Genomic DNA, 279,844 nt, shown 5'->3' on the forward strand with positions numbered 1-279,844 from the left:
CCGGAAGGGCGAGGGAGACTACAGGTCCCAGCAAGCCCTGCGGCGAGGCTGCTGCCGCTCTAGCCCTGAGGGGAGCGCGGTGCTTCCTGGGACTTGTAGTTTTCCCGCTCGGAGGGCGTGGTGGCGGCCTAGGAGGTTGGCCCCGCGGGTAATAATAATAATAATAATAATAATAATAATAATGATGTCGGTATTTGCCAAGCGGTTACTAACTGTTCTAATTGCTGCCATCAGGTTGTCCCACGTGAGGCTCCCAGTCTTCCTCCCCATTGGACAGATGAGGTCACTGAGGCCCGGAGAAGTGAAATGACTGGCCCACGGTCACACAGCTGGCACGTGGCAGAGCTGGGATTCGAACCCGTGACCTCGGACTCCCAAGCCCGGGCTCTTTCCACTGAGCACACCCTGCTTCTCTGCGTGGGTCGGAGCCAAGGTGTCCGTGGGGCCCTGGCACTAAATTTGGGGTGGCACTAAATCACTACTGGTGTCCTTTTTTATAATGATAACGGTATTTGTTGAGCGCTAGGGTCCACGCACTGTTCTCGGCGCAGGGGTGGATACAAGGCAATCGGGTCGTCCCACCTGGGGCTCGCGGTCTTAATGCCCATTTTACAGATGAGGGAACTGAGGCACAGAGAAGTCAAATGACTTGCCCCAAGTCACACAGCTGATGCGTGGCGGAGCGGGGATTAGAACCCACGACCTCCGACTCCCAAGCCCGGGCTCATTCCCCTGAGCCACGCTGCTTCTCGGAGGGCACTGCTTCAGTAGGGCCCGGGGGCTGCCTTCTCACATTCATTTCATTCGACGGCATTTATTGAGCGCTCACTCTGTGCAGGGCACTGTACTAAGCGCTTGCAATGGACCATTCGGCACCAGATGGAGACAACCCCCGCCCGGTGACGGGCTCACAGTCTGAACGACAGTCTCGGGGGCGGGAGGCATCGGGCGGGGGCCAGGGAGGCAGCCGAGATGGAAACGGCGGGGCAGAGCCGGAATACCTCCCCACCCAATCGGCAACGCGCCAACAGGGACGGAGGCCGGCTCCCAAAGGCGATCCTTTTTTATTGCGAAAAGAAATTCCAAAAGTCGATAGAACGAATCTCAGATTTACCGAAACGCTCGGCGGCTGAATCCCCCCGCCGCCTCCGTCCCCGCAAAAGCGGCCGGGGGAACAGTCCGGGCGGAGTCCTCCGACGCGGCCTCCGATGTTTCGGCGGCGGCTCGGGAGGCGCCGGCGAGAGGCCGGAGGGCCGAGCGCGGTCTCGGGCTCCCGGCGTCCGGTGCTTCGACCGCTCGTTCCGCGGCCCGAGCCCGCTGCCCGAAGCGGGGACGCCGAGGGGCGCGGTGCTGGTTTCCCCAGCTGGGTCGGCTTGTTTCCCTCCCGGAGCCAAACCTGTCGATGCCCCCCGGCAACGGCCGCTCCTGAGATCTCACGCCGGAGAAAACGTCCGTCTAGCGACCGGGGGGCTCTGGGCTTCCGTCCCTGGGCAGGAGACTCGTCACCCGATGATGCCCGAGAAAGCCCGGATGGAGTCTTGATGTCTCACCCTTCTCGGGTACGTACGGCGGAGGGGGCACGCACATTTAATACCCCCGCAGATGAAACCCCCGACGCACAAAGCCCGAACGGGGAGAAGGGGCCGAAGCCCAACCCTTCCTCTAAACTTCCCCGCGGGGAACGGGGGGCGGAGAGACCCGGGGCTGGGGCTGTCCCCCTCCACCCCCCTCAAGTTCCATTCCCCTTCCCTGAACCCACAGAACCGGGCCAAACCGGACGCCTAAACCGGACGCTCTTCGACCGGAGCCGGGGCTCGTCGGTCTGCGTAGACACCAAAAGCTCCCGCCGCCTTTAATTCCTCTCCAGTGAAAAATTACCGCCGATCATCCCCGAGGTGAAAGGGAAAAAAGGAGGACCCCCCCTCCCTCCCCCCATACACACAAAGACACCCCACCCCGGCGGCGAGGGACCCCGGCTTCTCTCTGGATGCGGACCGGCGTGGCGGCGGGGGGAGATTTCAGACGGTCGGCTCTTTGGGGAGCAGAGGCTGGGCAAGTGCCCCTTCTCGGGGCAACCTGGGGCCCACGCCCGGAGCCGGCACGTCCCCGTGGACGAGGGAACCCTGAATGTACCAAAGGCTGGCACTCCGGAGACGGGCGCCAACGGAGCTGGAGGAGGTCTCCGCCCGGGCCCCATCCCTTCAGACCCTGCTTCTCCCACGGGTGCGGCTGGGGGAAGGTGGGGGGGGACCCACGAACCTGTCCTGAGTTACAAGAAACGAAGACCGCGACGGCCCCGGGAGGACGGGGGAGGGAGGAGCCCCGGGGAGGAGCAGGGGGAAGCGGTCCCCCCTGCCCTCCCCCCCCCCCCCCCCCCCCCCCCCCCGGTGCACGCGCTTCACGGAGGACGAAAAGAGGAGGGGGAGAGAAAAACAAAATAATCGCCACAACTGGAATTACAAAACCCATTCATCCCGGGGGGAGCAGGAAGGGGGGATGCCGGGAGGGGAAATGGCACAGGGAGAAAAGCGGAGGATTCAAACCAGTACAGGCCCAAGGCTGGCAAACGCTAGAAAAGACTTGCAGAAAAACCGGCGGCCATCTCGGTTGCGCCGCGGTGTTAAAAATCCGTAGGCTGGGGGGTCGAAAAAGGGTCCGCCCGACACTCGCGACAAGACGACAGAAATTCCAAATCCTTAAAGGGAATGGCGGGAATCTGCGGGCCCTTGGCCGAGGGGACCCCGCTTACCCCGGGGGATGGGGGCGGAGGAGGAGAGGCCGCCCCCGGCCCCGGCCCCGGCCCCGACCCCCCCCCCGGTCCCCTTCGGCGGGACGGGGATGGGTTGGGGGAGGCGGGGTTCAGTGGCCCGTGGCGCTCTTCGGTTTGGCAGGAGACGGGTGCGGCGAAGGCAGCTTCTCTGCGGAGGCTGAGCTGCTCAGCGCAGTCTGCAGATAAACCGTCTTGTGAAAGAGCCTGTTGCTGAGGAAGACCACCAGGGAGAAGAGGCGCAGTTGGAAGAGGCTGCAAAGCAAGGGCACAGGCTAAATAGGAAGCTCCCCCCCGCTGGAACGCGATGCCTCCCGGCCAGAGATCCAAGCGGCGGGGCCCGGTGGAAGGAGCCCGCGTCCGGGAATCCGAGGACCTGGGTTCTAATCTCGGCTCCGCCGCCTGCCCGCCGGGTGACCCCGGGCGGGTCGCTTAGCGTCTCTGTGCGTCGGGCCCTTCGGCGGCAGTGTCGGTCCGTCGGTCCTATCTACCGAGTGCTAACTGTGGGCAGTGACGGGGATTCAACCCCGCGTCTCTCTCCTGGTGAGACAGTGAGCCCCAAGGGGGGGGGGGGGGGGGGGCCCGATTAACTTGGGACTACCCCAAGCACAGTGCTCGGCACACAGTAAGCACTTCACAAATACCACGGTTATCTTTTTATGGTATTCCTTAGGCACTTACCACGTACCAGACTCTGGTCTGAGCTCTGGAGTAGATACAGTCCCTGTCCCACATGGGGCTCACAGTCTGAATCCCCATTTTACAGATGAGGTAACTGAGGCACAGGGAAGTGACATTATGATGATGATGATGATGACGATGCATAACAACAGTAATATCGAGTACTGGATTTAAAGCTTTCGTCTCAATGTTAGTCAACTGGCCGTTCAGCCGCTCACTTTGATTATCCCATTTGGAAATAAGCTCCTCGCGGGCAGGGAACGTGTCGGCCCTCTGGACGGCGCTTCCCCGTCCTATTCAGCGGACGAGCGCTAGACAACTAATTCTAAGCAGTGGGTAGAATCCGCTAGAGGCCCGATCCCTGTCCGCGGGGGATTCTCAGTCGAACGACCGGGTCTCCTATCGCGCTCTCCCGGGAGCTCAGTTCAGAGCCCTGCACGGAGTAGGCGCCCAATAACTAACTTCGGACCGACCGTCACCCCATCGATCAGCGGTATCTACCGAGCGCCTGCTGTGACACGATCTTCCGGCCTCTCCCCAGATGCTCGGTACGGGGCTCGGCACCAGCAGGTCCTTAACAAATGCCGGCGTTATCACGACGACTACGGCGAGTGGGACCGGTGGGATACGGCCCCCTCCCGGCCCCGCGGGGACAGCGGGTCCCCCCGGTTCCCACCCCCCCCAACGCCTGGGGTCTCGGGCTCAGGGACTTACTACGCTTTCCCGGGGGTCTTCGCTTCATTGGCGCTGATGATGAAGAGAGGAAAAAGGATGGAGAAGAGGCAGCCGCTGCAGAGGGAACAGGGGGAAGGTTGGTCGGCTGCGGGGGGGCCTGGAGGATTCAGGGGACCCCCACAAGGGCCCCTCCCTCCGGCCCCCGGGAGGACGGCCAGCCCCGAGCGGAGGCGGGGAAGGGAGGAGGGCTGGATTTCGGGCAGGCCCCCGGTCTCCCCCTAGCCGCCAGCTCCCCCTCGCCCTCCCTCCGTCCCCGCGGCCTCGCCCGGGTACCTGATGATGTAAGAGGACTGCATCGCGGTGAGGAAGGCCAGCGGCAGGCCGAACCCAAAGTAGTAGGGCCAGTTCCTCTCGATGTTGGACAGTCGCTGGTGCATCTCGATCCCTGGCACGGATAAGAAGGCGAAGAGAGGTCACGGCGGGGGTGGGCGGGGGCGCTCCCGGCCCCCGCCCCGGCGGCTACCAGGCCGGGGGAGCGGGAGGGCGGGACCCGCTTAATCACGCCGACTAAGGGGCGGCCCCCGGGCCCCGCGGCCGATTCTGGGGAGGAGCCGTCTCGGACCCGGCCGCCGACCCCGGCCGGGAGAGACCACGCCGGCCCGGCAGACGGAGCGACGGAACGCGAGGTCGCCGACGAGGCGGCCCTCCGGGAGGAGGGCGGCGAGGACCGGGCCCCCTCCGGCCCATCTATTCCCACGGGCCCGGGACCCCTCCCCGGGGCTGGATCGGCACAGGAAAGAGGCAAAGGAAGACGGGTGCGACCCCCTGAGGGGGTCCAGAGGTCGGCCCGGGGGGCTCAAGCCGGCACACCCGTCGTCCTCGCCGGGCAGGGCGTGGCCGGCACTCTCACGCCCCATTTACAAGTACAGAGAGGGCAAGCCCCTTTCCTGGGGTCACCCGGCCCGCCGGCGGCAGAGCCGGGACCGGCGCCTCACCCGCAGGCCTCGCCGAGAAGGGTCCTTCCGTTCACTTCTGTTCTAAGGCCTGGCCCGGCCCGGCCCACCTCGGAGGGACCGGCTGCCTCTCCGAGGGGGAGACCCAGGCAGGGAGTTGGGTCCGCCCGCCCCACCCCTCACCCCGGTACCCCGGGACCCCGGCCTCGGCCCCCGCCCCCCGAGCCAGCCCACTGGCCCGGGACCGCCTCCGCTCGCGGCTCGGCCAGGAAGAGGCCGAGCCGCTCACCCGGTTTCCGAGCCAAACCCGGCCAGGTCCACTCGGGCCCCGAGGCTTCCGCCTCGGCCCCGCCGCCTCCTCCACGGCTCAATCCGTCGACGGCACTTCCTGAGCGCTCACCGCGTGCGGCGCACTTTACCAGGGGCCTGGGAGGGTCCGATACAGAGTCCGGACGAGGGGGAAGCCACCCCCCGGCTCAAGGGGGAGTGCAAGAGGGGCCTCCGGCAGCCTGGGACCTCACCTTTGTTGAACCAGCGGTACTCGAAGCAATAGAGCGAGTAGAGGAGAGACATGTGCAGGAGGCTGACCAGCTGGCCCACGAGCTGAATGGGGAAGAGGCTCACAAACATGCCCTGTTGGGGGGGAAGACACAGCGAGCGGCCGCTCGCCGACCGGTCCCGCCCCCGCCGGGGACCCCCGTCCGACCCGACCCCCTCCGGGCCGCTCCCCACTCCCCCAGCGCGACCTCCGGGGGTCCCGTGGGCCCGGGCCGAGTCAGCCTCACCTGGATCAGGAAGAGGGCCTGCAGCAGGAGGTTGAAAAGCATGTCGGCGATGATCTTGCTGACGCTGGGAAAGGGCTGGGGCTTCCTCCCCGACACCTCAAAAGCCAGGTCGGCAATGTCCTACGACACACGGGCTCCTGGTCAGGGACCCCGGGAAGCCCTCGCTTCCCCACTCCGGGCAGTCCCTGGCAGCTCGGGCCGCCTCCGAGGCCCCCACCCCGGGAGTCTTCCCCTCCTCCAGGCTGGCCAACACAGGGCAGTAATAATAACGATGATAGTTACGGTATTCGGTGAGCGCTCACTAGGTGCCGGGCGCTGTTCTAAGCCCTGGGGTGGACACGGGCAAATCGGGTAATAATAACAGTAACGTTGGTATTTGTTAAGCGCTTACTAGGTGCCGAGCACCGTTCTAGGCGCCGGGGTAGATACAGGGTCATCGGGTCGTCCCACGTGAGGCTCGCGGTTAATCCCCATTTTACAGACGAGGGAACCGAGGCCCAGAGAAGTGAAGTGACTCGCCCACAGTCACACAGCCGACACGTGGCAGAGCCGGGATTTGAACTCAGGACCTCTGACTCCCAAGCCCGTGCTCTTTCCACTGAGCCACACTGCTTCTCTAGGACACGGCCCCTGTCCCACGCAGGGTTCACATTCTCGATCCCCAATCTAATAATAATAAGAATATTGGTATTTGTTAAGCGCTGACTAGGTGCCGAGCACCGTTCTAAGCGCCGGGGGAGATGCAGGGGGACATCGGGTTGTCCCACGTGAGGCTCCCGGCCTTAATCCCCATTTTACAGACGAGGTAGCCGAGGCACAGAGAAGCGAAGCGACCCGCCCAAGACCACGCAGCAGAAAAGCGGCAGATCCGGGATCAGAGCCCATGACCTTCGGACTCCCAGGCCCGGGCTCTATCCTCTTCGCCGTCAGAGGGACGGCCCCGGTGGGAGAGGGAAGCCCCGGGAGGGTCCCGGGAGTGCCTTCCTCGGGTCCTACCTGGAACCAGATGGCATTGACGACTTTACTGAGCACAAAGAGGGGGAGCACCCACAGGGCACTGAAGATAGAGGTGAGGATGAACTCAAGCCAGGACCAGACATCTCCGTGCAGGGAAGGGTCTCCTGGGGCGAGGTGGGGCCGGGCGGCGAGGAGAGAGAGGGGAGAGAAGGCACCGGTCAGTCCCACGCCCGGACCCGCGAGGCCCCGGCGGGAGCCGCCTCTCACCGTCGCCCTTCCCTTCCTCCCCTCCCGACCGGAAGACGGAGTGTCCGGGCCCGGATCCCAAAGCCCCCCTCCTGGGGCCAGGAGTCTCGTCCCGGAAGTTTAGTTCTCGTATTTATTACGCGTCTACTGTTCATTCATTCGGTCAGTCGTATTCCTTGAGCGCTTACTATGTGCAGAGCACTGTACTGAGCGCCTGGACTGGACAAGTCGGCAACAGATAGAGACGGTCCCTGCCGTCCGACGGGCTTACGGTCTAATCGGGGGAGACGGACGGACGAGAACGATGGCGATAAATGGAGTCAAGAGGTGTACTAAGTGCTGGGATAGCGACGAGATAATCAGATCAGACTCAGTCCCCGTCCCCCACGGGGTTCACAGGCTAAGAGAGAGAGGGCGAGGAGGGGTCTCGTCCCCATTTAACAATCGAGAAGACCGCCGCCCAGAGAGGCTCAATGACCGGTCCGGGGTCCCACGGCAGGCCGGCGGGGAGGGAATCCCAGTCCCCCGACTCCCGATCCCACGCTCTTTCCCCTAGGGATGCACGCCGGGAAACAGGAAGGTTTGGGAATGCGGCTGCAGAGACCCTCCCACCCCGGGCCGCCAACCTCTCCGCCCAGAATCCGCTCTCCCTAGTCCTGGGGGCACGACCGAGGGCACGGGGGAGTGGGGAAGCCATCCCTGTCCTCTCCCCGTCGGCCTTCGGAGATGCCCGAGAGGGTCCAGACTCCCGAGAGGAGGGCCGCGGGGACGACCGCGCGGAGGCGGGAGGGACCGGGTCGACCTCGGGACTCACCGATGATCTGCGCCGTGACCGACTGAAGCACGGGAATAAACACTCGGTAAAACAACAGCAGACTCAGCTAAAGGAAAGAGCCGACGAGGACAACGTCAGGCCGTCGGGCGATCCTCGCCCGCCCCGGCCTGCCGCCCCGCCTCCCCCCGGGGGCAGACGCAACCACGAGGGCCTCCCGGAAGCGCTTCCGGACAGGCGGTCGGGGTCCCGGGTTCCCCCCCCCCGTGCAAATTCGGCCCGCTGCGACCGGGAGCCCGTGGCCGGGATGCGGGCGGCCCCGGAGACGTCTCTCCGGCTGAGCGGGCGCTTTCCCTCTCGGGCGGTCCTCGGCCCGCAGGGAGCCCGAGGGGAAAATCCGCCTCTGCCCCTTTCTCCTTCCTTTAGAACCCCCCCCCCCCACGCTGAGGGAAACTTGTGCTGGAGAACGAGCAGCGTCCGCGGTTCCCGCGCACACCGTGCCGACGCCACCGGTGTCCTCTGCCATCTGAGCGTTTCCCGATCCAGGCGGTCACCTTCCCGTTCGCCACTTCCTCCTGTCCGTCTCCCCCGCTAGACTGCCGGCACCCCGGGGATGGGAAGCGGGTCTTCTCCCTCTACTGTGCTCACCCGAGATCTTAGACCAGTGCTCTGCGCACAGCAGGGACTCGGTCAAAACTACCGATCGACGGGCCGACGTCGCGGCCCGTCGGATGCGGACAGACTGGCTCCGTCGGGCGGACGGGCGGTCCGGTTCCCCGACCGCGTTCCGGCCCGAAGTCGTGGCGAAGACCGGGCGTCCTCCCAGGTGGGCACCCGCGCCCTGGGAAGCCCCCAGAGGGGCGGGCCACCAGACTCCGGTCTGGGGCAGCTCCTTCCAGCCCATCCTAAGAGCCCGTAGCTCAGTCCTCCCCCCCAAGCTCCAGACCCCCGCCCGGACCTCGCGGAGGCCAGGGAGGGGGATCAGGGAGACGCGAGCCCAGAGCGGGGGACCCGCGGGACGCCCCCGGATGCCACTCACCCAGAACACCCCTCCGTTCCAGGCGCAGCACTGGAAGATCCGACTCACAATCCGGGGTTCGCTGCAGAGGGGCAGAGGGCGGGGCTAGAGGCAACCCCGTGGCGGCCCCCGGCCCACTCTGCCGGGACCGGATCCACGCCCTCCCCCCTCGCTGGGGTCTCGAGGGCCGTCTGGCCTACGCCAGCGGCGAGCGCGCCGTCCCCGAGGCGTGAGGCCTGGAAGAAGTCAGCCCGGATCCGAAGGAACGGCAGCGGGGAAGGCAGCGGGGCCTCCTGGACGGGGAGCGTGGGGCCGAGAGTCTGGAGACCTGCGTTCTAATCCCCCCTCTGCTCTTGGTCTACTGAGTCAACTCGGGCGGGTCGCTTAACCTCTCCCCGGGGCTCAGTTTCCCCCTCTGTAAAAACGGAATCCGAACCCTGCCTCCCTCCCTCCCTAGACTGCACGCTCCACGTGGGCAGGGAGCGTGTCCACAGCACGGTCTTACAGTACTCTCCCAAGCGCTTAGCTCAGGGCTGTGCACAGGGTAAGCGCTCAATAAATACCACCGACTGACTGACTAGAGAGTGAATCCCGTGTGGGGAGGGGGCCGCGTCCGGTCTGTTCCTCGCACATCCGCCCCCCCCCCCCCCCCCCCGTGCTTGGCACGGCGCTTGGTACTCAGCCAGCACCCGAGACCTGGCGGCAGGTCACTGACTCAGGAGGTGGGCAGATCGGGCCCTTGCTAAAAGAGGGAAGACAAAACTCAGCTCTGGGACCGGATTCCCACCGTGGCCAGCCGCTCTCTGCCAACCGGTACCACGGCCCCTGGAAGCTGGTAGGGGCGGGAGGAACCGCCGGAAACCGACCGCAGGAACCCAGTGAGGCCTCGAGGCTAGGGAGCAGCAGGCCCGCGTGCCCGGTCCAGCCCCCCGACGTCCAATCCCCGGTCGGTTGGCTTCTCCAAGGGGCCGAGCTCTCCCGGCGGCGATTTCCGCCGACCGGCCGTACCTCCGAGGCCCCCGAGCGAGGGTCTGGGCCCGGTCCCCGCTGACGGCCTAGCCTCGGGCCTCCCCCCTTCAACGGGCCGGGCCGGTCGCCCGGAGACAAGACCGACGTGGTCGGGGACCGGAGGGGGAGACCCCCGTCGGGCCCCGGGGGCTGCTCGGAGGGTCTCCCCCGCGCGCCCGATGCCAGACCCCCGTCCCGGCGGCTCTCGCCCGCTCCGCTGACCTCTCTTGCCTGCGCTCCTCGCTCTGCGCTCTCCTCTGGGCCAGGACGCTGCTCGCCCTCCTCCGCCGCTGCTCCTCCCTCTTCTGCTGGATCCGGGCGTCCAGCTTGGAGATGGTGCAGATGCCCCAGATGGAGTCCTTGATCCCCTGCGGCGCAAGGGGAGGGGGCTGGCACTCCGGCGCTTCCCCGGCCCCCGCCCCCCTCCCTGACCGAGGCGCCGGTTCCTCGGCGGGCCTCGCCGGCCTCTCTGCCGCGTGGACCGCGAGGTCGGGGCCCGGAGGCTCCCGGCGAGTGAGGGGCAGGCGGAGAGCGGCCTTGCCCCCTCCGCCTAGAGATGCCCGGGCAGGGGCCGCTCCGACAGCTGCTCGGGTTGGCGTCGGTCTACTTCGGGGCAGAAAGACGTACGAAGGGATATTCATCTATTTTAACGTCCCTCTCCCCTCTTCTAGACTGTAAGCTTGGGGCGGGCAGGAGACGGGTCCGTTTCTTGTGGCCGTGGACTCTCCCAAGCGCTTCGTACAGTGCTCCGCACGCTGTAAGCGCTCAGTAAATACCATAGAAAGAAATGAAGGGATGATGGCCGACGGCGTGACGGTGATCCCCCTGCCCCTTCTCCCGCCCTCTCCAGCGGGGCCCGATCCTCGGCGTCCTTCCGGGAGACGGAAAGCTCCCGGGGGGCAGGGATCTCCCGACTCCGCAGCACCCGTCCCAGCGCTCAGTACGGCGCTCTGCACCCGGCGGGTGCCCGCTCGGTACCGACTCCCGAGGCGAATCCTCTCTCGTCTTCGGGTGAGCCAGTTCCTGAGCTCGACTGGGCCCCTTGGACCGCCGGGACCACGTGCCAGCCGTGCCCACTCGGCCCCCGAGCCGGAGGACTGCTGCCGGCTCCGCATCAGGCTGGACCCCCTCGCCCTCCCTTCCCTCCCCCTCGCCCCCCGACCACCGCAAACCGGTCCCTCGGCCAACAGCCCCGGGGGCCTCGGGCCCGGACCGGGCCGCCGGGACTCACCCGAGCGAGGTCATGGAGAAAGGTTTTCACGCTGTCGGCCATCTCTACTCCCGCATCCCCTTCGTCGCCCAAACTATCAACTACGGGGACAGGGGCAGTCAGGGCCCCCCCAACCTCTCATCGTGGACGGCCAGGAGACGGACGGACCCTAAGGGAGAGAAGAGATAAGGTTACCCCCAAATGCCCGTTTCGGGGGGAAATCCGAAGGAGCAGTGAGGCTCAGGGGAAAGAGCACGGGCTTTGGAGTCGGGGGGGTCATGACTTCGAATCCCAGCTCTGCCACTTGCCAGCTGTGTGACTGTGGGCAAGTCACTTCACTTCTCTGTGCCTCACTTACCTCATCTGTACAGTGGGGATGAAGACCGGGAGCCCCACGTGGGACAACCTGATTCCCCTGTGTCTCCCCCAGCGCTTAGAACGGTGCTCTGCACCTAGTAAGCGCTTAACAAATACCAACGTTGTTATTATTATTGCTATTATTATTAAATCCCTCTCGCAAACGCACCGCCAGACGGCACCAGCCCCGGACCCCAACGACCCAGATGACAACGCTAACTCGGGTAGACCGGGATCGCGACCGCGCGGTCCGTTTTATTCTTTGCCCTTTATCAGATTTTTTTATGGTATTTGCTCACGATATTCCGGGCATCGTACTAGGCACTGGGATAGATACAACTTCATCAGGTTGGGCACAGTCCACGTCCCACGTAATAATAAACATAATTATGGTGTTCGAGTGCTTTCTACGCGCCAAGCACCATATTAAGCCCAGGGGTGGATCCAAGCAAATCGGGTTGGACCCGGTCCCCGTCCCACATGGGGCTCACAGGCTCAATCCTCATTTTACAGATGAGGGAACTGAGGCCCAGAGGAGTGAAGTGACTTGCCCAAGATCACACAGCAGACGAGTGGCAGGGCCGGGATCAGAACCCTGGTCCTCCTGACTCTCAGGCCCATCGCCTATCCACCGGACAATGCCGCAATTCTTTCCTCGGATTCCACTACGTGTGATCTCCTCGAGAGCAAGGGCCACGTCCGTGTCTCCGTCACACTCTCCCAAGTGCTCGGTACAGTGCTCCGCACCCCGTAGGGGCTCAACAAATACTCCCGATCGACATTTGGACGCCCGACTCCCCCGAAAGAGTCCAAGCTCCACGGAGGCGGGGAACGTGTCTCTGGCACCCGTTGGGCTCCTCTCTGCCCCCCGACCTAGGTGAGGGGAGCGATCCGGAGAGTTCGCCACTCGCGCTTCCGTAATCTCCCGCCAAAAGCGGCGGACGAGCCTCGGGCCGGAGATTCCGGACCCGAGAACCGGCGGGCGGGGACTGATTCTAGCCCTAGCGACCTGCGCGACGTCACGCACGCTCTCCGGTCCCCGCCGGTTACGTCGCCCCCGCGGAACGGAGGGCGACGAGCCAGCCGCCGACAGCCCAGTCCCGGCGGGCCCCCTCCCCGGCTTCCGCGGCCGGGACTCCCACCCGGGTTCCTCGATTCCCAGGGCCACGCTGTCGCCGGTGGGCCCGCGGCGGGATTGGCCGTAAAATTCCCACTCCAAAGTCGGACCGAGGGCCAGAGACTATAGAAGTGACTATGCCGCCGACGCACACCCAGCGGTGGAGCGGCAAGACTGGAACCCGCATCTCCTGGCTCACATTCGTTCATTCAATAGTATCTATCGAGCGCTTACGATGCGCAGAGCACCGTGCTGAGCGCTCGGAATGGTCGATTCGGCGACAGAGAGAGACGATCCCGGCCCGGTGACGGGCTCGCGGTCACGACCCAGACCCCCTCCGCCGCCCACACTCCCTCCCATCCCACTTCGCCCCTCTTTTCTCTCGGACCTGAGCCCCCTCGCAGCCCCCCAACCTCTTCACCATTGGGAAACGGTGGGCCCATCCCTCCTGCCAGCCGGAGAGTCGACAGAGAGGGTACTGGAGAAGCAGCGTGGCTCAGGGGAAAGAGCCCGGGCCGGGGAGTCACAGGTCCTGGGTTCTAATCACCGCCCCGCGACTATGGGCGACTCACCTCACTTCTCCGGGCCGCACTGACCTCCTCTGGAAAATGGGGATTAAGACTGTGAGCCCCACTTGGGACAACCTGATAAGCTGGGGCCTATCCCAGCGCTCAGAACAGTGCTTGGCTCATAGTAAGCGCTTAACCATCACCATCATTATTATTACTGAGCACCTGGCGGGGGCGATACGCTGTAGTAGGCCTTTGGGGAAATATAATGATATCCGTTGTGGTATCCGTTAAGCGCTTAATACGGTGCCTTGCCTAGAGTAAGCGCTTAAACCATCACCATCGTTATTACTGAGCACCTGGAGGGTGCGATACGCTGTAGTAGGCATTTGGGGAATATAATGATATCCGTTGTGGTATCTGTTAAGCGCTTAATACGGTGCCTTGCCTGAAGTAAGCGCTTAAACACCATAATCATTATCACTAAACGCTGGGATAGGTCCAAGATCATCAGACGTCACAAGGGGCTCACGATCTAGGTGGAAGGGAGAATCGGTATCGAATCCCCACTTTGCCGACGAAGGAACTGAGGCACGGAGCCATCAAGTGACCCGTCCAAGGTCACGCATCCGTCTGGTCTGACAAACATACCAGACACGTTCTTTTTTTTTTCTTTCGTGGCAAGGTATTTTAAAGGTATTTGGTATTTTTTTAATGATTAAGCACTTACCGTGTGACGGGGGAGGTACGAGCTAATCAGATTGGCCCCGGTCCACGCTCCACGTGAGGTTCACAGTCTCAATCCTTATTTTACAGATGAGGTGACCGAGGCACGGAGAAGCGAAACCATCTGCCCAAAGTCCCACGGCGGACGGGGGGGTGGAGCCGGGATCAGAACCCAGGTCCTTCTGACCCCTAGGCCTCCGCTCCATCCACTAGGCCGGGCCGTTCCTCACGCCGCTTCCCCGCCCATAAGAAGTTTACGCGTCTCTGACTCCCTCTCTCAACCACCCTCAGGGTCTCTCCCTGGTTTCACCGGCGCCGCGCGGAATCTCCGTCGGGGGAGAGGAGAGTTCTCACCAGAGAGGTCGGCCCGATGACGAGGCCGTTGCCCGCGGCCCTGAATGACTTTAACCGGCCCAGGCCCCCGGCTCTGCCCACCTCCCGCCTTCGGGTCTCCCGGGGACGTCCGGGGCGATCAGATGAACACCCGGCGAGGGGCCGGGGCGCGCACGAGGAGGGACGGCAGCTCCGGAGAGGGCCCGGATTGGGGGATCGGATTCCTGGGACTCGGGGAAAGGCCCGCACGCCCCCAACCCCCTCCCGGCGGATCTCTGCCGTCCCAAACGCCGTTGCTCTTAACCCCCTCGTCCCTCTGGCTCGTGGTCCGGCCCAGCTGGCGGGGCGCCCGGCAGAACTGGAAGGACGGGGACGCGCGGGGCCAATTCATGCAATCCGTGAGCACCGACCCCGCTCCCCGCGGAGGCTCTCGCACCCTCCCGCCGAGCACCGAGGCCGCCCGCACACGTTCGGGCACCGCCGCGCTTCGCTCCGGACAAGTTCCCGGGGCAAGGCGTCCAAGTCATTTGGGTCCCTCCCCCGCCCCCCCCCTCCGGGTAGCGCCGGGCGCCCTGGCTTGCAAAGGGCCGCGGCTGGGCTCCTCCAGACTACAAGTTCCTTGCGGGCAGGAAACGTGTCTACCAACTCTGCTACGCTGCACCCTCCCAGGCGCTTAGTCCAGTGCTCTAGACCCACCGAGGCGCTCGGTGAATACGATCGATGGATTCCACTGCCCATTTTCTTCTCCTGAAGCGTGTCCGGGGGTGGTCCGACCTTACTCCGTCCCCTCCTGTAGCCTGAAAGCTCACTGTGGGCAGGGAATGTGTCTGTTATTGTAGCGTACTCTCCCAAGTGCTTAGAACAGTGCTCCGCACCCGGCAGGCACTCAATAAATCTGATTGAATGAATGAACAGCTCTCCCTCCCCACATCTCTCCCCGGCAGGAATGGGGGGACGGGACACAAGGTCCCTTCGCACCCCACCGGTCCCGTCTGCTGGCCTCGGCCACAGGCCCTAGAACCATCCACGGACAGAGAGGTCTTCCCTCAGGCTTCCGACCCAGGTTCCCCATCCCAATCCGACGGTCGGCTGGTCAGCGGCCCCAGTGGACCGAAGGCAATCGGCGGGCAGTCGCGGTGGATGAAAGTCGGGGTGACCCCGTCGTTGGCCTCTCCTCCCGCTGGCTACGCAGCTCCACCCCGGTCCCAATCCCGGCTCTGCCCCTCGTCGGCCTGTGTGACCTGGGCAAATCACGTGAGCTCTCCGTGCCTCAGTTACCTCGCCTGTAAAATGGGGGTTGAGAGCGCGGGTCTCCCGGGGGACAGGCGCCGCGTCCAACCCGACCGGCTTGGATCCCGCCCTGCGCTCGGTTCGGCGTCTAGCACGGAGTGAGTGCTTTACGGTTATTCCCTCTAGACTGTAAACTCGCTGGGGGCCGGGAATGTGTCTTTCATAGCGTCACACCGTGCTATCCCAAGTGCTTGGCACAGTGCCCTGCACAGAGTAAGGGCTCAATAAATACCATCGACTGACACCGTTGAGGGACACGGGGGCATATTGCAGCTGAGGCTCCGGGCCCGACCTCCTGGGAGAACCAGAAGTCGGGGGATCCGGGGGCGATGAAGAGAAGCGCGGAGGATCCCGGAAGGAGGCGTCGTGGAAGACGATTTTGGCTCCAAACTGGGCCAAATCCAAAGGACCTTTCAGGAGCCACGTGCCACGCCCAGAGACCGGGGCGATGGCAAGCCGTCCTAATAATAATAAGATAACTGTGGTATTTTTTAAAGCATTTACTAGGGGCCAGGCACCGTACTAAGCTTTGGGGTGGATACACGCAAATCGGGTTGGACCCCTGTCCCAAATGGAGTCTCAGTCCCCAGTTTACGGAGGAGGTAAGTGACTTGCCCGAGGTCACGCAGCAGACAGGTGGAGGAGCCAGGATGAGAAGCCAGGTCCTTCTGACGCCCGGGCCCGGGCTCTCGCCACCGGGCCAGGCTGCTTCTCAGCCCGGGTGGCCCCGACCTCGTAATAAAGGGGGCGACCGGAACCTGCCGTCCCCTCCCTTTGTTCATTCACAGTGAGCGCTTACTCTGTGCCAAACGCTTGGAATGGGCAATTCGGCACCAGACGGAGACCATCCCCGCCCCACGACGGGCTCGCGGTCTGAACGGGGGAGACCGACGGCAAAACCGAACGAGTAGTCTGGCCTCAGTAGCAAGATAAATAGAATCATAGATGAGTACACATCATCATCAAAATAAACAGAGTGATAAATAACATATACAAATATAGGGCTGCACCGAGAGGGCAGCGGCTGGGGAGCGTGATGGCAGCCGAGGGTCTTCCAGACCCGGGATCCTTTCCCCCGGCCTCCGCTGACGCCGTGGGAGATTTCAGTCCCAGAGGGTCAAGTTGGGTCTGGGCAGATACAGAGGACATGTCTGCTGGGAGACCTTGGGCAAGTCACCTCACTTCTCTGTGCCTCAGTTACCTCCTCTGTAAAATGGGGATTGACACCGTGAACCCCAAGTAGGACAGGGACCGTGTCCAACCCCATTTGCTTGTATCCACCCCGGCGCTTGTTCATTCACTCGTTCGACAGTATTCATCATTCATTCGTTCATTCAGTAGTATTTATCGAGCGCTTACTCTGTGCAGAGCACCGGACCGAGTGCTTGGAATGGACGAATCGGTAACGGATAGAGACGTTCCCTGCCCCTTGACGGACTTACAGTCTAATCGGGGGAGAGGGACAGACGAGAACAATAGCAATAAAGAGAATCAAGTTCATCATCGAGCGCTTACTACGTGCAGAGCACTGTCCTAAGCGCTTGGAATGGACGATTCGGCAACAGACAGAGACCGGCGACGGGCTCACGGCCTAATCGGGGGAGACGGACGGCGGAGCCAAACAGAACGAAACGAAAACAAGACGACATCATCACGCTTGTTCAGTGCCTGGTGCGTAGTAAGCACTTAAAAAATACCACGATTATCATCATTATCGTGGGGGGGGGGGGGAGAAATCCGGCCCCTCCTCAGGGTCTCTCATTGTACGACCCCCACATTTCTCCAATACGGGGGACGGCTCCGGGAGGGAAACCGAGGCGGGGAGGGGGAAGCGGAGAGAGACCGAGTTGGTGGTTTCTCTCTCCGGCAGGGAGAGCGGGCGGATCCGCTCCTCTCCCGATGGATCCGTCAGGGAGACCCTGGCGGGGGCACCGGGCCAGAGAAGTTGGCAACCGGACCCCGCGCTCCCTCGGGGACCCGGCGGGCCTCCGGCCGGTGCCCCTCCGCCTCCTCCGACCCCTCACTCTGGGGCAGCCCTCCCGACGCACGTACGCACACCCTTGGGGAAGCGGCGTGGCTCGGTGGAAAGAGCCCGGGCTTCGGAGTCGGCGGTCACGGGTTCGACTCCCGGCTCTGCCACTTGGCAGCCGGGTGACTGTGGGCCAGTCGCTTCACTTCTCTGTGCTTCAGTCACCTCGTCTGTAAAATGGGGATTAACTGTGAGCCTCCCGTGGGACGACCCGATGACCCTGTATCTACCCCAGCGCTTAGAACAGCGCTCTGCGCATAGTAAGCGCTTAACAAATACCAACATCATTATTATTATTATTATTATTATTACGACCAGCCTGGCCCAGGGCCCACCAAACAAGGGGCTGCCACATCCGGGGCCATGGGGCTGGTCCACCAACACAGGCTCAAAACCACAGGGCCATACGTCTCCGACTCAAACACGCACTCAAAACCAGGGGGCCACACGTCTCCGACTCAAACACGCACTCAAAGCCACGGGGCCATTTGTCTCCGACACAAACACACACTCGAAACCACGGGGTCATATGTCTCCGACACAAACACACCGTTAAAACCACGGGGCCACATGTCTCTGACACAAACGCACACTCAAAAACCCAGGGCCATACGTCTCCGACACAAACACACACTCAAAAACCCAGGGCCATAGGTCTCCGACACAAACACACACTCGAAACCACGGGGTCATATGTCTCTGACACAAACACACCGTTAAAACCACGGGGCCACATGTCTCTGACACAAACGCACACTCAAAAACCGAGGGCCATAGGTCTCTGACACAAACGCACACTCAAAAACCCAGGGCCACAGGTCTGTGATGCAAACGCACACTCAAAAACCCAGGGCCACAGGTCTGTGACCCAAACGACACTCAAAAACCCAGGGCCACAGGTCTGTGACCCAAACGACACTCAAAAACCCGGGGCCACACGTCTCTGACCCAAACGCACACTCCAAAACCCGGGGCCACGAGTCTCTGACACAAACATACAGTCCAAAACACGGGGCCATGTGCCTCTGACACAAACCCGGGGCCATAGGCCTCTGACCCAAACACCCACTCGAAAACCCAGGGCCGTGTGTCTCTGACCCAAACACACACCGAAAAACACGGGGCCATGTTTCTGACACAAGCACACCCTCCCAAACCCATAGCTAGGTGCCTCTGACACAAGCACACCCTCCAAAACCCAGGGCCACAGGTCTCTGACCCAAACGCACACTCAAAAACCCGGGGCCACACGTCTCTGACCCAAACGCACACTCCAAAACCCGGGGCCACGAGTCTCTGACCCAAACGCACACTCCAAAACCCGGGGCCACGAGTCTCTGACCCAAACATACACGCCAAAACAGGGGGCCATGTGCCTCTGACACAAACCCGGGGCCATAGGCCTCTGACCCAAACACCCACTCGAAAACCCCGGGGCCGTGTGTCTGGGACCCAAACACACACCGAAAAACACGGGGCCATGTTTCTGACACGAGCACACCCTCCCAAACCCCCGGCCATGGGGCTCTGCCCCCCACACCCGGTGGAAAGCCCCCAGCCACGTGTCCCTGACCCAAAGACGGGGACCCCGAGGTGCGGCCCACCGCCCCCTGCTTCCGCCCAAAACGACGGGCACATCCTCACCCGTCCCCGCCCTCGCGGGGCCCCGGGGCTGGGTGTCACCCACCGCCCCCCGACCCCAATCTCAGACCCCGCGGGTGTCTCCCTCCCCGCCGCCACCCCGGACGGTCCCGACGAACGCACACGCGGAGTCCGCGCCTTCGTGGGGCCTCCACCCCCCGCCCCCCAAATCCCCCCCCCCGGGACCGGGCGTGGGCACGCAAGGCCAGGGGACCGGACGCCTCCAGAGGACCCTGGATGTCCCCCGGCGCTTAGCGAACGGCAGGGTTATTATTAGACCCAGAGAGAGGGAGAGGGACGGGGTCCGTCGGGGTTGTGTCCCCACTGTCGCCCCCTCTTTGGGGGTCGGGGTGGGGGGGGGGGGTCCTACCTGTTCCGGGGCGGGGGGTTTGGAGGGGGCCGGGCCCGGGGCCCGCACGGCCCGCACCGGGCATGCCCGGCCCGGCCAGGCCCGGGGGGGCAGGAGGGGCAGGAGGGGCAGGAGGGGCAGGGGGCGAGGGGGGTGGGGAGGGGGTGGGGGTGGGGGGCAGGAGGGCAGGGGTCGGGCGCGGAGCACGCCGGGAAGGCCGTCCGGCGGCCCCCACCGACCCCCCCACCGCAGCGCCGGGGGCGGCCGCACCGGGAGCCCGGGGAGCGGGAGGACGCACGGGAGGGGCCGGAGAGGAGAGGAGAGGAGGGGAGAGGATGGACGGGAGGAGGGAGGGAGGGAGGGAGGGAGGAGGAGGAGGGAGGGGAGGAGCCGGGGCTCAGAGGATGGGCGGGGGGAGGGGGGGAAAGGAGGTGGAGAGAGGGGGAGGAGCCTGAGCTGAAAGGGGGGGAGGGGGGAGGAGGGGGGAGGAGGGGGGAGGAGCCAGAGTTGTGAGGGTGGACGGGAGGAGGGAGGGGGAGGGGAAAGGAGGAGGGGGGAGGAGGAGGGGAGGAGTCAGAGATGACATGATGGGCGGGAGGAGGGAGGAGGGAGGGGGAGGGGAAAGGAGGAGGAGGGAGGGGGAGGAGGGGGGAGGAGTCAGAGATGAGATGATGGGCGGGAGGAGGGAGGGGGAGGGGAAAGGAGGAGGAGGAGGAGGGAGGGGGAGGGGAAAGGAGGAGGAGGGAGGGGAGGGAGGGGAAAGGAGGAGGAGGGAGGGGAGGGAGGGGGAGGGGAGGAGGAGGGAGGGGGGAGGAGGAGGGGAAAGGAGGAGGAGGAGGGAGGGGGAAGGGAAAGGAGGAGGAGGGAGGGGAGGGAGGGGAAAGGAGGAGGAGGGAGGGGAGGGAGGGGGAGGGGGGAGGAGGAGGGAGGGAGGGGGAGGAGGAGGGGAAAGGAGGAGGAGGAGGGAGGGGGAGGGGAAAGGAGGAGGAGGGAGGGGAGGGAGGGGAAAGGAGGAGGAGGGAGGGAGGGAGGGGGAGGGGGAGGGGGAGGAGGAGGGAAAGGAGGAGGAGGAGGGAGGGGGAGGGAAAGGAGGAGGAGGGAGGGGAGGGAGGGGAAAGGAGGAGGAGGGAGGGGGAGGAGCCAGAGCTGAAAGGGGAGGGGGGAGGAGGGGACGGAGCGTGCGCAGAGATGGGGGAGGAGGAGGGAGGGGGCGGAGCCTGCGCGGAGCCGGAAGGGGGCGGGGCCAGCGCGGACTAGGCGGGAGCGGCGCCTGCGCAGAGCCGGGAGGGGGCGGAGCCAGCGCCCCGAGGGGGGGGGGAGGGGGAGGAGGCCGCGCGGAGCCGGAAGGGGCGTGGCCGGAGTCGGGAGGGGGGGGGAGAGCAGGGCCGGAGAGGAGGACCATGGGAAATGTAGTTCGGACCCTTCTCCCGCCCTCTGCTCTGCCCCGCCTTTTTTTTAAAAAAAAAAAGTGTTAAGCTCTTTCTCTGTGCCAAGCACTGTTCGAAGCGCTGGGGGCAGATCCGAGGTGATCAGGTGGTCCCACGTGGGGCTCACAGTCTTCATCCCCATTTGACGGATGAGGTCACTGAGGCCCAGAGAAGTGAAGTGACTGGCCCACAGTCACCCAGCTGACAAGTGGCGGAGCTGGGATTCGAACTCATGAGCCCTGACTCCAAAGCCCGGGCTCTTTCCACTGAGCCACGCTGCCATTCAAGGAAGAAAAACCTTCGAATGCCTTGCCCTCTCAATATATTACCCCTCGCTTCTGTGCCCAGGACCAGATTAACTCTTATTCATTCATTCACTCCGTGCCCAGGACCAGATTAACTCCTATTCATTCTTTCAATGGTATTTATTGAGCGCTTACTATGTGCAGAGCACTGTCCTAAGCGCTTGGAATGGACGATTCGGCAACAGACAGAGACCATCCCTGCCCGACGACTGGTTCCCAATCTAAACGGGGGAAAAAGACAGCAAAACAAAACAAAACACATAGTCTGGCGTCCATATCATCAAGATAAATAGAATCGTAGAGAGATACACATTAATATCAAAATAGAGTAATAAACTCTAGTGCCCTGGTGCGAGTGCCGGGAGGGCCTGTGTGGGCCGTGATGGCCGAATGGATCCTACAGGATCCTTTGTCTCCACCATTCATTCATTCATCAATAGTATTTACTGAGGGCTTACTATTCATTCATTCATTCCATAGTATTTATCGAGCGCTTACTATGTGCAGAGCACTGTACTAAGCGCTTGGATTGGACAGTTCGGCAACAGACGGAGACCATCCCTGCCCGATGCCGGGCTCACAGTCTGCGTCACTCTGGCTTAAGCCAATTTAATGATGATAATAACGATGTTGGTGACTGTTAAGCGCTTACTACGTGCAGAGCACCGTTCTAAGCGCTGGGGGAGATACAGGGGAATCAGGTGGTCCCACATGAGGCTCACAGTCTTCATCCCCATTTTACTTCCCATTTTATTCCCAGGCCTCTGCCGTGCCCGCACCCAATCATTGGTTCCCTAGTCCTCCGTCCAACCCCCCTGCCATTTTGCCATCGGCCTGTTGGCCTTCTTGCCTCAAAAATCCTAAAATTCCCACCGAGTCCCGGACACTGAACCCTGCCTCACCCTGCAAGAGTCGGGGAAAAGAAGGATGGAAGGTTGGAGCGTTTGTTCTGGAGCCGGGTGGGGCCACCCCACCCGGCAGATCACATCTGGAAGGGGAATTCTGCCCCTGTCCCTGATCCGCCGGACACTTCTGGCCCCCATCCCGGGCCCCAGTCCAACCTTGGCATGCCGAGGGCTTCCCCGGACGATGGGAAGGAGATTTAATAAATCAAGTGTCTTTGGAGTACAGGGAATGCTGGATCCCGACTTTCCTCCGTCCCCACTGAGCCCCCGGCCAGGGAGTTAAAACTGCAGCTGGGAGAATGGGGTTAGACAGACGAAAGGAAACACCCTTTTCCTCAGCAGATGGAAGCATTTGGAATTCTTCTCTCCGTGCAGCTGAAAGTACCAGAAGCTTCTAGAGAGGTTTGGTCGTCTGGGCTAGAGGTTCTTACTGGGTCACTGAAAGGAAAGGAAAGTCAGGGATGGAGGGGGAGAGTCGGGGGCAGCGGAGAGTCTGTGCTGGATCACGGCGGGAGAGTCTGGGGTAACGATGTTGGTATTTGTTAAGCGCTGACTATGTGCCGAGCACTGTTCTAAGCCCTGGGGTAGACACAGGGGAATCAGGTTGTCCCGCGTGGGGCTCACGGTCTTCATCCCCATTTTACAGATGAGGGAACTGAGGCACCGAGAGGTTAAGTGACTCGCCCAAAGTCACACAGCTGACAAACGGCCGAGCCGGGATTTGAACCCGTGACCTCTGACTCCTTGGATGGTCCTCGCCGGGTCACTGGAAAAGGGTTAGGGATGGGGAGGGAAGTGTGGGAAGTGTCCGAGGGTCCGTGCTGGGACGATGGGGGAGAGGCAGGGATGGAGGGGGAGAGTCAGGGCCGCGGGATGGTCGAAGCTTGGCCGGTGTGATACAGTGACATCGCACGCCTTGGGGTGACCTCCTTAGGGGAGGGTGACCAGTTTTTCCCGCATCGGGATGACCAGATAGCTGATGACGGTCCTTGGTTCCCAGATGAGGCCAAGCCTGGATTTCAGACAAACCTCTAACATCCGATGCTCGCGATAGAAAAAGAAAGCATCGATCAATCAATCAGTGGTACTTACCGAGGCCTTACCGAGAGCACTGTACTGTTCGGGAAAGTGTAATACAGTAGAGTCGGTAGACACCAAACCTGCCCCCGAGGAGCCTACGGTCTCCAGCGGGAGACAGACATTAAAACAAATTACGGGTTAGGGAGATAGTAGAGTAGAAGAATAGGTACATAATTGTTAGGGGAGGATATTTATTGGGCACCTAATGTGGGCAGAAGACCGCTGTGGGTATCACTTCAGAAGCAGCATGACAGAGTGGATAGCGCACGGCACTGGGAGTCAGAAAGACCCCAGTCCTCGTAGCTGTTCGCTTCTCCGTAAAATGGGGATTGAGACCGCGAGCGCCACGTGGGACAGGGACCGCGTCTAACCCGCTTTGCTTGTATCCACCCCGGTGCTTAATACAGGAAAAAAAAGTTGGTATTTGTTAAGCGCTTACTATGTGCAGAGCACCGTTCTTAGCGCCGGGGGAGATACAGGGTCATCAGGTTGTCCCACTTGAGGCTCACAGTCTTCAACCCCGTCGTACAGGCGAGGGAACTGAGGCACAGAGTAGTGAAGTGACTCGCCCACAGTCTCCCAGCTGATGAGTGGCAGGGTGGGGATTCGAACCCATGACCTCTGACTCCCAGGCCCGGGCTCTTCCCACTGAGCCACGCTGCCAGCCATCAGTAAGTGCTTAACAAATACCACAGTTATTGTTATTATTATCTCTACCCTCCTGGAAGCTTCTCCCTCTAGACCGTAAGCGCATTACGGGCAGGGAACGTACCCACCAGCTGTGCTATATTGTACTCTCCCAAGCATTTAGCACAGTGTTCTGCGTACAGTAAGCGCTCGTTAGATGCGCTTGATTGCTTCTGCCCTCCCCATTTACAGTTGCCGCTCTTCAGCTTGCTGCCCGTGGGCATCCTGCCGTCTTGCCACGCTACTCGCCCGCAATGAGGCGTTCCCTGTCTCCTTCAAAGACCTTTCAACCTGATCCCTCCTTTCGCCTTGGTCCTCCCGTCTGCCAGCCCGTCACTGAATCAATCAGTCCATCAGTCATCTTTCCTGACCTCTTACCATGTGCGGAGCACTGTACTAAACGCTTGGGAGAGGGCAATAAACAACAGGCGCGTTCCCTGGCCTAACGGGAAGCAGCGTGGCTCAGTGGAAAGACCCTGGGCTTTGAACTCAAACCCCGGTATTTGTTAAGCGTCTATTAAGGGCCAGGCCCTGGGAGAGATATAATCAGGTTGAATCCCACACGGGTCTCACATGTAAAATCCCCATTTTACAGCTGAGGAAGCTGAGGCACAGAGAGGGAAAGTGACATGCCCAAAGTCACACAGCAGGTACGTGAGGGAGCCAGGAATAGGATCCAGGCCCTCTGACTCCCAGGCCCATGCTCTTTCCGCTAGGCCAAGCTGCTTCTCACTGGTTGAGTGCTTACTGCGTGCAGAGCCTTGTACTAAACACTTGGGAAAGTACAATAAAATGGAATTGGTGCACGCAGTTCCTGCCCTCAGCAGTCTACAGGGGGAGAGAGAAATTAAAAAAAGGTTAGAAATAGTGTTCCGTCATTCACTCAATTGTATTTACTGAGCACTTCCTATGTACGGAGCCCTGTACTAAGCGCCGGGGAGAGTACAAAACGATAAGAAACACATTCCCTGCCCACAGTGAGTTTACGGTCTAGAGGGAGAGACAGACACTTAAATTACGGATATGGACGTAAGTGCTGCGGAGCTGGGAGGTGGAGGGATGAATCAGGGGAGCAAGTCCGGGCGACGCAGGAGGGAATGGGAGAAGAGGAAAGGAGGGCATAGCCAGGGAAGGCTCCCTGGAGGAGACGGGCCTCCACTTGGAACGGGGAGGGAGAGTAACTGTACTATCCTGAGCGCTCGAGAGAGTTCAACCGAAGCGAGCCTCGAGTTCCCTGCCTTTAAGGAGGGGAAAGATTCGGAGAGACGGCCCCGAAATATATCGCAGATGGGAAGAAGTAATAGAGTATATGGGATGTGTACATAGAGGCTCCAGGGAGGATGTGGGTGTGGGACTATTTAAGTGCTTAATTGGTGGGGGAGGGACTGAAGCAACAGTTGGAAAATGTCAAGTTCACCGCTCGGGAATACCGTCGTGTCTTTTTTACAGTCAGCGAGAGTTCTAGGAATCGAAGACTCCGGCTTAAACTCACCGAGACCCAAAGACTGGAAGAGGCTTCGGGCGATCAGTCGGTCAATTGAAAATCAGCGGGGTCTAGTGGATAGAGCCCGGGGCCTGGGAATCGGAAGGATCTGGGATCTAATCCCGGTTCCTCCACCTATCTGCTGGGCGGTCTCGGGGAAGACACTTCACCTCTCCGAGTGAACGAAGGTACCTCGGTTTCCTCATGGGTAAAAACGGGGGGTTAAGACTGTGAGCCCCAGGTGGGACACGGACAGTATCCAACCCGATTAGCTTGGATCTACTCCAGTGCTTTCAGTACAGTGCCTGGAACATAGTAAGAGCTTAATAAATACCAATAAATACCATTTATGGAGGGTTTCCTGGAGGTGGAGCACCGGACTGAACGCGTCTCTTATACTGGCACCTGGGGAATCTCCCCCCCACTCAAGACGCCAGAAACGCGTCGAGACCCCATCTGTTCAGTGTCGGGCCGGGAGCCAAGATGGCCAGGGTTGAGGGGGGTCCCGCTCTCTGGAGCGAGAACAGATGCTCCGACTTGACATCTCAGCGAGGGGAGAGACGGGAGCCTCTTCGGTGCTTCGCCATTCTCTCGGTGAGACAAAGAGAGCGGGGTTGGGGGTGGGAGGGAGAGGTATTAGCATATTTACATATTAATATGTGCTGCACAATGAGAGACCTCTTTGGGCTAAACAATAGCCTTGGACAAATGCCACCCCTCTGCTGCATCCTGGATTGAGCGGAGGGGACGGGGAGAAGGATTGGGTCCAGGGCTGGGCCGCGAGGGGAGGGGTCCCTCCCCCGGGCCGCTCCGGGTGCCCCTGTTGGCAGTCCATTTCTGGGGGCCGGAGCTGCTCCCCTTTCCCCTTTCGTGGGCAGGCCTCTGCCCATGGGAATGCAGCAGCCTTTGCTCGGTAGCCATGGGAACCCTTATTGCCTCGGCAACAGGGATGCCACGTGAGAAGCCGCGCGGTGCCGGGAGGGAAGGGGCGGAGGAAGTCGGGGGGAGGGGGTCGGCGAGGGAAGGAGGAGGATGCCATCCAGCTGATGAGCCAAGGGGCCGAGGAGAGATGGCCAGCTGGTCTCCCGTCTCGCCGGACGGACCCCGCGAAGAGCCCAGGTGAGTCCGGCTCCGCTGGCCGGCTCCTGCCCCCGGGCGGGCGGGCCGCAGGCTCTACCCCTTGGCCGAGGCCTTGCCGCCCCTCGATTTCCAGGCTGGGGACCGGGGAGCTGGGGAAAGGGATAGGGGCTGGGAGGAGAGAGGCGGAGCCTGGAAGGTTTCGAGGTCTTCTCAACCCACCCTCCGATGCCAGGCGAACCTCCGTCGCAACGAGCGGGCTATTTTGGAGGTCAACGTCGATGGCCGTTGCCGCCTCAAGACGGGGACCGAAGGAGGGGAGGGGAGGGAAGTTTCAGGATGATTCAGGGAGACGGGGGGGGGGGGAAGGGGGACAAGAAAGCGGCCGACAGCACCCCGCTGGACTCTCCCGGGGTCTCTGTTCCCATCGCCGTCCTCCACGTCGGCTCCGGTGTCCCCGGGAGTCGACCGACCGAAGGGGTTGGGCTCCTCTGACCTCTGACCCCTGCTCCTCCACCCCGAGCCTCGCCCGGGAGATGCTCTGGGCCGAGGTGGGGCCGGGGTCAAGCCCGTCCTCAGTCTGGTTCAAGAAACCTATTGACGCAGTGCACACTCTGACAGCTCCGCCTGCCTCTTAACTTCAAGAATCCTCTGCCAGACATGAGCCAAGCGGGGAGGCCGCGGCTTACGCCCCGAGGCAGAACCCTGCCAACCCCGACTCCGTGGAGTCTGGTCCCCCTGTCATTCCCAAGCCTCTTCCCCGTCTTCCTGCCATTCGCTCCCGCTCTCTCTCTCCTCCCAGTGGCAATTCCGCTGCGGATCTGCCCCTCCCTCTCTCCTTTTGCTTTCTCTACTTCTCCCTCCCACTGCCCCAGAAACCCTTTGTCTCCTCTTTGGTTCTTATCAATGTCTTGCACCTTCTCCCCCAACCTCCTCTCCTTTCCCTCGCCCCTCTGCTTGCGCTTTTCCTACTTCAGCTGCAACTCTCTCTTTCCCTCTCCCTTCCTCCGGCCTCCCAAGGAACAGAGCCAATGTGGATACCCCCAAATCCCCGGCATCCAGTCACCCACCCCCCAACCCCCTGGACCTCCTCCCTGGCCAGAAGACAGGCAGCTAGTTGAGGAGGAAGCCTCTGAAACCCTACAGGTTTCAGGGAAGCAGCGAGGCTCAGTGGCAAGAGCCCGGGCTTGGGAGTCAGAGGTCACGGGTTCGAATCCCGGCTCTGCCACTCGGCAGCTGGGCGACTGGGGGCAGGTCACTTCACTTCTCTGGGCCTCGGTGACCTGATCAGTGAAATGGGGATGTGAGCCTCACGTGGGACAACCTGATGACCCTGTATCTCCCCCAGCGCTTAGAACAGTGCTCGGCACGTAGTAAGGGCTTAACGGATGCCACCATCATTATTACAGGCCGATCCTTTTGCTCCTCCATTCTTTCTCTCCCCCTGTGACTCCCTCTCTCTGTCCACTAGATTGTAAGCTCCTGGAGAGCGGGGATCGTGTCTCTCGAGCACTTAGTACAACGCTGTGCGCAGAGTAAGCACTCAGTATTACAACTGATCATTCTCTGGGCCCTCCCTAGTGGAGCTGGGGAGAGAGGAACCTCCTCCTTCCCCCCGTTCCCCCTGACCGGTCCACCTCTCCCACAGCTCCCACATCCCGCCATGCTTAATAATAATAATAATAATAATGATAACTGTATCCATGAAGCGCTTACAGTGTGCCAGGCACGGCACTAAGCGGTGGGGACGCTATGCTACCTCTTCAGCGTGGCTCAGTGGAAAGAGCCCGGGCTTGGGAGTCAGAGGTCATGGGTTCTAATCCCGGCTCCGCCACTTGTCAGCTGGGTGACTGTGGGCAGGTCACTTCCCTTCCCTGGGCCTCAGTGACCCCATCTGTAAAATGGGGATGAAGACCGTGAGCCCCACGAGGGACATCCTGATCACCTTGTATCCCCCCAGCGCTCAGAACAGTGCTGTGCACGTAGTAAGCGCTTAACAAATACCAACATCATTATTATAATTATTACCCCCAGGCCAGACCACACACAGACATCTCCACACCCCCTCTCCTAGCTCTACTGCAGCGGGGCGGTGGGCACCACGCAGGGCAGGGAGATGCCCGAGGGTATGACCCAGTTTGGCAAGATTTCTTTTTCACGGCATCTGTCAAGCGCTTATTATGTACCAGGCACTGTCTTAAGCGCGGCTGTGGAGACAAGCTAATCAGGACGGATACAGTCCGCGTCCCACGTGGGGCTCACGGACCTCATCCCCATTTTACGGATGAGGGAACCAAGGCCCCGAGGAGTTAAGCGACTTGCCTGTGGTCACACAGCAGACAAGTGGCGGAGCCAGGATGACCCAGGTCCTTCTGCCTCCTGGGTCCCTGCTCTTTCCATTCGGCCCCACCGCTTCCGTGCTGACTGTCGCAACTGTCCCATCCCAGAGTCGTCTGAGCCTGCCCCGAGAGGCGCGGCCCAACGTCCTACGTCGGCTGGGACGCTCGCGGCTTTTGGGGTTCGGTCCTACCACCCGCGAAGGGTGGAACCCCTCACAGTCTGACTTTCCTCTGGGGTGGCGGGACGGTGGGGGGGGGGGGGGTCCCGAGAGCCGGGGCTGCGCAACGGAAGGTATGGGGAGACGGGGAGGGGGCCCAGCTTCCCCCTCATCAGCATCCGGGCCCGACGCAGCCCAAACGCCTGAAATTCTGGGACGTCTGAGATGATAATCGCATAGTGGGCGCTCAATAAATACGATTGAATGAATATGTTTTGGGACAGACCTCAATCCTCCCCGGCTCTGCCCGGCTGGAGCTAGACTCCAAGCTTGGCTCTACTGTGAGCAGGAAATGTGTCTGTTTATTGGTGTACTGTACTCTCCCAAGTGCCTAGTAGAGCGCTTTGCACATAGTAGGAGCTCAATAAATACAACTGAATGAATGAATGGCAGCAGACCCTACCACACCTCACAGGTACCGCTACGGACCGTTTCTCCCTCTAGTCCGTCTCTTTGCCCCCTTTTTCTCCGTCTTTGTCCATTCAGTAGTATTTAATAGTATTTATTGAGCGCTTACTATGTGCAGAGCACTGTACTAAGCACTTGGAATGTACAATTCGTACGTCCACTAAGTTGTAAGCTCCTCGAGAAGCGGGATCACGTTTTCTCACTCTATTGCGGTCTCGCTATTGCGCTCGCCTCTCCCGCTAGACCGTAAGCTCGCTATGGGCGGGGAATGTGCCTACCAACTCCGTTACGCTGCTATATTGTACTCTCCCAAGCGATTAGAACAAGGCTCTGCACGTAAGTGCTCAATAATTACCATTGGTTGATTAATATCTTTAAATGACATATTATAAATTCTTTATTTGTTCACGTTAATGTCTGTCTCCCCCTCTAGACTGTAAGCTCATCATGGGCAGGGAATGTGCCTACCAACTCCGCTACGCAGCTATATTGTACTCTCCCAAGCGATTAGAACAAGGCTCTGCACATAATAAGTGCTCATAATTACCATCGACTGATCGATATCTTCAAATGATATATTATAAATTATTTATTTATTCACATTAATGGCCGTCTCCCCCACTAGACCGTAAGCTCATCACGGGCAGGGAATGTGCCTACCAGCTCTGTCACGCAGCTATATTGTAGTCTCTCAAGCGATTAGAACAAGGCTCTGCAAATAATAAGTGCTCGATAATTACCATTGATTGATTGATGGATATCGTTAAATGATATCGTATAAATTATTTATTCACATTAATGGCCGTCTCCCCCTCTAGATCGTAAGCTCATCACGGGCAGGGAATGTGCCTACCAGCTCTGTCACGCAGCTATATTGTAGTCCCTCAAGCGATTAGAACAAGGCTCTGCACATAATAAGTGCTCAATAAATGCCACAGATTGATTGATATCTTTAAACGATATATTATAAATTATGCATTTGTTCATATTAATGTCTGTCTCCCCCTCTAGAGTCTAAGCTCATTTTGGGCAGGGAATGTGCCTACCAACTCTGTTACGTAGCTATATTGTACTCTCTCAAGCGATTAGAACAAGGCTCCGCACATAATAAGTGCTCAATAAATACCACTGATTGATTGATATCTTTTAATGATATATTATACATGATTAATTTATTCACATTAATGTCTGTCTCCCCCTCTAGATTGTAAGCTCGTTATGGGCAGGGGATGTGTCTGCTAATCCTTTTGTAATGTACTCTCCCAAGCGCTTAGAATAGTGTCCTGCAAATAGAAAGCACTCGATAAATACCACCGATTGAAGTGCTTAATACAATTCTCCGACACACAGGGAGAGCTCAGTAATTAAGACTGACAGATTGATTCATTGATAGATCATTCTCTGGGCCCTCCTCTCTCCTCTTTTTAGCCCCCTCTTTGTTCCCCCCTCTCTCCCGCACCCAGTACTTTTCAACCCCGCTTTGGCACTGAGCCTCTCCGCCACATTCATTCAGTGGTATTTATTGAGCGCTTACTATGTGCAGAGCGCTGTACTGAGCGCTTGGAACGTACAAATCGGTAACAGACAGAGACAGTCCCGGCCCTTGGACGGGCTTACGGTCTGATCGGGATCCAAACTGCCATTTTCTTTCCGATGCCCATTTCCTGTTTGCTGGATTCTGACGGGCCTAGGGCCCTGAAATCCCACTGGGAAGCAGAACGAAGGATATTCCCGGGCTTTCAGCGCTCACCCTCACCCCGACCCCGACGGAGGCTGGGAGGCCCAGGGTCCAGAGCCCCATACCGCCTTAGGGGAACGAGAGCCGCGGCTTCTCTATTAAGAAGAGCCCCACTGGTGCAAAGGAGACCAGCTGCAAGGGGGCAGGAGAAAGAGGGAAGGGATCTTGGGGAAAAGGGTACCCTATACCTTAGCCGCCTCCATCAGTCACTACTACAGAGAAGCAGCGTGGCTCAGTGGCGAGAGCCCGGGCTTGGGGGGGGGGGGGGAGCAGAGGTCGTGGGTTCGAATCCCGCCTCCACCACTTGTCAGCTGGGCGACCGTGGGCAAGTGACTTCATTTCTCTGGGCCTCACTGACCTCATCTGTCAAGTGGGGATGAAGACAGCCTCACGTGGGACAACCCGATGACCCTGTATCTCCCCCAGTGCTTAGAACAGTGCTCTGTACACAGTAAGCGCTTAACAAATACCAACATTATTATTATTACTATTTACTGAATGCTTACTGTGAGCAGAACACTGTACTAAGCGCTTAGGAGAGTACAGAACAGTGGCTGACATCTAGAGGGCCAGACAGATGGCAAAGCTTCCCAGTTTGCTTCATCTAGGGTCTCTCTCCTTTCTCCCTCTTTACTTTATACATCCCTCTGGACTCTAAGCTCGCAGTGGGCAGGGAACTCGTCTACCAACTCTGTTACATCTAACTCTCCCAAGTGCTCAGTACAGTGCTCTGCACACAGTACGCTTTCGATAAGATTGATTGACTGATTGTCTTTTACCTCATCTTTCTCTTCATCACGTATAGGTCGCATTATCACCCCCATTGTATAGATGGAAAAATCGAGGCCGCCCCCCCCCCCCCCCCCCCAGAGATTAAAGTGACTTGCCGGACACCCACCGAGTTAGTGACAAAACCGAGTATCGACGGCCTTCTTCGATTCAGTGAATCAATCGATAGTATTTATTGGGCACCTACTGAGTAGGCTCTGGACTAAGCGCTTGAGAGGTTACAACAATCACGATCCATTCGTTTCCTACCCTTGAGGAGGTGATAATCCAAAGTGAGTACTCGCAGCTCGGCCTAGTGGCAAGAGCCCGGGCTTGGGAGTCAGAGGTCGCGGGTGCTAATCCCGGCTCCGCCGCTTGTCCGCTGGGTGACCTTGGGGAAGCCACTTCACTTCTCTGGGCCTCAGTGACCTCATCTGCAAAATGGGGATTAAGAACTGTGAGCCCCATGTGGGACAGCCCGGTGACCTTAGAACAGTGCTTGGCACATAGTAAGCGCCTAACAAATGCCATCCTCATCATTATTATTACCACTCACACAGTAAGCACTCAATAAATACGATTGATTGATTGACTGACCGATTTGACACGAGGCTGGTCCCAAGTACACCACTCTTCCGAGAGTGTTCAGTTAATAATAAGAATGACGTTTACTAAACACTTCATGTTTTGTGGAATTCATTAAGTGCTTACTATGTTCCAGCACTGTACTAGGCACCGACATAGATACAAGCTATTCAGATTGGACACAGTCCATAGCCCAGATGAGGCTCACCGCCTCAATCCCCATTTTACAGATGAGGTAATGGAGGTCCAGAGGAGTCCATTCATTCATTCAGTCGCATTTACTGAGCGCTTACTGTGTGCAGAGCACTGTACTAAGCGCTTGGAAAGTACAATTCGGCAACTGAGAGAGACAATCCCTACCCAACAACGGGCTCACAGTCTAGAAGGGGGGAGACAGACAACAAAACAAAACAAGTAGACAGGCATCAAGAGCATCAAAAAAAATAAATAGAATTATAGAAAAAAATTTAAAAAAGAATGGTGGTATTTGTTTAGCGCTTACTATGTGTAAAGCACTCTTCTATGCGCTGGCAGGGTTACAAGGTGATCAGGTGGTCCCACGTGAGGCTCATAGTTTTAATCCCCATTTTACAGATGAGGTCCCTGAGGCCCAGAGAAGTGAAGTGACTTGCCCAAAGTCACCCAGCTGGCAAGTGGCAGAGCCGGGATTAGAACCCACGACCTCTGGCTCCCACGCCCGGGCTCTTTCCACTGAGCCATGCTGCTTCTCTCTTACTACATGCTGAACACTAGATAGTTACAACATTATGAGGTTGGACACAGTCTAAGTTCCATACGGGGCTCTCGATCCATCTTATTCCCATTTTACAGATGAGGAAACTGAGGCCCAGAGAGGTTAAGGGACTTACCCCAGGTCACGAAGCAGACAGGTGCCAGAACTGAGACTAGAACCCAGGTCTCTTGCCTCCCTGTCCCGTGCTCTTTCCGTCAGGCCACACCGCTCCAATCGGAGGGTGAGAAATCAATTCGCAAGAGAAGGTTCATTCAGCCGGGGATCGTTGTGAAAGTCTGGGGAAAGGAGTGTATTAGTGATGAATCAGTATGTCTCAACACTTGCCCCTCGGTAAATATCTGCAAAGGGATTGAACTGATCAATCAATCGTTACCGATCAATCGTATTTACGGAGCGCTTTCTACAGGCAGAGCCCTGCACTAAATGCTTGGGAGAACTGGCAGACAGGTTCCCGTCAACGCGCTTCCAGTCTAGAGGGGGAGACAGACATCTGGGTAAATTAATAATTTATAATATATAATTTAAAGATATATGCCTAAGTGCTGCGAGGTTGGGCGGGGGGGTGACTAGCAGAAGTCCATCGGTCGCAGATCCAAATGCTCGGACAACACGGAAGGGATAACACCGGAAGAAAGAGAGCTTCGCTGGGGAAGGCCTCTTGGAGGAGACGTGACCTTAATAATAATAATGTTGATATTTGTTAAGCGCTTTCCTTGTGCAGAGCACTGTTCTAAGCGCTGGGGGAGAGACGGGGTCATCAGGTCGTCCCACGTGAGGCTCACAGTCTTCATCCCCATTTGACAGATGAGGTAACTGAGGCACAGAGAAGTGAAGTGACTTGCCCACAGTCACACTGCTGTTTAATGATGTTTTGAAGGTGGGGAGAGTGGTGGTCTGGCGGATATGGAGGGGGAGGGAGTTCCAGGCTAGGGGGAGGAAAGGGGGAAAGGGGTCGGCGGCGAGATAGACACATCACTTCTCGGTGCCTCAGTTACCTCATCTGGAAAATGGGGATTAAGACCGCGAGCCTCACGTGGGACAACCTGATCACCCTGTATCTACCCCAGCGCTTAGAACGGTGCTCTGCACATAGTAAGCGCTCAAGAAATACCAACATTATTATTATCATAGACGGGGTCTGGGCACAGTGAGTGAGCCGGAGCTAGAGGAACGGAGTGTGCCGGCTGGGCTGCTGGAGGAGATCAGTGAGGTGAGGTGGGATGGGGCAGGCCGATCTGAGTGCTTTAAAGCCGACGGTAAGTCATTTCTGATCGATGAGGAGACGGATGGGGAGCCACCGGAGGCTCCTGAAGAGTGGGGAGGCAGACCGAACGTCTTTGAGAAAAGCGAGCTGTGCAGCAGAGTGAAGCTCGCGGACTGTAGTGGGGAGAGACGGGAGGCTGGGGGGTCAGCGAGGAGACGGCTACGAGAGTCGGGCGGGAGAGGGTAAGCGCTTCGATCAGCACGCTAGCAATTTGGATGGAGAGGAAAAGGCGGATTTGAGCAGTGTTGGGAAGGTAGAACCGAAAGGATTTGGTGACAGATTGAATATGTGGGTGGAATGCGAGAGATGAGTTGAGGACAACGCCAAGGTTACGGGCTTGTGAGATTTTCTTCAGATGAATTGGGAGCTGAGACCTATTCTTTTTCCTTTTTCTTTCTCGACGCGAACTATTTTTAAAACACACACACACACACATATCACACGTTACACATGGTTTGTTTCCGGCCACATTTAGCCACCAATTTCCCCGCCAAAAGACAATATTTCATTCCTTTAATTTCCTGGAACAGAGGCCCAAATCGATGGATTTTCAGCCTTCAGAAACTGCCAAACCTCACAAGCCTCCTAATTTTAGCTGCCTTTTGTGACCGGCTGCCTTTGGCTATTCCTCTAGCAGTAGCGGCTGCCATTTCCTCCGAGGGTGGCCCGTGACGGCACTTGACGGATACCAGACACGGAGACGCACGCGGACACGGGGGCCGTGACTTCTAAAACGCGGTGTTACAGATGGATGTCACCGGCGCCATTCTGTGGGAGTCCTCCCTAGCCCAGAGTGTTTCTCCTGGGGTCCCCCCAGAAAACACCCTCCGTCGCAACCTGCTCCGGAGCCTTTGGGCACCCCGCCTCAGCGCCCGTGGCCACGGGCACCGCTTCCGAGCCACGGAACTCGGCAGCGGCGCAGCTGAACAGAAAAACAGCAGGCATAAAGACTTCTGCTGCCGTATCTATACCGGACAGGGGACGGATTAGCTGAAAACCGGACCGTCCGGTGTAAAATCGGACAAATGGCCACTCTATTCTCTCCCCACTATGGTGATCCAGCAGGAATGGTGATTAGGAATCTGGAATTCCTGCGTGTACGTTTAGTTGTTTCGAACCACGCGCGGGAGGTTTTAACCGTTCGACCATTTCCCTACCGAGGGTTGGCGATGGAGCGAGCCCGAGGAAGCTTCAGGAAGGAGCATCAGAGGGGGCAGGGAGAGGGTCAGTCACGGGGAGCTGGGGACTGACAGACGTGACCTCCCCCCGGGCACCCAAAGTTATTCCTCAGCCGCAAAATGGGGGAGAGACAAAGTTGGATCTCTCAAAACGACAATAATAACCATAATAATTAAGGTATTTGTTAAGCGCATACCCGTATACCAAGCACTGTACTACGTGCTGGGGGAGAGGCAAGATAATCAGGTCAGACACAGTCCCTGGCCCATCTGGGGCTCGCAGTCGAAGTCCGATCTAATTTCCATTTGACAGCTGAGGAAACTGAGGCCCAGAGAAGTTCAGCGACTTGCCCAGTGTCACACAGCGGGCAATCGGCAGGATGGCGGTTAGAATTCTGACTTCCGGGTCTGCGTTCTTTCCACTGGGCCACTTTGCTTCTCATGATTGAGCTCTTGCCAACCCTCTGCCTCCCCTCTCCCAGCCCAGCTTGAGCATCTCTCTCTGACTACTGTCACCCCTGGGGTGGCTTTCTCCTCCACTTTCCACCTGCCCTGCCTCCCCCGACCCTGCGGTCCATCAATCACATTTACAATAATAATAATAACTATTTAAGCGCTCACTATATACCAGGCATTATTCTAAGCACTGTTATGCATTCGAGCAAATCGGGTTGGACACCGTCCCTGCCCCACATGGGGCTCACGGTCTCGATCCCCATTTAACAGATGAGGGAACCGAGGCAAGTGAAGTGACCTGTCTAAGGTCACACAGCAGACAAATGGCAGAGCTGGGGTTAAAACCCAGGTCCTTCTGACTCCCAGGACCGGGCTCTATCCGCTAGGCCGTGTTGCTTCTTGAGCTCTTACTGGGCGCAGAGCACTGTACGAAGCACTTGGGAGAGTATAATATAACAGAGTTGGGAGACACGTTCCCTGCCCACCAGGCAGCCGCCTCCGAATCCCCCTTCCCATCCCATAAACAGCATCTCAAAGCAATGACGTCAGTCCATTTTCGGCATCTCACCCTGCCGTTTTGGACGGAGAAGGAAGCTTGCTGTCCCCGCAGGGGCCGGCTGGGCTCCCCATCAGGCCCCCTCACTCTGAAGGACGTTACAGCCCAGATCTAGAACACTTGCTGGGGGCGGGGGGCAGAAAGGGCAGGTCTTTCCTGCCTCAGATTGTTCGGAATAAATCCCAATTCGAAGAGGGAGGGTGAAGCATTTTCGGTTCTCCGCTCCTTGCTTCCCGGGATAGGGAAAGCGGCGATTGGCTAGGGAGGGTTGCGATCGTTAGAAGCGGATTTGGTGCCTATCTCCTCCCGCCCCATCAGACCTGCATTGGAAACGCTAGGTTTTTGTTTGGTTCGGGTTTTTTTAATGGTATTTTTTAATTGCTTACTATGCTCCGGGGGTTGTACTAAGCACTGCGCTAGAAACAAGACAATAAGGTTGGACGGAGTCTTTTTCCCACCTAGGGCTCCCAGGCTGAGTTGTGTTTTACAGATTGAGGCACAGAAAAGTGAAGCGGCTTGCCCAAGGTCACACAGCAAACATGTGGGTTAGAACCCAGCTCCTCTGACTCCCAGGCCCCGGGCTCTTTAGGTTTTCCAGGTTAGGAAGTCTGGGCTTTTCCTTCTATCAATCCACAAACCCATTCAAGTAAATCTCGAGGCTTCTTTGGGAATTAGAGTCAGGGAGTGCATGGAAAAGCAGTCAGGGTGATGGTAGATGATGATGGTATTTGTTAAGCGCTCACTATGTGCAAAGCACTGTTTTAAGCGCCGGGGGGGGGGATACAAGGTGATCAGGTTGTCCCCCATGGAGCTCACAGTCTTACTCTCCATTTTACAGTTGAGGTCACTGAGGCACAGAGAAGTGACTTTGCCCAAAGTCACCCAGCTGACAAGCGGCGGAGCCGCGATTCGAACCCATGACCTCTGACTCCCAAGCCTGGGCTCTTTCCACTGAGCCACGCTGCTTCTCAGTGGGTGGGAAGGAGGGGAAGGCTGACCCTTTTCTTTAGGGGCTTTGGTTTCTGGATGGCCCATCCACTCCTGCTGCTTCCTCAGTCTGCTTTCCTGAACACCTCCCCCAACCTCTTCCAGGGTGGCTTCTGTCCTCTCTTGTCCTTTTTCCCAACTCCCGCCTTCATTTTCTCTTCTGCTCTTACCCTGACCTTCCTTTCAGCGTCTAATTCCCCTCCTCCATCGGTTGGCTTCTCTACCCTGTCTCTACCCCTTCCCTACCTCTGAAAACCACAATTACGGGCAGGTTACTTAGCTTCTCTGTGCCTCCGTTACCTCATCTGTAAAAGAAGGATTAAGACCGTGAGCCCCTTGTGGGACAGGATTAACATGTAATAATAATGTTGGTATCTGTTAAGCGCTTACTATGTGCAGAGCACTGTTCTAAGCGCTGGGGTAGACACAGGGGAATCAGGTTGTCCCACGAGGGGCTCACAGTCTTCATCCCCATTTTACAGGTGAGGTAGCTGAGGCAGAGAGAAGTGAAGTGACTTGCCCACAGTCACACAGCTAAGTGGCCAAGTCGGGATTCGAACCCATGACCTCTGACTCCAAAGCCCGTGCTCTTTCCACTGAGCCACGCTGCTTCTCCAGTGCTTCGTACAGTGCTTGACACATAGTAAGCCCTTAACAAATACCATTTAAAAAAAATAACGGATCCCTGGCCTTCACTCCCCCCCCACCCTCCTCCTCTCCCGTCCGTCTCCTTAGATCTATCTTCTCCCCTCTCCTCCTTCCACTCTCCGGCAAGATTGCTGGAGATGGGGAGAAAAAGAAACTTTAAAAACGAATAAAAGGAACCATTTTCCCTCATAAAAAAATTGGGCGTATATCGGGTCAGGTGTTTATTGCGGGTATGCCTGTTGGTTTAGCGGATAAAGCACGGACCTGGGGCTCAGAAAGAGCTGGGTTCTAATTACGGCTCCTCCACGTATCTTCCGTGCGATTTGGGGCAAGTAACTTTACTTCTCTGTGCCTCAGTCACCTTCTCTGTAAAATGGGGATTGAGACTGTGAGCCCTACGTAGGACAGGGACCGTGTCCAAACCGATTAGCTGGTATCTACCCCAGGGCCTGGCACATAGGAAGCGCTTAACAATGCCATCCCATAAAATACCCTCACGCCCTAAGAAAGGGGGACCCCTGGCTCGAATCGGTGTTTGGACCCAGGCTCGCCCTCTTCTCCTGCTTCAAACGGAAGCTCCTCGAGGGCAGAGACGATGTAGTTTGGGGTTTCTTGCGACGCACTTAGCGGGGTTTCGCAAAGGGATGTGCTCTGTCGCAAAATCAGCTCAGCACGAACGGACAGAGATGGGAGTGGGAGAACTTCAAACGTGCACGTACCATCTGAGATCGGGACTCGGGACAAAATAAGCAATCGATCGATCGATCAACCAGTCGTATTTCTTGAGCCCTTAGAGTGCGCAGGGCACTGTACGAAGCGTTTGGGAGGATACGACCCAACGATAGAAAAGACGTATTCCCTGCGGAGCCGAGAGAGGCTGGGAATAATGTTGGTATTCGTTAAGCGCTTACTATGTGCCAAGCACTGTTCTAAGCGCTGGGGTAGACACAGGGGAATCAGGATGTCCCACGTGGGGTTCACAGTCTTAATCCCCATTTTACAGATGAGGGAACTGAGGCACAGAGAAGTTAAGTGACTCGCCCACAGTCACCCAGTTGACAAGTGGCAGGGCCGGGATTCGAACTCATGACCTCTGACTCCAAAGCCCGTGCTCTTTCCACTGAGCCACGCAGTGGGAATAGCCCGGAAGGCTATAAAAGGGGGTTGACGGTGGCCACAGAAACGAAAAGCTGGGGTTCAGAGAAGCAGGGGAGAGAAAAACAGGAGGGGAGAAGCAGAAAACAGGAGAGCAGACTGGTGGGTAGGCAGGAGGAGGAGGAAAGCCAAGTTTATGGATTCAATGAATAAATACCACGTGGGGAACGTGGCAAGGAGTAATCCAAAATAAAATGAACCGGAATGAGGAGTTCCTCCTAAGCCGGTTCTGGGCTTGAAACAGCTTTCCCACCCCCGGGTCCTGAGGGCCCACGGAAACGCTCTCAGGAGTTCCCGAAAGGAGTGTAAGCACTTGACTGCAATCTCCCTGTGGGCAGGGAAAGTGCCTACCCGCTCTGTTATAGCGTACTCTCCCGAGCGCTTAGTACAGTGCTCTGCACACAGTAAATGCCTAAGCAAATTCGATGGATTGAGCGAGAGAAAACTCTCCTGTATCTCCCATAGTCTTCATTTAAAAGAAGTTCCTGCAGTGGTGGAGCAGAGGCCTGGGAGTCAGAAAGTCATGGGTTCTAATCCCGACTCCTCCACTTGTCTGCATGGGGCTCCGTCTAGGTAGGAGGGAATGAGATTTTTAAGGACGAGGAAGCTGAGGCGCAGAGAAGTGAAGTGACTTGCTCAAGGTCACCCGGCTGTCACGTGGCGGAGGTGGGAGTCGAACCCGGGTCCGTTGAATCCCAGGTCCACGCTCTTTCCGCTAGGTCACGCTGCTTGTCTGCCCTCAAGGGGACCCATAATTTGTCAAATAAGTCATTAGATTATATGTTCCTTGAGGACTGGAACTGTGCCTTTTTCTTCTCCTGGGCGTTCCCATGTGGTTTGCACAGGGTAGGTGCTCAATAAATACTACTACTAATAATGTTGGTATTTGTTAAGCGCTTACTACGGGCAGAGCACTGTTCTAAGCGCTGGGGGAGACACAGGGGAATCGGGTCGTCCCACGTGGGGCTCCCAGTCTTCATCCCCATTTTACAGATGAGCTCACTGAAGCGCAGAGAAGTGAAGTGACTCGCCCACGGTCCCACAGCTGGCAAGTGGCCGAGCCGGGATTAGAACCCATGACCTCTGACTCCAAAGCCCGTGCTCTTCCCACTGAGCCACGCTGCTTCTCCTAATACTACTAACCATGAAGTCAAGCAACGTGATCCCATACGGGGGGAAGCAGCAGGGCCTGGTGGAAAGAGCCCGAGCCTGGAGATCAGAGAACCTGCGTCTTGGTCTCTGTTCTGCCACGGACCTGCTGTGTGACCTCGGGCAAGTCACTTAATTTCTCCGTTTCCTCGTCTGGAAAATGGGGATTCGAAACCTCTCCTCCCTCCTACTTGGACCGTGAGCGCCGCCCGGGACAAGGCCGTGTCCCGTCCGATGATCTCCTACCTACCCCAGTGCTCGGTACAGCGTCGGGCACAGAGTAAGCGCTTAACAAATACCGCAGCCATTGTCCGAGGTGGCCGCCTCCAGATCCGTAAACACTCTTAGTGATGAGGGGCAGTTTATAGTCAGCCTAAAGACGCTCATTTTAGCCGGGAAACAGAAAAGAGCGTCAGATGCCGCAAACACACACGAACGCAACAGCGCAACGGGGGGCAGGGTGTCGAGTGAATACGGCGTGGTCGGGATCGTCAGTCTCCCGGTGGCCTTTTCAGCCCCCCTCGCCCAGAGGCGTCACCTCGGGAGGCGAAGAAGGAGAAACGGAAAACGCTCTCTCGAGCGCGAGCGCTCTCAGGTATGCGGTAATTACATATTCCCGGGGCTCGCCAGGCAGCCGATCTGTGAAGCGAAAGTTAAAGTCGCAGGGAATACGCCTTCTCCCCTGCGGGAGCAAATCGAGTCTAATCAACCTGGGGAGATTACAGATCGAGAAGGACCCGGGGGGAGGCTGCGGAAGCAGAGCAAGGCCGGGAAAGGTTGAGGGTCGTCGCCCAGCCACCGAAAATGAGAGTCTTGTCTATTTGCATCAAGGAGCACGACGCAGTGGAAGAGACGAGTTGTCAACCGCTCGCTTCGTTCCGTACTGGGATGTGAACCCTGATCCTTCAATAGGGAACTTCTCCAGGCAGGTCTAGTCCGACAGGATGCCAGCGATATGGAACCCCATTAGATCGCGTCCATCAGAAATCACGGGGACAAAGGGAGGTGCCTTTGGATCCACTTGTATTTATTAAATAGCATTTATCGAGCGCTTACTATGTGCAGAGCGCTGTTCTAAGCGCTTGGAGTGTACAATTCGGCAACAGACAGAGACGATCCCTGCCCAATAACGGGCTCGCAGTCTACCGTTCAGTGTCATTTCCAGGGAAGCGGCGTGGCTCAGTGGAAAGAGCCCGGGCTTGGGAGTCAGAGGTCATGGGTTCTAATCCCGCTCTGTCAGCTGGGTGACTGTGGGCAAGACACTTCACTTCTCTGTGCCTCAGTTCCCTCATCCGTCAAATGGGGATGAAGACTGTGAGCCTCACGTGGTGACCCTGTATCTCCCCCACCGCTTAGAACAGTGCTCTGTACATAGTAATGATGATGATGCTGGTATTTGTTAAGCGCTCACTATGTGCCGAGCACCGTTCTAAGCGCTGGGGTAGACCCAGGGGAATCAGGTTGTCCCACGTGGGGCTCACGGTCTTAATCCCATTTTACAGATGAGGTCACTGAGGCACCGAGAAGTGAAGTGACTTGCCCGAAGTCACCCAGCTGACAAGTGGCCGAGCCGGGATTCGAACCCATGACCTCTGACTCCAAAGCCCGGGCTCTTTCCACTGAGCCACGCTGCTTGCGCTTAACAAGTACCAACGTTATTATTATCATTATTATTTCCAGCTGGTCTGCCCTCTGCCTGGCAGAAAAACGGTATCGGCTATTTTAAAGTCCAGTGGTGTTTTTTTTTCAACATCCAGCCTCCCTCTGCCGCCGTTGAGTCCCATGGCTTGGAAGCGGAGCCCATTTTTCTAGGGGTCTGGAAGGGAGGGCACTAGCTCTGGAGCACGAGGGAGGGTCAGACTTCCCCCTGTGGATACTCTCTAGATTCTGTGGATTTCGGCGAAGAACCCATTTTGGGGTGTCCTCACGATACCCCTGCGTTCCAACTCACACAACGCGTGTAACGTAACGTTCGTCCGTCGGTACCCGGTCGGCTGAGAGGAGTCCGGTATTCTCCAGTGGCCCACCTAGGCGAGATCCTGGCTCGGCGTTGGCTTCGTTCTAAACTCCCGTGTTGACTGATAATAATAATAATGGTGGGGTTTGCTAAGCGCTTACTATGTGCAGAGCACCGTTCTAAGCGCTGGGGGAGATACAGGGCCATCGGGTGGTCCCACGAGAGGCTCACGGTCTTAATCCCCCATTTAACAGATTGAGGTAACCGAGGCACAGAGAATAATAACGTTGGTATTTTGTTAAGCGCTTACTATGTGCCGAGCACTGTTCTAAGCGCTGGGGTAGACATAGGGGAATCAGGTTGTCCCACGTGGGGCTCACAGTCTTAATCCCCATTTTACAGATGAGGGAACTGAGGCACAGAGAGGTTAAGTGACTTGCCCACAGTCACACAGCCGACAAGTGGCAGAGCTGGGATTCGAACTCGTGAGCCCTGACTCCAAAGCCCGTGCTCTTTCCACTGAGCCACGCTGCTTCTCCAAGTGAAGTGACTTGCGTAAGGTCACCCAGCTGCCAAGTGGCAGAGCGGGGATTCGAACCCATGACCTCCGACCCCCAAGCCCGGGCTCTTTCCCTGAGCCACTGATGCCATGAGCCTCCCCTGCCTGAATTTCAGAGAGGGGGAACCGCTCTGCGGTGCTTTTCTGAGGGCGCTCACGTCGTCCACCCCAACGACCTCTGTGAGCCACTGAGCCCTCAGCATTTCCTAACTGCTGGTTTAGGGTCTCCTCTTTCTAGGCCTTCGCCATAACTGATTTCACATTTACACCGCCATCCTGATTCCCCCACAGCTCGGAAATAAATCCTATTGATTTCTCTCCTTCGGGATGGGGGAGGGGAAGGAGAGGCTGACGGAGAGGGAGGGTTTTGGGGGCCAAACTGGCATTTTGGTGGGTAACGTGGCGCTCGGAGGCACGTCCCCACCCACCTGGGTTCGGCCTAAAATCTCGGCGACCAGTGAAATTCTCCGGCGGCATTTCCACGGGGCAAAAAAGGGCCGGAATCTCACGGCTCGAAGTAACACTTGGATGCCTAAACTGGCCTGCCTGGGCCATAGCCCGAGGAAGAACACCAAATGTCCCAAATTTGGAAGGCACAACGACCCACTGGGAAAGAGCCCAGGTCAGGAAGTCGGGAGACGGTGGTTCTGGTCCCAGCTCCGCTTCCGGAGTCAAGGCAAGTCACTTAACCTCCTCTAGCCTCAGTTTCCTCATTTCTAAATTGGGGCTAATAATCTCCGCCTCTCCGCGTCTTAGATTGCGTGCCCCACGTGGAACAGGGACTGCTTCCCGTCTGATTATCTCGTGTCCACCCGGAGCGCTTAGCACAGTGCTTGAAAAATAAGCCACTGCAATTACGATTTCTATGCGCTGCGGCCGGTTTGCCCACGTGCCCTCCTGCTATCACTGTGGCTTCGGAGGGAAACTCAGGTTTTGTTTTCTTCCCAGGTATTTGTTAAGCACCTAATGATAGTAATCATGATAGTAATTATGGTTTGCGTTAAGTGCTTACTACGTGCCCGGAACTGTACTAAGGGCTGGGGTGGGTACGAGCAAATTGAGTTAATAATAATAATAATAATAATGTTGGTATTTGGTAAGCGCTTACTATGTGCAGAGCACTCTTCTAAATCCTGGGGTAGATACAGGGGAATCAGGTTGTCCCACGTGAGGCTCACAGATAATCCCCATTTGACAGATGAGGTAAATGAGGCACAGAGAAGTGAAGTGACTTGCCCACAGTCACCCAGCTGACAAATGGCAGAGCGGGGATTCGAACCCATGACCTCTGATTCCCAAGCCCGGGGTCTTTCCACCGAGCCACGCTGGATACAGTCCCTGTCCCACGTGGGGCGCACAGACTCGATCCCCACTTTACAGATGAGGGAACCGAGGCACGGAGAAGTGAAGGGACTTGCCCAAGGTAACGCTGCAGACAAGTGGCCGGGCCGGGATTAGAACCCATGACCTTTTGACTCCCAAGCCCGTGCTCTATCCGCTCCGTCCTACAGCTCCACGTGCTTAGTACGGTGTCCTTCACGTCGCAAAGCACTCGACACTTACTACGTGCCAGGCGCTGTACTAAGCGCCGGGGGAGATCGGGTTGGCCACAGACCATGTCCCACTTGGGACTCACGGTCCTAATCCCCATTTTACAGATGAGGTAACTGAGGGGAGTTGTGACGTCCCCAAGGTCACGCAGCAGACAAGTGACGGAGCCAGGATTGGAGCTCTTTCCACTAGGACACACTGTTTCTCACGGAAGTGAATGGAAGAGAAACTGGGCAAACTGGGAGAACTGGGCGGCCTTAACCATAGGAGCAGCGTGGCACAGTGGCAAGAGCCCGGGCTTGGGAGTCAGAGGTCATGGGTTCGACTCCCGGCTCTGCCACTTGTCAGCTGTGTGACTGTGGGCAAGTCACTTCACTTCTCTGGGCCTCAGTGACCTCATCTGGAAAATGGGGATTAACTGTGAGCCTCACGACGACCTGATGACCCTGTATCTCCCCCAGCGCTTAGAACAGTGCTCGGCACATAGTAAGCGCCTAACAAATACCAACGTTATTATTAACCCCGGCCCAGCAGAAATGAGCAGTAGCCTTCGTTTTCCCGTCAGGAAGCCGGATTCTTTCAGGGGAGTGCGGGTCTCCTCAGTACAGTGCCCGGCACATAGTAAGCGCTTAACGAATACCACCATCACCCTCATCATCGTCCTCTGTAAAATAAGGATTAAGACTGGGAGCCCTTTGTGGGACATGGACCGTATCTAACTTGATTATCTCGCATCTTCTCTGGCACTTAGCAGCGTGGCTCAGTGGAAAGAGCCCGGGCTTGAGAGTCAGCGGTCATGGGTTCGAATCCCGGCTCTGCCACTAGGCAGCTGGGTGACTGTGGGCAAGTCACTTCACTTCTCTGGGCCTCAGTTCCCTCATCTGTCAATTGGGGATGAAGACGGTGAGCCTCACGTGGGACGACCTGATGACCCTGTATCTCCCTCAGCGCTTAGAACAGTGCTCGGCACCTAGTAAGCGCTTCGCAAATACCAACATTACTTTATTAGTATCTGTAAGCGCTTAACAAATACTAATATTATTATCCTCTAACTCTATGGATCCACTACTAGAACGGTTGCAGATGGAAGTGGGGCCTTCGGGGAGAGATGATGATGTCGGTATTTGTTAAGCACTTACTAGGTGCCGAGCACTGTTCTAAGCGCTGGGGGAGATACGGGGTAAACAGGTTGTCCCACATGAGGCTCACAGTTAACCCCCATTTTACAGATGAGGTAACTGAGGCACAGAGAAGGGAAGTGACTTGCCCACAGTCACCCAGCTGCCAAGTGGCAGAGCCGGGAGTCGAACCCGTGACCTCTGACTCCGAAGCCCGGGCTCTTTCCACCGAGCCACGCGTCGCCATGGGTCGAAGACGACTCGACGACGAGATGCTTAACTCGTTTTGGGCCGGGAATGTGCCTGTGTACTCTTATATTGACTCTCCCAAGCGCTTACCACAGTGCTCTGCGCGCAGTAAGCGCTCCATAAATACGATGGAATGAATTGAATGAATACTAATTATGGTATTTGCTAAGCGCTTGCTATGGGCCAAGGACCGTTCTAAGCGCTGGGGTGGATACAGGGTGATCAGGTGGTCCCACGTGGGGCTCACGCTTTTAATCCCCATTTTATAGATGAGGCAACTGAGGCACAGAGAAGGTGACTTGCCCAAGGTCACACAGCAGACAAGTGGGGGTGTCGGGATTAGAACCCACGTCCTCTGACTCCCCAGTCTGGGCTCTTTCCACTAAGCCACACTGCTTCTCTGTGAAATGGGGGGGGAGGGGTCCCTAGGCCCTCTGTGAAAGGCTGAGGCTGAAGACCCTACAGTTTGGCCTCCCTCTCCTCGGCCTCCTTCTCCTCAAGCCTCCCTCTCCTCAGCCTCCTTCTCTTCAGGCTGCCTTCGCCTCAGCCTCCCTCTCCTCAAGCCTCCCTCTCCTCAGCCTCTCTCTTCTCAGCCTCCTTCTCCTCAAGCCTCCCTCTCCTCAGCCTCCTTCTCTTCAGGCTGCCTTCGCCTCAGCCTCCCTCTCAAGCCTCCCTCTCCTCAGCCTCCTTCTCTTCAGGCTGCCTTCGCCTCAGCCTCCCTCTCAAGCCTCCCTCTCCTCAGCCTCCTTCTCCTCAGCCTCTCTCTTCTCAGCCTCCTTCTCCTCAAGCCACTTCTCCTCAGCCTCCTTCTCATCCTCCCTCTCCTCAGCCTCCTTCTCCTCAGCCTCTCTCTTCTCAGCCTCCTTCTCCTCAAGCCTCCCTCTCCTCAGCCTCCTTCTCTTCAGGCTGCCTTCGCCTCAGCCTCCCTCTCACGCCTCCCTCTCCTCAGCCTCCTTCTCCTCAGCCTCTCTCTTCTCAGCCTCCTTCTCCTCAAGCCACTTCTCAGCCTCCTTCTCTTCAACCTCCTTCTCATCCTCCCTCTCCTCAGCCTCCTTCTCCTCAGCCTCCTTCTCCTCAGCCTCTTTCTCCTCAACCTGCCTTCTCCTCGGCCTCCTTCTCCTCAACCTGCCTTCTCCTCAGCCTCCTTCTCCTCAAGCTGCTTCTTCTCAGCCTCCTTCTCCTCAAGCCACTTCTCCTCAGCCTCCTTCTCATCCTCCCTCTCCTCAGCCTCCTTCTCCTCAGCCTCTTTCTCCTCAACCTGCCTTCTCCTCGGCCTCCTTCTCCTCAACCTGCCTTCTTCTCAGCCTCCTTCTCCTCAAGCCTCTTCTCCTCAGCCTCCTTCTCCTCAGCCTCTTTCTTCTCAGCCTCCTTCTCCTCAACCTGCCTTCTCCTCAGCCTCCTTCTCCTCAGCCTCCATTTCCTCAGCCTCCTTCTCCTCAGCCTCCTTCTCCTCAGCCTCCCTCTCCTCAGCCTCCTTCTCCTCAAGCTTTCTCCTCAACCTGCCTTCTCCTCAGCCTCCCTCTCCTCAGCCTCCTTCCTCTCCAGCCTCCCTCTCCTCAGCCTCCTTCTCTTCAGCCTCCCTCCCCTCAGCCTCCTCCCGCCAAGGCCGCCGTCGCCCCTCAGCGCGCGTGCGCGCAGAGCCTGCTGAATATTCATGAGGGAGGCGGGCGGGGCCGACGGCGGGCGCCCGCGAGCTCAGCCATTCCCGCCGCCGGGAGGCGGGAGCGAGTGCGCCTGCGCGCCTCGGAAATCTGAATATTCACGAGCGGGCGGGCACTCCCGCGGCACTCATCTGAATATTCATAGAGGAGGGCGGGCGCTCCGCCGCATCGGTCTGAATATTCATGAGGGCGGGGAGGGGTGCGCGCGCGCGCCCCCTGGCGGGGAGTGGAGGGACGGCGGGAGCGGCCTCCCGGCACGGTCGGTCCTGTGTCGGCCGCCCCGCGGACGGAGGTGTCCGGCCGAGCCCCGGGATCCTCCTCCCCCCCCGGCCGGGACCCGAGCAGGTGCGGGGGGCCCGGCAGGGCTGCGCGGGGCGAGGGGCGGGATGGCCGGTCCCCAACGCTCCCCAGCCCCCCCAACGCCCCTGACCCTCCCCGCCCGGCCGGTCCTCAGGGGTCCGGGGGCGTCCTGTCCAGCCCCGGGGATGGGGGAAGCGTCTCCCCGGGGATGGGGAACGGGAGCATCCTCGCTCCGAGGTCTTGGGGGGGGGGAGAGGGGCTGGTGAAGACCACCCCCCCCCCCAGCGATCATTCCATTCGAGGGTATCTATTGAGCCCTTAGAGTGTGCCCAGCACTGGCCTAAGCGCTGGGAATGTACAGCCGGGCAACGCGTAGAGCATCCCTGCCCTGTCGGGATTCGCCCCTCGTTACACGGGGGTCCCGCGGGGAGGGAGTCCGAGGGTCCTGCACCGGACTTGGGGGGGAGGAGGGAAGGTTTGTTTCAAAACAGAAGCACGTTCTGGGGAGGGTCGAGGCCCCCAGGCGGGATTCCCGGGTCTCCCGGGCCCGGCCCCGCGGGGGTCGAGAAGCTCCCGGGGGCAGGAGGGTGATGCCGCAGGGGCTTGGACGGCGGGCCCCGGGACTCCAGGGTCCCCGCAGCCGCCTCCGGTGCTGCCGTGGCGGGCGAAGGGGGCATTCGAGGCTGGGCCAGCCTGCGCAGACTCCGACCCGAGTCTCCTTGGAGCCCGAAGCGTTGTGCAGCTGAAGGAGAGGGTCTGTACTCCGGGGGAGGGGCGGGAAGGATGCGGCTGGACGCGGGAGGGCCGGACCCGGGAGGGGGGAAAGGCCACAACAACGGGACTCCGGGTTATTGGCATCCAAACGCTCCGGTTCGACCCCCGGAGGAGCTTCTCAAATCTCCACGGCGTCGGTTAAGCGCTTACCCCGTGCAGAGCGCTGTTCTAAGCGCCGGGGAGGATGCAGGGTGATGGGGTCGACCCACCTGGGGCTCACAGTCTTCATCTCCGTTTTACGGAGGGGATGCGACGACCGGGAACTTCGGGGGTGAGGGGGCCTGGAAGGTCGGGGGGTGCAGAGAGGGGGAGAGGCATCCAGGCCCCTAGTCGGGAAGGGGAGGGGGTCGGTGCGGGAGGCCATCAGGGCGAGAATGGGGGGGACCCATCGAGGCAGAACCCGGCCGGCGCGGACCGGGCCGGAGCTGCGGTTCATGTTGGGGCCGCAGGCCCCGCGCGTGGCCGGGACCGCGGGGAGAAGCCCGCATCCTCCTCGCCGAAGCTCCGGGTGCCGCGCCTGACTCTTTGGCCCCCTTATATTATATACGCCGAAACGGCGGCTGAGGCCGGCCTTATTCCCCAATTCGGGAAAGGCCCCTTGACGTCGAGGATCCTTTACCGAACAGGAGCCGTCCCTCGCCACGAAGGGGAGAAACCGAGGTTTACGGCACGGTGCTGATCTGACTATTTTGCTAAAAGCCAGGGACGCCACAGTCCTGCCATCTAATTTCCGATCCGGCGGTGAGGCTTAGGCAGAAGTTCTTTCCAACAAGTTCAGCACTTCTCCGGGTTTCAACTTCATTGGAGGGATATGGGGGACGCGGGGGGGGAGAGGAGGAGGAGGAGGAGAAGTGTGATCGGCTCTGCATCCTCATCTTCCTGAAAGGCAGGGGCTCTGGGGTGATCTGGAAGGAAGAAGAGAGGATGGGGTGGTCAGAACAGATTCCAAGCAATGTGAGGGGGGGAGAAGAAGGTGTGGAGAGGCGAGGGAGAGAACAGAAGGAACCCAGAGGAGACACACTTGCTGACAGAAGAGCCTTTACTTCATCCGCAGCCCCTCCGGTGGGTTTCCAACTTTCTCTTCAAGAGAACTTCCCTTCTCCTTCCTCCTCCTTCGCCTGACCACCTCCACTAAACCCAAATGCAGAAGGGCTCTTATATCGTTGAGGAGAAGAGTGATGGTGACTTGGAATCCTTCCATGAATCAATATCAGTATTGGTCGAGTACTTCTGAGTGCAGTGAGCTGTACTAAGTGCATAGAAGAATGCAGTGATAATAATGATAATGGTACTTGTTAAGCGCTTAATATATGCCAACCACTGTTCTAAGCACTGGGGTAGATACAGGCTAATCAGTTTGGACACGGTAGAGGAAGTGGTCACGATCCCTGTCCTCAAGACGCTTACAGTCTAGCAGGAGAGACAGACGCAGCATCCGAAGAAGCATCCGAGGGCTTGACGTCCTTCCTCGGTCTTGCCCGGGCTGACTGGCCGGAAGAGGCAGGAGGAGCCCATGGTAGCCATGGGAGGCAAGAGGGCAAGGGAGGGAGAGGGCCCCAGTCCAGTGGCTGGAAGAGAAGAAGGTGGGGAGAAACCTGGACCACAAACGGCTGCCCGGCGGAGCTCCGTGACCTCGGGTCCTGCTCCATCCCCTAAAAACTCGCGGTCACTTGAGGTCACCACCCAGCAAGGGAGGATTCAGGGCAGACCCCTCTTTTCTATGCTTGAAGGGTGTGTAGCCCCGCCTCTCCCTGCGGAGACCCGGGGCAGACCCCTACTTTCTATGCTTGGGGAGATCTGTGGTCCCAGTACTCCCCACAGAGATAGCATCGTACCAGCCGCGATGTGTCCCAGTGGTCCCAGTGCAGCTTTTGTTTCAGTCTGAGGGTGCTCATTCATTCATTCAATCACATTTATTGAGCGCTTACTCGGAGCGGAGCACTGTACTAAGGTTCTCGAATGAGGCGGGCTGACGGAGCTCCCACCCAAACCCCAGGGCGCGGGGCCGAGGTTCTTTTCCACTGGGAGCACCCGGCACGGCCGGCTTCCTTCTTCGGAACCAGCTCTAACTCTTGGGGGGGGCGGCCCAGAGCCGGAGCCCCCTCCTTCAGGTTCTCAGCTGCAGAAGCCACTGGGCAGGAGGCTCGGAGTCCAACGTCAACCACTGTTCAACTGGCTGAAAGGTTTGAATGTGGATTCCTAGATCTCCAACTGTCTGTCTTACTGATTTGAGAGGTCTTCCAAGTATTCCCGAACCTTCCGAGTCTTACTTTTTCACCCCGTACCACTTAAATTGTGGCGTTTTGATCACCTGGGCCTTTATTAATGCCGTACTTATTCATGAAATATGACCTGTGAACACATTACTCCGTGCCAAGCTCTGCGGTAGGTTCAAGGTCACCCGATTGGATATGGGACTCACGATCTGAGAGGTCACGGAGGAGGGGCTCTTCTCCCCATTTTATAGATGGGGAAGTTGAGACTCAGAGAGGATATGGATTTACCCAAGGTCCAGTGGCAGAACTGGAAGCAGAACCTGGGACTCTGGACTTCCAGGACTGTGCTCTTTCCACCGGGCCAAGGTTCCTCCTTACCTCTTCTTCTCTCCCTCTGTCTCTGTCTCGGTCCACAGTCACCCTGCATGTTTAAGTGTGGTATCCACCACCCTGCCGTCTCCTACACAGCCTGGCTAATCTGTGGCCAGCGTGGGGGGTTATTAAGGGAGGGAATCAAGGAAGGCAGTCTCTACATTGTAGAAGCAGCGTGGCCTAGTGGGTAGAACAGGGGGCTGGGCGTCAGAAGGATCTGGGTTAATAATAATAATAATGTTGGTATTTGTTAAGCGCTTACTATGTGCAGAGCACTGTTCTAAGCGCTGGGGTAAACACAGGGGAATCAGGTTGTCCCACGTGGGGCTCACAGTCTTCATCCCCATTTTACAGATGAGGGAACTGAGGCCCATAGAAGTGAAGTGACTTGCCCACAGTCACCCAGCCGACAAGTGGCAGAGCTGGGATTCAAACTCATGAGCCCCGACTCCAAAGCCCGTGCTCTTTCCACTGCGCCACGCTGCTTGGTTCTCATCCCGGCTCCACCACTTGTCTGCTGCGTGACCTTGGGCAAGTCACTCCACCTCTCTGTGCCTCTGTTACCTCATCTGTAAAATGAGGATTAAGACTGGGAGCCCCATGTGGGACAGGGACTGTGTCCAACCTGCTTACATGGTAGCTACCCCAGGGTTTGGAACAGTGCTTGGCACATAGTAAGCGCTTAACAAATACCATTATTATTATTATTATTATTATTACATGGCTCTTCCAAGCCCCCGTGTCAGGGGTCCCTGTCAGAACACAGTCCCCGTCTGGACGGAGCAGAGGGATGACCACTGCCCAAGGCTGTAGTTCTTTCCGGAAAATGCCCAGCGAGGGCGAGGTGATGTGGATCTGGACGTGGAGGGACGGGAGAAGGACGCTAGACTCTTTTCCTGGAATTATTGCCCGCTGAGATCGGAGCTGCAGTCTAAAAAGCTAAAGAGACAGTAGGCTCACGCCAGGAAGAGGACATCTTTAGCCCGGGCCTTGCCTAAGTAACGGTGGACATTAGAGCCGGGAGCCCCCAGGCAGAAAGGCAGAGGGGAAGGGCCGAACCACACCATTTTATGCCGCTAATAATCGCGCCGTCAGGGGCTCGGGTGATGCATAAGCGAACGGACCCTGCGTTGGCAGCCGGCTCTCGGGGGGTGGGGCGGCCTCGCTCAGTAAATATTTTGTTGCTGACTCAATTCCACCTGCTTGACAGCGGTCCAGTTCTGCAGGGGGAGGTGAGCGAAGGGGACGCTCAAGGCAGGGCTAGTTTATTGATGACTCTGCGTTTAGGTGTCCTCCAAGAAGGAGATCGATGCGTTCGGATCCCAGAGCGTGCGAGCGTGTGTGCGTGTGTGTGTCTGGTTGCGTCTTTGTGGTCTAGGGAAGGGTGTTATGCGTGCACAGAGTGGGCTGGGGGTGAAGGAGAAAGTGATATAATAATAATAATAATAATGGTATTTGTTAAGCTCTTACTATGTGCCAAGGACTGTTGTAAGCGCCGGGGTAGATACAGGGTCATCAGGTTGTCCCACGTGGGGCTCACAGTCTTCATCCCCATTTTACAGATGGGCTAACTGAGGCACAGAGAAGTGAAGTGACTTGCCCAAGGTCATACAGCAGACAAGTGGCAGAACCGGGATTAGAACGCATGGCCCCTGGCTCCCAAGCCCATGCTCTTTCCACTGTAGTGAAGCGCTGGCGTGGATACAGGCAGATCGGGCTGGACTAAGGGTAGAGGGGCCTGTCGTCCGTTTGGGCGTCTGTGTGTGGCGGTGAGAGAGGATGTAATAATAATAATAATAATAACCGTGGTCTTTGTTACGCGCTTCCTTGGTGCCAGGCACTGTACTGAGCGCTGGAGGGGATAGAAGCAAATCGGGATGGCCGCGGTCCCTGTCCCATGGGGGCTCCCAGTCTCGATCCCCATTTTACAGAAGAGGTAACTAAGGTACGGAGGAAGTGAATTCCCCAAGGTCACACAGCAGACGAGGGGCAGAGGCGGGATTAGAACTCATGGCTTTCTGACTCCCAGGCCTGTGCTCTAGCCTGCAGCATGTCGTGCTCCTTCTCTGAAGTGGTGGGAGCCTTTGGATATGTGAACCCAACTCACGCCGCCTCCTTCCTTTCCAGATAAGCTCCCCGTCTCGCTGCAGCCCCCTCCCCGCCCCTCGCCTCGGGCACGATGGAGGCCCCGCTGGTGAGCCTGGATGAGGAGTTCGAGGACCTGCGGCCCTGTTACCCCGAGGTCCGGGAGGAGAAGCCCCGCTCTGTCTTCGGGTCGCCCCCCGCCCACCTGGAGGACCCGTCCCTCTCCGAGCTCGAGAACTTCTCGTCCGAGATCATCAGCTTCAAGTCCATGGAGGACCTGGTGAACGAGTTCGACGAGAAGCTCAACGTCTGCTTTCGGAACTACAATGCCAAGACGGAGAACCTGGCTCCCGTAAAGAACCAGCTGCAGATCCAGGAGGAGGAGGAGACCCTGCGGGATGAGGAGTAAGCAATCCAGAGCTTCTTGCTAGCCCTCTCCCCCTGTGCCCTCGGCGGCAGAGGCTCCTCCTTCCCCTGCCAGGTCCGGCCGGGTCCGGAGCTCCCGCTTGGCCCTTCTGCTTTCCCTGCTCACGGGCCGTTGCGGCCTGCGCTGAGTTCGACCCGACCCGAGGGCGCCATCCCTGGCCCTTAGCTAAGGCTTGGGAACGGTGTGCTTTCGGGGGAAGTGGAAGGTGGGGTATTTCGCAGCCCCTGGGGTGTGTGCCAGGGGGCGAACCCCCGGACAGGGGGGCTCAGACCCCAGCACCCACCAGTTCTGAAGCCAGGCTTTGCTGCTCTCTCCTGCCCGCCCCTCGCCTCTCTTTCACCCCAAAGGCCGGGCTGCCACGACCCCGGAGAAGCCCAAGGGCGACGGAGGAGACCCTGGAGCGATGGGTCCTGACTCCGGAGGGGTCCGAGGGGACTAGGTTCTCATAGCAGTAGGCCGGGAAGCCCGGAAGATGATGGCTACCGCCGGCTAGGCGCGAGGGCTTTCCCCTTCGTCTGCTCCCCCTCGGATGGCCCACCAGCCACCCGCTCCATCTCCTGGGGGAGCGGGGACGGGGGGTGCTAGCCATTCGAGGAGGAGGTCCCGGAAAGGGTCGTTTGAGGAGGAGTTGAAGGAGCAAGCTGGCTGGAGGATGGGGCTGGGAGGGACCTTCGGAGGCTTGGAAATCAGCTAAGCAGCAGTATTTTAAAACAACAGTTTCTCTGTCCTGATTTGATCTTTTTTTCTACCACTGGAAACTGGAATCGGAGCGTGTGCAGCATTTTCGATTGTTACAGAACTTCTTCCTCTTGGCCAGATTTCTCCGGGCTTCGCTTCATTCCTCGGTGGCTCCTGGGCCTGTGCCAATCTACACGGGTCTTGGAAATCAAAGAAATGGATGCGGGACATGGTTATCACTGAGCATTTCTCTGCTTCGGTGGGCTAAGCAATGGACTGGAAATTTGAATCCTCGCTTTGTCACTGATTTGCCATGTGACCTCGGGCAAGTCACCTAACCTCGGGGGATGCCCCGGTTCTTCACCGAGGCCACCCCCAAAGCCCAGTTTTGGTCAGGGCGGGTCCACCCCAACACACGCACATACGAGAAAGCGTGTAAGAAGGAATTTCCTCCCCTCCCCGCCATCGACAAACAGCTCTTCTCTCTTCTCTCTCCTTCAGGCTGAGGGCCCAGACAGTAGGATCTATTCTCTCTGCTCTGGTTCATTAGTGGAGGTCATTAAATGTTAATTAATGCCACAGGGGATTATGATTATAACCATCCTCTCTTCCCTCACCCATCAGCGACACTGGCTGCCTCAGTCTAGAGCGCCTCCTTCAAGGGTGAAAAGGCAAAGAGAGACCTGGGGGCTCCGTGGGGAAAGGGCGATAGGAATGGCCACCGCTTTCTGCTCGGCACCAGTTCTCTCAAAGATCCAGATCCTAGCTCAGCCATTTCTTGAGGAACTGGAAGAGAGCGGAACGATTAATCATCTGATTTTTACAGGCACCTGCCAAGATAGCCAGCTGGACCCCCGTGCACCTAGGAAAAGCTGTGGCTGCCTGTTTGGGAGCTCAGCCAGGCCTCGTCTTCTTGCGGGATGGCTCAGCGTTGCCATGGTGATCTCTAAGCAGGTTCCGAGCCGAGAGGATGCTTCCCTGTCAGCCTGAATCTCACAGCTTTGTGCAGGGTGTCAGGAGCGGAATTGTGGAGTCGGAGACCTGGAGCAAAAGGGAGGAACAAAAGGCCCAGTGTCCCGTCACAAATCAGAGAAAGCTTGGGGCTGCTGGGGAAAGGATGAATCCTGAAAGTCACTGGGAAAGATGGGGAGCCCAGGATTTGCTGCAGAAGGCACTAGAATTGATTCGTCACCTGGCAGGGCAGGGCTGACCACGGAGAGAGCTCGGTCAGGTTTCAGACTCAGGCAGCATTTGTGGAGTCTCTGCTTGGGGAACTGGAGTCCCCAGCGAGCAGTCGGAAACCATCGGGGCTTTCGATCCCAGCTCCAAGCCGCCACGCCCAATCCACCCCCTGGAGGGGGGCCCTCCGTCCTGCCCTCCGGGTCAGTTGCCAGCTCCCAGGGGACCGGGGAGCGAGAGAGTCGGGACCCCAGAAGTCAGGCCCCAAGCAGCTCACTGCTTGGGCTCCTCATACTGCATGCAGAGAAATTCCCAGGCTAGGGGCCACGATCAAGAAAAGGCCACACGGCACTTCAGCCAAGGACGTCTGGTTGTATTTGGGCTTTGTCCCCGGCTCATGGAGGGTCTTCCGAGTTGTTTCCTGGAGTCCCAGGTCCCCCGCCTGTGGACACCCAGCCACCCTCCCCGACCCCAGGGATCTCTCCCTCGGGCACACCCGGTTTGAACACTCTTTCCCCAGCGAGCGGGCATCAGGTGGGAGGCTCTGGCGAGCGCCGGAACCCCGTTTCATTTCCGCTCTCCTCTAAGTGCTCTGGAGTGGTTGGTGATAGATCCAGGCAGCATTAAGTCTGAATTCTCCTCACCCTGAGTGAGAACTCTGAGCATCCTTTTTCCAGAGTGCCGAGTTCCACATTAGACAGCAGGGCTCCTTTTAAGCAGAGTAGAGCATTTTCCAGAAACCCTGGCTCGCAGAGCAGGACGGGGCGGGGTTTGGGCAGCAGCGTCTCAGGGGAAGCAAATAGTCCCTGTTCGCGCAAAGCTTTGTGTCTCTTTCTCCCCTCGTCGCTCTCTGTGGCCCTGGACCCTCCACACTGGTCAGCGGTCAGTGCTCACCTCCTGGTTTCTCCCCGCACGGAACTACCTGCGGACTCTCCTGCTTCATTTGACCATTTACATTGAAACTTCTTACTACTACTAATAATAATGTTGGCATTTGTTAAGCGCTTACTATGTGCAGAGCACTGTTCTAAGGGCCGGGGTGGATACGGGGTCATCAGGTTGTCCCATGTGAGGCTCACGGTCTTCATCCCCATTTTGCCGATGAGGTCACTGAGGCACAGAGAAATGAAGTGACTTGCCCACAGTCACCCAGCTGACAGGTGGCAGAGCCGAGATTCGAACCCATGACCGCTGACTCCCAAGCGCGGGCTCTTTCCACTGAGCCACGCTGCTTACTAGTTAGTTGCAGGACTGGTTAAGCGGTTCCTCTGAACCAGGCACGTGGCTAAGCCCCGGAGTAGCTACAGGATAGTCAAAACGGACACGGTCCTATCCGACCCGAGGTTCACAGTCTAAGAAGGGGAGAGCACAGGGATCTTATCCCCATTTTACTGATGAGGAAATGGAGGCCCAGAGAGGGTAAGTGACTTGCCCAAGGTCACACAGCAGGCCAGTAGCAGAGCTGGAATTAGAACCAGGACTCCTTTTTAATGGTATCTGTGAAACACTTACTATGTGCCAGGCACTGCACTTAATGTCTGGGTAGTTACAAGCTAATCAGGTTGGACACAGTCCCCGTCCCACATGGGGCTCACAGTCTTAATCCCCATTTTACAGATGAGGTAATCGAAGCACAGAGAAGTGGAGTGATTTGCCCAGGGTCACACAGCAGAAATGTGGCAGAGCTGGGGTAGAACCCAGATCCTTCCGACTCTGGGTCTCACACTCTGGATCGAGGGAGGCAAACCACTGTCGACGGTGCCGTCCTTCCTGCCCCTTCTAGATGACGGGATCAGTGAGTGGGAGACCGAGCTAAAGCTCCTTCACTCTTCATCCCATGTATGCTGTTGGATTTTAGCCCAAAATTCTCTGGGGCCACAAATTTGTGTATCTGTGTTGTGGGAGGGTGTGTGCCGGTGAGTAGTCTAATCCAGGAAGAGATTAGGCTCATGGTTTAGGATGTAGCAAAAGGGGAATCTGATCCCCTAGGCCAAAAAAAAGAGGAGGAAGATCCGGAGGGGACTCAGGCGTCCGTAAATCGATCGGTAATATTACCACTTACCCTGTGCAGAACACTGTACTGTGCCCTTGGGGAACAGCAGTATAATAGAGTTGGTGGACAAGTTCCCTGGAGCTTAGGCCAGAAACCTGTCGGGGAGAGGATTAGGGAAGGCAGCATGAGCCCAGACAGACGATGAAGAGAGCAGGAATGTGGAGGAGCCTGGGGTGTCTAGGGGTGAGTCGGGGAGACGCGGTGCTTCCAAGGGATCTGGGAAATTCCCTGGCACTAGTCTTTGGAGAGCACTGATTTTCCAAGGACCCCCAAGCCTGTGCAGCCCAGCCCAGGCCCCAGGGCCTTCCTGTCCAGAGCTGAAGCCAAAAGGATTCCTACCAATCCAGATCGGCAATTTGCTTCTCCTTCGAGCTTCCTGCAGGCAAGGGCAACACAAGGCTGGCTGCATCTAGAGTGACTGGGCTTCAGGCCGGCGACTCCAAGCAGAGACACCAACTCTGCTCTGGGAGCCCGGGGTGGGGCGAGAAGGGAGCAGATCATTTTAGTGGGGAGAGGACTGGGAGGGCTTCAGAGAGCAAACGGGCCCAGGAGCCTCCATTTTGGGCCTTCCCAGCCCTGACCGGAAGCTCCCAAGTCTTGTCAGAGGCCCGGGGTGAGCAAATCAGGGCTCTCAGCTCCCGCAGCCCTGGGGGTCCTCATCCCCTTCCCCTCCCCACCAAAGAGCGGGGACCTCTAGCTCCAGCAAGACCACTGGCCGGAATTGGGAACCAAGAAAGCCCCACGCTCACGCCGGTGGCTGGGACTCCGGCCCCGGGATGCCCGATGCTTACAGAAACCTCCTCCGAACGATGGTTCCCTCATGACCTGATGCTCGGATTTACCCCCCCACATTAGGGTGTTAACGGAGCTCGGGCTGAGACCCTCGGCCCCAGTGAGCACCAGCTTCGTGGGTCCGGAGGAGATTAGGAGATCATCGATCTCTATCACTGGGGGGGGTTGAGAATTCCTCGCTGAAATCCTCCTGAGTAGATTCCTAATGAGTATTTGATGAGCCGCTCTCTGCCGGAGAGCCTGTTCAAAAAGCACAAATAAATGGATGGCCTGAGCACTGCCATTGTGCCGCCGCTGCTGTTTTCTGGGCTCCTCTTGTCTGTGCCCGGCACCGACGGTGGGTCAAGCTGCCTGTGCCTCGTCTCCGTCTTCCGCTGCCAATCTCTTGCTCTCACCCTCCCGCCACTCCCTCCCCTTTCCCATATGACAGACCGCTGCTCTCCCCGTCTTCAAAACCCTTCTGAAGTCACGTGTCCTCCAACGAGACCCTCCCCCAATAGATCGCTCGTTTCTCCACCCCATACCACCCCTCACCCCAACTGCCACTTTTTTATGGTATTTGTTAAGTGCTTACTGTGTGTCAAATACTGTTCTAAGGGCTCGGTTAAGTACAAATTAATTAGGTCAGACTCAGCCTCTGTCCTCCAAGGGGATCACAATCTAAGTAGGTGGGAAAACAGGTACCGAATCCCCATTTTACAGTTTAAGAAACTGAGGGACAGAGCTCTGAAGGGACTTGCCCAGGGTAACCCAGCAAGCAGGTGGCAGAGCTACATTTAGAAGTCAGGTCCTCGGGCTCCCAGGCCCCGTACTCTTTCCATTAGGCCACGCTGCTTCTCGACTTCAGCCCCTCCTGTGTCATCTTTGTGCTGTCTGTCCACTCTGTTGTATTGGACTCTTCCAGGTACTTAATACAGTGCTCTGCACACAGTGAGTGCTCAGTAAATAATATTGATGATGATGGTGATGATTTAAGCAATTGGCATTCTCATCACCCTTGTAGCATTTTATGGCCATATCGTTATGCGTGATTGCTTCTTCCTGCCTGAAATTTATTTCAGCAACTGCCCCCCCCCCCCCCCCCCCAGATAGTAGTAAGCTCCTTGAGAGGCGGGATCATATCTACTAAATATTGTATTCTCCTAAGCGCTTAGTAAAGTCCCCTGTGCAAAATAGGCACCCAATGAATGCTACTGATTGGTTGTCCGGGCACAGCGCTTACTATGTGCCTGTATATAGTAAGTGCTTAAAAAATACCATAATTATTAGAAAACTCCAAGTTTTAGCATTCTGTATCAACCTGCCTCGTTCCTTTCCTCGGCGTCTTGGTTCTTGTGTTTGGAATGCCTTGGTGGGGTTCTCCTCCTCATCCTTATTATGGTATTTGTTAAGCGTTTACTATGGGTTCACCACTGTTCTAAGCACTGGGGTGGATACAAGCAAATCAGTTCAGACACAGTCCCTGTCCCACTTGGGGCTCACAGTCAAAGCAGGAGGAAACTGAGGCACAGAGAAGTGAAGTGACTTGCTCAGAGTCACAGAGCAAGCAGCTGGCAGAGCTGGGATTCGAAGCTAGGTCCTCTGACTCCCAGGCCCTGGCTCTTTCCACCTTGCCATGCTCCTTCTCCTACATCTATTTCAACATGCTCGCCCGCCTGCGTGGACGTGCCGTTCGGCTCGTTGTTGGCATAATAAGCGGACGTACAAACTGCAGAAATGCCACATTCCCTGCCTACAACGAGCTTATACTCACCAGCTCCAGGGCTGTTCCAGGTGATTGCCGTGACTGATTCTCTTGTGCTTCCCCTATTCTGGGGAGGGGACGGCCCATGCTGGTAGCTGAGCTGCTGGTCTTGGGGAAGTTCCATCCCCCTCCTCAAATTCCACCTCCTGGGCCAGGTGGGCAGTGGAGGCAAAACACCACCTCTCCCTTTAATGCCCACGGCAAATAGGCCAGGGAAAAAGAGAAAGCAAAATCATCTTTGGCGGGTCCGGCAGGTGCTTGGGGCTGGTGAGGCCGGGTGCTCTGGGAAAGGAGCCCTGCCCGGCGCCGGTGGGTGAGCAGTCACTGTTTGACTGTGGCCCAGGGCTGGCGGAATCCCAGTCACTGCTTCCGGGAAGCCCTCTTTCCAGACACGAGGGGTGGAGGGTGTCATGGGGCTGACCGTAGAGGCAGAGCTCACCCCGCCAAGAAGTCTCCCGGCAACCCCGGACACTTCTGACCTCTCCCGGGATTGGCAGTGGACCAGACCCTGTCCGGGCCACAGGTCGGGGGCGAGGCCCTGAGGTCAGGGGACGTGTCCCGGTAACAACCTCGATGCCAGGCTGTCCGACAGATTGCCGCGGGGGTGGGTCCTCGCTCCCATCTGGCAGCTAGCCGGCCCGGCTCCTGCTAGTCTCTGGCCCGGGAGAGTCTCGCCTTCTCCCCGCCAGCGGGGCCTCTAATGCCATTTCCAGGTTGGCTTTGACTCTGCTCCCGGGAAAGGCAGATGATCTCAGCCCCGAGGTCAGGGGCGCCTCTCCCCTCCTCCAGTCGGGCTCCCCCCTTCTCCGGCGGGGCAGGGGCCCCGGATGACAACGGCTAATGAGAGGCTCTTTCTGTTTCTAGAGTGTGGGACGCTCTCACGGACAATTACATCCCTTCCCTGGGGGAAGACTGGAGGGATCCAAGCGTCGAGGCCCTGAACGGCAACGTCTCGGATGCCGAGGTACGTGGAGATCCAGTTGGGAGGCAGGACGCGGTCAGGGGAAGGAACTCGGATACAAAGAGACCGTTCATGGCTGCGCGACTCCAGGCCGGACAGTAGCCTGGGAACAAGAAGGGCCCATTTGGTGACCTGCCCTCCCTCCGGCCTGCGGGAAATGGAGGCACGGGGAGAGAGAGCCTGGGTGTCATAAACTGTGCCCCAAGCCACCAGATAGGTTTACAGAATCTAACTGGCCACGATTCCGGCAATGTAAATTTTGCAATCGGCAGGTCAGTGCCGGTGGTGGCTTTGAACTATGCCCCCTCCTGACGAAGCTCCCCCAAATTCTGAAGTGAGTCAGACCCTCAGGGGCGGCCGATGGCACGAGCAGACCCCAGGGGAGGAGCTCTGGGCAGCGCTGCTCCTCACCCACCCCGGGGAGCCCAGATGGACCATGGAGGAATATAGAATGGGCCCAAGCAGCTTGGGGCTGGCTGGATCGGTCTCTACTGTCAGCAGAAGCAGCGTAGCCTTGAAAGAACCCAGACTGGGAGTCAGAAGTCCTGGATTCTCATCCTGGCTCTGCCGCACGCCTGCCAGTTCACCCTGGGCAAGTCACTTCACTTCCTTGAGGTTCCACCTCAAAAAGATGGGTTTTTCATCTTATAAGTTTAATTTTCCTCGGGGGCTTCAGGCCATGTGAGCAGATCACTCCTGTGGATCCCTCTGCCTGAGCCCCTGCTGGGATCTACCAGAGGGTCAGCAGGCAGCTCCCTTTCAAAACCAGGAGTACAGTCAGTCAGTCAGTCAGTCAGTCAATCATATTTACTGAGTGGTTACTGTGTGCGGAGCACTGAACTAAAAGCTTGGGAGAGTACAATTTAACAATATAACACGCTCCCTGCCCACAGTGAACTTACAGGCACAAGCGGGACGTTCCCTCCAGCGTGCTGTTTACTGAGCGCCCACTGTGTGCTGAGCACTATATTAAACAGTTGGGAGAGGACGATAGAGGCGGGAGTTAAAATTCCTGCCCTCGAGGAGCTTCCTTACAGTCTAGCAGTGAGCCACTTGCAAAGTATTTTGCTGATAGAAGAGAAACGGAAGCTGAGACCCTCACTGCTCTCCCCCTTCGCTTCTGAACCCTGATTATCAAAACAAAATCTGGTGGCAAAAGCGGGGACTGGGATGGCTCTTTCCCGGGCAAATGACAAGGGATGCTGCAGGGGTTGGAAAACTGGGGCCCCATTCATTCCGAGGAACGTCCATCCCTCGGCTGTGAGCTCTAAGACAGTTTCCCGCTTCTTGGCGAGAGTGGAATCGGAGAGCAACTGGGGGCCAGTGAGGAAGGGAACAGAGACGGGCCCCGGCCTCGGCCCCAGGGATTCCGGCCTGGCCCCTCCTCCCTCCCCTCTCCCCCGGCTGGGCTGAGCCGGGGCTTCCCGCCGTCCGGCTGGGCTAGATGCCTGGAGATTGAGCTGAAGCAGCCCCGTCCTCCAGCTTCCCTCATTAGACATCAGGTGCTGGAGAGACCGTGTGGCCTGGGCCCTTCCAGAGACCGCTGACCGATCGGATTCCCGTCTGGGCTCTTTCCATCAGATCCGTGAGAAGGAAGAGGAAGAGCTCAACGAGAAGAGCGAAAATGACTCTGGCATCAATGAGGAGCCCCTGCTGACCGCCGATCAGGTACACGAGTTGTAGTCCAAGGGACCCCGCACGTGGTAGGTGTTTAATCGGTCGATCGATCAACGGCATTTATTAAGCGCTTGCTGTGTGCAGAGCACCGTGCTAAGCGTTTGAAAGGGTACAGTCTAACAGAGGTGATAGACACGTTCTCTGTCCACAATCAATCATATTTACTGAGCGCTTACTGTTGGCAAAGCACCGTGCTAAGCACATCTCCCTACCTCGGATCCTTACAACTACCATCGAAGCATTCGGGGACTCACCCCCACCAAAGCTCTTCCGTAAGTGGTTCAATGGCTCTATTCCTTCCTCCTCCCTGTCATTTCACACTCGACTGTAAGCTCCTTGAGGGCAGCGATCAAATCTATTAATTCCACCGCACTCTCCCAAGCACTCAGTACACCGTGGGTGCTTAGTCACTACTTTTGGTAGATCGATTGAGTGTCAGCATTTTCAGGGGGTGGGGCAGATCCTCCCACCAGCCTCTCCTCTCCTCCGGAGGCGTTCACATCCGACAGACAGACCCCCGGGGCAGAGGGACCTGGGCCGGCATTCCCCTCCCTCAGCAAATGATCAGTCCAGTCTCAAGGGTGGGGTCCCTCCACTCCACTGGAGGAGGAGGAGCCCCAGATGTAGGTCTCCCCTCGCTCCCCTAGGTCATTGAAGAGATCGAAGAGATGATGCAGAACTCTCCAGACCCTGAAGAGGAAGAGGAGGTGCCGGAGGAGGAAGAGGAGGAGGAGGAGGAGGAGGATGAAGGAGGTACCCCCTTGCAGGCGGACTCTGCCCTATTTCAAGAGATGCAGGCACTGACTCAGACCTTCAACAACAACTGGTCCTATGAAGGTGGGGTCCTTGAGGGGCGGGGTGGAGGACAAGAGGGTGCAGGTTGAGGCGAGGGGAGCCTCCTTAGGCTCTCTGGAGAGTTGTGAGAATTGCTCGGGACCCGGAACTGAGAATTTTGACCTCCGCCTGATTAATGAACAAGTCTGGAATTTCTTAACAACAATAATAATAATAATAATAATAATAATGATAGTATTTGTTGAGCACTTACTATGTGCCAGGCACCGTACTAAACACTGGGGTGATACAAGCAAATCGGGTTGGACACGGTCCCTGTCCCATGAGGGGGCTCGCGGTCTCAATCCCCATTTTACAGATGAGGTAACCGAGCTCCAGAGAAGGGAACTGATTTGCCCAAGGTCACACGGCAAACAGGTGGCAGAGCGGGGATTAGAACCCATGACCTTCTGACTCCCAGGTCCATGCTCTGTCCACTACGCCTTGCTGCTTCTCTTAAGAGCCAAGCACTGTGCTAAGCGTGGGTTAAATACAAGGTGATTTATTGGGACACGTGCCCTGTCCCCCAACCTAAGGGCTGGAAAGAGCGGGTTTCTCACCCCCATTTTACAGATGAGGAGACCGAGAGGTCGAGAGGTGAAGCCACTTATCCAAGGTCATCCGGCAGGCCCGTGTCAGAGGCCCGAACCCGGGTCTCCTGACTCCCAGTCTCACCAGCCCTCGCTACCTCTCTGCCTCCCTCTCCCCTAGTCTCAGAAGCTTGGCGCTCACAGTTGGGCTGCCTAAACTGGAATATGCCTCAGCTGGGGGTTCCTGCCAGCCTGTCTGCCCACCCGCTGCACCCCCGTCTGTAGATCAACATCTAAAGCTTAAGATCAGGCTTCAGTTCTGGGCTTTCGTCTCATCTGGGCCAGCTCAGAAAGGGTATGGCTTCTGGGGAGCGAGACAGAAAGCCCCCGCTGAGCTGCTCGGTACCGGGAACAAATACAGGGTAACGTCAAGCGGGCCCCTGCCAGCGCAGTCATTTTGCTTCCTGATGTCGGGGAAACTGTGCCGTGGGTGTGGGCCTGCAGGCCTGGGATTGCCTGGGAGGGCTGGGGCAGGGCCCCTCTCCCCCGTTCCCCTGCCCCCAGGGTCCTGGCCCCGACTGCCTCTCGTCACCCCCATCCCACAGAGCAGACGGAACGGAACCAGAACAGCCCAGGCCGGGCCACTTCTTGTCGAGGCGGCTGATGGGGTGGCGGGCCCGGCTGGGGAAGGATGGATGCTTCCCCAGGTGGTCCTTCCTAGAAGAAGAGGAAGAGGAGAAGGAGGAGGAGAAAGAAGAAGAGGAGGAGGAGGAGGTGGCCATTTAGGGAGGCTTTGGAAGAAAATGGAGGGAGGACAGAATTGCAGGCACCATCAAGCCCCGATGAAGTCAGATGGGAATGTTTTTCTTTATTTGGGCTCGAGGCTGGATGAGGTACAGGCCTCCTTCCCTCCACCAGCCCCTGCACCTGCCCTACACCCACCCTTCCCCCACCCCCACACTTGGCCGTCACTGTATTTAGCATCTGTCAAAGCCAGGCCAAAGCCCCCCAACCATGGCTCCTCTGCCCCAGGGTCTCCTCACAGAAGGAGCTGAGCAGTTGTGGGCATCAGGCACTGCCCAGGCTGGGGGCAAGGAGGGAGCATCCCCTGGCAGTGCCAACTGGCTGGGGTTGGGGATCAGGGCCCGGGACCTCTCGCCTGCAAGGAGACGAATAAATGGAGACGGGCTCCTGGCAGGGCCCCACCCCTCAGTTCTCATTCCCTCAGAGGCTGCATCAGGTGGGCCTGTAGATTGGAGAATGGGTCTGGAAGTTGGAAATTCCCAAGGGGAGGAATCACCCTAGTCCTTCGTGCCAAATAATCGTAGCATGTATTAAACCCTTTCTTCCTGAGCTCAGCACTGGGGAAGATGCAAGAGAATCAGATCGGTCAGAGCACCTGTCCAACGAGAGGACTCACGGTCTATGAGTAGGAAGAGAGCAGGGATTCTATCACCATTTTAGAGATGAGGAAACAGAGGCCCAGAGAAGGGAAGAGACTTTCCAAAGGTCCCACACCGCAGGCCGGTGGAAGAGCTGGGATTAGAGTCTGGGTCTCCTGCCTCCCATTCTCACTGTGCTCTTCCCACTAATTCGCCATCAGTGGGACTAGTTCTATCAGCACTTCACCCCTGGAGGTCTGAGGGGAACGCTATTGGAGCCAGGACAAAGAATTGGCATCCAAGGGGCTGGTTTAGCATGAGGAGAATGAGAGGAAAAATATTAGACTCATCTGTCCTTCGCCCTTCTGCCTGGAGACCCCTCCCTGCTTGTGAAACCTTAGAGCCAATAGCCTCCCTCACCTCTGTCAATACTAATAATGTTGGTATTTGTTAAGCGCTTACTATGTGCAGAGCACTGTTCTAAGCGCTGGGGTAGATACAGGGTAATCAGGTTGTCCCACATGAGGCTCACAGTTAATCCCCATTTTACAGATGAGGTCACTGAGGCACAGAGAAGTGAAGTGACTCGCCCACAGTCACACAGCCGACAAGTGGCAGAGCCGGGATTAGAACTCATGACCTCTGACTCCGAAGCCCGGGCTCTTTCCACTGAGCCACGCCCAGGCCCGGGCCCACTGGCCCCTCAGACCCTAAGGTCTGTCCAGATTCCTGTTGAAATAGATGTGAGTGGACAGAGACTCGAGTGGAGATGAGAGAGGCGGGGAGAGGGTCAGGTGTGATGGGAAAAGCCCATTTCTGGGAGGTAGCATCGTCGGGCTCTCCTCCTGGATGCCCTCTGCCCTCCCTCCCGGGATAGAACACGCACTAGGGGATCAAACGCGCGCCAGGGGCCTCCTACCCTGTCTTGGATCTAGTTGTGGGGGGCGGGGGGTTCTCCTCGGCCAGGTCCCCGCGACGGGCCGCCCGTGCCCCTCGGCTGAAACCCCGCACCCCGGGAATCTGGAACCGGGCTGTCCCCTCCCAGGCCTGAGGCGCATGGCGGGCGCGGAGCTGGCCGGGCTCCTGGCCCGCGTGGAGGGGGCCATCCGCGACTACTCGGAGGAGCTGGTGCAGCAGCTGGCCCGGCGTGACGAGCTGGAGTTCGAGAAGGAGGTGAAGAACTCGTTCATCACCGTGCTCATGGAGGTGCAGAACAAGCAGAAGGAGCAGAGGGAGTTGATGAAGAAGCGGCGGAAAGAGAAGGGGCTGAGCCTGCAGAGCGGCGGCCGGATAGAGAAGGGCGGACAGATGCCTCTCAAGGTAGGCGTCCGGCCCCCGTTCCGTCCATCGCTCCACTTGGGGGCTTCCCAGGGCCGCGGCCACTGGGTGCCGGCAGACCTCGGTGCGTCTAATCGGCCGGGGCATCGTGCGGGGGGACGATCCGGGGATGAGGGAGCATATGAAGGGAGGGCTCGGGTCCGCAAGCTCCACTCTGGGACCCTCGGCCCAACCCTTTCGGATGGGGGTGGGGGACGGTTCCCGTAGACCATTACGCGGGGGGCGGGGAGTGGAGTGAGGCAGGTTACTATTGGCTTCCCGGCTTGGGGTTTGACCAAGGGGTTCACACGCCCTGGAGCCCTCCCACCCTGGACGCACCGATGGGCAGAGGCTTCTGGGTTTGTCTCCTGCCCTCGTCCAGCCGGCATCCTATGCTTCCATTTGGCCTTTTTTGTCCCCGCTCCCGGTCTTGGCGGCTGAAGTGAGTTGAGCTTGGGGTCTGGGGAGATCCTGGGGGACTCATGTCCACCCCGAGGATCTGGAGCAGAGCTGGTTGGGATCTGAAGGCCACCCCTCCATGTTTCCTTGCTGGGGCCTTGGGGCCAGCCCCAAAGTCCAGACGGGCTGGCAGCCAGGCGAAGCGGGCAGCTCAGAGCCGCCTGGACCACCCCCAGGCAGAAGCTGTCAATCACCGGGCTCCCGACCAGTCCGGTCACCAGTTTGGGGATCCGATTCTGTGGAAAAATTAGTCCATCTGCCTGACCACGGGGATAGGAGGGTGAGGTCGAGCCTCTTCTCTTCCCAGCGCTTCAGCATGGAGGGCATCTCCAATATTCTGCAGACGGGCATCCGGCAGACCTTTGGCAATTCTGGAACTGACAAACAGGTACGGGGGGCCTACCCCTTGCCCCCCCTCCATCCCCTTCCCTCCGACTTCCCTCTTCATTAAGGATTCGAGATTGATTATTCAGCAGGAACTACCTCTCCCCCATCACCCCCTCCACACCCAGCTCAGCCCCACACTAAAAATAGAGATTGGTCCAGCCCCTGCCCAACTCAGCTACAACTCAACCCACCGCCCAAACAAACCCAGGCCTCAGGCCTGAGAAGTGAGGCTCTGGGCGAGGACAGATTTTTCACGTAAATGGAAACACGTCTGACATTCAGAACTGTCCTCCTTCAGGCTGCCGCGGCAGCTCACTGCCATCAATCATGGCATTGCTAAGACCCAGGTAAGAGAGGCGAGAGGTGCGCTGGGGTGTGCGAGAGGTCTTTGCTGGCCGCGAGAGTCTCTTGCAAAGCTTATCTGCGGAGACGCCACCAACACAGGGAAAGGCAGAAGCGTGGTCAGGGGAAAAGTCACCTGCGACTTGTCTAGGTGGTTCTGGGGGCGTTTCGCTGGAAGAAAAAGGATTGATGAGCTCCACAAATGCAAGGCCGGAAGGGAAGTGTAACCAAAGAGGGTCTGAGGGTCAGAGTGGGCTACAAGCTGTATATCAGTCATCCCTGGAGTTAGTTACTGTTAAAGTGAGCGGAGCGCAGAAGTGTAGAAATAAGTATACACTATATAGAACCCGGGGAGGGGATTTTCCCCCCACCTCTTATCTTAAATGTCGTTCAGGCCTTAATCTGGGTACCGACTGAGGGGGACAAACGTGGGGGTGGGAATCAGGGCCATCGCCCAGGTGGTTCAGCCGGTCCATGACCCGGTCCACCCTTCGGGGCGGCAGGTCACGCTGGTGCCAGAGACGTGGGTTCCCATGGAGAGGAGAATGGGGACATGAGGCAGGAGAACGTGGAGGAGGAGAAGGGGCTCTTGGGGAAGTTGGCCTCCATCTTGTCCACAAACTAGCGAGAAGCAGCGTGGCTCAGTGGAAAGAGCCAAGGCTTGGGAGTCAGAGGTCATGGGTTCGAATATCGCGTCTGCTACTTGTCAGCTGTCTGACTGTGGACAAGTTGCTTAACTTCTTTGTGCCTCAGTTACCTCATCTATAAAATGGGGATTAACTGTGAGCCTCACATGGGACAACCTGATGACCCTGTATCTACCCCAGCGCTTAGAACGGTGCTCTGCACCTAGTAAGTGCTTAACAAATACCAACCTTATTATTATTATTAGTAAGCGAGGTCATTGGGTGCCAACGAGGGAGGAGTTGGGGGTCCGGGGGCTTCAGTGAGAGGTCCGGACTGGTCGGACGGGCCGTGGGGGTGGAAGTCGGGGAGGGAGAATTGGGTTAGGGTCGTGCGGATGGAAGGGCGGATCTGTAGGGGGAGAGGGTGAGTGCCGACTGGCCGAGGTCCACCTGGGGATTGATTCCGGCTCAGAGGCCTCCGGCTGGCCAGGAAGGGGAACCAATCCGGCTTCCAGGGCAGCTTTCCCACCAGCCAGGAAACAGGCCCCCGACTCCTACCCAACCCCCCTTCCCTCCCAGCTCCACCATTCGGGACCATGGGACTGTGGCAGCCCCCCTCGGACCCTTCACTCCAGTCCCCCCAGCCCCAGGGGTATCCACAGGTTCAGACCCGTCACTGCTCAGGGCTGGGGAGGAAGGCGACCTGACGGTCTGCGGGCCATGGCCCCCACGGGATGCTTCACACCTGAACTCCCTCCAGAAGCCTAGGCCTCCGCCCGGTGGGCCGCAGCGAGCGAGGGGCTGCACCGACCGAGGGACCCTTTCCACACTCGGCGGGCGAGAAATTGACCATGAAAGTGACCGGGCAGGCTGGCTTCCAGCTGGCTGTGGGTTCAGGGGTTGGGGGGGGGGTGCATACGTGCGCACACACACACAAACACAAACACCTATTCCCCGGCTTGCCCAACCAGCTCCGGGAGGAAGCAAGGGGGGTAACTGCTGGGGATGGGGCGACTGTCCAAGTCCTGCAGTTCAGGGGAAAATAATAATAATGATAATATTTGTTAAGCGCTTACTATGGGTCAAGCACGGCTCTAAGCACAGGGGTAGATAGAAGGTCAACAGGTTGTCCCACGTAGGGCTTGCAGTCTTAATCCCCATTTCATGGATGAGGTAACTGAGGCATAGAGAAGTTCAGTGGCTTGTCCAAGATCACACAGCAGACAAGTGGGGGAGTGGGGATTAGAACCCATGTCCTCTGACTCCCCAGCCTGTGCTCTTTCCACTAAGTCATGCTGCTTCTCTAGGAAGCCCCACCCCCTAGTCTTCCTTCTGCCAGCTTGCGGAAGGAACCCAGATAAGAAATCACATTCAATGAAACCAGACTGACTTGTGATGCTCCGAGGCTTCAGTCCCCGCCCAGGGCCGACGGGGAGCTGCTATCTGGGGCTGTTCTCCGCCCCGGTGGGTAGTGGCGGCGGGCTGGAGCCGAGCCCCGCGGCCCTGGTACGTACCGGGCGGTGGCGGAAGGCCATGAGAAACAGTCAGATCCCCCAAGGGACCCGCGCGTCCTCAAAAGGCACCTGGAAGGGCCGCCCCAGCCCCTGAGGAGCGAGGCTGGCCCCGCCCTAACAGCCTGTCTGCTTCCTTCCTTCTCGCCTGCCTTCCTGCTTTCCTCCCTGGCTCCCTCCCTCCAGTACCTGAACACAGTCATCCCCTACGAGAAGAAAGGCTCACCGCCCTCCGTGGAGGACCTGCAGATGCTGACCAACAGTGAGTGGCCCCTCCCCTGGCCAGCTGGACCATCCCGGGCCCTGGGCCCGGCCCCCAGAGCCATTCCCAAACTCGCAGCTTTCCCAGGAGACCGACCTGTGACCGACCAGTCGGGCACCTCCCCGGGCCAATGGCGTGGTGGTGAGGGTGGGGGTGCCCAGGGTGGGGTGGGGTTTAGCTCAAGGCCTTCAGCCCTTTGCTCAGGAGAAGGACAGAGATGGGCCCCGGGACATTCCGGGGGCTCTGCCATCTCCCTGGAAAACAGCACCGCAGAGACTGACCTCAGCGGGCATCACGGACAGAGCCGGGGGTGTCGGTGGGTTGGGGGCCCTGCGGTCGGGGCCGGGGTCGGGCACGTGAAGGCGGCCAGAATCGAATCCCGAGGTCAGGCTGCAACCAGGGGGGCGGGATGGATGGGGGCAGAGACCAACGCCAGACCGAGAACAGCAGACCCCCACCCCCTGGATTCGAATCGGCTTTTCGTTTTTCAGCACACCACCTTTCCCGCCCCTTCCTTTTAAACACCCTAAATTAGCCTGTCGACTTACCCACCAGCTTTCTTCAGAGCCCTTCTCCGTGGTGTTGAGCAAGTCACTTAACCTCTCTGGGCCTCAGTTTTGTCACCTGTAAACTGGGGATAATAATTCCAGCCCGTCCCCCCTTCCCCGGGATGTTGGGATAAAATGGGATAACCGATGGGAAAGTGCGGCAGGGAGGATAAATGCTGGACTGGTGAAAGGCGGGGGGCTCAGTGACTCCCTCAAAACAGTTTACCGATAGATGGGCACCAAAAACGATCGAAAGCACCATGGCTCCCAGCCCCGCTCGGCTCTGCCCCCCCGCCAACCCTATTTCCAGGCCCAAATTCAGCCCTCCTCTTGTCCCCACCCCCCACTGTCTGGGAGCTGGGTGAGATTTTAAGAACGTGGGCCCAGTAAAACCGGTCCCGCTGGGGGTTGGGGCCCTGCCAACACCTGCGGGTGGCAGGGAGGGGGATGGCGTCAAGTCCACCACCCTCGGTCTGAGGCGATTAGTTCTCCCTAGAGCTGCTCCCCCAGGCAGGATGCTCAAGGACTGCGTGTAGCGGAGAGCATCCTCTCCCCGTGCCCCCTCAGCTCGGTTGGCTGCCCCCCCAGGGATGCGGAAGGCTTCCAGCCAGGGTCCCGGGGCTTCAGGCGGGCTCGGCCTCCCCCAGGCTGTCGCGGCTTCTGGGATGGAGGCCGATACCCGCGACCCTTTGGAGGGGGTGGTCGGGTGGGCGCCAGTCTTCCCGAGAGTCACCGGGCCTGCCTCAGTGCTGCCTCTGCTTCCCCAGTTCTCTTTGCCATGAAGGAGGAGAACGAGAAGGTGCCGACGTTGCTAACAGACTACATCCTAAAAGGTAAGACCCGGGAGTGCCCCAGCTCGGCCTCCCGGCCCCGGCGGCAAAGTCCGTGACGGGGGCGGGCGTTGGAGGAAAGGCCTCGGGGTAGCTGGGAGTGGAGAAGAGAAGGACTTCAGGTCATCGGCGAAAAGACTCAAGTATCCGAGGGGGGAAGGTGAAGGGTGGGGAGCAGGGCTCCGCACCCGAGCCGGGTGGGAGCGGGCCTACGTCGCAGCGGGAAGGATTTGGGTCCGACGGCGGGAAGAACCTCCGGACACCCGGGGGGATGATGAGCAGGGTAGTCCCGGGGTTGTTAAAGCGCCCCTCCTCCCCGATCTCCCCTGCCCCGCGCCCCGACCCCGTTCTCTCTTGCAGTGCTCTGCCCCACCTAACCCCGACTCCCTCAGCCACCCAGCCGCAGGCGTGGCCGGGCGGGCGAGAGTCCTTCCGCTGCGGGGACCGCATGACACCTCGTACCCTCCAACGTGTGTATTTCAGCGTGTATAGCGTACGCATAACGGATTAAACATGAGCAGACCGGGGCCTCAGCTGTCGGCTTCTAGTCCTAGTAATCACTGGAGATGCATGAGTGCAGGGGGGGTGGGGGGCGGGGGGTCGGGCTGGCTGGGGGCACGGGCCCCCTGCCCCCATTCCCGCCCCCCGGGGCGGGCGCGGGGGGGAAGCGGGCGCTCTTACTACTGACGGAGTAGCTCTGGCTCCAGCTCTCGAGAACAGGTCCCGCTCGCTCTGAGACTAATTTTGAAATAAACTTTCATTTAATTAATGCCTGGTGGTGCTCTGTCCGGGAAGGCGGCAGGTGGGCCCCCGCCCCATCCCTCCGGGGCTCGGTGGGACTCGGCCTCCCCTGCGGGCCCCGAGCTGCGGCGGGGCAGGGCCCCGGCTGAGCGGAAATTGGTCCGGACCGGGCATCCGGCCGCCCCTCAACTGTGACACGAACGCACGCCACACCCGCTCGACGGACAACCAGCCGGGGGGCTCTGGCAACGGCTGAGCCCCGTATCCCAGCTCCCCGGGCACCGTCGGCTCCGGGGACCGACCCGGGGTGAACGGGAGTACAGCTGGACGCCACGCCTCTAGGCAGCCGTTTCCGTTTGGATGCCTCCTGGGCCAGTCAGGGATCTCGCAGCCACTTGGCAGGGGCGAGGGGACCCGGGACCCGCTATCAACAGGACCCCTCGTCGGTCACTGCTGACCGGTGACCTCCCGGGGCTCAACTCTCCGTCCCTGGCTAGCAAGCAAGGGGTCGATGGGGCGGTCAGGGAGCCGTGAGGCCCGAAACCCCGTTCCGAAGCGGCTGGCTGGTTGGCCCTGGGGAGATGAGCCCAGACAGGTGGGCAGGTTTACCTGGCTCCGCTGCATCCACTGTGGTACGTGGAACCACGAGGGGACAGCTTCGGGCCGCGGCCTGGCCAGTCGGGGGGCTCCGGATTTCAGGCGGGCGGGGCGATGAGCGGATATGCAACTGAGCCAGGGGACTCTGCTTGACATTTTGATAACTGCTTCGCCCGTGAAGATCCGCCGCACATAGGCAGCCCAAACACACACACACGCATACCCAAGACGTGCACGCTACCATGCCAACCCACAAATACACGCCCCCCCCCCCCCCCCAAGAAGGCATTTACACCCACACGTGTGTTTCCATCCCTACTGGGTAAGGGGGTCTCTTGGTGCTCAAAACCCCCGGCGTGACGGAAACAACAGCCCCTCTCCCAGTGGCCCAGAGGAAGGGACAGCTTAGTCCAGGTGACCGACCGGTCCGGCAGTCAGGCCAGGCCCGCGGAGGGGAGCCCGGCCAGAGGGCGAGCCGGAGCGTGTCCGGCCGGGGTCCGCAAGGCCGGACGTCGCATATCAGGGTCAAGGGAGCTCAGGGGTTTCCGGCCTCGTTCCCCGGATGGGGTAGAGGGCGGGGACAGGCACGAACCCCCAGTGTGGCTCGGGCCCGGGAGCCCAGAGACCGGGGTTCAAATCCCGGCGCTGCCCAGAACCTGCTGTGGGAGCCCGGGTGTGTCGCTTAACCTTTCTGGGCTGGTTTCCTCGGGCACGGAATAAGAATGGCTCCTGACCTCTCCTTCCCTCCCTCCCTCCTTCCCTCCCTCCCTCCCAGGGCAGCTTGGGATCTGAGGAGAGCAGGCAGAGGGACAAAGAGGTTGAGAACGAGGGCGAGATCCGGAATAAGGTTTACTGAAAACTGTCCTCCAAGTTTGGGGCGTTTGTTGGCTACATCTGGGGAAGATGGCGTACCGTGGGGGTTGGGGGGGGGGGGCGGGGGGCGGGGGGACGGGACGTCGGGTCTGTCTGGAGCTGGTGGGAAGGGTCGGGTGCAGTGGAGGTGCCTGACCCGGGAACCGGAATCGGGAAAGGGAACATCTTCTCCCACGGCACGTTGCAAAATTCGCACTTCAAACCCGCCAGCCACGAACTCTGGCTTCCAAAGGAAGTAAAAAATCGTTTGGGTCACCCAGGTTATAAATAAGGTTATCTGTGTCTCAAAAAAATCCCTATTAAAACATTAAATATCTGCTCGCTTGGGGGAGAAATACATTCAAGTGCCCGTCAGAGACCGCCAGGGTGGGGCTCCCCGCCGTGCTCTCCCCCAGCGGGCCGAGTCGGGGTGCCGTCCCGGAGTCGTTGCTGGCGGACGAGGGTTCCGAGCCCGGGGCACCCGGGTTCCCCCCAGTTCCTTCTGGGCCTCCCCCCGGAGCGCCCCACCGGGCCCAGTCCTGGCAGCAGCCCCGGGGTGGGGGTGGGGGGGCCGGGGGGACCGGCATCCGGCGGAGAAGCACAGTTCCTGGGGGGAAGGGGGCTCTTAGCACCGTCTCCCCCGCCTCCGCCACCCTTGGTGGCGGGGGGTTCCCCATCCTCCGGCTGCATCCGAGACATGGGCACGAGAGGCCTCTGGCCTGAAGTCCCAGGCTGGACCGGGGCGGGGGCCCGAGGGGAAGGAGCCTGGCGGGTCCCCAGGGGCACGCCTCCTCCGGGCTGGGACCCCGAGATTGAGGACTCCGGTAGTGGAGACGGTCTGAGGGGGTGTCTGGCGGGTGTCGCCCATCCCATCGGGCTCCCCACGTGGTGCTGGTGCCCAAGGAACCCCTGGCGCTCCGAGTCCGCATTCTTACTGACATCTGGGCAAGGCTGGGGGTCGCCAACGGGGGTGCGGAGGGGCCGGGTAGGCTAGTCCACGTGCAAGCGGAGGGGAGAGACGCCAGCCCCTGGGGGGTTCTCCAAGGTCTGGCCCAGCCTTCAACCTCTCCCCCGCCCCACCCAGGCCCTCCCAAGCCACCCCCAGATCCCCTCTGGCCCTTGCAGGCCCCTCTGTCCTTCGCTCGGATATCCTGAACGGGGATCCGTCTTGCCTCGGAACTCCCGGCTGAGGGAGGGAGGGGCCCCGGGGTGTGCTCCCCTCCGCAGTCAGGCCACCCTGGCCCCGGGGCCCCCGACCCCTGCCCCTTCCCCTGACCCGGCCACTGGGGCGCCGCTACTCCAAAGAGTCACTGTGCTCCAGGCCCAGGTCGCCCACGTTCGTGGTCTGCAGCTCGTCCGCCTCCTCCTCCAGCTCCTCCTCCAGCTCCTCCTCCTCCTCTTCCTCCTCCTCCTCCATCTCATCCTCCTCCTCCTCCTCCTCTTCCTCCTCCTCCTCCTCCGTCCCGTCCAGCGAGTCCTCGTGGGCCGCCATCATCGCCTGCTGCATCGCCATGGTGGCGCCATCGGAGGAGAGGGGCTGCAGGCTGTCCAAGCTGATGGAGCCTGGGGTGGGGCAAGGGCCGGTGGTCAGCCCTGGGGGGTCTGGGGAGTCCTGGGGGGTCGGGAGGCCAGGGTTAAACCCTAGGGAGGGCGGGGAGCTGCCGCTGGGCGGGGAGGAGCTTGCTGATTTGCCCTGTCTCTCCCTCTCCCTGCACTCTTTCCCTCTCCCTCCCTCTCCCGAATCCTACTAGTGGATCCCCACCTTCTCTGGAGAAGGCAAGGCATGTGCACACATCCCTCTGCATGTGCGTGCACACACGGAGACACCCCCCCTCCCACACACCCCACCACATTCACATGCACAGCCCCAGCTCTTGCCCCTGAACACCCCTGCCCCTGTACCCCGAACACAGACACAAGTCCCACATCGCCCTGAACGTGCAAGAGCATAACTGTATACATACACACCTCCCTGTATGCACGCACACATCCAGACACACAAACGTGCCCACGCACCCCTCTCCCCACACGCCCCCTTCCCCGATACCCGCACGCCCACCCAGACACATGCACAAACGCAATCCTGTTTGCCCCGTCCATGTGGGCACTCCTGGCTAATGATAGAAATAGTGATAATAACGATAATAAACGGTGGCACTTGTTAAGGGCTTACTATGTGCCGAGCACTGAGCTAAGCACTTGGGTAGGTTCAAAATAGTCAGGTCGGACAACAGTCCCTGTCCAATACGGGCTCTCGGTCCAAGTAACAGGGAGGATCCCCGTTTCGGAGATGAGGACACTGAGGTACAGAGAGGTTAAGTGACTTTCCCCAGGTCACACCGCAGACCCGTGGCGAATCAGGGAATAGAACTCAGGTCCTCTGCCTCCCAGGCCTGGGCTCCTTCCTTTAGGCCAGGCCGCTTCCCTTGCTCTGGGAGAACTCTCCTGGGTCAAGCTCTGATTCTTTCCAGGCCGGGGGCCGGGAGTGGGGACAGGGACACTCGCTGCCCCCCAGGCTTCTCCTGACATACGGTCGAGGAGCCGAGGCCCCTCCATCCCGACTCCGGCTCGGGCAGGAGTCGGAACCGGAGGCCGGCCCAGTGGCGACCTCCCCTGCGACCCGTTCTCCCCCTCCGCCCCCGGCCCCGGCCCCCTCCTCTTCCCCACGGGCTCACCCTTCCTCCCGCGGCCCCTCCCCGACGCCCCCGAGGTCCCGCCCTCACCGTCAGGGTTAGTGCCCGGCGTGCCCCCTTGCTGCTGCAGGACGCCGGCGGCGATGGAGTTGGGCCAGAAGCGCTGCGTGGGCCGGTGCTGGGCCTTGATCTTCTTGGCCTTGGGTGCAGGGTCCGGGTTGCTGGCGTCCAGCATGGGCTGCAGAATGCGCCGCCGGGCATTGATGAACCTGCCGCCGCCGGGGGCGTGGGGAGGGTGGACGGACGCACACACACATATACGCACACACACACATACACACACACACACCCTCCGGTCACTGGGGACTCGGGGGCAGCGGCCGGGTCCCCGTTACACGGATGAGGAGGCCGAGGCCCCGGCGGCCCCGGCCCGTGTGCTGCCGCCTAAGATCTTCCCCGGCTCGGGGCCCACCGGATCCCCGCCCTCCTTCCACCGGTGATGGGGAAGGCCAAACCGCCTGCCCTCCAGATTCCTGGAGGCGGGGGGGGGGGATGTGTGTGTAATAATAATAATACTAATAATGATGACGGTATTTGTTAAGCGCTGACTAGGCCACCGATGACCTCTCGGGGCTTCTTCTCGCAGGGGTCCGTTCCTCCCCACGGACGGATCTCTGAGCTGTCGGGCAGTGCCCGGTGGGGCGAGGGGGTGGGAGGCGTGTTTGGGGGTGCACGACGGCTGTGTGGGGGTGCGGGCGGGGGGCTGCGGAGGGGGCTGCGGCAGTACCCGCTGCTCCCAGGAGGGGCCAGCACAGTACCGCAGTTAAACCCGACCGGTGGAGGGTTTCCTTGGGGCTGGGGGTGAGGGGCAGGGGGTGGGGGGCCGGGTAGGGCCGCGCGGGGCAGCGAGGGGTTGGCAGAGCAAGGCGACGGATGCTCCGGTGGCTCCGGGCAGAGAGTTGGGCGGGCCGGGGGGGTGGTGGGGGGAGGAGGGGAGAGGCCCGGCCCCCTCCGTCCGGCTCTCTGCCCCGCGTGGACTCACCAGTTATTGACTTGCAGGAGGGTGAGGTTGGTCTGGGCCGCTATCTGCCTCTTCTCGTCCTCCGTGGGGTACGGGTGCTGGGAAAGGAAATACAGATCAGGGAGAGTCCGGGGGATGGGGATCGGGGCCGGGCCGGGGCCAGTTCGGGGGAAGTCTCTGCGGAGGGAATCGGAGCCCCCCAGGGAGCCTCCCAGAGCAAGGCGGATGTGTGACCGGATACCGGGAGCGATGACCTTCGGCCCCAGGAGATGGGGGCACCGGCGGCGGCGGCCCCTCTTGCCCCAGCCGGGGCTCCGGACCCCTGGGTTCACCTCTGCCCCCGCGTCCCCTCCCCCGGGGAAGAGAAGCGGTGAGTGGGCTCGCTGGGTGCTGCTCCAGCCATTCCCTTGGCGGAAGAAGCTCCCTGCGGGCCAGACCCACCCTAGAGGCGGAACCGGAGCCCAAACTGGTGCCCAGGCCACAGATGCAGCGGAGCTGAGGCCGGTGCCAGGCCGGCGCCCGGGCCGGCATCCAGGTCGGAACCCAGGTGGAAGCCAAGGCCGGAGCAGAGTTCCCTCAGATGTCTGGTTCCCAAGTCTGACCCGCGGGCCACCGGGCAGGCAGTGCTTGTGAATCCGAGCGATCCCGTGGACAGAAGTGGTGTCCTTCTGAGGTGGAACAGGCCACCCCCAGTCCCCAGAGGAGGAGGAATGGGCTGCCCCCAGGCCCCAGAGGAGGAAGGAGCCGACCACCCCCCCAGGCCCAGGGGAGGAACGGGCCACCCCCTGAGGAGGGAACGGCCAGCCTCCCAGGCCTGGAGCCGCAGTCAAACACAGCGGTGTGTTCCCAGTTCCAGCCTGGGGGCTTGGCTGAGGCACGTGGCCATCACTGAAACTCACAGACCCTCGCAGTCTAGCCTAGTCTCCAGTGCCCTGTGGCCAGACCAGTCAGCCCCAGCTACAGGCTTTCCAATCACCTTCTCCGGTCGGAGCTGGGCACCTACAGTGTACAGAGCACTGTCCTGAACGCCTACTATACGCGGATGACTGTCCTGGGGGTTCTGATGTGCATGTAGCACTAAACTGGAAGCCCACTGAGTGCAGAGAACCGTTCTGGTGACCGACTGAGCACAGGACACCGTCCTGGGGCTCTACGGTGAAAAGAGTGCCTCACTGGATGCCTTCCTTGAACACAGCACTTATATCTAGTCCCAACCTCATGCACAGCACCGAACTGAGCAGTTGAGGTACATGGGTTCAACCTGCACAGCGTCACTAAAATCCGCCCTTTCCTCTCCACCCAAACTGCTATGCCATTAATCCAAGCACTTTTCCTATCCCATCTCGATTACTTCAGATGTCCCTGCCTCCTCGTCTCTCCTCCATCCAGTCCACTCTTCACTCTGCTGCCCGGAGCATTTCTCTACAAAACCATTCAGTCCACGTTTCCCCACTCCTCTAGAACCTCCAGTGGTTACCCATCCCTCAAAACCAGGAGCTCGCTGTGGGCGGGGAATGTGTCTGTCTTTAAATTGTACTCTCCCCAGAGCTGAGTACAGTGCTTTCCACAGCATAAGCGCTCAATAAATATTACCGAATGAATGAACGGATCTACCTCCGCCTCAAAGAGAAACTCCTTACCAGCGGCTTTTAAGCGCTCAATCACCTTGCCCCCTCCTATCTCATCTCGCACTCTCCTACTACAATCCAGCGCACACACTTCGTTCCTCTGACGCCGATCTTCTTGATACAAATCGGTCTCGTCTGTCTCGCCATCGACCCCTCATCCATGCCTCGCCTCTGGTCTGGAACGACCGTCCTCTTTATATCCGACAGACGATCACTCTCCCCACCTTCAAAGCCTTATTCAAGGCACATCTTCTCCAAGAGGCCTTTCCAGACTAAGTCCTCATTTCCTCTTGTCCCACTCCCCTCTGTATCACCTTTGCTCTTGTACCCTTTCTTCACCCCTCCCTCAGCCCCACAGAACTTACGTATATATCCGTACTTTATTTATATTAATGTCTTCATTCCCCTCTAGACCATCAGCTCATCACGGGCAGGGAACGCATCTAACAACTCTGTTACACTGTACTCGTCCAAGCACTTACTACAGTGCTCTGCAAGCAGTGTTCAATAAATAGGATCGGTTAATTGACAGAGAAAACCTGCCCCGCCCTCCGGGAGTTTACAGTCTAATGAGGAAGCCAGCAGACACAAACGGGCAAATATATTCCGTGTACTTTCAGAAGAAAGGAAGATCACACCTACCGACAAAACAACATTCAATCAACGAGCTAAGGTGGCCGACGGGGCAGTGTTTAGACTGTGAGCTCGTCATTGGGCAGGGATTATCTCTCTCTGTTGCCAAACTGTCCATTCCGAGCGCTTCGTACAGTGCTCTGCACATAGTAAGCGCTCAATAAATACGATTGAATCAATGAATCAGTGTGAACAAGGAGGCTGAGGCGGGAACTGAGAAGGGAAAGCTCCCCAGAAGGAGGAGGGGATGGATGGGATCCCAGCCCAGGGACGGTATTACCGTGGGGCTTGGAGGGACCTCTGAGGGTCATTGGGTCCAACCCCCTGCCTGGAGGCAGGCCGTTCCCTAGCCGGCCCCCTCCACAGGAAATGCCTCCTGCTTGTCAAGATCTCTTAGAAAGAGGGAAGTCTCTAGTGGGCATGCCCCTTGGCTCCTGGCCAACCTCTAGAGCCCAACTAGAGGGCACCGTCCACCCGGGGGCTTCCCCCTTCCCCGTGACACCCTGGAGTCTCTGGGGTGGGGATTCAGACCTCCTCCCGACCAGACCATTCCATTTCCCACACGCTCTTCGATCCCTACCTGCCCTGCCCCTCTCTGAGGCGCCTGGTTTTCTTGTACATTTTGTGAGTGGGAGAGGGAGGGAGGGAAGGGAAAGGGAGTGCGAGGGAGTGAAAAGGAGTAGGAGGGAGTGAGAGGGAGTGAGAATAAGGAAGAGGGAGAGAGAGGGAGTGAAAAGGAGTGAGAGGGAGTGAGAATAAGGAAAAGGGGGAGCGAGGGAAACGGAGGGAGGGGAAGACAGGGTGAGAGAGAGGAAGGGAGAGAAGACAAGACCCAAGAAGGAGAGAGCGGGCGGCGGGCGGTCCGGCTGTCTGGCGTCAGGGAGGAGTGGGATCCGACCCGGATTGTTTACCCGACAGCTGGGAATGGCCATAGAGCGGGTGGGCTGAGGGTCACTGGGAACAGAGTCCCTCTGTCCCCTTCCACTCTCCACGTTGCTCCAGCAGCCTCACCTGCTGACTGTGTTCCACCCTTAAGGTGTGGGGAGGCCCGGTGGCATCTCCCCCAGTTGGGGACCGATCCCGAAAGTCCAACCATCCTCCTCCGGGGGGGGTCCTCTGGAGCCGGTGGCCGCCCAGCCCTGGAACCGGACACTTGGATTCTAGCTCCCACTCCCCAGGGGCTGAGCCTCGGGGGGCTGGCCACGAGGGTGGCAGGTGGAGATGGGATGGGTCCCATGCCCTGGAGATGAGACCAAGCACGATGCTCGGGCCAGATTTTGCCCCCAACCACAACACCAGGATGCTCAGAGGCCTCCGGGGGGTTTCCTGGGCTCCGGTTGGGGACCTGGGAACTCTCAGACCCAGCGTGCCTTCACCGGCTTCTCTAGACCTTGACCTGCTTCCTAGTGATGGCCCCTGACCTTTACAGGTCACTACATCCTTCCCCTGGGCAGCCAGAAGAAGAGATTCGCGGCTTCCGGCGGCCTCCCTGGGTCCCTGGGTTGGGATCCGCGGAAAGCTCCATCACATGCTTGCGTTCTCTTTCCGTCACTCCCAACACCAGTCGATCCATCGGTGGAATTTTCTAAGCACTTACTGTGTGCAGAGCACTGTGCTGAGCGCTTGGTAGAGTCCAGCGGGAAACACCAGTGTGGGAAGCCCACCCCCAGAGGGATGTGTGTCTGGGGGAAGGTCACCTCAGCCTCCAAACCCCAACGGTACCGCAGACACATAGCCTTTCGGGATGAAGAACCCACCCGGCAGCGTGGCGTCAGTGGACAAGCCGGACAAGAGCGAAACTTTTCTCCTGGGACGCAGCCACCGGCTCCCAGGCCCTGCTCCCTTCCGGACCCTTGGCCCGCCCCCACCCGCCGCTCACCATGAGGTGCTGGAAGAGCCAGGAGCGCATGATGTTGGTGGCGTGCTTGGGCAGGACGCCGCGCTTGTTCTTGGACTTTTTGTCTTCGCCGTCGAGGAGTGAGGTCAGATCCAGGTTAACCTGGGGGTGGGCGGGGAGGGACTGGTTATCATGGAGATGTCCGGCCCATCAAGCAGTCCCAATCCCCAGGCCGGAGATCCCCGCAGCATCGAGGTCAAGGGTGCACGGTATTCCGGGGTCGTTTCGCTGGGCGGAGGCCCTGGCTGCCGGCAGAATTCCCGGGGGCTCCCCGGGTGACAGGGCCCCAAGGACGACCTGGGGATTGGAACTGGGACCCCTTTATGGAAGCGGCTCGGTCAGATCCTCCTGGGAACCACGCTGTTGTGTCCCTCCATGTGGTCGGTGGTTCCACGACCAATAGCCGGAGGCTGGAGCCCCGGGCGGGACCCCTCCCCAGTCCGCGCTGTCACTGCCGGAGGGAGGAAAGCCCGGCTGGCATCCCCAGGGCCGGCCGCCCTACTCCCTCCGGAGGGGCGGCATCCCGGGGCCACGGGGAGACCAGCACCCATCACTCCACATCACAGGCATGGGTGCATCCCGGCCCGCGGCCTGGCCCCTGGATGGGCTGCAAGGGCCGCGCCCCAAGCCTTACCTGTGTGTTCTGGATCTGAATGGCTCCCTGAGGGATCGCCTGGGTGACCACCTGTCCCTGGGACGTTACCATGGTAACCGGCTGGTACAGGGCCCCGCCTGATGAAAACCAAGAGGGGGCATCGTTGTCGGCGTTGGGGGCCCGACCCGACGGCGGGGTTAGGAGGTGGGAGTAGGGAGCAGTGGAGCTGGGGCCTGGGGCCTTACGCTGACTCGCCCTCCCCTCCCCTCACCCACTCCCAACCAGTGAGCCAGTCTCCAGAGGGAGAAGCCCAATAGGACCAAATTCTGAGCCCCACAGCTCCATGCTCTCCAACCCCTTCCCTGAACAGACTCCCTTACCCAGACCCTCACCGATTCCCAACAACCTCTGGGAATGCTGGCCTGGGAGGTACCCCAAAGGGTTAGGTGTGAAGGAGAGAGGTGAGAAAAGGGGGTTGGAGGTTAATAACATTAATAATAATAATGGTATTTGCTTCTGTGCTTACTATGTACTAAACACTGGGCGAGGAGGTGGGGTAGATAAAAGATAATCAGGTCGGACTCAGTTCCCGTCCCACAGGGACACACAGTGTAAGGCGCAACGGTAGGTGGTAGAACAGGTATTTCCCCCTCATTTCACAGTTGAGGAAACGAAGGCACAGAGACCGTCCAAGTGACTTATCCAAGGTCACATAAAGGCGAGTGGCAAAGCCACAATTAGAACTCAGGTCTTCTGACTCCCAGGCCTGTGTCCTTGCCACTAGGTCAGGCTGAGGGAGAGGCAATCTCGGAGCAGGCCAGAGGGAGCCGGAGGGCAGAAGCCCTCATTTCTCAGAGAGGAGCAGGGAGGGTGCGGAGAGGGACCGCCGAGTCGATCTGGAGAGGCTTAGCGGCTCTCTATTGTGTGGATTTCATCAGCTTTTCTAGCAGCCGGCAGCCCAGGCTCTGGATCTAGCGAAATCAAGGTCCTGGGGCCTGTGGGGGCAACCTGGAGGCTGCCACAGATGGCAGGCTCCCCAGACTCGGTGCCACGGCCCCCGGGACCCCAGGGCCCAGGGCTATGCTTGACGTGGCTCCCCCGATTGATGCGGCCAGTGAGCTGGTCGTGGAGAAATCGAGAGAGTCCACCCCGCGGGGCCGTCCCCTCCCTCCACGTATCCTGCCGCACCACAGTCTCCCCTCCCTGCTCCGCCCTCTCCCATACCCGCCATGTCCTCACCGCACCCCGGGACCCACCTGACACAACTTGAGAGTTGACTGTTGTCATGGCGATGTTGCCCGGCTGGAGCGCCGAGGCCGGGACCACGATGCCCTGGGGGTTGTTGGAGACTGCTGTCATGGCGGTGGGGGAGTTCTGCAGCAGGTCCTGGTGGGGGCGGGAGGGCAGAGCCATGACGCCGGCTCTGACTTCCCGTCCGAACCCAGACCCCCCCCCCCCCCCCCGCCTGGCCCCCTGCCCCTTGCTGGGGACCAGGTTCTGGGTGGATGAGTGATGACTGAGGTGGAATCGCCTGGGACCCTTCAGGGTCTCTCGGTGTTTTCCCTCTTCCCATAAAAAACATTTAAACCAGGCCCCATTTAAAGACACACTGAATTCACTGAGGTCGGTTTTAACTGGATTGTCCTGGACCGGTAGCAACCGAGAAAAATCCCCAAAACATCCGTTCATGCTACCTTGGAAGTGAACCCCAACCAAAAGATAAAGGTCACAAGTCCAAGTCCATCTCCCTGCCTTCGGGCCCAACCATATCCAAACTCCCATATTCTGAACAACGCCCAGGAGCAGACATTCCACCTCTTCCCTTTTGAGCCCTTCCTAAATGTTCAACCACTGTCAGAAAGTTCTTCCTCGTGTCTAACCTAAATACACTCCACTGCAGCTGAAGTCCATCCTTGTATTTTGCCCTTAGAAGGAATTTACAGTCTAATGGAAAGGACGAGCAGATCTGAAGTGCCAGAAATAAAAAAGCATAGGAGAAAAGATACAAATGAAAACAAAGAGGGGTAAATATTTACGTCATTGATGAAGGATTAGACAAGCAGATAGACACCCAAGTACTGAAGATGGGATGGCATGAGAGACAAGTTGTGGGAGAAGAGTAATTGGAGGAGGCCTCCTGGATAAGGCGCCTTTTGAGGAGGGCTTTGGTGGTCCACGCTCCTGTCCCACGGAGACCCTCAGTCCCCTGGGTCTCAGCCCAGAGGAGGATAGCCGGGCTGCTGGTGGGCTGCCAGCGGACTCCCCCAGGGCGCCCCAGCACAGCTGCTGGCTCTGCACAGAGATGGGTATGGAGGAGAGGTGGGCCTTCAGCACTCTCTTTCATGACAAAGAAGAAGCGGGGAAGATGGTGGAGAATCCTGGGCTGGAATGTGAATCCACCACTCCAGCCCTGCTCCAGAGGAAGGTCTGCCCACCCTGGGGCATCAGCACGTCTCTGGGGTCTGGAGAGGTGGAGAGCTTGGGCCTACCCCCCAACCCCTGCGAGCCATAGCTACAGCCTGGCATGGTGGGCAGGACAGGGAGAGGTGAGGAGAACGGCATCGAAGCCCCATAGGCTTCTGAGACTCTTGGTCCCAGAAACACTCCCTCAGGTGACAGCACCCGAGTGTGCTCACAACTGGGGCATTTCCAGGGAGCGGGTGGGAGCCTCTCCCCTGGGTTCTGGGTCACGGGCACTCATCCCCTTCACTCAGTACCCTCGGCTCTGCCCTGTCCTCCGTGGCTCTGGTGCTGCAGACTCGAGCCAGTGCCCCCTACTCACCCCCAGCTCAGCCCCACCCCATCCAGTCGGTCCACAGGCATTCCCTTCTGCCCCTGGCTGCCACTCTACCCCTCCTCACTCCTCGTTCCCTGCTCCCGGCTACTATTCTCCTCCCTCCTCCCACCACCCCTGAAGCCCAAAGCTCGCCCGCCCACTCTCGGCTCTGGGGCAGCTGTGCAGCTCCTGTAAATAAGAAGCCCTGTTTGGAACCCGGCACCTGCCTGTAGGGCCACCTGCTCTGACCCTCAGTTCCCAAGAAGGGGGTGACCCCAGGAGAGGGGCTGGGGGCCAGTATTTTGGGGTTCCTCACCGACTGGTGCTCGCTCTCTCTCTCTCTCCCTTCCTCTCTCTTGCTGGGCCCAAGGGGGCGTCACTCCCCTGCCCTGATCCTGGGGTTGGAGGGTTTTATTACCCTGTCTTAGTCCCAGGTGGGAGGGGGGCTTCATTCCCCTGCCCTGGTACCAGGGGTCTGTCCTTCAGGGAGAGGGGTGGGTTGAGCTTGTGTTTTTGGCCCTCGCAGCCCACCATGGAGACTGGGTGAAAGCCTGTCCCTGGTTCCGGTGCTGCCTCCCTCCAAGCCTTCCCTGGGGGAAGAAATTTACCCTGGAGGTACTCCGAGACAGCCCCTCACCCCCCTCGCCCCCAGGTTTTCAGGCCTTTTATGGGACAGCTGGGAGGGGCTGAGCCCAGGTGGGGTGAGATGGGTTGCAGTGGCAGGAAGGCCCTGGGGCGGCACAGACTGGGCCCCATTTGGGTCAAGGACTGTCACCAATTTGATTATCTTGTATCTTCCACAGCGCTTGGTACAGTGCTTGGAACAGAGTAAGCACTTAACAAGTGTTTTTGAAAAAAAGGGAGGTGGAGGGGTGGGGAGAGGAGACTGAAATCCAGGGGAGGAACAATCTGGCTCCAGGTGACGTAGAGGATAAGCAGCAAGGAGAGCAGCTTGGCTCGGGGCCGGGGCCTGGCCTGAGAGTCCTCTGCCAGGCCGGGCCTTCGGCTCTGACCCACTCACTCCTCACCAGCTGGGATTCAGGACGGTCTCCAGGACTGTCAGTTGAGGCAACGCAGGGGTGCCCTCACCGCCTGCCTGCCACACGGCCCTCCCCGCCCCACCACCCCCTAGCTCCGTTTCTCTGGCTGAGGACTGAAAAGCCCGGGGGGGGAGGTGGGGGGCTGGCCGGGAATGCTTCCCAGGTAACCCTCCCCCATGTTGGGGCCCAGGATCACTGGAAGGAGGTTGGAGCTCAGAGAAATTTCCCTAGGTCCCTCGCCCACTCCCGGGGGCCTCGGACCTTCCACTCTAGCCCCTGCAACCTGCACCTTAGACCAGGCCAGCGGGGGCAGGCGGGGAGTCCCAGAGCTCTGCTTTTGGAACCCGCTCAGACCCCCGCTCCCCTGTTCTTGCTCTCCTTCTCCTGTCCATCTCGGCTCTCCCCATCTCTGGCCCCGACCACTGGAGGGTGGAGTGTCAGGAGGGGCGAGGCTACATTTTGGTAGAGAGAGGTGGGGCCCAGGAGGTGGTCTCGAGTGGTTTGGCCTGGGGGTTCCCCAGCCAGATTCTATAGGACCAATTCTCCCCTTTCCTACTCTCTATTTTGAGACCCCTTCCCCCTCCCCCATGAGCTCAGGATCCAGGTTCGAACCCAGGAGTCTGGGGCATTTCCCAGATCTCTGCCAGACTACTCCATTGCAGCCCTCACTCCGTCCCCAAATTCCTAAGTGACCTCGAGCCAGACACTTCCTTCTCTGGGGTTCAGTGGCCCACTCATTTTTTTTTAAATAGTACTCGTTTGCTTGTTTTTGAGCACTTGCTATATGCTAAGGCGCTGTTCTAAGCGCTCGGGTAGATTCAAGTCAATCAGGTTGACACGGTCCCTGACCTACACGGGACTCGCAGTCTTAATCCCCATTTTAGGTAGCTGAGGTTTGTTAAACACTTATATCTGTGCCAAGCACTATCCTAAGCACTAAGGTAGATGCAAGATCGGTAGGTTGGACACAGTTCCTGTCCCATATGGGCCTCACAGTCTAAGTAGGAAGAAGTAGGATGTAATCCCCATGTTACAGATGAGGAATCTGAGGCTCAGAGAAGGGAAGCGACTTCCCCGAGATCGCACAGCAGACAAGGGGCAGAGCTGGGATTAGAACCCAGGTTCTCTGACTCCCAAGCCCGTGTTCTTTCCACGCGGCCACGCCGCTCCCCATCTGAAGAAGGGGGTGAACAGCAACTGCTGACCCCCACCCCACCGCCCACCCATGTGTGAGAGGGAAGGATCCGAAGTGGGTGGGGGGCGGGGTGGGTGGCGGGGAGTCCCGGCGTGGCGGGAGGTGAGTGAGCACTGGGGGAAGCTGAGCTCTGGGGGTGATGTTTGCAGAAGTCTAGTCCGGGCCCAGCCGGGTGGGTTGTTACTGCTGAGACACAAATAGCACAGTTTTTCCCAGCCTCCTTAGCACCTATAATGAGCTGAGAAGCCTGTCTTGCCTCTTCTGAACATTTTTAACTTCACTTCCTGCAGCCAGGAGGCTGGTGGCCGCCCCCTCCCCAGGCTGTAGTCTCAGCCCCCTCTCAGGCTGCTTCCTTTCACGCCTCCCCCAACACCTTGGTTTCCTGAACCCCCAACCCTGGGCTCCTGCTCTCCCTGACCTGTCCCCCTGGGTTTGGTGGGTCTCCTTTGCAGGTGAGGGAGTCAGATCTTGGGACCCGTTTTCTGGGGACTGGGCAGACTGAGTTTTTTTGGATTTTTTTTCAATGGTACTTGTTAAGCATTTACTATGTGCTGGGCACTGTATTAAGCACTGTAGATACAGAATAATCAGGTTAGTCACAGTCCATGTACCACATGGGGCTCAGAGTCTTAATCCCTATTTTACAGATGAGGGAACTGAGGCACAGCGAAGTGAAGTGACTTGCCCAAGGTCACACAGTAGGCAAGTGCAGAGCTGGAATTAGAACCCAGGTCCTCTGACTCCCAGGCCCGGGTTCTTTCCACCAAGCCATGCTACTTGGCTGCTACGAAGCAGCGTGGCTCAGTGGAAAGAGCCTGGGCTTGGGAGTCAGAGATCAAGGGTTCGAATCCCGGCTCTGCCAGTTGTCAGCTGGGTGACTGTGGGCAAGTCACTTCACTTCTCTGTGCCTCAGTTCCCTCATCTGTAAAATGAGGATTAAGACTGCGAGCCTCACGTGGGACAACCTGATGACCGTGTATCTACCCCAGTACTTAGAACAGTGCTCTGCACATAATAAGCGCTTAACAAATACCAATATTATTATTATTATTATTACTTCCCACACTGAGGTCAGTCCTCTTCCCACTCTTCATTTCCCCATCCCTAAGGAGACCCCTTCCCCTTTCCTGAGCTGCAGTCATCGCCCGTCTCCCTTGACACTTTGAGGGGCAGGGCCACATGGCAGGCTGGGGGCAGGACTCCAGCTTGGACTCAGGCTCCTTTCTCCACGTCCTCATCCCTTGGGCCCACAGACTTCTCTCTCCTGTTCTGCTACCTGGAGTTTGGGAACACTACTGGAAGGCCCTGCCTCCCCACTAGAGACCCGGCACAGACCATCCAACACCCCCGACTCTCTCCTCTCCTATCCTATCCTGATTCTCCCCCAGTGACCCAGCACGGACCATCCGATTCCTCTTAGTCTCCCCTCTCCATCCCTGCCTCTCCCCAAGTGACCCAGCACAGACCATCCAACGCCCCCGACTCTCCCCTGTGCATCCCTGACTCTCCTCCAGTGACCCAGCCCGGATCATCCAACACCCCAACTCTCCCCTCTCCATCCTTGATTCTCCCCCAGCGAGTCGGCACAGACCATCCAACACCTCTGACTCTCCCTCCCTATCCCAACTCGGACCATCCCACGACTCTGACCCGCCCACTAATAATAACCCATTCTAGACCCGTCACCCCCAAATCTTTTCAAATCCTTTTGGAGCCTAGAGGGACCGTTGAATAGAGGTAGCCGAGGGACATACAAGCAACAGGCTTCAAGGCCCTGAGGGGGTGAAACACCGAAAACCTTCCAGCTGGCCGCTGAGACCAGAGCAAATGGGAATGATCTGAAGCAGCAGCAAGAGCGATTTAGATTAGACACAGCAGAGAACTTTCAGTGAGACTAGTCTGACCCCAGAAAAGTGCCTGGAACTTAGGGGACCACTCTCATCTCAAAATCTTTAAAGCCACGGGGAAGGCTCCTCTGCCTGGGATGGTTTGGGCTGTAGAGTCTGGCTTGGAGGTAGGGAATTGGACCAGGTGGCCTGGAGGATTTCTGGGATTTCTGAATCCCAGCCCTGGGACGAGCAGGCTCGGGGAGGGGGCTGCCCTGGCCCGGACTTAGGCTTCGACCACTAGATGTCTCTGAAGATCCAGCCGGCAGCCCTCTCCCTCCACCCCCTAACCTCCAGCCCTCTCTCTCCTCCCCTGTCCCTCTCCCTCTCCTTCCACCCCACCAACCCTCTCCCTTCCCAGAACCGGCGGCTGCCCCCAGCTGCTGGGATCCAGCCTGGGCTAGGGACAGCAGCCCCCTTTGGCCTGGGGGGTGAGGGGAAGAGGGGGGAGTGTGTGTGTGTGTGTGCGCGTGTTGGGATACTGCCCCAACTCCGGGGCCTGCTGCTGCGGGGGGCCTCAGGCCATGTCCCCAGCCGCCCCCAGCACCAAGTGCCAGGAAACCAATCTCTCTGCTCTGCCCCTCCCTTGCCAAGATGGGGGGGAGCCCGGGGATAAGCCGCAGCTGCTCTTGCTAAGGAACGCTGCTCCCCTCCGCTCGGGTTTCACCTCCTCCAGGCTTCACGCAGGCTCTCCGGTTGGGGTCGGTGGTGGGGGAGAGAGGGAACGAGAGCTGGGGACCTGGGTCAGGTGGGGGACTGGCTGCCACGCAGCTGCCCTACCTTCCAGGAGAGCGATCTGACTGACCCCTGCCTGGCCTCTGCCCCCCGACTCGGTTGGCTGGCATCTCCCCTTCCTGCATCCTCCTCGCCCCGTCAGCCCATCGGCCACCCCAGCCTGGGGGGGGCCACAGGGGGAACCACAGCGAGCGGCGGAAGAGGGGGACTCTCATCTTTCCTTCCTTCCAGTCCCCAAGGAGAGGGAAGGTGGACAAGAGAAGGAGTCTCTCTGGGCAATGGGGCAGAAAGAGAGGTCAGGGCGGCTGGCCTCTGCCGGTCAACCCACCACGGGCAGGAAGGCCGGAGCGCACCTGCAGACCAGTGGCCAGTGGAGGCATGGAGTGGTCAGAAGAACGGCGGCTCAGAGGACTTGCTGGGGGTGGATCCGGACTGTGGGGGCGGGGGAGGCAGAAGGCAAGCAGAGGATCAGCCTCAATGTCACAAGAAGCAGCGAGGCCTTGTGGAAAGAGCACGGGCCTGAGAGTCAGAGGACCTGGGTTCTAATCCCAGCTCTGCCATAAGACCTGGGGCAAGTCACTTCACTTCTCTGTGCCTCAGTTCCCTCATCTGTAAAATGGGGATTGAATGGTAGCCCCATATGGGACATATTTTGGGTCCAATCTGATAGCTTGTATCTACCCCAGTGCTTAATACAGTGCCTGGCACGTAGTAAGTGCGTAACAAATACCATAAAAAAAGCATCAGCTGCCTGCCCTGCCCTTCCCACCCACTGCCCCTTCTGACTTCAGCGGCCTCAGCCCCCTGGACTGGATAACTCTGGGAGAGAGCCGGGTGGAGCCCCGTCCACCCTGGAGCCTGGCAGGGTGGGCGGATAGACTGGAATGATCGCAGTGACTTCCTCGCTTTCTGTCCCCTACTCCCACCCTTGCCCCCACCCCCTCGTCCTGAGCCACCTTTTCCGCCTTCTCTTTAACCAAGTCCTGCTGCCTTTTCTGTCCCAAGGTCCAGACCCCTCTTGCCTCAATGCCCCCCCACCCAAGTCCTGCTCCCCTTCCCCCGCTTATCCCCCGCTCAAGTTCTCAGTGGGCCCTCAGCGACGCTACCACCATCTCTGACCTTTCAGAACCATGCCCCCTCCGGCTCGGGCTGAACTGCCCCGGCCTGTGCTCTCTCTCCTGCCCGCCTCCTTCTCTCCAGGCGGTCAGGATGTCTTGCCCTCGGCTGTGTCTCATTCCTGAAACAACCTGGTCCAAGCCGCCCCCGTCCTCTCCCTTACACGGAGCCTCCCCAGATTACCTTGTTGAAGGTAAATCTCCTCGAAGAGGCCTTCCCTGACGAAGCCCTCATTTCCTTCTCTCCTTCTCCCTTTTGCATCGGTCTTGCACTTGGATCTGCTCCCTTTACTCATCTCCTCCCTTTACTCATCCCTCCCTCACCCCCACAGCACTTATGTACATACCCATCATTTATTCATACTAATATCCATCTCCCCCTCTAGACTATAAGCACGTCGTGGGAAGAGAACGTGCCTACCATCTCTGTTCTACTCTACTCTCCCAAGTACTTAATACAGTGCTCTCAATAAATATGATTGATTGACCGGTTAGGCGAGCGGGAATCGGGCACCGCATCAGGTGGGTGTGGGAAGCTCCATCACTCGGTGGGTTGACGATGAGGATGAGCCCCCACTGAGGAGGGTGGGAGTCGCCCTCCCCTCCCTGGGCCTGGGATGCCGGCACCTCAATCGCCGGGCTTCCAAAGGCTGGTTAGCAGACCAAATCCTAGAAGAGAGCTTGGTCCAGTCAAACACTTAGTATAGAACATTTCGCCCTGGGGGTCCCAATAAATAGCGTTATCACTACTGGCAGGGAGCCAGCTCTCCTGCAGTGTGTGAGGAGTTGGGGACCTGGACCTTAGAGAGGGGTGCTTGCTGCAGGATGCCCCTCCGGAGAGGGAGGGAGGGAGGTTCCCAGGGTCTGCAGAGTCTGAAAGGGCACGAGCTGCTTCTCACCAGCTCGTGAAAGTCTGGCACTCTGGGGGTCCCTGGGTACATGGGCACTGGCTCAGAATGGAGGGCACCACAGAGGCACGGTTTGCTCTTGTAAGAGGAATCCAGGGGCTAGGAGAGGCTGGAGGCTGGATGGCATGGTCCCGGAGCCCTTCCCCTGGCAAGAGTTGGTCCTGAGAAGCACCCTTGGAGCTGAGATGGCTCTTGCTCCTCTACTCGGGCGTTGCGGGAGAGTGGAGGGAAGGAGACTGTGGTTTTGGTCTCAGTTTTCAACCAGAATCTTCTCCCGCGGTTTGCAGCCCTGCTTTGAGCCAGGCCTGGGGGAGACCCATGAGGCAGTAGTTTGACCTGGGCAGGCGGGCAGTTGGACAGCTGGCTTATGAAGCCTGTGGTTTTGGGTTTCAGGGAGCTGCGGGTGGGGGATGGCGGGCAGGCAGGGAGTGGGGCTCTATTCTGGTATTCTGGACCGGGAGAATTAACTCTGAACCTGGATGAGTTTCACACTTGGAGTTTTTGATTTTTACACGACCTGTCCCTCCCCAAGTTCCCAACACTCCAAAACCCTTCTGGATATCCCCTGGGACTCCTGGAAATGGCTCAGTTTGACTTTGGCTCTTCCCAGGGCAGGCCCACCCCCCAATTCCACCCTCCCCAGCCCAATGCCATGCAGGGCCCCTCGGGGTGCCTCTGCCTTGAAAACTCCCGTCGGGCATAGGGGAGAGGCAGAAGAGCAGGGGTTGCCCACGCCTCCCCCAAGACCTGCTCTCTGACTCTCCGCCCACTCCAACCTTGCTTGCCCCTTCCCCAGCTGCCTGCTTAACCCCCCCAACCCACCGGCTGCCCTGCTCCACCTGCCTCCCCACTCCTCCACCGGCTATTTATCCTCCCTCCCATCCAGGCACCCCCTTTTCCCTCCCCCTCCTCCACCCCGCATCTCTCCCTCTCTGGGGCAGTGGGATGGGGTTAGACTGGCCAGGATTTGGAGGGGGGAACACCTGCCCACGGGATGAAGCTAAAACTCCCCCCCACACCTCTAAGACTGTATGACCCAGTTAGAAAGGTCCATTTCCCTCTGAATGGGGAGTGGTGGGGGCGCTGAATGCCTGGAGGTGAAACATCCCAGCTCCCTGCCCCTGGGGCCTCCGAAACGGAGGGGGAGGGGTAGGAGCGGGAGAGGGAGGTACTGGGTCTAGCTCCCACTTCCCCTGAGAGACGCCTAGTTGACTCCTCACAGCTGCTAGCATCAGGGGGCGGGAGAACTGGGACACTCGGCCCAAGTTGGGAGAAGGAAAGGCCTAGGATGGCAAGCATTCTCTCCCACGGCCAAAGGGGAGGGATCTCTGGGGTTCTGCCCACCGGGGCCACTCCCCCCCATCCCATCCCTTCAACTTCAAAGGTCCTCCTCCTCCTCTTCTCCCTGTCCTGGGGCAGGCCGGGGTCTTGTTTACTGGAGGCTGCAGCCGGCAGCTGACCGAGGGCCCCGACTCCCGCCCCCCTCTCCCCACCTCCGCCCCCCGCCGTGGGAATTCTGCAGGGGAAAAGGCCCAGGAGGGGGGCGGGGAGAGCTGGGGAGGGATTCTCCATGGGCCTGATTATTTCCAAAGCCTGGTGCTAATTTTCTGATATGATCCACACATCTTTGTGAGGCACTAAATCCTCATTACTTTTCCTGACCGATGCATTCTAATTAGATCAACACTTAAAAAAAAATTCACAATAGCCACAGGATGGCTTTCCATCTCATTAACTCCTCACTTATTATTTTCATGAAAATTACTGATAAAACTGTGCATCTCCATTTGGTGGGCCTGTAGCCTCCCCGGCTCCTATCTCGCATCTCTCCCGTCACCCGGGCTGCGAGCCGTTACCATGGAGACCCACAATAATAGAAACTAATAAATTACAAACGAGATGCTCGTTGAGCAATTATTGTCCTCTTTTATGCAAGTTTCTTGCTAATTTTGATCATAAGGGAAAGTACAATAAGGCTCTAAAGGAATGAGTCTATTTCAAGAGAATATTAGCAAACAGAAGCCGGTGGCTTCCTCAGATCACTGATAAAGTGATTTGCTTATTTCGGGCGATCTAAAGCGGAAATAAACTTCTTCTCTCCCCCCTGTACCGGCCCCAGCGCGGACGCCCCCCCGGTCGCCCAGTCTGCTCTCTCCATCTCCCCCCTCCCCGAGGCTCCCAGCTGGGAATGGGTAGGAGTTGGGGACGGCTGGCAAGCCGGCCTGTTGGTGCTCGGCAAACATTCATGACGTGGTTGCCATGGGAACGCAGGTCTGGAGTTCTCCCCCCCCACCCCATTTCCCCTGCCTCCAACGACCCGACCAAAACAATGGGGCTGATACAGACTGTCCAGGCGGGAAGACAGCAGGGCAAGCCCCCAGAACCTCAGAACCCCGGCCACTCTCAGAACCCCCCACCCCCTGCACTCTGGCTGCCCTCAGTCCTTCCAAGGCCCCTCACAGAATCTCCCCTTCCCCAGTTTCCCTTAGAAGTCCCCCCCCCCCCCAGCTTCTCTCAGAACATCCTAATCCTGGCTAGTTAGTTTAGGCCCGTTGGCTGCCTTATGATTGATTGATATCTGTCTCCCTGCCCCTAGACTGTGAGCTCGTTGTAGGCAGGGATTGTCACTCTTTATTGTTGTATTGTACTTTCCCAAGCGCTTAGTACAGTGCTCTGCAAACGGTAAGCACTTAATAAATACAACTGAACGAATAAATGAATGAAAGAATGCCCTCAGAGCCCCTTGGCCGCCCTCAGACGCCCCAGCCACCCTCAGAATGCCCCCACCCCAGCTGCCCTCAGAACCACCAGCAAGCCTCACAAACCCCCAGTCTAGCTCCCCTCAGATCCCTCAGAGGTCCTCAGAACCTCCCACCCCACCTGACCTCAGACCCCTCGGCTGCCCTCAGACCCCCCAGCTGCCCTCAGAAGCTCCCACCCCGACTGACCTCTGCCCCACCAGCCGCCTTCAGACCCCCGGCCGCCTTCAGAACCCCCAATTCCAGATGATTTCAGCCCGGCCGGCTGCCCTCAGACCCCTCGGCTGCCCTCAGAACCTCCCACCCTGGCTGACCTCGGCCCCACCGGCCACCCTCAGAGCCCTCAGCCCCACCAGCTGCCCTCGAATCCACCGGCCGCCCTCGACTGCCCTCAGATCGCCACCAGCTGCGCTCGAATCCACCGGCCACCCTCGGCTGCCCTCAGATCGTCACGGTCACCTTCAGCAGCACTCAGAACCTCCTTCCCCACAACTGCCCTCAGCCGTCCCCCCCAGTCCCCATTCAGTTCCTCTGGGCTCTCCCTTCCCTCTCCCTCCTCCTAGGCCAGGAAACCCATCCCCAGGTGGAATGGAAGAAGTCACTCCTCTTTCCACTCAAGCCTCACTGCTAGGCCAGTTGGGAGTGTCCCTCTCCGGAAGGGCTGGATCTCTCTCTGGCCCAGGGCCCGGGATCCCCATAGCCAGACAGGGCAGGGAGACCACAGCCGGCAGGGGTCCGCCCCTCTCCCAACTCCAGCCCCTTCCCCTTCTCTCCCAACTCCCTTCTCCACTGTCTTATAGGAGTGGGTTGCCATTGCACCCTGGACTCTGCCGACCAACCGGGACCTCGATCCTGGACTCGGGGGTGTCGCAGGCTGTTACCTGGGGGTGCAGGTTGATGGAGGGCTGGTTGGGGGAGTAGGGACCGCCGAGGTCATTCCTGAGCAGGTTGTCGCTGTGCATCTTGGTCTTGAGGCAGGTGATGTAACGGTTGCAAAAGTCCTTACAGAGCTCATTTACCTTCTCCAGCTCCAGCAAGTGGATCCTCAAGACCTGGATGGCCTTTACCATCTATGGGGGACAGAAAGATGGATGGGTGGCCTGGCAGTTAGCGCCACCGACCCCAAAGAGAGCCCAGACTCACCCTTCCCTGCACCCTGGCCCAGGCTACCGGCTCTCTTGACCCAGGTTCCCAGGGGTGGGTCCGCTAGACCAAAACCAGTGGGGAAGAGTTTCCACTAGGTGCCAGGCACTGCGCTAGGTGCTGGGGTGGATACAGGAATACCAGACCAGACACAGTACCTGTCCCACATGGGCCTCCCAGTGTAACAGTTTTGGTATTTGTTAAGCATTTACCATATGCCAAGCACTGTACTAAGCACTGGAGTAGATGCAGGATAATCAGGTCCTTCATGGGGCTCACAGAGTAAGTAGGAGGGAGAACAGATACTGAATCCCCATTTTGCAGATGAGGTAACTGAGGCACAGAAAAGTGAAGTGACTTGCCCAAGGTCACAAAGCAGGTATGTGGCAGAATCAGCATTAGAAGCTTGGACTTCTGATTCCCAAGCCCAAGCTCTTTCCACTAGGCCACGCTGCTTCCTAGTCTAAGGGGGGAAGGAGACCCCTGGCCCCCAAACTGTGAGCTCGTTGCGGGCCGGGACTGTGACTGTTTATTGTTATAATGGACTCTCCCAAGCGCTTAGTATAGTGCTGTGCATATAGTATGCGCTCAATAAATACGACTGAATGAATGAATCTTATTCCCATTTCACAGTTGGGGACACCGAAGTCCCGAGAGGGCGAGTGACTTGTTCGAGGCCCTACAGCAGGCCAGGGGCAGAGCCGATACCCATGAACCCCCATCTCACTCTCTCCACGGGGTCCTACTACCTCCCATTCTCCCGGGAGATTCAGACAAACCCAGCCCTTTTGACATTCAACAAGGTGCCAAACGAGTGGAGAGGGTGAGAGGGGTGGGGGAAGAGGGTGGAGCCTAGGGAAAAGAAACAATTCGGAGGGAGATGAGGGACTAAGATTTTTACAGCAAAGCGTCCCAATTTTGGAAAGAGATTTTTGAACCCAGGATCCGTATCTCCCCCTAACTCCTCTCTCCTCCCACCACTCCTTGCCAATGGATCTCACCTCCTTTCTCTCCTACATCCCAGCCCGCACACTCCGCTCCTCTGGTGCTAACCCTCTCACTGTGCCTCGATCTCGCCCATCTCACCGCTGACCCCTGGCCCAAGTCCTGCCTCTGGCCTAGAACACCCTCGCTCCTGAAATCCACCAATCGCTCTTCCCCCTTCAAAGCCCTCCTGAAGGCCCACCTCCTCCAAGAGGCCTTCTCAGACTAAGCCACCTTTTCCTCGCTTCCCCTCCCTTCTGCTTCACCTTGACTCGCTCCCTTTGCTCTCCCCGCCAGGTTCCAAAGCCCTTAAGTATATACCTATAATTGTATTTATTTATATTGATGCCTATTTAATTGTTTTGATGTCTCCCACCCCCCCCCCACACACACACTGCCGGGCCACTGCCCCATAGTGTAATCCCATTTGAGCAGAGATTGTCTCTCTTTATTGCTGCATTGTACTTTTCAAGGGCTTAGTATAGTTCTCTGCGTACAGTAAGTACTCAATAAATATGACTGACTGACTGACTGAATGAATGAATCTCCTCAGTCTGCCGGGCTTCCCTCATCTCCACCTAATAATGTTGGTATTTGTTAAGCGCTTACTATGTGCCGAGCACTGTTCTAAGTGCTAGCTGACCCCTCCCCTCTCTCAAAGACCCCTCCTCAAAGAAGCTCTCACCTGACCTGAAGTCTAGAAGTGGGGGCCCTAAATATGAGGTGTTTCAATTTATGGGCCCCTTGGCTTCCTCCCTGGTTCTTTGTCCACACAGAGAGCTCGAGGCTTGGAGGGGTTGGGGGAAGAGGTCCCCGCTTTGGAGGAGCCTAGGAGGGAGCCTTCGTGGCCCGGTAAGGACCTCTCTGCAGGGATCTGGCTGAGGTCTGGGGATTTCTCGGGGATGGAGGGCATGGAGGCAGCCACAGTGGCTCCACAGTCTCGGTGGATATGCAGCCTCAGTTTTCCTCTTGGCTGATACTGGAGAAACGACCACAGACCGCTCAGGGGACAGTAGAGGGGCACCTCTGCACTTAGGTATCTATCTGATAGACTATTGTTTCTTCCAGCCTGAATAATATCACAGTGTCTCTCTTTCCCACAAGAGTACCAGCTCCTTGAGAGGAGGGATGATGTCTAGTAACTCTGGTGTATTCTCCCAAGTGCTGAACGCAGTGCCTTGCACATAGGAGGTGCTTAATAAATACCCCCGATTGATCGATTTTCTTTCTCCAAAAATGTCCGGGGTTTGAGGCATGTGAGGTCACCTGAGGGAGGAGCAGAGCCACCCACCTAGGGTAGTGAGAGGGAACCCACGGTTAGTAGACAGGAAAGACGGGTGACCACAGCCTTCACTGCTCTCCCTGGCTCTTCCTCCAGATGTGGACAGTAGGGAGCTAGGAGGGAAGGGAGGGCAGGGGGGGTTGGATGGAGGACAGAGGGACGGGCCAACCAGTACCGTGCTGGTGGAGAGCCTGAGGTTACATTTGGGAAGCAGCATGGCATTGGGGATAGAGCATGGGTTTGGGAATCAGAAGCTCGTGTGTTCTAATCCCTGCTCCACCAGTTGCCTGCTCTGTGACCTTGGGCAAGTCACTTCACTTCTCTGTGCCTCAGTTCCCTCATCTGTAAAAGGGGGATTAAGACTGTGAGCCCTATGTGGGACAGGGACTGAGTCCAACTTGATCTGCTTGTATCCACTCCAGTGCTTACAATAGTGCCTGGCACACAGTACGCACTTAAAGAAGACCAAAATTATTATTATTATTTGGCCTGTATGAACACTCTCCCCCTCCCCCTGCCCCTGAGAGAATTCTTAAGCAAATTAGAGGTGAGGGCAACTTCTGCCCAGTGACCCTCGGCTCAACCCCTCCAAGTGGCCCCCTGGCAGTTTTCTTTGGAGGGCAGAGTCTCCCACCCCCTTCCAGCTTCCCCCCACCCTGCACCCGTGCCTTGCTAGGGTCAGAATGGCATCACAGCCCCAGCCCCGAACTCAGATGGCCAAAGATCAGACCCGGCTAGTGCGGACCAGGCTGGGCTCAGCAAAGCCATAGGTCTTCCCATCCAGGAAAGGAGTGGGGGTGGGGTGATTTCCATGCCCTTGGGCTTTAATGAATCTCATGCAGAGCATATGTAAATGAACCTGGGCTATTTATGGAACCGGGAGTGTGGCCCCTGCTTCCCCCAGGAGGTTCTGCTGGTGTGTCTTTCTCCCCAGTTGCAGCCGACTGCCTGGGCAGGAAGGGCAGCCCCTACACTAAGAGGGCTAAAGGTCTGGGCGTCCCTGGCTGGCATCCCAGCCGACCCCCAGGGTGACTGGGCCAGGGAGCCCAGGGAGCTAGCCCTGCGGGTCCCTGGGGGCCTGGAGCCCACAGGCCTCTTCCCCCTCCTCATTCCGAAAACCCCCGTTCTGAAACCCAGCTCCGGGCCTTGGCGGCTGGGATCCAGCCCCCAGCCCACTGGGGTCTCATTAAAACGTGCCCCATAAATGTTAAAAAATTTACACATAAAAAAATTCCATGCATGAAACCCAGACCGTACATTTTACGGCTCCGGCCTGAGCTCTTGCATAATATATAAAGCCCGGGCCCTGCGCTGGGGGCCCGTAAATCAGGCTGTTGGAAACAAAAAGTCTGTACCTTTCAAAGGGGTTTTTCAACTTGCAAATTTTACAAACTTTACCAAGTGTCCGTCAGCAGCTGGGGTTGAGGAGGGAGTGGGGTTGGGGCTGGAGCCTCCTGGCGTCCCCTCACCACCTCCTGTGGATTCCTCTTAGGCCTGGGGCACGCCAGCTGGGGGGCGTGGGGAGGGGATCCACTGGGAAGTGGATAGAGCAAACCCATCTTGGGCCCTGGGTGGTGATTTAGGAAAGAGAGAAGGAGGAGGAGGGAGAGGAAGAGGAGAAGAAGGAGGAGGAGAAGGGTGAGGAGGAGGAGGAGGCAGGAGAGGAGGGATAATTTGGGGGTGGAGTCAGAAGACATTTGTTACTGAGTCTCTAAGAGGATGCAGCCTCTGGTCCCTGGTAGGGCCATGGGAAGAGGTGCCAGACAAGGCTGGCTCCCTGCCTCTCTGCTCTCGGAAAGTGACTGTTGGTCTGGTTTTCTGCTGGTCCATTCCCAGTCCCTATTCCCTGTCCCTGTTCCTTGTTCCCCCTGGGACTACAGGGCGGGGAGTTGGAACGGGGGTGTGTCTCAACTGTATATATCTTCATCACCCTATTTATTTTATTTAATGAGATGTACATCACCCTGATTCTATTTATTTGCTATTGTTTTAATGAGATGTTCTTCCCCTTGACTCTATTTATTGCCATGTTCTTGTCTGTCTCCCCAGATTAGACTGTAAACCCGTCAAAGGGCAGGACTGTCTCTATCTGTTACCGATTTGTACATTCCAAGCGCTTAGTACAGTGCTCTGCACATAGTAAGCGGTCAATAAATACTATTGAATGAATGAATGAACAAAGAAGTGCTGGGCATATATGAGTGCCATCAGTGGTCCCTCTCCCAGCTTCCCAGAAGCCTTCACTCCCGGGGGCAGTTCGGGAGGCTCGATGAAGCCGGGCGACAAGGCTGGAGCCGAAGGCACATTCAAACCAGCAACGAGAGCACCGAGATGTGGGCATCTCTGCCCGGTGGCTGGGATCAGCGCAGTGAGCGGCAGGATAAAGTTTTCTGGCCCTGGGCGGCCCCCAGACTCCCCTGGTTCTCAAAGTCAGCATTCAAGGGCAAAGGCAAGGCGACCCGCCACAGATACAGCAAAAATAAATCTCTCAATTAGCTCAGATCATTTACTTGGGGGTCTCTCATTTTATGTCCCTGCTCAGCTGTGCCGTATATCTGTCCGGATAAAGAGTTACAGTCCGCCGGGCTACGTGTGCAGGGTGGTAAAAAACACAGATGCCAAATTAACTGACTGTGGCGTTCGGCAGCTGATTGAGCTGATAACGACACGATCTGACCTTTTTCTAATTTCTAATTATGTGCATCTCGCCAGTGCCGATTCCATCATTCGCGCTCCGATGATGGTTCCCAGCTCTGCCCTCCTCCTACCCCTGGGGCCGGCTGCAGGGGCGGTGTCCAGCTTCCAAAGAGCCCTCTCCTCCCCAAACACCATGCCGATCCGAGAACACACAAGCCCTTCTGGACTACCTGAGCCTCTTCCATGGGCCAGGGGAGGAACTCAAGCAATAAACTCCTTTCCATTCAGGTCTAATCACCCATAAGACTGTAAGCTCCCCAAGGGCAGGGACTACTTTTCTTACTCCTAATGGATATCCCCATGTGCATAATAATAATAATAATAATGATAACTGTGGTACTTGTTAAGCGCTTACTATGTGCCAGACACTGTACTATGCGCTGGCGTAGGGTAGAAACAAGCAAATCGGGTTGGTCACATTCCCTGTCCCACTTGGGACTCATAGTCTCAATCCCCATTTTACAGATGATGATGGAATTTCTTAAGAGCTTACTATGTGCCAAGCACTGTTCAAAGGCACAGAGAAGCTAAATGACGTGCTCAAGGTCACATAGCAGACAAGTGGCAGAGCTGGAATTAGAACCCATGACCTCCTGACTCCCAGGCCCATGCTGCTTAACCTCTCTGGGCCTCATTGTCTTCACCTGTAAAATGAGATCCTTGCTCTCCCTCTTGGACTGTGAGCTCCGTGTGGGACAGGGACCGTGCCTGATCTGTCTTATTTCTACCTCAGTCCTTAGCACAGTGCTTGGCATCCCAAGAGCATAGTTCAGTGCTCTGCACACAGTAAGCACTCAATAAACACGATCAAATGAATGAATGAATATATATGGTAAGCACTTAGTAAATACTGTAATAATTATTCAGCTTGGGAATGCTAAGGGGTGGGGGGGTGGTACCGCGTTTAAACGGACCCATAGGTCACTAGAATAAAAACTGGGGTGCTGCATGGTCTGTCCTTAAATGTAAGGGTGGGTGACCAGCACCCAGCCCCTTCCAGTGGCCTGACAAAGTAGACTGGCCAGCTGGATGGACGTGGGTCTGGTGCTGAGGGGTCACGGGACCTGAGCCGGTGGGAGGCTGGCTCTCTGCACTGGAACCAGAAAGTCAGGGACTGTGGTTTGACCCCGAGGTCGGACGCCAGCCTGAGGGAGACTGGGGCTCCTCAGTTGCCCCAGGGGCCACCCCGTCTTCCACCCCACACATCTCCATCTTGTACCCTGGGATGACAAGTGGTCAGCCCCATGGCCCAACTGGGGTTAGCCAGCTCATCCTCTCCACTCCCCATCACAGACGGCCTCTCAGAGGGGAAAAGAAAGAGTCACTGAATCCCTGCGCTAGATGGGTCTTGAATGGACCATTAAAGTCAACTAGTCCCTTCCTCTGCCTCTAGACCAAATCCCAGACACACATATCTAATAATACTAACTGTGGTGTTTGTTAAGTGTTTACTATGTGCCAAGCGCTGCATTAAACCCTGGGATAGATACAAGATAATCAGGTCCCACTAAGGGCTCACAGTCTAAGTAGGAAGAATAGGTAGGAAGAACAGAACAAGAACCCCCATTTTCCAGACGAGATAACTGAGGCACAGAGGAGTTGTCCGAGGTCACTGAGCAGACAAGTGGCAAAGCCGGGATTACAACCCAGATCCTCTGATTCCCAGACACGCACTCCTTTACCCAAGGTCTCGCTGCTTCTCTAGACTATAAGCCCCTTGCGGGAGGGCAACGTGTCAACCACTCTGTTATACTGTACTCTTCCAAGCACTTAGTACAGTTCGCTGCACACAGAAGTGCTCAATAAAACCACTGATTGATCATATCACTTATATATTTTTAATCCTCGTTTCAACACTTAGATACCTATGTTTATTCTCATTTTGCTTTTCGTTAGTATGGTCAGTTAGCAGCATGGTGTACCGGATAGAGCAGGGGCCTGGAAGTCAGAAGGTCATGGGTTCTAATCCTGGTTCTGCCACTTGTCTGCTGTGTGACCTTGGGTAAGTCCCTTCATTTTTCTGGGCCTCAGTTTCCTCATCTGGAAAATGGGGATTGAGACTGGGAGCCCCACGGTGACAGTGACTGTGTCCAACCCAATTTGCTTGTATCCACCCCAGAGCTTAGTATAGTCCCTGGCATACAGTAAGTGCTTAACAAATACTATAATTATTATTATTATTTCATCCCACCATAGTGAACTACCTGTTTCTTTCCCCCCTTCCAATCATTCGTAAACAACCTCTATCTGCCGGTCTCGCCCATTAGACTGGAAGTTCCTTGAAGGCAGGGAATGGAGGTCTTGATGCTGCTGCGCTCTCCCAAGTGCTTAGTTCAGTGCTTTGCCCTCAATGAGTGCTCAACAAATGCCACTGGCCGGTTGGCTAGGTCAGAAAGTATCATCAGCCTGCCGGATCTTCTGAGCCCCTTCTTTCCCGGCCCCCCAGCCACGCCTGCCTCCCCATGCCACCCCCTCGTCTCTGTGGCCTGCTCTCTCAGGGGGTTCAGTGGACTGTAGAGGAGGGGTCTGTCTAGGGGGAAGGGCAGGGTGACAAGGGTGAGCAGAGTGGGGAGTGAGCTGGGGGGAAGCAGTAGGGCTGGGAGGACTGGAGGGACATGGTGGGGAGGAGGTAAGCAGGGCAGGAAGTGGGCTGGAGGAAGGGGCAGCATTGAGGGGCGATTAAGGCAGGGGGCCAGGGCCGGAGGAGCAGGGAGGAGAATGGCCAGCAGGGAGAGGCCGGGCTTTACCAGGTTGTCCAGTTCTGGGTCATCGCTGAAGAAGGGTTTGTGCTCCTGCTCCTGCTGACGGACAAAATTCTCGATGTCGACGTCGAAGCTGGCGGAGGTGATGCACTCGGAGCCCTGGGTGGCCTGCTCGCACTTCTCAAACAGCAGCGTGAGGAGCGGGAAGAGCGGGTGCCTGCGGGGACGGCAGACGTGCCCGCGTCAGGGGGCCGGCGCGGGGGGGCTCCCCGGGCCGGACGTGGCCTCCTCAGCGCGGAGAGCGCACGCGTGTGTGTGTCCCAGTCAGGGACCCCGAGGAGTCCGACTAGCGGGCCGATGGGCCGGAGGAAGGCGACGATGCCTCGGAACTTTGTCCTGGGGCCCTGCCAGCTGGTGGCAAGACAGGAAGTAGGAGCTGCAGCCTGGGGTCCCCAGCTTCACGCCCCTCCTCCCCACAGCAGACCCAATTCAGGTCCTCGTTCCCTGGGTGTGGCTGGCGGGCCAGGGTCGGGAGGTGCAGAAAATGAAGAAGAGTGAGATGGGGTGGTCTGCCCCCTGCTTCGACGCCCACTTCCATCGCTCCCCAGCTTCCCAGTGGCCCACAGACTGGAGCATCTTGGGCAGGCACACACACACACACACAGAAACACACACACCCCTAACACAAATGCATACCCCCACACGCCCCCTCCCTACCCAGTGTAGGTCAGCCTTTACCTGCACCTGGGTGGCTTTTACAGGCCGGCTGGTCGGTTGCCTGAGGACCTATTCCTCCAATCACAGGAAATGACAGCAGCAGGAGTTCCAAATCGGGGGTCTTGTGGTGTGTCCCAGCTTCTGGCCAGGGTGTGTGTGTGTGTGGTGGGGGCGCAAGCACATGTGGGCCTGCTGTTCAGGGTGGGTGTGTCTGAAGGCTTACAGGCTGGTGTCTACAACCCTCCTCCGTGTGTACGTGCGCGTGTGGATGTGTGGGTCCATATGGGTGTCTAAGTAATGTGTCTATGTGCGTCTGACACGTTGGAAACTTCCTTCACCGCCGCCCTTCTCTCCCTACCCCCTCACCTTCCCTGGGGCCGTGAGACTCCGCAAAGCCCAACCCGGCCTCCTCCTCTGGTTTCCTCCTAGCTGGTCAGCAGCCCGGCCGACCACTGCAGCTCCCGCTCATTTTTCTCCTTTCCTCTGCGGTTAATCTTCTCCTTGGGGAGGGGCCTGGCGAGGAGGGACGGAGGAGGGAGGGGGCCGCAGCCCAGGAACCCGGTGGAAGCTAGAGAAGCCGACCGAGCCTAGTGCCCCTTAGCATCTGACTTGGAGTCTGAGGATGACAGGCGAGGTGGGGTTGTGGGGGGTGGGTGCAGGCAAGGCAGCAGACAGAGACACCAGACCGGGATGCAGGCAGGGGAGCAGGGTAGGAGGGCACAGGGCATGGAACAGGCTCTCGGGCCGGTCAGCTGCGGGGGTGCAGGGGTGGCCTGAATGCCAGCTCCTTTCGATGACCATGGGGCTAGAGCATGTCTGGGTCCCCCCCACCTCCCCAGGAAGATGGCAGCAGGTGGGACTCCCAGAGGACCTGGCGAGGGAGCAAGGACCGGGGCGGGATGGTGGGAAACAAGTCATCAGCTGGACCCTCACTGACCGCCCCCACCCCCCGGGAGCCAAGCCAGAGGGAAGACTGGGTGAAGGGGTTAAACTCCAGCCTCAGGCTTCATTTGCAGCCCTCATACCGCAGCATATTAGGACCTAATCTAGCCTGATCCCACTTTAATGCGAGCTCTCCCAGCCGGTCTTGGGCCCCAGCAGAATACCAAAGGCAGCCGTTTGGGGGGAGTGGAGGTAGGGGGAGGGGAAAGAGCGGCCAAGGGGCCGGCCCGGGGCCGCAGCGCAGTGGCGTAGCCGGGGGACATGAAAGGCAAATTCCAGGAGGCGTTATGAGTTATTGCGCCTTATGAACCTTCCTGCTCTCAACAGCTGCCTGCTGCCATTTAAACAGCCACTAGATCAATTAGGAATGAAAGGCACAAATCGACTCTGTACAAGGGCACTAAATTACCAGGAACTAATAACCCGAGGCAGGCGGGTGGGCAGGCGGCCGGGCAGACAGACAGAGCCCCCTTACCACGCTGCTCTTCCTGCGGAGGAGAGGGTTAAAAGGAGCCGGGGATGGGGAAGGGGGAGGCCGTGGAAGGGGAGCCAGTGGGGAGCTCAAGGGGTGGGGGAGACGATGGAGGAAAAACCCACTCCCCACTGTACTGCCTGCAGACCCTGCAGGTCACCCCTTTTCCCAGAGGAGCTGGGTGGAAAGATCTGACCACCAATCCCCCCGGTCCCCCAGCCTCCTCGCCTAACTGCCTCCACGTGAGCTGTGTGAGCTAGGGGACGGAGGCCCGGTAGGGGACAGGCAGGAGAGCGGAGCCCCGGACTGACCTCAAGGAAGGGAAGTGTTCAGGCTGGGAGGAGGGCAGGTGCCAGGATCTTCCATGAATCTCATCTCTCCACCCCAGCCGGGGCATGGAGGGCATGGGTTGGGGCAGGCTGAGAGTCCCAACCCTCCTGGCCCAGTCCCACATGGGAGCCCCGGGCATTCCAGAGACTGGGCTGGTGTCTCTGGGCCAGCCAGGCTGCAGGGGTGAAGGCAGAGGGGAACCGGGGCACTTAAGAAATAGGCTTTTTCCAGGATGGCCTGCAGGTGAGCCTTGGACCATCTGGGGACAGAGGCCTTGGGGTGGTCTCCGTGTTGGGGTGTGGGCGGGGGGGCTCTGGCCCAGCCTGGCTTTGCCCCCACCTTCTCCCCTGGCAGATGCAGCTGATCCGCTGTTCCCTGCTGGAGGTTTTGGGACCTAGGGAACATCGCGGTTTGGGTCTCTCCCTAGGGAACAGTCCCCACCCTCCTGCCCACCTTCTTGCTGTCATAGCCCCCCAAGCTCAATCTTTCAATCGATCAATCAGTGGTATTTATTGAGCACTTACTGTGTGCAGATCACCGCGCCAGGCAAGGAATGGGTAGACCCGACCTGGGCAGGTAGACACCGGGACTTCCGGTTGCCTGGTTTCCAGCCCAAAGGATCTACCAGGGCTCACTGACCCTCCCCTTCTGCCCCAGAAAACACCCCCAAATCCACAGGGCCTCGGAGCTGGGACACAGGAGGAGCAGACAGAGAGGATAGAGGTCACTGTGGCCTAGCGGAAAGAGAAGCAGCGAGCCTAGGAGTCAGAGGAGCTGGGTTCTAATCCTGGCTCCACCACTTGTCTGCATGTGGGACCTTGGGTAAGTGACTTAACTTCTCTGTACCTTCAGTTCCCTCATCTGTAAGATGGGGATCAAGACTGTGAGTCCCATGTGGGACAGGGACTCTGTCCAACCCGATTATCTTGCATTTATCTCAGTAATTAGTACAGTACCTGGTACACAGTAAGCGCTTAACAAATACCATTTAAAAAAATGCCAATTCAGTTAGGTTTCCCCCTGATTCTTTCAAGACCCCCCTACAAGAGCTCCCTTTAGTATGCCCATGTGCCTTTTGACAACAGAGCCAATTAACCACTGAATGGCTAAGCACTTTAGAACATTGCTCTACACCTAGTAATCCCTCAATAAATACCACTGATTGATTAACTGATTGATTAATACACGGGACACTCAGGGTCTCTGATTCTGAGGGGGGTGATTTTTCCAGTCCCGACTTTGTCCCTTAACAACCCCTGCCCCCAGGGAGAGGGAAAGTCCAGTAGCACCCCCACCTCCCCAACTAACCCTGCCCTCCCTCTACCGTGGCTCCTCTGGCCATCGCAGCTGCAGAGGGAGGCCCCCACTCTGTTTCCAATGTGTTGTGTGACCTTGGGCAAGTCACTTTACCTCTCTGAACCCCAATTGCCCATCTGCAGATAGAGTCAAGGGACTCCACCGTCTTCCCCTCGATGGGGGGTCGTAAGGAGCCGGCTGGCCCTGTCTGGGTGACAAGAGGCCCCTGTGGGAAGAGAGGCCACCCACTGGCTGCACATCATTCGGTCCGGGGGGGGGGAGGTGCTGTGAAGGTTTGACCTCCCCTGTGCTTGGCCAAGCTCTCCCCCTCCTATTCTTCCTCCTTTCCTCCCCCCCAGCCACCACCACCTCTCGCTCTTAAGCCGCTCGAAATTCGGAGGAAAGAAATTCGGAGGAAATAAATCTCGCTGCACTAATTCAGCGAGAGCTTGATCCTCGTCAGTGCAGAACAAATAAAAGGGCTGAACTGGCATGACATTTACTGCAGAAGAGAGGTCGTTTTCGGCGACTAATAAAAAGGATTTGACACCGGCTAATAAAGAGAAATGAATTCCTCTAATGGCCTAATTTAGCACATTCAGCACTGTGCTGCCGGGAGGGAGTGGGAGGGGAGAGGGAGAGGAGCGGGAGAGTGAGGGTGGACAGGGAGAGAGAAAGACACAAGGAGGAGAGAGAGCTGGCAGCCCCACCACCGTTGGAGAGGGGGACGCAGTGATTTCCAACACCATTTTCCCTTTCCCTTTTCCTCTCCCCCCACCACCTAGCTTCCCTGCTCTCCCCTTCCTCCATTCCCACCTCATCAGCTCCCCCCACCACGGTGGCTCTCTCCCTTCCACTCTCCCCACCTCTGCTTCTCCAGTCTTCCACTCCCCCAGACACCCCATCATGGGCTTTCCCCCAACTCTGCCGTTCTGCCCCCCAGTTCCGTTCCCCTGACCCACCAGCCCCCAACGGGAGCGTCTGCCTCGACCAACCGGAGACCGGGGTGCAGAGGATCTCCTTGTTAACGATCCCGAGAATAAAGGGCCCTTCTCACGGGGAGAAATGCAGACTTGTGCAGGCTTAAGGAGGTGATTACACCGGATGTGTTGATTTCTCTAGGGGTTTAAGCCGTCATTTGGTTTAATTACATCTGACATTTCTTCCTTCATACTTTTACCATCTGCAAAGACGCTGCAGCCTGGACGGCAGGGCCGGAGTCCCAGCAGGGCAGGCAGGGGCCATCGGGTGGGGCCACCTGGCAGGCAGGGCCACCGGGCAGGGGCTGAAGCCACCGGGCTGGACAGCAATCCTGATTGGGCCTGGATTAGGGCCGGACCTGGGCCAGACCAAGAAAGCAGCAGGGAATGGGAGGAAATCTGCTCTCCGGGACACTGGGCAAGGGTCTTTCCCTCTCTGGTGCCGTCTTCCTCTCTCCCCACCTCTCCTGCCCCCCCAGATTCACTCCACCTGGAGCCTCAGACTGCCGGGTCCTCCAGAAGACATCCTGTCTCTCCCCCCGCCTTCATACAGAATGCCCCTTCCCCCCATCCGAACAGAAAAGGGTCTGTCCTCTTTCCTAGACTTTCCAGGAAAGAGAGACCCCCCAACCTCCCTGAGGAATTCTGGGGGCCAGCAAGCTCTTTCTAACCTGCATCCCTTCTGCTGCAGTTTTAAGTGACTTTCCCCTTTCTGTTGTAATCTTGCTTAGTGGGGAGCCCAGGGAGGGGGAGTGGACAATGTCCTCAGGTCCAAAGTGCAGCAAAATGGCAGGGTCTGCCCCTGCCAGGAGGCCTTCGGTCCGGTGGAGACACAGGGTGGGAGCTGGCTGTGGGACGGCGGGGATGGAGGGAGGGTGTCAACTGGAGTGAGAAGAAAGTCTGGCTACTGCTATCCAGCTTGTGCTAAGGAGACGGAAATCAGCTGCTGCCGCCTTAGTTCCTTAACCCCATTCACCCCAACTTTGCCCCCTCCCTGCCTGCTCTCCACCCCCAAGACAGTCTGAGCCCTATAGAATGGCAACACGGGAGAGAAAACGATGTCTGCCCCGGCATCCCAGACAGAGCCAGACACCCGATCGAGTCAGAGAACCCACTCAGGAGAGATGGGTGGAGGTGATGGTGGGGTGGGTCGGGGGAGAGACAGAAAGGCAAAGAGTGAGAAGGAGCCAGAGAGAAAGACAACCAGAGGGAGCTAGAGGGAAAGGAGTGAGACTGAGATGCTGAGAGACAGAGTGAGGTAGAGAAAAGAAGAAAGAAGGGAAAGAGACTGACAGAGAGAGAGAAGGGGGAAAGAAGACAAGAGACAGACACGTAAAAGAAGGGAGGGAGAAGAGAGAGAGAAGGCAGAGCCCCGGAGAACCTCGGAGAGGGAGGGAGAGAGAGGCAGGGGAAGAGGAGAGACAGAAAAGGATGGAGGGTGATGGAGGGCGAGGGATAGCGGCCCCACGGGGGAGCCATTAGCCACGAGCTCTTTCTGGGCAATAAACCCCGGGATTCAGAGCGGCGGTGGTGGCAGAGGCGGCGCTGCTCGTGTTCCCGGACGCTCCGAGCTGCACAGTCAGCACCGGTGGGCGCCCTTGGCCGGGACGGCTGACCTCGATCCCCGTCCGGCTGATGGGCTGCAGCCGCCTCCGTCCCCCACAGACGCATACGTGCACGTGTGTCCGCTGGATTTTACCCAGGTCTGGCACGCCAAGGACATCGGGGGGATCTTTGGCCAAGCTGGGAGGAGGGCTCCCCAGGTTTTCTGGACTCTGACACTCCGCTGTTCCATCTAGAGGGGCATCGGTTGAGGTGCCCCCTCCCCCATTTCCTTGGATCGGTCCCCAGCTGATCCCGTTCCAGCACCCGAGTTGACCCCCCCCACTGACCCTGTTGACCCCCAAACAGCAGCTTTACTCTCACAACTGGAAACTCAAGGGAATAGGGCCCCTGGCCCCCAGTGGGGTCGATGCAAATGTCCTCCACTGACCCGTAAAACAGCACTTGCCGGATTTTATACAGCGCTTTGTTTCCCAAAGTACGTTCACATCGTTATTTCATTTATTCCACATAACATCACTGGGAGGTGGGACCATGGCAGGCATTATTATCCCCCTTTGACAGATGAGGAAACCGAGGTCCGGAAAGGTTAAGTGGCTTGCCCAAGTTCACTCAGCGGGCCCGGGGCAGCGCTGAGACCAGAACCCAGCTATGCGAGGGGAAGAGACTGAAAAAGAACTCAGGAATCCTGTCCTCTATAGCGGGGTCCTCATAGGCGAGGAAAGTTTTGGGGGTGCTGAGACCCAGAGCGCGACCTTGGGAGGACTGGAGCAGCCACCTCAGTGCACCCCGGAGTCCGGGTTTCCTGCTGTAGCTGTTGACAGCTGAGCCCCAAGCCGGGACGGTCTGGCCCTGCTGCCAGCCCTGACCTGCAGTGTGAGACTGCCTCCCAGAACCCCAGTGCCCAGTGGTCATCCCCCCCATTTCCCCATACCCACGGCAACACTTCCAGTCCTCTCCAACTCCCCAGACACAGTGCCTCCCAGATACTTGACTGGGACTCTCGTTCTCGGGCCGCTCCTTCCTCTCCCTGCTACTCTCACCCACCTGGGGCTCCCCCTCCACCCCCTCCTCACCCATCCTGGGCTTCCCCCATCACGGTGCCTTCACCGGAGAGTCTTGGCTCTCTGTCTCCGGTCCCCTCAGTGCTCTCCTTGTTCAATCCTGGGACTGTCCGGCACCTCTAAGTTACAGGTTGAGCGGACGCATACTTCATTTCCTGGCTCCTTCCAGCTGCAGCCGCCGCAATCCCTTGGATTCCCTCCAGCTCTGCCCCCCCTTTTGTTGCCCCCAGAAGACCCCCGGTCCATAGGGGCAGCTGTTGATCCCCCGCCCGCAGGGCCCCCCGCAACAGGACCGACTCCCAAAGGTATCTCTCCAATGACAGAGCGATGGGGTGGTCCTCTCCGCTCCCGTGGGTGCCCCCGGGAGTGTGTGTCTGGCTGTGTAGACATCAGGGGCAGCCCAGAAGGGAGCGCGATGTCCCGGAAGGAGCCGGCCCTGCCACGTCCTCCTCCGGATGGGGCAGGGGTGGCCCTCCCCGTGTCCCCGGTCTGGCCGGCCGGCACTTTCCTTCGGGCCCCAGCTCCAACACCTTCCGATGAATAATGCCAGAGCTGAGGCTGGGGGTAGCAGTGTGAAGCCGCACGCAAGCCACCCTCATGTTCCCAGTCCCTCCTCTGCCCACGCCCTGGGACCAAAGTGCTGGGAAAGAGCAAATCTTCAGCTGCTTCGCTACCCACCGCCCCGCCACCAGGCAAGCACAAGAGCCGGGGTCAGACCGGTCCCATCGGTTTGGGTCGGGGACCGGCACCAGGCCGAACTTCGGCTCCCGTCGGTCCCTCCCCGGGCGGTTCCTCCCACAGCGCTCTTCCGTGGCCAACCCCACTCTGCCTATGGGAGCAACTCCCCCTCTCCCCCAGACGATTTTCCCACAGGGGCCATACCCCCTCCGGTTTCCCAGCAGCAGTAATAATTTTTACTGAACTCCAACTGAGGATGGTGTGTCTTACTGAACGACGGAGAAGTCCAAGACAAAGAAGTGAGCGTTCCCTGCTCATAGGGAGCTTCTGCTCCACCTCAGGGGACGGGGAGCACGTTCCGGCCTCCTCCGGGCTGCCCGATACCCTCTTTTTTCTCACTTCCCTCTTTCTCAGACCAGGCAGAGATGGCCCCACCCCTGGCCAGGGGTTTGGAACCCAGGGCTGGAAGCTGAGGCTACAGAGACAGCTGGAAGGGGTGACCTGGAAAGCCACCGAAGCTGGCCAGGCTTCTGTTTGCACCCCGTGGGCGGTTGCGGGGCGGGCACAGCCCCTCCTCATCAGCTCTCATGTCCCCAGCCGGCCCGCACCCCCAACCCAGCCCTGCTGCCCACCGGCCCGGTGGCTGTCCAGCTACCGGAAGCAATGACCAGCCACTTGGGGAATCGCCGGCCCTCGGGGGAGCGCCCTGACGGATCAGCTCGGCTTCCCCTGCCGTCACCTATCGGAGCCCAGAGGTCCCCTCGCTCACTGCCACCGAGTTGATTAGCTCCTCCGTTCTCCGGTCGGATCCAATTAGAGCCAACACCTCCCCTCCCACCCCCTTTCCTGCCGCATCTGAGGGGAGCGATACATTTCATTAGCACAACGAAGCCTCCTGGCATCACACACCACCCCCCACCCCCCCTCAGCACCCCCACCCTCTGTGAGCTGCTCACAAGACACACTGCGTGCAGACGGGCTCTGCCCATCTACCACCCACCCCTCTCCCCCCAACCGCTTTTCACCGTCTCCTCTCTGGCCCCCCTGCCACTCCGCAGCCCGCTGCTCCCTGGCTCTTCCCTGGATGGCCCTATGCATATCTGAAAGGATGAGGTTCCACTGCTCCAGCCCCCTCCCCGCCTCAGGGGGCTGGAGTGGAGGGGGGGAAGGAGCCACCACGTGTCTGGCCGGGGTCCAGGGTGAACCAGGGCCCACTGGGCTCCTGTTGAATTTATTGGCCTGAAATGCCAACTCCCCGGTGTGGGCTGGGGTCTAGCCACTGGCCAGAGGCAGGAAAATCTAATTAAAATCGCTGGGTCTCAAGCCGGCTCTTCTCCTTCCCCTTTGCCCCCCACAATTCCTCAGCTCAGTGCGGGCAGAGATACGGAGGCCGGGGGAGTGGAAAGGGCAGTGACGGGTGGGAGGGCACAGAGGGCCTGGCCACTGAGAGAGGAGATGGTGCCAGGGGCCAGGCATGGGCCTGCGCTCTTTGGGCAAAGCAGCAGCAGTCACCGCCCTCCAGGCCCGCTTGTTTCTGTGGAGTTGGGTTCGGATGGAAAGCACTTGTTGCTGACCTGTGGGGGGAGGGGCCACTCGCCCCGATTTCAGGAAACCAGGGAGGGCAGCTGGTTTTCCAAGGGAGCCGAAATAGCCACAGCGATCCCAGCAGCAGTCACCTCCACCTCCCTGCTCCCCTCTCCCCGGCCTTCTCGGCTTTCCCTTCCTCCCGTCTTGTCTTCATTCACTTTCTCCCACATCGCCCCCTGACCCCCCCGCCCTCATCTTTCCCTCTCGCCTCTTCTGCTTCCCTTTCCTTCCTTCTCCTTCCCTTCTCCCCTTCCTTCCTCTCTCCTACCTTCTCCACTTCCCCTTCTTTCCCCTTATCCTCCTCTTCCCCGCCTTCTCTCTCTTCCTCCTCCTCCTCTTCTTCCTCCTCCCATTCCCCTTACTGTGGAACCGCTGATCTGCTCCCCTGGTTCTCTTTTGGGTCTGGCCACACTATTGACATCAGGCCCTGCACGCTACCATGCATAGGGACCCGCTCAAAGAAAGGCACACTCCTCACAGACACATGCACCCTCTCCGTGCAGACCCAGGGAGACACACGCACACTCCCCACTCAGTTACACCCAAATACCGCCTGCCCGCACTCTCTCCCCGAGACACGCACATACAGATATGCACCCCTCACCATGTACAGCCAGTCGCTTCCAATCGCACACCCAGGCCCGTGGGACATTGACCAGCTCCCTGGAGACACCAACAAGCCCCCAATATGACACGGGAAATGTGATGGGAAATCTGCGGGCAGCTTCACACTGCCCCCATCATTAAACCCTCCGGATAATCTGCTCTCGGCCTGGGGGGAGGGGAGGGAGCCAGAGGGTTGGACCGAGTTCTGCTCCCCCGACCCCAAATGGGGGTCGGGGGAAGGGAAAGCTGGGGCGGAGAGGGGCTCTTCTGCCCTCACCCTGCCCTGATTGGATCAGAAAGCCCAGTCTGCCACCCTGGGGCACCTCCCCAACTGGCCTTGGGGCCCGGGGAGGCCTGACTCTCTCTCTCTCTCTCCCTGTCTCTCATTTCTGTCTGTCTCTGCGTGTCCTGGCTGCGTGTCCAGGCCTCCTACCTGTACACGGCCCGCTTATCGGCCTCCAGCTGGGCCTGTGGGTCGATGGGGGCGCTGGGCACGGGGGTGCTGGCGGCAGCCGAGGGCGCGGAGATGTGCCCGGCCGGGGCCTTGCTGGGTGGCTGGGGGGTCGCCGTCATCTGCGGAGAGAAGACAGGGATGGGAGGGCGGGGGCCGATGTAGCGTGGGTCCGGCCAGAATCCGTATCCGGGCCCAGCCACACCCGTGCTGTGTGTGTGCGTGGGTGTCTGTGTGTGTCTTTGTGGGTGTGCATCTGTGCACATCCTCTAGGCAGCAAGTTTGTTTTGGGTAGGGAGCGAGTCTGCTAGAGAAGCAGCGTGGCTCAGTGGAAAGAGCACGGACTTTGGAGTCAGAGGTCATGGGTTCGAATTCTGGCTCTGCCACTTGTCAGCTGTGTGACTTTGGGCAAGTCACTTAACTCTCGGTGCCTCAGTTACCTCATCTGTAAAATGGGGATTAAGACTGTGAGCCCCAAGTGGGACAACCTGATTCCCCTGTGTCTACCCCAGAGCTTAGAACAGTGCTCGGCACATAGTAAGCGCTTAACAAATACCAACATTATTATTATTATTATTAATTCCGTTATACTGTATACTGTCAAGCGCTTAGCTTAGTGCTCTGTATATACTAAGCACTCAATAAATACCATTGATTGATTGATTGATTGCGGTTGCGTATTGCTACACTGTGGATCTCCCAGGGAGTGGATGTGTCTTCCCCTTGACTCTATTTATTGTCATTGTTCTTGTCTGCCCGTCTCCCCCGATTAGACTGTAAACCCATCAAAGGGCAGGGACTGTCTCTATCTGTTGCCGATTTGTACATTCCAAGCGCTTAGTACAGTGCTCTGCACATAGTAAGCGCTGAATAAATACTATTGAATGAATGAATGTGTGTGTGTGAGTGACCTCAACTGGCTGTGTCCTCAGGATTGTGTAGTTGTGTGTGTGTCTTCACGGACTTGTAAATGAGGAGGACCTACCAATCTAGGCACCTGCCCCTCCCTGTAGGAACTCTCTCCCCCATTCATCCAGGCTGGTCACTATTAATGGATGGATGCAGAGGTGGAGGGAGGGGAATACAGGAGGGAGAGTTCAGGGGTGACCTTTCTGGGGCCCCCATCACCCCTCTCTTCTTCCCTCCTTTCCCCTCCTTCAGGAGCAGCGGGGGTGGGGGTCAGTGTCATGTTAGAATGTGGGGAAGGTTGCGGTGCTTGGACCCAGGGCAACCTTCTTGGAGCGGGGAGGAGCCCCAGGACCACCCCTTTCTCTGGGGTGGCTGCTATTTCTTGTTGGAGCTTCGAATGAATTTACCCGATTCTTCCCTTCTCCCACTTGCAAGAGGGTGAGGGGGAGTGGGATGATGTCAGCAGACAGGGGTAAAGTCTGACTGCACCCCAACCCCCGCTGAAGGAACGCCCTGAGACTCCTCTCCTTTAGAGAGTGGGGATGCCAGTCTGAGGCACAGTCAAGTGGCACATCATCCAGCCCTGCCGGTCAAGAGTGTGGAGTCTGTTTCGGCAAAGGCTGCCCCTGCTCCCCTTCGGCCCCGGGCCGGTTGGGCGGACCGCCGCAGACCTGGAAAGAGAGCGATTGGAAGGGGAGACGCAGCCGGCTCCTTCCCGGCATCCCAAGGGGCAGCAGCAGCTGGGCGGCTGTTATTGTCTTGAGGCGGGTGGGGGGATACGTGGGCTGCAGGGGGATGATGACTCAGATTTAAAAAGCTCCCAATTCGGCAAACTCTGCATTTCCTTATGGGTCGGGGCAATGAGAGGTTCTCTCAAAATAGATTTCCTTTTCGAGCCAGAAAGCTTGTCTCCAGCAGCTGGATCTCGGTGGCGGCACGGGCAGCTGTCACTTCAGCTGGAGGAGGGGCTTGGGCTGAGAAACTAGGGTGGCAGAGGCAGGGTATGGGAGACGGGAGAGTCCCAGGATCTTCAAGTTGACTCGAGGGGCCAGAAGGGAAATGTCCTCTTTCCCCATTCTCCGCACTCTGCCTAGGGGTCCCTGGCCCACTCTCTTGCCCCTTCCTACATTTCCTCCCAGAGAGGTCAAAGTTTGCGGGAGGCACTTTCTGAAGAGGGCTGATTTCCCTAGCTAAATTCCCCATCCTTCTCCAGGGAAGCATTCCCTAAGCACCCTTAAGGAAGCAGCATGGTTTAGTGGAAAGAGCACGGGTTTGGGAGTCAGAGGCCGTGGGCTCTAATCCCGGCTCCTCCGCTTGTCAGCTATGTGACTTTGGGCAAGTCATTTAACTTCTCTGTGCCTCAGTTATCCCATCTGTAAAATGGGGATTAAGACTGTGATCTGCACGTGGGACAACCTGATAATCTTGTACCCCAGCGCTTAGAACAGTGCTTGACGCATAGTAAGTGCTTAACAAATACCATTATCATTATTAGTATCCTACTAGGTGTCCATTCAATCGTATTTATTGAGCGCTTACTATGCGCAGAGCACTGTACTAAGCTCTTGGAATGTACAATTCGGCAACAGATAGAGACAATCCCTGCCCAAAGATGGGCTCACAGTCTCCTACTGCCTCAGAACCCAGAATAAAATCCAATGGCATAGACCAACTTGGCCCGAGTTCAAGGAATTTTGTTTTTCCGAGAATCGTGGACCTAGAACGGATCTCCTTGACTCCTCCAGTCTTCCCCTCCTCCCCCCCAACCCCACCCCATCCTGTAAGCTCACTGTGGGCAGGGAATGTGTCTGTTTATTGTTGAATTGTACTCTCCCGAGCCCTCAGTACAGTGCTCTGCACACAGTAAGTACGCTCAATAAATAGGACCGACCGAATGAACGCCCTCATCCCTAGGGCAGCCACGAAAATAGGTCCAGGCCTGGCCCAAGGGAAAGCAGCAGCAGGGAATACTGAATTTACCGTGACTCTCCAGCTTCCCTTTCGGAATGGACTTTTAACCCCAGTACGGTAGGAGGATGTGGCAGGGGTGGGGAGAGGGAGGGGCGGCTCGGACATTGTACTGTTGGGTGACCCTGGGCAAACTGCATTAGCTCCCCCGGTCTCGGTTTCCCCATCTGTAAAATGGGGGTACAGTGCCTGCTCACCCTCTCTCTGACTGTGAAGGGCAAGGACTGGATCAGAACGGAGAGACTCTTCTCTACCCCTACTCTTAGTGCAGTCCTGGGCGATAGTCAATAATGTTAGCAGTAATTTCAGAATGAGAAGGGGAGGGGAAATGTGGGTGAAACCTGTTCAGACTGCTTAATCAATCACATTTACTGAGGGCTTACTATGTACAAAGCCCTTACTAGGCGCTTGGGAGAGAATAATATAACAAAACGAGAGACATGTTCCCTGCCTACGACGAGCTTACGGTCTTCAGGGGGCGGCAGACAGTAATATAAATACATTACGGCTATGTACGAGAAAGTGCTGGAGAGATGAAGGAAGGGTGAATAATAACGGGAGCGAATCCCAGTGCTCCAACCTAATGATTTCTGAAAACTGTTTTACAAGTGGCTCTAAGGCAGCCCAGACAAACAGGGTCTCAGACAAGACCTCTTGCAGCTTTGAGGAGAGCGAGAGCAGCTGAAGCCACCCGGGAGTTCTTCCTGATCTCTAACCTAAATCTCCCCATGGCCCCCGTCCGCTCCCGAGGGAGAGGAGCCGGACGACCCGCAAAAACGCCAATGGGCAACTGGGTGAGGACGTGGGAGGAGAAAGGAAAGAGGGATCGAGGCAGGGTCCCCCGGACCGGTCGATTACGGCAGCGGAGGGGAAGGGGGTCCCGAGGCCCCTGCCCAGGTGCTCTGACCAGCAGAAAGATTTGGCCCGGTAGCGAAGTGGGGGCTTTGAAAGCGGGACGCTGAACAGTGCTGAGACAGAACAGGGGTGTGAAAGGAAGGTTGGACAGCTTAGCCGCCGTCCAGCCCATGACTGAAGCTACACACAACCAGGAGCCCTGCCCCACCCCTGATTTAATCGACTATTATTATTATTATTATCGCACTTGTTAAGCGCTCACTCTGTCAAACACTGTTCTAAGTGCTGGGGTAGTTACAAGTTTATCAGTTTGGACGCAGTGCCTGTCCCACATGGGTCTCACACTCACACTCATCCATTCATTCAGTTGTGTTCATTGAGTGCGGAGCACTGTACTAAGCTCTTGGGAAAGTACAACAATAAACAGTGACATTCCCTGCCCACAGTGATTTTACATTCTAGAGATTACACTAGATTACACTCTGAATCCCCATTTTACAGATGAGGTAACTTGCGGCCCAGAGAAGTGACGTGACTTCCCCAAGGTCACACAGCAGACATGTGGGGGAGCTGGGATTTGAAGCCAGGTCCTTTTAACTCCCAGGCCCGGGCTCTATCCACTAAGCCACGCTTCTTCTCTATCCCCTAAACCAGCTCATTTAGATGGTTCAGAGCAAAGCTGGAGACCCTCGTGTCTGCCACCCCCCGACTCTCCCCAGAAGTGAGTGACCACCATGTCCCAGAAGGTGGGACCAGAGTCCAGCCCCCGTTCTAGCCTCCCACTGAGGAGGATATTTATTAAACACTTACCACCTAAGCAGTTTGATACTCACCCCTACAGTGCCCACCACCAGAGTACATATGTTCCTAGCTCTGTCCTCTATAACTTCCTCCTATTTGTAATTTATTTTAACATCTCTCTCCCCTACTAGGACCGTATGCTCCTTGAGGGTAAGGATCGATCTACTTGTTCCATTGTACTCTCCCAAGCGTTCGGTACGGTGCTATGTGCAGAGGGGAAATCCAAAAAAATACCTCAAAGGATTGAGCAATTGCTAAATTTAGGGAGTGGAAGGAATAAACTCTAACTCTGACCCACACAGAGCTCAAAAGTCTAAAAGGGAGGCAAGGAGAGTGGGTCAACTGACCTCCATCCTTCATGCAGGCAGAACAGAGAGGTTAAGTGGTCGGCCAAAGTCACGGAGCAAGCCATTCAATAGAATTTATTGAGTGCTGACTGTGTGCAAAGCACTGTAAGTGCTTGGGGGAGTACAATATAAGGCCAAACAGACATATTCCTACCCACAACGAGCCTCACAGTTTAGAGAGGACACACAGCTGCCCCAGGTTCCCTGACTTTCAGACCAAGTCTCTTTCCCCTAGGCCGCACTGTCTCCAGAGTGCACGACCCATGGACACTGTGTTTCGGTTTGCCTTTCGGGAGGGCCTGGCCCCTGAAGGCAATCTGCCTCTGGGCCAGTGAGGGGGATGTTCCAGGCCGGTCTCTTGGTGTCCACCCTAAGGAGATTGGGGCCTGAGACGCTGCAGTTGGACAACAGAGTCGGTTAGGGCGGAGATGGGACCTGAGTCGACACATCGGAAGGATGTAGGCTGGAATAGAGTTGGTAGCAGGTGGTTGGCTTGCCAACCCTTCATTCCTTCAATAGTATTTATTGAGCGCTTACTATGTGCAGAGCGCTGTGCTGAGCACTTGGAATGGACAATTCGGCAACAAGATAGAGACAATCCCTGCCCATTAACGGGCTCACAGTCTAAACCTTTGGCTCCCAGGGTTTCGATTCCTGCACTGGAGCTTCTTCTCCGAAAAGTGTGCTGGGCTGGACTGCAAGAGGCAGGCAAACCAGTACTTTAGGTGAAACTGGGGCTGGTGAGGGATGGGGAAGCAGCAAGGTCTGGCGAAAAGAGCCCAGGCTTGGGAGTCCGAGGTCCTGGGTTCTAATCCCAGCTCTGCCACCCATCTGCTGTGTGATATTGGGCACGTCTTTTAACTTCTCTGGGCCTCAATATCCTCACCTGTAAAAGGTGGACTCAATACTGGTTCTCCCTCCTCCTCAGACTGGGAACTGTATGTGTGATGGGGACGATGCACTCATGTGGGCAGGGATTGCGTCTGTTTTAGTGTTGCATTGTACTTTCCCAAGCGCTTAGGACAGTGCTCTGGTAACAAAAAAGTACCTCTATTTTATTATTAGTGGCTTTTCTCTCACACCACCGCATGGTTCATTCTAGAATAGGGTGGGAATGATCATACCAAAGATGCTTTTTTGCTAAACCACCAAAAAACATCTTCTGTAATAATTTTATTTCCCAAACTTCAAATATGCAATCGCATAGAACCAACTTTCCCTGAAAAGGTACTAATTTTTTATGAAGAAAGGTTTGAGGCTTGGGAATTTTTTATGCAGATTCCTACTTTTCCAAAGTGAGATTCTCCCGTGCATTTGAATAGATTGGGTGCAGTTCTGCTGCCCTTAGCAGAATGAGAAAGATTATTAACACAGTTGCTCCAGTCTCAGAGGAAAGTTTTTGCTTTTTGCTTCCTCTGTAGTTGAGAAATTCAAGTCATGGTCTAGTAGAAAGAGCACGGGCCCGGGAGTAAGAGGATCTGGGTTCTAATCCTGACTCCACCTGTATCTGCTGTGTGACCTTGGGCAAAACGCCTAATTCCTCTGTGCCTCAGTTTCCTCAACTGTAAAATGGGATTCAATCCCTGTTCTCCCTTCTACTTGGACTATGAGCCCCATGCGGGACAGGGACTGTGTCCAACCTAATTAACCTGAACCTACCCCAGTGCTTAGACGTGTTAGACACGTTCGAAGCACTTAAATACGGTAAAACCAAACCAACCCCCTCCTCTCAAAACCCTCAAGTCTTTTGGACAGTTCATGCCTCAGTCGCCTTTGTTAGCCCCTGTGACTTGGGGATGGAAGGAGAGTGGGTTTGGGAGTCAGGAGACCCAAGTCCTAGTCCTGGCTCTGCCAATGGCCTGCCGGGTGACCTTGGACAAGTCACTTCACCTTTCTGGGCCTCAGTTCCCTCATCTGTACAGTGGGAATAAGATACCCATCCTTCCTTCCTCTTACATTTTGCACTCCATGTCGGGCAGGGCCTGCATCCGATCTGATCATCGCTTATATGCCACAGCGGTAGGTACCTTGTAAACATTTAATAAATACCATAAAAAAACCAAAGGAATAAACTGAAGGGGGGCTGCTCGACGGGAGCTTCAGGGGATTGACTGATAGGGCCTTTCAGGCCAGGAAACCAATGAGAAAGCAGTCTGGGGGAAAGTAAGAATGGGCTCAGGGTCCTGGGAGGTCCTGAGTCTGGGGACCCACTGGAGAACTGCTCTAGGTTCGCGGGTTCATGGCGTGGGCCCGAATGGGAGGGGGCGTGGGTGGGTCCCTTTCCTGCCCTCTCTCCCGGGAGGGGAACTGAGGATGGGGTCTCACGCGGGAGGGGTCTGGGAGGGGCGCACTCACCTGCGGGGCGTCCTGGTACGCTGGCGGGGGCGCATTCTGCGTGGCCATCATCGTCAGAGCGGGGGCTGGGGAGGCATGTTGCATCATGGGGTTGATTCACATCGAGGATCTGTGGGCGGGAGGGACGGTCAGGAGGTTAGCGGGCAGTGGGCCTGGGGGACTTCGTGCCGGGCCGGACTTCTCTGAAGCTGGGGGCGTGATGGGGCCGGGGGTTTGGGCTTGGGGAGAAGGGGGATGGAAGGAGAGGAGCAGGGGTGTAGGGAAGGGGAGGAAGCTGTCCTGGCTGGGGGTCTTGGGGAAAGAGAGGATGGGGGTGTGGAGAGGGGGTGGGGGACCCAGAGGAGGATGGGGAGGTGCAGAAGGGGGGATGGGGGCACAAATTAATCAATCAATGGTATTTACTGAATACCTACTATGTGGTGTGTTTGGGAGAGTACGATCCATCAGAATTAGCAGAGAAGTTCCCTGTCCGTAATGAGCTTACAGTCTAGAGTGGGGATGGAGGTGCATCCCACAGAGGAGGGATAGAGGCCTGCTGCTCCCCGTAAGGGGCATACGATGGGCGCAGCAGCCGGCAGTCAAGCGCTAATTATCTCGGGCAGTGCTGGTCGGAGGGCAAGCTGACTCCTGCTCCCCCGAGCCTGGGGCTTTCCCAAAGGGCTAACTGGAAAGGGGCTGACTGATCGAGCCTCCCCCTGGACCAGCTTTCCAGGGTGGAAGGTGTCAGAGCACAACCCGGAGGTCCCCCCGCAATCCCTGGCTCCTGACCCCTTAGGGAAACTGAACCCCCAGGAGAAGCCACTCTGGCTTTACCAGGCCTTCCAGGACTAATCCCCCCTTTTCCTCTGTTCCCCCTCCCTATCGCCCCCAATCGCTCCCTCTGCTCTACCCCCCTCCCCACCCCACAGCACTTGTACATATTTATAATTCCATTTATTTTATTAATGATGTGTCTATATTTATATCGATGCCATTGATGCCTGTTTACTTGTTTTGATGTCTGTCTTCCCTTTCTAGACTGTGAGCCCGTTGTGGGCAGGGATTGTCTCTATTTGTTGCTGAACTGTAACTTTCCAAGCACTCAGTACAGTGCTCTGCACACAATAAGCGCTCAATAAATATGACTGACTGAATGAATGAATGAAAGACGAGGGCAGTAGTCTGGGCCACTCCCTCTGGGTGACCCTTAGGTCTCTGGACTGCCCGGGGCCTTTTACTAGTAAAGTTTGCTTTGTCCCTTTAAGTTCTTCTTTCTGGGTCAGTCAGAGATTCCCTCCAACTTCCTGGGCCGGTGCGTTGGGAGGGTGAGGACTGAGACTGCGGAGGTCCGGGCAGGGTGACGGCAGGGGGTGGGGGAGGTTGGGGGGATGCGTCTGCTCCCCTTCATTTTCTCCCAGAGGGTCTCCAAGTTCTTAGCTGACTCGGGACCTCCTGCTCACCACACGTCCTGTTAGGGAAGGAAGGCGGGTGTGGGTTCCTCTTTCCAGGCAGGGCAATGCCACCCCAGCTCGGAGCAGCCATGGTGAAGCAGCTGCCCAGAGAGAGAGAGAGATCCCTTCCAGCTGCTCCTGCCCAGAGGGGCGGGAGGAGCCTGGCGTTATCGGACGGCGGACCGGAGCGGAACTCGCCAGAGCAGCTCTCTGATTGTGCTTGTTCCCAGAGGAAGCCTGGGTAACTGAAAACAGAGTCTGCCTGGCACTGCCAGCCACAGAAATGGAGCCCGTCTAGCAGCTCCAGCCACAGAAACGGAGTCCGCCTGGCAGAGCCACCCGCAGAAACGGAGCCCGCCTGGCAGTGCCACCCGCAGAAACGGAGCCTGTCTGGTAGCACCAGCCGCAGAAACGGAGCCTGCCTGGCAGCGCCACCCGCAGAAACGGAGCCGGCCTGGCACAGCCACCTGCGGAAACTAAAGACCGTGGTGCTTGGGGGGCCCTTGCAGGCCACCTGAAATATTTAGAACTGGAAACTACGTCAGCTGCCGGGCACAGCACCCAGCCGGTCTTGCAGGGGGATCCGTCCACCGGGAGCACCCCCAATCTCCGTCCCCTGGCCACCACAGGATGGTCTTCTTCGGGCAGTTGCCCCAGCAGCCCTGGAGCCTCAGGACAGCGGGAGCTCCTTCCCAGTCCCTCCTACAGGTGCTCCTCAAAGGGTCTGATGTCTGGGGGGTCCTGGTCGGTACCAGCCACGGCCCCAGGCCCTGCAAAGTCCCCTCTGCCCAATAATCATAGCGATGATGACCTTAAGTCCTTAAAAAGTGCCAGACACTTAGCTAAGTGCTGGGGTAGATGTTAGATAATCAAATCAGACTCAGTCCCTGTTCCACATGGGGCTCACGGTCTAAGAGGGAGAGAGGGAGGAGGAAAGAAAAGAGATCTTATCCCCATTTTACAGAAGGGAAAACTGAGGCCTAGAGAAGTTGAAGCAGGTGGCTTTGTGGAAAGCACACAGGCTTGGGAGTAGTGTGGGTTCTAATCCCGCCTCCGTCACTTGTCTGCTGCGTAACCTTGGGCAAGGCACTTAACTTCTCTATGCTCCAGTGACCTCATCTGCAAAATGGGGATTCAGACTGTAAACCCCACGTGGGACAACCTGATTACCTCGTATCTACCTCAGTGCTTAGAACAGTGTTTGGTACATAGTAAATGCCTAACAAATACCATAATAATGATTATTATTATTATTAAATGACTTGCCCCGGGGTCGTACAGAACCTAGCGGTGGTGCTGGGATGAGGATGGGGGTCCAGGCTCCCAGTTTTGGGCTCTATTTCTATTAGCCTCCCCAGGGGGGACTTTTAAAGGTTCTTCCGGAAAATAATAATCAAGAGGGATCCGACTGGAGAAATCTTCCCGGCCCCACCCACATCACCCAACGCCACCCCCCTCCCCTCACTTCCCAACTGACCAACTGGCCAGTATCATGACAATCCTCTAATGAGTCCCTTTGCGAGCTCGTGTTTTGACCGTCTCCTTTTGCCCCTCCCTCCGTTATGGCTCTTGGGGGTTCCCTGGGGGCCAGGCTGGGCTTTGTGCTCTTCCATCCCCCGCCCCCGACCCAGGGGCAGCAGAGGGGCCTGGGCAGACACCTATGTGGGCGCCGTCCTCGGAGCCCCGTGGAACACGGAAGAGCCCCAGAAACAGCGGCCGCCGGGACAGGTGGCCCCATCCCGGGTGGGAACCCCTGGCATTGGCAGGCCTGCAGATTGGTGGTGTCTCCCCCAGGGGCAGTGGCTTTAAAGACAGCAAGGGGGATCGAGGTGAGACTGGTAGCAAGAGGTATTAGGGTAAACCGACAGTTTAGGGAGGTGGAAAAGAGCTTTGCCACTGGGCCGGGTTCATTAGGAGAGCAGCCCTGACTGGAGGCAGGGGGAATGGGCTGGACTGTCTCTGGGGTCCCCCAGTAAGGAGACATCTCTCTCTAGCTGGCCAGTGGAGAGACAGGGAGAGATGGAGATGAGAGAGGCCTGTGCTGGAGAACCCAAATCCTCTCATTCCAGTGTTGAATTTTCCCCGCTCCCAGCTCAGCAAACTTCTCCCCATTCTGGCACTGGGCCTTCTCTTCCTCATCTTTTCTAGGAAGCCCCTCTCCTCTCCCTCAACTCAGCTAGGATGATCCTAGAGGGATAGAGGGAGGTGTCCCTCCATGCCACGCCAGTTGGGAACAAAATGGTGACCGTCCCCCAACAATCTCTTTCCAAGCCCCATCGTCTTGTATCTACCCCAGTGCTTAGAGCAATGCTCGGCCCATAGTAAGAGCTGAACAAAGACAGCAGTTACTGGGGGTCCATCCCCCGACTTAGCCCCCGGCCTGGGTCACGCCCAGCTCCAGCCCCGTACCCAGGGGCTCTGGGTCCTGGGGTCCAGGCCGGGGCGGGCCGGGGTCCTGTGTGGGGCCCGTCTGCTCCAACTCCAGCCTCGCACGACCCTCCCCACCCCCGGGCCCCCAAACAGCTATGGGGAGATCAACTAGAGGCAGGGGCCAGAGCCCAGGTCCTGGGGCTCCCCAACACACTGACAAACAGGCTCAGAAAATAATGAGCTCATTAGGCCGGGAGCTCATTAGAACTTGTTGACATGAAACCCATTAGACCAATTAACATTCCATTAACGGGCTTCTGGTTTCCTCAGGGCACCAAGGGGTTAATGCCGCTGGCGGTAATTGGGCCGGGGGGCACCGGGGGCGGGGGCCGTAGCCTCCACATGGGGCTGGGGAGGCAGGGGGAGGGGGTAAGGAGGACCTAGAAACACCATCTTAATTGGGAGTTCGGCGACCAGGTGGCCGGGCAGGGCCGGGCCGGACCCCTCCCCGGGCCCGGAGCCAGCAGCTCCTTGGCCGGGAAGGTGCGGGGTCGAGGCACGGGGTGCAGGGTGGGGGCGTGGGGGATCGTAGCCTCCCAGGACCCAGAGGGACGGAGGGACCTGAGGTTTCCATCTCCAGGCCTGCAAGGTCGCCGGGGCAACAGCCGCTAGGGATTCTGAACCCTGGAAGTGCTCTTCTGAGGGCTTCTGGGAAGGTGGCATTTGAAAGGGCAGGGGGATCCAGACAAGGACAGGAGGGCATAGAGGAGGGAGAGTCAAAGGGAGAGGTGGAAGGAGAAAGAGGAGAGAGTTAAGCTGGACCTGGTCCCGCTTCAGGCCTGGCCCAGCCCCGTCCCCAGCCTCAGCCCCGGCCTGGCCTAGCCCATTCCTAATCTTTCCTGGTTCTCCTGCAGACCAAGGCTATTGAGGAGGCTGGGGGAAGAGCAACTGGGTGGGCTGGGAAGATGCTTGGAAGACAAGTCCCCTCTCCCCAGGTGGTCCCCCAGCACAGTGAATCTTGCCCTACCGGCCGGCAACGAGTTCCGGACCCCAACCCCAAGGCCCGCTGAGGCCTCGGAGTGGGTCTGATCTCACCCTGGAACACTGGGGCTCCACCCCCAGATCTCAGCTGGAAAAAAGAGGACCAACGGGGCAGGGCAGGACTAGGGCCCGGGGCTTTCTGACCTCTAACTTCAGGAGGGTGGAGGGCACAGGGCAGTGCCCCAGGCCGAGGCCTCTGCCATGCTGGATGGGAGGGCGAGCCGGGGCGGGGGCCGGGGGGAGGCAGGAGGAGGGAGGGCTCTCCAGAAACCAGATACAGGGAGAAGGAATTCAGATGTTGTCTGGCTGGCTGTGGGCTGGGCATGGAGAGCTAAAGCAGAGACAGAAGAGAAAGGAGAGACGGAGACACACATCGAGAGGGAGAACAGGAGTGTGGAAAAGAGAATGGGACGAGCAAATGGGAAAGAGAGACCTCCTAAAGTGAACCCAGCCCGAGTATTTCCATCTCGGGGAAGAGAAAGGAGTTGGGGCAGCAGGCCAAGACCAGCAAGGGTGGGGGGTAGGGGGTAATCTGAGAGACCCTCCTGGAACTAGTTACCCCCACGGAGGGGGCATCTGAGAGACCCCGCTCCCTCCCCGACTCTCCAGCCACCTGTGCCGAAGCCTCCCTCCCAGGGGAGAGGCTGGCTGCGGAGGCGGCCCAGCCGTCTAGACGGAGATGGGGGAGGTTGGAATAACCAGGGGAACCTGCCAGAGGAAGCCTGGGCATCGGGGGGCCTCCCTGTTGAGGAAGAAGAGGAGGAGGGGAAGAAGGAAGAGGAGGGGAAGGAGAAAGAAGAGGAAGAAAGAGGAAGAAGAGGAAGAGGAAGAGGAGGAAGAGAAATTGGGGAAAAGGAGGAGGAGGAAGAAGAAGAGGAGAGGAGGGGGAGGAGCAGAAGGAAGAAGAGGAGGAAGAACAGGAGGGGAGGAGGGGGAGGAGAAGGAGCAAGAAGAGGAGAAGGAAGAGGAGGAGGGAGAGGAGGTGGGGAGAAGGAGGAGGAAGAAGAGGAGGGGAGGAGGGGGAGAAGGAGGAGGAAGAGGAGAAAGAAGAAGAGGAGTTGGGGAGGAGGTGGAAAAAGAGGAAGAAAATGAGGGGAGGAGGGGGACAAGGAGGAGGATGAGGAGAATGAAGAAGAGGAGGAGGAAGAGGAGTTGGGGAGAAGCGGGAGGAGGGGGGAAAGGAGGAGGAAGAGAAGGAAGAAGAGGAGGAAGAAAAGGAGGGGGAAAGAGGAGGAAGAGGAAGAGGAGGAAGAGGAGGAGGAGGAGGACGGGGAGGAGGAGGAGGGTCGGGAGGGAGAGGTGCGGGTGGCGGTGGTGCCCGGTAGTCGCCCTTCCCGCAGGCGGCCAGCAGGGGGCGCGACGGAGCAGGCGGCGGCACGGGCGCTGCCGGGCCCGGACAGAGACACACGGAGTCACAGAGACACCGAGAGACACAGAGAGGGAGAGACGGGGTCAACCTGCAGCCCCTTCCTTGGGGCGAGGCCCACTTAGCCGGGGGAACGAGGCCCGGAGGCCGGGGAGGGGGGAGAGGAAAGAGAGGGAAAGGGGAAGCTGGGGAAGGGGGAGAGCAGGGAGAAGTGGGGGGAGCATGGAAGGGAGGAGAGCAGGGAGAGGTGGGAGGGGGAGAAAGGGGGAGAGGAAGGAGAGGGGAAGCGGGTAGAGGAGGGCTGGGGGGAGCGGGAAAAGTGGGGAGAGCAGGGAGAGGAGGTAGAGAGAGCAGGGAAAGGGGAGAGGGGGGACCGGCGGGGGAGAGAGTGGGAGAGAGGGGCACAGGGAGAGGGGGGAAGGCGGTGAGAAACAGTGCAGGGAAAGAGGAAGAGCTGAGCAAACGGGCTGAGCTCCTGGCTGAAGGGCAGGGAACCGCCGGAGGAGTAAGGGTGCCGGCACACGGTCAGCAGATGCGGGGTGACCCGGGGGGAGGCCGGCGGGGAGGCCACAGCACCGGGGGAGACGAGCCGCTAACGGTGCCGCCCGCGGCTCTCTGCGGCACCCAGGCCCCGCTGCCCGCTCACGGGCCGGCGTCACCGCAGGTCCGGGCGGCCCGGCCCTTGGGGCTTGGGAACGTGAAACACAATTCTTGCCGTGAGGAGTTTCCAATCCAGGGGTGACCTGGGGATCCTCGGTCCACCTGACGCCCTTCAAACTCACAGAGAGACCTCCCCACCCCCCGGGCGCAAGAGGGAATTGGCAGTAAGGCTCAGGCCCAGAGCCCAGGTGCAAAAAGTGCCTAAAATACCCAGAAACTAGGTGGGCTAATTTATATATCACTTGCGTGTCACCATTTCCTGCCTAGATGCGGAGAAATCCGGTGGGCCCCTCTACCCAGCCAGGACTGCTATCCCAGCTCCCCAGCGGGCCCAGGGAGTGGGTAGGAGGGAGGGCGGGGAGGAGAGGAGCTGGGCTGGGCACAAGGAAGCCAGTGTTCCCTCCTCATTCCCCCAGCCCTGCCTCCCCGCATCCCTCCCCGGCAAACCCCTCCAGACTTGTCCGGGGTGATCCTTCCGCCAGGGGCCATGCTCTCTGACCTCAGAGGTCCCACTGGATAGTCCCATTGAGGGAGAGAGAGAGAGGTTTTTGTGTTTGTGTGTGTGTCTGTCTGCCAACAACACCCCCATCTGTCTCCACCCCCCCGTGCCCAAGAGCAAGTTCGACGTGTGCCACTTGGGCCCAGAAGGCTTAGGGAGTCTCGGGCAACAAATAAACACTGATTTTTTTGCCACGAGCGGTGCACCGGGAAGACACCTGGGGAGGTGGGGAGAGAGGCCCAGTGGAGGAGGCAGAAGAGGGGCTTCGGCCTTCAGCACAGCTCATTACACTAATTGTCACTCATTACCTGTTGTTTGCCGCTGCTTGGCCCTTGGGGAGGGGGCTGGGGGAGAGCATGGGGAAGGAGTCTAGAAATCCCTTCCTTTGGAAGGCCGGAGGCAGCCCAGGATGGGGAACTAGATGGAAAGTTGTGGATGTTGGATGGTTCATCCCTAACCACTGGAGGTTGGGGGTGGGGGGTGGGGAGGGTGTCCAGGGGGCACTGGCCAGATCAGCATTTGAGGTGGGTCGGAGTCCTGGTGGGGGTGGGATGTTTATTCAAACCTCTGACCGGGGTCTGGGAAAAGAGCAGTTTCTTTCGGAAACCCCAGGCCAACGGAGTGGCTGTGCCCCCATCCCGAGCCCCCGTCTTCCTCCGCCGCTTCCGCCTCTCCGGGACTTGAGTGTCTTCCCGGCCCCGGAGACTCCCGCCCCCACCCCCTGCCCAGCCCTCCCTTCCCCCTACTGACACCCCCGTCCCCAGCCCCCCAAAAAGCAGGCGATATATCTTAGGAGGGGAAATAGCAATTAAATGTCGGCCCCCCTCCACCCCGGCCCCTGCCCAAACCCCTCACCCCCTGCATGGCTGCATTTGTCCATTAGATCTCCCCGCCGAGGAGCTTAACAATAATTCCTTCCATCCCACCGCTTGCTTCCCCTGGTTGTGTGAATCAATCCCATAATAGCAGGCCCAGACTTCTCCCCTCCAGCTCTTAGCATTTTGATGAACACTTTCCTTTCCTCTTTTAGCACTTTACTGTGGCTGCAATTCCCCCACCTCCTTTGGTTCCTTTAACCAAAACAAAAATCCTCAGCTCTCTGGCTCCGGGATCCGAACCCTCCCCCGCCACCTAGGTTTGGAAGCATCCGGGTCCAGCAACGGGGAGCCGATCGGATCGAGATGACTTCTGGAAGGCCCTTCCAGTGCAAGAAGCCTTGGTCGAGGGGAGGCAGAGGAATGCCTGTTTTGGCTCTGGTGGCTGCCATGATGGATGTCTTCCTCTCTTTCTGCCCCTGCCTATATGGATCATCATCTCGCTCCGGGCACGGCTACCTCCAAACCAGGCTTCCCCTGGGGGTGGAGGGATACGGGGAAGTTTTTGACCCCTGGAGGTAAGGACCTATGGATTTTTCTTTTGTTTAAATGGGACTCCCCCGTTCCTGCCTGCTCCTGCCTCCGCCTTCCCCACCAAACAAGAAAGAGGGTGAGTCCTGGGCAGCTGGAGTCTTGCCACATCCTGCCCACCACTGGCACCATCTGGCTCCCCTGCCAGACCCTCGGCCCTCCCGGGGAGTCACGAGGGATGGAAGCGAAGGAGCTGCCAGAGCTGTAGGGGAGTCGGCTGCTCTCCCCTTCTGTCTGTGCCGGCAGCTCTGCTGTGTAGGGGAGGGACCCGGGACCCTGTCTCTGTCCGTCCGTGTCTGCGAGGTCCCCGGCAGCCCCGATTCCCAGGGGAGACGGCTGCTCTGTGATAGAAGGGCGTGGAGGCACCCAACCAGAGCAGAGCTGAGCAATACACGGTAGCTCTGTCAGGAAAACCGGCAAACACCTCACCCTAGGGAGGACGAAGTTAACAGCACCTGCCTGTGCCTTACATCCATCCATCCATCCATCCTTCCTCCCTCCCTTTCTCCCTTTCTCTCTTGCTCTCTTTCTCTCCCTTTCTTCTCTTCTGCTGGAAGAGGGCTGGAATATGGGGGGTGGGCAGTTTCAGGAGGGATTAGGAAGAGAGGCGGTGGGAGCAGGGGGGAGAGAATGGGGGGAAGAGAGGGAAGGGAGAAGGGAGAGATAGGTAGAAGGGGAAGAGGAGAGTCCGTCATTCTCCCTGCTCAGACTGTAAAGTCCCCGAGGGCAGGGCTTGGCGCTCCATCATCTGACACAGAATCCAGTGCCCGAACACCAAGGCTAATGTGCACCCCCGGAGACCACCCACCCTGCAGGGGCGGGGCACAGAGTTCATCTTGTTCAACCCCCTGCCTCCAGGAAGGCCTCCACTCAGCTCCCTCCTGGCAGGTGGAGGGAAGCCGTGCTGGGTCCCTGCCTCACTCTGGGTACGAGTTGGGCTGAGGCAGAGTTGAGGGGCGGGGCAGGCCTAGCTCTCAGGCTCTCCATCTCTGGACCGGGGAGAAGCAGGGCTCTGCAGTGGTGGGCTGCTCCCCTCCAGGCCCCCCACTCCAGGGTGACGGCCCAGCACAGCCTCGCCCCCACCCCACCGACCCTCCAGCTCACAGGCAGCAGCTCCCGTTCCGAATCTACGTCCATTTCGACTCGTACAGCCCCCCAAACCATCCTCCAATACCATGCCCCCCGATTCGATCCCTGGGCACTGCCTCTCTGATACCGCCCCTCCAAATACCCCAAATCTGTCTCCAGATATCACTCCCGACTGTGAGTGTCAGATACCCGGCTCCCCGAACATCACTCAGACCCTGCCCCCTACCCGCCAAATAATTCCCCAATAGCCACTCCATCTCCCCAACCCCCACTTTGAGCACCACGTCATCATCAAGCCCCTCGCTTCAGGGGCACGAAGGGGCAGACCCGACGAGATAGAGAGATGCGGCGTTGGGCTCTGCCTTGCGGAGATCATTAACGAGGTTTATTTTTAAATTGCACTGCAAAATGTAAACGCTTCCCCGTCCGACGTGCAAACCCCCCTGCTCGAACCCCATCACCTCCTAGTGCCAGCACTCCTGGGGAGCGTTAGGGAATGAGAAGGGCTAGGTTATGTAAGTAAAAGTATTGCTTCTTTTGCAAAGGAGAGCTGAGACTGTCAGGGAGGCAGGTGGCCGTTTGGACCGAACCGCTGGGGGACCGGCCCTGGGGCCACCCCCGTCACAGTCTGGTCCGTGGGTCAGGGAGGCTGAGCTGGGTTCGGGCCCGGCTGAGTGGCTGACAAGGCCGGGCCTCAGTTTCTCTGCCTCCGGAATGGTACTCCTCTGTGGTAGTTGGGAGGTAGGGGTAGGGAGGGCTGGGGAAGGTCAGAGGGTTGAGGTCCAGCTCTCTGCCCGCCACCTGGCTACCTCTCTTCCCTGCCTCAGCCTCTCCCTCGCCCAACCCCAAGACTACTGTCCTTCCTCTCCTGCCCGCTCCCCCTGCAATTCAGCCTCCTGACCTCCAACCCTTTCTCTAACATGGCTCGGTAAGATTCAACTGCCCCCGCAAATCTATTTTGACTCCCCACTGCCCTGCCCTTCCCTGTTCCCCAGCAACCACAACCCAGCCTGCCCTCCACCACCCTCCCCTCCCTCGAATTTGGGGAGTCACTCTGACAACCCCGGGCATCCCCAGGCCCCAGCCCCCTTCCCTCCCATGGTCCCCCTCCTCTTCTCTCCCTCCTGGAACACGCGGATTCCAACATTTTCTCGTATCCACAAACTGCCTCGGGAGAATGTGACCCTGGAGTCGGCCGACCTCATCCCCCTTCTCATGCCCTTGTCATCTCCCCCAACTCAGACTCACCCCCTTCCCCACCAAGTGCCCCTCAAGCCCCTCAAGCCCCCGCCTCCAACTCCCCCGGCTCAGAGGCTGCACTCCTGCCCCCCAGGGACCACCACCAGTATCCCAAGACACCCAGCCTCCAGGAATAGAAAGGTGAGACCGAGGGCATTAGCATCCTTTTAGACCAGTAACCTGACTTGTTTGGGTTCCTGTCTGGTTGCCCGCCTGCCCTGGAGGCTCCCTGCTCATTCTGGGGTGTCCACTGGGGCTGTCCATGAGGGAGCAGGGGCCAGGGGTCAGGGCTGGCAGGCTCCTCCCGGGCACCACCCGGATTTGACCGCAATTGTCCCATTTGGCTCTCTCCTTTGCCTCCTCACGGAGTCACCGCTCTTAGGAACCGCAGCCTCGCCTCTGCCGGTCGAAAGGGGCCACTGAGAAGCTGCTAAGGTCAGCTCAACAGTGTCCCGGCCGGGCCCACCCCATCAGGTCCACGCCCCACTCAGTGGATCAGTGCCCCTTACCCTGGGTGGTGTTTCCAGATGCCTCTGCGACCGTCCTGTGGAGCCTCTCCACCGTGTCCCCTCTCCGGCCACACCGGCTCTCCCGTCGCCTGGTCAGCCGGACCTCCAGCACCTGGTATAGGACACGGCACAGGGGGCATCAGTGGAGTCCCCTCAGCTCCCGCTGCCCCCATTTGCCCCCTCTTACCTTGCCTCTCTACTCACCTTTTACAACCCAAGCCACACACTTCACTCCTCTAGTGCTAACCTCACTGTGCCTCCATCTTGCCTATTTCACTGCTGAATCCTAGCCCACGTCCTGCCTCTGGCCTGGAACGCCCTCCCTCCTCAAATCCGACAGACAATGACTCTCCCCCCTTCAAAGCCTTATTGAAGGCACATCTCCTCCAAGAGGCCTTCCTAGACTAAGCTCCCCCTTTTCTCTTCTCCCATTCCCTTCTGCATCGCCCTAACTCACTCCCTTTCTTCCCCCCTCCCAGCCCTACAACACTTACATCCATATCTGTAATTTATTTATTCGTATTGATGTCTGCCTCCTCACCTCTAGACTGTAAGCTCATTGTGGGCAGGGAATGTGTCTATTGCTGTATTGTACACTCCCAAGTGCTTAGTACAGTGCTCTGCACACAGTACACCCTCACTAAATACTACTGAATGTATGAATGACCGAATGCCACTGTGCCCATGCGAGTGGTGGATTTCCTCTCTCAGGGACTTCTGTGATCCAGGTGAACCTGACGGGCTGGACAGCTCTAGCCCCTGGCTTCCAACCTGCTCGCGGGCCTGATGCCTGAAGAGAAATCGAAATCAAAACCACCTCCACCCCCATATCCTTTTACCTACCCAACTTCTCCCTCTCCCCTGCTGTGCTCTCTGCTCTCCTTAAGCAAACCTACCTTCCTTCCCTGGGAAGGGTCCCCCCCTCTTTCTCCGCATTCCTCACAGGGGCCTCTCGACTGCCCTTGGCCCCAGGCTCATTAATCCTCTCCTTCTGGACCACTAAAATCCCCGCCTCCTTCAGGAAGCCCTTCTAGATCGGTCCCCTTGACTTTGGTCAGGGCACGACTCCAGGCACAGAGCATGTTCCACTCTCAGCCCATCAAGATTCTGCAGCTTCCGTCAGTCTGGGTCAGGGTGTCTGGCAGCAGGAGAGACCCACTGGGCAGGGGAGGAGAGATTTACTCCAGGCCCCTGGGCCTCCAATTTGGGAGGACATCCCGAGTCACGGACCAGACAGCCAGGATGGCAGTGGGAGGGCCGTGCCTGTCAGCATCCTATCTGCTCCGCCTGCCCCAACGGGCGGGGCCCTGTGATGGGCCCCGAGCCAGTGGCAGGAAGAGCCTCTTGCCACAGTAAGCGCTCAATAAATACGATTGACCGACTTGAGGGAAGCCGGCAGTCTAAAGAGGACCCAGCCCAGACCCCAGACATATACAGCTCCAGTTTCGGGGGCGTGAAACGCAAAGGATCCAAAAAAGGGACAGCCGAAGGCAAACCCTGAGGCACGTATTAGTGCTTGAGGATCAATCAATCGATGGTATTTATTGAGCGCTTACTGTGTGCAGAGCACCATTCTAAGTGCTTGGGAGAGGTCAATACAACAGAGTTGGTAGACATGTTTTGAAGATGACTAGACTGATGGCCAGAGGGACCAAAGCCAAATGTTTATCTAGTTGGTTTTGCAGGGGAAGCCGGGTGGGCGGGAATGTGTCTACTAATTCTGTTTTATCGTACTCTCTCAAAACGCTTAGTACAGTGCTCTTCACACAGTAAGCACTCATTCATTCATTCAACCATATTTATTGAGGGCTTACTGGGTGCAGACCTCTGTACTAAGTACTTGGAAAGTACGATTCAGCAATAAAGAGAGACAATCCCCGCCCACACCGGGTTTACAGTCTAGAAGGGGGGAGACAGATAGCAAAACAAGTAAAAACAGGCATCGATAGAAATAAATAGAATTATAGATAGATACACGTCAAAACGAGTAAACAGGCATTCATATAAATAAATAGAATTATAGATATGTACATATATATACAAGTGCTGTGAGCAGGGAGAGAGCGGTAGGGCAAAAGGAGTGAGTCGGAGTGACGCGGCCGCGGGGAGCTGAGGAAAAGGGGGCTTAGTCTGGGAAGGCCTCTTGGAGGAGGTGAGCCTTCAGTAGAGCTTTGAAGGCAAGAAAGCGTAATTGGTGTGGTTTGCTGAAAAGGAGGAGGGAGGGCATCCCTGGGGAGGTGGGGTGGGGGGGACGTGTGCTTGGGAGAGGAGGAAGGGCGTTTGGGAGTGGAGGGAGTCACATAGGGGCTGGGAGGGAGGGGCATGTAGATCATGGACCCTGGATGCAGTGGGAAGGAGAAGGGGAAGGGAGAAGGAGATGATTTCACTGTTCTGATTCCTGGGGAGGGAGGGGCGGGTCACTGTGGGCCGGTAAAGTGCTCAGTCTAGTTTTCAAGGCTGCATTCAAAGCACCAGGCCCCTCCTGCACTCCCCAGAGCCACCGAGAACCCGAGAAGCAAAAGCTTCTTTAGCATCCACAACTTCCTTCTTCACACGCTTTTCTGAGTGTCAAGACCTCCTGGCATCTCAGCAAGGAACGCCATTAACCAGAGATGAGTCCGGAGTTGGCGGGGAGGGAGGGAGAGAGAGAGAGCTGGTCAGCAGCAGGCAGCAGCCCAGAGGAGCGGCTGGGTGAGAGGAACTGAGAGTTGTCCAGAGGAAGAGCTGCCCCTACGTCTTGCCTCACAGCCCTCCTTCTCCCTCCATCTGCCGGGGGATACTCCCCGAGGTGGGCCAGACCCCCACAAATAACTGAACCAGAGAAAACGGGGGCAGAGCTGGGAGTGGCCATGGAGCCCGACTCTTTGGAGGAAGGGAGATGCAAAATAATCAGTTCAGACCCTGCCCCGGTCCCACGCCGGGCTCCCTGTCACCGTCAATGTAAGCGACACCATTACCGCCTCCAACGTTATCACCGCACCGACAAGGGCAGACTCCTTACAGACCACCAGCCCGATCGGACGGGGGCTTTCGAAGCAGATTCGAGAAAGGGAATAATGCTCTGTAGAGCCGCCTCTGAAACCGTAAAATGTAGGCCAGTTAGCCCGAAATGGGGATCGCTTTTGAGAAGGTCGCTCACCTGTCCGGAGCACTGCTTCCAAAGGCCTTTGAACCGAAAAATTATCTGTTAGAAGGTATCGATCAATCAGTGGTATTTATCGAGCGCTGACTGTGTACAGAGCACAGTACTTAGCACTTGGGAAAGTACAATGCAACAGAGTTATTCATAATAATAATATTCATTCATTCAATAGTTTTTATTGAGCGCTTACTATGTGCAGAGCACTGTACTAAGTGCTTGGAATGGACAATTCGGCAACAGAGACAATCCCTGCCCAATGACGGGCTCACAGTCTAAATGGAGGAGACAGACAGCAAAGCAAAACAGAACAGAACAAAACAAGACAAGATCATCAAGATAAATAGGATCAAGGAGATGTACACCTCATTAACAAAATAAATAGGGTAATAAATAATATATACAAATGAGCACAGTGCTGAGGGGAGGGGAAGGGGGAAGAGCAGAGGGTGGGGGGGGAGGGGGAGCAGAGGGAAAGGGGGGCTCAGTCTGGGAAGGCCTCCTGGAGGAGGTGAGCTCTCAGTAGGGCTTTGAAGAGGGGAAGAGAGTGAGTTTGGCGGAGGTGAGGAGGGAGGGCGTTCCAGGACAGCGGTAGGACGCGGGCCAGGGGTCGATGGCGGGATAAGCGTGAATGGGGGACGGTGAGGAGGTGAGCCGCAGAGGAGCGGAGTGTACGGGGTGGGCAGTAGAAAGAGAGAAGGGAGGTGAGGTAGGAGGGGGCAAGGGGATGGACACCTTTGAAGCCAAGATTGAGGAGTTTTTGTTCCATGCAGAGGTTGATAAGCAACCACTGAAGGGTTTTGAGGGAGTGACGTGCCCAGAGCGTTTCTGTAGGAAGATGATCCAGGCAGCGGAATGAAGAATAGCCTGGAGTGGGAAGAGACAGGAGGAAGGGAGATCCGAGAGGAGGTGGACACAATAATCCAGTCGGGATATTATGAGAGCATAATAATATATTACTAATAATTAATTATTACCATTAATAATAATGGTAAGTGCTTATTATTTGCTAATCACTGTTCTAAGCATTGGAGTAGATACAAATCAATCAGGTTGGACACAGTCCCTGTCCCACACGGGGCTCACACTCTTCATCCCCATTTTTAGATAAGGTAACTGAGGCCCAGAGAAGTGAAGTGACTTGCCCAAGGTCACACAGCAGACACGAAGTGGAAATGGAATTAGAACCCAGATCCTTCTGACTCCCAGGCCTCTGCTCTAGCCACTATGCCAAGCTGCTCCTCTGGTTGGTAGATATGATCCCTACCCGCAAGGAGCTTACCGTCTAAAGGAGGAGACCGACGTTAGAATAGATTAGGGAGAGAGAAACTAATAACTCCTTGTGGGCAGGGAACTTCCTTTGCTTCTCTTGGACTTTCCCAAGCACTTATTACAGTGAGCAGGCGCTCAATAAATACCATCACCACTAACGCGCCCCGGAGGAGACACACTTCCGCCTGGAAAATGGCCATAACCAGAACTTCCGTAACCGTGCACCCTGAACTCACGTAGCTTGGGTCGTTGGAAAGCTGCACCAAGGAAGTCTTTTCCTCCTATTGAGGAAACTGAGGCCGAAGAGAAGTGCTGACTCCCTGCTGAATCACTGGCTCAGAAGGCTCTTCAAGGGGTCATCTTGTCCATTCCCCTGCCTCCGGACAACGTCCCATTATGCAATTCCAGGCAGATTTGCTAGGCAATGGACTCCACCCATTTGAAGGAGCCAGAGGCAGGGGGCGAGGCCTGGAGGCGGAACGGTGGGACCGGTGCAATCAGGAGGTGGGGCTGGGAGGCGAGGGCAGTGTCCAGAGGCAGAGCTTGGAGGACCGTTGGAGCCCGACGGTTGACCGTTGCAGGAGGGGCTTGGGGAGCTCTGCTGGAAAAACCAGGATTCTAGGGATTTTGACTGTGAAAGGGAATGACATTCTAGTTTCTGTCCAAACAATATGCAAAGATGGGCAGATTTATTCCCCGGGAGTCGGCAGTGGGGGGCGGAGGGCGGGGAGGCGACGGCAGCCAGAGGGAGGGGGAGCTGGCCCGGAAGCTCCTCTTGACTGGGACATCACCGGGGAGAAGAACACTCCGAACTGGAAGAGCCGGTGACATTTCGTTTGACAAAGGAGCTTATAGAGCGGTTTCTCCTGGGCAGCTGGGGGCCGGGCCCTGGGAACACCGCTCCGGTGAACGAGATGCAGGCCTGGGTCCGCTCGGGCCGAGAGGCTCCAAGCCGGAGGAAGTGTCTGCCGCAAGCCAGAAATCCCGCTCACGGCCCCCGCCGGTAGGCACGGGCAACAGTCGGCCACATACAGCGCACACACAGTCACAGACCCAGAGTCACCCGGATTCCCACAGGCGAGGTCACAGACACGCACACACAGTCATCCAGAGGGACACCTCCACAGCTACACAGATAGATGCCATTACCCAGGTCACCTCTGTACGTCACTCAAGCAGTCACCACGAGTGCTCCCCAGCAGCTAGTACAGTGCTCCGCCTGCACAGGCACTCAGTACGGTCCTCTGCATCCCGTAAGGGTCAGTCAGTTGTATTTATTGAGCGTTTACCGTGTGCAGCTAAGTGTTGGGAGAGTACAATATAACAGACACATCCCCTGCCCAAAACAAGCTTACAGCCTAGAGAGGGAGACAGACATTCATATAAGTAAATAAATGACAGATATATACGTAAGTGTTGTGGGGCTGGGCGGCCGCGAGGGGTGGAAGAAAAGGGAAAGAGGACTGGGGGAATGTCTCTTGGAGGAAATGTGCCTTCAGTAAGGCTCTGAAGAAGGGGAGAGTAATTGTCTGTCGGATATGAGGAGGGAGGACATTCCGGGCCAGAGGCAGGATGTGATTGAGAGGTTGGCGAGGAGATAGATGAGATAGAGATAGATGGACGAGATGGAGGTCCAGAAAGTGGAGGGTGGGGATGGAGGAAGAGAGGTCAGTGAACACAGCAGTGCTCCGGCCTAGGCACTGAAGACTAAACTGTGCGAAGAACTTGCCCCCAACCCTCTCAGGCCCCGGGCCGGGACATCCCCCCGGCCCCCGGCCACCCCTCTCCCTACATAGGCTTCCCAGTTCTTATTATGACACTTCTGCTGCCTGTGCACGGATCTGGGGAGTGGCATCCGGGATCCCGATCCCTCCCTCCCCGGCTCCGGGGTGTCCCTCCACGGCTCATCTGCTACAACCCTGCCGGCCTGGTCCACACACTTCCGCTCCTCTAACGCTGACCTACGCGCTGGACCTCGATCGCAACTATCACGCCGCCGAATCCCTGGCCACCACCTCTCTGAGGCCTGGAACTCCATCGCCCTTCACAACTCGCAGTCCACCACTCTTCTTACCTTCAAAACCTTCCTAAAATCCCATCTCCTCTCCTATTCCCTCTCCCCTCCACGTCACATATGCGGGTGGACCTGTACCCTTTAAGCCCTTGATAGTCACCCCTCACTCGGCCCCACAACGCTTATGAACCTTTCCTTATACTCGGCCATTTCCCCTATCTGTAATTTATTTTACTGCCAGTCTCCCTGCTCGCTTCTTGAAGGCAGGGATCGTCCCTACCAGCTTGATCGTATCGTCTTCTCCAGAGTGCTTCGTACGGTCCTCTGCACACAGTGAGGCTCTACAGATACCGTCGATCGATCAACTGACTGGCTCACGGAGATGCCCAAGGTGCAGAGAGGAAAACTGAAACAAAGGATCGAACTCCCAGTCGGGCCTGACGTTTGGCCTTCCGGCCCTCCCCGTGGCCAGAGACCGTTTGCACCCCAGATCTCGGGCCCTGGCTCTGTTGGGGGGCTGGGGGAGGGGGATAGGGGTCCTTTCTTTCAATGGAGAGGTGAAACTCCCCCTCCTCCTTGCTCCCACCCCCACAGTCAGGCTCCCTCTTAAGAAAGAGCAGGGAGGGACCACTCAGTGGGAAGAAGGGGAGGAAGGAGAGATCCCCACCACCCCCCGCCTCCAAGTGCCACCTGGGCCCCCACTGTTCATCCTCCCACTGCCCGACCCCTCGCCGCCCGACCCCAGGCTGCCCCGCCCCAGGCCGCTCATCCTCTCTCCGCCCATCCGGCCTCCTGCAGGAGGATGGAGCTGCGGGGCCCTCGAGGCGGGGGGACGGGGGATTAATAACTCATCAATTTTAATGCAGGGGGGCTTTTTCTGCTTGACAAACAGCAATGGGAATGTTTGAGCATCACGACAGGGGGTTAATGAGGACTCTGATTAGCGATTCGGGGGTTTCTCCACACTGGCTCAGCCCACCACCCGGCCCCGGAGCGGGAGCTGAGGGTGGGGGTGAGGGTGAGGGTGGGCTGGTGGGGAGGCGGGCCAGGAGGCAGAACCGTAGAGGATTTCAGAGCTGGCACCTGGATCCTTCCCTCTCCCCAACTCCCCAGCCCTTCCCTCACCACAAGCTCCTGAATTATTTTTCCAATTCCCCACAGGTTCTTTCTTCTGTACTGGACTATTAGCTCTTTGTGGGCAGTGATTTTGTCTACCCACTCTAGTGAACTCTCCCAAGTGCTTAGTACAATGCACAGCACACGGTAAGCGCTCCACAAATACCAGTGATTGATCGATAAGTGCTGCTATAGGAGGGGGGAGGGCCTGGGTGAGGCTTTTCGGGATTGGGGTAAGCAGCGTTGGTTGAGTCTGCTGCGTGCGGAACACTGTACTGAGCGACGCATGAGTGTGGAACAACATACTGACTGCACACAGGGCACTGAATTGGGCACCTACATTGTGCGGAGCCCTAAACCGGGCACCCATTGTATGCCACCCACTGAACTAGGCACTGAAGGAAAAGGGAAGATGACGATGACGTTGATGAAAGCGTTTCCCACTGAGAAAAACGGACAGAGATTGGGCTGAAGTGCAAGGACTGACAAACGACTGAGCCTGGAATTGATTAGGGAGCCTGGCACGATGCTTGGTTCGCTCTATCATCCCTGCCCGTCGAGTTCCCACAGGGGCACAGAGGGCAACAGAGGAGGCGGGCATGGGTGTGGCACATCGGGCGTTTGTACGTACAGGCCCGCTTTATGCCCGAAGGAGGGTCAGCTTGGTGCCCAAGTGGGCTATATCCCCACGGGCCGGCAGGCCCATGCTTTGGCCCCCGCTGTGACAGTTGCCCGCTCCTCCCATCAGTCACCTGTTTCTCAAGATTCCTGCAGGGCCTGCACCCTTCGCACAATGCCCTAGTCGGGGTCAGTCCTCTGCTCAAAAACCTGACCAAGAAGTGTCGTGGCCTAGGGGATAGAACCCGGGCCTGGGAGTCAGAAGACCTGGGTTCTAAATCCCTATTTGGCCACTTGTCTGCTGGGTGACTTGGGGCAAGTCACTTCACTTCTCTGGGCCTCAGTTACCTCGTCTGTTAAAATGGGGATAAAGACTGTGTGGCCCATGGGGGACACCGGCTATGTCCAACCTGATTAACTTGCACCTACCCCAGCGCTTAAGAATAGTGCCTGGCACATAGTAAGCGCTTAACAAATACCATAAAAGCAAAACAAAAACAAACATCCACCCTTTCTGGCCCAAAGCCAACTGGGAGAACTGGGAATAGAATCCAGGCCTCCTGATTCCCAGAGCCGTGCTCATGCCCCTGGACCAATGGCAGGACTCTGGGGGCTACGCGAGAAAAGTGAAGGATGTGATCCCGCCTGCTCTCGGGGAGCTTACAGTTGAATGGGTGGGGGCAGGGGGAGCAGGAGACTGGTGAGGAATACACCATGGTCGGGAGGAAGGGAAAAATAGAAACAGTGGTCTGAGGTGGGCAAATCAATCAATAAGGATGAAATAAAAGGCTGAAGGGGTGGCCTGACCGAGGAGGTGGAAGGATTAATCAGGGAAGGGTTCTTGGAAGAGGGGGCTTTTGAGGAGGTCTTTGAAGGAGGGACGGGGTTAGGTGGTTAAAGGAGGGGAGAGTACCCAGGCAGGGGAAAGACGTGGACAATGGACCAGAAATGGAGAGGAGGTTAGGAGATCTGCTTGGAAACAGCAAAGGGTGAGAGCTGGGGTGCAGTGGGAGGAGAGAGCGGGGAGGTAAAAGGGAGCTGGTTGTTGGCCCGTTTGAAAGTCGGTGGCCTGACATTTCTTTTGTACCCCCTTCTCTGGCCAGGCAAGGACCGGGCTGCTGCACCAATGCCCAGCCCGAGCCCGCAACCCCAGCCCACTCCCAGAGCTCTGCTGCTTTGGGGATCATTGGCAGATTCTATTCCCAAAGGACCCAGAGAGAGGGTCAGTCACCCATGGTGTAGTGGATAGAGCATGGGCCTAAGAGTCAGAAGTCAGGGATTCTAATCCTGGCTCTGCCATTTGTCTTCTGGGTGACCATGGGCAAGTCACTTCACTTCTCTGGGTCTCATTTACCTCATTTGTAAAATGGGGATAATAATAATGATGATGATGGTATTTGGTAAGCGCTTACTCCGTTCCGGGTGCTGTACTAAGCGCTGGCGTGGATACGAGCCAATCGAGTTGGACACAGTCCCTGTCCCACGTGGGGCCTCGCAGTCTCAATCCCCATTTTGCAGGTGGGATAACTGAGGCCCGGAGAAGTAAAATGACTTGCCCAAGTCATTTAGCAGACAAGCGGCAGAGCCGGGACTAGAACCCGTAACTTTCTGACTCCCGGGCCCATGCGCTATCCATCACACTGTGCTGCTTCTCTAAAATTCGTGCCCCAAAATACGAATTCTGCATTGGCTGAGAATCAAACTCGGGTCTCCCGCGTGGGAGGTGAGAATTCGGAGCCCCACGTGGGACAGGGACCGTGTCCAACTCGATTTGCTTGTCGCCACTCTGGTTCTGGCACATAGTAAGCGCTCAAAAAATAGCCCGATTATTATTATTATTACATTTAGAGAGAGAGAAACCACCCTCTGCCCCTTCGGCCCCCGGGGCCTGGGGAGTCCCCCCGGCTGAACCTCTGCCTGGATGTCAGAGCCAGAACCCGTCCCACCCCAGCTTTCTCACCGACACCCCTCCCCGCTACTCGTGAGGTCATAAGTGGACATTTATGCCATCACGGTCGGCTGCCATGGGAACTGTGATGTCACCACCCACTCAGCTGAGCAGAGCTGTGATTTTAGTCTTAATGAGAAGCGAGAGTTCCGTCCTCGGGGGCTCTGGGGAGCTGGGAAGTGTGCCCGGGAGGACGTGTGGCCGGGAACAGGCGGCAGTGACTCACGGCCAGGCGCTCTCTGAGGGGAGGGCAGGGGGAGGGCCGGGGAAGCAGAGAGGGGGTCTTTGGCTGCCCTTCCCTGAGAACAGCCCCGTCCCGCCGAGCCACCCGGGCCCCACTCCGGGCTCCCCCGCTGGACCGCCAGATCCTTGGATGCCCCGCGGTCCCAAGGCCTCCAAGGGCCCATACAACACAGCCTGGGATGCGGGTCCCCTCGGCCGCTACGGGGCATGGGGGTGGGGGAGGAGTAGGGGGATCCTCCGGGGGGCTGCGAGGGGAGAGAGGAGCTGAGCTTCACCCCCTGTCCCACCCCGGCCCCTTGGAACAGCACCCTCCCACCCTCACTACGGCCCAGGGGGTCCTTTGGCACTGGCTGGGAGATGGGAGGTGGGGCAGGCCCTCCCGCTGTTCAACCCCTCCCTCCTCCCTCCCCCCCTCAGTCCCTGGCCGGGGGGCGTCTATTAACCCTTTGCTTCCTCACGTGAGCAGAGCGGCGCAGCGGAAGCGCGCCGGGCCCATAACCCAGAGGTCAATGGATCGAAACCATCCGCCGCTAATCGCTTTATATTTTTAGAAGCGGCTCGGCGTATTGGCTAGAGCACGGGTTCGGGAGTCAGAAGGTCATGGATTCGAAACCCGGATCTACCACTTGTCTGCTGTGTGACCTTGGGCAAGCCACTTCATTTCTCTGGGCCTCAGTTACCTCATCTGTAAAATGGGGATCGAAACTACGAGCCCCACGGGGGAGAGAGACTGCGTCCTACCCGATTTGCTTGTATCCACCTCAGTGCTTAGTACAGTGCCTGGGCACACAGTAAGTGCTTAACAAATACCATAACCATTATTACTGTTATCATTAGGCCAAACCATCCCCGAGCCCCTTGGCTCCACCACCCCCGGAACCTCCGGACCCTGATGGCCACCTCGACTGCTTCCATTCTAAACACGGTTCGGGACCCCCAGACTGAACCCGAAACTGGATTCAGTCTCACCCAGCCTGGCCTGACCCCACTGATCCAACAGTCGGGGGAGCCCCCGTCCTGCCACCCTCTCCGCCTCTGCCAAAACCGCCGCTGCTCTCCGCCTGACCCCCCAACCTCCGGGCCCCGGCTGCCCCCAGGGCCCTGCCTGGCCCCTCCCACCTCCTCCACTGCTTTTTGGCATGGGGCGTCCAGCCGGGGAAGGCTGTCGTCCACACCACCGCTTAGTCCAGTGCCTTGCACAGAGGAAGCGCTCAGTACACACTATGGGTTGACTCACGGGGGTGGGTAATTTTGGGGGGACGAGGAAGGAGGCTGGGTCACCCACACCGAAGACACACACTCATTTCGGCCCCCAGCCGTCTCCTGCCATCTTCCAGGCCCCCAATCTGGACCTTCCCACTAAACCCGCAGGAAAGGATGAGGAAGACCAGGGCAGACCTGGGGACCCACCATCTTTAACGGTCTCCCGGTGGATGTCCCAGTCGCCTCCGGCGTAGCTGACCACGGACGGTCTCCCACCTCCCTCAGCCATCTCATCTCTCTCCCAAAAGTCCCAAAGGATCTGGGTTTTAGTCTCCGCTCTGCCCCTTAGCTGCTGTTTGACCTTGAGCCAGTCGTTTCCCTTCCCTATGCCTCAGTTACCTCATCTGTAAAATGGGGGTTAAGACCATGAACCCTATGTGGGGCAGGGACTGTATCTAACCCAATTACCTTTTATCTTCCCCAAGGTTTAGTACAGTACCTGGCACATAATAAGCGCTTAACGAATACCACAAATATTATAATGCTCCTGCCTCCGTGCCCGAGGCCTCCTCAGGCCTATGGGATCGCTGAACTGGACAGAGAGTGGGAGGGGCTCAATTGAGTGTCTTGGAGAACCCCCAAGAATTAATTTTAAAGTAAAAACCAAAACCACCCCATCCCCACTCCAGTGCGCCAAAATTTGGAGGTGGGGGAGTTTGGGATCCACGACCAGGGCAAAGCACACTGTGGGTGAAGAGGAGGATGTTTTTCTTCAGATTTTCTTTCAGCTTCTGGCCCACTCTGATCCTCAGCTCTTCTTCCCACTGCTTATGCTCATTCTCAAAAGGCTTCGCTGTCCATCTGTCCATCCCTTCTCACCTCTCCAGTGGTGAGCATGTTGCCCGGGGGACAGAAGCATACCCCAACCCCGAGAGTTCAATATAACAATAAACAGACACGTTCCCCGCCCACAATGAGCTTACAGTCTAGAGGGAGAGACAGACATTAGTATAAATAAATACATTACAGATATGTACACTAGTGCTGTGGGGTTGGAGGGTCGGGATGGTGGTGAATAAATGGAGCAAGTCAGGGTGATGCAGAAGGGAGCGGGAGAAGACAAAAGGAGGGCTTAGTCGAGGAAGGCCTCTTAGAGGAGATGTGCCTTCGATAAGGCTTTAAAGTAGGGGAGAGTAATTGTCGGTCTGATACGAGCAGGGAGGGCGTTCCGGTTCAGAGGCGGGACGTGGGTGAGAGGTCAGCAGGGAGGTAGGCGAGATGGAGGTACAGTGAGAAGGTTGGCATCAGAGGAGCAAAGTGTGTGGGCTGGGTTGTATTGGGAGAGTAGCAAGGTGAGGTAGGAGGGGGCCAGGTGATGGAGTGTTTTAAAGGAGAGGGGACAAGGGCAAGGGGGTGGCAAAAAGCAGCATGGTCCAGTGGAAAAGGCTGGGGATGGGGAGGTCAGAGGACTTGGATTCTAGACCCAGGTGTGGCCCCGCCTGGCCAGCTGCGGGACCTCGGGCAAGTCATCCACTCATTCATTCAATCGTATTTATTGAGCGCTCACTGTGTCGCTTAACTTCTCTGGGCTGCAGATTCCACACCTGTAAAATGGGAATGACGATGCCTGCTGTCCCTTCCTCTTAGATGTTGAAGGCCACGTGGAGCTGGCGCTGGCCTGAATCCCAGTGCTCAGGACACGGTGAATGCTTGATAAATACCCTCAGTTCTCTGGGAGGTAAGAAACTTTTTCAGATGCCTCGTGGATGGGAGTTTGGTGCCCCTTCGGGAGGCCCACGCTCTCATCTCAAGCAACTCCACTTTCCCCGGGCCACCGAACGCTTCCCGCACGGCTAGAGCCCACTCCGCCCTGCCCAGGAGGGCATCCGGACCAGTAAGGTGGGCTAGGTGTTTCCTAACCTCGGGCCAAACCATCTTGGATTCCCTGGAATAATCACAGTTATCCTAATAGTAGTGATGTGGTATTTTTTTACTAGCTGACCGTGTGCCAAGCCCTGTGCTGACCCTGAGGGAGAAACAGGACCAACGGAGTGGAATAGCCCACATGGGGCTCACATTCTAAGAGGGAGGGAGAGCTGGGATCTGATTCTCATTTTAGAGATGAGGAAATGGGCATAGAGAGGTTACATGAGATGTCCAAGATCACCCAGCAGTCAAGCGGTGGAGTCAGGACTAGAAACCCAGGTCTCTGGATGCCCAGGCCCAGGGTCTATCCCGGAGGCCCCAGAGGGCTCTGGATCTCACCTCTCCGGAATACGGGAGGAGGAACTGGATTTATGGCTCTGTTCTTTACCTGTCCCCATCCCGGTGGCAGTCACTGGAGTCCTATAACCATGGCATTATGGGTAGCACCAGTCTCTCGCTCTCTTTCTCCTCCTCACCCCCCCGCCTGCCTACAGGGAGGACGCTGACATTTCATCTTTCTTCTAGACAGCGGATTCTCTGGCCCCTGACTCTGCCAGGTGGCCGACGACACTTTCCGCTGTTAGATTGACGATGGCAGAGTCAGGGCACTGGGGAGGGCAGGGGAGAGCCGGGGAGGGTCAGGGAGGGTGGAGCAAGGGTTGTCCCTTGCTCTGGCTCAGCCCGGTGCCCGGGGGAGCCCAGGGTGGGGGCACGGTGCCCGGCAGAATGGAACAGGGCCCGGGCGGGGCCGCCCCCCAGCCCAACCTCGGCCCGATCGGGGAAATCTGCATTCAGTCGACAAGCTCGAGTGGAGCCAATCCCGCTGCCTCCCCGCCCGCCTACTTGTCTGACCCCGTCCAATCCACGGGGCAAGCGGCGTGGCCTGGGGGAGACCCAGGGCGGGGAGCCGGGAAGGGGCATGGGCTGCCACACGCAACCCCCCCGCCCTTGAAACCGCCGGCCTCTCTAGAACCCGCAGCTCGCCAAGGCGCTTTGTAAATGATGAAACAATAGATGATCTTTTGACATTTTCAGTGCTGTTTGCAGGAGGAGGAGATCAAATGCAATAAATTCCCACACTGGCGCGTGTGCGCCGAGGCTCCGGCAGCTGAAATTTCCATCTCTTTATGCGGGGATCCTGGGGAGCAGAAATCCCTGATAATGCCAAACAATTCCACACTTTATTTTCTCTTTACTCTGCACCACACAAAATAGAGACCTCAAGCTGCCAGCTGCTGGAAGTGAAAGCCCATGCCACCTTCCCCTTGCAATCAGAAGCACCCTTCGCATGCTGAGACCTTGCACACACAAACACACCCATACCCACACTCCCTCTCTCTCACTAAATTGGGATTCAAAGCATAGAGGCCGCTGCCAAGGGAGGGGGATGGACTCAATGACCTCTGGAGGATCCTACCAGCTTGAGGGCTGCCTGATGGGTCAGAGGTCCCTCAACCCCGACTCCTCCTCGCTGGCTCTCGGCTCCCACCCCCGGCCTATTTCTAGTCCCACCCAGAGTTGGAGAAGAGACGAGTGTCAACAGAATGGCTTAGCCCACCGGGGGCTCATAGGGGACGGTCACTTAAGGCCCAGAGCCTTGGCCCTTGTCCGCTACGTCCCCCACTCTGTCCACAGTGGTTCTTGGGGTGGGCCGGGGGGGCGTCCCCTTATCGACAGGGAGACCAAGCTGGCAGCTGGGGGTGCCAGGGAAGAGGGGCACACATGAGTCTATCTCAAATTAGAAAGATATCACAACTGCCTTAAATGAAATGAGGCTAGAGGCACGGGAGCTGCAAATCTCCCCACCTCGGCGCTGGACTGCCTCCAGTTGCCACTCGCTGAGCCCTGTGCTGGGCACGCCAGTGGGCCCTTGGCATCGAGGGGTGCTCTCGTGTGGTTGGGTGCCTCGAGGGCAGTCGTGGCAGCCACAGAAGCAGCACAGCCACTGCCCCTCAGGGGACATGTACAACAGACTCTTTCCCTCCCGGGCCCACTTGCAGGATGCCCCCATCATTTGGCCGGTGTTTCCGTTTCTCCAAAAGGGAATTATCACCGACATCACTTTACCCTTCGACATCTAATCCTGACTCTACCACTTGCCTGCTGTATGATCTTGGGTAAGTCACTGCACTTCTCTGGGCCGCATCTGCAAAACGGGGATTCGATACCCGTTCTCCCTCCTACTTAGACTGTGGGCCCCAGGTGGGAACTGATGATCTCGTATCTACCCCATTGCTTAGTACAGTGCTGGACATGTAGTAAGCACTTAACAAATACCATAATTACTATGATTATTATTATCCCTGGGAGGCAGGGAGAGAAGGGAGGCAGATATTGTGATCCTCATCTTACAGATGAGGAAACTGAGATCCAGAGATTCATTCATTCAACAGTATTTATTGAGTGCTTACTATATGCAGAGCACTAAGCGCTTGGAATGTACAATTTGTCAATATATAGAGACCATCCCTGCTCAATAACAGGCTCACAGTCTAAACGGGGGAGACGGACAGCAAAGCAAAACAGAGCAAAACAAGTAGTCTGGCGCAGACGTCGTCAAGATAAATAGATGCTAAGTGACTTGTCCGAGGTCCCCCAGCAGACACCGGAGTGGAGCCAGAATTAAAACTCAGGTCCTGGGCCTCCCAGACTTCCCCTATCTGCTCTCTGAGGGGTTGGGGTGGGGCGGCCTGCAGGATTTCTCAAGGCAGTGGCCTGGAAGCAGGTGAACAGACCAAATGACCACCCAGCCAGGCCCAGGAGTCCACGGGAGGAGAAAGAGGTGGCTTTTCAGCCGGTTGCACTGGTGAGGGAGATCCTGTCCCCGCTCCCACTGGCCCCTTCCTCACCCACGGCCCGGTCGGGGACAGGATCCTGGCTGCAGCAGTTTTCCTCCGGCCGGAGATTAGGCCACCGTTATCTTAATGCTCTTAATTTATCTTTCTGATTAGAAATTTACCATTTTATTTGCAGAAAATGGTCTTCTGCCGGGAGGGACCCTGTGGAGCCCAGCAGCGGGCGGCTCCCGCACACTCAATCAAGACGGGTGGGGGACAGAGGGGAGCAGAGGGAGGCGACAGGGGGTGACAATGTCCAGAAGGGCGTGATGGGGGCTCAGCCCAGTCCTCCGGCCCCTGGACCCAACTCACGCTCCTCCATCGAGGAGGCTGCAGGAGGCGGAGGAGGGACCAAGCAGGGGTCAAGGCTGAGAGTGAGCAAGTCACGGGGACCGAGGCCCATTGCTGGGAGGGAAGGAGAATGAGGTTGGGAGTGGAGTGTGCTAGGCCCGAGGACACATGACCTCTATTCTGCTCTGATTAACCCCTGGAAAAGCCCCTTGGGGGCAAGAGGGATGAATTTCCTTGTTTCCGTGCCGATCGAGAAATTCCCCGATCTCCCATCCTTCCTCAGGAGCCAACAGACAGCTTGGAATTGGCAGGTAATGTGGTCTGGTAGAACGCATACAGGGCTGGGAGTCAGAAGACCTGGGTTCTAGTCCCAGCTCTGCTATTGGCCTGCTGGATGACCTCAGGCAAGTCACTGAACTTCTCTGGGCCTCAGTTTCCTAATTTGTAAAATGGGGATTACAATAATAGCAAGAACAATAATAATAAAAAAGTAACCTTTTTTAAACACTATGTGGCAAGCACTGTAGTTAGCACTGGGGCAGACACAGGCTCATCCGGGTGGACACAATCCCTGTCCCACATGGGGCTCTGAACCTCTCCAGAGAGATCCTCCTGGCCTTGCCAAGTATCCTGGACAGCGAGGGTTTGGCGGGGTGGAGTGTCCATCTTTGTGCTGTAACTACACTGAGCACCTCCATCCCAACCTCTGGTCTGGGGATGGAGGAAGGGAAGGAAGGAATTCCAAGCCGGAGGGGACGTGAGCGAGGGGTCGGAGGCGGCAGAGACGAGAGAGCGAGGCCCCGCTTGGAGGTCGGCTGGGGAGAGTGTTGGGAACAGCAGGAGAAGAGAGCGGGTAGGTAAAGTGGGGCCGGGTTGTGGAGAAGCTCAAAGCGGATTAGTCAGTCAATCAGTCAGTCAATCGTATTTACTGAGCGCCTACTGCATAACAAGCACTTTGGGAGAGTGCTTGGAGGTTCCCCATCTGGATTGTAAATTTGCTGTGGGCAGGGAATGGGTCTATTGTTGTACTGTACTCTCTCAACCGCTTAAATAGGGTGTTCTGCACAGAGTAAGTGCTCAATAAATATGATTGAATGAATGAATGAGAGTGTACCGTAAAAATAAACAGATACATTCTCTACCTGGAACGAGCTTACAGTCTAGAGGGAGAGACAGACATTAATATTAATAAGTAAATTACAGATATGTACATAATTGCTGTGGGGCTCGGGGCGGGGGCGATGAATAAACGGAACACTTTAAACTTCTGCCCTCTCTCCCTCCTGCGCTCCATTCTACCACACCTAGCCTGGGGTTCGGTCCACACGCCAGGCGGCCACTGACGGCCTTAGGACCCTTTCTTCCTTTAAGGCGGCGGGCTCCCTGCCAGCGATCCACAGCCACGGAGACGGGCTGGCTTTTGGCAGGCCGTTGCTCCTCCGAGAAGTCCCACTCAGAAGTGGCTTCTCCAGTGTCTCCACCCGCTACGGACTCGCTTTCCGCCTTCCTCAATCGAGCGCCCCGCAATCCGCAAATCTTCAAATGTTCTCAATCGCCCAGTACGATAATTCAAACACAGAAGGTGTCCAGTAGCAATAGGCACCCAAAAGATCGCTCTGCAATATTCTGCACCCAGTAGGCATCGAGTACAGTACTCCACACAAAATAGACACCCTGTACAGCCCCAGGTACCCTGTACATCACTGTATCCAGTTAAGCACCAAGATTAGATGTTCACAACAGGCACCGTTTACAGCACTAAGCACCTAATACAATATTCCGCTCCCCGTAGATGTCCAGTGTAATAATACTGTGCTCCCAGTGGATGTCCAATACACCACTGAATCCAGAAGACATCCAGTACAGTACTCCAGACACAGTAGGCACCCAGTACATCATTCTGCACACGGTCGGGGTCCAATACAAAGGTCTGCACGTAGTAGACACCAAGTACAATGTTCTATGCCCAGCTTAGTATCGTGCCTGGCACACAGTAAGCACTTAACAAATAACAGAATTATTATTATTATTGCAAGGCTCTGGGCATGGCAGCTACTCAGTACAGTGCTCTGTTTATAAAAGGCAGCCCCAAATCCTGAGCATAACTTAGGCAATGAGTCAATTAGGTGCTGAAAACAATTCCTGGGCAGAAAAAGGCCAAGCTGCACTGGAGCTAACTTAATTATCAGTATGAAAGAATCCACCCATTTCCTAACAGCTCTAATGAAATCTGCTAGCACCGAGGTATAAGGTCCCGGTACCCACTTCGGAACTAGCTGAAAAGCATTCGGTTCCACTGGGCACCATGACTTTGTTTTCTGTAAAATGGCCTTCTTGTACCGGCCTCCTGATTGGCAGAATCTTTTTGATTGACATGACTGACAGTTCACCCCAGGGGCTCTGGGTTGCTCCCCTGGCCCGGCTGCCAGTTCCCTTGGATCCTGGAGGTGGTCCTGAGGTCTATGGGATGGTAGGGGAGAAGGGAGGGGTACCAGGAGAGAGCCAATCCCTTGACAGTCTCTGTCAATCAGGGAGGGGGGCAGACATCCAGGGTCTGGGGGAGAGCTCAGGCCCAAACACCCCAGTTGCCCAGGGAAACCAGCTTCTCCTGTGGGTCCTGCACCCCTGGTAAGTTCCTTCCCCCCAAAGTGGGCCCAGTCCCAGCCTGGCCAGGGTATGTTTGGTGTCTCTGGGGGTGATCCCCCAGGGCATAACCCCCTGGGCCCTCAGCTTCTCCCTCTGGAAAATGGGGCCAGTAGAAGACGTGTCCTTCACCCTCCGCGGCAACCTGGGAAAAGCAAGAGGGGGCAAGGGGATGGGGCATCAAGATTCGGGCCTCCGGGACCACCAGGCCTCCTCCATTCACCTCAGCACATTGCACGCTCTCTCTCCACCCGCCGCACGAGCTACATCTGCCCCAGCGGCCCCTAGCTCCCACATGACTCCCTCTCTCGCCTTACCCCGGGCAGGGAAAAGGGCACGCAGGGCGCGCCGGGCACGGGGCCGTTCAGCCCAACTCCCGGCATCCTCGAGCGCCTGGGTGCGGGGTTCATCCTGACGGGAGACGCATATCAAAGTCGGAGTTTTAAAAACTGCCGTGGGAATCACATAATTATCTCACTTCCCCACATTTCTCAGCCCTGACTGAGGTTTAATTAAAACCAAGTGAAAACACAGAGGAGAGACGCCATTTCAGATATCACCCCACTGCAAGCCGGCGAAAGGAGGGAAAATAAAAAACCTTTATCAGACTTTTTAATGTTCTGGGGGGACCTTCCAGCTCGCCTGGATATTATCCACCACCTCATTTCCTTTAAAGAAATATATATATAACATATAAGCACACATATAGCGAAAAATTAGTTAATCCCCCCTATAATCTCCTTGAGCCGCACCTAAAACACAGTTTCTTGCAGGTGACCTTTTCTGAAGAGGCTGTTCCTATGGCAACTGCATTGTTTGACTCAAGGAAGAGAAAAGTGCTGCATGGAAATGTATTTAATTTTGCTTAATTTGATGCTGTGTTTAACACTTGCCCGGCTGACGGAGGAGAGGCATTGGCATCCTCTCCCAAACGGTCTCGCCCGCTTGGGTTCACAGGTGAATTTCACGGGCAGGTAAAAGGTCGCACCTCCCCCCCAATACCCAGATACCCGGTAGTTCTTCCTGGGAAATAGAGTCAGGGCAGGGGAGACAAGGAGGGGGCGGTTGAAGCTACGGTGGTAAGTGGACGGGGCGTGAAGAGGCTGAAAGGGACACGTTCGCTCAGCCAGTCAATCGAATTAAGTCTTGGGTTCCAATTCTGGCTCCACCACATGTCTGCTGTGGGATCTTGGGCAAGTCACTTCACTTCTTTGTTCCTCGGTTACCTCATCCGTAGAATGGGGACTGAAACTATGAGCCCCATATGGGACAAGGACTGTGTCCAACCCGATTTACTCGCTTATTAGTTAGTGCCTGGCACATAGTAATTATTTAACAAATACCACTGAGCGCTTACTGTGTGCAGAGCACGTGGTAAGACTGAGTGACTGACTGACTCCCTCCACTCCCAAAGAGTCATTCATTCATTCATTTAATAGTATTTATTGAGCGCTTACTACGTGCAGAGCACTGTACTAAGCCCTTGGAATGTACAATTTGGCAACAGATAGAGACAATCCCTGCCCATTGACGGGCTCACAGTCTAATCGGCGGAGACGGACAAAAACAAGACAACTTAATCACGATAAATAGAATCAAGGGGACGTACACCTCATTAACAAAATAAATAGGGTAATAAAAATATATACAAATGAGCACAGTGCTGTGGAGAGGGGAAGGGAAAGGGGGGAGGAGCAGAGGGAAAGGGGGGAAAGGGGGTCTAGCTGAGGGGAGGTGAAGGGAGAGCAGAGAGGGAGCAGAGGGAAAGGGGGAAGCTCAGTGTGGGAAGGCCTCTTGGAGGAGGTGAGTTCTCAGTAGGGTTTTGAAGAGGGGAAGAGAGTTAGTTTGGTGGAGGTGAGGAGGGAGGGCATTCCGGGACAGCGGGAGGACGTGGGCCAGGGGTCGACGGCGGGATAGTTGGCTTGGTTCTTCTGAAGGACATGTCTGCCCCTGCCTCTGAGCCTCAGTATCCCACCCTGCCCCCACTAGCCCTCACAAGGGAATGCAAAAATACAGACTGGTGTAGCCATACAACTCTCTTTAAGGAAAGCCCAGACCCCCTAGAAGGGGCCCCCCCAACATTTATTTTCCTTCTCCCTTCGTCCTCTCCCCGCAATTACCACTTCAGCATTGAACCGCTCACGGCACCATGCCTCTTATATACAGACCTATATTCGTCCCCTGCTGTTCATGCACTTACTGGTTCACAGACCCATCTTTTATCCTCTTTTTCCTCATAACTGTAATAGATTTTTTAATGGTATTTGTTAAGCACTTTCTATGTGTCCAGCAATGTCCTAAGCATTGGGATAGAGGGAAATCGATCGGGCCAGATACAATTCTTGTTCCACATAATAATAATAATGTTAGTATTTGTTAAGCGCTTACTATGTGCAGAGCACTGTTCTAAGCGCTGGGGTAGACACAGGGGAATCAGGTTGTCCCACGTGGGGCTCACAGTCTTAATCCCCATTTTACAGATGAGGTAACTGAGGCACAGAGAAGTTAAGTGACTTGCCCACAGTCACACAGATGCAAAGTGGCAGAGCTGGGATTCAAACTCATGACCTCTGACTCCAAAGCCCGTGCTCTTTCCACTGAACCACGCTGCTTCTCTACATGGGGCTGGCAGTCTAAGTAGGAGGAAGAACAGGCAACTGAATCCCCATAATAATAATAATGTTGGTATTTGTTAAGCACTTACTATGTGCAGAGCACTGTTCTAAGCGCTGGGGTAAACACAGGGGAATCAGGTTGTCCCACGTGGGGCTCACAGTCTTAATCCCCATTTTACAGATGAGGGAACTGAGGCACAGAGAAGTTAAGTGACTTGCCCACAGTCACACAGCTGACAAGTGGCAGAGCTGGGATTCGAACTCATGAGCCCTGACTCCAAAGCCCGTGCTCTTTCCACTGCGCCACGCTGCTTCCCATTTTACAGTCGAGGAAACCGAGGCATAGAGAAACGAAGTGACTTGCCCAAGATCACACAGAAGACAAGTGGCGGAGCCGGAATTAGAACCCAGGTCCTGTGACTCCAAGGCCCGTGCTTCTTCCACTAGGTCATGTTGCTTCCCAGATTTTGTGTCTATCTCCCCTGTTAGATTGTAAGTTCCTTGAGGGAACTTATCTTTTCTCTCTACTATCCTCTCCCAAGCGAGCGTTGAGTACAGTGCTCTGCACTCCACAAGTGCTCCAAGAATATAATTGCTTGGCTGAAGAGGCCAGGCTGGCCAATGATTCAGCCGCCCATTAAAAGAGACTTTACCCCCCACGGTCCTAAAAGTTCAATCTCCCGAATCGTGAAATTCAATAGGGGCTGGCTCTAGTCAACAGTGTGTTGTTCATCTAAGGGTGAAGGGCACAGAGCACCTCCCTGAGCCCCCATCTCCCCTTCCTGAGGAATGATGACTGGGCCTAGCCAAGCTGCCGTCCTGGACAGTGGTCTAATGCCCAGGAGTAGGTGGTTGGGCCAGCTGGGCTCCAAGGGCACTGGCCAGGGGCAGTTTTCCCATGTTAACTGGGGCCGGCGGCATGGCTGGAGAGCGGCCCACCAGGCCCACAGGGACCACGAGAGAGCTGAAAGTGTCATCGATCATTACTCCGGCCGCAGTGAGAAAACATAAATCCGGCTTGGCGCGTGAAGGGGACGGGGGTGGGGTTGGGAGGGCGGGAGGGGGGAGATGGGAGGAGCTGGGAGAGCCACAGGGGAAGAAGAGAAGGAGGTTTCCATCCGGTGGGTGGATCCTTACAGCGGGGTCTCCTCGTGGACGGGAAAGGGGTCTTCTCGTGGATAGGTAGGAGAAGGGTTGAGACCGGGGCTTTCGAGGTGGAAGACATTCCAGGCGAGAGGGAGATCGGAGCATTTAAATAGTCAATAGTTCGTTTGTTCAGATTCACGCTTGGTTTTTTTTTCAGATTAAAAATGTATGAGGATCCCTCTCCCCTTTGGTCTCCCTGCCAGCCATGGCTCCCGGCTCCCCCAGAAAGCCTCAGTGGCTCAGACAAGACTGTTGGCTTGGAATGGACAATAGAGTAAGTAAACATGATTCCTGCCTTCAAGGGGCTCTAATTCCTCCTCATTCTTCCCCCTTGCCAATCTCATCTGATCCAGGTGGTCCAGAGGCCTCTCGGAGCATTTCAGAGGCCCCATAATGCCCTTTTAGAAGAGAAACCTATGAGGTCATCAAGTCCAGTCCGCTGTCTCCAAGCCACTTCCTTATACTGCTTCAAGCAGCACGGCTTAGTGGGTAGAGCACGGGTACGGGCGTCGGAAGGTCTTGGTTTCTAATCCCGACTCCGCCACTTGTCTGCTGTTTGACCTTGGGCAAGTGACTTCACTTCTCTGGGCCTCGGTTACCTCATCTGCAAAATGGGGATTAAGACTGTGAACCCCATGTGGGACAATCTGACTATCTTGTATCTACCCCACCGCTTAGAGCAGTGCTCAGTACATAGTAAGTGCTTAACAAATACCATCATTATTAAGTGTTTTAGACAGTGCTCTGCACACAGTAAGTGTTCAGTAAATATGATTGAATGAATGAAATGGAACGAATTGGGGCAGGGACAGAGAGGACAGTGACGGGGTCAGTAGGGCCAAGAGGGATCCCTGGCCATACCCTCTTTCTGGGCTTCACTGCCCCACCACCTCCAGGAGCTGAGGAAGCGGGGCGGGATGGAGAGATCACAGGGGGCCACAAGGTGAATGAGGGCAGATAATGTAGGGAAGATGGGTGAGGGATGGCAATTTATCTTTAAATTATATATTATAAATATATTTATATCTGTCTCCCCCTCTGGACTGTTAGCTTGTGGTAGGCAGGGGATGTGTCTGCTAACTCTGCAGTTAGAGAAGCAGCATGGGATAGTGGATAGAGCACGGCCTGGGAGTCAGAAGGTCAGGGGTTCTGATCCTGGCTCTGCCACTCGTCTGCTGTATGACCTTGGGCAAGTCACTTCACGTCTCTGGGCCTCAGTTACCTCATCTGTAAAATGGAGATTAAGACTGTGAGTTCCATTTGAGACAGGGATTGCGTCCAATTCAATTTGTTTGTATCTGCTCCAGCGCTTAGTACAGCTCCTGGCACATAGTAAGCACTTGACAAATAACATCATCATCATCGTACTGTATTCTCCCAATGCTTAGTACAATGCTCTGCACATAGTAAGTACTCAATAAATATTTAGTGACTAAGGAAACTTGCATCCTCTTGGCGGTTCGACGTGGGGCGAGGTCGATCTGTTGGCCCTTCAGGGGAGGGGTCGGTGTTGACTTGCCGGCCCAAATGCCTTCGGCCGCTCAATCCGACACCCACCCCCACCCCGGGCCCAAATCGGCCCCAGAGGGATGCCCGCCTGAGAGGCGGAACTGGGGCTGCTCCGGTCGCAACCAGCCAGATCCCTGCCTGTGCTCGTTTCCGAAAAGACGTCGCAAGCCTGTCTCCCTCCCGCCGGCAGAGCGACCTTGTGTTCAGCCAGCAGAGCTGGTGGGGGAGCCTCAGCCGGGGAGACGGACATGGCCCCAGGTGAGGGGGGTGGTGGTCACAGCACTGGATGGGAGCACACACAACCTGAGGAACCCAGCACAGGGGAAGACAAGGTCAAGTGGGTGAGCCCGGAGCAGAGAGCAGCCATATGTCCAGGTGCAAAGCTCTTTCCAGGACAAGCTGGGTTCGAGGCAACGCCAACCCCGGGTGGACACGTGGCGGCTCTGAAACGTTCCGAACTGGCCTATGCTGAACCACCGCGGGTGCACACACAAAAATGCTCACATAATCACACTCGCAGGCTCACTCCCACCCTCACGCACACTCGGACACCTGCACACACCTACACCCACCCATTCAGCCTCAAACCCACCGGTGCACTTTGCACGCACGTGCACTTTTGCACAGGTGCAAGCGACCGGGCCGATACCCAAGTACGACGCTGCAAACAGCAGCCACCAGAGCCACCTGACAGAGAGAGCCTCCTCCTCTTTACCCTCTGTGGTATTTATTGAGTACTTACTGAGCACTTGGGAGAGTACGACATAGGGTTGGTAGACACGCTCCCTGCCCACAACGAGCTCAGTCAAAAAGGGGAGACAGACGTTAATATAAATCAATACATGATGGAAATGGACAGAGTGCGGTGGGGCTGCGGGAGGGGTAAATAAAGGGTAAAAATCCAACCGCAACCTGCCTCCAGGAAGGGAAGGGCCTCGGCTGGGGAGACGACAGCAGCAGCTTCACCTTATAGCCTTGAGGTGGATGTGGTCTTTGGGGTTCACCAAGGGCTTTCATTCATTCAGTGGTATTTATTGAGCACTTACTGCGTGCCAAGCACTGTACGAAGCGCTTGGGAGAGTACACTATAAGAACAAACAGACACGTTCCTTCCCACGACGAGCTCGCAGTCTGGAGGGCCGGGCTGGGCCCAAAGCAGAAAGCATTGCCAGGTGGGCAAGCCCTCAGCTGCTCCATGCTAGGGGATGAGTAAAGTATGGCTCAGTGGAAAGAGCACGGGTTTAGGAGTCAGAGGTCGTGGGTTCTAATCCCGACTCCGCCACTTATCAGCTGGGTGACTTTGGGCAAGTCACTTCACTTCTCAGTGCCTCAGTTCCCGTATCTGTAAAATGGGGAGTAAGACTGTGAGCCTCACGTGGGACAACCTGATTCCCCTGTATCGCTTAGAACAGTGCTCGGCACCTAGTAAGCGCTTAACAAATACCAACATTATTATTAAAGGGGTAAAGGGAGAGAGAGGAGGAAGGGAGTGGGGAGAAGTGAGGAGGCGGAGGGAAGCGGAGAAGCAGAGAGGGGGAGGAGAGGAGGGGAGAGGAGAGAGTAGGGACAGTGGCAAGACAAGGGACGGGAGGAGGGGAAGGGAAGGGAGAGGTCAGGGGACGGGAGAAGGCGGATCTGTGAAAACAGAAGGACAAACAGTTCGGGCAGTTTTTCCTCTCTCCCCCTTTCTCTTCCTCTGCCTCTCCTCCGTGCACGGACAATGAGAGACAGTGGGAGGAAGGTGCCTGGGAGACTCTGGGGGTTGTGACTCTCCCCTGTCGAATCCCGGCTCGGCCACTTGTCAGCTGTGTGACTTTGGGCAAGTCACTTAACTTCTCGGTGCCTCAGTTACCTCATCTGTAAAATGGGGATGAAGACTGTGAGCCCCACGTGGGACAACCTGATTCCCCTGTGTCTACCCCAGCGCTTAGAACAGTGCTCTGCACATAGTAAGCGCTTAACAAATACCAACACTACTGTCCCACCATCCCCAGCCAGCAGCCTCCCTCACCCTGGTTCTTTTTTTGTGATATTTGTTAAGCGCTTCCTATGTGCTAGGCACTGTATTAAGTGCTGGGATAGATATCAGCTAATCAGGTTGGATACAGTCCGAGTCCCACGTGGAGCTCACAGTCTTATTCCCCATTTTACAGGTGAGATAACTGAAGCCCAGAGAAGTTAAGTGCTTCACACAGCAGAGCTGGATATAGAACCCAGGTCCCATCTAATGGTATTTGTTAAGTGCTTACTATGTGCCGGCCACTGTACTAAGGACACAGTCCGTGTTCTACCCAGGCTCACGGTCTTAATCCCCATTTTACAGATGAGGTAATTGAAGCCCAGAGCTGTAAAATGACATGTCCAATGTCACACAGCAGACAAGTGGCAGAGCCAAGATTAGAACCCAGGTCCCTCTGACTCCCAGGCTCGCATTCTATCCACTAGGCAATGCTGCTTTCCACCCGTGTCCAGAACTACAGCCCAGAATGGGGGTGGGAGGGCAGGAGTCCCGGGCCCTGAGAATCCCCCAGGCCCCAAAGCTCTGAGGGGGGCCATTTCCAGCCCCATGGCAGCCATTCCCGGGCTGAGCAGCCCCAACCAGATGGAGGATTGATGATCCAGTGCTTAGAATAGTGCCTGGCATATAGTACTAATAATAATAATAATAATAATGTTGGTATTTGTTAAGCATTTACAATATGCAGAGCACTGTTCTAAGCGCTGGGGTAGATACAGGGTCATCAGGTTGTCCCACGTGAGGCTCACAGTCTTAAGTGAGGTAACTCAGGCACAGAGAAGTGAAGTGACTTGCCCAGAGTCATCCAGCTGACAAGTGGCAGAGCCGGAATTCGAACCCATGACCTCTGACTCCCAAGCCCGTGCTCTTTCCACTGAGCCATGCTGCTTCTCTAGTAAGTGCTTAATAAATACCACAATTATTAATATTATTTGACCCTGCCCTCAGCTCCACAGCACTTCTTACATATCCACAAATTACTTTTATTTATATTAATGTCTGTCTCCTCCTCTAGACTGTCGGTTGGTTGTGGGCAGGAACCGTGTCTGCCGCCTAGGTAATATCGTTCTAGTGTACTCTCCAAAGTATATCGCTCTGCACATAGTAAGCGCTCAATAAGTTGACTGAGTGAAGGAGTGTTGTTTCCCTTGCAGAGGGTGGAGGAGGAGGAACCTCTCTGGAAGTGAGGGGGCTCCCCGGGGGCGAGGACTGAGGTGCTGTCTGCCGGGGCTACCAGAATCCCCGACTCTAAGGGTGGGGAGTCTCCTTGGTTCCAGGCCCCAGTGGCCTAGCTCGAATCTCAGTCACTCAGTGGTATTTATTGAGCGCTTACTATGTGCACTAAGCGCTTGGAAGAGTACATTATAATAGAACAGACACACTCCCTGCCCACAACGAGCGTAGGGTCTAGAGTGGGGGACGGCACGGACCAGCCTCAAGATGCGGGTACGTGTGCGTGCGTGCTGAGGGGGTGGGGGGATTGAGGGGTCAAGTGTGCCCCTTTCGTTTCCACACCCCGGCCCTGACAAGACCAGTGATGGCCCCTTTCCGGGTGGGGGGCCCCCCTCGTGCCGCCCCCTCGGCCGGCCACATGCCCTTCGGCTGAGCTAACGTGGCGGCGGCGGCGGAGGCGGCCTGACTGGGGGGATTGTTCGGGGAGTGCGGCCCTCTGGCCGGTTGCTATGGAAACAGACATACCACAGCTCTGACCCCAGAGAGGTTTAGCACGCTCCCCCAGCAGGGATGCCAGCAGCTGGGCTGCAGCTGTTCCCCCACTAAGAAGACATGGCTGGAGGGGGCCCATCCCACCCCTCTCCCCATCCCCGCCTGGCAGGGAGCCCCCTGCCCCCCAACCCCCACGGTCATCCTGACTCCTCCCTCGAGTCTACATCCCTGGGCCGCTACAGGGCAGCTGCCCAGCAGTCAATCAATCAGTTGTACTTATCATTATAAATTATAAATAAGAGTGGTATTTGTTAAGCGCTTACCAGGTGCCAGGCGCTGTACTGAGCACTGGGGAGACGCAAGCTAATCCGGTTGGACACTGTCCCTGTCCCACGCGGGGCTCACGGTCTTAATCACCGTTTTACATATGAAGCAACTGAGGCACAGAGAAACGAAGTGACTTGCCCAAGGTCACACAGCGGGCAAATGGACGAACCGGGATTAGAACACAGGTCCTCTGACTCCCAGGCCCAAGCGTTCACTGTGCGTAGAGTAATAATAATAATGATGTTGGTATTTGTTAAGCGCTTACTATGTGCAGACCACTGTTCTAAGCGCTGGGGTAGATACAGGGTAATCAGGTTGTCCCACGGGAGGCTCACAGTTAATCCCCATTTTACAGATGAGGGAACTGAGGCAGAGAGAAGTGAAGTGACTTGCCCACAGTCACCCAGCTGACATTGGATTTGAACCCATGACCTCTGACTCCCAAGCCCAGGCTCTTTCCACTGAGCCACCCTGCTTCTCTACTGTACTAAGCACTTGGGAGAGAAGGATATACACGTTCCCTGCCCAGTGAGTTTAGAGTCTAGGGGGGAGGCAGCATTAATATAAATAAATTATAGATATGGACATAAGTGCTGTGGGGCTGAAGGAGGGGTGAATAAAAGCAGTGCCTGTGTGGGGTAGGGTCTGGGCATCATTGCTGCCTTTGAGAGACAGACAGAGACACAGAAGAGACAGAAACATAGCAAGAGCAGAGAGACATGAAGGCAGAGGGAGAGACGCAAACAAGGAGGCGGGATGTGACAGAGACAAAGACAGAGGTGAGAAAGATTATAAGACATCCCTCCACCCTCCAAGGGCAAGATGCTCCAAGGGGGAGAGACAAAGGAGAAGGGGCTGGAGATGACGAAGGAGGGGAGACGGGCAAGGAGATGAGGTGAGAGACACGGGGGAGACGAGGCGAGAGGCCGGAGCCAAGGGATGGGTATCGTCACCGAGATCAGGCGGTGAGGCCGGAGGGGGAGGTTTAAATTGCTGTTTATGCCATCCTATCATGCCTCGGGCTTTCCCGCCGGGTGGCGTAAAGCAAACGGAGCTGGCAGCCAGCTGCGGGGTCGGGGGTCGGGTGGTGGGGGGTGGCGACCCTCTGGCCAGGGGTATCTGCCAGCTACCCAGCCAACCTCTGTGCTAGAGAGAGAGCCCTCCCCCAGAAGCTTATGCACTGGAACCAGTTTCCAACACTGCACGGATGGCAGGCTCAGGCTTGTCTGGGGGAAAAACCAGAAAGGAATCCCTGAGGTAGCACAGCATTGGCTCACTGACAACCCCGCCGTCCCAACACACGTATGGGGTCCAAGTCCCGAACACACAGATGGGGTTCAAGACCACCGGACTTCAGGGTGCCCCCCGACTCAGGGCAGTCTGCCGGGCTTTCGGGAATCCTACTTTGAGAGGCCATCCTGTCCAGCCCCCGGTCTCGAGTAGGTCACCCCCAAAACCATCCACGACGGATACGTACTCTGGGCCTTTCCCAGAGACGGAGAAGCCGTCGTCGTCGATCCGCTCCGGTATTTGGTGAACTTTCTTTCCGGGTTCCCCCGATCATAAATTATTTTAAAAATCTAACCGAACTCTCCCCGGTGCAATTTGAATCCATTTCCCCTTGCTTGGTCCTTGGTGGCTGTGGAGAGGCTGGCGAAAATCAAATCCCTCGTCGACTTAAAGACGGTTATTAAATCTGCCTCCCCCCAGCTAATCCCCTCCAGGTCCTTTGACCTTTCCTACCGTCTGTCCCCACCCCAGTTTCTGTCCCTCTGACTGGTCGTACTCCGGGACCCTCCCAGGGTAATGCCTCACCCTCGATGCCCAGCTCAGAGGGTGGCTGCCTCCCCTCCTCCAGCTCAGTGTCTCTGGCACCTCACTGAGCTGGCCCAAAGAAGACGGGGATCCAAACTGGACGCTGTTCCCGTCTCCCCTTCCCCTCTCCCACCTTCTACCATGGCGGTGAAGCGGAATGGCCTAACAGAAAAAGCACAGGCGTGGGCGTCAGAGACCTGTGTTCTAATCTCGGCTCTGCCGCTTCTCTGCGGTGTGACCTTGAGCAAGTCGTTTTCCTTCTCTGGGCCTCATTTTCCTCATCTGTAAAAGGGCGATTAAGGCTGAGGTCTCAAGCGGGACATGGACCGTGTCCAACCTTGTGTCCCCGCCCCAGCGCTTAGTATAGTGTCTGGCACACAGTAAGCGCTTAAAAAATACCATTAGAAAAAAAAGAAAGGGAAGGCAGACAAAGCCAGTGGGGCCACGGGCTGGTGCTCTCCTCTCGCTCGAGAGCGAGCGGTAGACTCCCAACGCAGGAGGGTGGGGGCGAGCTGGGTTTGGGCCGGCGGCCCACCCCCGGCCCCCGACGGCCCCCAGCCCTCACCCCAGTGCCGAGCAGCGGACCCAGCTGTCAGCACACCTCTGCTCTCCCCAGCCGTTTCCTCCGCAGCTTTCTCCCTGGCCCTGTTTTCAGACCACCGGCAATAAAAACAAGCCAATAAAATGAACATGAAAATATATTCATTAGGATTTATAATGCTCATTAAAACTGCCTGTGTACGAAAGCATGACTTAGCGCCATATAAGTGGGGAAAAAATGCAAATGACACTGCATGCGAAGAGGATATTTCCCTAATCGTCCAATCAAATGGCAGCCCAATAATCTGTGGCCAACCCAATGGGTTAAAATTATACTCTCCGTCCTTGGACACAGTGAGGAGCCAGAAAGTGTTTGATTTTAATAAAAATGAAATCTGGACCCTGCAGAAACCAGCTTCACTAATGACGTGTTTACACAGAGAAAGACAATTTCTAGTTAATGGTGATTACTACGGAGAACAAATTAAACTTCCCCGAGTATATGGGTTAGAGATAATGGGAAAAAAAAAAGTTATGGTTTTAGTGTGTGCGTGGTGGCTTTGTGGGGGACAGGGTGGAGGGGGGAGGAGGCAGGCGGAGAAACTCAGATCCAAACTGGTGAGGCCGGGCGGGGGGTGGGGAGGGGGCACAGGGGGCTAGAAGCCTAGACCCGAGGCTGCTCCCGGGACGGCCGGTCTCGGGGTTCAGAGGTTGGAGGTCGGCGCCATCGCGGCAGAAGGGTGGCTGGCGCTGGGGGGCCCACCCGGACTTGACTACACGGGTTCCTTCCCGCTGGTTCCTGGGAGCCACACGCCTCGGGCTTCCCCATCCTCCTCCCTCATCCCTCCCGCCCCACCCAGATTAGGCTGTCATTTCGGGAACGGGCCAAGTACCACTCGGGCCACACGGGTTGTCCCCAGGGAGGCCGAGGGGGCCGGTGGGGAGAAACCCGGGGATGGCGGATGACTGAGGACCTCCAGAGATGACAGTCTCGGCCCCCCGTTCCATCAGGGTCCGCACAGCAGCACGGCAGCGATGTATTTTCCTCTCCGGGTCTCTTGGTGTGAGGATCGACATGTAGGAAGTGCTCAATAAATACCATTAATCGACTGATTGATCAACGATGCCCACAGATCACCGCTTGGCTATCTCCCAGTTCCACGTCTCCCACTCGAACCACCCTCCCAGCCTGGGCAGTGCCCTGGCAGAGCTCTGTCCTGGTCCCCAACCCTAGCTGCGCCACCTGTAAAGCAACCTTGTGGGGAGGGTCTTGGGCAGCCCAAAGGACTCATGATTCAGGAGGGCAGTACTCGAAAGTAGCTCTTTGCCATCCCACACTTCCCCGCCCCCCCCACATAAACATACACACAACGAAGCCGGATATATCTGTAATTTATTTATTTATATTAATGTCTGTCTCCTCCTCTAGACTATAAGTCCATCGTGGGCAGGGAATGTGTTATACTGTTATACTCTCCGAAGAGCTTATTACAGTGTTCTGCACAGAGTAAGTGCTCAGTAAATATGATTGATTGATTGAAATGGCCACCCTGTTCAGAGCCCCGAGACCCACCTCGGAGAACCTCTGGGAATCCAAGACCTGAGCATCTTCCATCAGAGGCCGATGAATTAACTGAGCCCAGGACCCGGGGAAGCGGGAACCTGGGAAAACGAGAGCTCGACTGGCCGAAGCAGGTGAGGACGGGGGGGACCCTCCATCGGAGCCCGGTGAATTAACCGAGCACGGGGCTTGGGGAAATGGGCGGCTGAGTGGGCAGGGGCAGGAGGTACTTTCCATGGCCTTCCTGATTGGGTCTGTGAGCATTAGGGAATTCGTCCTCTAGTCTGTAAACTCGTTATGGGCAGGGAATATGTCCACTAATTCTGTTGTATTCTCCCAAAAAGTACGATGCTCTGCACCTGGTAAGTGCTCAATAAATACCACTGATTGATTGACTGACCCTAAGCCGGCAGTACCCACTGGCCCTGAGGAGAGTGGAGTCAGGATCTCCCCCAGTTAGACTGTGAGCCCGTCATTGGGCAGCGATTGTCTCTATCTTGCCGAATTGTACGTTCCAAGTGCTTAGTACTAGTGCTCTGCATATAGTAAACGCTCAGTAAATACTATTGAATATTGAATGAATGAAAAGATGTCTCCTGCTCGACGAGTTGAAACCACATCTCTATCTCAGAGCCTCAGTTTCCCCCAACCCCACTCGCCACTCTGGCCCTGGGTCTGGAGAACAAGTCCTCTTTTAAATCAGAGCCTAGTTGGTGAGATGTGGCCGGGCCCAGAGGTGAAGAAATGGCCAAGTTCAGGGTTTTTCCACCCTTTTCTTTTTTTTTAATCATATTTCTTACACACTTACTGTGTTATTGTATGGTATTTGTTAAGCACGTACTATGTGCCAGGTACCCCATTTGCTTGTATCGATCCCAGCATTTAATATAGTGCCTGGCGCATAGTAAGCGCTTAATAAAATACCACTATTATTATTATTGTTACTAAGAGCTGGGGTAGATGAAAGTTAATTAGTTTGGACAAAGTCCATGTCCCACATGGGGCTCACAATCTTAATCCCCAATTATCAGATAAGGTAACTGAGGCACAGTGAGGTAAAGTGACTTGCCCAAGGTCACATAGAAGATAAGTAGTCACACGGCAGACAAATGGCCAAGCCGGCATTAGAACCCAGGTCTTTCTGACTTCCAGATCTGTGCTCTATCCACTAGGCCACGCTGCTTTTCCTGAGATTCCCACTCAAGTCATATACAGCACCCAAGTGAAGAGGAATGAGAGCGAAAATGGAGAACTAAACACTTACAGAACCATTAAAATAACAATAATAACAAATTGTGGTATTTGTTTAGCTCTTACTATGTGCCAAGCACTGTATTGGGATAGATAAGAGCTGATCAGGTCCCACATGGGGTTCACAGTCCAAGTAGGAAGGAGAACAGGTATTGAACCCCCATTTTGCAGATGAGGGAACTGAGACCCAGGGAGGTAAAGTGGCTCGCCCAAGGTCTCACAGCAGGGACATGGCAGAGCTGGGATTAGAACCCAGGACTTCTGGCTCCCAGGTTGTGGCTTTGTGGAAAGAGCCCGGGCTTGGGAGTCAGAGGTCATGGGTTCTAATTCCGGCTCCGCTGCTTGTCAGCTGTGTGACCTTGAGCAAGTCACTTCACTTCTCTGTGCCTCAGTTACCTCATCTGTAAAATGGGGATGAAGACTGTGAACCCTACGCGGGACAACCTGATTACCTTGTATCTACCTCACCGCTTAGAACAGTGCTTGGCACATAGTAAGCTCTTAACAAATACCAACAATATAATTATTATTTCCCATTGCAACTTTTAACCAGAAATAATGACTTTGAAAGATCCAAACCACCCCTACAGTCAAAGAGTCAGGAAACAGATTGCTCTCATCTTCCCCTGAGGAAAGCCGCCAGCCACGAGATTGATCGGAGAGACGCACGTCGAGTGCCTCCAGGGAAGTGGCATCAGAAACCCAAGAACCGCTGGCCCGATCATCTCGCAGGGCTTGTTCCAGGCGAGGCGTTGATGTTTTGAGATTGCGCGCAGGGGCAGCAAAGGATCAGGGGGATGGTGGTGATGGCCGGGTCTCTTTCCTGCCGGGAGCCACAACTCACCCCACCCCCAGCCAGACCTTTCCCGGGCCCTGCGCCCGGATAAATCGGAGGACAGAGGTAGGAGGAGTGAGCTGCGGAGTGACCTTAAGCAAGTCACAAGTCCTCGCTAGTGCTGACCTGTTCTGTACCCACGACTGAGACCATGGGCCTCCCTGGGCCTTTCTGGGCCTCACAATCGATGGAACCATCTGCCTGCACTCCCCTCCGCTGCTGCCGGTGAAAGACGGTAGCAATCCTGAGGTGGCTGCTGACAGGCCAGGCAAAACATCCAGCAAGCACGGGGCTAGGGGAGCCCCGGGATCAGGGAGAAGGGATGAGATGAGGAGGCTGCGGCATAATAATTGTGGTATTTGTTAAGCACTTACTGGGTGCCGGCACTGGGGTAGACGTGAGATAATCAGGTTGGACGAAGTCCCTGTCCCACATAGGGCTCACAGTTTTAATCCCCATTTAACAGATGAAGGAACGGAGGCACAGAGAAGTTAAGTGACTTGCCCAAGGTCACACAGAAGAGAAATGGCAGAGCCAGGTTTAGAATCCAGATCCTTCTGACTCACTGGCCTGTGCTCTATCCACTAGACCATCCTGCTTCCAACTGGATGGACACCGGTAAGCTCGGAGAGGGGAGGGGAGCGAGCCAAGGTCACTCAGTGGTTTGGACTCAGGATCTTCCTCATCCCCTCCCATCCAGAAGATGCAGCCAGGCCCTTGACGATCATCCTCTTCCTCACCTCCCGGCAGGGACGCCGGCGTCCCTGTCCCTGAAGAGAAGGAAAATGCCGGGGAGGGGAGCTGCCTCAGGGCCCAACCATAAATCAGTCCTGCAGTCCTCCAAGAGGCCACCTCCTCCAAGAAGCTCTCCCTAAGCTCCCCACTCCGCTCCCACTCCCTTCTGCGCCCCCCCTGATTTGCTATCTTCATTCATCCCTCCTCCCAGCCCCACAGCATTTATGTCCAGATCTGTCATTTATTTATAGTAATGTCTGTCTCCCCCTCTAGACTAAGCTTATGGTGGGCTGGGAGTGTGTCTGTTTATTGTTATAGTGTACTCTCCCTAGCGCTTAGAATAGTCTTCTGCACACAGTTAGCTCTCAATAAACACGATTAAATGACATATGATTGAATCCAATCAAATAAATAAGTTCTCAGTCCCCGTTGGTGGGGTCATGCCACATGCCACCTTCGGGGGCCAGCTCGGCATTGGGCCTTAAAATCCGGTGGGCCCGGTGCCAGGGGAAGAGACCGACAGACAAGCATGGCACAGGGGTAGACAACGGAGAGACAGCCAGCCCAGGAACATCTCATCCCTCTTCCTTCCCAAAGGGACCGACCAGGTGCCAGGAACACCCCCAGGGCCTTTTGCTGTCCCTGCATCCCCAGAACTATAGTGGAAGTGCCCATTGCCCACGCCAAGCCCCGCTCCTCCTCTCCTTCATCTTGGGCTTAGTGGTGCCCGCCAGGCACTGCCCAGGGCTTCTTTGGTCAAGCCGCAGTGCGGCTGAGATCTTTCTTAGACGGATGTTACTTGGGCTCATGTTGGGAGTTTTGGGGGCAGGAAGGAGTCAGGGTTGGTTGGAGGTGGGGGCGTGGGGAGCTCCAGTCTAGGTCAGATGACCTCCTCCCACCCCCTTCCACTAAAGTGGCCATTTGTCTAGTTTCATCCCAGAAAGTCCAATTTTCAGTTGAAAATTGTCCTGTCCGGTAGGTCCGGGTTTGGTATCCGAAGGCTTTGCATCCGGTGTCTGTATTTTCCCCTGCCAGCCTCCCTCCTGACTCAGTTCCCCAGTTTGGAAGTGGAACTGGGTAGGCGGGGCGGCTACGCACTCTAAGTCCACGCCAAGTCTGCAGTCTTCTGCAAAACGGTGCATGCGACGGCACTGTGTTACACTGTGTGCCCAGTGTGACGCAAGTGATGTCATGTGAGCTTTAATGTCCAGGATACTTGAGGACTGTCAGTGGCCATCCTGACCCTCCAGCAAGCCTAACTGGGAAGCTGTCCAGGAAGGGGAATGATAGGCAGGAGCGGCGAAGCCTAGAGGAAAAATCTCGGGTCTGGGGGTCAGAAGACCTGGGTTCTAATCCCAGCTCTGTCAGTTGCTGCCATATGATCTTGGACAAGTCACTTAACTTCTCTGTACCTCAATTCCCTCACCCGTAAAACGGGGTTCAATACCTGTGCTCCTTCCTACTTAGACTGTGAGCTCCATGTGGGACCTAATTATCTTGTATCTAGCCCAAAGTTTAGCCTAGTGTTTGGCATAAGATAGCACTTAAATATCACAACTATTATTATTATTACATCCAGCTCCCAGCTGCCTCAGAGCAACTCTGGGATGGGGAGGGAACAGATCCTTCAGCCGTAAACCTGGAGGTCAGGCTTGGAACCAGATCTCACCGGGGTCACTGCCTAGAGGGCCAAGGGGCTGCTTCAGGCCGGGACTCTCAGGCCCTTCCTCGGGATGTTGGGGAGGGAGCTGCCAAACGCCACAACACCCCTGGCTCCTGGCTTCCTGCTCCTTTGGACACAAACCCCGCTCCTTGAGGATCCCTCAGCCAAGCGATCAGCAGACACCGGATTATCTCAGGGAGACCTGGGCACGCACCCCGAGGAGGAACAGAGGAAGCCGGAGGCCCGGGTTCCTGCCAGCCGGGGACAGACGGTCCCCTGATGGAAGTGGGACAGGCAAATACACTAATAAAGACAAAACAAAAAGGCTCCCAAGCCTCAGAAACCGCTGTTATAATTCAGAGATCAAGACCGGCTGGGAATCCCAGCTCGGCCTCTTGCCTGCCGAGTGATCTTGAACAAATGGCTTAACTTTTTTTTTTTATGGTATTTGTTCCAGGAACTGTATACTAAGTTCTGGAGTAGATGGATCAATCAATCAATTGTACTTATTGAATGCTTACTGTGTGCAGAACACTGTACTAAGCACTTGGGAGAGTATACTATAACAGGCACAGTCCTGCCCACAATGAGTTTACAACCTAGATAAAAGTTAATCGGGTTGGACACAGTCCCTGTCCTACATGGAGGCCATAGTCTTTATCCCCATTTTAGAGATGAAGTAACTGAGGCACAGAGAAGTGAAGTGATTGAGGCGGAGTGAAGGTCGCACAGCAGACGAGTTGCGGAGGCAGAATTAGAACCCAGGTCCTTTTGCCTCCCAGGCCTATGCTCTATCCACTAGGCTATGCTGCTTCGGAATTTCTCTGGGCCTCCTTTTCTTCATCTTTAAAGTGGACCTGCCCTCCATTCTGTGAGTCTCATCATGAGGGGGCAGGGACTGCATCTGATTTGATTCGACTGCATCTCATGGCAGACAGTAAGCACTTAATACCATCCCACCAACATGAACAGTGACACCACTACTAATAATAATATTAATATTACATACTGCACTAATGGGGAGACTGGCTATTTGCTACTGAGTGAAGTGGCAGGTGGGATGAATCCAGGAAGGCTTCCTGGGAGGAGCAGGGTTTTAAAGGCAGGGAAGACTGTAGTTTAGCAGGAAGGAGGTGCGGTTGTTCCCGGGGGGCTGCTTGGGGTGTAGGCAGTTACTCGGCTCTGCCTCAGTGACCCTCTTGCCAGAGCTGCTGCCCAGCGACCCGGAAAGTCCTGAAATGGGGGGGAGGAGGGTGGGTGTATGCCATAGTAACGGTGCCCCTCTCCCCACCGGGGTGGGCTTGTGCCCAGCTCAGACCCAGAGGATGGCAGGAGGGCTGGGAACACCATTTGGAAAGGTGTTTGGGTGTGTGAATCGGATGCCATCAGCACCAGAGGGGCACGAGAGGCTTACGAGCCGGGATGGGACATGAGCCTGCCCAACGTGGAGGCGGAGGATCAGTGCCCCTGGACCGGGGAGGAAAAGAGGCCCTGGCGGCGGCTGGAGATGGGAGAGGGGAGCCCCGCTGTCGCCGGGGCACGTGTGAGGGGGTGGCGGGCTGTCAAACTCTGAGACAAACATGAGGGACCCCTCCACCCGCCGCAGCTCGAGAGCAGGCTAGGGGAAAGTCTGGGAGCCCGCTGTCACCAGTGTGCATAGGTGGGGGCGGTGGGCTGTCAATCCCAAGAAGAGCACAAGAGGACCCAGGGACCCATCCGCACCCCTGCCTCCCACCTCTCATCCTGGAAAACCCAGGCCCCTCCCAGGCCGGGCCAGAGGGAGGGACGGAAGGACGGAGGGTCAGGACCGACCGCTCTCAACCCTACTGTCTGCAGACTCACAAGGGGCAACCACTTCCCTCCAACACCGTAGCCAGCACCCCGGTTCGGGTCGGTGCTCGCCGCCTCCGGTCCGTCCCCCGGCCCACTCCCTTCGGCCTCAGTCGGAGGCTCCCCCTGATGATATGAATTTCCTTTCGATCCAAATAGGCACCCCCCACCCCCCACGTACACCCCCTCAAACACACATACTTACACACACACACACAGAGGACCACAGGAATCTTGGGCAGCTAAAAAGTTGCTCCCTCTAAAATCAAAGAAGCCGTTTGCCGGGTCTCTCTCCCGAGCTGAGCCGGCCCCACAGAGCTGGAGCTGAGAATACATTAGCCTTTAATGAAGTGAAACCCTCATCTTCAATGAGACACCTCATTTGGCGCAATTGTTTCAGAGCCATTACAGAAAGACAATTACAAGGGAGCGGGGAGAGTAATTGGAAATGCTGGCAGGAGCCGGGCGAAATGATAATAAATAAAAATATTCAACCTAATAAGCTTCCAGGAGGGGGTGGACTGAAGAAAATCAACATAATTAGAACTGAACCTCGGTGAGGAAACACAGACAGCGGGGTGGCGAGTGCTCAGCTTGGGCAGGAAGAGGAAGAAGGGAGATGGAGTCCTCGGCTGACGGGTCAGGGTGGGGCGGGCGGGGTGGGCCGGGCCCCTCTGGACACTGCTTGGAGCCTGAGGGAGGGGCTGCGGCCCCCGTGGTGGGGGAGACCAGTTGGGAGGGGGCTTCTGGCGGGCACGGGCCCTGCCAACCCTGCTTTGCCGCCTCTCAGCTTCACCCGCCGTTGAGTGACTCTCCAGCCTGGCTTTGTCTCTCTGGATTGAACAAACACACTCGCGAGCACACCACACGCACACACACTCGGTCACATGTACAAATGCAAACACGCACAGTCACGTTCACAAACACCGGGCACATTCACAAACACACACAGTCACATGCACAAACAAACACACGAAACAAAGACACACATTTGCATCCACCCACGCCCGACACCACTGGGCCTAAACATGCCCACATAAACACCTGGGCACACACACCCACTCACTTACGTACCGACCCACAGGCACAGACACAGAAGCCTAGAGAGACACCTTTGGATCCGTATAGAAATACAAAAAGACACTTGTACAAACCCAAACATAGGCACACATATACGTAGATACACACATGTCCGAGATAAATATAGAGCTCTATATATGCACAACCACCTACTCACGTAGGAACACGCTTGCGTTCCAATAGGCTTGTGGGGGGTACGGGGGAGGGCAGTCGGGGGTATGGGAGGAGGGTAGCAGGGGGCAGAGAATTTCACTGATGGTGTAGGCATCTGCCTCCTCCCCAAACCCCAGCTTCCAGGTGAGGTTAAGTAGCCCCCAGATCCACACACCATCGAGGACCCTGGTATCTGAGCACAAGCGTCCTCCCCACTTCGACCCTTTTGCCCACGTCTGCCCGGCACCGACAGGACCGAGCCGAGAGCACGGAGTCTCTGGGGCACAGCAGGTTCCCCAGATGGAAGCCCAGGAGCCCGGGTTCAGGGACCCCAGGACCCCGCGGCCCCCCATCCCAACTCCCAGGGCCCACGGGGCCGCTGTCCCGGCTTCCCCGGCTCCCCGTGCCACACTCCCATCCTGGAGGGGGCATCTTGGGGAATCACCCTTTAGAGCTCTAAGAACAGCAGGTGGGGGAGGGTGTTCTGCCCAGAGACGGGGGGATGGACTCCGTGACCCCTTCTGGTCGGAGGGGCTTTGGGATCTTGTCCTTTCCCAGCAAATGCTCCCAGGAGAGATAATGCCAAAGCCCCTAGGCGCACAATCTCCTGCTTCCGCCCATCTCCTCCCAGTTTGAGGTTCCCCGCCCCCTGTAGATTTATGACGTCCCCATTCCCGGCCACCCCGGGCAGAAAGCGGGCGGTCCATCGGCCCCGACTGCCCACTGTCCTGACCCCCTGCTCCCATCTCCTCAAACACGGGGGTACCGACGGGGCTTTCCCATCAGGTCCCTGGGCCCGGGAAGCCCCCCAGCTCCGCCCCATTTCCCGTCTAGCTGAGGAAAACAGCATGAGCGTTGTTCTGAATGCGAGCATATGCTTTACTTACACACGTGTGTGTGCCATTCCGAGGAGTCAGGGGACTCCTGGAAGAGAGGTAGACCTTAAACTGAAGCTAATCCCTCCCTCTGCTTCCCTATCCCTTTCTCCACTCGTTGAAGATGATGTTTATTATGTGCCAGGCACTGTTCTAAGCACTGGGGTAGACACAAGCTAATCAGGTTGGACACAGTCCATGTCCCACATGGAGCTCACAAGCTTAATCCCATTTTGCAGATGGGGAACTGAGGCCCAGAGAAAATTAAGTCACACAGTAGACAAGTGGTGGAGTTGGGATTAGAACCCAAGTCCTTCTGACTCCCAGGCCCAGGCTCCAGCCACCGGGCCATGCTGCTTCTCTGCTTGGCCGCCCCCGCTGGTCTCCACCGGCAGACAATCCCTGCAAGCCTGGCTTCTCTTAGCCAGGCCCCGACCACCTCAATCTGGGCCCAGAACCCAGCTGAGCAGGGCGAGCACAGCCTCTAGCCTCTGGCCCCATCGGGTCGTAGGCACCAAGCAGCCCCACGGGAAAACTCCACCTTGCCCCCGTCTAAGCGTTGCCCCTCGGGCCCCAGACCGCCTCGAGCAGAGGCACAGAACCACCCCTTTCCCCCCCTTCCTCCAGCCCCAGACTAATTGGGTCCTCCGTGTTCATCTGATTCCCTCTGCAGCACATGGCCCAGAATGCAAATTGAGGTGGACGTAGGGCACAGATGCTGGTGCTAATTTAATTGAGGGAAACACCTTGGGTGAAGCCCTCCGCACAACACCCTCAAATGGGTTCGATGCCCTCGCTAATGAAAAGCTTCCCCGGCCCCCAGTGTCCACGGGTGCTTCGGCGGGTGGGGGGGCGGCAGGGCTGGCTGCCAGGTGGCTGTGGGAGAGGCCCGGATAGGCCCTCTCCACTTAAGCCCCGCCGGGGAATCGGGGGACGGGGATGCAGGCTGGAAGAGAAGAGCGGGCGGGAAGGTATGGAGCCGACCAGGGAGGTAGGGATGGAAGGGTGGAGAGGTTCTTGGACCGGGGGAAGAGCCGAGAGGGTTTGGGACGGGCACCTCTTGGGCAAAGGGCCCTGAAATAGGCCTCTGATGTGGGCAGAAGGCCATGCTGGGAGCATGGCCTAGAAGCATCATAGCCTAGTGGCAAGAACACTATATGCCAGTGCTTGGCATATAGTAAGCACTTAGCAAATAACATAAAAAAAACAAAGTAAAAGGCACGGTTCCTGCCCTGGAGTCGATTATGCTCTAACTCCCTCTGATCCAATCCGGGGGCCCAGCCTGCGGTCCGGTATTCTCTGTCCCTCGCTAGGATCCATCGAGGACCCTTCCAGGACCCGGACACTCGGGCCTTGACCTTACCCACCCCAATCCTGCACCTCCCACATCCTCGCGGGCCCTGGTAACCAGACAACCCATTCCTGGATGGATCTCAGCCCGGTGTGAGGGAATAAACCGTCCACCTCCGCTCTCGCCCCTTCGATACCTGCCGCACCCTCGGTTGAGCAGCCCCCTCTTGCTTCTGCCCTGAAGCCTATCCCTCAGTTTCACCCCGGGTTTAGGTTGGTGAGTTTCCACTCCAGCCTGGGGAAGGGGATAGAGATAGGGGATAAGTCAAGGCACCTGGAGCTGCCTCGCCAATCAATCAATTGTACTTATTGAGCGCTTAGTGTGTGCAGAACACTGTAGTAAGCACTTGAGAGAGTACAATATAACAATAAAATAGCCTCTGACCCTATCAGGTCGCTGGCACCAAGCTTACCAATGAGTTTACCAACTCCCCTATCTCTGAAATGTTGATAATCCCCATCTCTCTGTGCACAGTGTGAGGGAGAGAGAAAGTGTGTGTGTGTGGAGGGGGGGTGCAGAGGTGGGGGTATGGAGAGCAGTGGTGATCCAGGAGGCTGGGCAGACCCCAATCTGGTCCTTGGGGCTGCCGGGGCACAGGTGCCCCTTGTGGGGGTGGGGGGTAGGGGGCCGGCTCGTCCGCTGCTCGGACCTCAGTCTATCCATTGATGCAATGGGTGTCAGGGCCCACCGGGCTGGCGGGCAGCCCCAGAGAATCTGCAGGCCCAGAGACCCCTACCCACCGTCACCTGCGGACGCCGGCCACGAGGTCCTCCCCATCCCAAGCCCTGGTGGTGGGAGTCGCACAGCAGTTGGGCCCCTTTGCCCGCCTAGGCCCCGTCAGTCACTGTATTCTCCTAGTTTCCCCCGCCCCGAACCCGCAGCCCCAGAAAGGGCGCCACAGGGCACCCCTCCCCATCTCTGCATCTGGGCCCCACCCAGGATGCTCCCAGCATAATTCATATTTGCGTAATACATATTTGCATGAATCGTATTTGCCTCCTGGCAATAGAATTGGCGCCGGGTCACACAGGTCACAGCTGTAAGGTCGGGGAATGGCGCCGGGAGGTTTCTGGCATCATCCCCCTTCCTAAAGAGACCCCAGCCCGCGTCTCCCCTCCTGAGCTGTGAGACGCCCCACCCCCCGACATCCAGCACCGGTCTCTCCCCCGCCTTCAGCCTCACCTATTAACTCTCTGCCCAGTCGTCCCCTCTGCCCGCATCCCGGGTGTCTCGTCTCCCTTCCCCGTCCCCGTCCCCGGGCTATAAATCTACCCATTTTACCGATGGGCAACCTAAAATGCCTGCTGTATGACTTTGGACAAGTCATTTAACTTTTCTGCCTCAGTTTCCTCAACTAAATCTTCAATTCTTACTTAAACTTTGAGTCCCATGTAGGACGAGGATTGTGTCTAACTTGATTAACTGGTACCTACCCTCGAGCTTAGAACGGTGTCCGATACCTAGTAAGTGCTTAACAAATACCAGAATATTAATAACAATAATAATGATAAGAATTGGAACCCTGTCTGGAACTTCCTCGTTTGTGGACTGTGAGTAATGTGTGGGACAGGGGCTCTGTGACTCCTGATTATATTCTATCTATCCTAGCTTTTGGTATAGTGCTTGATGCAAAGTAAGCACTTAACAAACACCATAGCTATTATTATTAATATTAGTAATAGAAATAATAATAACTCACTTCCTTCTCAAATCCATCAGACTTCAGCCCTCCTCATCTTCAAAGCCCTCCTAAAATCCCTTCTCCTCCAAGAAACTTTCCCCAAATAATTCCCAACACGCCCGAGTCCTATCTATTCAACAGCCACCCCAACCATATACGTATTTACTTACACGGATCCTGAGCTCTTGTGCGTATATGAATATTCAATTGTCCCCTCAATAATTTATTCTACTAATTCATCCTGGCGCATTCATTCTACTCTCTCTACGATGGTGTGTTCTTCCTCCTGCTCCCACAATTTGTAAATTTTTGAATGTCCGCATCCCCCACTAGAGCATAAGTTCCTCAGGGGCGGGGAACGTATCCTGTGCTGCTTTGTACTCTCCCAAACGCTCAATAAATACTATTACTAACCCAGTGGATGCTCAGCACTAACAACGACAAATAACACAAATAACAATAATTATGTTATATTTGTTCAGCATTTCTTAGGTCTCAAGCACTTATAATAAGTGCTGGGGGACATACAAGGTGATCAGCTGGCTTCACTCATTCATTCAATAGCATTTATTGAGCGCTTACTAGGTGCAGAGCACTGTACTAAGCGCTTGGAATGCACAATTCGGCAACAGATAGAGACCATCCCTGCCCAATGATGGGCTCACAGTCTAATCGGGGGAGACAGGCAGCAAAGCAAAACAGAACGAAACAAAAACAAGCCGACATTATCACGATAAATAGAATCAAGGGGATGATCACTAACAGAAAAATATGGAACGCCTCACGAAATTGGGTTGCAGTCCCTGACCCCCGTGGAGGAGGAGGAACAGGGTGGACTTCTGACGATAAGTAGGGGAGGCAGACACCCGGGGTGCTCTGAGGGAATTTTCTATTCGGAACTTCCAGGAGAATGGCCATTTTGTTATCCGCTTATTACACAATTGCTGGGAGATTGCTTTTATCGCTTGTTCTTGACATAGGATTTGGTGGGCAGCGATGGACTCGGGCAAAATGTTCTGTACGATGTCATCCAGTGATGCTGCGAGGCCATCCAACACGGGAGCTGGCCCGCGGCCCTAGGGGGAGAGGGGGCACACTTTTCCCACCTCGGGGTGTTCAGGTCTCTGAAGCCGACCCTCTTTCTGGCGGGGAGCTGGGGCGGGGGGAGAAGCGGGGAGAGTTAGAGGGCGAGGGAGGGGGAAGAGGAGGCTCGTGCTTTCAGCACATTTTCCCGCCTCCTGGACCAGCAGGTAACCCAGAGGCATCCGGAGCCCGTCATGCCACCGTGCACCAAGGGCAAAGAGGAGAGACAGGGGCGGCAGAGACAAAAGGGGAGAGATGGGGAGACAGAGACAAGGGGGAAGCAAAGGCATAAAGACAAAGGGAGGGGTAGGGTTGGGTGGAGGGAGAGAGAATACGGGTGAGAGAACGAGAGAGCACATGCAGGGAGGATGCCTGCAGCTTTTCGGCTCAATCAGACTCTAATGCTCAAACTGCCGGAGTCCAGCAGGTTAAGCTCTCGGCTAAGCGGCTCTTTAAAGAACTTGGATTAAGAAACGTGTTTTCAGGTCTGCGGGGGTTTCCCCCAATTCCCCCTCAGTGGGTACCCCGCCGCTCCGCAGCCAGGCTGCCTGCAGCGGGAAAGGAGGTGGGGCTCCGGCCGGCCACGTCCCCCCGCGGGCACTGGGACGGCACAGGCGGTTTCCAGCTCCCCGTCGGGGGACGGGGTGGCCGCCCGCTGCCCAGTGCCAAGGAGACCTCATCGCCCGGTCTCGGAGAAACCCAATCCGTGGGGACAAAGAAGCAGCGTGGCCTAGTGGATAGAGCCCAGGCCTGGGAGTCAGAAAGGCCTGGTTCTAATCCCGGCTCTGCAACTTGTCTGCTGTGTGACCTAGGGCGAGTCACTTCACTTAATAATAATAATAATTTGGGGATTTATTAAGTGCTTATATGTACCAGGCACTGTACTAAGCACTGGAGTGGATACATGATAATTGGGTTGGACACAGTCCCTGTCCCACACGGGGCTCACAGTCTAAATCCCCCTTTTACAGATGCGGTCACTGAGGCACAGAGAAGCCAAGTGATCTGCCCAAGGTCACACAGCAGACAAGCGGTGGAGCCGGGATTAGAACCCAAGTCCTTCTGACTCCCAGACCCGCGCTTTATCCACTAAGCCACACTGCCTCAGTTTCCTCATCTGTAAAATGGGAATTGAGACCATGAGCCCCACGTGGGACAGGGACTATGTGCAACCTATTGTTTTTGTATCTACCCCAGCTCTTAGAACAGCAACTGGCACATAGTAAGCGCTTAACAAATACTATTTAAAAAAAAAAAGAGACTGAGCCCCACTGCCTGATTTCTGCCCAGACCCCAGGGAGCAAGTGAGCACAGGGGAGTGATCCCTGCTCATGGAGGGATGAGGGGAGGCAGGAAGAACATCCAGGCAGAGCTGGAAGCTTCCTGAAGACGCAGGCTTGAGGGGGGATCGGTCCCACCCACCAAGACATGGGGGTCTCCCTTCTTCGGGGCCTGATCTAGTCCTACTGGGGGTAGACCCCTCCAGGGCACCCAATGGGACCCAGTAGAGACGAAGCAGTCGTGGAGCCTGGGGTGGAGAGGCTCCCTGGGTACACCAGGTGGTCTCAGCCGAGGGGAGGTGTAGCTGGACGACAGTGTCCACTGTAGGGAGGACAGAGGGAGGGAAGGGGAGAGGGACGTGAACGCCCCCCCCCCCACCCTGCCATGGCTGCCCCCCCGGCCCCCCTCACCCCGCCAAGACTGTTCCCTCCACCCGCCCCTTACCCCCAGCCTTACCCCAGGCCTTCCTTCCTGCTTTATCGCTCATTCAATATTCATCCGACACAGGGTGGCTGCTAATATGGATTATGAAAATATGAATAGTTTATGAGCAAACTTCTATCCCTCGAACAGCAAGAGGAAATACAATTTGCGTTGGTGTCCGGGGCAGCAGGGCTCCTCGACCCTTCTCTATTCCCTCCCTGTTCCTGTACTGCCCTGGTGGGGGCAGAGGAATAATAAGACGATAATAATAATAATGTGGTATTTTTTAAGTACTTACCGTGTGCCAGGCACTGTACTAAGCACTGGGGTGGATACAGGCAAATCGGGTTGGACACGGTGCCTGTCCCACATGGGGCTCACAGTCTCAATCCCCATTTTACAGATGAGGTCACTGAGGCACAGAGAAGTGAAGTGACTTGCCCAAGGTCACGCAGCAGACAAGTGGCAGAGCCGGGATTAGAACCCACGACCTCTGACTCCTAGGCCCACGCTCCAACCGCTACGCCATGCTGTTTCTCGAATAGACAGGCTCATGCTTGGAAACCTGAACCCGGTGCCTGCCCGCGATAAGACTGCAGTCTGCCAGGAGAGCCGAGGGGATGCAGGCTGCCAGACCCACACGAGGTAAAGGAGGAAGCGCGGGGACGCAGCGATAAAAGAGCCCGCCACAGGCAACAGCTAAATCACGGAGATACACCCGAGGGCCGAAGTCGTTGATCCGCTGAGGTGACCAGGGTGGTGGGATTAATCAGAGAAGGTCTCTTGGAGGAGGCCCCGAAGTAGGGGAGGGACATGAGCTGGTGGATTGGAGTAGGCCTGGTGTGGAAACCTTACTCTCCATCCCTCTGCCCTGAAAGCGGCCCCAGATTTGATCCAACGAAGGAACCAACTCCTCCCCAGACTCTAAATCCCAGGCCCGAGAGCCCTCGCCTGCTCCAGGGGCTTGCTCTTGCCACTTGGCTTTGACATAAAGGAGATGCAAAGCTTACGGGTGATCACTTCCTGGGCTTCCTTGGATGACAGGTGAGGGCGGGGGGTGCTGGCTAAACCTACCCTGGGTCCTCGAAGTCAGTGACCCCAGGCGGCGACCTTGCCAAGAGGGGCAAAGAGCCAAAAGTAGGCGGGGGGTGTTGGGAGGAGAGGAAGGAGAGACAACAGGCAGAGGGAAGACCGAGAGGCTGTCACAACGGTCAACCCCAGGACACCGAGTAGGACCCACCCCTACCGGACACACCAAATCCCCGCCCCCCTCAGAAGACCTACCTCTGATCCCCTACCTCTGATCCCCTCCCCTTCCGCTCCCCGTATCTCCTGGCGGAGGCCACCAAGGCCCCGAGTCCACCCCAGCCTCTCCAAACCCCGCTCCAGCAGCCAAAGACGGGGCTGGGGGAGTCCACTTTCCCTCTTATCCAGGACCGACTCCTCTCCCTCCCCTCCTGCCCCATAACCTCCAGTTAAAAGGGGCATCATCTTCCTGGCTCCTCCGGCCCTTCCGGGAGCAGTCTCGGGAACGTCCCCCAGATACTCCACCCATCCTGGCCACAGTTGGGCATTTCCCAGCCCCCGGAGAGGCCTCCCGGACCCGCCAGATCCCCGGTACTCACGGTTTGGAGCTGCACTGCTGCTGAGAAGCACGTAGGGTTGGAGGGCTCTGGAACCAGCCCCAGGTGGGCACCACCTGTGGTCAGAAAACCAGTCTTAGGGGCAGTAGGGAACTCCCTGGGTTGGTGGACACTGCCCGTTGGGCAAAGGAAATTGCCCCCACTTCGACTTCATCTTCTCCCTGCCCTTTCACTCTTTCACGCTGTCCCTTTCACCCTGACACCCTGGTCCAAGGAGCCCGGGGATACAGTGTGGCTGAATCTGGGGTCAACCCGGCCCCCCAAGCTGTGACTGTGCCCAGAGGGGACCTCAGCTGTCACCTGCCCGGCCTGGGAGTGGCTGCCATGAGAACTGGTAGTCCAGTTGGTAGCCCAGCGCATCTTGGGGCGCTCTGAGTCTAACGCTCTGGCCGCCAGGGGATGGCTGCTGGTCACTCCCTGGGTCACTCAATCAATCCTATTTATTGAGTGCTTACTATGTGCAGAGCAAGCTACTAAGTGCTTGGGAGAGCACTATACAACAGGATTAGCAGGCAGGTTCCCTGCCTTTAATGAGCTTACAGGCTAAAGGCAGAGATAAACATTAATACGTCACTGCCCCTTGGGCCACTGGGCTAGGGCCTGGGCCAGGGGGACGTCCCCCAGACATCTCCTCTCCCCCCCTGACCGGGGCTGGCCCCCAGAGTAGGGTCCCATGGGGGTCTTGGCCCCTTGTTCCCTGGGGAGGGGTGCCCCCCAACCCCCCGGGACAACTAAGCACGACAAAGATTCTGAGCTGTGCCCATCCAGCTGGGGTTCGGGCAGCCTGGTCAGCAGATCCTGAGGCCCCTCACCTGCCCAGGTAGCTTTTCCCTTCCCCCACCCTCCCGGAGCACCCCGACTCTGGTTCCTGCCTTTCCCCCCATTCCACGCATATTTGGTTAATTGTACAAACCTAATGGGGAAACGCGTTGGCGAAAAAGGGTAATGGCCATCAGATCGGCCATAAAACACAATTAATGGGCCGTGGGAGGGAATCATGTCCACTTAATGCCGCTCTGAAACCCTAATAGAATAATGGGATCCTGGCCCTGGGTTGGCCGGGACTGCGGGCTGCTGACACCGTGTTAATCACTCCCCAAGCAGCCCCCCGCCTCCTCGCCCCGACCCCTCCAGGGAAGGGAGCTGTACCCCTACCCCTGGCACTAAAGCTCGGTTCTGTTCTGCTCCAGTGAAGAATGTCCCCCTCCTCCCAGTCCCGGGGGACTCCAAGACACAAGGACACGAGGTCACACGGACGTGGGGATTCACGGCTGAAAGCTGACAGGTCGACGGTGAAGAGACATGGCCGTGACCTCTATCTCCTCACCTTGGCCCTCCGGACCCAGTCCCTCTGGCCCTTTCCTCTCTTTCCCCTCCCCACTTCCCACCCCCAGCTCCTTCCCTCCGGGCTCTGCCCCCTCCTGTCCTCCTACCATCCTCCCTCTTTCCCTTCCTCCCTCGCTCCTCCTCCTCCCTACTCCACCATCTTGGCGGCAAAAGTATTCCCCGAGTGCCCCCTCATCCCCCTGACCCTGCTCACCCCCTCCCGGGGCCGCCTCTCGGCTCTGCCTCCAATTAATAATAATAATAATAATAATAATGATAATAGTATTTGTTAAGCATTTACTATGTGCAAAGCACTGTTCTAAGCGCTGGGGGGAATACAAGGTGATCAGGTTTGTCCCACATGGGGCTCACAGTCTTAAACCCCATTTTACAGATGAGGTAACTGAGGCAAAGAGAAGTTAGGTGACTTGCCCAAAGTCACACAGCTGACAAGCGGCGGAGCCGGGATTAGAACTCACGAACTCTGACTCCCAAGCCCGTGTTCTTTCCACTGAGCCATGCTGCTTCTCAATTAATGCCTCTCTGGGCCTCAGTTTACCCAGCCAGCAAACCCTCACACAGTTCCACCCTGAGCCCTTGCCCCACATAGGTCGTCGGGTCCTGGGTCTGCTCCCCTCTCAGGGGTCAAACCTGGTTACCGGTCTCCCGGCTCAGCAGCTGTCCTGCTTCTGGGGTGGAGGGGTGAGGGGGGCTCAGCCAAGGGTCCTCCTCATCCCCCCGCTCTCCCCCAACTGTCTTGTCTCTACCCCGCCACTCTAGCGGGCCCCCACCTAGCTCCTAGTACAAGGCTCTGCCTGCAGAGGCCACTCAAAAAATACCACTGATGGATGGATAATAGTAATAATAATAACTGTAGCCTTTGTTACATGCCAAGCACTGGGGTAGGTACAAGATAATCAAGTCAGACACAGTCCCCGGACCAGGCTCTAAAACTATTTACAGAGCGGATGCAAACGGAAAATGGGATATGGACACGAGCTAGTGCTTAAATAATAAGGTGAGTGACACATGGACAAAAGGGCTTCCTCTCTCTCTCGGGTCGACACAGGAGAGAGAGCGACGCCACCCAGCGACACTGCCTCCTTCCCGTTGGCATCACTGGGCCCCCACAGGCAACCAGAGCTAATGCCCAGAGAGTAACCTACGCCTGGCACCTCTGCCCATTCTCCCGGCTCAAGCCCCTAGGTGCTCCAGCCTAGCCAACATGCTCCCCATCACTTGTCGGTCAGCCAGTCAATTGTATTTATTGAGCGCACATTGTGGGCAGACCACTGTCCTAAGCTCTTGGGAGATAGACACATTCCCTGCCCACGACGAGCTTACAGTCTGGGGGGGGGGACGGACAGATATTAATATAAATCAATTTCAGATTTGGACGTAAGTGCTGTGGAGCTGGGAGGGGTGGGATGAATACAGGGAGCGTCATCGACTCTCCCTCCTTTGACACATCGTACATTCTCCCCTGCTGAAGTGCCCTCCCACCTCTTCTTCTGTAAAACATACATCCGTGAGCAAGGCCATTCATGCCGGGTTAGACCCATGCTCCACCCAGCCCCGCTCCCTGCCCTGGCAGCAGTACCAGGATGCTTGGAGGAGGACCTGTGATGGCTGCTCCCCGGTGCCCTCGCCAGCCCCCTCCAACTCAGCCAAAAGCCCACCTTCTCCCTCAGGCCCTCCTGGGTTAACCCCTTCCGAGAGCTCCAGTCCCTCTAGCGCTCGGGAGCCCGAGAATAAAGCATCCGGAGTCGGGCGACCCTCCTCCCGTGCTCCCTCTTATCCAGCCGGCCGGAACCCGGGCCTCAGCTGACCCACCGGTTGGACCCCATATCTCCTGAGACCGGCTGCGGCTCTGCCCGCCCCGAATTGCCCTCACCCCACGGTGAGCGGGGAGGGTGAGCTATTGGACAGAGGCAAAAGAGTTTGGCATTTTCTCATCTCGGTGGGGTTTCTGCCCTCGAACCTCTCTGGTCACATCATCCGTCCCGCCCCTCTCCTGGGCCCTCGGACACAGTTCAGCGCTCCTGAAGTCCAGGCCGAGGCAGGAGGAAACTAGCTCCGGTCGGGGGATGGACTACCCGGTATTCGTTCATTCATTCAACTGTATTTATTGAGTTCTTACTGTGTGCAAAGCACTGTACTAAGCGCTTGGGAGAGTACGATATAGCAACAAACAGACACATTCCCTGCCCACAGCAAGCTCGCAGTCAAGACGGGGAGACGGATATTGAAATAAATAAATAAATAAATTACAGATACAGACAGGTAGAGCACTTTCATCACTAAAGCGCTTTCACATGAATTATTTCACGTCAACCCCCACGACAACACTGCGAAGTAGGGAGACGAGGCAGATATCATTATTCCCATTTCACAGATGGAGAAATTGAGGCACGGGAAGTTAAGTGACTCGCCCACAGTCACAGGGCAGACTAACAGCACCAGTTCGCACCCGAACCCAGGTCCTCTGACTTCTAGCCCGGCGCCCTGCCGCTTCGCTACACTGCCTCCCCAGTAGGCAGCCGGCCTCTGGCCAGAGACCTCACAGCAGCTGCTGACACATGAACTGTCCTCTCTCCCTCCCCCCACCCTCCCCCTGTTTTCCACCTCTCCTCTCCTTCCCTCCTCCTCCTTCCCAACGTCTTCTGTTTTTTTTCCCTCCTATTCCCACTTCCCGTTTCCCTGCTCCACACCCTCTCCCCATCTTCCCCTTCCCAGCTCGGAGACAGGGGTGGAGGAGTCCTTGGATCGGTCCTAGCTCCATTCTGCGGCCCTGGACGGCCCGGGCCCCTTCCCATTCCGGCTCAAATCCCCTTTCCCCCTTGTCTAAGTGCCAGACCCCTCCCCTCTCCCTGGCCCCGCCAGCCCTGGATTCAGCATCTTACCACCCTGCGCCTCATGGGATCCAACAGGGTGGGGGGCAGAGGGTGATCAGCCACGGGGCTGACCCGGCGGTGTAGACCCTGGCCCCGTCATCTCTGGATTTAGCATCCTCCTCCACCTGGCCCCACTGGCAAGGGGCAGCCGGGAACGGCAGCACCTGCAGGCCAGGGATACGGGCCGGGAGACGGTAGAGCGGGCAGCGGGTTGGCAGGTTATTGGGATGGGTGGGAGGTCGGCAGCGAGGACGGCGAGCTGGCAGGCCAGGTGGGAGGTCAGCGGTGCGGGCGATGCGGGGAGCGGTCTGGGACGAAGCAGCAAGTTGGCGGTGCGAGTAGCCGGCCATCCCCTTGCCACGGACGAGGTTGCCTGTGGGACCCGTCCGGCTTCCGGCCACCCGCGAAAGGCCCAAGACGGTGAGGGAGCCGCTCCGCTGGGCCTCCCTCCTCTCCTTGCCTGCGGCTGTGGGGATTACTTAGATGGACACAAAGGCGGGATTGTTGGAGGCCGAGATTTTGGCTCAGCCGTCCCGGCGGCGGGCGTGAAACAAAGGGCTGAATTCTGTCTCGATCCACCGAGGGGACCGTACGTCCCAGCCAGGGCCTAGGCCGCGGCCTGGGACCAGGAGGGAGGTGGCTGCCCCTCTCTGGGCCCTTCCCCATCCCTCCGAGGGGGAAAAGGGCAGGGGTGGAGGAGGGACCTTGAGACCGGCAGGACCCCGGCTCATTTTGGCCCTGGTCACTCTTTGGAGGGGAGTAGGGGATGGGGGGGGGTTAAGGGGTGGCCCACTGCAGCTTGGGGCCAAGTGACAGTCGGGACCAGCAGGACGACAAACACAAAATAGCACTAATCCCTTGAAAGGGATAAGGATAGACTGTAAACTCCTTGAGGATAGGGGTTACGGCTACTCACTAGGCTACTCACTACTATAGTCTCGTCATAATAATAATATTAATAGCATTTGTTAAGCCCTTACTATGTATGTTAAGCACTGAGGAAGATACAGGATAATAGCAATCATGGCATTTGCTAAGCGCTTACTACATGCCAAGGACTGTTCTAAGCACTGGGGTAGATACGCAATAATCGCGTCAGACGCGGTCCTCATCCCATGCGGGGTTCATAGTCTAAGTAGGAGGGAGAACAGGTATTGAATCCCCATTTTACAGATGAGGAAACTGAGGGGCAGAAGTTATATGATTCATTCTGCTCATCCAGCAGGCAAGTGGCAGAGCCGAGATTAGAACCCAGGTCCTCCGGCTCCCAGGCCCACGTTCTTCCCACTGGGCCAATTCATCAGATTGGACCCAATCCCTGTCTCACACAAGACTCATGGTCCCAAAGACACAGTACTCTGCGCACAGTAGACACTCAGTTAATGCTAATGACTGATTGACGGCATCCGGTGATTCCCGCTTCCAAAGTGCTCTTATTCCTTTTGTATTTCTCTGTGCTCGTGATGACCCTGACTAATAGGGAGGGATAGAGATGATTATCCTCATTATGATCAAGGAAGAGGAGACGCAGAGAGGTTGAGTGACTTGTAGGAGGTCACACAGCAGGACGGGGGGGGGGGGGAAATCCGAGATTAACACCCAAATCTGACCCAGGGAAGAGTGGTGAGGGAAATAGCAGCTGTTGGTCTGGTTTAGGGGTGAGGCACGGAGGGGACTCTCTGAAGTCCATAGAGACTCCCCCAATCCCTCATTCCTACCACCTGAGAAGACCTCTGGATAGCCCCAGGGGAGGGGGACTTGGGGAGAGTGTGGGGGAGACCTGTGGAGGTTTTAGAGAACTGGATCTGGGCTCTGGCTTTACTGCCAACTCTCCCGAGTGGGCATCTAGACTGGCACCCAAACTCACTTCCCTGGGATGGCAGGAGGCTCAGGGAAGCTAGCTAGGGACCAGCTGGAAATTACCAACCCAGAGGGGAGGGAGGAGGAACAGAGAGAGAGAGGGAGAGAGAGAAAAATATCCAGGAATATGATCTGCACCTCAGGGAGAAATCGTACTAATAAAAATCGTGGCATTTGTTAAGTGCTCACTATATGCCAAGTACTGTACTAGGCACTGGCATAGACACGGGATAATCAGGTCCCTCAAGGAGCTCACGGTCTAAGAAGGAGGAAGAACGGGTAGTGAATCCCCATTTTACAGATGAGAGAACTGAGGCACAGATGGGCTAAGTGACTTGCCCAAGGTCACCAAGCAGACAAGTGGTGGAGCTGGGATTAGAACCCAGATCCTCTGATTCCCTGTGCTCTTTCCACTATATCATGCTGCTTCTCTGAGGAAGCTGAGGTCTCTGAGGACTGAAGGGTCTGTTTACAGCGAAGAGATTTCCAATGTAAACTGCCCACTTTATTTATTAAACTCATCTAGGTGTTGGGCCCCAAAGTATTTGGATAAATTCTCCTCTTCACCTCGCTCGGGTAGACACCACCCTAATGTGCAAATGAGAATGCAGGGCGATTCCAGGACACCTTCCTCCTCCCCACATCTCCCCCCCTCAACCACCCTCCTGGTCCGGCAGCAAATAGCATCCAAGTCCAGTCTGGCCCCATGAGGACGTATCGGACCTGCCCTCTCCTAGGACGGCCACTGACAGCCCTGCCGGTTACCGGACAACCGGACGCATGTGACGTCATGTGTATTTCACCGGGCACGCGATGTAGTGTGATGACATCACCTCAACCATTTTTTAGAAGCACGCCCAGTTCGCCCAGACCCCGAGTGATGCTCCGGGCGATCCCCCCATTTAAGAAGCAGCGGGGCATGGGCCTGGAAGTCAGAAGAACCCGGATTCTAATCCCATCTCCGCCATCCGTCTGCTGTGTGACCTTGTGACTTCTCTGTGCCTCAGTGACCTCAGCTGTAAAATGGGGATTGAGACTGTGAGCCCCGTGTCGGACAGAGGATGTGTCGGACCTGATTAGCTGGTATCTATCCCACTGCTTACAAAGGTGCTCAACAAGTACCATAATTATCATTATTATTGCTTCTGAGTCCTTGGGCTCCCCTTCCACGTCCCTGTGAATGTGGGCACCGCCCCCGAGCCTCAGAACTTGGCGACGGGAGCCACCGTGGAAGGAAGCCAGGCACTGAAAGTAAAAATACCAGACAGAAGAGAGCCCGGAACCATATCTGTACTGGTCAGAAAAAGGGCCAGCTGAAAAACGGACACATGATCACCCTCTCCCTCCACAAGCTACCAACCTGTAGACCCCCTCTCATCCCCAAGCCCCGTGCCCGGCTGGAAAAGAAGACGCCCATAGGACCCGAAGTTTGCTGGGCACAGATAGTACTGTGCTCTCCCAAGCGCCGTCCCCAGTGGGCAGGGAATGTCTGTTTATTGTCATACTGTCCCCTCCCAAGAGCTTGGTACAGTGCTCCGCACAAAGTGAGTGCTCGATAAATATGATCGAAAGAATGAACGAAAGGAGCGGCAGGCCTGCGGATCGACGAGGGCCCCGACGGGCTCCAGCAGGCAGGGGTCGCGGGGTGGGGGTGGGGGAGGGCTGTGTGGTAGGACCCTCCTCCCCTCCATCTCACGCCCCCACCCCAAGCAGCCGTAAAACCGGGCCTAGTGGGGCACGGCAGGCAGGGAAATGAGAGCCGGCACGCAGAGGCTCACCCACGACATTCCCTAGCTCGTCAGAGGAGACAGAAGGCTGGTTTAAAATGGGAAAAGAAGAAATTAGCAGCTTGAGACGGTGTTATAAAAAAAAAAGCAGCCGAAACTTAGCTCCCGAGAAGGCGGTGGGCACAACTTTGGCCCCTTGTGGGTGGGCCGCAACAACCCGAGGCCCAGCCCCAGCCCCAACCCCAGCTCCAGCCCCAGCCCCTGCCCCCAAGTCCAGGCCCTGGCCCAGCCCCTGGCCACCGCTGCTCATTGGCCCAGAGCGCGCCGCACCCTTCCACAATATTCCCGCTCTATTGCCGCCCGCCTCATCGCTCCGACTGCCTCCCACCCCATGACCCGCATCATCCCCCCGATTGGCTCCCATCCCGTGTCCTGCAGCATCGCCCCGACCGGCTCCCGCCCCGTGTTCTGCATCATCGCCCTGACCGGCGTCCGCACCTTTGCCCGCACTGCCCCCGTCCCCGTGCCCCGCATCGCGTTCCCCACCGCCGCCTGCACCGCCACCCTTATCGTTTCCCGCCTCTTTGCGCACACCGCCTCCCGCCCCGTGTCCCTGGTCCGGCACCGTTTGTCCCACGCAGGCCTGGGACAGTGAGCAAGGGGGCGTGCAGGGCGGAACCCGGCTTGAAGAAGGAATGGTTCACAAAGCTAGGGCCCTGCGCGGGGTGAACCCAGGCCCAGGGGCGGCAGTGGGAGCCTGTGGGAGCCTGTGGGGGGTCTGGGGGAGCCCCCAAGGACCAGCTGGTTGGGCCCGGGGTCCGGGGTCCAGCGCAGGAGGCCCTCTCTCCGGCCTGCCCTCCAGCCTCCCCTTTCCTTCTCCCCCCGCTGCCCCAAGGGGCCCGGGCGTCCACCCCCAGGCCAGTGCAGCCCCTCACCTCCCGCTCCCCCGCCCACCCTCCCTCTCCTCCAGCCTGGGCTCCCTGTCCCAGGTCGGGGCCTGCGGCCACACTGATGCCCTGCTTCCCAACCGTCGCTATTTCACAGCGGCAAACCCAAGCCACAGAACGCACGATCCCCCCTCTCCGTTGTGTTTAACGCCTATAGGGACAAGCCCAAAGCACGGAGCCCGGGCCCAGCAGCCCAGCCGACCCCGCGACCCCGGGGAAGTGTCTTCTCAGTTCTCCACCTTTTCCGGGTTTGGCCAAGCGTTTCTCCAGGCGGAGGGCTATATATAACCCACCCCGGGCCCGCTGGCCGGCTCCACGCAAGCCGGCTTGGCTTTCAGCCCGACACCAATGGGCCTGGGTGGCTCCCGCGCCCTTCTGAGCGGGGAGGCGGCCCGGGGCCTGGCCCCCTTTTCGGGGGTCCCAGTTGGAAGGCCGGGGGGTGGGCCGGGGGAGGGGAGACCTAGGCGAAGGAAAGGGGGTGGAGGTGGAGGGAGTTCCAATTTTGTGGAGCGCAGCAAGTGCACCCCACCGCTTGACCTAGTGGCCGGAGCCCCGGGCCCGGGAGCCAGAAGGACCTGGGCTCTAGTCCCGGCTCCGCCACTCGTCTGTTAAGTGACCTTGGGCAACTCGTTTCACTTCCCTGGGCCTCAGCATGATGTACTGAATTGGGCACACAGCCCTGGGAGTCAGAACGGCGTGGGTTCTAATCCTGCCCTGCCACGCGTCTGCTGGGCGACCCTGGGCAAGGCACTTGGCTTCTCTGGGCCTCGGTCACCCCATCTGTAAAATGGGGTTTGAGACTATGAGCCCCACGTGGGACAGGGACTGTGTCCGACCCGATTGGCTTGTATCCACCCCGGCGCTCAGTACAGTGTCCAGCATATAGTAAGCGCTTAACGAATACCACCGTTACCATCATCATCATCCTCTGTAAAATAGGGATTAAGACTGGGAGCCCTTTGTGGGACATGGACTGTGTCTAACTTGATTATCTTGTATCTACCCTGGCACTTAGCAGCGTGGCTTAGTGAAAAGAGCCCGGCTTTGGGAGTCAGAGGTCGTGGGTTCTAATCCCGGCTCCGCCACTTCTCAGCTGGGTGACCTTGGGCAAGTCACTTGACTTCTCTGTGCCTCAGTTCTCTCATCTGTAAAATGGGGATTAAGACTGTGAGCCCCACGTGGGACAACCTCATCACCTTGTATCCACCCCACAGTTTAGAACAGTGCTTGGCACATAGTAAGCGCTTAAAATATACCATCATTATCATTATTATTACCTGGCACAGAATAAGTGCTTAACAATTACCATTAAGACCAAAAAAAGATGAAAACAACTCTTGGTGACACAGCAATGTAACGGGGACAGAGGGGAACTGAGGCTGTGCTGGCTGGCCGTGGCGATCGAGGACAAAGGAACCCCAAATAAAGCTGTTGACCGCTTCCTTCTTCTCCCCCAGCCCCTACCCTCAGCGGAAAGGAAACAAAATAAACTAGGAAAGGGATGATGGCGCAGAGGTGGGGGGGTTGGAGGTGGGGAGGGCATTCCGTCTGGGACCGGCTTCTGGGCCCCGGGGAACGGCGGCTGATGCCAACAACTGCTGCCACGCAACACATAGGCTCTCTCATCCCACCTCTTCACATCTCATTCATTCAATCGTATTTTATTGAGCGCTTACTGTGGGCGGAGCACTGGACTGAGCGCTTGGAATGGACAATTGGGCAACAGATAGAGAGAATCCAGGTCTACAACGGGGAGACAGACAGTGACCCCCGTGTCCCCCGACGAACCCACTCAACCCTCCCACTCTAGACTCTAAGCTTCTTGTGGACAGGGAACGTACTTTTTATTTCAAAAGTTTAGGACGGTGCACCACACCCACTGGGCACTCAGTACTATTAGAAGTACTATCAACACTCCAGCGCTTAGAACAGCGCGCGGCACCTAGTAAGCGCTTATCAAATACCATCCTCATTATCATCATAACCACTGCGACTTTATCCTTTGGAGTCGAGAGCCCGATTCAGGAGAGGTCAGGGTGTCCACCGGGACCCTCCTCTCTTCACCGCGGCCCAGGGCACCCCACTCCTTGGTCCGCCATCAGAACTGCACCCCAAGGCGGGGCTTGGCCGTGATTATTTCCAGGCGGGTCTGCCCTGGCGTGGCATAGGGGGAGAGGGTTAGCGTGGCTCATTGGAAAGAGCACGGGCTTTGGAGTCAGAGGTCATGAGTTCGAATCCCAGCTCTGCCACTTGTCAGCTGTGTGACTGTGGGCAAGTCACTTCACTTCTCTGTGCCTCAGTTACCTCATCTGTAAAATGGGGATGAAGACTGTGAGCCCCACGTGGGACAACCTGATTTCCCTGTGTCTACCCCAGCGCTTAGAATAGTGCTCTGCACCTAGTAAGCGCTTAACAAATACCAACATTATTATTATTATTAGAGGGTTATTCCTAAACCCCGCCCCTCCAGGAGCAATATACAAATGACATGCAAAACAACACCCATGTTGCTGACACCTCACAAACACAGCCATTTCTTTTGTGGGGGGTGGGGTGGTGGGGGTGAGGTGGGAGAGAATTCTCTCCCTTCAGCTGAAATCTTTCCAGTCTGACTAATGATGCCGGGAGATATTTTCTGTCTAATTAGAGGGCAATTGTTCTTCCCGGAGGGGCTCCGCATCCAATCTCGTTAGGGGGAACCGGCTCGGAGGGAACAACCCTCCTGGGTCCCGGGCTTCGGCCGCGCTGGGGGGTGGCACCGGAAAGGGGAAGTGGGAGGGGGGCGGGGGGCGGAAATTAATTTGGAATTGAATTATTCAAGTTGAACCTAGAGTGCTGACCCCCACATGACTGACCCCCTGGACTGGGTTTCTCCAGGCCAGGGCCACCGGAGCTGAGGAGCCCCCTTGGGGACCGCACGGGAGGGGGCTGCTCGCCACCCCCAGAGGGACCCGGCCCAGACCGCAGCATGTGAAAACAATCGATCGATCAACAGCAGGAATAATAATAATGGCATCTGTTCGGGGCTTACTACGCGCTCAGCACTGTTCTAAGCCCTGAGGTAGAAGACGAGTTAATCAGGGTGTCCCACGTGGGGCTCCCAGTCCTAATCCCCGTTTTACAGATGAGGTAATGAGGCACAGAGAAGTTACGTGACTTGACCGAAGTCACAGAGCAGACAAGTGGCAGAGGCTGGATTAGAATCCAAGTCCTCTAACTCCCAAGCACATGCTCTTGCCACTAGGCCGTGTTGCGGAGCGCTTTCTTTCTACAGAGCACTATACTAAGCGCTCGGGAGAGTACGATATAACAGAGTTGGCAGACATGTTCCCTGCCCACAATGAGCTTACGATCTAGGGGTGAAGGCGGAGCAGCCCCCGCTCTCCATAGGTGCCAGAGGCCAGGACCTCTCTGCCCACCCGATACCATCCGCCACCAGAAACTCCGCAAACTCCAGCGTGTGGCAGTAGGAAGCTCGTGAGGTGCGGGGAGGTGGGGGGAGACACCCGGTCCCCACTAATCCATCCTATTGAGCACCTACTCTGTGCAGAGCACTGGGCTGGGCACTTGGGAGGGTACCGTTTGCTCCCCGTGTCCTTCTGCATCCAGCCTAAATTCCTCACAATTGGCTGCAAAGCTGCCAACCACTGCTCCCAACTTACAGATCTGCCCTCTTCACCTGAGACCACCTCCTCCCCGCCCCAAGCACCCGCTCTTCATTCCTCCCAAGATCACCTAACTGGATCATGGCTTCAACTAGCCCGGCCCTTCTTCCACCCCGTTCCCCAAGTCTGCAAGTCCCTCCTCCCCCAAATCTGCCAGACCACGACTCTCCCCAGGTTCAAAGCCCTCCTGAGACCCTGCATCCCCCGACCAGCCAACCCCCAGTTACCACCCAACACCACGAGTTGCGTCAACCCAACCGCGTTTATCGAGACCCCCTCCTTAGCACCTGTGCATATAAGTCTATTCAACTGTATCCTCAATCTCTTACTTGGATTGCTCTGTAAATATTTATATTTATATGCTGGTCTCCCATTAGAATGTAAACTCCAAGGGGGCAGGGAACCTGTCTGTTGTTCTTTCCCCAAGCACTAAGTACAGTGTATAGCACCCAGTGGGTGCTCAATAACAATTACATCACTACTACTAATATCATCATCATCAGGGGCATTTATTGCACACTTACCGTGTGCAGAACACTGTATTAAGCGCTTGGGAGATTACAGTACAACAGAGTTGATAGACACGTTCCCTGCCCACAGCAAGCTTACTACTGTTATTATTATTAGCATTATTATTATGATTATTGCTACCTACAACTTCCCTCCCTCTGAAGTCGATACGCTCTCTTCCAAGTCCCTGTGACCACGGGCCACTGTTTCCGAACCGCAGGACTCAGAAACTGAGGCGGAGGGAACCTGGCCGGGGGGCCTGGAGGGTGGCACACTGGTGACCCAGGCTGCTTCAAAATCAGTCAGGTCTGGCCGGGGGGTGAGGGAGGAAACCTGGAGGGTCAGGCTGCCCCAAGATCAGCCAGGCCTGACCAGGCCGACCCTGAAGACTCAGGCGGCCCCAAGATCTGACAGATCCGGCCGGGGACGGGCACGCCGGCATTCTCAGGGAGTTAGCTCTTCCCGGGCCAACATCCTGGCCTCTCCCCTATCCCCTGCCTCAGAGCAGTAATGGCGACGGTGGTCAGTTGGGCTGGGAGCCCGTGTGAATTGGGGAAGGAAGACGAGGCGGAACCTTGCTCCAGTCCCTGAGAAAGTCGCTTCACTTCTCTGCGCCTCAGTTACCTCATCTGCAAAATGGGGGCTAAGACTGTGAGCCCCACATGGGACATGGACCGGATCCAACCTGAATGGCCTGTATCTCCCCAGCATTCGGTACAGTGCCCGGCCCATAGTAAGCCTTAACAGATACCATAAAACGGAGGTGAGGGCCCCCACCTTTCACTCTCATTAAAAGGGCGATTGGCAAATAGCGAGTACTTGCCACCCCCCCGCCAACCCCGAGCCGGTCCACGGTTTTGAAACCCGAGGACTGCTGTGCTCCCACTGGGTGACCCCTGCCGCCTCTCCACGCCTCGGTTTCCCCCAGGTTTTCAGAGCAGTGTTTGTACTGAGGGGATGGGGAGCGGTTTTGTCCCGCTTGCATTAATCTTCACCCTTGTGGAGAGGCAAAGGTGGGACGAACAGTGCTTGGCACATAGTAAGCGCTTAACAAATACCAACATTATTATTATTATTATTATTATTATTAGGGCCGCCTTTGGCAAGATTTAAAATGCATTTGGGAGGTGGCTCTATCGCCCCCTGGGGTGCAACCTGCAAATTCTTGTTTCCCTGCTAGCTCCTGGAGCAGGAATCACGCCTGCCCTGCCCGCTTGGAGCTGAGGGAATCCCTTCAGAAAATCCCAAACTCAAATCAGCACAAGGCACCAAGTCCCTTTGGGGCCGGCGGCCTGAAGTGACCATCCAAAAGGCACCGTGCCACTCCCGGTTGTCCCCGGGGAGGGGTGTGGAAGAAGGGGGGCCAGGAATCTCTCAGTTGGCTCACCCCAGTGGCCCAGCACATCCAGAATGGATTGGCCTGAGCTTGTCTCCTCCTGCTTCCCCACCGCTTGCCCTCTAGCAAGAGAAGGGTAAATTGGGCAGAGACCAGAAAACAGGGAGGAGGAGGAAGAGGAGGAGGAGAAGGAAGTCAGGGCGCCGAATAATCCACCGACAGGGATAAGGAAGGAGCTGTAGCTAACCGGCCCTGGATTGAGGGTGGGTGCCTTTGGGCAAGTTCTTCTGTGCGTGGTGGGTGACTTTGCGTGCATGATTGTGTGCACATATGTGTGATTGTGCGTGAGGGTGTGTGTAGGGGGGAAGAGAACCGGACCGACGGCAAAGCCGGAAGCCTAAAGACCCATGAGACCCCCCCAAACACACCACAGCTCTGGTTGTGCTGTCGCCCTGAAAATGCCGGGGTGATGTTCTCCAGGAAGCCCCCGGCAGCTCCAGCTCCCCTAACTCCCCTGGCGGGACCAGGCTCCGGGGCAGCTGCGTGGCCCCTACCCCCGCCCCCTCCTCCCCGCCCCCCACATTCCTGCCAAAAATAATATCGGGAACGGCGCTGTTTGGTGGAGCCTTAATCCAATCTGCACGGCTTTGGCTTTAAGATATCCGGCCCAGTTCAGGGTTTCTGATTTCACTCCGGGATGTGTTTTTAGCGAGACGGGTTGTCCGCCGAAACGTCCTTCTCGGCTGGGTGAAATTAGAAACCGGGGCCGGCCGGTCCGGCCAGGCAGCCCCCAAACCAAACAATCGGCCCTCCCGCAGATGGCACGGACTGGGGGGTTGGGAGGGGAGGCTAGGCTAGGCTCCCCAACCCTCACTCGACGCCTCCCCTGCCCCCCAGTGTGCTCGGGAGCAGCTCTCTGGGCCTCCCCCCAGCAGGGTGGGGAGGATTGGGGTGGGGGGAGGGGGTCTGAGGCTTCTCAGCTGAAATTTCCACTGGCGAGGATGCGGCTCGGGGCCGGCCCGGACTCCCGCTGACCCTTCATCTTCACTCCTCCCCATCCCGCCCTTATGCCACGGCGGAGACAAAATGGAGCCGGGAGCGAGAGGGCCCACCGAGGGCCTGGGAGGGGTTAAACCCAGAGGGGCCAGGTCTGACGGCCCAGGCCGGGAGTACTCCCCCAACCACCCATCCCCCTGGCCAGGGACCAAGTCTCTGCGGAAGTCTGGGTGCCCCGGCTACGTTGTCGCCAACGATCAGCTTGGTGCCAGCCGGGCTGAGGAGAGGTCAAGTCCGAGGGCCACGCCACCCTGCCCCTTTCCATAACGGACACCGTCGCGGCTGGAGCTCTAAAGAAACTCTAAGATCCTCGACACCAGGAAGCGTGTCTAACGCCACTGTTTTTTTGTTTGTTTGTTGGGTTTTTTTTTTTAATGGTCTTTGTTAAGTGCTTACGATGTGCCAGGCGCTGTACTAAGCGCTGGGATACCTACAAGATAATCAGGTGGGACACAGTCCGTGTCCCACGTGGGGCTTCCCCTTTTCAAGATGAGGCCACTGAGGCACGGCGAAGGTAAGTGACTTGCCTGAGGTCACACAGCAGGCAGGTGGTGGCGCCAGGATTAGAACCCAGGTCCTTCTGACTCCCAGGCCCGGGCTCTACCCACTAGGCCACGCCGTTCTTTCCCAAGCAGTTAGTACAGTGCTCTGCACAGAACCACTGGGAGAAGTCGCACGGCCTAATGGATAGCGCACAGGCCCGGGAGTCAGAAGGGCCTAGGTTTCGATCCTGGCTCCGCCACTTGGCTGTTGTGTGACCCTGGACGAGTCATTTAACTTCTCTATGCCTCAGTTCCCTCATCTGTAAAACGGGGACTGAGACTGCGAACCCCACGTGGAACAGGCACTGCGTCCCAACCCAATTTGCTTAGACCTGCCCCAGCGCTTACTACAGTGTCTAGGACGTAGTAAGACCTTGACACGAACCACAGTTAATGAGCTCCCGATAAGTACTACTGATTGACCGTTTCCATCGTGTCTGTTAACTCTACAGTACTCTCCCGATTGCCTAGTACAGTGCTGTGCACGGAGTAAGCGCTCAATGAATGGCAGTGGTAGAATGTGAAGGGGTAGGGGGCCAGATCCTGGCTCTCTGGGAGTCGGACCTGGTTGCTGGGTCAGGAGGGTGCAAGGACCTGTCCAATTGGGAAGCAAGCGGCTGGACTGGCTGCCCTCCCAGACACACACATATACACACACATACACACTCGAAACCGCTGGACGTAGGTGGATACACTGCTTCTTTTTATTGCACTTTGACACAGCACTGTATGCAGAAGGTACCTCGTTCCTTAGGCTCACCCACACACACCCTGCCCCGTGCCTGCGCGCTTTCTCACGCTCACACACCAAGCAGTGCGGGACTACCCCATCAAACCCATTTTACAGGCAAAAAAACCGAGGCCCAGCGGCAGCATGGCTTGCCCATGATCACCTGGCGACTCGAAGTCCCCAAATGGGTTGGGGGCTCCAGACACTGGGGAGGGGGAGTCCCTCCTCACCGCCTCCCGAGCCCATCGGTCTCCTCCCCGCTCGCCTCTCCCCCTTTCTCCACCTCCGCGACCGCAGGGCAGATCAGCATGGGTGCAGCCCGCTCGGCGGAGGTGCCCGTCGGTATCCGATCTGCCCTTCCCTGTAAGGCGGGGCCTCGGTGGGCCTCCATCTCCCCCGCAAGGCAAGGATTTCACCGGAGGTGTTGGTAGGCCCTCCCCCTCGGACCGATCGGAAGAGCAGCTCCAACACGGGTTTCGCCTGGCCCGTCTTTTTCCCAATCCCACCTCTTCCCCTCCGACTGCATCACACGTTTTATTTGTAAACGTCTCCGGAAACCGTCTCCCTGGGCAAAGCTTCTGTGGGGCACAGGGTCCGCGGACTAATGGGGGTGGTGCGGGTCCAGGTACCCTCGTGGGCTTGCAGTTCGAAGGGGTGGGGAGGCAAACCCTGGAGAGTGGGGGTGGGGAGATGAGACCCCCCCCCGACACATTTATCTATAAACGCTGCCATCGGAGGCAGCAAAACACTTCCCCGAACGTCGTTGAGTCATTCAATCATATTTATTGAGTGTTTACTGTGTGCAGAGCAATGTACTAAACACTTGGGAGAGTCTCACTGTGCCTCGATCTCGCCTGTCTCGCCGCCGACCCCTGGCCCACGTCCTACCTCTGGCCTGGAACACCTTTCCTCCTCAAATCCGCCAGGCGATGACTCTCGGCCCCCTTCAAAGCCTTACCGAAGGCGCGCCTCCTCCAAGAGGCCTTCCCAGGCTAAGCCCCACTTTTCCTCATCTCCCACTCCCTTCTGCGTCAACTTGACTCGCTCCTTTTGCTCTTCTCCCCTCTCCCCACCCCCCAGCATTTAAGGTATTTACCTGTAATTTTATTTATTTCTATTGATGTCCGTTTACTTCTATTGATGCCTGTCTTCCCCCCTCTAGACTGTGAGCTCATCGTGGGCAGGGATCGCCACTCTTTACTGCTGCATTTGACTTTCTCTAGCGCTCAGCACAGTGGTCTGCGCACAGTGAGCGTTTAGTAAACACGACTGAATGAATGAATACAACAATAAACAGACACATTCCCTGCTCACAAGGAGCTTACAGTCTAGAGGGGGACGGCCTTCCCCCTCACCCCACCTTCGGCTTGAACGGTCAAAGGTGGACCTTGGTGAACCGCCCCGAAACAGGGTCGGGAGGGGTCCGGGTGGGAGGCCGCGGGCACCCGATATAAGGCCCCCTCGCCCCCAGGGGCATCGTCCGAGTCGGATGTGATCCGCGTGGGGAGTCGGCTCGCCCCGGATCTGGAAGCCTGGCTATTGGACTCGCCCAAGCGCTCAGCACGGTGCTCGGCACGCACGGGGTACACTCAGTCGATACGACGGATTGATGGCGCGTTCGCGACCCTCCCACGAGCCGCCGTCTCCGCGCTTTGGCCGGACGCTGGGCGTTAATGAGTTACAGCACCGGGCTCCGGGCCCCGGGTAGATACGGTCAAAAGACGCAGCTTAGGCCGGCCCCCGCCACCAACGCCAAGGCCAAGACGAGGGCCTGTTTCTACTTAAGTTCCAACTTTCATGAATTCAGGAATCGCTGCTCGCGAGACAGTAATTCTCCCTATTTCATCACTAACTTACTTCAAATGTGTTTATACAATTTATTGCTACCGAACTTCCAGGCCGCTGGTGTGGAGTTAATGAGAGCCAGCTTGGCCCAGCTTTGAGCTTTAAACCAGAAACCGCAGTTTTAAACGGTTACGACACGCGGTCGGAGCCGCCGCCGGGACAGTGTGCGGTGGCTGGGCTCGGGTCTGCGGTCCGGCTTTGGGGGCCGGAGAGTTCCCTGCCCCCTCGGCCCTCGATCCCCCCTTGATTTTCTCCGAACTTATCTAGGTCGACTCGACGAGTTTACCTTCCCAGACACTTGGCGAGAGGTGTGTGCGTCTGGGCCATTCTCCATTCTGATTTTACGACGGGTCAGGGGACTAGGGTTCTGGATTTCATCGGAAGTAAGGATCCCGGCCTGGGCGCACCGACCACGGTAGTGGCCGACACCAAGATCTCCAGCAGCGGATGACGGGGCTCAAGGGTGAAAAAACCAGGGCCAACCCCCCCCCCCCCCCCGCCCCAACACACCGCCCCACAGCTCCGGTCCAGGACCTGGGGCCTGCAGACCCCACGGCGGCAGGACGGAAGACAGGACCCTGGTAGGGGCGAGGAGGGGAAGCCTCTGCCCGCCGCAACACAAGACCACCACCTCCGCGCCGCCCTTCCCGGCCCGGGCTCGACGGAGCCGGCGGTCCGCTCCAGGTCGGGAAGATCTGGGAACGGGCAGGAAATGCCCCCCGCCCCTCCGACCCTCTTGGTGGTCACCAGAGGAGTCCCCCTCTCCACCCCCGACCGGCAGTCCGGTCCCCCCCATCTCCGCCCTCTGACCCCCTGCCCCAAGCCTCCGACCCCGGTTGTTTTCCCAGCTGGGATCAGGAATCCGACTCCCCCTCCCCCTTCCCATTTGGGGGCTTCTTCCTTGGCCGACCCAGGGAAGCGGTTTCGGGGGAGGGGGGGAGGGAGTTTGGGGAACTTTGGGGTCCCGCAAGGAGGCGCCGGGGCCCTCCCCGATCCGGACCCTCCGAAACGCGACCCCCATCGCTTCCACCCGGTTCGACTCTGCCCTTCGACCTGGGCCGACGGGGGCTGGGACCCCCCTCCTCCCCTTCCCGGAGCCGTCCGGACCTCGGGGGTCCCGGTCTGTCCCCGGAGGGCGGCTCCGGGTTGGGGGAAATCCGAGGCAAAAGGTCAGGGGGATCTAACCCCGGCTCTGCCACTTGAGTGCTGCCTGACCTTGGCCAAGTGGCTTAACTTCTCCGGGCCTCACTTCCCTCATCTGTCGAATGGGGCCGGAGACTGGGAGCCCCGTGTGGGCCGGGGCCCGTGTCCAACCACGTGGGACAACCCGATGACCTTGCCTCCTCCCCAGGGCTCAGAACAGGGCTTGGCCCGCGGTCAGCGCTTAACAGATACCGTCATCATCATCCAGGGGTCCGACCCCGGGGCGGGGGGGGATGGTCGGGGCCGCTCAATGGGCGGGGAACCATCCGCATCCTGGGGCCGGTCCCCGCCGGGTGGGGGGAGAGGAGCTGGGCCTGGGGACCCGGACGCCCTGCCCCCGAAGAGACCCCGGCCCCTCGGCCCCGCTGCACAGAGGTGCCCGGGCCCGCCCCTGCCCCCGGCCACGGACCCCTGCCCTGGGGCACAGGCCCCGAGTCTGGTCCTGCCCACCGGCTGCTGGCCGGACCCTCCACCCGGACCCAGGAGTCCCGGCCCACGTTGCCCCCCGCCGGCTTCCCCCAGCAGCAGCGGGGGACGAGGGAGAGCCCCCACCCCCCACCCCGTCCCTTCCCCCCAGTCTCCCCACCTTCTCCGGGACCCCCCCAGCCCCCCTCCGGGGCCGCCCCCCGCCCCCCCGCAGACCTCCAAGCTCCGCTCGCCGGTCGGCCGGGGCCGACCTCGCCACCCCCGGGGTCCCGGCTCCCTCCCCGCCGGCCGGGCCGGTCCTCATCGGGGCTGGGCTGGACGCCTCCCGGCCGCGGGCCTGCCCCCGTCCCCCGTCGCCATAAATAAGGGTCCGGCTTGGGGACGGGGTGAGCCCCGTGCGCGCTGTGAGCCCTTGGCCCGCCGCCCCGAAATGAATGACAGCTTACCTGATGCCAATCTTCATCAGACTGACACCGGCCTGACAGCACAACCTATACTTCCCAGCGCAGGCCCGGACGTCAGCGGCGCCGGGGCCCGCCCCTCCCCGCCCCCCGCCCCCCGCACCTCCCCGCACCCAGAGCCCGCCCGCCTGGCTCCCTCTACCGGAGGCTCAGCCCTCCTTCCCGCTCCGCCCGGGGCCCGGGGCTCCGGGACGGGAGCGGGGGGGGCCTGGGCACCCACCCTCCCCCCGGCCCGGTTTGCTCCCCGAACCCGAGGACCCGAATAGAGCCCGGATCGGGAGGTCCCGGGGTGGCCCGCCGCTCGCTGGGGTCCTCCTCCCCCTGCCCGGTTTGCTCCCCGAGGCCGTGGTGGGGGGCGGTGAGGGTCCCGGAACCCGAGGAACCGAATCAAGCAGAGATAAGGAGGCCTAGGGGTGGCCCACCTATCGCTGGGGTCATCTCCCTCAACCCGGTTTGCTCCCCGAGGCCGTGGTGGGGGGCGGTGAGGGTCCCGGAACCCGAGGAACCGAATCAAGCAGAGATAAGAGGCCCAGGGGTGGCCCACCGCTCCCTGGGGTCTTCCTCCCACTGCCCCGTTTGCTCCCTGAGGTCTGGGCGAGGGCCATCCCGCAACCCAAGGAGCCGAATAAAGCACAGATAAGGAGGCCTGGTGGTGGTCCACTGCTCACTGGGGTTCTCCCCCTTCCCGGTTTGCTCCCCGAGGCCATGGTGGGGGGCAAAGGGGGTCCCGGAACCCGAGGAACCGAATAGAGCGCGGATAAGGAGGCCCGGGGTGGCCCACCGCTCGCTGGGGTCTTCCTCCCTCTGCCCGGTTTGCTCCCTGAGGTGGTGCGAGGGGCGTCCCCGAACCTGAGGAACCAGATAAAGCACAGAGAAGGAGGCCCAGTGGTGGTCCACCGCTCACTGGGGTTCTCCCCCAGCCCGGTTTGCTCCCTGAGGCCACAGTGGGGGTGAGGGACGTCCCAGAACCTGAAGAACCGAATAAAGCACGGATAAAGAGGTCCAGAGGTGGCCCACTGCTCGCTGGGGTCCTCCTCCTCCACCCGGTTTGTTCCCCGAGGCTGTGCTGGGGGGGTGAGAAGCATCCCGGAAATTGAGGAATCAAATAGAGCATGGATAAGGAGATCAAGGGGTAGCCCACTGCTCGCTGGGGTCCTCCTCCCTCTGCCTGGTTTGCTCCCCAAGGCTGTGGTGGGGGGCAATGGGGGCCCCGGAACCCGAGGAATCGAACAAAGCAGAGATAAGGAGGCCCAGGGGTGGCCCGCCGCTTGCCTGGGTTCTCCTCCCTCTGCCCGGTTTGCTCCCCGAGGCCGTGGTGGGGGGCGAGGGGCGTCCCGGAACTTGAGGAACCAAATAGAGCACGGATACGGAGGTCCAGGGGTGGCCCACCGCTTGCTGGGGGTCTTCTTGCCTCTGTCCGGTGTGCTCCCCGAGGCCACGGTGGGGGCAAGGGGTGTCCCGGAACCTGCGGAACCGAATAAAACACAGATGAGGTCCAGGGGTGGGGCACTGCTCTCTGGGGTCCTCCTCCCCAAGCCTGAGACGCGGCCCGGAGGAGCGTTGGTAGGTTGGCTGCCCGCCGCCCAGGATCTCGACTCTGCTGATGGAGCCAGTGAGAGTGAGGGGGTTGTTGGGAGGCTACTGGGGGACCCCTGACCCCACCTGGCTCTTTGCAGTGCCCCCTCCCCTCCCACCCCCTCCCCTCCCGATGGCATTTGCACACTGACCAGTCACGGCCTGGCCTGGCCTCTCCTCCTAAGAGTGCAGGGCCAGTATAGCTGGAGTGTCGTCCAGGTAACCAGACCAAGTATAGAGGGCGAGGCACCCGTGCAGGCAGTCACACATGCACCTGTGCGTGCTTACACAGACACACACGTGCCTCCGACCAGCCAGGTGGGCCCAGCCCCCTTTTTTGGGCCAGGTTCTCCCACCCCAAAGGACAGCTGGCGGCCAGGGGCAGGTTCCTGCTGGTTCGTGGCTACGGCTGCACCCGGCACCGAACAGCCGGGCCCGGAGCCGGAGCTGGCGCCGAGCCTGGGGAGGGCTATCTGTTACCACTGTCCAGCTCAGAAACCCGCCAGCCCAGGCCCATGGCTGACCGGGGCAGGCAGCGGTCAAAACTATCATTTGATCCTTACTTCGGGGCGGAGGGCGACATTAAGTCTTAGACACTGAACTCTGTTCCCACTGGGCCAGAAACCAAAGCTGCTCCCACGAGCTCTCAGACCCTTCCATCACCCCAGGCAGGTGTCTTGTAGGCTGTGAGCTCCTTGAGGGCAGGGATCTTGCCTACCAATTCTGATGGATTGTGTTTACCCACGCCCTTAATAATGTTGGTATTTGTTAAGCGCTTACTATGTGCCGAGCACTGTTCTAAGCGCTGGGGTAGACATAGGGGAATCAGGTTGTCCCACGTGGGGCTCACAGTCTTAATCCCCATTTTACAGATGAGGGAACTGAGGCACAGAGAAGTTAAGTGACTTGCCCACAGTCACACAGCCGACAAGTGGCAGAGCTGGGATTCGAACTCATGAGCCCTGACTCCAAAGCCCATGGTCTTTCCACTGAGCCACGCTGCCCTTAGTACACGGTAAGCGCTCAATAAGAAACAGAGTGCCCTGCTTCCTCCTCTAGACTGCAAGCTCGTTGTGTCTGCTATATGGTTATATTGTACTCACCCAAGCGCTTAATACAGTGCTCTGCACACAGTAAGCACTCAATGAATATGTTCGACTGATGGATAGCATCCCTTAACCCCCCCCCAAATAAGTAAATAAATACCACTGACTGATAAAACTGGGACTCAAACCCAGGACTTGTAGCTCCTCTTCCCCAGCCAGGCCGGTGGGCCTGGTCCCAGACTAAGCCCCTGGGTTCACAGGAAAGGAACTGGTGGCGGACTGATTGATTGATCAATCGATCCCCGTTCAGCTGAAGCTGTCTCTAATAATAATAATAATTGGGGTATTTTTAAGCACTTACTACATGCCAGACATTGTACTAAGCACTGGGGTAGAAACAAGCAAAGTGGGTTGGACACAGTCCTTGCCCCATACGGGGTTCTCAGTCTTAATCCCCATTCGACAGATGAGGGAACTGAGGCACAGAGAAATGAAGTGACTTGCCCAGGGTCTCACAGAGAACAAGTGGCAGAGGCAGGATTAGAACCCAGGTCCTTCTGACTCCCAAGCCCCAATTCTATCCACTAGGCCCCTCTGCTTTTCTGCAGCTCTGTCTTCACAGCAATGAGAAATCCCTCCGCCCCATCTCCTGATCTGTCCCCCACAAACAGGGCTCTACCCCTGCTTAAGACTCAGGGATCTAGCTCTCGTTTGACTTTCCCACTTCCGACTCATTGCTCACACCTTCCCCCTGCCTGGAATGTCCTCTCCCACTCAGCTTCTCCAAACCCTTCTCTCTACTCCAAAGCACCACCTCCTCCAGGAGGCCTTTCCCGATTAACCCCCCACCTATCCAGGCAGGCCACCCCATCGCGGGGATCGAAGTTGCTCCCAGACCTCTCCATTGCCTCTGAGAAAAGCATCCAGGGTGACCACTGCCTTCCCTCCAGCCACCAAGGGTCCCCCCGCTCCTTGCAAGCTCCCGGCATACTCCTGGCATGTTCCGGACCCACCGGGCCAGGAACCAAAGCTGTTCCCGCGAGCTCCCCGACCCCTCCGTCACCGCCGAGACTCTGAACCTATTTTGCACATTTGTTTGTGTTGCACTTTAAGGTTTCATCGCTCTTAATGTGTCCGTCTCCAGTCCCTTCTCCCCACCTTAACTCTTAGTTTGTGAGCCCTCCGACGGACCGGGACCAGGTCTAAAAAATAATATTAGTAATAGTAATAATGGTATTTGTTAAGAGCTTACTATGTGCCAGGCACTGTATAAGCGCTGGATGAGATGCTAGGTAATCGGGTTGGACCCAGTCCATGACCCACACCGGGCTCACGGTCTTAATCCCCTCTTTACAGATGAGGGAACTGTGCATTCCCTCTTGTGTATTCTCTCCCACTGCTTAGCACAGTGCTCTGCATCCAGTAAGCGCTAAAATTGTCTTCTACTCTCTCACTCTTCTCTTAGGTAAAGCTAGTGGTTGTGAATTTGCCGATATAGATTCCCTCCAAGACCACTGAACCTATTTTAAAAGCTTTAGCTGGAAGTCCTGGGCCACCAGGGGGATGTTATCATTAATATTTTAAATGTGTCTCACAATCAGTGGTATTTATAGGGCGCCGTACTAGACACTTGGAAGGGTACATCACAAGAAAAATTCACATTCCCTGCCCTCAAGGAGCAGCTAACCTGGCATTTTTATATTTCCAAAGCCAACCTGCAGCGTTGCCTAATGGACAGAGCCCGGGGCCCGGGAGTCAGAAAGACCAAGGTTCTAATCTCGGCTCTGCCACTCATTTCCTGAGTGACTTTGGGCCACTCACTTCACTTCTCTGTGCCCCAGTTCCCTCATCTGCAAAATGGGGATTCAATACCTTGTGCTCCCTCCTACTTAGACTGTGAGCCCCATAAGGGACCTGATGATCCTCGAATAGTACAGTGCTTAGCACAGAGTAAGTGCTTAACCGATACCACAATTATTATCTCTTCTCTTCCTGTCCTCACGACAACCTTGTGAAGAAGGGAGAGGTGGCATTATCATCCTCTCTTTACAAAGAAACAGAGTCACTGAAAGGTTAAGCCACTTGGCCGAGGTCACTTAGGAGGCCAGTAGCAAACCTGGGACCCAAACCCAGGTCGCTTGACTCCCAGCACCCTGTTCTTCCCCTGGGGACCCCACAGGATCAGTTGTTCCCAGTTCCAGTGCGGCACCTGGGGTCACGGGGGACTGAAGCAGCAGCAGCAGGCACGGCAGCTACGAGTTGTAGAAATTCGGGAGGTTTGGGATGTGACGCCCCGGTTGACAAGCACCTGCCCTGCTGGCTCTGTTTACCCCCAGTCAATCAATCAATCAATCATCTCTTACCCCTAATGACGTGGCCGAATTCTTCACTGACAAAATGGAAACCATCAGGCATGTTCTCCCTAAAATCTCCCCTCCTCCCCTCCAATCCCCCCGTCTTCCACCACCCTTTTCGACTCTCCCTGTAGTCCCTGTCGGAGCTCAAGAAGAGATCTCTAACTCTACCCCTTCCACCCGTGCCTCTGTCAGCATCCCTTCCTACCTTTTTAAAACACTCTCTCCCTCCCTTCTTCCCTCCTTGACTATCTTCAACTCTGCACTTTCCAATGGCTTCTTCCCAACTGCCTTCAAACATGCTCATGTATCCCCCATCCTAAAAAAAACCCCTCCCTTGTCCCCACAGCTCCCTCCGGTTATTGCCCCATCCTCTTCCCATCCCTCTCCAAACTTCTAAGAGAGTTCTTTCCACCCAATGTCTCCGCTTCCTCTCCTTCGATTCTCTCCTCGATTCCTTCCAATCTGGCTTCCTCCCCCTTCACTCCACACAAACAGCCCTATCTAAGGTTACACGTGACTTCTTCTCACCAAATTTGACGGCCTCTATTCTGTCCTAATTCTCCTAGACCTCTCAGCTACCTCCGGCCTTGCAGACCACCCCCTTCTCCTTTGCTTCGCTAACATTGTCCTCTCTTTGCTCTCCTCCTGTCTCTCTGATGGCTCCTTCTCCGTTCCTTTAGCAGGGTTCTCCCCTGCTTCTGTGAGTTCGATCCGGGCAGGGAATGTGTCTGTTTGTTGTTGTATTGGACTCTCCCAAGCGCTTAGTACAGTGCTTTGCACAAGGTAAGCGCGAGATAGATATGATTGAATGAATGAATGAATGAATGAATGCCACCCACCCTGTGACGGTGGGTGGCCCTCAAGGTTCAGTTCCGGGTCCCCTTCTATTCTCCATCTACATCCACTCCCTTAGAGAATTCATTCACTCCCATGGTTTCAACTACCATTTCTATGCAGGTGATTCCCAAATCCACATCTCCAGGCCTGACCTCTCTCTTCCTGCAATTTGCATTTCCTCTTGCCTTCGGGGCATCTCTACCTGGATGTCCAAAACTGAACTCTTTATCTTCCGACCCAAACCCTGTTCTTTCCCCATCTTTTCCGTCACGGTAGGAGATACCACTAATCCTCCCTATCTCACAAGCCCGTAGCGGTGGTGTTGTCCTCAACTCATCTCTCTCATCCCACCCACGTATTCAATCAGCCACCAAATCCCCTTGGTTCTACCTTCACAACATTGCTAAAATCTGCCCCTTCCTCTCCAAACTCCTACCATGCTGATTCTACCTGATTCAAGCACTATATCACCTTGGCTACTAAATGAGCCTCCTAACTGATCTCCCTGCCTCCTAGCTCTCCCCACTCCAGTCCATACTTCACTTTGCTGCATGGATCATCTTTCTAAAAAAAAAAAAAGTTCAGTCCAAACCTTGCCGCTCCTCAAGAAACTCCAGCGACTGTCCATTCACTTCCGCAAGCAGAAATTCTTTGCCATCGGTACCCAATCAGCTCGCCCCTTCCTACCTCACCTCACCGATCTCCTGCCACAGCCCGGCCCACACACTCCACTCCTCTACCCTCAGCTTACTCACTCAGCCCCGATCTCATCTATCTCGCCGCCGACCCCTTTCCCCCAGCCTGGAGCTTCCTCCCCCTCCATATAAGCCAGACCACCCCTCTCCCCATCTTCAAAGCATTATTAAAGTCACAACTCCCCCAAGAGGCCTTCCCCAATTAAGCCCTCCTTCCCCCCACTTCCTTCTCAATCAATCAACAATCGTATTTTTCCCATGCTCACTGTGTGCAGAGCACCGTACTGAATACTTGGGAGAGTTGTCTTGTTTTTCGTCCATCTTCCCCGATTAGACTGTGCGCCCGTCAATGGGCAGGGATTGTCTCTATCTGTTGCCGAATTGTACATTCCAAGCACTTAGTTCAGTGTTCTGCACATAGTAAGCGCTTAATAAATACTATTGAATGAATGAGAGTCCTTTTTGCATCGTTTTATAGACTTGGCTCTGTGAACTTTGGACATTTGATATATGCCCCTCTCTCAACCCCACACCACTTAGGTGCATATCTTTAAATTACAAATTATTCGTATTAAAATCTGTCTCCCCCTCTAGCTTATAAACTTGTTGTGGGCAGGGAACATGTCTGCTAACTCTGTTGTACTGTATTCTCCCAAGTGCTCCATACAGTGCTTTGCACATAGTAAGTGCTCAATAAATATCACTGATTGATGGGGTTCACAGTCTAGGTAAGAGACAAAACAGGCATTGAAGCCCCATTTAAGAGACGAGCGACTGAGGCACAGAGAAGTTAAGTAACTTGCCCAGGCTCACACAGCAGGCGTGTGGTGGAGCCAGAATCAGAACCCGGGTCCTCTGACTTCCTGACCCATGCTCCATCCAACATTACAGGTCAGAAGGGTAGGCTGCAGGACAACCAAGAGATCACCTGTGTCTGAAAACAGACGTGTGTGGGTATGAGTGAATATGTCGGCGGGGATGTGTGCTCGCCCAGTGTGAATGCATTTTTTACGTGCGTCTCGTGGTGTTCATGAGTACAGCCTGCGTGTTCAAGTAAACGTTTACCTACATGCATGTATGTATAGAAGATGATTTACTTCAGTTTTGTGGGCAAAGTACACGAGAGACACCCTGGTGGGTGCGGGGATATCCTAGGCAGCAGCGTCTTCCAGCCAAAGGACACCTAGTGTGTGTGATTATGTGTGCCCACGTGCGCATACGTATGTGTCGAGGAGTGTGAGTACGAGTGTGTGTGTCTGAGCATGTCGATATGTGTGTATGTGTGTTTCTATGAGTGTGTGTGTGCTGAGTATGCGAGAAGTTGTCCAGCCATGGCAGTCCCAGAGTCCTGAAGTCCCGGAGGCTCAGCCACAAACCGCCACCATCCGTCAATGCCCAGACATTGTCTCTCACGCTAATTTCCTGCCAAATCTTGGAGTCGCAATTAAGAAAGTCGATAATTTGAAACATTTCCCCCTGCACGTGGAGATGGATTATAATCCTAATTTGATAAAGACTCTTAATGACTCATTAGCCACCCTTGGCTTCTCCTCAGGTCAGAGCCTTTCCCCGCCGCTGGCGGCAGCTGGCAGCACGGAGACGACCGGGTTCAGACCATTAGATATTATTACTTTGGCTGCATGGAAACAAAGACACGACACTCCCACCCTTGTCCCACGCCACTGGCTTTTCCTCTTCTCCGTTCTCCGGCTTTCGGCCTGTGACGAAAGGTTCTGAGTTCCCTGCCCTGCTCAGCCTGGGGGCAGGTCTCCACAGCCCAGACGGTGTGTCTGCCCGGCCCAGGGAGGGCGACCCCGCAGCCCAGACAGTGTGTCTCCGCAGCTCAGATAATAATAATAATTGTGGCCTTTTTTTAAGCGCTTACTATGTGTCAAGCACTGTACATGCAAGTAAATCGTGTTGGACACGATCCCTGTCCCGCCGGGGGCTCACAGTCTCAATCCCCATTATACAGATGAGGGAACTGAGGCCCAGAGAAGTGGAGGGAGTTGTCCAAGGTCACGCGGCAGACACGTGGCGGAGCCGGGATTAGAACTCATGACCTTCTGACTCCCAGGCCCGTGCTCGATGGCTACGTCATGCCGCACGGGCCAAATGGTGCGTCTCCACAGCCCAGGGAGGGCGACTGCGTGGCTCAGGGAAGCGACTCCACGGCACAAGGAAGGCAACCCTCCCCAAATCTGACAGACAATTACTTTCCACCTCTTCAAAGCCTCACTGAAGGCCCATCTCCTCCAAGAGGTCTTCCCTGACTAAGCGCCCCTTTCCTCTTCTCCCATGCCCTCTGCGTCGCCCGGACTCGCTCCCTTTATTCATTCCCCCCGCAGCCCCACGGCACTTATGTCCATATCTGTCATTTATTTATTCGTATTCATGTCGGTCTCCCCGCCCCTAGACTGTGAGCTCGTTATGGGCAAGGAATGTGTCAGTTTATTGTTGTATTATGTTGCACATAATAAGCACTCAATAACTACCATTTAATGAATAAATGAATGAATCTCCACGGCCCAGGAAGGGCGAGTCCACTAGACCAGGCAGGGTTCCTGAACCACGCAAGGTTTCTTGGGCGAGCCTACTCCTTCACCGTCCGCTCCTTCTCCACGAGGGACCCGAGGGGACGTGAAAACTTCCTAAAGAGTCCCAAGACCCTTTGGGCTGGCCAACCTTCCACAAGCCACCTTGTCTCTTCAGCTGCCCCCACACAAGACAACCCCTTCCCCAATGCGGGAAGCAGCAGCTTGACCTCGTGGATGGGGCTATGGGCCTGGGAGTCAGAAGGACCTGGGTTCGAATCCCACTCTGCCACTTGCCTGCTGGGCAACCTTGGGCCAGTCGCTTAACCTCTCTGGGCCTCAGTTGCCTCATCTGTAAAATGGGAGGCTAAAGTTGTGAGCCCCATGTGGGCCATGAATTCTGTCCAACCCGATTAGATTAGGTTTGTTTCTACTCCAGGGTTTAGAACAGTGCCCGGCACATAGTAAGTGCTTAACAAATGCCATAAAAAATAATAAAATAAACTGAGTGGTAAGGATAGGGAGAGGCTCACTCTGCACTCGGCCTTTTGGGGAAGATCAAGTGTAGTATCTTTTCTTATCAGTTTAATATCTGATACGTGCTCTATCCGTACAAAATATTCAGTGGATTTTTGGAGCAGAAGACCTTCCCAGACTGAGCCCTCCCTTTCCCTCTGCCCCTCCTCCCCTCCCCATTCCCCCCACTCCCTCCCTCTGTTCTACCCACTTCCCCTCCCCACAGCACTGGTGTATATTTGTATGTATTATTTATTACTCTATTGATTTTATTAATGCTGTGTATATATCTATGATGCTATTTATCTATTTTGATGGTATTGATGCCTGACCACTTGTTTTGTTTTGCTGTCTGTCTCCCACTTTTAGACTATGAGCTCCTTGTTGGGCAGGGATTATCTCTATCTGTTGCCGAATTGTACATTCCAAGCACTTAGTAATGATGTTGGTATTTGTTAAGCCCTTACTATGTGCAGAGCACTCTTCTAAGCGCTGGGGTAGATACAGGGTCATCAGGTGGTCCCACATGAAGCTCTCAGTCTTAATCCCCATTTTACAGATGAGGTAACTGAGGCACAGAGAAGTTAAGTGACTTGCCCACAGTCACACAGCTGACAAGTGGAGGAGACGGGATTTGAACACATGACCTCTGACTCCCAAGCCCGGGCTCTTTCCACTGAGCCACGCTGCTTCTCTAACAGTGCTGTGCACATAGTAAGTGCTCATTAAATACGAATGAATGAATGTTCTGAGAAAAGGACATTTGTCAGACTCCCCAGATTTCCTATTCTAATATCTTTCTGTTGGGGAAGTCTGACAAGCCCTTCTTGCCACCAGTTTTCTAGATCATCAGGCTCCCTCTCAGCTCTTCCTTCTCCCGGCTGGCTAATCCCGGGCCCTCGGCCTCTCTCCACAGAACAGCTGCCCAGCCTCACCCTCATCGCCCTCCTCAAACGCCATCCCAGAGACCATGCTGGTCTTAGAGCAAGAGCCAAGCCAGGTTCAGCTTCAGACATTTGTGACCCTGAGGCAGGGTAACAATTCCCCACCCCTTTCTGTTCCGCATGACATCGTTAGATAACTCCGTAATGCCTCTCTTTTGCTGGCGTCCATCGGAATCCACCCGGAGGAAGCCCTGCCATCCCCAGGTCCCTCGCTCCACAGCTGTTAGGTCTCCTCCCGGGCCCCAGGGAACACGGGGGCACCCCGCTTCCAGTGGCCAGAAAGAGGCCGGGCATGGTCTCGCCAGTGTGAGACAGTGCACCCCGAAGCAGGAAGGACCAACTGGACTCTAGGAAGGACCGCCCGGCCCAGAGAGAAAGGGAGGTTCCCACCCTGCGCACTCTACTTTGCTGCGATCTTCCCGGCCCACCCGGGGGATCCCCATAAAGGCTGATCATTGCGACTCCCCTCAGGGCCCGACTAACCAACAACTTCTTTTGATCTGTCTGGACCAGTGGCCCAAACACAGTCCATCAATGAGACCTGGCAGGGGGCAGGGAGGAGCTGGACCTTGGTGAGGATGGGGGAAAAATATCTGTCATTTTATTTATTTGTATTGATGTCTGTCTCCCCCCTCTAGACTGTAAGCTAATTGTGGGCAGGGAATGTGTCTGTTTATTGTTGTCTTCTCCTCTCCCAAATGCTCCGCACACAGTGAACACACAATAAATCTGATTGAATGAATGGAAAGGGGCTGGTGGAGGAATCCTGCTTGAGATCTGGAGTGCTCTGACGACCCACTTGGGCCACCATAGTCACGGGCTGCCCCACTGCCCCCTCGGGTCAGTCTACAAGGAGCCACAAGGCCATCACGCTCCACCAGTGCCCGGGGCTCAGTTGACAAGGAGGTTTGAGGGAAGGGTGGAGGGGTGGTGGCCAGGCTGAAGGCCAGAGAGAACAATAATAATATAGGATTCTGTATTATATAACATAGTAACTACAATAATGGTGGTATTCATTAAGCCCTTACTACATGTCAGACACTGTACTAAGCGCCAGAAGCGATACAAACAAATCGGGTTGGACGCAGTCCCTGTCACACACGGGGCTCATAATCTTAATCCTCATTTGACAGATGAAGGAACTGAGGCACAGAGAAGTGAAGTGACTTGTCCAGGGTCACACAGCAGACAAGTGGCGGAGCCGAGATGCGAACCCAGGTCCTTTTGACTCCCAGGCCTGTGCTCTATCCGCTCGGCCATGCTGCTTCTCAAAGAGGAAAAACCCGCCATAAGAGCACGATCGATAATAACTGCGGGAGCCCCTCTCCCCCTCTAGATTGGAAGCTCCCTGTGGGTAGAAAATTATAGAGTATATTGCCATAATGATAATAATTGTTAAGCACCCGCTATGTGCCAGGCACTGTACTAAGTGCCGGGGGAGAGATGAGATAATCGGGTTGGGCCCAATCCTTGTCCCACATAGGACTCGCGGTCTTAATCTCTATTTTCAGATGAGGGAACTGAGGCTCGGAGAAGTTAAATAACTTCCCAAAGGACAGACAAATGATCACTGGTGGAACCGGGATTAGAACCCAGTTCTTCCGACTCCCAGCCCCTTGCTCTTTCCACTAACCCACACTGCTGCTTATGTACATATCTGTATATGATTTGTATTAATGTCTTTCTTCCCATCTAGACTGTGAGCTCCTTGTGGGCAGGGAATATGTCAACTAGGTTGTATTATATTCACCCAAGTGTTTAGTTCAGTGCTCTACACCCAGTAAATGCTTAATGAATATCATTGATTGATAATATACTGTTGCTCCTTCACTCCGGGTGGGCAAGCATCATACCGTAATTACAGTCACTAGTCATTAAATGTTTTCTGTAACGTATCCATATTTACACACATCGCACACAGATAACATTTCGAGCCCACAGGAGGAATATCAAACACTCAAAGTGCCCGAATGTCACCTCAGTCCCATTTCCTCTGATCCCAGCCAGGAGTCTCGGCTAGATGGGAGGCAGAGAGGTGGGGCTGGGGGGCTAGGGCCAGGGTTAGGGGGTTTGGGTTAGGGTTGAGGGGCTAGGGTTGGCGTTCAGGTTGGAAGGCTAGGATTAGGGGGAGCTCTGTACTAAGCGTCTGGGGACTCCAGTTCACGTTCCGTTCTGCTCTGGGGGCACGGCCTCAAATTTATTGCTTAATAAAACCATCGGCCCCGGCTAAATTGGGGTGGAAATCTGCCTCCTCGTCAGACTCGGCGGCTCTGGCCAAGCACCGCTGACGGCTGCTCTGCTTTCCCTTCTCCACGGGCTGATGCCCGCCCTTGGGGTCTCTGCCCGAGCTGGGCCGGGCTGGGGGCCAGAGCCCCTGGGAAGGTCGGGGCGTGGGCCAGGCTGGTACGGGATGGCAGGGGGGCTAGAAGAGTGGGGGAGGGCTGGATGGGGGAGGGCTGGAATTGGGGGAGCTATGGGGGGCTGGGAGTAGCGGCCTTGGGCTGGACCGGAGAGCTGGGAGGCCGAAGGCGATGCGGAGAGTGAGGGCCGAGGAGCGAACCAGAGAACTGGGGTGTCGGGGAGGACAGACTGGGGCCCGAGCGGTGGACCGGAGACCTGTGGAGCTGGGAGAGGGTCAAGGTCTCCATTGACGTGCAGGAGTACACCGACCACCGTGGTCGTTCAGTCCGCCCCGTCTCCTCCAGCTGGGGGTCGTAGATGCCACATCCTTCCTGGCTGACCCGTATTCGACAACCCACCCCGCTGGGAAATTCTCCCCAGAATCCCAGAATCCCAGAATCGCTCTCTCCCAGCTGGTCCCGGAGAAGGACTTTTCAGCCCCGAAACTTGACCAGTTCTGCAATGGGGAAGAAGAATATGAATAAATCAGGGAGCTAATCCATGAGGAACACGGGGACAGAGAAAATCGATGCCGGCCAAATGAAAAAGCCCAACGTCAGAAGAGAAGGAAATTTTATATTCCAACTTTTACAAGGGTGCGGGCAAACAATGGGAATCCAGACGAAATGAAAACCCTCTCGAGCCTCTCCCCCCCCACTCCCCAGCAGCATCCCACTAAATAATTGGACGAGATTCATCAGGGCAGCAACTGGCTCTGAGCGTTTTTTAATTTTCTCTCGGCTGGATGTTCCCCGCGCAGTATCAACAAACAGATTAACTCCTTGTCAGAGCGGCGGCCTCTGCAGAGCCAAATTGAATTCTTCGGGATTTATCTTCCCTCCAAAAGAAAAAAAAAATATCCTGATGGATTCATTTTTTCCTCGGCCGTAATCCCCAAATTAATAATTACGGCCATCTGGGGCACGAAGGGTTAATCCTGTGGGGCAGAGGGGAAGGGAGTTGGGGTGGGGAGTGGGCTCTGCCGGGTCAAGGAGCTTTAAAGGAGCACAAACAGGCCCGCTTTCTTCCTCAAAAGATCTAACGGAACTTTGGGGTTGTTTTGGGTTAACCGGGGTCTCCCTCCCCACTCCCCGGCCCCAGATTCCATCTCCTCCAGGTGACCTTGGTCGATTAATTGCTCATCTCTCCCCTTTATATCCCTCCACCTTCCCCATCAGGTCTTCCCAGCCTCCTAAGCCCATAAGTACTCGCAACGAGCACTTCTTTCTCCATCTTTCTACTCTTTTCCGGTCTCCTCCCTGTACTTTATATTCATGTCTGTCTCCCCCCACCAGATTGCAAGCTCCTAGAAAGTAGGCACTGCGTCTGTTCACTCTCCAATGTATTCTCCCAAGGGCTCAATACAGTGCTCTCCACCCAATAAGTGCTCGATCGCTACTCTCGATTGACTGCTCGATTGATAGGGCAGGGGGCTTGGATGCCCAGCCTGGTGTTCCGGGTCCCCCCACTGACTGGCGGGATGAGAGGGATGGATGGAGATAGGGTAGGGGTCTCTACAGATCAGTTGGGGGTTTTTTATGGTATTTGTTAAGGTCTCATGTGCCAGGCACTTTTCTAAGCGCTGGCATAGATACAAAATAATGAAGTTGGACATAGTCCATGCCCCACATGAGGCTCACGGCCTTAAACCCCCTTTTCATTCATTCAATAGTATTTATTGAGCGCTTACTATGTGCAGAGCACCGTACTAAGCGCTTGGAATGAACAAGTCGGCAGCAGATAGAGACAGTCCCTGCCGTTTGACGGGCTTATGGTCTAATCACCTTTTACAGGTGAGGTAACTGAGGCACAGAGAAATTAAGAGACTTGCTCAAGGCCACACAGCAAATGGAAGAATCGGGATTAGAACCCAGGTCCTTCTGTCTCCCAGGGCCGTGCCCTAGCCACTAGACCGCGCTGCTTCTCGTGGAATTTGTCCCCCTGCCTCCTGGGGGAGTTGCACCTTCCCCATCCAGGAAATTTCCCCTGATTAAAGCTCCCCACGCAGAAAAGGGATCTTTCATCTTCGTGACTAGGCGATAACCCTAACTGATCCTTCTCCTCCCACCAAGAACCCCCAAATATTCTCCCTCCACCCCCGCCTTCCAGCAACCTCTTGCCCTGCAGTTTCCGGAGACCTTAAAAAGTACATATTCGTCTAATAATAATAATGATGATGATGATGGTACTTGTTAAGCGCTTACTATGTGCCAGACACTGCACTAAGCACTGGGGTGGATACAAGGAAATGGGATTGGACGCAGTCCCTGTCCCACGTGGGGTTCACGGTCTTAATTCCCAGTTTACAGACGAGGTTTCTGAGGCACAGAGAAGCGAAGTGACTTGGCCAAGGTCACGCAGAAGACAAGTACAGGAAAGCCCCAGAAGTTGAAAGGCCACCGTGACGGTGCCCTCCCACCCCTGCCCGTCCTCCCATGTTTTACTGTACTTTCCCAAGAGCTTAATGCAGTGCTCTGCACACAGTAAGCGCTCAGTACGTACAACTGAATGAACAAATGAATCCTTGGAGCTGGGAGAGCAGGGGGCATGAGCGGGGGAGAAACAAGGCTCTGTCCTTTACAGACCCTGCCCCTAGGCCCCAACGCTCCCGGGACCGGATCTGTGAAACTGCCTCTCCCCACCACCGGCTCTCTCGAGGACCCAGCGTCCAGCCCGAACTCTCAGTTGTTTCTCCAGGCCGGTGGCCACTCCGCCTGCACCATCGGCCAGATTGCCCGGACCGCTCCGCCCCATCACCAGTGGCTCCCAGATGCTTCTGATTGGTGCCTCCGATCCAGCTCGCTCCCGCCACGCCATCCCCGGACAGCTCTATTAAAACCAACTGTTCCCTCCCTGAGCCGATCTTGAATAAATACCGGTGCAGCTCCAACTTATTTCAATTTACTGGGGAAACATAAATTGTCAATTTCTGATTGTTTCCATACGCCTTTGGAAATGCAGTCTAAATGTAGATAAGTGTATCCAAAAACAATTTTCAAAGTCACTGATCCCGGAGAGCATAGACGGTATTTGGAAATTAATGACAACGGGGCTGACCTTTTTTTAATCATCACACTGAGACACCGAGGTTGCAGTTCATAAACGCCCTTTAGGCATTTGCACCGGCATTTCTTCTCCAGCTGGTGGAAGTCTTTCCCTCTGTCTGCAGAGATGGAGGAGCGGCCGGGTGGCCGGGCCCGGGGAAGGAATCGGGAGTTCCGGGTTCTCGGGTCTGGCTCTGGCCTGCTGTGGGACCACGAGCAAGTAGCTTAACCTCTCTGGGCCCCGGTGGCCCCGTCTGTAAAAATGTGACTCAGCTCTCCGTTCTTCCTCCCTCTCAGAAGTGGGAATCCCATAGGGGAAGGGGAACCGTTTCCAATCTAATTACCCTGATTCTGCCCCAGCACTCAGCACATAGTAAGTGTTTAATAAATGTCTAAATTATCATCATTATTGTAGGTTTTAAAAGCACTTAAAGGGGAAAAAAAAAGCAATTCACCAAATCCCTGGCCGCGGTTTACTGAAGGGGGTCTCTGGTCAGCTGTTAAAGAGACCCCACAGATATGCTAAAAGAAATTGGCTCAGGACCTTTTAAGATAATAGTAATAATAATGGTATTTGTGCCAGGCACCGTTCTAAGCACTGGGGGTGGGGCGGGTGGGGAGCAAATACAAGCAAATTGAAGAGATTAAAGTCCGTGTGTAGTCCTGTTGACTGAAGAGATCCTAATTCATTACTGAGATCCTAATTAATTTAATTTCTACATGGGATAATTAGCCCCTGACAGCCCCTTTTCTATCATTATGGAATCTTGTTTGGGGACCACCATCCCAGGCAGTCAACAGTGGGAACAGTAATGAGGCACAACTCCTCCAAGAGGCCTTCCCAGACTAAGCCTCCCCTTTCCTCGTCTCTCACTCCCCTTCTGTGTCATCCTGACTTGCTCCCTTTGTTCTTCCCCACTCCCAGCCCCATAGCACTTATGTCCCTAAGTGTCATTTATTTATTTGTATTGATATCCGCCTCCCCCACCTCTAGACCGTAAGCTCACGTGGGGAGGGAATGTGTCTGTTTATTGTTATATTGTAATAATAATCATTCATTCATTCATTCAATAGTATTTATTGAGCGCCTACTATGTGCAGAGCACTGTACTAAGCGCTTGGGATGAACAAGTCGGCAACAGATAGAGACGGTCCCTGCCGTTTGACGGGCTTACGGTCTAATCGGGGGAGACGGACAGACGAGAACAATGGCAATAAATAGTTAAATGCTTACTATGTGTCAAGCGCTGTTCTAAGTGCTGGGGTAGATACAAGGGAATCAGGGTGTCCCACGAGGGGCTCACAGTCTTCATCCCCATTTTACAGATGAGGTAACTGAGGCACAGAGAAGTTAAATGACTTGCATAAGTCACACAGCTGACAAGTGGCGGAGCTGGGATTAGAACCCGCAACCTCTGACTCCCAAGTCCGTGCTCTTTCCACTAAGCCACGCTGTACTCTCCCGAGTGCTCAGTACAGTGCTGTGCACACAGAAAGTGCTCAGTAAATACGATTGATTGAATGGATGAATGAATGAATATTCAGCTAGCACATCCTGGGTGCCATTGTGTATATTTGTACATATTTATTATTCTATTTATTAATGATGTATATATATCTATAATTCTCTTTATTTTGATGCTATTGATAACTGTCTACTTGTTTTGTTTTGTTTTCTGTCTCCCCCCTTCTAGACCGTGAGCCCGCTGTTGGGTAGAGATCGTCTCTATTTGCTGCCAAATTGTACTTTCCAAGCACTTAGTACAGTGCACACAGTAAGCGCTCAATAAATACGATTGAATGAATGAATGCACTGAACAGCGCTGGGTATGGATGCCCACAGACCGATGGCTTGACGTTGGATTCCTCGGTTCGAGGTGGAGCTGACAGAGTTTCCTTTCCAAAGACCGACGCCACACTGAGTCTTGCCAATCTAGAGCCTTCGGGTTGGCCCAGGGCCCGGCTCAAGATCCTTCCCTCTTTCCTAAATGTTCTGTTCCCGGATCGGACCGTGCTGCCGGGAGGAACCCAGCCGACCTAATCACGGAGACGGAGGTGAAATGTCACCTGTTGAGTGCTTCCTTCTTAATCCTCATCACCATCATCAGTGTGGTGATCAGAAACAGCGTGGCCTGGTGGAGAGAGCCCGGGCCTGGGAGTCAGAAGGACCTGGGTTCTAATCCCAGCTCCTCCGCTTGTCTGCTGCAGTGTTACTTCACTTCCCCGGGCCTCAGTCTCCTCATCTGTAAAATGGAAATTAAGACTGTGATCCCCAGGTGGACAGGGACTGGGTCCAACCTTATTAGGTTGTATCGACCGCAGCCCTTAGTTCGGGGTCTGGCACATAGTAAGAGTTTAGCAAATACCACTGCAAACAAACAAACTAATATCCTCAACTCTTTCCTGAGACCAAGTGGGCCAGGCCCCCCTGGACCGGGCCCTTGGGGCTCAGGGGAGGGAATAACACAGTCTCCGCTTTCAGAGAGCTCGGAGTCCAATAGGGAAGGCACGACAAACTAGCGGTTATTCATTTATATCCATCCTCATCACCGCGGGATACTGCATAAGCACCGTCAATTGTACAGCCAAGTATTTATTCTCATTTCCCTCCTTGAAATTAGTTTTATTCTGCCTCTGCCGTTAGCATATAAGCTCCTTGTGGCCAGGTAACAGACTTCTGGTGTACTTAACCAAGTGTTCAGTACAGCGCCATCCAATTTCACCTGTGAATTTTCTCCCCCAAATCTAATACAGTGCTCTGCACACAGTAAGTGCTTAATAAATACTATTAATGCTTCTATTTGTGCCCGTTGACCATTTTTTATTATGATGATTATTATTAATAATAATAACGGTATTTGTTAAGCCCTTACTATGTGCCAGGTACTGTACTGAATATGTTTATCACCACTTCCACATCTACACGCAACCAACCTAGATCGATTAGAAACCCCAAGAATGAGTAGGAAAGGAGGGGTGGCTTTTAGATTGGGCTGGTAGGAAGAAAAGAGGGTGGGATCAACTGTTTAGTTTCCAGGACGGCTTCTCCACCCACTTAATATATACCTAAAGGATATCTCTCACTTCGTCTTGCCTCCTTCAAATGGCATCTCGTTTCTGGCTTTTCTACCTTTAACCCTCCAAGTACATATTACTTCCCCGAGGGTCGCTACTGAATTAAAAACTGAAAGAACGGCAGAATAAAGAAAATGGAGGAGACAGCATGTGCATCTTGCAGGGGTGACTTTAGATGATACCCTCCCTGAAGACAGGGACCGTTTCTATGACATATTTGGGACTGTTCCTGTGTAAAACCATCCGTGACTTTGCCCAACAGAGGCCGTGTCGCCAGGTGGACGTGGATCGGGAAGACGGCAATCTGTCGCTGACCAGTGGACCTTTAGGGGTTGGTCACACTGCTAGGGTTCAGACATTCTGGTCTACTCTGGGTCTCCCCAAGGGAACTGCTTCACCGGGCGGGCAGGGAGCTCCTGGATGGGTGGACCAGCCCCGACAGGTTCGGACCCGAGTTCCCCGGGAGACTGCTTGGCCCGGGAATCGAGGCTGCTCTGCCCCAGGCCCAGGGCCCTGGTTTGGTTCTGGATCTCTGCCCCAGCAGGCCACCGAACGGGACCAGAGGGGCCCCATTCCATGGCAGAGGCAAAGAAAGAAATGGAGACGGGAATGAGGGGAGGGCAGCGGTGTGAAGGGAGACCGAGGAAACAGTCCACTGCAGAGATGGAAACGGAAGATGGGGAAAGCGAGTTGGAGAGAGAGCCAGAAGCGAGGGCGGATGGAGAAGGGAGCGCTTCCCTCCCCTCCCCTTCCCTCCTCCCCTCATTGGGCTGGTTGGTTACATCTTCATTTCCTGTCAGGACGATTAAAATTGATTTCTGCCCGGAGCAAGGAAGAGCTAATCCAGCTGGGCTTCCCGTGAGGGCGGCTGGGCCCAGAGCGGCCCTCACGCCAATTTTGCCAATTAGCTGGCCCCCCGTTGGTCCCTCTCTGAGGGAGCCCGGGGGAGGGGGAGGGAGGAAGCGAGGCAGGGTAGGTGACAGGGGTGGGGATCTCGATGCCCCCGAGGAGCTGCCGATGCCCTGCCTCGTGGACCCCCACCCCGCTCTTCTGCTCCCTTGCGGCACTTTGAATCCCAAGCTCCTCTGGCTAGGAGGCCCTTGGGGAGTCATCTCGTCCGTCCCCCTGCTTCCAGAACAACTTGACCCTTCCCCCTCCCAGCCTGAGAACACTCAATCTGGTTTTTAGTGCTCCCCCTTGGTCCCAGGTCCAATGTCCTCCACCATTCCCTGGCAGGAAGTTCTTCCTGCTGCCTAACCTCATTCCTACCTGCTGTAGCTGCTCTAGAGTCGGAGGATCTGAGTCCTACTCCTGGATCCACCACTTGCAGTCTGTGTGATCTCGGTAGATCCGTTTAACATTTTTGTGCCTCAGTAAAATGGATTTTGTGCTCCTTCTCCCTCCTTCTGAGAATGTGAACCCATGTGACCCAGGAACTGGTTCCGACCTGATGGTTGGGTATCTCCCCCAGCGGTCGGAACGGTGTTTGGCACACAGTCAGCGCTGCACAAATCCCACGGTCAATTGTATTTCTTGAGCACCTCCTATGTGCATAACCTTGGCATCATCTTTGACTCCTCTCTCCCATTCAACCCCCATATTCAAGCTATCACTAAATCCTGTCGGTTCGACCATCACGACTTCACCAGAATCTGTCCTTTCCTCTCCATCCAAAATGCCACCACATTAATCTAAGCATTTATTCCTTCCCGCCTTGATTACTCTATCAGCCTCTTCGCTGACCTCCCTGCCTCCTGCTCACCTCACTTCAGCCCATACTTCACTCTGCTGCCCAGATCACTTTTCTACAAAATCGTTCAGGCCACGTTTCCTCATATGGGAGGGGCGAGGGGGAAGGTAGACATCAGTACAAATAAATAAATTACGGATATGAATATAAGGGCTGGGGGGTGGGGGGAAAGAGCAAAGGGAGCAGGTCAGGTGACGCAGAAGGGAGTGGGTGAGGAAAGGGGGACTTAGTCTGGGAAGGCTTCTTGGAGGACATGAGCCTGATTAGGAGAAAGAGGAGAGCAGGTCTGGGCAGTAGGAAGTCCAGCCGGGGGATGCTGGGGCGAGGGAGCGGGAGAGGCCCGGCTCCTAATGCATAATATTGCTACTGGGTGTGGGCTGGCACCGGAGTGAGTGAGGGTGGGCACGGGAGAGATGGGGGAGGTCGTGGGGATGCAAGCTGGTGTGGGTAGCAAGGAAGAGGAGGGGTGAAGAAGGGGTGAAGAAGTGAGACTAAGGAGGTGGACCCAGTCCCCCTGGTTCCTCGACACACCCAGAGTTTGTCCAGAGAGAAAACTAAACACTCTCCTCCGAGACACATCCGCCAACTCCGAGGAGCAGCAGCGGCATCCCGGGCCCCGGCGCAGGCCGGCAAGGCGAGGAGAGGAACTCTGGGGCGTGGAGAGGGAGCAGCTCGGCGAAACCTTCCGCCACCCAAGTCCCGAGCCCCAGCTTTGGCTGAGCGGCCCCGGCTCCATTATCAAATATTAGAACCGGGAGACACGGGCTTCGATGCAAGCCAGGGAATATTCCGCTGCTGATTTAAAGACAAGTGAATCGCTAAATATTTTTATTAGCAGCAAATTTGCTGCTTGCTGGAACTAATTTCACGCCCCGTAGATATGGTGCTTAAGTTGGAAATGGCGTTAAATTGCTCTCTCCTGGAGGCGGGGTGGCTCCTGGGGGCCCAGCACCAAGGTGGCATGGATGGGGCTAGTGCCAGGGCGGGGCACCCAGCTCAGGGAGTTGTGGCAGCCAACTGGAGCTGGGTCCCTAACAGGACTCTCTGCCCACTCCGGTTGGCATCCCCAGAGCTCACAGGTTTCCAGTCCCGGACTGGGGAAGGCTGGGGAACATTCCCCGGGAAACTCTCGAATCTCCCAGTCAGAGTCCCATATAATAATGGTATTTATCAAGTGCTTACTTTGTGCCAGACACTGTACTAAGCCGTGAGGTGGATACAAGCAAATCGGGTTGGACGCAGTCCCTCGTCCCACGTGGGGCTCACGGTCTCAATCCCCATTTTACAGATTAGGTAACTGAGGCACAGAGAAGTGAGTGTCTTGCCCACACCCAATGTCACACAGCAGACAAGTGGCGGAGCCGGGATAGTTTGGCCAGACCCAGGAGGCTGGGTAGTCGCCATCCAAGAGGACGGAGGAACCCCGGTGTGGAATGGGGCTGGAGGCCTGGGTTACCCCTCCGGATCAGGCCGTGTTTCTGGGGCTTTCCAGCCACTGGGCATCAAAGCCATTAAATCTCCACTAGGGATTGCTTTAGATGCAAGTGAGGGCTACTCAGTCCTAAGTCAGGGGTCGAAGTCATAGTGGGCAAGCGCCAAGGTTGCCCTGAGGGCCGAGCGGGCTCTCCTGCCACCATGAGCCCCGGTGAGAGCCAGGAGGCTTTCCATAGGGAGCAGGAGACACTGAGACCTCCAGCTTGAGGGAAGAGGAGCAGGAGACACTGAGATCCCCAGCCTGAAGGGAGAGGAGCAGGAGACACTGAGACCCCCACCCTGAGGGGAGAGGAGCAGGAGACACTGAGACCCCCCCAACCGCATCCTGAGGGGAGAGGAACAGAAGATAGTGAGGCCCCTGGACTCAGCATTTCACCTCTGCATTTGGTCCCATCATCAGCTCTCCGCTCATTCCCGTGGCCCGGATCACTCACCGTGGGGGTCGTGGGGGGACCGGAGATACCAGCCCGTGAGCTGGGAGGCCAGCATGACAATGTTACAGTAATAGTGGTATTTGTTAAGCGCTTTCTATGTGCCAGGCACTGTACTAAGTGCTGGGGTAGATACAAGATAACCGGGTTGGACACAATCCCCGTCCCCCATGGGTCTCACGGTCTTAATCACTGTTTTACAGATGAAGAAACTGAGGCGCAGAGAAATGAAACGACTTGCCCAAGGCCACACAGCGGAGAAGTACGGAGGTGGAATTAGAATCCCAAGTCCTCTGACCCCCAGACCCGTGCTCTTTCTGCTAGTTCACACTGCTTCCGGGACCCCAGAAACGGTCTGGAGGAGGGGCAGCCCGAGGTGTCTGCTTGTTCCGGAGGACCCCGGCCTCCGGGGTCCCCCGTGGCGTCCCAACCCTTCGGAAACACTCGCTCTCCCCTTAGAGGGAAATGACTGCGAGACGCTCAGACTCCCTGGCAGCAGGAGTTTTGATGAATACCAAGTACCGTGATTATCTCTGCAGAGACTTCTCCTGAAATCATTCCAGACCCACTTCCGGGCAAACAAATGATTCACCTCTTTGGCGGGGTGGAGATGGAATAGAATGCATTTTGGAAAGGATGAAGACGGAGGAGAACTGAGGTCCCTTAAAGGGGCATGGGACGGACCCGCTGGGCACCCGGGAGTGCGGGACGTGGCAGGTTCCGAGCAGGATGGTGGCGTGGTCTGCCCAGGACACGGTCCTGGCAGGTGGGTGACCCCTTCAGAGACCACGTCCTCATGCCGGACTCAAAGCCAAACAAGTCTCTGGTTACCCCACTGTGGGCCAGTGAGGATGAGCCCTGTGCCACCCAAAAATCCCCCGACCTAGTCCCCGGGGAGCCCCAGACCTCGGCCTTAATCATAATAATGACGGTATTTGTTAAGCGCTTACTATGTGCCAGACACTGTATTAAGCACTGGGATGGATACAAGCAAATCACGCTGGACAGAGTCCCTGTCTCATGTGGGGTTCACAGTCTCAATCCCCATTTCACAGATGAGGTCACTGAGGCTTAGAGAAGTGAAGTGACTTGCCCATGGTCACACACCAGTCGATTGGTGGAGCAGGGATTAGAATCGATGACCCTCTGACTCCCAGGCCCATGCTCTAACCACTACACCGTGCTGCTGGTCCAGCCATTCTCCCTCCCTCTCTCGCCCCCATTTCCGAGCCCTCCGGGAAAAGCTGGTTTCCACGGAACTGCTCAGTACGTCTCAGTCCTAATAATAATAATAGTATCTGTTAAGCACTTACTATGGGCCAAGCACTGTGCCAAGCTGGGGTAGATATAAGGTAATCAGGTTGTCCCACGTGGGGCTCACAGTCTTAATCCCCATTTTACAAATAAGCTTAGTACAGTGCTCTGCAGACAGTAAGTGCTTAATAAATATGACTGAAGCACAGGGAAGTGAAGTGGCTTGCCCAACGTCACACAGCAGACAAGTGGCGGAGCCGGGATTAGAACCCCCGTCCTCTGACTCCCAAGCCCACGCTCTTTTCACCAAGTCACAATCACAGTCCTACTCTGTGGGGTTGGTTGGAGGTTTCGAGGCGATAGCGGGGCCCGTCACAGCCTGGAGCAGCACGAACCAGGAAATCCTATATCCACTCGCACCCAAGGCGATTTTCAGCTGGTCGGCCCCCTGCCCGATTCGAATTCGGCCCCGGACGCCGTCACGTCTTGGGGGGGGCTTCCATTCCTGGGACCCGACCTCTCTCTCTGCCTCCGTCCCTGCTACCGAGTCCCGAGATTGGGAAGGGACGCCGGGCTCCGGGCCACCCGGGAAGGGAAGGCCAAAGACTTGGGAGTGAGGCAGGGGGTTGGGGTCCCCCACCCTGGCGACGCACTCCCAGACCTGCAGATTTCCGTAAAAAGTTCAGTCTGACATCATTACCTCCAACTGCTATTGACCCAAGTTGGGGTCAATAAAGGAGGATCTAGAATCCTTGAGAGCGGGCAGAGGCCGCCCTATTCAGTACCCAGGCTCCAATTTGAAGATGATTCCACAAGACTAAAACCTCCTTTTTCCCCCGCAGCCTCTTGGCTACCAGGATTGGGAAATACCACGACCTAGTGGATAAAGCACGGGCCTGGGAGCCAAAGAAACTGGGTTCTAACCTCAGCTTTGCCACTCGCCTGCTGAATGACCACAGGTAAGTCACTGAATTTCTCTGTGCCTCAGTTTCCTCAACTGCAAAATGTAGATTTGATACCGGGTCTCCCTCCTACTTAGGCTGTGAACCCCGTGTGGGGCAGGGACTGTATTCGGCCTGATTAATCTGTATCTACCCCAGCACACCAAACAGTGCTTGATACATAATAAATGCTTAGCAACAAACAAAAATTAGCCTGCCTGTTTCCTTCTTCCTCTCAGGGTTGAGTAGAGACTTCCATCTCTTGATAAATCTGGTCAGTACATCAACTTGACTTTCAGTGTCAACACCTCTCACCAGCCCTAGTCCGAGGCCCTGACGAATGAACCCCTCGGATCCTCACGTCCCGGGATCCTCTAGCTCCTTTTCCCACCTAGGTATGAATTGGGCCTCAGTTTCCTTCTTGGTAAAATGGGAGTAAGACACCTGCTCTTCCAGCTTCTTAAACCTTGAGCCCCAGGTGGGACAGACACTGCTTCCGGTCTCACCAACTTCTAACCCATCTTTTAGCTCGTGCTGATTATTATAATTACTTGTGGTGTAATTAAGGGAACTGGCTGCCCCTGTGCCTCATCCTCCTGGGGGAAACTGATGGTGCCAACTCAGCCCCATTCCTGGAGAGGGGAATGTGCCCCCACTGATCCTCTGGGGATCAGCCGGTGGAATAATAACGTTGGTATCTGTTAAGTGCTTATTATGTGCCGAACACTGTTCTAAGCACTGGGGTAGACAGGATAATCAGGTTGTCCCACGTGAGGCTCACAGTCTTCACCCCCATTTTACAGATGAGGTCACTGAGGCACCGAGAAGTCAAGTGACTTGTCCGAAGTCACACGGCTGACAGAGCGGGATTAGAACCCATGACTTCCGACTCCTAAGCCTGTGCTTTTTCCACTGAGCCACGTGGAAGTCGGGACAAGCAGGGAGGAGAGATGGACGGTTTGAGGTGTCACCCCTCCGCCTGGGCTCCCTCACTCCACACACCTATTCTTTCTCTCCTCCACCTGGGTGGCACCTGGGGGCACATAGTAAGCGCTTAACTAATATCATTATTATTATTTTCTCAGGGGAGACCAATAGCCACGGGCCAAGGCTTGCATCTTTGTCCCCATGAGGGGATCCAGACCCCTCCCTCCCTCATGTCTGACCTCCTTCCTCCTCCACCGCAGTAAAGAAAGCAGCGTGGGAAGCAGCGTGGCTCAGTGGAAAGAGCTCGGGCTTGGGAGTCAGAGGTCATGGGTTCGAACCCCGGCTCTGCCACTTGTCAGCTGCGCGACTGGGGGCGAGTCACTTCGCTTCTCTGTGCCTCAGTTCCCTCATCTGTAAAATGAGGATGAAGACTGTGAGCCGTGGGTGGGACAATCTGATTACCCTGTATCTTCCCCAGCGCTTAGAACAGTGTTCTGCACATAGTAAGCGCTTAACAAATACCAATATTATTATTATTATTAGCAGCATGGTTCAGTGAAAAGAGCCCGGGCTTGGGAGTCAGAGGTCATGAGTTTGAATCCTGACTCTGCCACTTGGCAGCTGTGTGTCTGTGGGTGAGTCACTTCACTTCTCTGTGCCTCACTTTCCTCATCTGTAAAATGGGGATTCATTCGATAGTATTTATTGAGCACCTACTATGTGCAGAGCACTGTACTAAGCGCTTGGAATGGGCAATTCAGCAACAGTTAGAGACCATCCCTGCCCACGGACGGGTTTACAGTTTAATCGGGGGAGACCGACGGGCCAAAACAAGACAACTTAATCACGATAAATAGAATCAAGGGGATGGACACCTCATTAACAAATAGGGGAATAAAAATATCTACAAATGAGCAGAGTGCTGAGGGGAGGGGAAGGGAGGGGGGAAGGAGCAGAGGGAAAAAGGGCTTAGCTGAGGGGAGGTGAAGGGGGAGCAGAGAGAAAGGGGAAGCTCAGTCCGGGAGCCTCGCGTGGGACAATCTGATGACCCTGTATCTACCCCAGCGCTTAGCACAGTGTTGTGCACATAGTCATTGCTTAACAAATACCAACATTATTATTATTAAAGAATAAGTCCTGTGGAGGCCCCCCAAGGAGGGCATTAACCACCCTTGACAGGCCTTGCCCCGAAGCACGCCGGGACTGAGGCAAGCCAAGGCCTGGACCTGCCCCTAGGCGGGGCACGTTAATAATGATGGTATTTGTTAAGCGCTTAATACGTGCCAAGCACTGTACTAAGCGCTGGGGTGCATAGAAGGTCATGGGGTGGTCCCACGTGGGGCGTTACAGCCGAGCTCCTAGGCTGGGGGGGGTGGAGGAGGGAACAGCCGGCCGTCTCCATGGTAACGGCGACGGCCTTTCCGCCCTCTGCGCCGACCAATGGCCAAGCGGCACATCCAAAAGGAGGGGAGGGGGCGCCGCGCCGCCAACCAATAGCATTTGAGCTGGAGGCCGGACGGGGCTCTCCACCAATCGCAGAGGGGCGATGGAGCGCTCCGGCGGCGTTGCCCGGGGAAACGGCGAGGGGGCGGGGAGATGGGAGAAAGAGCCTCTGTGAGTGGCGGAGAGGAAGGGGCTGGATGAGAGCTCACTTGTGATTCGTCGGCGCCGCGCTCCGCTCTCGGAAGGACCGGGCCGGACCAAGACGGTCAGCGTGGGGGGGGGTGGGGATGGGGAGGCCAAGATGGCGGAGGGCCTGGGGGGGGGGGGAGAGGATAATAATAATCATGTTGGTATTTGTTAAGCGCTTACTATGTGCAGAGCACTGTTCTAAGCGCTGGGGGAGATCCAGGGTCATCAGGTTGTCCCACATGAGGCTCCCAGTCTTCATCCCCATTTTGCAGATGAGATCACTGAGGCCCAGAGAAGTGTCTTGCCCACAGTCACCCAGCTGCCCAGTGGCAGAGCTGGGATGCTCTGCTCAGTGTCTATCTCCCCCTCCACACCTCCCCAGGCTTTAAGCTCCTTGTGAGCAGGGAGTGTGGTTATTGTAGTTTACTCTCCCAAGCGTTTAGTACAGTGCTCTGCACACAATAAAATACCACTGACTGACTCCCAGGCCCAGTGGTTTTGGTGGGAGCTCGTTGTGGGCGGGGATGTGTCTCTCTTATTATATTGGAATAATAATAATTAATTAGTTAATTAGTTGGTATTTGTTAAGCGCTTACTATGTGCCGAGCACTGTTCTAAGCGCTGGGGTAGACATAGGGGAATCAGGTTGTCCCACGTGGGGCTCACAGTCTTAATCCCCATTTTACAGATGAGGGAACTGAGGCACAGAGAAGTTAAGTGACTTGCCCACAGTCACACAGCCGACAAGTGGCAGAGTGGGATTCGAACTCATGAGCCCTGACTCCAAAGCCCGTGCTCTTTCCACTGAGCCACGTAATAATGATAAGGATGGTATTTGTAAAGCGCTTGCTATGTGCCAGGCACTATTCTAAGCGCTGGGTTAATAATAATAATAATAATAATATTTGTAAACACTTACTATGTGCCAGGCACTGTTCTAAGCGCTGGGGTAATAATAATGATGCTATTTGTAAAGCGCTTGTTATGTGCCAGGCACTGTTCTAAGCGCTGGGGTAATAATAATAATGATGGTATTTGTAAAGCGCTTGCTATGTGCCAGGCACTGTTCTAAGCGCTGGGGTAATAATAATAATAATGATGGTATTTGTTAAGCACTTACTATGTGGCAGGCACTGTTCTAAGCGCTGGGATAATAATAATAATGATGGTATTTGTTAAGCACTTACTATGTGCCAGGCACTGTTCTAAGCGCTGGGATAATAATAATTACGGTATTTGTTAAGCACTTACTATGTGCCAGACACTGTTCTAAATGCGGGAGTAGATACAGGGTAATCAGATCGTCCAAAGTGGGGCTCACGTTTTTTAATCCCCATTTTTACAGATGAGGTAACGGAGGCACAGCGAAGTTAAGCGACTTGTCCAAGGTCACGCAGCAGACAAGTGGTGGAGCCGGGATTAGAACCCACGACCACTGACTCTCAAGCCCGGGCTCTTTCCACTAAGTCACGCCGGGTAGATAGAAGGTAATCGGGTTGTCCCACGTGGGGCTCACAGGCTTCATCCCCATTTTACAGATGAGGTCACTGAGGCACAGAGAAGTGAAGTGACTCGCCTAAGGTCACCCAGCTGACGAGTGGAGGAGGAGGAATTAGAACCCGCGACCTCTGACTCCCAAGCCCGGGCTTTTTCCACTAAGCCACACTATCGTACTCTCCCAAGTGCTTGGTACGGTGCCTCGCACACAGTAAGTGCTCAATAAATATGACCGAATGAATGGTAGAGGGGGAGGGAGCCTAGTGGAAAGAGCATAGGCCTGGGAGTCAGGGGACCCGTGTTCTAATCCCGCCCTGCCACATGTCTGCTGTGCGACCTTGGGCGAGTCACTTCTCTGTGCCCCACTTCCCTCATCTGTAAAATGGCTGTGAGCCCCATGTGAGACAGGCACTGTGTCCAACCTGATTACCAAGTATCTGCCCCAGTGCTTAGAACAGTGCTTGGCACATAGTAAGCGCTTAACAAAGACCGTAATAATTATCATTAGAAAGGTTAATCTCATTACTAGGGGAGGGAGCACCCTTGCCGAAAGAATAGCGTGGCCTAGTGTAAAAGGCCCGGGGCTGGGAGTCAGAGGACCTGGATTCGAATCCTGGATCCGCCACGTAGCTGCTGCGTGACCTTGGGCAAGTCACTTATCTTCCCGGTTTCTCAGTTACCTCGTCTGGAAAATGGGGATTCAATACCTGTTCTCCTTCCGGCTTCGATGGTGAGCCCTGTGTGGGACAGAGGCGGTGTCTGATTACCCTGAATCTTCCCCGGCGCTTAGGACGGTGCCTGACGCACGGTAAACGCTTAAGAAATACCCCAGTTATTAGTATTATTTCCCTCACAGAATGGCCGGCACCGTGCTCGGCGTCGGAGCGGGTGTCTTCATCTTGGCGCTGATGTGGGTGGCGGTGCTGCTTCTGTGCCTGCTGCTGTCCAGGACCTCGGGGCCCACCAGGTAAGTGCCCGGCCGGAGCCCGGCTACGTGGGAGGCGGGTTGGGCTGGTGGCCCCTCGGGCTACCCAGAGGGAGCAACAACCGGCCGACCGGGGAGGAACCGGCGAAGCTGCGCCTCTGCCCCGGACCAGCCGGGTCCCCTGGGCCCACATCCCCGGGTCTGGGGCAGAGGCCGGTCCCGGCCTGGCACCGCCGTGCCAGCCCCCGGGGGCGGGCGGTCACCCGGGCTTCCCGCACCTGTCCGTCACCGTCTAGGTTTTCAGCCATTTTTGTTTTCCTCGCCGCCCTGATCGCCACGGCCGTTCTCCTGCTGCTCCCCCGGGCCGGGGAGTTTCCGACACCGACAGTCGAGGTCAAGGTAAGCGTCCCAAGTCGGGGCTGTGGCCGGGACTCTCCTTTCTCCACCCACCTCGGCTCGGGCCCCAGGGAGCCCCAGGAGAGAGCGAGCCTGACGGGCGGGGGTGCTCCCCGGGGAGCCGGGGGACTGCGGGGATGAGGACGGTGACAAGGCCTTAGATTTCCATCCTTAGATCCTCCCGCCCATTCTCTCAAGAAACAGTTGACTCCCAAGCTGGGAGGGGGTGGCCGAATGTCCGGGGCTCCCAGGAGGGAGACCTCTCAGCCTGGGAAGTGGGAAGAGGCGTGCCCGCCGGTGACAGGGGGCAGGGAAAGAAGCCACCGAAACCCAACTCTGCCCCTTGGGGTTTTTTTCAAGGTATCTGTTAAGCGCTTACTCTGCGCCAGACACTGCTCTAAGCGCTGAGGTAGAAGATGATGGGGCTGGACACGGTCCCTGTCGCCCATAGGGCTCACAGTCTTAATCCCCATGTTAGTGAGGGAACTGAGGCCCAGAGACTCGCCCAAGGTGACCCCGCAGACAAGGGGCGGAGGCTGGATTAGAACCCTGGGCCTTCTGACTCCCAGGCCCGTGCTCTATCCACCAGGCCACACTGCTTCTCTGACCCGTGGCCAACAGAGCGCTGAGGCGGGGGACTTGAGCCAAGCCTCCCTCCTTTAGCCACCGCTCTGCCTGGGGACCTCCAGGTGGACACTCCCACCACTCCTTCAGACCCCGAGCAGCTCCCGAACCCCTTCCTCCTCCTTCCCGCCCCTGTTAACCCACCTGCCCTCTTCCCGTCCTGGCTCCAGCTCCCTGCGCCGGAAGCGCCCCTCCTGCACTGGAGAAACTGAGGCTCACCGAGTTTGGGGCCCGTTTCCCCTCAGGGACAGGTGTGGCCGAGCCTTCCTTCTGCTCCCCCTTCTCCGGCCCGGCCCCGGCCCCCCCAGCCCACTCAGGAGACCCCCCAGAGTGTTTTTAGGGGGCCTTTTTAGGGCGACACTCAGCTCCCAGGCCCTCGGGCTCCCGGCTCTACCGGAGCACTGACCGCAGTCAGGTACTGCCGGACGCGGAGGCTATTGGCTGCAGAATTGCCTTTTGAGAATCTGCCCTGAGCCTTTGCTGGCCGGGCGTGAGCTGAGGGAAGGGTCGGTCTCGGTTTTCCCATCCCTTAAATGGGCGGAATGGGGTCGGCCACCTTCCACCTTCAGCTGCCAGGGTGGTGGGAGGGATCAGAGCACGGACCTGGGAGTCGGGCGATCCGGACTTCTGATCTCCGCTCCGCCACGTGCCTGCTGTGTGGCCAGGGGCGGGTCTTTTCTCTGTGCCTCAGTTACCTCATTGGTAAAATGGGGATTAAGACTGTGAGCACTATGCAGGACGGGGACTGGGTCCAACCCGATTTGCTTGTATCCACTCCAGCGCTTAATTCAGTGCCTGGCACATAGTAAGCACTTAAGAAATACCCCAATTATGATTATTAATTATCAGACCAAGAGGTGAGGGTGGTAGGCCCGCCCCTGGCCCGTGCCCTCCCTTCCCACCGCGTGGCTCGGCCTGGCCTGCCCCGGGGGGGTGTGGATTGAGCGGGAGAGGAGCACACCTGTCACTGTAGCCGGGGGCACCGGATTTGTCCCCGTCCTGGCCGGCCCCTGCTTCAGCCGGGCTCCTCGCCCCATCCATAATACATGACCTGGGCGCTCTGCAGCCAGAGCCTGCTAATTGGCTAATTAAAAAGTGAGACGTGTCAAACGAGCAAACACGTAGCCCACCAGAGACTTGTTCTGCGCCGGAGCCAAGGTCAGAGCCGTGTTCCCGCGGCTTCATCCGGCCGACCCCTGTCGTAAGCGAGGCGTGGGGGCCGGCAAGGGGCGGTCCTGGGAGTCGGGGGGAGACGTTCCCTGGGTGGGAGGAGGGCAGTCCTGGGGCCGGAGGGGGGGCACCTTTTGCCCAAGTGAGGCTGGGGTTCGGGGAACCCACCCAGGATTGGGGCCTGCAGGTGCCGGAACCTGGCTTGCTTTTTTTTTTTCTTTAATGCCAGGTGTTAAGCGCTTACTATGTGCCGGGCACTGTACTGCACGCTGGGCTAGCTAAAAGTTAACGAGGCTGTCCCACATAGGGCTCCCAGTCTCACGGAGCCTGGCACGTAGTTAGTGCTTAACAAATATCACAGTTATTATTATTATTAATCCCCCTTTTACCGGTGAAGTAACTGAGGCCCAGAGCAGTGAAGCGATTTGCCCAAAGTCCCCCAGTAGACGAGTGGGAGAGAAGGGATTAGAACCCAGGTCTTTCTGAGTCCCAGGCCCGGGCTTTTCCCTCGGCCCCACCGGCCCCTCTGCCACCGCGGAGATGGGAGGGGATGGAGAAGCGGGGAGGTGACCAGGCCTGGGACGGGGATGCTTTCGGGGGGCGCGGGAGTAGGCTGGGTGTTGGGGAGAAGCCGGGGGGCCGGGCCGCCACCCTCGTCGCCCCCTCCACCCCCGGCCAGCTTCCTCTCGGGCGGGGAGGTTGTCTGTGCCCGGGGGGCCAGGCTGACGCCGGGCACGGGACGGCCCGTGCCGTCTTCCCGGACCCAGAGGGGGCAGCGGCCGTGCCCGCCTGCAGGCCCGGCCGGGGACGGTCACGTCCTCCCGGGAGAGGAGCCCTGGGGTACGTGTGTGTGTGTTTGCGCCCCACGGCCCTGTGCCCCACGGCTGGCCTGGGCTTCAGGCGGGAAGGCGATGGGAACACCAGGTTCCAAGTTGCCTCCCTTGGGGCTCCCCCCGAGGCTGGAATCGCCCCAGATCCTGGCCAGCACCGTTGCCCGATCCATCCAAGCAGAGCCTGGGCCGAGAGTTGGGGTTGGCTCGGTGCAGGGCGGCTTGGCCTCCCCCCGTGCCCGGTCTCTCCGGGCAGCACCTCGCCTGGCCGCGGCACGTCCGGCGCGGATGCTGGGCAGAGGGGAGGAGGCCGGGAGGGAGGAGAGCGCTGGTGTGGTGGGCGTTCCCCGCGCCCTCCCCGTGACCCACTTTTCGGGAGGGACGGAGTGGGGGGGACGCGGTGCCCTCAGCCTTGGCCTTCCTGCAGGTCACGGACCCGTTCTTCATCGGCCGCTACGTCCTGCTGGCGGTCCTCACCGGCGTCTTCCTCGGGAGCCTCTTCCTGGTGCTGGTCCAGCACGGCGTCGAGCCCGTCTGTGCCAAGCCTCTGCGGGGCTCCTGAGGGCGGCCCCCAGGCCGGGCGCGGGGTGGGGCGTCGGCCCCGCAGCCCCCGGCCCTGCCCCATCCTCCCCAACCCCTAGCACTGGCCCAATCACGGGCCGCTCGACCCCAGCTGTGCGGAGAGGGACGGAGGGGGGCATTTTGAATCCACAAACAAAACCGGGGAGGCCCAGCCCGCCCCTCTCCCAGGCATGGCCGTGTCCATCTGCCCGGCCCCGGTTTCTCTCCCCTTCTCCACTTCGTCCCCCACCACCTCCTGTCTCTGAGGCAGGAATGGGGAGATTTATGGCTTTTTAATTGTCCGTGCTGATATAGCATGGAGGAGGAGGAGGAGGAGCACTTTTGGTCTAATTGAGACCAAATGTGAAGTTAAATTAAATGAATAACTAATTAGCAGGCGCTCCGACATTAGCCCCAAGGGGCTCGGCCGGGGGAGCAGGGGGGCTTGCCTGACCTGGGCCCTCTGACCCCTGGCCTGCCTCCCCACCTGGAATGACCGCTGCCCGGTGGGGGGAGTTCCCGGCCCTCGGTCCCCAGTTCCCCAGGGGGGCTTGTTGGGGACCAGGGACTCCGCCGCCCCCCGGCCTCACCCTGCCCCGAACCTCCCCTTTGGAGTTGGGGACCCAGCTGCTGGGGCTAGGGGCCCCCCGAGACTCGAGCAAGCCCTACGCCCCAACTGGCCCTGGGCTTTCTCCGCTCCTGCCTCCGAGGTCAAGAAAGACCCCTGAGCCCCCGCTGGGCCTCCCCTCACTCCTGCGGGGCCGGAACCCCCCCCCCCCCGAATCCGACAGGCCACGACCCCCTCCGCCCACGGCCCCTCCTCAGCCACCTCTCAAACGTATTTATATCCTCCCCCGCTACTATCGTATGGACGGAGCATCAATGTTACAGCCAACCTTTTTGGATCCTTATATTTGTAAATGCTTTCACGTCTGTCACCTGGCGTTAAGAACGTCTCTCGCTCGTCTTTCCGTCGTACTCGCCCCGGTTTCTTAGGACGGCGCGTTGGAGGCCGAGGGGAGCCCGGTCGACACCTTGACTAGCGCCAGACCGCGCTCGGGCCGGGCTGGTGAACTGGGTCGGTGGGGAGGGTCTAGAGGGGGAGCCGGGGCCGGTGCGCACGGGGTGGGGACGGGGCGGCACTCGTGCCTCGCAGAGGCCTGGTGGGGGGGCTAGGCTCTGAGGCGGAGAGGGGGAGCTGGGGGCAGACGGCCCTGGAAGGACAAGCCCCGGGGTGGGATGGAGGGCAGCCTCTCCCCCTCCGCTCCCCGAGGTCCAGCGCCAGGGCCCGGTCTCACCCCCAAGGCGGTGGGCGACCGGGCAGGGCCCCGGTGGTCGCCCCTGCCACGGACTGGTGCCACCCTCTACTGGCCACGGGCGAGAACGGGATTTCTTCTCTGGTCCTCGGGCCGGGAGCGATGGAGAGCGGGATGTCCATCCAGAGGGGAGGGGCGGCTGGGCCAGGGCCAGACAGACTGGAAGAGGAGAGACCGGGCCGGGGGGCACGAAGGGACCGAAGGAGGGAGGAGAGGAGGGGGCGGGGGGGGCGGCATCCTGCTCCTTCCCGGAGCCCCGCCGCTCCCGCTCCGTCTCCGAGGCCTGGGTGCGGGTGCGGAGCCACCCCGCTCCACCTCTTCACCCTCCCGGGGTGGCCCGGGCTTTCCTCGTCCTGCCCAGATCTGAGCTCCACCTCCTTCTCCGAAGTCAGGAAGACCCTGGCCCCCCCCCCCCCCCACCACGCACGCGCTGCCGCCGATCAAAATAGATTATTTCCTTTAATCTGTGCTTCTGGGTGGGTCTCCCCGCCCCGCCACCCCCGGAAAAGCCCTCTGAGGCGGGCCGGGCCTGAGGCTCCTGCCTCTTCCAGGGCTGACGAGTCTTTGCCGTGTCTAGCGGGCCGGGGGTGTCCGCTCCTGGTGGGGTAGGCGCGGCCCGGCTGACCCGCTCCAAGCGGGACTTCAGAACTGTTTATAGCTGCGGGGAGGGTTGGGGGAAAGACAACGGGTCGGGGGAGCTCCCGGCCCCAGGACGTAGCATCCCCTTCCCTCCCAGACTGGAACCGTACACGGCCGCGGCCCTCGGCCCTGAGCCGGGTTTTCCGTTTGGTTTTTCACGGCGTTCCTGCGGCCGTTACCAGGGGCCAGGCTGAGCGCTGGGCTAGATCCACACTAATCGGGTCGGACACAGTCCCCGTCCCACAAGGGGCTCACAACCTTAATCCCCAGATGACAGACGTAAACGCGTTGGGGGCAGGGAATGGCTGTTATGGTGAACTTCGCCAAGCGCTTAATACAGCACCCTGCGATCAAATACCATTGCTTGATGAGGGAACTGAGACACAGATAAGTGACTCGCCCGGGGTCACCCAGCGGACAAGTGGCAAAGCTGGGATTAGAACCCAGGTCCTTCCCACTCCCGGGCCTGCGCTCCATCCCCTAGACCGTGCTGCTTCTCCCCCACGGACCTTTTCGGCTCCAGTCAAATCGTGGGAATGTCCGGTATGTTGTACTTTTCCAAGCGCTTAGTAAAGTGCTCTGCACCCAGTAAGCACTTAATAAATAGAAACGATCTATCGGCTTCAACCTCCCCCGGCTCCCCGCAGCCACAACCGGGCTCTTTCCCCCCGGGGTCCAGCCCACTCCCTCCTCGGCCTCTCACCGCCCCCAGCTGAAGCCAGGCATGCGGCCCAGGCCCCAGAACTGCCACCGTTTGCCAGCCTGGGGCCCCAGCACCATCCCAGGAAGCGGAGGCCCCGGCTCCCACCCAGGCCCCGGCCCCAGCGAGCGCAGCCCCGGCATTAGAGGTGCGGGGAGAGCCCGCCCGGCGCCCATCCGGCCCAGCCTCGCTCCCCGTACCCCGGCCCGGCTCCCCCTTGCTTGTCCGGGGCCCCCGCCCCGTCACCCCACAAGAATCTGATCCCGGTCGCCAGCAGTGCCGGCCTTGACCCTGGCTCCATGAGGGGGCTGGGGGCCGCCCGCCGGCATGGGCGCCTCTCCGGCCACCCGGGCCCCGAGACCGTACGCCACCGGCCCCGTGAGGAAGCGGAGAAGTCACCCGAGCTTTGCATGCAGCACCCCCTCCTCCCCCCGGCTGGCCGGGGGCAGTGCCGCCCCTCCCCCCCATACTCACAGCATAACCACCGCCCCCCGACACTAGCGCGGGTGGGTGAGGGCCAGACAAGAGCTACGGAGACACACGGGGGACAAGGGCTGAGCGTTAGTCGGGGCGGGGGCGGGAAGGAAGGGGAGAAGACACAGGTGGGAAGGGGTGGAGGAAGAGGAGGGCAGGGCAGGGCCGGCTCTAGGTCTCTAGGGGGTGGGAGGAGGTGGAAGAGTAGGGGTTGGTGAGGGCGGGGTGGGTGGGAAGGGAGCGCGGTCAGTCAAGGACCCTCAACCCCTGCCCTCTGCCCTGTCCCCCCCAGCTCGGCCCAGAACGGGAGCCCCACCGTCCGTGTGCACCGGGAGGGAGACACGGAGGAAGTGCCGGGGGAGACGGGCCGGGGAAGCCGGGGCGAGGGTCGGACAGAGGGACGGACGACGGGACAGACCGGACGGGGGAGGGGGCAGGACGACAGTCGTTCGGGACGGGGCTCCGGGCGGCCTGCCCTGCCCCCGAACACTCACCCTTGATTGCGGCCAAGGCCTCGCCAGCTCTGGATCTCCTTGAACACGAGCCGAGAGAGGAACTGCGCGGGGAGAGGCCCGAGCGGGCCAAGGGACTCAATGCCACGGAGGCCCAGGGAGGCCCCTGCCCCGCTGCTCACCCTCCAACCCTCCAGGCCCCGTACCAGGCAGGCCAGGCCGTCGGCGGCGATGAGCATGTAGAACACGTTGTTCCAGCCCGTGGGGGAGATGAGGCCGGCCAGCAGCGGGCCCAGGGCGGCTCCTGTGTGGACACCGCCCCCGTCAGAGAGGGGGCCGCTCCCCCCGGACCACCTCCCCGAGGGCCATCTTCCGCCCCGGAGGAGGAGAGCCGGCCGCGGGGCACTGACCAATGGAGCCGGTGCCGTCGATGATGGCGGTGACCGTGGAGAGCGCCTTGGCGTTGCCCTGCAGGCTCTTGTGCGTGCCCTGGGGGGTGGGGAGGGAGGTCAGCGAGAAGTGGTCGGCGTGGCTCCCCGCGCCCGGAAACCCAAACCCGGGTGCCTCCACGCTTTTGGGCCCCCCTCCCGTTTCCGGGAGGCCTTATCTAGTCCATCCTAGAGGCTCTGGCTTGGATTCCCAGTCGGCCCCGAGGGGTGCTGCGAGGCCCCGGGGGCGCCCCAGGAATTGGCCACCACACCCGGCCCGCGGCCCATCCCCAGCGGAAGTAGCGTCATGGGGCTTCCCGAGGTACGGAGGTGGGGGTGGGGGGACAGCCATGGAGATGGGGCTTATTTGCTCCAAGTTGCATCCCAGGACCCCCGGAAAGCCCAGCAGCAGGGAGCGGGGGCGGGGGTCCGCAGGGGGCTGTGGCGCTGGGGGCGGGCGGCCCCGGGCTCCGGCTTACCAGGTCCGCGGAGACGGCGGTGGTGATGAGGGCGTAGGGACCGTTCACCAGAGCCCCACACACGATCAACATTGCTGGGGGCAGACAGCGGAAGGTCCAGCTGAGCCTCGCCCACCTCAAGAGCCAGGCAACCCCCAAAACCCGGGCCCTCCCCCCGCCCCCCTCCCCTCACCTATGGAGCTGCCGAGTCCTTGCTGACCCACGCGGTTGTAGAGGAACAGCTGAGGGCAGAGAAGGGGGGACGGGGAAGCCACGGTTACCGTGAGCTCCCGCGTGGAACAGCTGCACCTACACCGGAGACGTCTCCCACCTCTCCTGACCGGGACCTGACCGGGGGGGGGGCGGGGGGTGGAGGGCAGAGGAGAGGGGGACGCACCATGGGGGCGGCCAGGATGAGCATGGTCCAGCAGGTGGTGGCCCGGCCGTCGGTGGCGTCCGAGATGAGTCCGGCCAGGATGCCCCCTGCCCCACAGGGCCACCGGGCAGCGGTCAGGCCTCGGCGGCCCCCCAAACCCCACCCCTCCCGCTCCCACCCCGCCGCGGAGCCCTGTCCCACCACGGGCCGGCCCACTCCCACCCACGGGCCCACACCCCCTTCCCCCCCTCAGGCCGGCCCCCACCACAGAGAGGCCTTCACGATCCCGAACCTATGATGCCCCCAACGTCAAACAGTGTGGACAGGTCGCCGGCGGCCTTGGCGCTGAAGTGAGCTGCGGGGGGAGCGGAAGGGGGCGGGTGTCAGAGGGGCAGGAGTCGGGGAGCCTCTTGCCCTGCCCGGGCCCAGGAGCCCCACCGCCCAAGGAGCAGCGGCCCCCGACTCCCCGCCAGCCGGGGGAGGAGACGCCCCGGCTGCCCGGCCCTGGGCTCCCCGACCCCCGCCCCTCCAGGCACTGACCCACGTTGGCGATGTAGAGCGGCAGCCAGTACAGGAACGTGTAGCTGACCAGCTTGGCGAAGAGCAGACAGAGGGAGAACTCCACCACTCCCTGGGGAGTGGGAAGGGGTGTCAGGAAGCCTAAAGAGACCCTCCCTCCGGATCCCCAGGTGCCCTCACCCGCACGGCGCGCCGCCTCCCTCACCGGGATCCTGAGGGCGCCCAGGAAGCTGATGGCCTCCGGGGGCGTCTCCGGCTCCTTGGAGCTCCCGGAGGTCTCGATGCCGGTCTCCCCGCTGGGGCCGGGATCACACACGGAGTCCGTCGAGGTGCCCGCCTCCTCGTCCGGCCCCGCCTGGGTCGAGAAGGGCCATCGGGAGGGGCCGGGCCGGACACCCCCCACCCCCCGCCTCCCCTCAATGCCCCCAACCCCCGGGCAGAGCTGGGGTCTGGTCCCCCCCCCGACCTCCACCCCTCAACTGGTTCCCGGACGGCGGTGGTCCCAGATGCCCGGTCTGGCCGGGCAGGGCGGGGCCGGGCCCTCTGACTCACGTGGTGCTGTGGGACGGCACAATCCACATCCGCGGGGTCTGCGGGGCGACGGGAGTGGGATCGGGTCAGTCGGTGGCGGTCACCCCCCTCCCTCCCTCTCCCCCGCCCTGCCCCGTACTCACTCTCGATGAGGAAGAGGAAGGTGACGAGGCCCATGCCACCCATGATGGCCCCGGGCACGAGGAAGCTGAGGCCCCAGGCGGAGCCCACCCAGACACCCGCGATCAGGGAGCCCAGGATGTTCCCGACGGACGTGTGCGAGTTCCAGATACCCATGATGAGTCCGCGCCTGATGGGCGGGAGGTGGGCTGTGGGCCACGCGCCCGGTGGAGGCCGGGGGACGCCCAGCCGGACTGACCCTGGGGGGCGTCCAGGTGCACCAGACCAACTGGGGGATGTCCCTCTGGACACTGAACCCGGGGGGGGGCCAGGGGACGGCCGGGGGGACTCGGTCCGGAGGCGGCGGAAAGGAGACGCCCGGCGGGGCTGAACCCGGTTCCCACCCTAGTTCTCTTCCCGCCCGTTCGTGGGGACCCTGCCGGCCCCTTCCCCAGTCCAGAGTGCCCATCTTTCTCCCAGTCCCCCCATCCCCAGGTTTCCCTTCCCTCTCCAAATCCCCCCAGCCTCCCTCCCCATCTCCCGCCAACTCACTTCCCCTTCCCGAACCAGTTGCCGACGCAGGTCACGACGGAGGGCCAGCCCGTGGTCTGCACCAGCCCGTTGAAGATCTGCGGAGAGACGGGGCAGGGCACGCTGACCCCGGTCCATCGGGGGCTGCCCGAGGGGGGCCGGGCCCGGGCGGCGGGGTGCGGTACCTGGACGAGCACGTAGTACCAGAGGGCGTGGATGCTCCAGAAGTAGCCGAGGCCGAAGAGCGCGGTGAAGACGCCGCTGAGCAGCATCCCAGAGGAGAGGTAGTAACGTAGGGGGAGACGCTCGCCGAACACGCCGCTGTGGGGACGGCGGAGCTCAGGGCGGCCGCCCGAGGATCCCCCGCCGACCCTCCCCCGGCACCCGGCTCTCCCCGGTACCTGATGAACATGCCAATGGCGTAGGCCACCAAGAAGGCGTTGTCCACGGCTCCCAGCAGCTCTTTGTAGTTGTCCTGGTCTGAGGCGAGCGTGAGCGCCGCCCCTGAGCCCCCGCCCCGGAGCCCCCTCCGCCGGCCCGCCGGCCCCTTCCCGCCTCCGCACCCCTCCGCCACGGTGCCCACCCTGCGCCACGTGCCCAGACGCCCTGCCCCCGCTGGCCTTCCCTCGCCATCTGCGGCCTCGGGGAGGGTGGGTAGGGTGGAGGGGTCCCGGGCCCAGCCACCCTCGGGTCCCGGCCGGGGGGCCGGGGCGGACGGAGGGAAGGGGGTCAGCGTCAGGGCCTCACCGAAAGGGGCCCAACTGCACCAGGTGCTGCTGTTGGTGTGATTGTGTGCCTCATCCTTGCCCGTGCAATTCTGGTGCAGCTGACTCTGGGGACGAGGAAGGCCGAGGGGGCGTCACCCTCCCCAGGCCCAAGTCCACCTCCCCCTACCCCATCGTGCCTGCTGGAACCCAGCCAGGGCAGGAGGGCACGAAATGGGCAAACCTTCCCGAGAGGGTAGGGCAGGCCCCCACCCCACTCCCAGGCCGGACCCCTTCCTCCAGAACGACCCATTTCCCCTCCCCTGCCTCACCTTGACGATGCTGAGGGGTTTCCGGGACAGGTGATAGCAGGTGTAGATGATGAAGGTGAGAAACAGGACAGAACCCCGATACCTGCATTCGGGGGGCGGGGTCAGGGGTGGGGGCAGGGGGCCCCAGACTGAGTCTCCACTCCCTCCCCCCACGCCCCCCGGCAGGTGGCCATGACAAGCCTAGGGCTCCGTGGGCCCAGTGGCCTCACTCAGCCCAGGATCTCAATCAACCGACTGTATTTATTGAATACTTACTAAGAGCCCCGCACTAAGCGCTCGGGAGAGTACGATATAACAAGACGCATAGAAACATTCCCTGCTCACAACGAATTTACAGTCTAGTGGGGGAGATGGTCATACGTGCTCAATAAATACGATTGAATGAATATAAATCAAGTACAGATATGTACTGTGTAACGGGCCTGGGAGTCCGAAGTCATGGGTTCTAATCCTGGCTCTGCCACTTGTCTGCTCTGTGACCTTGGGCAAGTCACTGAACTTCCCTGTATCTCAGTTACCTCATCTGCAAAATGGGGATTAAGACTGTGAGTCCCACATGGGGCAGCCTGATTACCTTGTATCTACCCCAGCATTTAGAACAGTAACAGTTTAGTTACAGCACATAGTAAGCACTTAACAGATATGACAATAAGTTATTAATTTCATTAAGCTCATCTGGGGCAGGGAATGTGTATTGATTCTTTTCTTGTTCTCTCCCAAGCTCTTAGTACAGTGCTCTTCACACAGCCGCTCAATAAATACGACGGACTGACTGCTGTAGGGCTGAGGGAGGGGTGAGTAAAGGGTACAAATCCAAATACCCACGGTGCTCGTTTGTACATATTATTTATTACCCTATTTATTTTGTTAATGAGGTGTACATCCCCTTGATTCTATTTATCTTGATAATGTTGTCTTGTTTTTGTTTCGTTCTGTTTTGCTCTGCCATCCGTCTCCCCCGATTAGACCGTGAGCCCGTCACTGGGCAGGGATGGTCTCTGTTGCCGAATTGTCCACTCCAAGCGCTCAGTACAGTGCTCTGCACGTAGTAAGCGCTCAATAAATACGACTGAATGAATGAAATACCAGAATCTCCAAGTCCTTGGCTGGAAAGGGGTCCCGGGGTCCCCCCATCCCGCCACCGGCAGCTGGCCTCACTCCCTTTCCCATCCGTAGCCTCTGCCTGACGGCTGGGGTTGGCTACCCCCGCACCCCAGGCTGGGCTGCAAGTGGACAGAAGTCTGGTCTGTCCACGCCCCCGGCCCGGGCCAACTGACCCACCCTGACGGCGAATCGCCCCGGAGGGAGGGTCTGAGTCAGCCAAGTTGCGGGGCAGGGGGGAAGGGAGGATTCCTCCCGCTGATGGAAAAATCTGCCATCCCCTTCTCTTCTTGCCCCGCCTGGACAGGAGGGCTTCGGTGAAACCCAGCGGGTGGGGGTGATGCCAATGTAAAGAAGAGGAGACACCCCCTGCCCGGGCAGCCTGTCGACAGCAGGCCCAAGACCAGCCTCCACCCCGCTCAGCCTGAACGGGACCCCTGCTCACGCCCCGCCCCACTCCCTCACCTCCCAGGAAGGCCTCTGCCACTCCCCAGTGTCGGGGGCGACTAGGGAGGGAGGAGCCCAGAGGGGACTGGGGGGCGAGGGGGCAGGAGCCAGGCCCTATGGGGCCGCAGAGCCGCAGGCCGGGGCAGCCGGCTGAGTCCCCGCCCACAGGAAACCCGGACGTCACCCCACCCAGACGGCAGCCCAAGTTTCACTTCCGCTGGGCCTCGGGGGTGACGAGGGCCCCCGTCGGTCCCACCTTCACAACATCGCTAAAATCCGCCCTTTCCTCTCCATCCAAGCTGCTGCCCCCTTAATACAATCACTCATCCTACCCGGCCTGGATCTCTGCGTCGGCCTCCTTGCCGACCTCCCAGCCTCCTGCCTCTCCGGTCCATACTTCACTCCGCTGCCCAGATCGTTCTTTCTACAAAAACGTTCAGGACACGTCACCCCGCTCCTCAAAAAACTCCGGCGGTTGCCCATCCACCTCCACAACAGAGAAAAACCACCTCCCCACTGGCTTTAAAACATTCCGCCACCTTGCCCCCTCCTACCTCACCTTGCTATTCTCCTGCTACAACCCAGCCCGCACACTCGGCTCCTCTAATACTAACCTTCCCACTGTGCCTCCATCTCGGCCGTCTCGCCACCGACCCCTTGCCCACGTCCTGCCTCTGGCTTGGAACGCCCTCCCTCCTCGCATCTGACGATTACTTTCCCCACTTCAGAGTCTTATTGAAGGCCCATCTCCTCCAAGAGCCTTTCCCAGACTAAGCTCCCCCTTTCCTCTTCTCCCACTCCCTTCCGCGTCACCCTGACTTGCTGCCTTTGTTCGTCCCCAGTCCCAGCCTCACAGCACTTATGTCCATATCCGTCATGTATTTATTTATATTAATGTCTGTCTCCTACTTCTAAACTGCAAGCTCGTTTTGGGCAGCGATTGTATCTATTTATTGTTATACTGTACTCTTCCAAGGCCTTAGTACAGTGCTCTGCACAAGGTGAGTGCTCAATAAATATGATTGATTGAATGAATGCATTGACCTCATCCCCTCCTGCTGCAATTAAGGCTGTTTCTCTGGACCAGATGGATGGGGCTGGGCAGGGGTGGGAGCATGAAAGCCAAGGCCAAGAGAGGGGCAGGGGCTCCCCCAGGACAACTCAGTGGGAACTTGGACCCCCAGCCCAGCTGTCCTGGCTGGACTAGCCATCCTACCCACTCCCTGGCCCAGGTGTCCTGCTCACCCCCGTCCGCCCGGCCCAAACGTCCTGCCCGCTGCCTGACTCCGGGCCCTGGCCAGTCATCCTGCCTGCCCGCCCCCGGGCCCTGGCCCACCGGTTCTGCCCACCCCCGGCTCCCGGCCCAGCCGTCCCGCCCTCCCCCCCTCCCCCCGGCCCAGCTATCCTGCCCTCCCACCCCCAGCCTCTGTCCCAGCCATCCTGCCTGGCCCTGGCCCCTCTCTCCAGCATCCTGCCTGCCCTCTGCCCCCGAGCCAGCCTGGGACACTTGTGCTTCCCACTGTGCCTGACTAAAAGAGTAGTGGGGGCAGGGTGCACTGGGCCCTGTGAGGAACATGGAAAGGGCTTTCGGGGGGGCATCCAGAGGGCACCAGGAAGGACGAATGATGGGGTGCTGCTGCTCACTTGCCAGCCAGAAGGCACCACCTCTCTAGGCTTGGTGACCCCCCATAAGATGAGAAATTTCCACACCCCAGGACCAATGAACCATGAGTGTCTGGGGATGAGTGGGTTGTCAGACAGACAGACCCCAACCCATCGGACTTTGTGACACCACGGGGGCCTCACTCCAGGGGCAGAAGTGGGAGAGGCCCCCTACACCCCTCCTCTCCCTGTCCTGTGGCCACCTGGGCCGCAGTCCCCGGTCATTTGGCCATCAGTCCCGCTCACCCTGTTGATCACGTGTCACAGAGGCCGAGGCACCAGCTCCTCCCCGCTCCCCAAAACCTATTCTGCCTACAGTTGGGGTGGCCCAGACTATGGAAAGGGTAGCAGTCCAGGGCCAGGAAGTGGCTTAGGCACGTGCCAGGGGAACTGAACCCAGTACCCTGTGGCCCATTCCGGCACCCTGCCCACCCGCCCCACTGAAGTCCGGGCTGGAGCTGATCAGCAAGTCGGGCAGCAGGGTGGGGGGTGTGTTAGGGGGTGGGGGGTCAGGGGGAGAGAAGAGTCAGCCCTCTGGCTGCCTCTACCCTCTCCTCAGCAGCTCCCACCAGCATCGGCCCAGCCCTCAGTAGGAATTCCGAATCCAGGAGCCAGAGGATAGCGTGGGACCTGGGGGCGCCTGGGGAGGGGGCAAGGAGAGACGGGGAGGAACGTAACTCGACCCCCCGAGGGTGGGGAGACAGCAGGGTCTGGGGGATGACGGCTCAGGGCCGGCAGCGCCCGTGGCTTCCCCCTTCGGAGGGGATAAATCAAAATGAAGTGAGGCACGGCTTAGCGGTTAGAGCACGGGTCCGGGAGTCAAAAGGACCTGGGCTCTAATTTCAGCTCTGCCACTTTCTGTGTGACCTTGGGTCAGTCACTTCACTTCTCCGTACCTCAGTTACCTTATCTGTAAAATGGGGATTAATAATCAATCACAACTACTGAGCACTTATTGGCACTTCTGAGCGCTTGAGGGGGTATGATACAACGTAGTCGGTAGACACGTCCCTGCCCACGACAAGCTTGAGGTCTAGAGAATACTAGACCGTAATACTAATAATACCGTGAGCCCAGTATGGGTCATGGACTGTGTCCAACCTGATTAGCTTCAGTCTAATAATTATGGTATTTGTTAAGCACTTACTATGTGACAGGCACCGTTCTAAGTGCCGGGGTAGATACAAGATGATTGGGTTGGACACAGCCTCCGTCCCACACAGGACTCCAAGTCTTGATCCCCTTTTTCCAGATGAGGAAGCTGAGGCGCAGAGATGTGACGTGACTTACCCAAGTTTACGTGGCAGAGCGGGATTAGAACCCGTGACCTTCTGACTCCCATGCTCCATCCCCTACCCCAGTGCTTAGTACAGTGCCCTGGCACCCAGCAAGCGCTGAACGAATACCATTAAATAGATCGATAAAAAGGGAAGTGCTCTCGGACTGCAGAGGGAAGGTCTAAGTCAGACAACAGGAAGAACTTCCTGCTTCCTCCCCTCTGAGGAGTGGGAGACCCAGAGATGCCCCCCCCACCCTGAAGTGCCAGGCTTTTCCCGGGTGGGGGGGTCAGCCCCCCAGCCCCCCAGCAGTCGGGGAGATACGGTCCTCGGCTGCCCTGTGTCCTGGAGGGGGAAGGATGGGGTGCGGGGGTGGGGTGGGGGGAGTGGAAACGGGAAGCTGACCGAGGAGGGAGAGGAGGAAGTGAAGGAGCAGCCTGGCCGGGCGTGGGGGAGGGGGTCCGGCACCCCACAGGACCCGGGTGCTGACACATCTGCCCCGGCCGTCTCCAGCGACTGTGGGACCACGGGTCACCTGACTGGAGGGGCAGAGCCGGGCCGGTAGAGTCCCTCGGCCCAGCGGCTGGACAGGGCGGGGAAGGCCTCCCCCTCCCCACAGCAGCTGGGCCTGCCCACGGCCAGTGAGGAGCTGAGATTGGCAACAATAATAACAATAATGTTGGTATTTGTTAAGCGCTTACTATGTGCAGAGCACGGTTCTAAGCGCCGGGGTAGACCCAGGGTAATCAGGTTGTCCCACGGGAGGCTCACGGTCTTCATCCCCATTTTATAGATGAGGTCACTGAGGCCCAGAGAAGTGAAGTGACTCGCCCCCAGTCACCCAGCTGACGGAGTGGCAGAGCCGGAATTTGAACCCATGACCTCTGACTCCCAAGCCCGGGCTCTTTCCACTGAGCTACGCCGTCCCCGCTCCCATCACGCCCATACACCACCCCCCCCCCGCCAGCACCTACCAGTCCCACCCTGGCTGCACCCGGGACCCCCAGCTTACACATTCCTGCCCCCCAGCCTCGGGGAGAAGACCCCCCCCTCACCCACAGCCCCTCGGTGACTCTTGGGTACCGGCTCGGGGGCACTGGCCCAAACGCTGCCCGGGGCAGAGGGCAGGGGCAACCATCCTGCCACCAACCTCTCTCTATCTTCCGAACACACTACGCTGGGACTGGAGGTGGGTGGCGGGGACGGTGCCCATCTCCCAACCCTCTCCACCCAGGCGACCAGTGCTCAGTACAGTGCTCCGCGCACAGGAAGGGCTTGTGAGGCAGCGTGGCTCAATGGAAAGAGCCTGGGCTTCGGAGTCAGAGGTCATGGGTTCGAATGCCGGCTCGGCCACCCGTCAGCTGGGTGACCGCGGGCAGGTCACTTAACTTCTCTGTGCCTCAGTTCCCTCATCTGTAAAATGCGGATTGACCGTGAGCCTCTCGTGGGACAACCCGATTACCTTGTATCTACCCCAGCGCTTAGAACAGTGCTCTGCACGTAGTAAGCGCTTAACAAATACCAACATCATTATTAATAAATAAGATCTGATGGAATGACCGAATGACCCTCCGCCTCATCCCCCGCCTCCGGGCTCGGCTGGGCCTCGACCGACGCGTGACCGTCCCGGGATGGAGAGGCCTCGTGACCTAGCGGCTAGAGCCCGAGCCCGGGGGTCGGAAGGACCCGCGTTCTAATCCGACCCCGCCCCTTGTCCCCTTGACCTTGGGCAAGTCACTTCACCTCTCCGGACCTCAGTTCCCTCATCCCTAAAATGGGGAACGAGGCGGCGACTTGGGACGGGGCCTGCGGCCGACCCGATTCGCTCGTCTCCACCCCGGGGCTAGGTACGGTGCCCGGCATAAAGTAAGGGCTCGACAAATACCACGATGATTATTATTATTAGGGACCCCTGCCCCGCCCCCGGCTCACTCGGGGCCGTGGCGTCCTCCTCCTCCTTAATCGACCGCTGATAATAATAATAATAATAATAATAATAGTGGTATCTGTTAAGCGCTTGCTATGGGCAAAGCACTGTTCTAAGCGCTGGGGGCGGGGGGTAACAGGGTGATCCGATTGTCCCACGTGGGGCTCACAGTTTAAATCCCCACTTGACAGATGAGGTACCTGGGGCACAGAGAAGTTAAGTGACTTGCCCAAAGTCACACAGCCGACGAACGGCAGAGCCGGGATAAGTACCTCTCGGTGCCTCAGTTACCTCATCTGTCAAATGGGGATTAAGACCGTGAGCCCCACGTGGGACGACCTGATTCCCCTGTCTACCCCAGTGCTCAGAACAGTGCTCTGCCCGTAGTAAGCGCTTAACGAATACCAACATTATTATTACTACCTCGATTGACTGATTGGCCCCGAGGGCTCCTTCCCCACGGCTCCCTTCCAATTCGATTCGACGACTATCTCCCGAGCGCTTGGGAGGTCCTTTACTACCACTGCGACCAACGGTGTTGGTAGTTGAGCGCTTACTACGGGCAGAGCACTGTTCTAAGCGCCGGGGCGGATAGAGAGTCATCAGGCCGTCCCCACGGGAGGCTCCCCGCCTTCATCCCCGAGATGAGGTCCAGAGACGCGAAGCGCCCGGCCCGCAGTCACCCGGCTGGCGAGGGGCGGAGGGGGGGGATTGGAACCCATGACCTCTGACTCCCTCCGACTGCGGCCCGGCGGGCCCTCGGGGTCCGAGGGGCGAAGGGGGGGGGGCGGGCGGCTGCTTCCCCTCCCCGGGCCTCGACCGGCCTCCCCGTCCGAGCTGGACCCGGGCCCCCCTGCATCGCCCCCCCACCGCAGGCGACGACGACGGCCCCGAAGCCCCCCGAAGCCCCCCGAAGCCCCCCGCCCAGCTCACCAGGCGTCCCGGGAGAAGCTGCGGAAGAGCCAGACTCCGGGGGCCAAGGAGGAACGCATGACTCCGGGGAGGGGGCGGGGAGCACGGCCCGGGGCCGCGGCCGCCGGGACCGCGGGGTTTAAATGCCCCGCCCGGGTCCCCACCCCCTCCCCTTGCCCCCGGGCCCGACGTCCCCCGCCCCCGCCCCGCCCCGGGGGCCGGACCCGGCTCCGCCCCGCCCGGGATCCCCGGCTCCGAGGGCCCCGACCCGCCGCCCCTCCACATTCGTCCCTTCATTCCATCGTACTGATTGAGCGCTTACTACGGGCAGAGCACTGGACTAAGCGCTCGGAAGGGACGAGTCGTCGGCAACGGATAGACACGGTCCCGGCCCTTGGGCGGGCGCCCAGTCTAAAACGGAAAGAGCCCGGGCTTGGCCCGGCAGAGGTCATGAGTTCGGATCCCGGCTCCGCCACTCGTCGGCGGTGGGACTGTGGGCCAGTCACTTCACTTCTCTGCCGACTTGTTCGTTCCAAGCGCTTAGTACAGTGCTCTGCACATAGTAAGCGCTCAATAAATGCTATTGAATTCTCTGGGCCTCAGTTCCCTCATCTGGAAAATGGGGATTAACGGTGAGCCTCAGGTGGGACGACCTGATGACCCTGTATCTACCCCAGCGCTTAGAACAGTGCTCGGCACATAGTGCGCGCTTAACAAATACCGACATTATTATTATTATTATCATTATTAATCGGAAGTCCACAGTCCCGATTAAACGCTGGGAATAATCATAACGATGTTGGCATCTGTTAAGAGCTTACTACGCGCCGAGCACTGTTCCTAGCGCTGGGGGAGATGCGCGGTGATAATAATAACGTCGGTGTTTGTTAAGCGCTTTACTCTGTGCAGAGCACCGTTCTAAGGGCTGGGGTTCACACAAGGTAATCAGGTTGTCCCACTTGGGGCTCCCAGTCTTAATCCCCATTTTACAGACGAGGGAACTGAGGCCCGGAGAAGTGAAGCGACTCGCCCGGAGTCGCACAGCTGCCGAGTGGCGGAGGCGCGATTCGAACCCGTGACCTCTGACTCCCAAGCCACGCTGCTTCTCTGAAAATCCGCAGGCGGGTGGCAGGCGGGCAACAGCCCGGACTTGGGAGTCAGAGGATGTGGGTTCTGATCCCGACTCCGCCACCGCTCAGCTGTGTGACCGTGGGCCAGACGCTTCGCTTCCCGGGGTCTCGGTGACCTCATCTGTAAAATGGGGATTAAGATTGTGAGCCCCGCGGGGGACAACCAGATTACCTTGTCCCTACCCCAGCGCTTAGAACAGTGCTTGGGACATAGTAAGCGCTTGACGAATGCCGCTATCGTCATCCTTATCATTATTACTGCAGAAGGAGTTCGCCTGGGGCCGGGCGGGAGGGCGACGACCCTCTCGGAGCATCCCGAGGGGTAGAGTCGGGGGGGCGTAGGGGGGAAGGTACCGCTGGAGTCGAGGAGCCCGTTGAGGGCCCGGGTGGGCGGCCGGGCTGAGCCGTGGGAAGCGGTCGCTTAACTTCTCTGTGCCTCGGTTACCTCATCTGTATAATGGGGATTCACTGTGAGCCTCACGTGGGACAGCCTCATGACCTGTATCTCCCCCAGTGCTTAGAACAGTGCTCGGCACATAGTAAGCGCTTAACGGATACCCGACATTATGATTCCCAGCTGGGCCTAGCTGACCTCGGGCTTGGTGGGTGGGCTGGGCGGGGACCAGGTCCGGGAGATAACTCCCGACACCAGAGGCTCCAGGGTAAACAGTGGCCAGCCAGGGTACAGGATGTGGGGCAAGCGGGGGGTGGGGAGGGGTGAAGAAAGAAGGGAAAAGGTAGTGGGCCCGGGGAGGCGGCCTGGGGGGCTCGGAGGTCGGGAGGACACGATCCTGGATCCCGGTGGGAGCGAGGGTGGGGCAGACGTCCCCCGTTCCGGTCAAAGTTGGGGGATCCCCTACAGGGGCAACAGGCAGCAAGGGGAAGGTCACCTCAGGACTGCTGCCCTTCTCTCTCCTCCGGAAGACCCCCCCCCCAGCCCGAGAGCTGAACTCATCTCCGCGCCACCTTCCAATCCCCGTCATCCCAAAGCCGCGGCCGAGGTGGTGGCTGGGCTTGGGGCAGCACCGGGGACTAAAACTGGGCCTTTCCCGCAGCCGCCTTGAGCTGTGCAGAACGGGTAAGGTAGGGAGACTCTCTACCTCATCTGTAAAATGGGGATTAAGACTGTGAGCCCCACGTGGGACGACCTGATTCCCCTGGGTCTACCCCGGCGCTCAGAACAGTGCTCTGCACATAGTAAGCGCTTAACAAATACCAACGTTATTACGACTGGGTCCCCAGGCCCCTTTCGGAAAGGGTTAGAGAGGCGGCGAGGCTTAGCGGAGAGAGCCCGGGCTTGGGAGTCGGAGGTCTTGGGTTCTAATCCCGACTCCGCCACTCGTCTGCTGTGTGACCTTGGGCAAGTCACTTAACTTCTCTGGGCCTCAGTCACCTCATCTGTAAAAATGGGGATTAAAAAACGTGAGCCCCACGGGGGACGAGTTGGATCTACCCCACCACTTAGAGCAGTGCTCTGCACACAGTAAGCCTAAACAAATACCATCATTAATTAAAGGGTTTGACAGAGGCTGGTGCCCGCTGGGCACCGCGTGGAGCACGCCAGGCACCACTGCCTGCCATGAGGACTCCTGATGAGGCGTGGTGACAGTGGAGCAGACCCAGGCAGGGGCTGAGGGGGGTCCCCGGGGTCCGGGATGGGGCAGACCCCGGAGCTGTGGCCGGAGCCGCCTTCAGCGGCCGCAAGGGCCGGCCCCCAAAGCAGCCGCCTCCGATAAAGCCAGTGTTTGCCGGTGGCAAACACATTCGGCCCCGTCTCCTCTGCTCCTCGACCTAGATTCCCCATAAAAACCAACCAGAACGGGAGCAGCCGAGAGGGCCCCGGGGGGGGAGGGCAGCTTCTCTTAGTTCTGCTGCCCAACGTCTCTGGGCACAAAGGCACACACGCAAAAGCTGCACTGGATGGGGATCAGGGATCGGGGGGTGGGAAATCTTCAAGAAGAGTGAGGTAGAGTCCTGGGTGAGGTGGGGCCTGCTGGGCTGGGGATGGTGGGGGCTTTGGAAGGGTTGATGATTCCCCATCGTGGCCACCGCACGTAAAGATCGGGCTTGGGCGAGGGCTGGGGACCACAGGTCCCAGGAGCCTGTGGGAACCATTGTACCGGAGGAGCTCCGAGAGTACAAGTCCCAGCAGCCTGGGTGACCATTGTGCTTAATAACCAAAAAGCGCGGGCCCAAGGGCCCTGCCTGGCTCGGCCACAGCTTTGAGCCGGACAGGAGGCTCAGTCTGAGAGCTCAGAAAGAGCCCAACTGTGTGGACGCCACCGTCGTCACCAACCCCACGGCCAACAGAAATGACCGAGCACCCACTGGGCACTGGGAAAGGTGGCACTGGGCGCTTGGGGCATATGCAGGACAGGTCATTAGGAAATGCAATCTTTGCCCTTGAGAGGCTAAACTGACCCAACTTAATAAAGACCCCCTAGTTACAAGGGCGGGAGAACAGATTTCAGGATGACCCGCGGACCGGGACAAGGGGACGGGGCCTGTGGAGGGGAGGGGAGTCAGTTCCAATCACGTCAAGATTCGTTCGAGTGATATCGTCCTGATGGACGTGAGGAGCGAAGTCGTCAGGAGGGGTCGGTGATGAGATTTTCTGGGGCGGGCCTAATGACATCAGGGCGATATCGAGAGGAGTTGAGATCTCATCCGGAGAGTTAACACCAATACACCTTCACCAGGAGGGTCAGGAGGCAGCCTCACTCACCAGGAGGGTTAACTCCGAGGCACCTCCGCCCACCCAAGACCCCTGAAGATAAGGACATCCTTGACAGGAGGCAGCTCGGCTCCCCTTGGCGGAGGCTACTGAGAAACGTTCATGGCTAGGAGAGGACTCACAGTTGTCCTCCCCTCCCCTGGCCACTGCAGGGGGATGCTGGGAGGCCCAGGTAAGTCACCGGGCAGGGATTGTCTCTATCTGTTGCCGAATTGCACATTCCAAGCGCTTAGTACAGTGCTCTGCACATAGGAAGCGCTCGATAAATACTATTGAATGAATGAATTTCCCCTTACGAATGATTGGAGAATTCTGTACCTTCTCCATAAGGGAAGCCTTCCTCCTCCTCCTCCTCCTCCTCCTCCTCCAACATTTTTCTACTCCATGTCACCGTCCTGATCCAAGATAGAATTGGAAAAGACTATCTTCCAGTCCGGCCTACAGGCCGTCCTACAATCAAATCTACATTCCAGCCTACAAAGCAGCCTACAGCCCATTTTACACACTGGACTATATTCCAGTCTATAAAACTGGCCTATAGCCCAGGCTAGTCGGTCAGTCAGTCAGTCAGTGTATTTACTGAGCGCTTAGAGTAGGCAGAGCACTGTACTATACTTGGGAAAGTACAATACAACAATATAACAGACACAATCCCTGTCCACAGTGAGCTTACAATATAGAAGGGGAGACACACAATCATGTAAATGAGTAAAATAACAGATATGTACGTAAGTGCTGTGGGGCTGGGAGGGGGGATGAATAAAGGGAGCAAGGCGACGCAGAGGGAGTGGGAGGAGAGGAAAGGAGGGCTTAGTCTTGGAGGAGATGGGCCTTCGATCAGGCTTTGAAGGTGGGGAGAGTAATTATCTGTAGGATACGAAGAGGGAGGGCGTTCCAGGCCAGAGGCAGGATGTGGGCGAGAGGTCGGCGACGAGATAGACGAGTTCGAGGTAATAGACTAGATTGGACTACAGCCCAGTCTACAAAGTAGCCTACAGTCCATTCTACAAAATGGCCAACAGCCCATTCTACCAACCCCTTAGTAGGTCTGGGCTCCCCGAAAGCGGCGCCAACAGAGGAGCAGCATGGCCTAACGGAAAGAATACGGGCTCGTGGACTCCTCCAGCACCGAATCTTTCCTCCCACATCATTATCCCTCAGGACCTCGTTGGCTGGTGCCAGGACTGGGGGCAGTGAGAGGGAGGGGACGGGGCTCTCGCTTGCAGATGGCCACCCTGAAGTTCGGTGAGAGGGGGTCGGAACAGGGCCGGGCCGAGAACCGGGTCTGAGAACTACAAGCTGGCCCGGGCCCTTTGGAACAATCAATCTAACGTATAGGCCTCGCGCCTGCTGCCTGGTGCTGAGGTGCCCAATCTTTGGCCCCCACGGTGGCCCCACATACTCTCTGGGATTGCTCTTCGTACCGGCTGCCCGGTGGGGCCCGAAATAGGGCCAGGGCTAGGTCATTCGACCCTCTCGCTGGGTCTGCCCCGATGCAGGCCCCCGCCCCTGTAGGTCAGCCCCGTCCTCTTTGGCCGCTCCGTGGGCTCCCGTCTGCACACCCTGAGCAGGCATGCTGACAGGGGCACAGTCTGGGGAAAGCGAGGCAGGAGACAGGGTGGTGGCGATGCGGTATAATTAAGTTTATTGGTTCAGACCGGCTTGTCACCCCGACGAGTCCCACTGCCCAAGTCCCTGCAGGGAACAGCCCTGTTACACACAGTGCCGGGCGGGGGTAAAACATGGCAGAACTGTGGGAGGAGGGAGGAGAGAGGAGCGCGAGACGCGTTCCCCGCTCGGCCACTCCTGCCCACCCTCCCACCCCTCCCGCTCCCAGACGGAGCACGTCGGGCCCCTCCGCGTCCCCAACCCGGGACGGGCACTCCTGTTGGTGCCGAGGGACAGCTTTCGGGGGGGTGGGGCAGGTGGGTGAGGCTGGGGGCCCAGGCTTTCCTTCAGAGTGGCAGCCTGACCTCCCCCCCCCCCGACACACTCCCCATCCGGACTGCAGGGAGTCCCTGGGGGCGAGGGGTCAGGAATGTGGGCGCGCCGGGGAGGACCGGCCCAGCAGGCGCAAGTCGCCGGGAAAGCGACCGGCAGATTCGGGCCGAACGTGCGTGAGCTTCGGCTTTGCCTCGGCGGGCCTCTCTGGCCGACCCGCCCTCGGACTCGCCCTTGGAGGTGGGAGAGGGGTCCTGGCAGATCTCCGAGGGAGAATTCAGACACGGGGGCTCCTCGGCCAGACTCCTGAGGTTATTCCGTCCATTCCCCTGCCCCGAGCAGAAAAACTGCCATCGCTTGAAAAGCACCACGCATTTCCTCTGGGCCTGGCATATACGTGATGGGAAATGACTCCAGGCCGGCGTGAATCTGAAAGAGCCCCTTCCGGAATCCTCGGTGCCCAAGAAGAACTGGGGAAGGGTCAGGGAAGAGGGTAGATGTGTCCAGGGTTGGAAAAGGAGCTCTAGGGGGAAAGAAAGCGGAAGTGACCCACGGAGGGGGCAGCAAAACAGTCTTCCAGTTGAGGAAAGGCTTTCATTCACAGGGTGGTAAGCAGTTCAAGCTCCTCAAGGGCGGAGGATGGGTCTGCTGTAATAATAATAACTGGGGTATGGTCAAGGACTTACTATGTGCCAAGCCCTGTACAAAGCACTGGGATAGAGACAAGATAATCAAGCCCCACATGGGGCTCCCAGTTTAAGTAGGAGGGAGAATAGGTATGGAATCCCCATTTTGAAGGTGAAGGAAATGAAGCTCAGAGAAGCTAAGTGACTTGCCCGAGGTCACACAGGAGACAGGTGGCGGATCTGAAATTAGAACCCAGGTCCCCAAGCTCCCGGGCCCGGGCCTAGGACACGTCTGTACTTCCCTAGGACTGCTTGCCCACGGCGGATGCTCAATAAATATCACTGCTACTGGACAGCCGTTATCTCCACCAAGCTCGGTGCAGGGAGAAATGGCTTGGCCTGAAGGGGTGTCTGCTTGACAAAAATGGAGAAACTTCCCGGGAGAGCAGGGTGCGAGGCATCGCACTAGGGGAAAGCTTCTCCTCCAGATGAGCAGTCTTCCCATCGACTTCCCGTCTTGGATCGGTCCGTTCCTGCCGTCACCCGAACCGCTTCCCGTCCGCAAGTGGGCCGTTCTCGCCATCGGCCTCCCTTCCGTGATCGGTTCGCTTTCCTCTTCTCCAGCCCCCTGGATCAGCTCCCCGAAAAGTCTGGATCAATCGCCCGCCCGGGTCCCGAGGGAGGTGATTCAGGGGGCGGGACCGCCCAGGAGGAAGACTGACTCTCGTCCAACCCTAACGAAGCCGCTAGGATGGGACTCTCCAGAGGTCTGTTGAGGCATCGGCGGTCAGAGATTCCACCCAGGCACAATGGACTTTCCAGCCTAGGCTCGTGAATGGAATTTGTGTCGGAAAATGTATCAGCAAAAAACCCCGAGTCCCCGGACAGCGGAATCCTCCTCCGCTTAGTCCTGCTCTCTGCCCAGGCCCACCCTCAGCCTCGCTCCTGCACCCCCCCCGGCCCAGACCCCGTGGGCCTTCACACCGCCAGGCACAGGGTCGCCTGGGATCGGGACCATCTGGACGCGGAGCTGAGGTCTGCCAGATGCCAGGGTGAGCCGCTGTTTCTGAGGTGCCTTGGATGGGCATTCCCAGGATGTGGCCTGAGCAGCAGGATTGCTGGGAGAGCTCTGGGATCCTTGGAGAAAGTTGAGGGAGAGGGATCCAGCCGGATGCCTGCCCAGGAAGATTGGTTGGGGCACCTGCCCCACAGGGGGAGTGGGCATTCGCCAGGTGGCATGGTGGGCGATCTTGCCCAGGGAGGGCTCTGGCTTCGTTCGCGCTAGGCAGGATTTAGCTGTGGGCATTGTCTCCTCCTCCTCCTCAGCTTGGGCAACATGGAGGGTGCGACCGGCCTGGCACACCAGGTCCACCCGTCCCATCCGACTGGTATCAGGGCGTGAGTCACGAACTCCCGGGCTTCTGGCTCTACCAACGAGAGGCTCCAGAGAGATGGAACAACAAACGATCAAACCGCTAAATGCAAATCCCAAACCAGCCCTACGGCCTCCCACTCCAGGCCCGGGCAGACGCCCCGAGCTCTCGGGCCCAAGTCAAACAGCAGGTCCAGTGGAGGCCGAAGGGGGGGGGTGGGTCTCCCGGCCCACCCACCCTCACCCAGCCCCAGACTTCCCGGGGTCTCGGGAGCTTCAGCTTGAGGGCATCGCAGAGAGGGAGACCCGGCTGCCTGCTGAAAGGGGAGAAAAGCCAGGGGGTGGCCTGGAAGAAGGCCGAAGTGCCAGGAGCGCAGCACCGATGGTCCGGGGAAGAGCGCTGCAGATCAACGGGGAGAAAAGCGCTGCGGTGCCAGGGGGGAGGGAGCACTGAAGCACTCGGAGGAGATCGCTTAGGCTTCAGGGGGAGAGCACTGAGGCCCCAGGGAGAGGGGAGTGCTGAGATGCCAGGGGAGCGTGCTGAGGCACCAGCGGGAGAACCCTGAGGTGCCACGGGCAGAGTGCCGCGGTACCAAAGGGGAGCGCTGAGATGCCAGGTGAGTGAACTGAGGCACCAAGGGAGTGTACTCGGGCACGAGGGGTAGAAACCGAGGTGCCAGGGAGAGCCCGGAGGTGCCAGGGGAATGTCCTGAGACACTAGGGGCGGAACACTGAGCCTCCCGGATCGAGCCCTCTTTTCCCCGCCTTCCTCTCCCTTCTGAGTCCTCTATAAGCTTGGATCTGCGACCCTCGGTCATTTGATATTCGCCCCATCCTCAACCTCGCAGTATTTCCGTACAATAGCTCTAAATCATACAAATGATCTATTAACGTCCGTCTCCCCCTCTAGACTGTAAGCTCGTCGTGGGCGGGGACCGCGTCCACCAACTCCGCTGTACTCTCCCCAGCGCTCAGCACGGTGGTCCGCACACCGTAAGCACTCAATAAATATCGTTGACGATGACAGTGGTGTTGTTCCAGGGGCTGGGAATTTTACCCCACGAGAGGGTGAGTCAGTGGATTGAAGTCTCCCCAGCCCCCGCTGCCTCCTTTCTTCCTTAAACATCCTGCTCCCAACAGGCGGGGCCGGGGGCCGGGGGGAGAGCAGAAAGAGAAGGGGAGCCCGCGCAGCCTGATGTGTTCAAAGCAGACAGGGGGAGGTGAGGCCCAGCCCAGTTACCCAATATCTGGGAGCAGCCGTAGGGAAAAGGCCCAGCCCAGAGAAGCACTCTAGGCCAGCCCAGGCGGAAGCCACTTGGGAAAATGTGCCACCTTTCAACTCTCCTGACCTGGATCCTGCAGGAAATAAGCCCGGGCCGGCCCCCCCCCCCCCCCCCGCCCCCGTTCTGCTCATTTCCCTGTCCCCAATAGCCACGCCAAACGCCGTCACCAAACCACCCCCCCCCCCCCCACCGCTCTCCTTACTGCCACTCAGCTGGTTTTCCCATCGTAAGACCCCAGAAGTCAGGGCCCGTGTCTAATTCCCACCCCTGTATTCTTTCCACTTGGCAGCTGGGTGACTGTGGGCAAGTCACTTCACTTCTCTGGGCCGCAGTGACCTCATCTGTAAAATGGGGATGAAGACCGTGAGCCTCACGTGGGACAACCCGATGATCCCGTATCTCCCCCAGCGCTTAGAACAGTGCTCTGCACATAGTAAGCGCTTAACAAATACCAACATTATTATTATTTCTCGGTGCTTAGTACTGAGCTCTGCGCAGACGAGGCACTTCTTAATACTCTATTACCGGTTTACCTCCCTCCGATTCACTCATCCATTCAATAGTATTGAGCGCTTACTACGTGCAGAACACTGTACTAAGTGCTTGGAAAGGACAATTCGGCACCGACTCCCCCCCAAAACCCATTCCCTTTGTCTGTAAGCTCCTTGTGGGCAGGGACCACGTCTACCAACTCTGTTATGCTGTCCTCTCCCCAGCGTTTAGCAGAGTGCTCGGCCCAGAGTGGAGAAGCAGCGTGGCCTACCGGATAGAGCACGGCCCTGGGAGTCAGAAGAACCTGGGCAGCGTGGCTTAGTGGAAAGAGCCCGGGCTTGGGAGTCAGAGGCCGCGGGTTCTAGTCCCGGCTCTGCCGCTTGTCTGCTGCGCGACCTTGGGCAAGCCGCTTAACTTCTCTGTGCTTCAGTTCCCTCACCTGGAAAGTGGGGATGAAAACTGTGAGCCCCACGTGAGACAACCTGATTACCTTGTATCCATCCCAGCGCTCGGCACACAGTAAGCGCTTAACAAATACCATAAAATTATTAGTATTATTCTAATCCCGGCTCCTCTACTTGTCTGCTTGGTGGCTTTCTGGGCAAGTCACTTCATTTCTCTGGGCCTGTTACCTCATCTGAAAAATGGAGATTAAGACTGTGAGCCCCACGTGGGACCTGGACTGTGTTCATCTTAATTAGCTAGGATCTGTCCCAGCGCCTAGTACGGCGCCTGGCACATAGCGAGTGCTTTAACAAATACCGTAAAAAAAGGGAGTGCTCAATAAATACCACCGATGGGTTGCCTGATTTTACCTGTCCTCAAGAACCACACTGACCCCCACACTCCATCTGGTTTACCAGAGAAGCAGCGCGGCTTAGTGGAAAGGGCCCGGGCTTGGGAGTCAGAGGTCATGGGTTCTAATCCCGCTCTGCCACTCAACTGTGTGACTCTGCGCAAGTCGCTTCGCTTCTCTGTGCCTCGGTTCCCTCCTCCGTAAAATGAGGATGAAGACAGTGAGCCCCACGTGGGGACGATCCGATCACCTCGTATCCCCCACCCAGCGCTTAGAACATAGTAAGCGCTTGACAAATACCATCATCATCATCATCATCATCACCCACTTGGCCATGCTGCTTCAAACCGGTGAGAGCGGGTCACTCCTCGCCCAATTAAGAGTACGGCACTCCGTCGCTTTTCAGAATTCGGCCGGGCCGAGCTCGCAAGCCACAGGTCCCGCGGGTGCAGGTCGGCTGGGAGATTCTCCCGGCGCGCCTCCGGATTGGTCTCCCCGTTTGACGGAGGCTTCCAGGAGGTAGGGCAGCCCCGTGGTCCCGCCCTTCACAACCAGGCCGCCTGTACTCCATGTCCAGCCCCGAGGCACCCAGCGTGCGGGCGGGCGCGCACGCGTGCACGAGCACTCTGTGGGGGTGGCGGAGGGCGGGGGGGAGAGGCACGCATGGGAGCACAGAATGGGAGGTGAAGCGTCAAACGGGCCGAGAGACTATCTCTCTCGAAGAATATTAACTTCGATACAAGTGGCCGGTGCAGTAAGATGCTTGGGATCGTTGCAGGAAGCCTCTAGGAAGTAGTGTGGCCTAGGTCCGGGAGTCAGAAGGATCTGGGTTCTAATCCCAGCTCCATTTGTCTGAGCAAATCGCTTAACTTCTCTGTGCCTCAGTTGCCTCATCCGTACAGTGGGATAACAACCGTGAGGCCCAAGCGGGCCACGGACTGTATCCAATCTGATTATCTCGTATCTTACCCTAGAGCTCCGTACAGCGCCTGGCACACAGGCAGCAGCTTGACCCAGTGGACGGAGCGCGGGCCTGGGAGTCAGAAGGACCCGAGTTCTAATCCCAGCTCTGCCACTTGTCTGCTGGGTGACCGTGGGCAAGTCACTTCTCTGGGTAACTTCTCAGTTACCTCACAGAGCTTGACGCGTAGTAAGCACTTAGCAAATACGGTCAGCAGCAGCGTCACGGTTAAGTGCTTAACAAATACCGTAAACAAAAATGACCGCCTCTACCGATTCCTCTCTAGTCGACTTGGTCCGACTGCCTTGCCGGCCCTCGACCCTGCTTCCCGCCGCCGAGGCCCGGCCCCGGTGAGTCCCGCCGGAAAATAACTCTTTCCCGCCTCCCCGGGGCCACTCTCAGATCCCGTCCAAGCTCAGGGGTCGAAATTCTCACGGAGAGGGGAGCAGAGCCCACCCAGAGGCACCTACCCGCCCCCGATCCAGCCCCGTCCTCCCTCCCAACCCCCACCCCCGCCGTCCCTCTGGCTCCCGTCCATCCGGCCACCCGGCGGGAACAGGTAGCCCCCGTCACAACTCCGTGCCGGGAACGGCCACGCCGTGCCGGCCGCTTGGCGGAGGAAACGGGGAGATTGCGATCTGCACGGAACAGTCGGCAACGGTTCGGGAAAAGGGCACAGCCAGGCAGGCGGCGGGGAGATGGCTCGGGGGTTACCTTCTGGCCGTCTTAATCGGGTCGGGGGAACTCCTTCCGCCGCGGGCTACCGGCCTGCCGGCTCGGCCCCGCGCCGCCCCTCCGTGGAGGGAGCCCCCGGTGTTTCGGACTTCCCCTCGCTATCGACACCGGCTGCTGCTCCGAATGGAGCCTCGGAGCGAGGGGAATCGAGACGGCCGGGGACACTGCTGGGGTTGCCGCGGCCCCGGGGGAGGCGCTCCCCGAACAGCAAAAGCAGCGTGGGCATTGGGATGCCCACACGGCCAGTAAACTCCGGTGGGGCCGGGTCCACGGGGGAGGATCCGTCAGCCGGTATCCACCCAGACAAGACGGGCCGGGTTCAAATTGCTCGTGACCCGAGCCGGGGCCTGGGCCCCAGATCTCGCGTCGCCCAAAGCTCGGGGGGCTCCCCGCCTCTCCCACCCACAGAGGCAAGGCTCCGGCCGCCCACCCTTTCCGCTCCCCCGCCCCCACGAGCCCTGTGGATCTCCTGTGGATCGACGGGTGCTAACTGGTCAGACCAGATTAAGGAGCGGTCCCGGGTAGGGCTTAGGAAGCGTCCGAGCCCCGGACGGATGTCACGCCTGGCCCGGCCGCTGGACGACCGGGTGATCTTTGGCAGTTGACTTGGGGGAGAGGATGGGAATTGGAAATAGGCTGAGAGAAGAACTGCTCTCGCGGCTTCGGGGCTGGGGCTTCCAGGTCGGTGAGGTGAAACCGGGCCTCAGTACCCCACGCAGGCGGCTCACGGAGAACGGCCGGTGCTTGCAGCAGGAAGTCAGTGTCCCCGAAGTCATCTACTCCAAGAATCACGACGGACAAATCACAACACCCACCATACGGAGGCACGTCTTTATTGCGTCTCCTTCACAGGGAGACGGGGGGTGAAGTTTCTAAGCAAGGCCTCCGCAGGCCCGGAGAAGGAAGCGGAAGAGGAGGAGACGGCGGCGGGGGGAGAAGGAGGCATAAGGGAGCAGTAGCTCCTTTCCTCCTCCTCCTTCCCTGACTTCCAGTCAGACAGGACGTTCCCCACGGCTCATCCAATTTACTCTGACTTAAAATCACCGAAAGGAGGAGGAAAACTGACACCGAATCCATCGGTCCTCCATGACCCGCTTCCCGATTAAGGGCACAAAAGGGCAGAGAATAGAGAGGATGGATTACAACTATAAAAATGGGGAGAGGGGAAAACGGGGACCAGATCCAGCCCCTGGTTATCCGTCCGGCTCCATCCGGGCTCCAGGACGCCCCGCTCGGCGGAGGTCCGGCGTCGGGAGGACGCGGCCCCTCCGCGGGGACGGCTAGCGCTCACGGCGGCCGCCCACCCGCTGCTCCCAGGTGGGGCGAGGGGGACGACCAGGCGTCGGACCGGCTTCGGCGCCCGCCGTTAGGGCTTCTTCGCCGACCGTCCGTAGGCGGCCGCGAAACCGCGGACAGCGAGGCACGCGGCCGGGCCTAGGTCGGACACGTCGCAGGAGGAGATGACCGAGCGGAGCGCCTGCGAGTACGCTGTGAACAAGGGTATCCCTGCTGGTCATCGGCGCCAGCCGCCGACCCCCGCCCCGGACCCCGCTGACGGCCGAGCCTGGCAGGAGGAGGTGGGACCACCTCAATGCCGACCCTCCCCTCTCACCGCACCTCTCTCAAGAGCCCCCTCCTTCAGGAGGCCTCCCCTGGCCAATCTCAATCCCGCCAGCCCGTCGGCCCGCTCGGCACTCACTAGAGCGCCTCACCTTCTTTCCGGTTTCCGGTTTTGACCACTGGCTTTAAAATACTCAATCGCCTTGCCCCCTCCGACCTTGCCTGATTTCCTACTATAACTTCGCTCCCTGTACCTCGACCTCGTCTATCTTGCCGCCAACCGCTCGCCCGCGTCCTCACCTCTGGCCTCGAACGCCCTCCCTCTTCATATCTGACGGTCATACTGTCCGCCTCCAAAGCCTTCCCGAAGGCACATCTCCTCCAGGAAGCCTTCCCTAACTAAGCCCTCATGTCCTCTTTTCCCACTCCCTCTGCGTCGCCCTGATTCGCTCCCTTTATTCACTCTTCCCAGGTCCCCGCAGCGCTAATGTCCATATCTATCATTTCTTTATTTATATTAACGTCCGTCTCTCCCTCCAGACTCATAACCTCGTCGTGGGCAGGGGACACGTCGACCGACTCTGTCGTATTCTCCCGGACCATCGGTACGGTGCTCTGCACAGAGTAAACCCGATTAGCTTGGATCTACCCCAGCACTTAGAACGGTGCTTGACACATAGTAAGCGCTTGACAAATACCATCATCTTATTCAGCGGAGCGCTCGATAAAAACGATCGATTTGGGTCACTGACTACAGGTTCATTTACGGCTACCGTCTGTGCCGTTAGTCTGCGAGCTCTGAGGGCAGGGGTCACGACTTAACACTCCGCCTGCACATCCCTGAGCGTCCAGGAAAGGCAGGACCGTCGGCGGCGGCCCCGGTCACCTGGAAACTACTGCCTCCATCACTCACGGGGAGATTTCCGAGCGGCTCCGCCCTGGGGTGTTACCGGGCCCTCAGATGCCAGTGTGGAGGCCGGGGGGAAGCGGGAAGCGTCGCCTATTTGGCTAAGGGAGCTTCCTCTGTCCCAGGGCGGGCAGTGGAGCTGGGCTCCCGCCCACGGTGGCATTTAGCCTGCCCGCTGGCCAAGCGGGTAGTCTCGAAAGCCCTAAGTCCGCACCCGCCGTTGACCCCAAGGTCTCCCTCTCTTCTGCCCGGTCAATAAGTGCTCCCCATTACTGACAGGGAGGCCGAGCCCAGCCCCCTCCGTCCCGGCCCGCCCCTACCTCTGTGGTTTCTGTAGAAAATACAGTTGTTGGCACACGTGTCCGGGTGGGCGTCCCAGAAGTCGGAGCCGCAGCAGCACATCGGGGGCAAGGTGACGTTGTACAGCCGGATCCTCTCCTGCATCTGGGCTCTCAGGGCATCGACGTACCTAGGGGCGGGCGGCCCGGTCAGGCTGGGTGCAGGGCGGGGGCGGGGGAGCGCGGCCCCTCGGGGAGTCGACCAGCTCCCGAGGGGACGGGTCGGGCTCCAGGGGATCTCTGCCCTACCTCTCCAGCCCCCGGGGGGGTTCCGCCTTCCCTCCCCCACGCACCTCCTGTACTCTCTGTCCTTCTGCTGCTTTCTAGTCCCTCTCGTCTCCTCCAGCCGCAGCTGGGCCATCGTTTCACATGCCTCCTCTCCGGCACGCTGGTCTTCCCGGCGGTGCGTTCCCGGGATCCTCTGCTCCTCCATCTGACGCCACTGCTCTTTCTGTTTCTTAATCCTGGGGACCGAAACCGAAGAGGGTTGGGCATTTCAATCACGAGGCAGAGGTAACATACTCTCTCACCCCGCCCCAGGGAGGCCCCCTTCTTTTAATTGGTATTTGTTAGCATTCACTATGTGCCAGGCACACTATTAAGCCCTGGGGTAGATACAAGCTAATCAAGCTGGACGGAGTCCATGTCCCACATGGGACTCCCGGGCCAAGGACGAGGGAGAACGGGTATCGAATCCCTATTGAACAGGTGAGGTAACTGAGGCGCGGGAAAGTGAAGTGACTTGTCCAAGGTCACACAGCAGACGGGTGGTTCAGAACCCAGGTCGGGCTGACTCCCAAGCCCGGCTCTACCCACCAGACCGCCCGACGAGGGCCGGGGGTTAGGTTCACCCTCGGGGCAGGGTTCTCGTCCGGATCACCCGGGCTTTAGTTCTGGGCCTCTTGGAGCAGGGATGACCGGGAATCTGTTTGGGCACAGGCTGGGATTTAGGCCCAAGAACATCCTGGTGCGGAGAGGAAGGGAGGAGGGAGAAAGGCAGAAGCTCTGCGCCCGCACCCTGGGGGCGGGGGTGGAAGGGAAGGAATGGAAGAGAGAAGCAACACTCGCTTCTTAGAGAAGGGATAGAAACTCAGAAGAGAAGTCATCTGCCTCTGAGGGCAGAGCTGGAATTGGAGTTCATCGGTCCCAGAAACGCCCAGGGGGTTGGGGGGTGAAGGGCCTGTCCCCCACCGGCCTCTGATGGGGGACAGTCCCCCTCGGAGGGACCACGGCTACCATGCCAGAGGCCTGCCCGGAACTCCCCTCCAAGCCAGGACGTTTCTTGGCTAAATAATAATAATAATAACGTTGGCGCAGGTCCCAGAGCACCCTGACAGATTGTTCCGGGGGTAGGACTAGATGACCCCCAGGCCCTCTGCGGTCCTGGGGACCGGTCTGAATGGGAAGGACCTGAGGTTCCACTGCACTGGCTCTGGCCACTGTGATTGTGGGGCTCTTCCCTGCGGACAGGAAACGTGTCTCGAGCGCCTGTTGTATTTTCCCAAGTGCTCAGTGCACTTGCACTCAGTGGGCATTCGGTAAATACCACAAAAATCATTTTTTTTAGTGCCCTCAGGCCCCCGGGATGAAAATAACCTGCTAAGAGTGACCGAAGAGAAACTGCCACTTAGCCTGGTGGGACAGAGAAGGAGGAAACGGCGGCGGGCCGGAAACCTAAACGATTGGAGAGGAATCGAGTCTCCCCCGCTCCCTAGCCGGGCCGCCACGCTCGGCCGCCCACTCTCCAGCTCGACTCTCCCAGGCTCACGAGGGGGCATCTGGGGGCCTCGCCTGGTTGGGGCGCAGAGAGGGGACGCTCCTCCGAGGCCGAAAGGGGAGTATCTCTTCCAGACCGAGGCTATCTACTGAGAAGTGGAAGTTTCACTGGCTCATTATCCTAACGAGCAAACCCCCTGCAAACAAGGAAGTCTGGGCTGCTGCGCTGCATGTCCTTCGGTGGTGGCCAAACAAATGAGCGTTCAGGTGGATTTTAATTCATCATAAGTACGCTGTCTGCCCCTTTCTTTTGAGCACTGATGAGGAAGGGGGAAGGAAGAGGGGGGGAAGAAGGGCAAGGGGGAGAAGGGAAGGGACTTTCCCAAAGACCCAGTGGACGGAGGATCTGGCGGTCAGAAGGCCCGTGTTCTAGCCCCAGCTCTGCCCCACTCAGTGGATACGGCGTGGCCCTGGGAATCAGAAGGTCATGGGTTCTAATCCCGGCTCCATCACTTGTCTGCTGTGTGACCTTGGGCAAGCCACTTTACTTCTCTGGGCCACAGTTCCCTCATCTGTAAAATGGGAATTAAGACTCTGAGCCCCATGTGGGACAGGAATTGTGTCCAACCTGATTATCTGTTATCTACCCTAGTGCTTAGAACAGTGCCTGGCACACAGCGCTTAACAAGTGCCATAATTATTACTATTATTAACCTCGTTGAACCTCGCTTTCCTCCTTTATAAAATGAGGAATATGATAACTGCTGGCTGTTCCTCTGGCTGTAAGCCCCGGGAGGGGTTGTTCACTCTGATTATACTCTATCTGTCCAGCTGCTTAGCACAGAGTAAGTGCTTATTAAGTGCCCTGGTTAATATTACCTGCCCTACGTGACCCCCCACCCCGTGGGCAATCCACTCTCTGCCTTCATTTCCATTCCCGCCTGCCAGTCGCCAGGTCTGCTGTGGGGAGGGAGGACCGGACCGGACAGCCCCGCCTCTGTCCGGAGGCCGCAGCTCCTTCGCAAGAGCAGTGGGGAAGAACAACTCACGCTTGGGCCGGGTCTCTTACTTTTCGCTTTTCCTCTGATGCTCCTTGAGTCTCTGGCGCTCCTTCACCTGCTCCCTCTCAAGACCCATGAAAAGCCGCCGGTATTGCAGGAACTGCTTCTGACGCTGAAGGGGCGGGGAAGAACGGTTAGCTGCCGACGGCCTGCCCACCCTAGGTTGGGGGATCTGGGCCCCCAGGGACCGGACAGGGTCAGGACTCGGCAGGGCTTTTGCTCCCGGAGACCACCCTTGAAGGAGGAACCACTACGCCGCCGCCTCACAGCAAAGCCAACACCGCCTGGAGGGGGCAACGGGACGAGAGCGGGGCCAGACGCAGAATCCCGCTCGCCGGAGATCCAATTCCAGGCCCTCGGCTCCCTCCTCCATCGCCCCGACTCGGGAGAACCGCTGCTCCCTCAATGGGGTGAAAGGACCAAAATGGTGGCCAGCCCCTGAAACCACGGCGGGGGTGCCCCCCGGGGCCTGATATTTCGGTTGGTCTGGACGACCTGTTTTGGCTTCTTGAGCAGGGGGCCTGAGAGGGCGGGGAGAAGCACTTGGGAAGAGCTGCACAAAACTCAACCCTCTCTCAAGAAACACCCCCGGGGAGAAAAGAATAAACGACCCTCTGCTCAGAAGGCAGGTGCTCAATAAATACGATCGATCCATCGACTGACTGATCTCCGAGATTCCCGAGCTCGGGGCTGGACAGGGTCCCTGAGCCCGGAGTGCCGGAGGAAGCCACCCCTTCCAGCTCCACTGCTCGGGGGGAGCCCGCAGAGAGGTTCCCGCGGCTCCAGGCCGGCTTAGGGCCCCGCCAGCGAGAGCGCTGGGACGTACCTCATTCTTGGCTTCCTCTTGCTCTTTCCCAGGCTGTAGGACCAGCGGAAGTTGGGAGTTGGTGCTGGCCCCTGAATGATGTCGACTCGGGGAGGACGCCCTTCTGGGCTCAGGATGAGTCTGGAAGAGAGCCCAACGTCTCATCAGTTCCCGCGCCTCGATTTCCTCCTCTGTAAAATGGAGATGCAGCATCTACTCTCGCCGCCTCAGACCGGAAGCCCTGCGTGGGACTGGACTTTCTGACCCGATGGTCTTCTCTCCACCCCGATGTTGAGCTCAGGGCTCTCGCTCTGCCTCTGTCAATCGATTCTTTAGACTTCAGCTTTGATCTGGGCCTCACCGGGAAAAGTCTAAAACACTCAAGAACAGATCCGGGGACTCACGGGTCGACACCGAAGGGCGTCTGGGCAAGGGTCAGTGGCCCGGTCTTGTGGGCTTGCCAAGGCAGCCCTCCTGCCCTGTAAGAGCTTCCTGCCTCCCACCGGTGGCCCAGGGCCTCTCCTCAGGCTCCGATCGGGGCCGGATGGCCAACCCGGTTTCCTGGATTCATCCATGTTCCTTGTTGGGCGATGGCAAAGGAGGCGAGAAACGCTCCTGCGGATGAAAGGGACGACGAGGAGAGAACAGGCGGAGAAGCAGGGGGGCCTCGGGATGGTTTGGAAATTCTCTCTAGCTGCAGCTTAGCGGGAAACACCCTGAAAGACTGACTGCACCCGTTTGGTCCCGTCCCATCATCCCGTCCAGAAATAATAATAATAATTAGGGTATTTGTTAACTATGTGCCGAGCACTGTACTAAGCACTGAAGTAGCTACAAGCTAATGGGGTTGGACACAGTCCCCGTCCCACACTGGACTCCCGATCTTAGTCCCCATTTTATAGATGAGGTAACTGAGGCACCGCGAAGTAAAGCGACTCGCTCGAGGTCACCCAGCTATGGCGGGGCTGGGATTAGAACCCAGGTCCTTCTGACTCCCAGGCCCGTGCTCTAACCATGAGGCCCCGCTGCTTCTCCGGGCAGCAGTTTCCACTCCTGCTCTGGGGGGACTCTTGATAAGGAGGGAGCAAGTGCGCACAGCCCCGGGGCCGTGGTCTCCCCTGCTAAAGTGGGCACGGAACGCACCTCGGGCTTCAGCTGGACTCTCCCGAATACACAGGGCCGCGTACGGCAAACACTGCACGGCCGACCGGTGGGTGCTCGATAAATATCATTCCCCTCCCACCCTCACCCAGCTATTTATCGAGCCCCTAGTGAGGGCAGAGCACTAAACCTTCTGCCTGGAAAGTTAAGGAAGGAACCCGGTCTCTGCCCTGGAGGAGTTTACATACTCGGACCCGGGCGGGCTACTGGAAGCTACGGCGTTATCTGAATGCCAGGGTGGTTTCAGACACCGCCTGACAAGATCTTATCGGGACAGATAAAGGTCAGCCGCGGAGAGCCGTCCCGAGACCTCGACACCGTGTCGGAGATTTTATAAAAGGATCTGACATCGTCGGACCACAACTCTGGCAACCGCCGAACACACAGAGTGACCCGGATGAGACGGCTACTCCGGGAAGGCGCCGGATGGGTCGACGGGGGATCGAAGGGGCCGTGAATGACCCACCCAGAGGAAGGCTAGATTGCGAAGCGGGTCTGGTCTGGGAGGGTGCTTTCTCCGCTGCCGTTCTTGAAGACGTAACAAGAGTCTCGGAACGTAGTGTCAGAACGGGCTTTCTTCCAGCCCGACAGGCCGAGCGCATCCTTGAACGTCTCTGAGGCGATCATCCATGAATGCCGATGCAGACTCTTCAGGCAGACAGACAAGAGGATGTGCAGAGATGGGCGCCACCGTGGGCCGATCGACGTGACGACTGCCGAGGTTACGCCCCAGCCTGCCCACCGAGGAAACTTCCACCCACCCGAAGATCGTCACCGGTCACCCGGAAGCTCACGGGAAGCAGCCTGGCCTAGTGGATGGAGCACGGGCCTGGGAGTCAGGAGAACCTGGGTTCTAATCCCGGCTCCGCCGCTTGTCTGTTCTGTGAGGCTTCACTTCTCTGGGCCTCAGTTACCTCACGTGTAAAATGGGAGCCCCTCGTGGGACAGGGACTGGGTCCAACCTGATTAACCTGTATTGACCCCGGCACTTAGTATAATGCCTGGCACATAGTAAGCGCTTTACAAATACCACTTTAAAAAACAATTAAGGCACCTAATTCTGCTACCTAGGTAGTATGCTATCCTACGATACCCAAAGAGGCAGAAAAACAAATCAAGAAGGCCAGCAACTGAAAATTGACAAGAGCTAGGCGAGAAGTTTCATTCCTAACTGGATGAGGCCTAAGAGCAAGGGGTGGTGTCAACCTTTCAGTACGACAGTAAGACACGGAACTACCAAGACGACACATGTGACTTCCTCGGCAGTTTCTGAAGTGCCACCCAAGTACCACGTTCAATATCAGAAGGCATCAATGTCTCCATCTTACTATTTAAGCTCACACTCAAATATAAACTCCCTCCCTCCTACCTGGAAATGATTTCAGTGGCCATCTCCCCTGCTCGAGCGTAAGCTCTTTGAAGGCAGGGATCATGTCTACCGACTCTTCTGTGCTCTCTCAAGCAGTCGGTACCGGGCTGGGAACGACAGGCGCTCAATAAATGCGATTAGTTGACTGTTTAGCCACAAGATCAGCAGCAGTGACGTGGCGATGCTCACGGCCTCTCAGCCCCTCCGGGAGGGATGTGAGAGGATGACTGACGATAGCGGGGTACCCCAACAGCGGATGGAGAACTCAAAACGGGACCTAGTCAGAGAGAAGGAACACTGAAAAGGAGAAGAGTCTCGAGCAGAGTGGTTAAGCAGTAGGTTGTTGAGAGCGGCAAAAGTCGACAGACCAGTCTGACGGGAGACGGTCGTGTGAGAGGGATGGTTCTCCTCAAGCGGAAGCTTCAGGAAGCTCGGGGAACCGAGGCGCAAACACAAAGTCAGCGAATGACAGTTTTGCAGGTGGCCAAATACACCCCTCTAGCCAAGAACAATCTTTTCACGCACACGATGTCGAAGAGAATGTGTTGTGCACACATGGGAATGAGCTCACCGTCATCTTGGAAAATGAAGATGAGAAAGAGGGAGAGAAAAGGATAGCAGGGGAGGGGAAAGGGCGAGAAAGAGACGGATGCCTTTCTGAGAATTCCCAACAGATTTCCCTGCTCCCTGTCACGTTCCTGTGGAACAGCTATGGAGCCCTCTGATCTCGTTTCATCGAAAGAGAAACCGAGGCAGAAAGCGGGGAATGAGTCTCCGGAGCTGCCTAAAAGCAGCAGTACACGAAGGAGCCGATCCGGTCTCCTAACTGTTGGCCTGGGGTTCGGTGTGCTCAAACAAACTGCCTCCCGCAGGTTCCTGGAAGGAATCCCGGAGAAGAGGAAGCGAGCGCGCACGATCCTGTCCTGAAGATGTTCTCGGAAAACAGTTGCCTGGAAAAGTTTTCCCATGACGATGAATAAGACGGAAAGAGAAGAAAGGTATTAGACCACAGGCCCATTCTGAGCCCCGAAAACCAAAACCTTTGCCTTCAGGCTAAGGGAGGGGATTTGGTCTTTTTGGGGTGGGTGGGGTTTGTCTTGATCGAGCGCCATGTTTTGTCCTCTGGGAGCAGAATCGATCAAATCTCTGTTTTTATCATTCTTGTGCTCACACTGTTCGGGTCCACGCTGTATTTGTTAGAGGGAAAGTCGAGGATGTTAGCAGACTCCAAAAGAGGCACAGTGTGGCTTAGTGCAAAGAGCCCAGACTTGGCAGTCGGAAGGCTCAGATCCTCAGCCTGGCTCCGGCACATGCCTGCTGTGTGACTTTGGGCAAGTCCCTTACCTACTCAGGGCCTCAGTTTCCTCAACTGTAAAAATGGGAAGATGCCTGCCCTCTCCCTCCCCATTAAAATGTGGGCCCCACGTGGGATAGGGGCTGTGTCCCAATCAGTTTATATCTACCCCAGCAGTTAATATAATAAGCTCTTAACAAATACCACAGTTATTATTATTATGCATAATAATAATATGTAATTATAATAATAATGGATTAAAATCGGTCCTTGAGTACTGGGTATAAGACCCTTGAGGGCTGGGATCATGCCTTTAAGCTTCGGTACCCCTCTGAATGCTTACTAGAGTCCTCGACATACAACAGGTGCTCTATAAAGACCACTCATTGACAGAGTGACGAGGGGCACGCCGGGCTATTAGCGGGAGCAGCAGGGTTACTGGCTGGCCCACTAGTGACTAGGGTGGATGTCAGGAGGGCATTTCCACCAGGTACTCTGGTGCCACTGTGAGAGACCAAATCTGGGGCCGGGAGGGTCTGATCCAGTGACGACACTGATCGGGGGTTCACATTCTCATACATTCGGGAGCTAATTCGCCCCTCCAGAAAGGCACCAAAGCCACCCTTCGTAGCCGATATCTCTCCTAATGTTCGGCCGCGCAGTCCTGGGCCACCTCAGGCCCTTCGGTGGCCGGGGGTGACGGCTCCTGAGAATTCCTGGAGGGGCGATCCTGCATCTCGGGGGGCGATCAGGCACGGGTGGGAGTCTCAAAGGAGAGTCCGAAGTCCCTGGGCATTTGATGGGACTACAAGGCTCAGAGGTTCATCACATCCACCAGGCCCCATCCCTATCCCAAGGAAGGGGCTGGGCCCCGGGACTCCTGCCCCGCAGCACTCTGAAACCGCCTGGAAACAGTGCGGGTAGGTGAGAGACAGCCTGGAAGGAGAAAGAGGGAATGAGTCACAGCTGCAGAGGGAGAAGAAAAGGGTAGGACGTCCCAGGCCGGGAGGCCCCTAGGTAGTTGGTCCGCTGAGGTCCAGAGAGCTGGGGAGAAGGACGGCGGTCACCCCTCGGGGCGGAGGGAGGGAGGGAGAGAGGGAGGGCGGGAGGCACTCCCTAAGCACAATTCAGCCTCTGTGCCCGGATCGGGGCCGGGCGGTCCGCTGCACCTGGTGGCATTTACGAGTCAGGGCCCCGGCCTAAGTCACGACGACAATCTTGGCACCCGAAGAGGGCTGAAACTGCCCCAGGGGAGAGTCCCGGGGGAGGGGGGAGCAGGAGGCAATGGCATCCCTACGGGGCATCCCACATTCAGTCATCCTATTAAGACTGGTGTCCCTCTAGAGCCCCAGGGAAGCAGCTCACCCTGCCTAGAGCGATTCCCAGCGGCAAACCTGTCGGTTCCATCACCAGTGGCCGGCCCCCAAGACTCACGGCACGGGCGCGGGCCGCAGCGTGCCCTCTCCGCCCCCACGGGAGCCCTCCTCCCCAATCCAGGCCCACCTCCAGGCAGAGAAGGCGCAGGTCCAGGCCCAGGCCCAGGCCCATGCTAGGACAGCTCACGTCCATCTCCTCTACCTGCTCTCCGGGGGAGGTTTGATCCTGAAACTCCGCGGGAAGGTCCTGGAAACCCTGCAGGGGCAAATGGTCCCCCGCCTCCTCGGCCGCCGGCCCGGATGGCAGCTGGCGCGTTGGGCTTGGTTCCTAAGAGAGAATGAGAATACACAGTGCAACTAGCCGGCTAGGATGGACCTCCAGACCTCACGAGGAGCCCTGGAGCCTGAGGTCATCCCGATGGGTGACTACGAGTAGTCGGGCACCGTGCCCCATAGACAGGTGCTGCACGATGGGAAGTGCCAGGCTTGCTGACTGCCGACGCCCTCACGCTTGGGGCCGACAACATTACCGGACAGCTTAACTTAACCGTCCAGGGGACGTGGCGCATCTGCAGAGCTGGAATAAACCCACCAGGCCGGAGCACGTTCTCGCCTGAGGAAGAAGCACACTCGTGGGAACGGACAGGCTCTTCCGGGACGTGGAAACCAGTCAGACCCCCAGACGAGGGAGGGGGTGAGGGCTAGGGCATCGCGCAGGGGGCGTCCCGAGCCCATCCCCACGTACTGCTCCCCAGGGGCTTCACCTGGGAAGTCTCTCTGCCGGGGAGGCAAACGCGCCGCCTAGACACAGGCGGGGTGATTCCACCACCGGGGCCCGAGCAGCCACCTCCGCCGTCTACAACCAGTTTACGGAAGCCTGCTATCTGAGGCCTCGTCTTCCGCCTGTTGGGAAGGGTCTCTTCTGGGCAGGCCGGGGCTCCGTCCCCAAACCAGCAGCGGAGATGGCTGCGGCCCGTTCCCCTGCATGGCTCCAAGACGGGCTGGGCTCAGGGTCCTCTGGCCTGAGGGGCCAGGGGAGGACCCACAACCACGGCTGTTGGATTACTAGGCAGCGTTGTGGGTTTTCAGTGCTTCTGGATACTCAAGGTGACAAGGAGCTCCCACCCTGCCTGGGCACGGTGGGTTCTGCCACGACCCTCCATTCATTCCATTACATTTACAGAGCGCTTGTGTGTAGAATACTGTACTAAGCGCTTGGGAGAGTACAATACAACAGTAAACAGACACCTTCCCTGCCCCCAACAGGCTTACAGTCTAAAGAGGGGACAGTCTACAAGGGGGGACCGACTCTGCTGCCCAATCCGGTTGACTCTGGGTCCCTGGAGAATGGGAAAACACAAGTAGGGCTCTCGGAGCCCAGAGGCCAAGCTAAGAGAAGCAGGGTGGCCTAGTGGATAGAAGGACCTTGGCCCGGAGGACAGAGGACAGGCCTAGGAGTCGGAAGGACCTGGCTTCTAATTCTGGCTCCGCCACTTGTCTGCTGTGTGACCTCGGACAAGTCCCTTCATTTCTCTGCACCTCGGTTACGTCATCTACAAAATGGTGATCGAGACTTTAAGCTCACTGTAGGACAGGGACTGTGACCAACCTGATTAACTTCTATCTTCCTCGAGGCTTAGTACAGTGCCTGGCACATAGTAAGTGCTTAACAAAGACCATTAGAGAAAGAAAAAACAGAGTCACTTGGTAAAACCCAGCCCATGGCGGGCTGCCATTTTAGGTGGCTCAGCGGAGGTGCTAATACACTCCTCAAAAACTGAGTTTTGGAGAGAAGGGAAGGATCACGGCCGCTGCCCCGGGTGCAGCCTGGCACGGGCTTGGATGCCACGGTCCCTGCGTTCAATGCCCGGGGCTTTCCAGCAGCACTTCCTGGGCTTTTCTGAGAAGGCGGGTGGCGCACTGCCCCACCACATTCTTGAAAGAGCATCGGGGGGTGTGTGTGGGTGCAGGAAAGGGCGAGGGGGAGGGTTGGGGAGTAGGAGGGGGGACACGGAAGGGGAGGAGCACCTGCCCCGAGCTCCAGAACCACTAGCTACAGCTCTGGGGGAAGATAAGACAGGAGGGAGCCCGCGGGGGGCAGAGAACGGGGAGGTCCAACAGGAGATTCACCTCCCACCTTCCCAGCAGGAAGGAAAGGGATCAAGGACGGCCGGTGGATGGGGATGGGACAACTGGGAGAGGGCCCACCGGGCTCCCGGCCTAGGGGACCCCAGTTGAGAGGCAACAGGAGCTCACTGAGGGTGCTGCGGGGGGTCTGGTGGGTTGTTGGGGGCTCTCAAGGATGGAGGGGAACCGGACGGTGGCACAGTTCAGATCCGGGCCCTCCAATTCCCCAGCCTGAAGCCACACGGGCCAAGGCGCTGCACTGGCTTGCGGGGAGACGGGAGGGAGGAAGGATGGCCGGGGGACAGTGGAGCTCATAGGTTACCTCTCGGGTGGGACTCCCTTCCCAGCCGACTCCGGGAAGCTCCGGCGGGAAACTCTGCTCTCGGCCCCCCGAGGTTTTGCAGGCTGCCAGTCGGCGGCGGACTTGTCTCATAGTCTGGCTGAGCTGCCGGAGGGGGCAGGGGAGAGGGGGCGAGGAGAGAGAAAGAAACCAGGGAGGGTGAACGGGGTTAAAGCGGCTGCCTCCCAGCTGGAAAAGACGCCTCCTTCTATTAACGCCGTGCCGGCCCTCACCCGAGGATTAGTCTGAAAGGAGACTTTCACGCAGGGGGGTGTTTTCTCACAACAATATCATTCTCCTTATTCCGGGAGGTCGAGATGGATTTCATCATTTTATCTGGAAGGCGCTGGAGACGCAGGACAGTCGCAGCGGTGGAAACGTGACCTCCCGAGGCTGCTGGGGCAGGCCCGGGGCCGAAAAATCCGAGTGACCCACCCGGGGGCTACCAAGCTAGCCCTTCCTGTCCCCGCCTGCCCGCGAGCTGCAGCTGGATGCCCTCGGCCCTCCCAACCCCGCGCAGCTCCCGATATCCCTGAAAACCACCCCGACCCCCATCCCGGACCCGAACCAAATTTTCTCCAGAGTAAAAGACTCCCTCTCCTACTTGCCTACCGTGATTTCCTCCGTCACCTTCCTCAAGATCCACCTCCTCCCGAAGCCTCCCCCAGCTTGACTCTAAGCCCCGGCCCCCAGGACTCAAACCAGCACTCCAGACACATGCTGACCGCGTGAGATGTGTTTTGCGAGTGTTGTAACTCATCACGCTCTTCCCTCCCACCCCCAGCCCCCCATATCCATTCCAGACTTGAAAACAAGCCTGGGTCCTTGACCTGAAGGATAAAAATAAAAAAATTAAAAATCAGGAAGGTCTTGGAACACAGACGGTCAGGCAGAGGGTCTGCCTCTTCTTGAGGCTCATTTCTGGTTGGATTTTGCGGGGGAAGCTGGGTCGGGGAGGGGAACCCTGGGCAGCCTGGCTGCAGGCAGTCCCTGCTGGGCCTGGCCCAGGAGGAAGAATTGGGGCTAGGCCAGAAAGAGACTGGGAAGCAACGAGAAAAAGTGTTTTTTGGTAGGGGAAATACCATTTCTGTGCATTCACAGAGCCCGAAAAACCATTTGTTGGAAAGCAGCGTGGCCTAGTGGATACAGCCTGGACCCGGGAGTCAGAAAGATCTGGGTTCTACTCCCAGCTCCGCCACATGCCGGCTGCGTGATACTGGGCCAATCATTTCACTTTTCTATGCCTCAGTTACCTCATCTGTAAAATAGGGATTAAGACTGTGAGCCCCTCTTCACCAAGCCCACTCCTCCCCCCTTCGAAATTCAGACCCAACCCAGGGCTGCTCCAGACTGCTCCCCAAGAGTCCAGCGAACGGGAGAAGGAAGAAGAGAAAAGGTACTTGAGGAACGCAGAGTGCCCAGGTGGGACCATGAGCCCCGAATGCACTCGCTCTGAGCCCCGAATCTGGAAATTCTGGCCACCATCAGGTACGCTCTCACGGATAGGAGGTTCCCCCCCGTTCGGCTGCCCCGGTGATGCCACGCAGACCCTCCCCAGCCCGCGCCCGTTCGCCCCACCGGCTCTCCCGCGGCGGTGACTACAAATGTTCCGCCCGGGCAGAGTTAGGGTCCGGGCAGCCCGGGATTCTGCCTCCAACTGCGGCCACGGCACGCCAGCTGGAAGCCGGCTCATGCCTGCCCTCCTGGATAGCCATCCTCACCCTAGTCACTGACTGGCCGGTCTAAACCTTGCCCTCTGGAGAAGCAATGTGGTCTAGTGGAAAGAGCACGGGCCTGGGAGCCAGAGGACGTGGGTTCTAATTCCAGTTCTGCCAGCTGTCTGCCGTGTGATCCCGGGCATAATTTCTCTGTGCCTCGGTTGCCTCATCTGGAAAACGGGAATTCAATCCTACTCCCTCCTACCTAGACTGGGAGGCCCACGCAGGACGGTACCTGGGTCCAACCTGATTATCTTATGGCTACTCCAGCACTCGACAGTGATGGGCACATAGTAAGGACTTAACAGATACCAACGCTATCAGTAACTCACGACAGACTCGCCCGTTCATTTACTTAGCCTAAATTCAAGCACCAGGTATCATCTACCCTGGATTAATCCCCATCGTGTGACTTTTATCTCCGTACCTCAGTTGAGCCATCTTAACTTTCCCCTCACCATCATCATAATAATATTATTCTTATCGACGGGGTATGCGCGAAGTCCTTATTGAATGCCAAGGGCCGGGGTAGATACAAGATAATCGGATGGGATGCTGTCCCTGTCCCGCCCGGGGGTCACATCCAAGAGAAGAGGCATCTTATTCCCATTTTACAGATGAGGAAACTAAAGCCCAGAGAGGTGAAGTTGCCAGCTCAAGGTCACCCAGCAGGCAAAAGGCAGCGGCGGGGCCAGAGCCCGGGTCTCCTGACTCCCAGTCCCGAGTCCGTGCGAGGTCAGGGTCTGGGTCTTGTTTTCGTCTCACTGCCCGGACCGGGGCCGTGCGCTCAAGAAGGCTCTCGGTAAATACTGCGGAAGCCCGGGCTCCCCGCTTGAAAAGTGACATTTGTTTTTTGTTCTGCGCAGCCCTGGGCCTCCCGAGCCGGCCGGCTTCGGCCCGGCTAAGGGGATCAGGGCCGAGCCGCCCACAGTACACAATGAGGCGTATGTGCGGCTGAGGTTACGCCGAGAGCAGGGCCGTGGGCTACGCCTCCTTTTACTACTTGCCAAGTGGGCGGCGGCCGAGCCCCACCCCACCAGGAGCCAGGATGAAAGTCCCCATTGTGCCGACTCCGGAGAAGGGGTCTGGAAACGCCGCAGAGCCTCGAGCTTCACACGGCAGGGCCCGGAGCGGTGGCGAGGATCGGACCGGGCCTTCCCCGCTCGCTACCCAGTCGACGTCTCCTCGGACTTCAGCTTCCTCGGGGTGGGGAGGGGCGCGATCCTGTCTGCTAACTACTGTCCCCTTTCAGACAGTCACCACTTGTCTGCTGTGTGATCTTGGGCAAGTCACTTCACTTTTCTGGGCCTCAGTTACCTCATCTGTAAAAGGGGGATTCAGACGGTACGCTCCATGTGGGACGGGGAACGTGTCCAGCCCGATCTGCTCGTATCTATCCCAATGCCTGGTACGGCGCGTGGCACACAGTAAGCACTTAACAGTTACGTTATTATTATTACGATG

General features: G+C 57.6%; 6 protein-coding genes and 1 pseudogene across 16 annotated transcripts in view; 3 read left to right on the forward strand and 4 right to left on the reverse strand.

The window, feature by feature from the left end:
* Window positions 1-2,420: 2,420 nt before the first annotated feature.
* EI24 (EI24 autophagy associated transmembrane protein) lies at window positions 2,421-19,513 on the reverse strand. 3 transcript variants are annotated; one of them, XM_029075495.2, is made up of 11 exons: window positions 19,445-19,513; window positions 11,094-11,241; window positions 10,094-10,230; window positions 8,876-8,936; window positions 7,879-7,945; window positions 6,858-6,982; window positions 5,862-5,981; window positions 5,598-5,709; window positions 4,457-4,568; window positions 4,163-4,237; window positions 2,421-3,022 (listed from the first exon to the last, which is right to left on the reverse strand). In XM_029075495.2, exons 2-11 carry the CDS (start codon window positions 11,133-11,135, stop codon window positions 2,860-2,862), a joined length of 1,014 nt encoding a protein of 337 aa, XP_028931328.1. In that variant the 5' UTR covers window positions 11,136-11,241; window positions 19,445-19,513; the 3' UTR covers window positions 2,421-2,859. The 3 variants fall into 3 exon arrangements, with proteins under 3 accessions (XP_028931328.1, XP_028931329.1, XP_028931327.1); XM_029075496.2 differs by having other exon boundaries at window positions 5,598-5,679; window positions 10,085-10,230; XM_029075494.2 differs by having other exon boundaries at window positions 10,085-10,230; window positions 19,445-19,512.
* Window positions 19,514-26,291: 6,778 nt separating this feature from the next.
* Window positions 26,292-72,504, forward strand: FEZ1 (fasciculation and elongation protein zeta 1). 3 transcript variants are annotated; one of them, XM_029075824.2, is made up of 10 exons: window positions 26,292-26,429; window positions 53,475-53,837; window positions 61,170-61,269; window positions 62,848-62,934; window positions 63,591-63,780; window positions 66,735-67,009; window positions 67,773-67,853; window positions 70,518-70,593; window positions 71,909-71,974; window positions 72,332-72,504. In XM_029075824.2, the coding sequence occupies exons 2-10, from the start codon at window positions 53,527-53,529 to the stop codon at window positions 72,346-72,348; spliced, it is 1,203 nt and encodes a 400-aa protein (XP_028931657.1). In that variant the 5' UTR covers window positions 26,292-26,429; window positions 53,475-53,526; the 3' UTR covers window positions 72,349-72,504. The 3 variants fall into 3 exon arrangements, with proteins under 3 accessions (XP_028931657.1, XP_028931659.1, XP_028931658.1); XM_029075826.2 differs by having other exon boundaries at window positions 63,591-63,696; XM_029075825.2 differs by lacking the exon at window positions 26,292-26,429 and adding an exon at window positions 47,957-48,030.
* Window positions 72,505-74,443: 1,939 nt separating this feature from the next.
* Window positions 74,444-202,220, reverse strand: PKNOX2 (PBX/knotted 1 homeobox 2). Of its 4 annotated transcripts, XM_029076055.1 has the most exons (13): window positions 202,163-202,220; window positions 181,632-181,705; window positions 133,321-133,432; window positions 121,712-121,820; window positions 114,459-114,598; window positions 103,836-104,007; window positions 95,864-96,052; window positions 83,825-83,954; window positions 82,608-82,705; window positions 81,956-82,075; window positions 77,837-77,913; window positions 76,885-77,063; window positions 74,444-75,724 (listed from the first exon to the last, which is right to left on the reverse strand). In XM_029076055.1, the coding sequence occupies exons 4-13, from the start codon at window positions 121,796-121,798 to the stop codon at window positions 75,456-75,458; spliced, it is 1,461 nt and encodes a 486-aa protein (XP_028931888.1). In that variant the 5' UTR covers window positions 121,799-121,820; window positions 133,321-133,432; window positions 181,632-181,705; window positions 202,163-202,220; the 3' UTR covers window positions 74,444-75,455. The 4 variants fall into 4 exon arrangements, with proteins under 4 accessions (XP_028931888.1, XP_028931895.1, XP_028931892.1 ...); XM_029076062.1 differs by lacking the exon at window positions 114,459-114,598; XM_029076059.1 differs by lacking the exon at window positions 133,321-133,432 and having other exon boundaries at window positions 75,456-75,724.
* A 9,534-nt stretch (window positions 202,221-211,754) lies between these two features.
* Window positions 211,755-211,872, forward strand: LOC114815403 (annotated as a pseudogene).
* Window positions 211,873-229,641: 17,769 nt separating this feature from the next.
* TMEM218 (transmembrane protein 218) lies at window positions 229,642-236,581 on the forward strand. The gene is made up of 4 exons (XM_029076264.2): window positions 229,642-229,705; window positions 231,983-232,093; window positions 232,348-232,450; window positions 235,499-236,581. The coding sequence occupies exons 2-4, from the start codon at window positions 231,984-231,986 to the stop codon at window positions 235,631-235,633; spliced, it is 348 nt and encodes a 115-aa protein (XP_028932097.1). The 5' UTR covers window positions 229,642-229,705; window position 231,983; the 3' UTR covers window positions 235,634-236,581.
* Window positions 236,582-237,388: 807 nt separating this feature from the next.
* Window positions 237,389-250,647, reverse strand: SLC37A2 (solute carrier family 37 member 2). 2 transcript variants are annotated; one of them, XM_029076262.2, is made up of 19 exons: window positions 250,560-250,647; window positions 243,213-243,294; window positions 242,924-243,008; window positions 242,578-242,656; window positions 242,362-242,497; window positions 242,198-242,274; window positions 241,669-241,835; window positions 241,547-241,584; window positions 241,200-241,349; window positions 241,016-241,106; window positions 240,768-240,830; window positions 240,497-240,582; window positions 240,293-240,341; window positions 240,121-240,194; window positions 239,624-239,702; window positions 239,420-239,517; window positions 239,256-239,317; window positions 238,762-238,815; window positions 237,389-237,606 (listed from the first exon to the last, which is right to left on the reverse strand). In XM_029076262.2, exons 1-18 carry the CDS (start codon window positions 250,616-250,618, stop codon window positions 238,785-238,787), a joined length of 1,506 nt encoding a protein of 501 aa, XP_028932095.1. In that variant the 5' UTR covers window positions 250,619-250,647; the 3' UTR covers window positions 237,389-237,606; window positions 238,762-238,784. The 2 variants fall into 2 exon arrangements, with proteins under 2 accessions (XP_028932095.1, XP_028932096.1); XM_029076263.2 differs by lacking the exon at window positions 238,762-238,815.
* A 12,778-nt stretch (window positions 250,648-263,425) lies between these two features.
* CCDC15 (coiled-coil domain containing 15) overlaps window positions 263,426-279,844 on the reverse strand; it is a 25,753-nt gene continuing 9,334 nt past the window's right edge. For all 3 annotated transcript variants that reach the window (XM_039913510.1, XM_039913508.1, XM_039913509.1), the window contains 7 exons: window positions 276,645-276,767; window positions 274,398-274,523; window positions 269,017-269,136; window positions 268,199-268,302; window positions 265,707-265,877; window positions 265,396-265,544; window positions 263,426-264,096 (listed from right to left, as the gene is read on the reverse strand). In XM_039913510.1, coding sequence (XP_039769444.1) covers window positions 263,975-264,096; window positions 265,396-265,544; window positions 265,707-265,877; window positions 268,199-268,302; window positions 269,017-269,136; window positions 274,398-274,523; window positions 276,645-276,767 — 915 coding nt within the window. In that variant the 3' untranslated portion in view covers window positions 263,426-263,974. The remainder of the gene's footprint in view (window positions 264,097-265,395; window positions 265,545-265,706; window positions 265,878-268,198; window positions 268,303-269,016; window positions 269,137-274,397; window positions 274,524-276,644; window positions 276,768-279,844) is intronic.

The sequence above is a fragment of the Ornithorhynchus anatinus genome, chromosome 11 (assembly GCF_004115215.2).
Source record: "Ornithorhynchus anatinus isolate Pmale09 chromosome 11, mOrnAna1.pri.v4, whole genome shotgun sequence".
Taxonomy (NCBI): Eukaryota; Metazoa; Chordata; class Mammalia; order Monotremata; family Ornithorhynchidae; genus Ornithorhynchus; species Ornithorhynchus anatinus.

Coding starts and splice junctions, on each gene's coding strand:
- EI24 (XM_029075494.2), bottom strand. CDS start 11,135: ATGGCCGACAGCGTGAAAACCTTTCTCCATGACCTCGCTCGG. Junction 5,982..6,857: donor TCAATGCCATCTGGTTCCAG/GTAGGACCCGAG, acceptor CGTGTGTCGTAG/GACATTGCCGACCTGGCTTT. Junction 4,569..5,597: donor GTACCGCTGGTTCAACAAAG/GTGAGGTCCCAG, acceptor TATCCGTGCCAG/GGATCGAGATGCACCAGCGA.
- FEZ1 (XM_029075824.2), top strand. CDS start 53,527: ATGGAGGCCCCGCTGGTGAGCCTGGATGAGGAGTTCGAGGACCTGCGG. Junction 53,838..61,169: donor GAGACCCTGCGGGATGAGGA/GTAAGCAATCCA, acceptor TTCTGTTTCTAG/AGTGTGGGACGCTCTCACGG. Junction 61,270..62,847: donor GCAACGTCTCGGATGCCGAG/GTACGTGGAGAT, acceptor TCTTTCCATCAG/ATCCGTGAGAAGGAAGAGGA.
- PKNOX2 (XM_029076055.1), bottom strand. CDS start 121,798: ATGATGCAACATGCCTCCCCAGCCCCCGCTCTGACGATGATGGCCACG. Junction 114,599..121,711: donor CGTACCAGGACGCCCCGCAG/GTGAGTGCGCCC, acceptor TTCTCTCCGCAG/ATGACGGCGACCCCCCAGCC. Junction 82,076..82,607: donor TTCAGATCCAGAACACACAG/GTAAGGCTTGGG, acceptor GCCCACCCCCAG/GTTAACCTGGATCTGACCTC.
- TMEM218 (XM_029076264.2), top strand. CDS start 231,984: ATGGCCGGCACCGTGCTCGGCGTCGGAGCGGGTGTCTTCATCTTGGCG. Junction 232,094..232,347: donor AGGACCTCGGGGCCCACCAG/GTAAGTGCCCGG, acceptor GTCACCGTCTAG/GTTTTCAGCCATTTTTGTTT. Junction 232,451..235,498: donor CACCGACAGTCGAGGTCAAG/GTAAGCGTCCCA, acceptor GCCTTCCTGCAG/GTCACGGACCCGTTCTTCAT.
- SLC37A2 (XM_029076262.2), bottom strand. CDS start 250,618: ATGCGTTCCTCCTTGGCCCCCGGAGTCTGGCTCTTCCGCAGCTTCTCC. Junction 242,275..242,361: donor GGTACTACGTGCTCGTCCAG/GTACCGCACCCC, acceptor GTCTCTCCGCAG/ATCTTCAACGGGCTGGTGCA. Junction 239,318..239,419: donor CCGACGGCCTGGCCTGCCTG/GTACGGGGCCTG, acceptor CTCCCCGCGCAG/TTCCTCTCTCGGCTCGTGTT.